Source organism: Ptychodera flava, chromosome 20 (assembly GCF_041260155.1).
Source record: "Ptychodera flava strain L36383 chromosome 20, AS_Pfla_20210202, whole genome shotgun sequence".
NCBI lineage: Eukaryota > Metazoa > Hemichordata > Enteropneusta > Ptychoderidae > Ptychodera > Ptychodera flava.
The window spans coordinates 10,427,935-10,689,623 of record NC_091947.1 but is presented as its reverse complement, the minus strand read 5'-3'; the positions used below and the strand labels follow the sequence as shown (position 1 = coordinate 10,689,623).

Here is a 261,689-nt window from a genome sequence, read left to right as displayed (position 1 = left end):
TCATGTTAGGCTGCGTTCACAAATAACGATTGGGGGGGGGGGGGGGGGCCGGAGGAATCTCGATTGAAATCTTATTTTTTTTTAGATCCCCCCCCTAAGTACCCTAAAAAATTTTCAAATGCCCCCCCTCTATATGGTCAAAATTTTTCAAGTCCCCCCCCCCAAACTATCACAGGCCCGCATATTTGTAAAGGATGTGAGCGCAGAAAAAATAAATATGTATTGCGCCGTTCTGCTCACAGGTGTTCAACACTACCTGTATTAGCACTTTGTATAGTCATATTCCCAAGGCAAGTTCTTTAAATGCATCAGTGAATTTTTTAGATTTATTGGTCTAAAAGCCAACTTGAGTTAATCAAACTCTGGCCAGGTCAATTGCTCCTGTTGAAGAGCACACAAAATGCAATTATGAGAGAGTAGGAAAATTGTGAATTCTGGCTAATTGCCGTATTGCACAGTGACCTACCAAAAAATTGTTTTAAAACTACAAGACGTATATGAATTAGATGCTACTCAAAATTGACAATACCGGAAGGTTAAAATATTCCATCAAATAAATGTTTTAATCTCTGAAATTTTGGGTGTGATAATTGCAAATTTGGTTAAAAAATAAATATTTCCATTTGGTCACATATTTTTTCTTTTAGTCTTTACTATTCAAAGTTTTACTTATGTGTCATTTTATAATAAGAGTGTGAAAATTTAGAAAATCAAGCATGGTGACCCTATCTTTTTTCTTTAATATTTGATTATTCTCATATGCCAGAATTCACATTTCTATGTTTTCTTCCATGTGTTGCTCTCTGGCCTGATCTTGTGTACAAGTGAGTTTCACTGTCATGAGTGTTATTTGACCAAAACTCCTCTTCAACTACCATGTACATCAGAGTCAGAGCTGTCTCTGTCACTGTTCAGGTATGCAGTGACAGTGACACTGCAGTAGCAGGGTAGTATCTGATACTGACACTACCCATAGGCAGTAGCTGTATTAACTTTGATAATTTTGGCAATATTTTTGTTCAGTTTTACAACTGCGTTCTTGTTCTACTCCCTAAATCATGTTGAATTGTCCAGTATTCAGCTTGCTATCACAGCCTATGTACCGGTATGTGTACCATGCATTTGTATCACTGACAACTGACTGTCAGTCTGGACTACAATTAAATTATCACAAAATACATATTTATATTTATATATACAGGCTTTGTCGACAAACTAAATATTGTGTGTTTGAGCATGCTGTAGGGAGATAGCAAGAAACTGTAGTTGTTATATTGCATAGAAATATTGCAGAAATCATTAACAGTTGCAGCTTCTGCCCTGTTACGAGGCTCAAGTTTGTTTTTTACGACAAATTAGAGTTTAGATTTTTTCAAGATAAAAGTCATGAAATGTGACAAAATGATTCTAGATTTTGTTAAATTATTACTAACATTACAACATTTTGATGACATAAAAAATATTATTCATTTTTCATTGAATTACCTACAAAAACTTGGAATTGGAAAATGTCAAACTCAAAAGGGACCCAAAAATTTTCAAGTCCCCCCCTACAGGTAGAGCAAAATTTTCAAGTCCCCCCCTCCACTTCCCCAAAAATTGTCGAATCCCCCCCCCCTGAATTCCTCCAGCCCCCCCCCCCCCCCAACCATATTTTGTGAACGCAGCCTTAACACTCATCATTCTGCTCCTGTTGGCCTTTGATCACTCGTTTCAACTGCCTCTGCCACACATAACGAAATCTTCTTTCTGATTATAAAACTTCACACCGACCCAATTCATTTGAGACATGCACGTACAAGATGGAAGGTACATGAATATACATGTACTTCTAAATTACGTAAACTAGAGATGTGCGTGTGTTGATAGATATATATCTAGACGCGTACATCGGTACCTAAAAGTTTTATTTAATTTCTATCCTCGTATAAATTTTACATTTGATGTACTCATATATATTTATAATTTGGGAATCAATAGACGGATTCGTATAAGTGTTGATTACTTGTTAAAAGTTCTTGCTTTTATATCTTTGCCCACGTGGTTGTCTCGTGTCTGTGTGTGTGCGTGTATATGTGTCCGTGTGTGTGTGTATATGTGTCCGTGTAATATCAAGGACTTGCAAATTATTTAGAGTCACCACACTGTGCAAGCGAGTGAATCAATTGTCTCTTAATCTTAGTTATCTCTTGAGGTCTTCTCATATCGTTTTAGACGCCAAATCGTTTTGTAAATCGTGCTGAAAAAAATACACATTGCATGACGTAGCTGGTTTACGTCACAGAAAAGAGGTTTCTCGCTTTTATTTGAGAACGCATATAGTGACCCTCTCCAAATGTATGGTAAAATGTTCCTTGTACAGTAAGTTTCTCTTCCTATCCAGCGTGTTTCATCTCATGTTTGAAAAGTGACTATATTCTTGTCAGACCGTCAACGGTGTAACTTTCCCACACGAACTGAAAATAACGGCACAGTGCATGCAGTCCCGCCATTGCGAGGAAAATAAATGAAGTTAGAACGCCTCTTTATGTTTTTATTCCAGTTTTCCATATTTAAGTGTGGAATTCTGATTAGCCCATTTTCTTATTTTTTCATCGAATTGATGAAACGTATTGGATTGTGCCTAGCACTTGTAATGTAATATTCAGAAACAGACATCAATTCGGCGTCGCACAACAGAACAGCATAGGAACGTGATGACGCATATTCCGGTCATGTTTCACCGTAAAATTAGAAAGGTGAGAAAACAGTGTTTTTTTTGTATTTAAACATGTATAGATGTTTGCCTATTGGCTGGAGGTATGATAAAGAACATTGCAACGATTTTGTGACCTTTGACCCATCAAAAAAGGGCCGAAGATGGTCACAGTTCGTTTTCGTCACATGACATGATACGTCTGGTCGGATTATTAAGCCTAAATTCTAATATCCTTCACTCGGCTAAGGGATATGTGAAACACAATAAATGTGCGATTTGTTTTCTGCCACTCTTTTGGGAAAATTATGAATTTCAAAAATATCATATTCACACGATATACAATACATGGTTTATTTGAATGTATGACCTGTGCGTTCCTAAGTTTAAAACCATCTCTTTCTGAAATGCTCGAATACATTACAGATAATTACAATTTTTCTAGTAAAATAGTTTTTTTTCTTAAATGTCCTGTAACTTACATTATAAATTATACACAGACAAATTAGAGCAGATATAGGGCTTGCAATATGTACAGAACCAAAATAGAAACTTTTAAATCTATATTCATTTTGTCCTCCCGTATTTCCAATTACTTCATATAGCACCGATCTTTGGACCAATCAATTTTATTGTCTTTTGCCGAACAATTCCGGCCAGTGTCGAAGATCTCCGATATCCCCTTCTGAACACAATCAATTGCATGGTCACGTGTTGTTTAACATCAAACTCAAAACCACAGGACGATTTTTCCCTCGCCGTTGGAAAAAATCCCCATCGAAAAATTGTCTGATAATGCTGGCATTGCGAGCTTCTTTGTCACGTGAAGTCGATCTTTTCTCGGTATTGCAACGTCATCGGGTACGTCTGAAAAAACAAATATGAATTGAACTATGTTATAGCCTTCAATAGCATTGACTGCCCATTGCATGTTTGATCATTGTGATGGCGCTGATCAGCTATCGCGAGACTGCGTAAAGTCCGCTTTACTCTGTGAACGTCTACTCAAGTTCTGGTGAACAAAACCTCTAAGGACTAATTCGATCATATTATTGTGTAACCCACGATATTCACATGTGTCTAAAAAATCGTGACTTTTATTCCTAAACGCCTTGTAAGCTATTCTGAGGGCACTATAACTAATAGTCGGTGAGATAAAACGACATTCACGCTGGTCGATATTATTATCAAAATGCAGGCAAATGTGTCACTGTGCCGGCCTAGGGCATGACATGCCTGTTTGAAATATCATAGGAACATTGTCTTGACGAGTACAATGTACACTTTTGAGATCGGCGTAAAAAATTTGTGAGACCTCGCCACAAGCACTATTTGATAAAATTTTACTGTGGCTGAAGGATATTAGTTACCATATGAAGTATTTCCCTTGAAACTACGTCTAGGAATCTGTCATTTCACTTTTCCCGCCTAAACACACTATGATCTATCTGGACACGATTTCATACGTTTCTCTTTTTTTCGACTTACCTGTAACTTCCCTCGAGTTCTGTAGATAAATTCTAAAGTGTGATCTTTGCCCATGATCTCGCCATTGCACAGTAAATCCAACTGTGAAGAGTAAAATATAGAAAGTATTGGATGATTAAAAAACACCGGGTCATCGAAAGATGACACAGTCCCCGCTGTTTACATTGTTTGGAATGTTTAGTAGCTGTAAACTACTGATAATTGTGTTAATGTTGAATTCTGAGTATCATGTCAATAACATTCAACATCTAAGAATTCCTAGGGTTTCTGCGAGCCCTCGAGGCAAATATCTCCTTGCTCTGCCGTACGGGAAATCGGCAACACACGGCCCTTCCATTGAGAGCAACATCAAATTATCTACATTGCCGTCGGAAAATCTACTACGGGCTCCTGTTTTAGCAGCTGAAGCCCTTTTCGCATGCAACCAAGGATACAGGAATTACTACTGCAATACATGTCAATTGTCGAACTGCAGGAAACCTTTCCGCATATTCTTGAATTAGCAAACGACATGACATGACGACATGAGTTCTCAGCGTAAACTTCGCTTGTCTGAAGTCCTTTTCTAAACGCGTTGCCGTGAGTGCTCACGGTTTACGTAGTCTGATCCAAGATGATCGATGAAGTTTCAAGTGCCCGATACCGTAGTCACGGAGTTCATTGTCAATCTCTGGTATTTACTTGCATTTATGACTTTTCAAGACACAATAGGATATAGTACATGTAGTACAGTTGGCAGGAAATCGCTCCTCCGTTCGCTGTATCAAATGTTCGGCGCGATGAAGCGTCGACGCGAGTTTGCACAGGCAAAGCGGATGACGCAGCTCTCATTAGCATATGTCAGGTCGTGTGGTTGGCTTCGATTTCTTCTCTGAACTCGCGTTCATGATTCCTTTACAATGCTAACACTGTCCGTAATTCTGCGATGGTCGACTGTATCATTGGTTGTATTATCGAAAGGTTGCATTCATGATTCCTTTACATCTAACACTGTCCGTAATTCTGCGATGGTCGACTGGACATTGGTTGTATTATCGAAAGGTTTGCATCCTGAATATATGAAAGACAAAATTACATTGGTCAATGATCGGCATCATCAACATGCATGTCATGGCTATACGAACGAATATTGTTTGCTTCAGCAAGCCGTCTGCAACGTTGTTATTTGCGGCATTCATCACCAAACTCCAAAAACAGCGCGGGCCTTCACACCGTTACGCTACACCAAGGGATAGCCATCGGGCAGAGCACGGTCTGGAGGGACTGTGGGCAGAGCATGGCTCCTTCAGACTTTGAAAGTCGACGTTCTTTCTCGAGTATTTTATTTCGATCCCGTACTAGCCGTTCTTTCAACTTCCGAGTAGCGAAAAAAGTTGAATATTAATGACGGTTTTTCGGTACTGCATTACTTTGCGGACGGCATCATTCGTGGCCAATGCAGTCGACGTCGAACGCCGCCTTCATTTTTTCGTCCCGTCATGACGGACCGTCTGATCCCAAACAGATAGATAACTTTGTCAAACAACCAGATTTCACAGCACGTGTTCACTGCATGTGATCACCAGCGATTCAAATCGTCTGACCATACCATTATTTTACGGGAGCCCGCATAAACAACCGTAGTGCTTGTCAACGATGACGTTTAAAACTGACGAGATGACATTTTTTGCAAATTACTAAAGCTTTCTGTGGCTCTCGTTCATCACGACAGACAACGCTTGACGCCTAAAACTCCTAAAACTGACCAACCGAAACCGTCACCAGTCCTGCGAAATACCTTTTGGAATCGACTACAACCTTTGCTAGCGTCTCCCTCATAAATAATCGTACAGTCCGGTGATTTACGTCATCAGTGTATTTACATGATCCAAACATTGGCTTCAGATTCGGATTCAGAGAAAAAAAAGTCTGAATAAAAGACATCAAGAGTAATTTTGGTTACTAAATTGAATTATTTTGAGTTAATAAGGACTGTGCATCAAGAGACCATATGGTACTACATTAATATGCCCAGTTACAAAACGATCGCTTCACAGATGCCACAGAAATCGTTGATGACAGGTGCACGGACGGAAGGACGCCGGGACGGACATGACCTAACCCATAAAGTCCCCGCTTGCGGGGGGGACTTAAAAACACCGGGTCGATCTGTAGACACAGACATCTACATGAACCACCGGTGACGGGTGACGATAATGAATGAAACAGCCGGTCTGGAATGTAGAATGCGAACGAGAAATGCCGGCAAACGATGACAAACAAACGATTTCAAATTCTAAAGAAGACGCAAAGAAACAAATTCAGGCGAAAGGAGACAAGGAAAATAATAACAGTGACGTATCAAAGTAGCAATACATGTAAAAGACTAGTGTCAGCCGATCAACTGAGGCAGGAGCAGCGCGACTGTTAAATTTGTCAACAAAAAGAAACCCAGCGAGAGAATGCTGGGGATCGGCGCACTGAAACGGACAGGAGAAACAGCACTTCAATACTGGTCTTCTGCGCAACCGAAATGCCTTATGGGTGTTGTGGGGAAAGTCAAACGTGAAGAGGCCTTTAGCTATCTGACAAATGGTGAGGACAAATTTACAACAAAAAACTTGGTTGCGATGGGGTTGGGTAAGACGAACCTTTAAATCTTTTGATAGATCCAGTTTCCTGGCTATGAACTTCTTAATTAATCCGACCGTTGCTCTGGATGAACAGCGAATAAAGCGGCGTGGTAGTGTCTGCAAGGAAAAGGAAAGAGGCCCTTGGCGGTGATACGGCTCAACACGATTGGAACTTGGGATAATTGGATCTTCATATTTTTCAAATTTCTCAAAAGTGTTAGTTGCCCTATAGTTGAATGTTGCAATATTGCAAATTACTCATAAAAACAAGTGTATAACGTAAAAAGAAAAGCAGATGAGCTAACATTTGCAGATAAAACCGACATTACCTCACCATCCCGAATTATCCCGAATTAGTTCCAACAGTGTTGCTCCTAAAGTACGTGTCAAATACGTATATTATCATGCTATCAAGACGTTTGAGCAAAAAACAGCCAAGGCCTATTCTGAGAAATAGGGGATGTTATCCGACATCAAATCATAACGAGTAATGTCTTGATGTTTTGAGATTTATAAATAAAGCTGTAACGCTTCGATGGGCATAGCGGGCGAATTCCACTGGATCGATGGTAAGGCAACAAAAACACTTTGAAATTCAGCTCAAGTAATGACAGCTCCTCAGAATGATAAGTGGTTGTAAGTTCACACACCTTCAAGAGGGCGTCGTTGTTGTTATCACCATCCCTGGATGATCTGCTTTGGACGAAAAAAAAATGACAAAACCATCAGATGCTACAAACGTAAAACAAAAAATTCAGAGGGTGGAAAGGCTTTCAAGTTTATATTTTGACAAAGTAGATCCTGCAAAGCGCGGTATAATTTTGTCACAATATTTGAATACTGTATAGCCACTTATAAAGTCAGTTTCGATACGACACTGCGTCGAACGTGAGAAAAGAGGTTTTCTTAAATGTAGCGTGAAAGATGGTGTAGATCTGTTGCGATTTGTTTGTCTTTTCCAGGTAGCTATAATCAAAGCGTCAAAAAGCGACTTTTAGTTGCATTAACGTTGAAGCAAAGAAAGGTGGGCCAGAGACTCAAAGAATTTGTATGGTTTTCGGTATTTTAAATTTTGTTTTCTGAAAAGACAGGATGATTTGTTTGAAAAAACCTTCGGCACATTGATTACTGATACAATTGTTAAATCTCCATTTAGCTAAAACTTGGTGTTTTTTTTTATTGTAATGATCTGTTTATGAAATACACTTTCTTGTCTCACTCAAAAAAAATCTTGTCAACACGCCTATTGTTCATCCTGTCAACAGAGCCTGTATGTGTGTATTACAGTTGATTTCAATTCGGTGCCACTACTCTTGTGTGAGAGCGATTTAGCTTCAGCAAACATCTTACTTTTCGCCGTAATTGTTACAAGAAGACAGCTACATACAATCAACTTTTCACCTATCGGTCCAGCAGATGCGCAGCGCCCTCAACGTCAACAAAGCAAACATTTGGCTGAGAAATACCTTTAGTTGTAACAAGGTTTCGGAGAAGGAGGTATTTCAAGGAGAAATTAAAGGTGACAGTTATGGGTCATCTTATGAGTGGTATGGATATCAATATAATAACTGTATTATCCTATTTATACTGGTGCTGTCTTGACATTTGAATATCGATGAAGTCGTGATGTCATTATGTAATTTGTCATCAGATCGTATTCAGTGCAATTAGCCATTTGTTCTGCATGATTAGAAATTACGATGTGTTGGCGAGTTTTTCAATGCAAAAAGCCAAATTAATTTTATGACGTCATACTTGCGTCAATATTTGTGACATTCAATTTTTGCGAGTTGTGTTAAAAGGTGGGAAAACTACATCGGCGGCCTGTCGGTTAATTTAACTGTACTGTGCTCCCCTTTCCCGGTAAATGTTCACCTTCAATTAAAACCGAAATACGGGACTTACTGGAAGCAGTCCAGGCAGAATGCAATCTGTGGGTCATCCCGGTGGTAGTCGTGTTCATTGTTGTTTTTGGTTAGGTGATTACAATCTTCCTTGGCTTCATCCCTCTCCGTCTTAAGACGTTTGAAAGGTGGTGATTCTGTAAATATTAACATGAACAAGAACTCCATATGGTACAGCGTTTCTTCCGATACAAATGGAGAAGGATTTCACATAGGTTATAAGTGTTGCAGCCACTTACACAACTGTTAAAGTTGGCGCTGGGGTACGTTACGTCCGGCGGCGGAAAACTGACGTGACATTGTTATAATCCTCAAAAATTCATTTTTCACCCCTCTTAACGACAAGGTGCAATAACGACAACGTTGTGACCCGGAACAACACGTGTTTTTTTTTTATAAAAATAAATCACTGTCTTTGATATTGTGTGTTTCGGAAGGTGGGGGAATAAAGTTGCATAAATGAGAGTTTCGGAAAATCGCGAAAATAGGTTGTTATGCATGTCTTGTGATCTCTTCTTAAAATGATATGGATTTGTTTCAAATGATAATTTACGAAAAATTCGTTACAATACCTGTTTCGTCCCTCTGTTTTGGCTGTTCCGATTCTCTTGACGCCCAGAAATCCCTCTCTCGTTGTTTTTCTCCTGTAGAGCGAAGGGAGAAATAAGAAAATTTTGGCGATCCCAAAGCGGCGTGTATGGGGAAAGGGGTACGGGGACGTTACTGCAGTGCCAAGTCTATTAATCCGATGTTACACCTACACGTCATGCCCGCTACACGATCTCTTCAGTACGAAATTGACATTTTGAGTCAATTAGGCAGACGCTGCGTGAATTATTGAAAAGTACACATCTGTCACACTGTCTTGTCCTCAACTGTGAAATGGACAACAGTTCAAGAAGAAGCCCGCGTCAACGTTGTTGTCATGGCAACTTGGCCAACACAGTAGACCAGGCTGTAGGTGTATACTAAGCTAGATCACAGAACGAGTGGCAAGAAATGAAAACGAGAAATTAACAAGTTGTGTGTGAGATGACAACGCCGAACATAAACTGCACAGAATTCAGGCACTTACTTTCTTGTAAGCCAGGCACCAACTTGAATACAACGTCTTCCATCGTCTTGTCCATTCTATGAATACATTACAGTGAAACGAAACAGGGAAATGAGACACGGTTATCGTGTATCGTCTATCAAAATCCATGACATGTCGTGATTATGGTAGTACGAGGGGAGATCATTACAGAGACTAAACATCTATTTGCCCGCCCTTTTCCAAATGGATTCACCGAGTCGGACACGCTCGTAAATCCAGGGCTAATATTTAGTTCCTAATTATGTATCTCGGCGCAGACGGATGAGGGTGCGACGCGACAGCATTCTAGACGATATTGTATCCCGTGTCTTCTTATCGGCTTTCCCCGCCATTTCAGTACCATTTATTTAGTTGATTCTATGGCAGAAACTCGGCGATCATTGCAACAAATATTTACCCATAAATCCAGTGTTGTCATTCCATGAAAAAAGCCCATTTACACAAGCTATGGGTGATTGCGATTCAAAGAGCATACTTTTTTGAGAAGAGCGGCACCATCTGCTGAAAAAAACCATATTTGCCGAAGGGCTTCAAGCCAGACTATTCAAAGGATCGAGCGTCATACCGTCACATCGACAATTTAGACGGAAAAAAATGATGACGATGCGTGCCAACTTCCGAAAATTTCAGACCCGTGTTCTCGATACGAGGGTGTCCTCGAGATACAAATGAATAAAAAAGAGATTTTGCCCTTGTTAGAATCTGAGTGATTTAACATTAAGTTTAATAAACAAACTTCTTTCTCTGTCTTTTCGACAGAATACGCGTTTTTAATTGAGTTTCATAAAGATAACAGGACACGCGAGGCGGCCAAGGAAGTTCTCTACATCGTAAATCCGATGATGGTGTGAAAATGCAAAGATTTACGCATCATAAATTAAATTGCTACAAGCTCACTGTTTGTTCTGAGTCTGTTCATAGTCGCTAAAGCATGGAATCGGAAGGCATCATAAAACATAACTATAGTAAGTAGGTGTTTAATTGCCCGAATCGATGTAAAATAACCTGCTCCCAGAACACTATTATCGGTGTCAGCGTGTTTTAGCAGATAGGCTGGGGAGAGAAATATATAGCCGAACCCCGAGGACACGGTCTCCATTCACCATCGTCAGATTAATTGCGCACAAAGCGGCACTTTAAATTAATTAATGTATTTTCTACTCGGATAATCCTGTGAGTTCCTCCAGCACCCTTTCTGTTCATAATTTGAGACGGACGAACGTTTGAATTAACTATACTATGGGAAAGTAATAAAATTCTGTAGGTCTGTACACTGACCGCTGTACGATATGAATATATTTTCTTTAGTTTGCGGCCTGATCACACGCCAAAATGTAACTCCGTAATAACCGTTGTGCATTTTCAGTGATAAAGGTCGATACAGGTGGCCCACATTATAAAGGTAACAAATGATTCAATTACGAGATACTGGTAAGTAACCTTACGCTATGCTCGCTGTGTTGTGTACGAAGTATGTGTAAAAATTCAACTTTCTCACCGTTCAATCTTGCACGGACGGGAAATAAAATAGCCCGGGATGCGAAGATCGTGAGATAGGTGAGCGAAAGGTGAGCGATACCTCCATGGGCATACGTATTCATGGAGTTACAGGGCCAGTAGCTGTAACTTTGTTTCTGGTAACAAACTACAGTTTTGTGTTCGACACCCTAACGCACGCCGAGATAACCCGGGGTTTTCAGCTTGTCAGCTCAGCCTGCACTGGTGTAGACTGAATTGTTATTATTGACAAGTGAATTCTGGTCCGGACTTGAAATCAAATGTAAACAACAACATTGCATTCTACACTGTCGTATAGGCGCAGTGGCAGAGTTGGCAAGCTAAATAGCGGATTTTTCAACATGTTTGGAAAAATTCATCAAAATTTACAACTACTGGCCCATTAGATACATGAAACGCATGAAGGCATGGGTTGGTAAAAGAGGAGTTATGCCGCTTACTCCGCATGAAACCATGTTAACTCTGACAATCGACTGAACCAAGCATGTTTCTCATTTAGTGCGATATCTTGACTTGCTGAAAGCCTTGAAAACGACTTTAAAAGAGTCTAGATCGTGATATGAGGACAGCGATGTATATATGTCCTCCTTCGAAACGTTCCTGTCAACGGGTTTTAAGAGTGCTGAAGATCGATAGCACCTATTGAGATACCGGCGGATACTAGGTCAAAGTACGTAAATTTAACCGCCAACATCCCAGAATACAATCTACATCCTATACAGTGATGTTCCGAACGCCAATTGGCTAGCCCGGAAGGAATGATGCTCCCCTTGCTTGCCCATTCAGATCACGGTCACGAGTAAATTTTTAAGTCCAGTGAGGACCAACATTGCTTCAATATATGCCCGGGGTTATATGTTCGCTCTACGTGTCATCCCGATGATCCGCGCCATTTCAACGATCGCAGACTATTGATTTATGTTTTAAGAACAGATTTGTCCAATAATCCGCATTTCGTTGCCATGACAACTGCCACATCGTCTCTTCCTGTGCGCGCAGCTCGCGCGATACTTCAATTTTCCAGTCGTACTAGATAGGTTGCAACGTTGAGAAAGTTAGGCGGTGGTCGAGTCACATGCTGACTTTATTTTGCAATTTTTCTTATAGGAAAGGAAAATACAGTTTGGCCGTAGATATGGATAAAGAAAACAAGAGGGCCTAGGAAACTCAGAGTCAGTAGCTATCCGGTGACGAGGTTTAATACCGTCTGGCAATTCATGATGTTCCCAGACATCTACACAAAAGAGAGACGCATGCGCAGTTAGATCCAACTTCTATCGTGACTGATAAAATTTTATCCCTCTCCCAATAAACATTTCTATCGCAACAAATAAAATCTAAACAGCACGGTACGATACGATACGTTATAGCCTGAATCTGTCAAAATGTTTACCTAGCAGTTGATGTGTTTGAGGATTAAAATTGTTGCTCAGGACGACTTATCAGGTGTGGCTGGGTTTTTGCGATCGGGTGATAAGTGATTAACTACTGAAAGAAAACTTGGAAGCGGGTGATAAATGATTAAGTACTGAAACAAAACCACAGAGGTGTTAATGGGAAAGACGACCTGAAATAATACACACGACCCAATACCTGCGTTGTGCAAACTACTCATAGAAGTTCAAGAAACCTCGCGATTCACACTACCGTCATAAGAAATTCCAGTACAAGGACGTGATATTATCATCAGATTCGGATGTAAATTTTGACCCAAACTTTGAGTTTTCAGAGTTAGATGATTGATGATATATGGGTTTCAAAAGGATTTCTTGACTCATTGACTGTCAGAGACTCAATTGCATGTTAGCTGTACATCCATGGCTGGACGGCTATAAGTTTGTCATCACCGGCTTGAAACATAATAGTATTTTGTTCGCAATTTATTCATAGACCGTACGAGCTATGATTTATTGATAATAAAGAATGAAGATAACTTGATAACCTCAAAAAAGTTGTTATTTTTCATGTGTAGGTGTGTGAGTGGTTTCTGCATGGTAAATTTGTCCCTAAATTTGAAACGTGTCAATGTCATGGTGGTCTAATGGGCAAGTTACGTGGCCCGAAAACAAAACATTAAAAATCGTAAGCAGTGTGACACGAGTGATAAACGCAAGATGTGATAAGTCGATGTCATGGTGGTTTGATGGGGAAAATTAGGTTGCCTGAAAACAAAACATTTTAATCGTAAGCACTGTCTGTCACGAGTGATAAACGCTAATCCTGGCTTCCTTGGATTCCGCGCTGTCTGACAGGAGTGATAAACGCTAATCCTGGGTTCCCTGTCAGCTCGACGGCTATAAGTAGGTTATCGCCCGCTTGAAACGTAAAACAACTCGGCTCCCACACATACGATAAGTCCAATTTTGCTTGAAAAGTTTGTATTACCTGAGCATTTCCGATGGATTAGTCTCGTGTACTTGGATTGCACATCTTGGACAGTGCTTACTGTCTTCAAAATGCCGAACGATGCAACTCTTGCAGACTGGAAAAAAGAACGATCAAAGGAGAACATTGATCAGCAACACGAAACAAAGGTATTTTCGCCGCTTTCCCTAATCTGCGGTTGCGAAGAAGTTCAATGTTTTACACATAACTTTCCACTCTGTCGTTCTGTTTGTCGGTTCCTTGGCGGTCTGTATGTTTGTCTCTTTCTGTCTGTCTGTCTTTTCTGTTCATCGTTTGTCTCTTTCTGTGAATGATGCCAAATTCTTGTCAGATGTACCGGTAGAGCTAGCGCTCTTTTCGGCTACATGGTTAGAGGCGTATCGTCAACTCGGTAACATATCTTTCACAACATTACCGCAAAGTTTACACAAAGTACTAACTGGCAGTATTTGCCCTGATAAGGAGTTTAATCGCTTGTAAGAAACAAAGAGATCAAAGGCATGAGATGTGTCGAGCCCTGATAACGATTCGCCTCAATGCCGGTGATCATGGGGCTTGTTTGTCCAGTTATCCGCATGGGCAGACGGCGCGCAAACAAGAATGACGGTAATCTGTCGGTTCAAATCAGGATAATCGCGACTTTGCCCAAACATGATCGTAAACGTGATGGCGACGATACGCCCCCTTTCCCCCCTCAAACTGCCTTTTCTGACAGCATGGAAGTGTCAATGCTGCCAAATCGAATGAAATCGTGGCCTAATTTCCGCATGTACAATTCTTCCATCAGTGTAACGTTCCCCCGAATGTAGCCATAGCCTGCAAATCTCCACATAAGTACAAAAATAGTTCTTTTACAATGTGGCACTTGTCCCGAGGATTTGCTCGGTGTTTATATATATTTATATCGTTGACAACAAAAATATTTTAGTTCAGAGAGGCACAGTATGCAATATCTCGTCAGGAGATCAGAGGATTTTTTTCCATCGGGCCTCTTGACACAGATAAGGCTGTCAACTATTTGGTTCGTGTCTTAGTGCGTGTCACACAGATTAAACTATCGGGGTAGCCGCGTCCGATGAAGTGTTCCTGGTGCAATCTCTCATAACCGTTGAAGAGTGATATATTATGAGCCTCGAACGAGGATGACGCATATTGAGTGCACGTGAATAAAAAGACGTCAGGTTAATTTTATAGAATTCAGACAAAATTACTCATCGTGACCTCGAATAGGACAGCCTGATTTTTCTAACAGACAATAAGATAAATATTTTATTGAAAAGTCAAGACGATATCATAGATTGTAGCGTAAGATTTGGTCATTTTTGTGTCTGAGCCTTGAGTACAGCTACCGCTATTTTACACGCTGTGGTAAAAAGGCAATTTATCATTCAAACAGACCTGGTAGACATTGACGCGGTTCAATTTGCCTCAAAGGGCATGAAAACTACTTTGAATTAAGACCTGGATCCATGAGGGAGACATTCTGAAATTATCGCCTCATATGTTTCACGATTTTATCGTAATATGTTGTTGCCCTGGGTCCCCATTTCGCGCTGTGTTTGAGTTTCAAGTTATCGAAGTCGTAATAGATTACTTGACACCTCATTGCATAGATCGGACAAACGATAGGTCGGCGAACGAGGGGCATAACATCAGTCATCGGCTAACCGTGTTGCTTGTTTTTCTCAAGCCTTATTCCCTTAAAGCGCCAGTAGCTGTAACTCGTGGTGGTTTTTTCCACTTTCTTTATGAACAACAGTTGTTTGTTCTACTTCCCAAAACATTTTCAGGTACATAGTAACAAGCTTGTCACTCAGCCTGCACATGTGTAAACTGTATTGTTACTGTTAAAAAGTGAGTTCTTGTCCGGACTAGAATTCAAATGTACACAGTAACAGTGCATTTTACACAGTTATAGACGCTGTGTGGCAAGCTCAATACTAGTTATCTCAACATGCTTGCGGGGGGGGGGGGGGTAGAAAAAGAACGACTTGACACACTAACAAATTTTGAAAAAATCATCAAACTTTACATCTTCTGGCCCAGTAACACTAATTGAGTAGTATTTTAAGAACGACCTGAGCAGCTGAAACAAATGCATACACAAAAGTAAAGATTTTTTTTATTTAAATGTATTATGAATTTCTTTCAGAGGGCACCGGCTGAATAGGACAAGGTCCTAGGAATTTAACACTTTTAATTTACCTCTGGCCGACACCTGGGCATAAGTTCACTCTGATCACAGTCCCTCCTGTGCTCCTGTGGACTGTGCTCTGACGTAACATTTCGCTTCAAGCAGGAAGGCGATCGCATTCCGGCGATGACAAAAATAGATTAATATGACGTAACAGACATATCCGTCGATATAAAAATGAATTTACGGATGTAGAACTCAAAAGCCGGGACATTTTCATAAATTGATTTCACAGGCTTTGGGTGAAGACACTTGGGCAAGTGATGGTAGGCTTGCATAGAATGAAAAACAATTGCAGTTTGGAATGATGAAATAAAACTCATCTGCAAGTATCTGTGTATCAGTATCCAAGTCGTACCCAAAAAGTCCATCGTGCAGGACGCATAGCACAATTTTCACGTTACAACAGATTACTATGTTTGCCTGAGAAACTCGTAAAGCCAACTCAGTCAAAAATATTTGCGAGGCCAAAAGACACTTCGTGAAGGAACTAAGCACAAAGCCTTTACGAGATAGTTGGTTGCGAATACAACAAACTGATATCGATATTTTTTGAGTTAGAAAGCTAAACCGGTCTCTTCATATTTACATTTGCCATGTTCAAGGTGAAACCATGTCCGGAGCAAAAACTTCCATGATCAACTGCACAGCCATTTTGTAACACGTGATTTCAATTTGCGTGACGCGACAACAGCAAGTACGAATGTCAAACAAAGTGCTGATTGGCGGCGGCGCCCAGACTGAAAGAGCCCTCTATCTATTCCATTAAGGCTGTCATAGCATCGCTAGCCCTGGAAATCACCCAAACCCCTCCGTGAAAGACAATCGTTTCGCCGACGTATAGGTCCAAGAGCAGCGTCGTACATCGTTCTGTTACCATAGCAACGGGCTTGCGGGCTTCGAAGATGCCCAATCATTTTTCCCCCGCATCACAGCCCGTTAGTTGAGGGACTTTGCTCGGATGCTCCCGTGAAAAACCGTTAATCTTCTGTTTTCGTGTCAATATTGCTACGGCGGTAATTACATTCTTACGTGCCTGGCATTCTTCAAAAGCATCTAACAGCTCTCATATCTGTCAGACATACAAAGCAAGACTGATCATTTGATAGTGATCCACGTTTAAACTAGCTTATCACCAATGAGTATTTGTACCTTTGGAAAGCGGGGCTCTTTCATCTGAGTTGCTATTAAACCAGCGTAATGCATTGCAGAGATTCAAAGACACTTTAAACAGTAACCTATACTAAATTATGTTACACAGCTAACTACAAAGCCGGCAGGAATATACATATTTCATTTTTTACCTTGTTTTTATTTCTTTTCCTGTGTGGTTTATTTCGCGGGCAAATTCATTGATGTTACTTCCATTCACTCTGCGTTACATTACATATAAAATTCCAGAGTCTATACAGAAGAACGTCATAATTTCTCACCGTGACCAGCTCGCGTGAATGTAAAGATGACAACTGTGTATTGCTCTCTCTCTCTCTCTCTCTCTCTCTCTCTCTCTCTCTCTCTCTCTCTCTCTCTCTCTCTCTCTCTCTCTCTCTCTCTCTCTCTCTCTCGCTCTCTCTCAAAGATTCTGTAGAACAGTCACACAGACGATCATTGAACTGGCAGGGCAAAGACACGTCAATGCGGGCCGTTGCCAAGGCAGGGGGAAGGATACGGGCTTCTATGCGGCAACCACCTGTTTGTCATTCAGAAAGAGTACGACTGACGAGAGTGGTTTTATTATTGATACAGCTGGCTTCTCGAGTGTATAGTGATGTCTGATGGTCACGCCTACGATCTCAACAGTGTAATTTGCTCGACTCCCAACTCTCCGTAATGAAAGTGGACCGGTTTGTGCCACGTATCGGGTTGATCGCCCAGTCAGGCAACTCAGCTGAGCAATGTGTGATCGGTTCATTGCACACAATCCTATATATCTGATTGACCGAGCGCTACTCCGTGTTAGTTTCAACCGCATGTACGTTGCGCAACGGGTAATTGCCGAAAACAAAATGATACACACGAATCTATACACCAAATGCCCACAAAAACTGTCAAAGTGACACTACATATCCGTAAATTCCATATGATAATATCCATTCCAAACAGATAACTTCCTTACTCTATGGATAACCTCCTCAGTGATTTTCCCCATGATATGAGTCCCTTCTCGTGGCAGATCGTCCATGTAGCCGAAACGAACACGAACTGTCTGATACCAGCTATCAAATACTATGAAAAATAGTAAAGAATGTACTACAAATCCCTTCTCGTCGAGTGAACCGTCAAACCCCCCAACACGACAAGACGCAGACCACTTTGATAATGGCAGCCTTTCGTCTGTACAGTATCACTGCGCAGACAAAACAAGTGTCAGTTTCGAAATGCGACGGTCCACTAAAATCTGCGGGGCTGCTGATAAGAAATATCGACGATTATGGAGAACAACACATTGACCAGTATAAACAGAGCGTGCTGATATATTATTCATTGTTTACGCGATTTTTCATCTTTAATCTTATGAAATCATTAATTTTACGTCGAGAAGGGAAAGTTTTGTTGTTTAAAGCCGCGACACGAATCACAGAATGCGATGGAAAAAAACTACTCGTACATTCTCCCGACCGATGTTGTTTAATGTCAGATTATACCCCGGTGTTTACTAAAAGGCGCGTACAGGGCAGGAAATGAGTGTCAAAGGTCGTACAAAGGACTACGAGAGAGCACATGAAATGCGACACGTGTGCCACGGTAATTACCACAGATATTAAGATGATTGCACACTTTCGTCGAATCTTGCTAAACATGACCTGACTCACGGCACTTATAAAGCACACGATGGGATATGCGTAACGACGTGACAGAAAATTTCAGCAACGCTCTAACGCAATTACGGCTTTCAATTTTACGCATCGGCGACTGCAAGTGTGCCGACTCCGCATCGCGATCGCGGCGGTCCGAAATCCGATGGATTATCCGTCGATCTTTTTTTAATGTCAAATTAAATTAAATTCCGTCGCGATGACAGATTACTAACGAAGCGTTTTGCTCGTTGAATTAATGCGTTCCGCAAGCTCCACGCACGACCCCCTGCGGAGACTACACGTTTTCAATCGGTGTAACTGTCTGGAACTTGAGTTAATTCTCCGTTAAACGCATATATATTACTGGAATACGTTCATTTTGGCGGCAAAATAAGTGTGATCTAAGTTAATGCGGAGCAATCCATTCGATGGACCGATTAGAGCGAGGTAATGAATGGACGCCTGGAAGCTGTTAAAACCTGACAAATAACTGCCGTGCATTGGCGAACAATTATATCACGTTATGGTCCTCTGTCGAATTAATTTCCGTAACTGCGCAATAATATGCAGTGTAACAACAGTATCTGTCTCGCTCTGCTGGTTCCTTGATATTGTCCTCATAGTGCACATTGGCTGTGTACAATTTCTTTTCCTGGAGATAAATTAAATAACTGGCGACTTTTTCCTAGTAACAAAAAACATTGTCACTTGAGAAACACATCTACAACACGGCCTGGGCGGTGTTAATAACAGGGACTTTCTTAAGAATGGAGAGATCTAAACCCTACAACAACAACTTGAAGGAGACGTCGTTGAAATGACATCACGCATTACAACGAGAAGTCTTTTAGAACCGACAGACGTACACGGTTTTTGCACTTAGTTATCGATTGGTTATTGCGATGGTCGATGTAATACCCTGGCGTTCTGTTACACAAGCGCTGTTTGAATTTCGCACACAGCTATAGCACTTTATACTAGGTTCAAGTTTCAAGGTAAACTGTACGCCATTTTATTTTTACATGCCCTCGATGAAATTAAACACAGGCATCTCTCAGGTTTGCTTAATTACTCATGAGCTGCGTGCACCGGTAATGAACTGTTAAAAAGGCTAGGGTGGACGGGACAACAGCTGTGTAACCTCTGACAGAATTTTTAGTAATTATATTCTCTACGGCCACAGGAACTGTGCTTAACCAAACACATTGTCTTATTGTTCACCAAAGTAATAGTAATGGAACGTTTTAGTATTGCCAACACACTACATTTTGAACAAACTGACAACACGCGATCTTGTTGTTGACAAATTAAATAACGCTAGTCCGGCCGGAACTAGAATAAATTTGTCTGCGACAACATTGTGGACTGTTGTTACATTAACACTGTACACATAGACGAACTTGAACGTGTCTACGATGAATAACACTGGAAATGGCCGAAACACACTTACGGGGCGTGCTGACAAATTTAAGCGCTTGGCATTTCGACACGACTTTAGGAGTAGAACAAGAACGTATATCACAGACAGAAAATAATTGAAACATTACGAATGATGGAGCTTGAACTGTCATAAATGATATAATGCAAAAATCAAAATGTGGGCCGGCAAATCGACAACGGCAAGCTTCGATGAAAACAGTGTGCGATACCAAAATTTCAACACATTTTATTACATGTTAGTTTAAATGAATATATTTAGCGTACAACGATACGCTGGTACGCTCCATTAAAGGTTCACAACTGATGGGTAACGCTGAAATACGAGCCGACGTTTATGACAACTATCCCGAGGAAAGTCTCCCTTCCGACGCTGTGATCCGATCGCTACCAGATAATGATAAAGCCGAGGGTTTTTTTCCTACGTTACTCAGGCATAACAGTGACGAATCTCCATGCAACAGAAGCCAATAACGACTCCGCGTATAACCTCCACGGCGTGACCTACATAACCTTCCATTAAAGAATATCGGGTGTCCATTAAAATATAATTATGTCTGCCATCAGTGTGGTGACTGCGATGTGTAAGTTCTTAATCGGGTTTTGGATGGGAAATGTTACTGCCCGAGTAGCGAGTCTCCGAGATTACTCTAATAAAATCTTGCGGAAGGCCATTGTTTTGGGTATAATCTATCCGACGATGACGCCAATACCGCCGTATCCATATTAATAAATTATTTCTGCGTTCTCAATATATTGGTAATAAAGCATGACACTATTTACCCAGGCCTATAAAATTCTATAACGATAGAAAATATAATAAATCTGTTTTTCAACTGGTGGACTTTTGGACCAAGAGAACTGCATTTGTGTATGATTATGATAGTGCCCTAAAGCATGAACAAGTACAAGTACAATAACAATAGATATAGCATGGTGACTCAAATTACTATATAAGAACAAATTATTTGACTTTTCCAATCGGAATGACGGTTTTATGAGTCATTTTAAGTTGACCTTTTCAAATGCTCGTGCACACAAAGATTTTTATGTAGATTCGGTGGCGAAAACGAAGGCAGGCATCGGGTAGCGACGGACAGCTGCCTATATGGAAGAGGTAACGGTACTGCAACGGTACTATCGATTGAGTATTAGCGCCCTCGACGAATACAGTGAAAGTAAATGGTCGGTGACTTGTAAGCCATCTATAAATCTATCTTGAGATTTACATGTCAACAAGCTTTGTCGTTTCTGTGGGGAGTAATATTGCCGAGTCACGAATGCGGGCAGGGTGTGCATGTTCCTCCCCTGTGATTGTAATTATCGATTTCAGCGCTCCTACTCAGTACTGTCGTCATCGCCGCGACGTAACAGCTACGTCACCGATCCGGGACACGTCCTACCTACATCAAGCTAAATGAAGAACACGAGTTAATACCTGTTAGAGCACGTTCACGCAAATTCTGAACGCGTAGTTCTCTTAATGGCCCTTTTTTCAGTAAATCGCTATTTGTAATTGTACGGGCACAAGAACTATTCGCGTTTAGTGTTACTTAGCTCGGTTGTACTGGTAGCAATTTGTATGGTATTCCTGGCATGCGAGTGCTATTGCTGTCACTTTTGGTACTCATCTGCCCTGTGCTCACGGAAACTTGCCTCCTTGTTTATCCATCAATCACGTGTTTTTACCTGGCTGTCGACGACAGGTATAGGCAATTGAAATTTCATATATGGCCGGCACGCACACAATCCCGACGGCAGCCCTGAAACTGGTGGGACGGACGGCGTGACCTGACTTTCCTATTTTCGCTGAAATGTCAAATTTAAAACGATGCGCTCGAGGAAACCCCGCAAGTACTTGTGTATCCATTGTAGAAATGATCAATTTCCTCTCGTGCCTGACAGCGCTCCGACGACTTGCAGTGAGTGACGCGATATCTTCGACTGCGGCTTGATAATTCTCTCCTAATTTCTTTGCAATCTCGCGTTCTGATTTCCCCTGATTTGATACGAGGAACGCACGCTGTTAAGTTTGCGGCTGATTTCGTCTCTTTACTTTCACAACACCTGACATCCGCCACATAACAATACCCCTGGGCTATTGAATAAGGACGTGGGACGCCATCGTGTTCGACTCTCACGACCACGTTAAACACGTACACGCCCGTGGACTAGAACCATGACCGCTGTCCCGTTACATGTATTGAGCGCTTCTGTGAAAGCATAACGCCGGGTATTTTTTTCTCAGTAATGTGCATAAAACGGTATCCTATGGTTGGTAGCGTTTAATTCTATTGACACGCAACTCTATATAAACAAATAGGCCTGTGACAATAGCACGCGTCCACCCATAGCGTGTCTCGCCGGACCGCAGGACACTGTTTGCAGTTCGACAATAAAATCTCCTAAAGCCCATAATAATTCTTATTGATGTCAACAAGCCCCGTGCACCATCGCTGCATACGACGTTTCAATATTGCCGTCAAGAGAGTGGGAGTTTTCAACGCACGGAAACTATGGGGCCACAACCCGGGTTATTAAGTTAACGTCGCTGTCTGTTCGACTGAGAACACAACACTATTTAATCCCGACCAGACAAAAGTCCTAACACTACTGAGGCACGATTATGTCGGTCTGTCGAGACTGGAGAATGTGAAGTGATTCGGTGATAAACATTCAAACGTTGACCTAGTATTCAGGGCTTTCGTGAGAACAATTTCTGGCGATAAAAGATGCGTGCATATGCGTGAGGCACGTAGCTGTTCAGAACATACTGTGTATGAATACGACAAATACGTCAAGTCGTGGACAGGCGACAGGATCAGACAGCGACAGCTGCCCTGGTTATAAATACACCGGGCCCGTTGTTGTTACATGGTAGTCGACTCAGAGTGAACAAATAACACAAGGAGTGGACGTGTATACTTACATGTGTGTAGACACTCGGCTATGGTGCACGGCTTGATCAGGTAGCCGCCGCAGATGGAACACGTTATGAAGCGGTTGAACTCCCGCACCAGGAACGCTTTCTTCATGACGGTGAGCGTGTTCCGAGCTAGCTGGCGTGCAAGTAGAAAGTGGGAGAGAGGGGGAGAGAGTCATGAGTCGGAACAAAATGACTCCGTTGTAACAATAGCGTTAAAAACGGAACCGATTAGATGCGAGATTAGCATACAAATGCGACCATCAACTGAATGCCACTAAATACTGACGATAACACACACGCACACAGACGAGTACAAGGGTGGCTGTCCGTTTATGGATCACAACCACATCTCAATCGTATTAATAGGATGCGAGAAGGCTAAAAATAAACTCATACAGCCGGCCTACCTACCTGTTCAGCGGTTATACGATCTTTTCAAAACCAACAAAAGATTAAGTAAAGGCAACTAGCAAAATTTTTGAGTGTCCAGCGAAGCGGGCTTTCTACGCCATATATACCGTATAAGTCGAGCTAAGATGTGCGTTCGATTATTTTCTGTCGTCTTCTGGCTTGAAGAGGCGATTGAAGAAAATATCGATCGCCTATGGCGGTTGCAAGTATGCTGAAGCGGCGGGGTATGCGGGGCGTCTGATAATTTCGCGTTACGGGTGACTGGTCAGATAAAGGTGGCACCGGGGAACAAAGGACTTCGAAAAACACGCTGAGGGAAGCGTCAGGCGTACGGCTCACCTACTTCACAACATTTTTCTCAAAGTTAACGATCTCCCGGAAACTAACCCCGCGAATGCAATCGAGTATATCCAACGACAGCAATCTGCGGATATGTGACTGCCAGGCCACTCGATATAGCCGTTTACACAAGATGAACGAGATGTTGTCAGACCACGAAGTCAGTAGGGGACTCACGGTCGTAACATTCATGCGAGGACCTTTCCGAAAAGGAATTCGGCGCACACTCGATAGAGTGGGCACGTCGTGACAGACTTGCTGCTCCGTTATGCACACGGACTTCGGACCGGGTTTGTGGCGCTGCCGCTTTTTACAATCTTGAGGTTGTCCGCTAAATTTGCACAGGCCTAACAAGCATTATTTGCTCTTTCATAAAGTGTAATCGCTTGTAAAAAATAAGAGAGAGCCAACGTGTCGGCTCTGATAACGGTCCTGGGTCGTGAATGTTTGATATTCCAAACTTGGTTTCGATTTAAAGCGTTTCCTAAAAATTCTAAACGCAGATAAAGTGAAAATACATGTATACCCAAGGCATCTCTCTCTCTCTCTCTCTCTCTCTCTCTCTCTCTCTCTCTCTCTCTCTCTCTCTCTCTCTCTCTCTCTCTCTCTCTCTCTCTCTCTCTCTCTCTCTGACGTGCTGTAACACACCGTTACACCCACGCCAATTAGAACGACACGAACCTAACGTCACTACCTCATTGCACTGATAAAATTCTGATCACTCTACTGAAAATATTAAGTACGAATCCCTGAAGACCGCCTTGCGTCGGTCGGTAGCTGTTTTGGAAAATTAATACTCCGTCGGATGACTAGCTCTGAAGCCGGGATTTTATTGGATCTTCTTGTTTTGTTTTGTTTTGTTTTGCGCGGAAATGTTTAACTTCTCACTGAAACAAAGCGATTTGATATTGCTATTCCAGGAAATGCGCCAGCCCCTCCTTGAATTCCACTGTCCAAAGCCATGGGTAGCATAAGGAAAACAAATAATTATAAAAAATCACGAGATAAAAAATACACAGGCGGAGATTACTTTTCCAGGACAGTACTCATTTTAAAGGAAAACAGACATACGAAGACGAAAATTGATACGTGTGATTGCATACAATGTCACTAACGAGCGAAAAGCCTGATAGAAAAAGTGACAGTGTGTTAATACCCATATCAAACACACTTACAATATCAAAAGGCCAAGCGGTGCAATTAAATTGCGTGAGCAGGCTCGTATGGATTTACATCAACACGGCACATTAAATCGCAACCGACGGGGAGAATGCCCCTGGGAGGGCTTCCGATTACTATCTGAAGACTGTACACTATAAAATTAAACAATGGTATACGCGAGTCAATTAAATAATTATCTTAATGATAATGTTAATTGGGCTACCTCATTACACTGCAGGCAAATACGGACTAGCGTTTCATGTAATCACGTTAAACCTGCCACTTTTTCGCTCAAATCTTTATCAAACAATTAACAATATCGTGATAAAATCGCCGCATGAAGAGTAACTGCATGAACATACGATGCACCAATTCTACACAAGATGTTTTTCTTTAATCCCTTAAGTGATTATCCTAATCTGTCTTGAATAAATGTTCACGATGATAATCTTATTTTATCTTTTTGGGAAATCACAGTGATTTTTCTTTTCTCCAATGTCTTTGAAGATTATCGTAAGATCGCTTCTATCGAGACACTCATATTAATGTTTTCACACTCTCATTGCGAGTTAGTCTCCTGGGAAGAGGCGTCGTCCACTTATTTTCCGTCCGAAAACAATCGATGTGTAACCCTGACCAAATTTAAATATCCCAAGAAATTTGGGGGTATTTACTGCGCAACACTTTTTGAAGTACATCAGTGAAGCTTTGTGTTAATCCAATCAAGAGCATTGTTTATTCGATTCGGTCACGTCTCGGCTGTCGCTCTGGGCATTGGCTGCCTTTGACGAGTGCCAGAACGAAGGCACAAAATGGTGCCAAGTGATAAGAAATGCCGCTCGTGGCCACGGATGTCAGTGTGTGCAAGGTGAACCCCTGGAGAAAAGGGACATCAAGATAACGCAGCAAGTTGACAACATATCATTCAAATGTGATTTAATCACCACCAAGCTTGCCCATTTCAAACCTACTCAATTACATATATGATACAAAAACTGTACAACATAGAAGCGGGCGTGGATTGGAATACATCAGATATGTTGAGTTTGTAATGTGTATGTATGTAATTCGTAAGACGACAAACTTCTTGTCTCGTTAGTCGATACTGCGCTGTGATCGACAATTCCGATTGAAATATACCGTCTCCCTGCGCAGTAGTTTTCTCACCATTGCGAGGCTATAAAGCGCCCTCATCAATGAAAAAAATGACAAGCTTATCACTATAATGCACTATTTGCAAGTGACCTCTCGTGACCCCGAATTTCCTTCCAAGCAAAAAAAAACCTGCAATACGACAGCAAACATCGTCTAACCCAAATACTCACTGGCGCGCTTAATCCCGATTCTACACTGTTGACGATCAAAAGGGAAATATGTCTGTTTCATTTCATATTTACAATTCATGATATCAGCCACATCTTGACACGTCATGTCGACTTTGGGTGGGCAGTTGATCTGACCAGCGATATATTAATCTAATCTTGTCTTGAATCAAGTAGAACTAAACTGGCACTGGAACGATTAACGCTCTAGATCAAAGACACTGATATAATTACGTCTATGTACAGAATGACCCGTTATGATCGAATTACCTCAATATGTTGACGACTAAGACATTCTTCTGTCGTCTGTGGTGGTTCGAGACAGATATAATGTTCAAAATGTCAAGGTTTACGTAAGTTTAAGAGAGTGATGAGTGCTCTAAGAAAGAGCAAACCAGTGTTTGTCATTTTGTAGAATTGATTCAAGATGGGTCATATATTTAAGCGACAATTAAGGCTTGTAATGAGTAATGTCAGTGATGAAGTCACTTTTGAGAGAATATCGAAGTAATTTCGAAACAGAACACGTTTACATCGCTTCCGATTCAGACACTTTCGGATCCAATCGAACTGCCCGTGCAGGTGCTGTATCAAAGAGCATGATCGATTGCTCGTTGTTCACTTGTTTTGTTTATGTGTCTTTTTGTAGTTTGTTTTATGTTGTTTAGATGGCTAGACTTGGTGATGCTTGAAAAAGTATTCAAAAAAAAGTGAATTTACCCACATTAGTTCACCATAACAAACGTAACTATGGTATACATCCAGCTACCGTACCTGATTACGCGCTTAAAAATTGAAATACATCACACTTGATAACGTACATTTCGAGAAAGCCACATTTTGTTCCGAATAAAGTACCCGTGAAATTTGAAAACGACATCGCGCAGTCACGCAATGATGAAAACACTTGATATATTAATTGCCACTTTGGGGATAATCGCTCACACGGTAGCTATAATTAGAACCGTACAGCAGCATCGTCACTACCTCACAAAATATAACTAAGGCACATAAAAAGCCGGTATATCAAAAATTCAAGACAGCTCCAATATCTGCGTATAAACTTTCGCGTGGGAGGAAATGTTTAACACCACACTAGGGGAACAGTAAACGATGCCGAATATAATCTCAAAACATAAACTGCAGTAATCATGATCACAAGCAGTGTCATTTTACAGATTTGGTGAGATGGTTTGTCTAATCATTTCATGTTTGGTTTGATTGTCAATCGTACAGATCTATTATGGATATATTGAATAATAACCCATCCTGCAGTGAAGGCTGGCTCTATCCACTTCGTCCTTGATCGTTTTTTTTTCCGGAATTGGAAAGTCGAAGGCAGGTCAGCCAATTGCATACAGGTAATATCGCTAATATCGTTCTTCCAATCTTATTTGAGAATCAAGGTCAAGGCGAATAGACCTGATTAGAACGGTGAATTATTTCAGAGATTAAATGAATGGGCGTCGTGGAGAGAGGCTTTTAACACAAATTTTAATCAATTGGTTTATTATGAATTGAACTAATGTAACACGATACGCGTTTATATCATTTTTACCAGAGTCCGACATATTGAAGCTACATTGGGGATGAGGAGGCCATTACGCCTTGGTATGGAAAAAGAGGTAGACGTGCCGTGCTCTGTAACCTCCACAAATGTAATAATCTCCACAAATGTAATATCAACCACAATTGTAATAAAATGCACCCATAAATGTAATATCGCCCATAAATGTAACAAAAATCAACCATAAATGTAATAAAAACACCAACCACAAATGTAATAAATGGTAACCATAAATGTAGTAAAAAAATCACCCATAAATGTAATACTTGTCAACCATAAATGTAATAAATCTATTTTGTCGTCGCAATTGAGGAATTAGCCCTTAAATATTGATCTGTGTAATAAGGAAGGCAACTCCACACATTATTCATTTCTTAATTGTTTGCGCTTAGTGTGTTTTGCATATTGAAAGTGTATTTTGCGTTTCCCTATTTTGTGTACAGAACTGATTGGCCATGGCTAGACACAGCTGTAATCTGAACGTCAGTGCAGTCTCTACTCCAGAGTGGGGAAGACTGTATAACACTACGATCGCCGGTTTTTCGAATATTGCCGTACTTTCTTAATCAGTCGCCTCCAATTCGTCTTCAGTGGATAAATTGTGTGTAATAATCGATAGATTGTCTGTATTCCTATGTTGTCCCACTTGAAGTTTGTTCCTTCACTGGGGATGCTAGGATGTCTAATTTTGTTCTACTGTGTTCAAGGTAGTGTTCGTATTGTTTTTTACTAGATTGAAATATATGTTCTCGTCAACATGTTTCTGTCGTAAGTTTCTGTTATAAGGTTTTATATTTCTCTGTTATTTGTTCTGAGTCATCTTTAACTTTGTGTGGTATCACCGGTTGACGAGTTATTTTGACACTTCCTTATGTCATTATCAGTGTCTAGAACTGCTGTTCCACTTCCATTATCTAACGGTTTGATCAGTACCTCGCCGTTTTCTGATAGTGTTCTCAAAGTATTCTATTCTGTGTTTCGGAAAGGAAACCTAGTTTCAGGAAAGTATGCAATAACATTACACTAGTCTTATTAAAGTTATTATTTACTCAGGGCATTGATAAACAAATGATCACATATGCAAGTTCAAGTTTATTACATTTATGGTTGAGTTTTATTACATTTATGGTTAATTTGTTTATTACATTTGTGGTTGCGGGTTGTTACATTAATGGTTGACTATTTTATTACATTTGTGGTTGATTTTATTACAATTGTGGTTGATATTACATTTGTGGAGATAATAATACAATCAAGCTATGGCGTGGAAATCGCCATCAATGACACCGTATCAGGGGCCTTGGCTTTACCACCGTGACCTTCACTGCCGTAAAGGCTAACCATCCAGGGCCAATCATGTGACCACGCCACTGCTCCAGAATGCATCAGCACGAAAACAGTGCGCTGTGCGGCACTTCAAAGACAGCCACAAAAGTACTTCTCAAACAATATGATCAGATGAAAAAAAAAGTTCTCAATAGTGAATTTCCATGAACGATGAAAAAACCACACACTTTGAGTGGTAATATAATAAAGCGATATCTGGAATACATCAACCGAATAAAGCCATAATACGGACACTGGTCTTCTAGTCCGTGGGACCGTACTAGATATGTCCAAATTAAATCTATTAAATATCCAAATTACTTATTTGTGAAATTTGCGAAGTCCTGTGTTGCTAGAGTAAAATATCCGTTTAATAAGTAAAATACACGTGCAAGAGTGCCTTCTGATTCATTGAACGAATGAAATAAACTATTTATCTGTTTGTTTATTTGTTGGTTAGTTAATTAGTCAGTTTTTAATATGCGTATTCATACCTGCCAACCATGTACTTTCTTGTCCATTATTCAGTAATTCATTCGATTATCTAGATAGGCTCACCGTAAGGTTTAAACATACGCTCTTAAATGCGGCCACGCTTTGAACAGCGAGATAATTGAAGAGCTGCGCAGAATGGGACATATGGGACTCAGAATATTGCTTAGTATATACACATTTGCCAAATGACCTAAATATGCGAAAATGGCGGCCGAAACGGTACATAATAAAATAGTTAATAAGTAATACCTTTAACACCACTTAGGACTTAATGATTCCATTTTATTTTTCGACTCTGTTTAAAAGGGTTTGTTAAGCTACGAGGGTTTCGCAAATCGTCTAATGCAAACGTCTTCACCGCAGTCTTAATGTAGTATTGCACCCTGGGGACAGATTTCCAGTATTAAGAAACAAAAGGCCGCGAATCTATCAAGTGCACCATAGATATATCAAAGCTTTGTAAGGTCACTCCAAGCTGAAGAGAAAATAAGCCGTTCAGTCTCTCCGTGTCGTAAAACGCAACAGCTCACACCATAGGCAAAATGCTCGATATACGTTCAGTATATTTACGTATATGGACGTATGGAACACAACATTATTATATATTAGTGGTATACGGAACGTATATCTTTGTGTATGGAAGATATCAATACATTGATATACCTAGCGTATATCCCTGCAGAACAAGAGTATACGTAATGCAGATCTTTGCACACCAAGTGTACACTGTATTTGTGCATTATCTTATATACATACGTGTATACTTAACATATTTGAAAAATGTACAGAGTATATGTGTCTATATTGTTGTAATTGTATATCAATCATGTCCCTCGCTCAACGTCTACTAGAATTTCACATAGTTGTGATGTTGAGACAATTTTTATGAGCACAATAGGGTTGTGGTTTTTCCATATCTTCCCTCGATTTCAAAACGAAGGGCTTAAGAGTGAATTGGCGCAGATGACCATCGAAAAACTTTAATTAGTTGAGTGAAACTGAAAATAATAAACGCTGTGGTTTCAATTCTTCCCCCCCCCCCACGTGTTCGGGGCCGACCAATAAGTGCAATAATTTCTTGAGCATTGCTCACTTTGAAACCACCGTGAAGTAAGACGTTTTAACTGATTGAGCAGGTATAAATAAGTACCCGTCTGATGCGGTCATCTGTTGATATAACGCATCAGGAGACAACAACAAAAAATACCAGATACCAACAATAATCAGTTATATGTTCCGTTAAAAACGATTACAAATTTGCATTTCAATCGTTAATCAGCTGTGCATTGTTTGCGGCGCGATTAATTATCACCGTGTTTGATCGATAAAGGGAGTCACGGCAAATAAAAATTGGCGGAGAAAACATGCTACTTGTACCGGTACAGATATTGCTGTATGATGACGCCAAATCGAGACAGTTTTGATTGAATTCACTCGTAAAACCGTATGCGAATTTCAACCCATTATCTGCTGCATTAGAGAACTATGAGAAAATTGGGTTTTAAATATCTATGTAACCTGATTTGCTCGAGAACGCCACTTTTTTTTTCTCGCGCGCCTTCATTCCGTCTGTGGACTGTTCTTCACGCAACACTGATTTCAAGCAATGTTCGAAATTTTGAGAGGTAATGAATGATCACGGGCAATTACGATCGCCTCGTTTGAAATCAATAAAAGGCACTAGAAGCGTGGTTTTTAGAGTAAATCAACCGGCATCGGTTTGCTACACATGGAGCTTGACAGTCACGGGAACTTCGTAAAGGAACCGCGTCTGAGATCGCTTTGCTATTCAGGTAGTAAGCACCTCGAAAATGAAAGACTTATTAGCTTTTGCTCAAACCTTCTTCAAGGAAGCTTTCAACCATTGTCTTTCAAAATCTAGAATAAAAATCGGGGGGTCAGCGTGCAAATTTTGGTACTAGGGGAACAAAGTAACCAAGATTTGCCGATACTTTAAATTCAAAATGGCCGCCATCCCGGTGTTAACTCTATGAAGAAAAATAAAATTTTAGGTTTTCCACATGTCAAATGCGAGCACAAAGTCAGCTCTAAACATTAGTAGAACAGAGGGGGGGAGGTGAAGAAGCTGAACACACTGGAAGCTGAAGCTATGACGGTACAATAAGAATAAATGCGGCAAGCCGTAATGTCGGGTTGAGATCAATGCTGATTGGTTGCAAATGGCGTAATGTGATCATCTGAGAAAGCGCGATCTAAATACTGCTAAAAGAACTAGTACAATACTATTGTTGTTGTTGTTGTTGTTGTCTTGTTTTTTTTAATATTTGAGATTTAAAATGTTTCTGAGAGAGATAGAACTAGAAAAACTAGATAAATATGAAAAATATGTCAAACGACGTACATAACGTAGAATTCGAATTTTTTTCTCCTTTTTCCCAGTTCACTTAATTCCTTCCTTTTTTGTAAAATTACAAGTTGTTGTGCCTGACTGCGCCCTCTGTTGCCTTCTCGTGGATCCTACTTGCAGGAGAAACCAAACGTCTACTTAAATTATTGCAAAAACTAGAAGTAATGTTGACTTAAAGAGGCTCCCGATTGAAAAGTCGACGTTGCTACGGTAAAAAGCTAATTATTCATGACGCACTGGATTTCAGCGTTCTGTTCTCCACCTCTAATTTCCAAACATATTCTGAGGTATTTACTCTTTCTCGCTTGACGAAAACAAAGATGGTGAGTATTCTTAGACGTTGCCCCTTTACGTTCAATAGGCATCTTACGGGTTTTGTAACAACTATACTGACTGTTAATAAACGACTGGCACATCAAAGACAGGAGACGAGACTGCGTGATTTCTCGAGGCGTACTAGATCTTGCGACGTCATCATATACCTGCGGCGGATGGATCTTTTTTGAAATCGCATTGTTGAGAGATATATTCTCCACGAAAATGAGAAATCCTTGAAATTGTCGACGACTGAACGCATCTCTAAGCCATCGGAGAGAAAGTGAATTTGCTGTAATCTTTCTTTCCTGCGTCATCGAATACGACGGTTACGTCATCTGACCCTGGAGGCCTGGTGCAAATGAAAAAAAAACTTTTGTAGTAAACGATATAACTGCTCTTGGAAGAGAGAATGCAAAAGAATTTAAAAGGGGGCAATATAAGAATCGGTAAGCTACGTAATTCATACAAATGTGTCGACGATAAACGCACACACATATGAGGAAACCCCGTCATTATTGTTATTGTTATTTTTTTATTACTCTGTTAGTATTAATGCCATGGTTCATTACGAGTTCTAAAACCTTCACGAAAAAGATGAGCACGCGGAAAATATATCACTCTAACATTAGCAGACGCCGTCGTAAATGTACACGATTGATCCGGTAAAGAGAGACAGGCACAAATTGCATTTATAGCTGTGAATCTGCCTGCGTTTTCCATTACTAACAGCCCTTACAGGAATAAATATACAATCTGCTTTTATATCCTAACCGTGATACGCTGGTAATGCAGTGAAGTCTGGTCTTTGAGGCACCATAAAATCGAAGTATCCCGCCCTGGAGATCAGTTTTCACGATTCCGATTTTTGCATGATTTGACCTGAACTAAATTTAAGTTCTGCCGATGTAAGACTCGGTAATGCAAAACTACACTACTTGAGTGATAGTACGGGTCTATTACAACACGCGACTAATTATGATACACCCTGATATCACTCGTACACGTAACGATTACATTTCTGTGTTCCTCAGTTTGGCTGAATATAAAGCAGTAGTTCTGACAGTACATTAATTTACATTGGAAAATTCACCATTTTTTGTAAATTTCGAGCATATTAACAGAAAATTAAACAAAAATCAAGCAATCGTCGATGAAATAGTACCCATTGGTAACTGCAGCTTTGAAGCCAACGTTTGAAAACATTGTTAATGAATATTAAATAAAGACTAAATAGCAGCCATATTGGATCGCATCGCAAAACAGCTGACAAGAATATACACCTTATAGTGCATTGCCCTTGTTTTAAGTAAGAAACAATCGGTATAATCGCTGTAATAATTGCTCAAGCATTATGACATGTTACAAAGTGAATGCCTGCTGGTTGCAATGTAAAATGTAAAATTCATATGCAAATAGACCACCACGACGTCATATTCAATCGTATAGCAAAACAAATTCATACTTGCATGTACAAAATATTGTGAATTGTCCTTGTCACTAGTATATTGTCGAATGAACTTGGCTTGGTTTTGTCTACGTAATGGCTATGGACACGAAAAATAATCCTAACAAAATGATTGTCTTATGAACCATATTGGATTGAATCACGCGACACATTGATGTGCATATTTACCTCACAATAAGTGTGGAAGGAACTGTTCACGGCTGAATTGCGACTCTAGATCAACGTACGGACGAGCGGACTGGCTGACTGGGAGGGATAAAAAAATCCCCAAGCCCATCCTCCGGCTCTAATAAACATGACAAAATTCGCGGACAGAAAGATAGAACACCGACATGTAACGTAAACTCAAGGCAAGTACTACACTGAATTTCTTACGTATACGTATATTGAATACCAACAGGTATACGCTGAGATAGACACACAAATGAATGATATCATCATAGATTTATATATTTCAGTGATGTTGAAAGTCAGAAAACTGTATAAAGAACAACGACGATACAAAATGTGTAAAGAAATTGGCGGTCGCTAAATCCAAGGTTCAAAAGACAAGATGTCATTACATCGATTTCAAGCAACTCAACGCAGTCATGCGGTGGGTGAGCGTAAATTTCTGGAACAGTTTGGCTATTGGAATTAAGTATACATCAAGACGCACTCTTGGCGTCTGCTCACATGACAGAGTATGTCTCTAATAACATTTGCAACGCTGAAGAAAAGTCTCATCTAAATTTACGAATGATCCATTAGCCATCCACTGATGTTTAAGGGGGAGTCGTCCTGTCTTCGACTGCGCGACTCTCTGGTTGATAAACGTTGCCGGCCTCTTGCCAGAAATTGGCGACGAAAGTCGAAGCAAAATTTAGCATTTGGTGCATGTTCACAGTTCACCAGTTTTTTAGCTAAAATTTTGGATATGCATAAAGAATATTTCCGAAATGTTATGCATGGCAACAGACCCGTTGTAAGGGTCCCATACGCACAGCTGCAGACTACCGAAACTTGACATGACTCTATATATATCCATGTCCCATAATTGCCTGCCAACGTTCTGGGGAAACACTTAACGTCTATTTGTTGATAACAAATTCGTTCCATTTGCGTGAGTTGGTCAGCATTTATAGCTAAAACTTTTAAACACTGGTTTACATTCGAGTTGAATATAATGCAAACAGGAGGGAATACTTCAAGGGAGGAACTTCTGCGGAGAATTGTCGCGGTCGAGTGTCCGCCCACCCACGAAATTCAAAGTAAATACGGATCATCTTGACATGAATGCTAATGTGCGACTTATCTGTTCGTCGTTTAGGATGGGCACATTGATATCTGAATAACTGGCATTGACTGCGCTGTAGCTCTGAGAGACGTTTACCCTCGACACACGGAATACTCTAATCCGTATAAATTCACCAGCTCTCACCTTTATAGCTAAGAACTATCGCACATTAACCTAATTTGCAGTGAACGTGCAGTACAAAAGAAAGTTTGAAAAATGTGGATGCGGGTCGAAAGAAAGTGGCGGGAAAGAGCACACGGCTGAAAATTGAAGACACTGTGTTATTTTCCTCTCTGTAAATTCGTTTCCCCTAGGGCGTAATAAGATTTTTCTAAAACGTGACAATCCCGCAATTCTTCTAGACAGACCAGGCATAGCCGGCTCGCACCATTTCACGCTTGCGTGCCTGCTTGCTTGGTCTATGAGCCAGAAGTCAGAACCACTGAACAGGAGGTGAGACTATCCGAAGAGCGATAGGTCTCAAAATCAGACACTGGACTATTTCAGCGTTCTGATAATATCTTTAAATGCCATCACATCTTGAATAGCCAGCCTGAGAATTTTTTCCTCTCCTGCTTTTAACTACAAAGGTGTTCGGTCGGCAATTTGGTTCTCACGGTATGGGCGTGTTGACGGGGTAGCATGAACAAACGGATACACATTATCTAAGTGTTAAGGTGGCCTCCACACTACAATGCAGACATTGCCCCATTGTGATTGGATAACGGCAGGTATAGGTACAGACAATAATAATTCCAGAAGACTGCTAGAATTGCTAGAATGTCTTCAGTTCTGCTCCACTGATTTTTACATGCCAATTTATTCACACAACTTTGAACCAAGCTTTCAGGACCAAAAAAAAAAGTCGTCGCCGTTTATTCGCCCCCTTTTCATGAAATCATCAACGCTTTTGTTCGGGCTGGGTTCGTTTGTCAACGGTGCGTTTTAGGCGGGCGCCAGCAAAAGTGAGGCACCGATATCTGTCGCGGACCTATTTTTGTTGAGTACTGCTAACTATCTTTCAGTCTTGCTAAAAAGTGTTCAACCCGAAAAGGTCTATAGGCATTGGGTCTTTGCATCGCATGATATGTGCAATATTGCACGGTAAACATAGGTATTTGGGTCAATGTAAGCATGGAGGTACAGTAACAGTTCTCGCTTAACAAACTCAGCGAGAGCTAACTAAGCGAGAACGTTTACGAACTCCACGGATGAAAATGGCTGCGGATATCTACCGATAAAACTATAGATACCTACTACAATAAATATCAAAGAGCGGATCAAACTCACCACATGTTGGTGAGCTGATATCGCCAGAGGCATATTGTAGTTGACTGCACACACGGCTGTTCATAGATCACATTTACAATCTGGTTTCTCATACTAATTTATCACCGACGCCTCTTCCATAAATACGCTCGTAAGTGTCACGACATTTACTGATGACCATTTTATAATATCTTCGACAACATGCACGTAGGAACATACCTAGAAGTAACTGTTTAAGGTATTCTGGGAGACAAACTTCTTTGGGGGTGGAGATAAACGGGGACTCAAAAGTTGTGACAACGGTATTGTTATGTAGGTCATTTCCCCCACACTCATCGACCTGAGTTCAATTAGTCTAGAACATTCTCAAGGTCACTGCCCTTGATGACCTCACAACCTTGAATTCAATTAGTCATGTTTGGAATGTTCTGGAAAGTTGATTAGTTGTGTAAGGGAGATAATTTTAGAACAGTAATTAGCATGTCAATAAAAGTTCTAGATTGTTCTATATGCCTTTATAAAAGGGACGTGCACAGCTTCCAGTCAGACTTTTGGGATCGTGTCTCTTGTGTGTACTAAACTCCAGCAGTAGTCATTCTCAAGACTTTTCAAGGCCTTCACTGTCAACGCTGGATTTATACTGTGGACTTTGTGCAGCTTCAAGCCTGCAAGCCAAAGGACTGTTCATTCATCCGACTGACTGTTACAACTCTGAGACTGGAGCTTTGCCGTCCCAGCTGAGATAAGTAGTCTGTACACTTTTAAAGCTTGTACTCTATCCCTGACTTAGCAATTAGTTTTATTTTCGTAATAAATTTTGTTTAAACGTTAACTGCTGAGTTCACCCTTTTGTTCGTTTTCTCTGCACGTAACAAAATTGGGGGCTCGTCCGGGAGACGAATATTTTGAGCCGTTTGACAACATTTTGCCTACCTTTTCAAAACTACTGTATACTGTGAACTCAGCGAAATTCAATCATGGCGGAATTCAAGCCAGACGAATTTATGGATGACCTTGATCAGGACACATTTAATTCCCTCAGAAAAGACAACCTCATAGCACTGGCCAATTTCCTTAAAGTAGATGTCAAAAGATCTATGCGCAAGCGAGAAATACAGTTCAAGATTGCAAAACATTTAGTTAATTCTGGCCATTTTGAGGAGTCTGCCTTAAAAGATTATGAGCCTGAGTCTTCCTTCGAACTCAAAAAATTGGAATTAGAAATACAGGCAGATTTCGAGCTAAAAAAATTGGCATTAGAAAAAGAAAAAGAATTACAAATGAAAGAAAAAGAATTACAAATGGAAAAGGAGAGACAGGCATTAGAAAAAGAAAAAATACAAATGCAGTTAGAAATGGAAGAAAGACAGAAAGAGAGGGAATTGGAAATGAAAGAAAAAGAATTGCAAATGGAAGAAAGACAAAGGGAGAAAGAAAGAGAGGAAAAAGAAAAGGAAGAGAATTAGCAGAACACCGACTGCAGTTAGAAATAAAACGTTTAGAGCTTGGACAGTCAGGAAAATTCTTCCCTTCAGACAAGTTTGACATCACTAAGCATTTCAGGTAGTTCCCTTTCCAAGAAAAGGATGTTGATAAATATTTCCTTCATTTTGAGAAAATTGCTCAGAGTCTGAATTGGCCTAAGGAGTCCTGGTCTATGCTTTTGCAGAGTGCTTTGGTGGGTAAAGCCAGAGAAATTTACATTCAGTTGTCAGTAGAGCAGGCTTCAAATTATGATTCTGTGAAGGAATTAATTCTCAAGGGCTATGAGTTGGTGCCTGAAGCTTACCGTCAGAAATTTAGGGATTGTGAGAAGGTGAAGGATCAAACTTATGTTGAATTTGCTCGAACAAAAGAACAACTGTTTGATCGTTGGTGTTCTTCTGAAAAGGTCAGTCAGAATTATGACAAATTACGACAGCTTGTTTTGATTGAGGAATTTAAAAGGTGCATTCGGAGTGACATCAAGACGTTTATCAATGAACAAAAGGCAGATACATTGAGGTTGCTGCACGTTTGGCCGATGATTATTCATTGACCCACAAATCTTCATTTCTCAGCAAACCATCCCAGTCCTTTTCCTACAGAAACAATGCAGGTAAATTTAACTCCTCCTTTTCGTCCAAGAATTTTTCAAAGGAGAGTAGAAAATCAAATGACAACAGTTCACAAAATTCAAGTAACACTTCCACATCATCAGATCCCAAGTCTCAATCTCCTTCTGACAAACAGTTCGGTACACTTTCTTGTAATTATTGCAAGAAAGACGGCCATTTAATGTCAGATTGTTTCAAATTGAAAAGAAAACGTGAAGGTCAAAGTGGTCAAAGTGGATCTAAGCCCACCGGCTTTATTTCTTCATCAACTCAATTAGAGTCTAATAATGTGTGCAACACATTTTCTGAGGTTAAACCCCTCTTATCTCCAATTAATGAGGTCAAGGTCAATTCTTCTCAAGATAGCATTATGGGTATTTTCGAACCATTTATTCATAATGGTTTTATATCACTTTCTAGTGATTTCTCTTCTGCTACCCCTGTCAAAATTTTAAGAGATACCGGGGCTTCCCAGTCTCTTTTGTTGGCAGATACCCTGCCGTTTTCTGAAAAGTCATTTCAGGTTCTAAAGTTCTTATTAAGGGGGTAGATTGTAATGACTACATTCCTGTTCCTCTCCATAATGTCTATTTGTCTTCGGACTTTGTTTCTGGACCTGTGGCTTTAGGTATTAGGCCTTTTTTGCCTTTTGAAGGGATTCACCTTCTTCTTGGAAACGACCTTGCTGGGGACAAGGTCATTACTAATCCACTTGTGACTGATAATCCTAGTTTAGATCAGGATCCAGAGCCAATTGAACAAGAGATACCCGATTTATTCCTTCATGTGCTATTACTCGAGCCATGTCAAAGAAAACTTCTGGGAATCAAAATACTCTCAAAAATAATGTCACAGATGTTGACTTAAATGACACCTTTCTCAGTCAGGTGTTTGACACGGATCATTCCGTTATCCCTCGTGGATTTGAAACTTCCAGTAAAACTTCTGCTGACCAAAGTCAGACATTTTCTAGATCAAATCTCATTGCAGAACAACACAAAGACCAGATATTTTGTCTTTGTTGACAGGGTAGATGATGAAGGTAAAACTTCAGATAGCTCTGTTTCCTATTATACAAAATCTGGTATTCTCATGCGTAAATGGAGACCTCCAGACGTTTTGGTTGATGACGATTGGGCTATAAAACATCAAATTGTGGTTCCAAAGCCCTACCATGCTGAAATATTGCGCCTGGCCCATGAAACCCCCTGGGCTGGTCACTTAGGAGTCAGGAAAACTTATCATAAAATTCTCAGTCACTTTTATTGGCCTAATCTCAGGCAGGATGTAGCACATTTCTGTAAAACTTGTCACACATGTCAAGTGGTAGGAAAGCCAAATCAGACCATTCCAAAGGCCCCTTTACAGCCAATTCCTGCATTTCAAGAACCATTTGTAGGATACTAATAGACTGTGTTGGGCCCCTACCAAAAACAAGATCAGGAAATGAGTACATGCTGACAATAATGTGTACATCAACTCGGTTCCCCGAAGCCATACCACTGAGAAATATAAAGACAAAGACTATAGTGAGAGCTTTAGTCAGATTTTTCACTTTATTTGGCCTCCCTAAATGTGTCCAGTCCGATCAAGGCTCCAACTTTATGTCTGGTATTTTCAACAAGTAATGGATCAGCTAGGCATTAAACAGTATAGGTCATCCGCCTATCATCCAGAAAGTCAGGGTGCTCTTGAGCGATTTCATCAAACTTTGAAAAACATGATTAGGACCTACTGTTTTGACACAGAGAAGCAGTGGGATGAAGGAATTCATTTTCTGCTCTTTGCTGTTAGAGAGTCAATTCAGGAGTCTCTTGGTTTTAGCCCATTTGAGCTTGTATTTGGACATACAGTCCGTGGCCCACTTAAGCTCGTTAAAGAGAAATTCCTATCAGACGATGATGATTGTCTGAATATTTTGCAATATGTGTCAGATTTTCGTACAAAACTCTCTAAAGCATGTGAATTAGCCAGAGAAAATCTTGAGTCATCTCAGCAGTCAATGAAAACCAAATATGATAAAAGCACCTCAAAACGGAAGTTTGAACCAGGTCAAAAAGTTCTTGTTCTACTTCCGGTTCCTGGCAAACCACTCCATGCTCGTTACTTTGGGCCATACCTAATTGATAAGAAATTGAGTGATTTAAATTACATCATAATAACACCTGACAGGCGAAAACAAAAACAGCTATGTCACATAAATATGCTTAAGCCATATTTTGATAGGGATAATCCTACTATAACTCAGCCTGTCAGTGCAGTCAGTTCAAACCATTATGAAGATAGTGATACTGAAACTGACTTGAGTGAAAATACTCTAAACTCAAAGCTGGGCTCGGTCAAGCTTCAGAACTCAGAAATCCTGGAGAAGCTGGAGTCTACAAAGTTGGCACACCTCCAGCCAGAACAACAACAACAGGTGAAAGAACTGCTCCAGAATATAAACACCTGTTTCAAGATGTTCCAACGAGGACAAACGTCATCTATCACGACGTTGATGTTGGGGACAGTAAGCCTGTAAAACAGCATCCATACAGACTGAATCCAACAAAAGCGAAATATCTCCAGGAAGAAGTCAAATACCTGCTGGACAATGACTTTATTGAACCCAGTAAAAGTAACTGGAGTTCGCCGTGCATACTTGTTCCCAAATCAGATCACAGTTATCGTATGTGCACGGACTTTAGGAAGGTCAACACTTTACAAAGACAGACACTTTCCCAATCCCGAGGATTGATGACTGCATCGACCGAGTGGGAAAAGCCAAGTATGTGACGAAATTTGACCTACTGAAGGGATTTTGGCAAGTCCCTCTGACGGATCGTGCTCGTGAAATATCCGCCTTTGTTACACCAGACGGATTGTTCCAGTACAAGGTGATGCCATTCGGAATGAAGAACTCTCCGGCAACGTTCCAACGGATGATCAACGACGTCATATCCGGGCTAGACGGGTGTGCAGCTTACGTTGACGACGTAGTCCTGTATAGTGACACCTGGGAGGAACACATCAAGCTCATGCGGAAGTTCTTTGAGAGACTGAGCAAAGCAATGTTGACTGTCAACCTTGCCAAATCTGAGTTTGGTTGGGCTAGGGTAACTTACCTCGGACATACTGTAGGACAGGGTGAGGTAAAACCTGTTGATGCCAAAATCAGTGCCATTTCAAGTTTTCCCATACCAAACTGCAAACGACAACTGATGCGCTTTCTCGGTATGGCTGGTACTACAGAAAATTCTGTCCAAATTTCTCCACAATTACTGAGCCTTTGACTAACTTACTTAAAAGAAAGTAAAGTTTGTTGGTCAGAGCAATGCCAACAGGCATTTGATACATTAAAGCCATACTGCAAAGTGCCCCAGTGTTGTCTGCACCAGATTTCACTTTGCCATTCAAATTAGCTGTAGATGCTAGTGATACGGCTGCTGGTGCTGTTTTATTGCAAGAGGATAGTCATGGTATAGATCATCCTGTTTGCTATTTTTCACGCAAATTTAACAAATCTCAGAGAAACTACTCTACAATTGAAAAAGAGTGTTTATCTTTGATATTAGCTTTACAGCATTTTGAAGTTTATGTTACTTCTTCAAATCAGCCAATAGTGGTTTATATTGATCACAACCCTCTTGTTTTTCTGCAGAAATTTAAAGGCAAAAATCAGAGATTGCTAAGATGGAGTTTAATGTTACAGGAGTTTAATCTTGATATTAGACATATCAAAGGCAGAGACAATTTAATTGCAGACTGTCTCTCTCGTATTTAGAGTTTATTGTTGTTCACTTTCAAGAAATTTTACTTTAGAGTAAAAAAAAAATTTGAGTACTTAAATCTTTTTCAAGATTACATTTGTAAAAGAAAGATTTTTCTTTGAAAAATTTCTTTTTTGAAGAGGGGGTGTGTTATGTAGGTCATTTCCCCCACACTCATCATGACCTGAGTTCAATTAGTCTAGAACATTCTCAAGGTCACTGCCCTTGATGACCTCACAACCTTGAATTCAATTAGTCATGTTTGGAATGTTCTGGAAAGTTGATTAGTTGTGTAAGGGAGATAATTTTAGAACAGTAATTAGCATGTCAATAAAAGTTCTAGATTGTTCTTATATGCCTTTATAAAAGGGACGTGCACAGCTTCCAGTCAGACTTTTGGGATCGTGTCTCTTGTGTGTTACTAAACTCCAGCAGTAGTCATTCTCAAGACTTTTCAAGGCCTTCACTGTCAACGCTGGATTTATACTGTGGACTTTGTGCAGCTTCAAGCCTGCAAGCCAAAGGACTGTTCATTCATCCGACTGACTGTTACAACTCTGAGACTGGAGCTTTGCCGTCCCAGCTGAGATAAGTAGTCTGTACACTTTTAAAGCTTGTACTCTATCCCTGACTTAGCAATTAGTTTTATTTTCGTAATAAATTTTGTTTAAACGTAAACTGCTGAGTTCACCCTTTTGTTCGTTTTCTCTGCACGTAACAGTATGACTTTGAGGTATTCGGGACACGCCTCTTGCCTCGAGTAACTAACCTAATCCAGCTCACCATGGCATAACATCACATTTCATGATTGCCTTACCAGATGGACCCACGTGACATGGTTAATTCTCGGAATCATGTCGTCTGTTGCACGGCCACAGGGCACTTTACTTGGCACGGTTGTCAGAGTACGAGTCGAGGATCGCGTCAATACGCCGCGGATCTATGTAGCCCTGGGTGAACCGTCCAGCGGTCGTGTCGATTGGCCAACATGCCTGACATATCGCGCAAAAGCGCCGTAAAGCACAGCTTCTCTGACATAAACCTAAAAAGGAGCTATGCTTCTACTGTCTATTGCTGAAAGCGACCCCGGCGCGGCATAGGAAGACGGCCAAGAGCCTGCTGCAGCACACATCAGTAACACAACACAACGATAAAACCTGACTAGGTTGATCCATGGAGGTAGGAAGAGACCTCCATGGTTGATCCGCCTTCTAAGTTCACGATGCAACAATCACTACCGAAGCATTCAAGCAGCGCGGTCAGTAATAACACAGTCTGCGTGACGCGAGATTCTTCTTAAAGGTATAATGCTCATCCGAAGGTGTAATTCACTATGTGCCACTTTTCGTCGATAAGCCATCGCACGATTGTTGAGCGTATCCGATTCGAAACACAGCACCTCTCTCGGCAGGAAGGCACTTCCACAACTGACAACCATATAGCCGAATAAGCTAGCTAAGGATCATCCAAAATCTGCTTCAAAATACTTGTAAACATCCGGGGTAAACATCTCCGAAGAGAGTTGGTTATAGACACACAAATCAGTCGCTCAGTCTGTTCCACAGCCGATTCATGGCGTTTTAAGTGTATACCTCTTAATGGTTGACGTATTGTGCACAGCCGACAGACCTGCTAAGCCAATTTCAAATTAACGCTAACACGTGTACTAAATTGATGTTGTTTACCGTACGGCGTTGCCGCATATCGCAGCGTGCCGTACCGGTTATGACTAACAATTTGATGGGCAGTAGGAGCACTGCGCTGTTAAGCATTTGTTAACGCCTGACAATCCACTGCACTTCACAGCGCCGTGTCCTGGTTTAACCCCCGCACAAATGTTAGCGCAGTTTATTAAAAGTGATAGTCTTCCGTGAGAAACAGCGTATCCACGACCGCAGCACAATGCTACGTTATTCCGTACTTACCACAAATATCTGGCTACAGCCTCGAAATAGGAAGTTTACTCTTCAAACCGCAGACCGCACTGACAAAATACAAATCAACGCGTCACACAGTAACAAGTCTGTTAAACGCGGCTTGAGCGACTCATAAAAACGAGCCCGTGTTCAACGCATCGCCAGTGTCGGGCAGCAACGCCACAACTATCGGGAGCGATTCCCGGATATTGCGTCACTGGTTTATTGGTTTATTATTCTCATTTGTCACATGTTGGTCATGTGATCTCCCCTGAGCGTATCAATCAGTTTAGTCGCCGCTATTGGGTCGCTATCGGACTATGATAATGCGAACTGTAAAACGCAATTATGATATGAGAACGGACATTCATACGCCGCGTAAGATGACACGCATGCGATGCTTGACCTGATGGTACGTGTGCAAGTGGCGTCGAAACGGATATCAGCGCTCCCCTGTAATTTAATTCCATCGCAGACACACATCCCCAGATTTGCAGGAGTCAATAGTGCTTTCATTGCTCCGAGCAATCGGGAAAATTTGTTCGAGTTGAACATGTTTAACCCGTGGGCGAGTAGAAACCGAGTGCGAAAACAAATGCCGGAGCGACTCTCGCTTTTCATTCGGATGATATATTCAGATATGGCACATTTGACATTATGATCGTCAAATAACAATGACCTTGATATTGTCATGGTTAATTTATTCAAGGACGCCCGAATAAGGCTGTTCAAATTATGCATAAAGTGCTACTTCTCAAGAGAAAAAAATAAAAAATTCAACTGACAAAAACTATCTATATTGCTTAAAACCCATAAAAGAGCGCTGAAATTGATCCTACACTGATGGATTTGAAGTCGTTGCAATCTTTCGGTGAATTTGAAACATTTGCCCAAATTCTTGTCACCACACCAGTGGATTAGATTTTGAATTGGCATGCATCGTGATCAAAGAGCGCATGTACATACTTGACAACGTGATTATGAGAACAATCGATGGGCGATAGAAATCTAACGGCGAGAAAATTGGATTTCACGACAATAATGGCCATTTACCGCTGTGTGTATAGCTTGGATTTGAAGAGAGCTTAGATCATTGGATTCTTCGACTCAACGCTGAACGACAGTAATTGCGATCCGTTTCTATGAGGCGTAAGGCCGGTGCTAATTTTGATAGCGTCGACAGATATCAATACCACTATTGAAGCTCCGTTGCAGTAACTTTTGATGCTATGCCATTTTCCCTTGGTTTAGCGCGTTTGGAAGTAGCGGTTTATTTTCTATCGCCAAAAATCGTAATTATAACGAAATACCCATCGTCCACCATGTTGAGATAGCCTGAGCCGTTATGTGTGTAATGCTCAATTTTGTCTTTTATTACTGAATTCTGGTAACCGACTGCAGTTCGTTTCGTTTTTCAACAATTATTACAAAAGTGTAAACGATCTATTTTGTAGGCAAAGACTTTGCATTTCAACACAAAGGGATAAATAAAAACATAAAGTGTCTTATTCAACATAACTTAGGAATATAAATAAAAAACAAAGTTGTTTTTATGGGATAAAGGTTATGAATATAACGTTAAAAGTTACAGCTATTGTAGCTCTGCCTTATATGTTGCAAGAGTCCGATAATTATTTATTATTCTTTCTTATTAACGCAAGGAGCGTCATCTTTCTCATACTGGGCAGGATAATATATATATATATATATATATATATATATATATATATATATATATATATATATATATATATATATATATAAGGTCAATACGATTACGCTATTTTCAGTCCTTGAAAATCATTGTGTAGAGTAAAATTGGGTTTCAATTGAATAATAAAAATCTCAGGTAAAAATATAATCTTAATGATGTTGAAAATTTAATTACATGTGCTTCAAACCATCCAATTAACTCCTTAAGCATTAGCATATTTAAGTGGTGCGCTGTTGAATTTTTTGAAACAATTTCATGTATAGGAAGAGCGTTGTTCATTAAATTAATGCTGGGTTAATACCTAATAGAGAAACCTTCATTTTGCGAGAGCTGTTCGGTATCCCAAGGTACTGTGATGACATTGGTAATTCAACCTTGCTACACTCTAGACTACACTGTCACCTCACATTTAAAAATATCCAGTCTCATATATCAGTGATTTAGAATTCAAGGTTTACCTCGATGAGACGGTGTCCCGGTGAGGGACTTAATACGGAGCTCTAGCAATTTCATCGCGGTTGTAGACGCTTTATCCTCCCATCTTCCTCCCTGTTGTCTCAGGTTGACGTTAATTATACATTATTTTAACTGTCTTCCCCTGGCTCTGTTTCTTCTAACACACACTTACAAAATAACAAATCTCATATTCAGGTGAATATAATTCTGTTTCCGTAATTTACAACAAATTCCACATTCGCCAAATGTAGTCGTGCTCTAACCGTTTACGCACTGCCGGCACATATTGTTAGCACTTTGTGCTCACCATATGTCGGCGCCTAATATATTTCATCCAGTCACACGTGAAATTCGAACCGAAATGACAGCTTTTTATACAGAGAAGTGATGACATGTGTATGCTTAGGATTGTCTGTGACCATCTGGCTTTTCGTGATGCTTTGGTTCTTCAGTAAAAGGAAAGCATAACCATACATTTCTTCTTGGAGGGTATTCGCCCACTCCTCTGATATTTCCATAGAGTTTTAACAGGTAAACGACACTTTCAAGCATATAATAAAATCGGATAATCTATGAAGGTAACAGGTCTGTCCGGTGGGATTTTTCTGTGAGTGTCCGTATGCGTCTGTGACCGGCTTTTTGTCGCCTCGAGTTAAAAATGTTCCATTCCATGATATGTGTATATAAAGAGACATATATATTATTAGGTTTTAGTGGGTGTACATGCCATAATTCATGTTTGCTTTCATAGTGAACTTCTGATATGAATACTTTTCCATAAATGCCGATCTGATATTGATGACTACCTCACAGAAATACTAGCACGCCACATGGCATAAGACCTCGGCATAAGCGCTCTAATCGGTCGTCATACCTTGTATATTTAGCAAATGTTGGCAAAAAAGTTCTACATCGAAGGAGCATTTGCACAAATATTTAGACATAGAGAATGTTTACTTTCTCTGAGCATGATATACTTAAAAGTGTTGGCGGGCTCTTTTTGCATCTAATCCGTATCCTCATTCTGTCGGCATGATGATATCTTATAAACATCTTCACCAAGTTGGAAGAATAGGAAATTATATGATTGAAAGGTATGCAGTAGAACATCATAAATTAACTCCTAATTAGCATATTTAATGACTGTATTTTAGGAAGTAACCAGAGCAATGGTTGGAATGATCGGCGTAAAGGGTGGGCAAGCATGCAGGGTGTTATTTATGGCTAGATACCGATAGAGCCAATTTACTTTATTGAAACTAGATGCATAATTAGGTATTATCAAGAAAACATACTGTAAAACATCCCAAAAGTAATTGAGCTCACTGCAGATATCAATCGCACATTCTAGAACTCTGCACAACAAGAATATTAACTAAGAAATTAAATGATGTTTTTACTGAACTAATATTAGAGGTGCATTTTGAACGTGACGTGAACATTGATATATCATTTTAGAAACACTTTAATGTACTTCCATTTAACATCACCATTGACTCAAAAGTGGGGGAATTTCAGTTTAAAATTTTGCACAATATTTGTTTACATGTGCTAGAATCAGTAAAATGAGCCTTCCAACAGTTGAAAATTACCTTTTTTTTACATTCTGCAAAAGAGAAGATGAAACATTGATTCATGTATTATACGACTTTTAACATGTTAAAACGTTTTGGGAAACCTTATTTATGTTACGGGAACACAAACTGGCCCGCCGAAAAGGACCTGAAGCTTGGCAAGTTATTTTCGGAGATTCAAAGCTGTCATGTATTGTAAAATTTTCTACTTTTTCTTGGCAAGAGATGTATCTATTCCTGCCCATGTAAAAAAGATAATATCTTTTAAAAGATTTGTACACTAAATACAAAAAAAAAATTGTATTACCTTGCTGTCAGAAAAAACGGATTGAGTGCTCATTCTAAAAAATGGGATGTTTATTTGAAGAAAATACACCGGGACCCTATGCAAAACTGAGAGGATATGCAATTGGATAGCGCAGGATATGAGATTTTGAAAGAGTAACCTTATAGGCCCAGGTTTTATTGATTCATGTAACTTTTATCGTTATTGAACTCCAATAAAAACCATAAAATGAAATTAAAAAAGATACGGCGCGTAAAAATGATCTCTACTCTAAGACTCATCTCACATTGTCAATATTGATTTGAAGTATATACACTGCGCTCACTTGAATATCGATTCGAAATTCTCGATTTACACATAACTTCTCTTTTGCGACTTGTCCAAGTCATTAACGAATGATGTTATTAGTTACTTTTAAGAGCAGTGATTTAAAAGCTAACAAAGGGTAACCTGTACAAATTATATATATATATATATATATATATATATATATATATATATATATATATATATATATATATATATATATATATATATATATATATAATAACACAAAATTACTTCAAGTACAAAGTAATGATATCTGTAACTTAAGTTTCATGCATCCTGCAATCATCAGACCGATGATTCATCTTTCTGATGATTGCAGGATGCATGAAACTTAAGTATAACAGATATCATTACTTTGCAGTTGAAGTAATTTTGTGTTATTATTTATAACGCTCTGCTTTAGCAGATCACTGTAATTTCCCACGAGGACATCTGTATACTTCGATATATATATATATATATATATATATATATATATATATATATATATATATATATATATATATATATATATATATATATATATATATATATATCGAAGTGTTGAATTTCGATAAATGGGTGGCAATATTTTGTGTTCAACTCAGGACGCTTGTTCAACAGCGTAGATGCTAAGACAATAGTCGTGCATGACCATATGTATATAATTAAGTATACTTATGTCCTCGTTGAAATTACAGTGTTCGGTGCCCAAAGCAGAGCGTTATAAACAATAACGACAATTACTTCAAGTACAAAGTCATAATATATGTTACTTCAGTTTCATGCATCCTGCAATCTTCAGATATATGTCTGAAAATTACAAGATGAATGAAACTCATGTAAAAGATATTATTTCTTTTTACTTAAAGTAGTTTTCGTTGTGTGTGTATATATATATATATATATATATATATATATATATATATATATATATATATATATATATATATCACTGGTGAATGGTACGTTCCAAACATACAAATGAGAGTGTAGACCTACTATGTTATATATATATATATATATATATATATATATATATATATATATATATATATATATATATATATATATATATATATATATATATATATATATATATATATATATATATATATATATATATATATATATATATATATATATATATACACATATACAGTCTGTGAACACGTTTTCTTTCGATTTTGTAATTGAGAACACTATATTTAGCCATAAGAACAATGCCAGGAGGCGATCGCTACGTCATACTGTGTAACTGGTATGTCATTAATTCATTTCCCTTCATACTTTGTGTCACAGCAATTCACGACAGAGTTCAATCGGTCTTTAGATATTACTTTGATGTCAATTGATTTGTAACACTTACTATGGACGACGAAACATGGGCCTACTGGAATTGAGACAACCGCGCATCATGGCACATATAATACGTGTAAACACAAAAACTCTGATGACTATAATATAAGTAACGTTGCCAACATTCTATGATTCGTCAGTGTTTGGCTTCAACGTGGTACGTTTATCCCCTTTAGGCTTAATTGCCAATTACACAGATGACGACGTTATTGACCTTGACACAAATGCTTTTAAATAAGAAGATCTTTAATTTCATTGATGTACATACTGATAGCGCTCAAGGTGAAAAGCGTGTCGCCATTCGTTATGGCTTAATTGTGATTTTTAAGAATCGGATACCTTTGCATGACGTAAGTATTTTGTACGGTTCCGGTGAAACAAAAAAGTTTTGTAAGTGGCTTCCTGCAATCCATTCTATGAGTACACAATGATCAGCTGAGAATTCCCCGTCTCTTTTTATTGATAAAGGACCCGTCCTTTAAAAGCGTTTCGCGGAACACCTATATATATCGCACATGTCGTGGTTAAACCGATCAGTAAAATGTTATGTTCTAAATTTCATGGGACTTTGATAGCAATGCCTACGTGGCGTTGGCAATGCTGATTCTAGTGCGTGGTTGAACATGATATAGATTTAATGAACCCACGTCTAAAACCTGAACTCAGGATCGAAGCGATGTCACTAATTTCTGCATCAAGACAATGGTCACCTGGAAACTGGCTTCAAAAGATTCAGAACCTCCTATTCGAGGGTGACGTCATCTGTACGATGGCGGTGACCAAATGTTCACAATCACGACGCACTTACAAGTCGTTAAAACTGATAAAATGATATATTATTTCATGGTCGTGTGTAATTGGAACACACATACAACTAATGGCAAACGACCCGGTCCTATTTCTTCTATTAACGATATTTGCCAATTTTCATCAATCGACGGGTACAATAGACAATAATAACCTTAACGCTGTTGTGGATAAAATTCTACCCTTTGACATAAATTATGTTAATGATCCTGAGAATTGCTATGACTCTAACGACAATGAAAATTGCGTCTTTCTTGCTGGGTAAGTTAAAGGTCGTTGACATGTTTAAAATGTGCTCGACAGAAGCGTTTAAAAGGGGTTTGTTGTGCCATTTCAAGACATTATGCAGTTATGACGAAAATTACTGTAAGCTACTTATATTAATGTGAATTATGTCGTGAGCTACTTTGAGTTAAGTAGCCGGACTTCAACCAAGACATGTCCACATACTTGAGTCAATAGACCTCAAATAGCTTTCTATTATATCAATGAAGCCAAGTGGTTAGTGTGAGAGTATCTTAGTGGTACGGTAAACTGATTTAACTGAAACATACTTAGCGTTAACAAGCCTTGTCCAGGAACGAGTGAACGCATACAGATGAGAGAAAATATATCTAGGTGCTGACTTTGAAGACGAAACCATGCAGGGCATCATGGGTACGCGGTACCGGTCTGTCTGTCTGTCTGTCTGTCTGTCCGTCTGTCTGCCCGGAGACAGTAGAAGCGGGTCTACTGTTTAGTACGATATCACGGCAGAATTGGCTATGTAACACGGGAAAAACACAGACAGACTTAATGGGTTTCAATTCTATCTAAAATTGCCCACATAATGGTGTGAATAACAAAAAGACTATACAAAATGATTTTATTGTATTTTACAGTTAACAATTAATGTGTTGTATCCCCTGGGCGTCGCAACAATAGGTGTCACTGGCAAAGCGTGAATTAGGACAATAACACGAAATATTTCACATGTTTTATCGCCACTGTATATGCACATATGAATTGTACCGTTATAATATTATAGCAACTTTCATTATTTATGTATTTTTTGGTAATCTGCATCAAATAAACGGAAACGAAGATACAGAGAAAACTGAATCATATATCTGTACAATATACAATGTTAAATGGGTGTGTTTCTACTGAATAGATTGAATTGACTGAAAGTTTGAGCGATATTTAAGATCTAGAAGACGTGACGCCACTTATCCGATACTGTGGCTTTATTTTGAACGAGTGATTCAAATACCGAAAGATAATATATTTCGGCTTGCATTGCCTCGGACAATGCTCCGAAAACAGGTACGATATATGTACACTGGACCCGTCCAGGATACGATCTGGATGCGCAAGCGCTAGGGACAGGAAGCACGCCGTGGGAGTGTAAAATTTGGTGTCTCCCTCCTTGATGTGGAGCCTGTTTCAAGGATGATGGCTACTGCACATGATTGGTTGCTGATACTAGGAGCTCCCGCAAACACATGGATTCAATCATTAATTTAAATTAAGAGCAAATTGTAGGACAAGGGATGGCTACGCCCCTGGATACGTCCTGTATGGGGACGCCATAAAGAGCCACTTGGCGATTTTTAAAAAAAAAGGCTAAATGTATTCCAACAAAATGACAAATAAAACAAATGTGTCAAGCAAATGTACAAAATTACAAAGCAACTTGTCTGAACAAATTAATCATTTAACTGGAGAGCAGAGAAAGACAAACATCGATAAAATCATATCATCATGTGATTGCGTTCAAGACGCATCCTTCGCCTTCAAGTCTTACAAGGCTTGAAACTTCGTGATAAAATCATCAGCTTTGTTCAAGTGAAATACAATGTATTCATCCATGAAGAAAGATAGCATTTGAGTTAGATGACATAGAATTGGAGGGTAACTTTAATCCCCTCCAGCGTAGCTGAATTTCTTATATTCCAAACTGTGTATTTTATAAAGGAAGCGATAAAGTATATAATGTCGCATTATATTATTATTATTATTTTCAATTCCTGCAATTGATTATCTTTTGAATATTGGTATTGTTATCAATATTGTGCTTTCTGACAAAGAAAGAAAATATTTTCTGCCTGATTTCTTTTACATATTTACACTAAAATAAGATGAATAAGCTTACCAGAGTTTCTTCTTGGCCACAAGTATGGCATTTCCCGTCACTTAAATTAAAAAGTTTTTGTAATGCTTCCTGTAATTAGGCCTCCACGGAATGAATATGTTTTAATTTCAATTTGACGATTATTGTAGGCACTTTAAGTGTAACGAGCGCCCTCTCGTGTTGGTTTCACAGGAACGCACCGCCTGATCAGATGGTTGGAGACTAGTCTTCAGTGACCCGAAATCTCTGCTAGCGGCGCTACTTTTCTACCAGAAAAGAATTTCAATATGAAATCTAGTTCACCAATTACAAGTGTTTATAGCTTTCCTATATCTGATGGATCCATATACCAAACTTTGTAACTCGTAAATGATGAAAAAGATAACTTTGAAATTAGAAAAATAAGTGTTCATACCTGATGCGCAGGATTTGTACCATCATGATAATTACCTTCTGACAAATGTACGGTCATTCAGTGAACTTGAAGATACAAAAAGTAACTTTTTAAAGATACGCCATGAACATCTGTATATTGAATCTTAGCATAACAATCATGATGCATTGCATTTAAAATTATCATAGTTGATGGTAAGACTGTGTGGTTCACTTTGAGTTGAAGTCACCTGCTGGTTCTGAGGTGTTACGTGACAATGCCATATGGGCAGGAGTGAAGCAATCAGACCATTCCAATACCAAAGCTGATATACATCATCATTACGTAATGGCGATTTCAAAATTAATACTGTGAATGATTCAGGTCTAGATAGGTACTGACAGATTTATCGCCAGCTATTTACTACTGACTGGAAATATTAAAAAGAAAATGTGAAGTTGTGATATGTCATGTGGTTCAAAACCAAATTTTCCCGTACTTTAAGCAGACTCCCTAAAAAGCCATTCACACACGTCTTACATTCCATATAGTTATAATAAACAATATAATTCTAAAATTTCCGTATGATGAAAACAGGTAATTTGATTTCCTTATGTTACAAATTCTAATCTAATCCACGGTTTGTGAAGGGACTGTGTCTGATCACCATTAAAATCCAGTAAATTCTCGATCGGATTCGCACTTACAACGTACGGCGCTTAGTCATCTAGCAAAGACATCACAGACAAAACCACTAAGCTAAACCTACACCCTGAAATCTGTTAGAGTTTTCCTAATAGTTGGGTAAGTATCAAATAATCAAAGTGTATAAATGGCAAAAAGGGCAACGTACATGGTGGGCAGGATATTAAGGAAAATAAAAAATTCAATGTACTGCTCCTCGGTGTTCCAACTCATGAATTTTGTACTTAAAGAGACAATCGCTATTTCAACAGAGATTTCAAAAGAAATTATGATTTCACTGCTTGATATTACTTGTGTCTTTGGGTAATTATGTATAAATTTGCACAGCTCGATGTCAACTATGACTTTGAATTCACCACGAGTCATCACAGGCCAGTGTTTGCCCTATACATTGCTTTTGTTTTTATGAGCAAAGGCTTCTTTTTGAATCTTTCCAAGACAAATCTTTGCAGAGCACTGCAAAATGGTTTATGTTCACATGTATTTTTTCTAAGACAAGACGTTTCATAGGAGAATTTCATACATAGAATGACTATGGTGAGTCCAATATAGTATATCTATATTGCTCTATTGGACGCGCCGGAGACGGCTAGCTATGTCAAGTATAATTCACACATGTTCAGTGATTTTATCAAGTATTGCAGAGGAGAGAGAAAGCGTAACCCTAATGTGATACCAAAACGGATTTATTGATAATATTAAGGTAGAACGCACCTCGGGGACAGACATTCGGACTCTTAAACTTTTACAATTCTCTTCTGATATACCACATGTGGGGGTTCATTTTAAAGCTCTTGGTGAAAGAAAACTTTTCACCGGTGTAGTTTTTCGTAATTCGAAAATGTTTATTTTTCTCCATAGAGTTAACACAGGGATGGCGGCCATTTTGAATTTCTAATCTCGGTAAATCTTGGGTAATTTGTTTCTCTAGTACCAAAATTTGCACGGTGACCCCCTATTTTTATTCTTGATTTTGAAAGAGAATGATTGAAAGATTCTTTAAGGAAAGTTAGAGCAAAAGTTTAAGTCTTTCACTTTCGAGGTGCATACTACCTTAACATTTCATGATTATGACATTAGTATGATATGTTTTAGATTATGTATGCTGTCAGATTGTGACACAAAAAGTGTCCTTTGATACTATCTCCATTCCTTTAGCTCATCACAATCTGGCATGTACATCTACGCTTGTTCTTTGCTATTCTCGTTTGCTGGTAAAGTCGTCTCACTGTCCTACAAAGGAGCAGTGAACACTTCATGCCACTGGTAATCCATGACTAGTTTAGATTGTAAACCTCTCTCCTCTGATTGGTAAGCTTTGTGAGATTTGAACACAATAGTCTATAGCAGTTGGTCGGTAGTCGTAAGGCGACTGTAAGCTCACGACAGCAGCAAGGAACAAGCAAAGGTAGCCTAGTCCCTCGCTGGAGTATTTTTGCCTTCGGAGATTTTTGGCCTTCGCCCATACGAAGGCCAAAAGTGGAGAATAGGGTCTAGGCTAAAGCAATGAGAAAGCCCGATCAGGTAATCAGGTTGAGCCTCTCAGTAAATGTGCCAGGGCAGATGAAACTGAACACAGACACAGTGAATGACATTGTCGGCTACCAGGTGTCTCCTCTCTGCCCGCAAGCGATTCCTGTTTTCTTTCCTGCCAGCATTCAAAGCAAGTTGCTGAAGTTGGAAAAAGTGAGTCGTGCATAGTGGCAAGTCAACTCAAGTGGAACGGTAAAAAATGCAACACAAATGCACCTGCCAACCGTCTGCCTACAAGCACAACCATCGCCAAGAAATAATTTCATCAGTGATATCGCGATCTGAAAGTTGAGGTCATCCACGTTTATTGATTCTGTCATGTTTGTTTTATTCTCAGTTTATCTCTATCGGGCTTTCGTGTCGCCACAGAAAGTTAGCACTTGCTGATATTATGGAGACACCTAAGTTTTCAATAATTTATAACACAAGCAATTTGTGGAAAGAACGACACTTTCTGGATAAGCATGTGTGTTAGCTGGGATTATACTCACCCAGACTTAAACCAAAGGTAAGTCATCAGAGATTTTGCAAATCAAAGACCCGCCATTTATTTTTGAATGGCAATAACTTTCTGAAAAAGTTTTTCCTGTATTCTCGTACGCGCCTGCTGACCATGGTGTTCAGACCTTTTAGCTATCCATCATCCAACAGGCAAATGCATGCCCAAGCTGCTGGACATGACAACACCAATAGTTTTTGTATGGCAAAGTTACACTATATTACCATGACCTGTTAATCGCGTTTTAATTGGTCGAGCTGAACCACGTGACTGCCACAAATATGCAGTAATGGTTTGTTTTCATGCCCTGAATATGAATAATATCGCAATACATAGTAACTTTACAGCTAAAACGAAATTTGTGATTTGTACGAAATTCATAATCAACCACAAAATAAAATGGAGCATTTGTTGGCCAAGTTTAGATGCTGTTTTCCAAAAAAAAATCTTCAGATTTGCAAAATTTCAAGTTGCAGCGCGCGCACTACTCACTGACAGGTTCTGGGCCTCGTTGTCGTTCACACGGGAAATTTTCGTAAGTTTTGACAGTTTTTCGGGGTTCGTTGATAATATAATGGAAATAACACACTCCGCACCGACCAGTAACATTTATTTATGAGCGCAGGCGAGAGGAAAGCCAAATTAACGGGCTCGGCAAGCCTCGTCCATTAATTTTTGGCTTTCCTCTCGCCCTTGCCCATAAATATAGAAATAACGGACGACGCGCTGACCATTAACGTTTATTATATTGTAGAACAACTGTAGAAGAACTATCTTCTGTAGCACCATCCCTACACAGCTTCTTTGTATGACCTGGTTTCCATGGCTGAGCGTGAGTTATTTTTTGCTTTGGAGTGCGTGATTTAGGAATGCCTTTTTACGTTTATGGCCGCCGGAATGCTCCATCTTTCACAACTCTATGCACTTCAGATACATGTGTTAAACTTTAGTATAAGGCTTTTTTATGGTTCTTGTTACGGCAAAGCTCCCTAAACTCATTTTATCCCAATAAACTGTATTTTCACTATATTATCGTTATTAGTAGATTGCATAGTATCCAGATTGCTAACAACCTTGCTTCCAGGTAATATGTGCATTTTCTAGATCATTGTCATCAATATTTTATTTCATTGCGCTTTAAATGCATCTCAGATGCTTTCTTCCCACTGACTTGCATGTTGTTTTGACAGCTGGCTGATCACGATGTAATTTCTAACACTTGCAATGCTAATGCATTTTTAAACATCGATTTTTAAATACATTAATTTTTCAACTCCCAATCTGCTGTATGTGAGTTGAACTGCAAGAGTAGGTAGTTGTCTGTGTAAAACTTGAATGCACTGCTTGCTGAATTCCATTCACGTTCTGTACCTCGTATCGTATCTAATATTTGTATTCTCCACTTGAGGCAAATGGTCAGCACAAACGGTGACAAACTCTATTTCTTGAATAAACAGCTAGAAATGGTCTGTCAGAGAGAAGCTTTGACGAGGTATGTCCAGGTATAGAGGAAAAACAACACAACAAAATACAGCATTATGGTACAACAATGACAAATTTTAATTACACGATTAAAGCTATCAGAAGACAGTTGATTTGATCTGAAGCTGAAAATACAGAGGACGCCCAGTTCTTGCCTTGAAATTAAAAGTCATTTGGTATTGCCCTACAGTTACAGATGAACGAGGCCAGCCTTAGGTGTTACAAAACACTGGTGTTTGTGAAGCCAGGCTTTGTTCATAACACTTTTTCTACATCATTGATCAAGTGTGTTATTGTACAAAAGACCTCATCTAATTGAACCACTGAACCATGAATGATTCTGATATGGTGTAACCACTCATCGGCGAAGCGCCCTGTAGCCTTCGTTATCTTCCAGCCCACTATTTCATGTGTTGTACAAGCGGAATCTGAGTACTGGGATGTTCCGCGAGGCAGGGTACTGAAAATAATCTTTGTGGTCTTTGCAAGAGAGTATATCTTCTCTAGCAAACTTTTCTGGGCAGGTTCAAAGCATGAGGATATACTTTGTGGCAGGTACACCAGTTAAACGAACAAGTGACTCCCAGGTTATTCAATCTCGTTGATGAAAATTACACGAACTGAAATATATCATTGTCAAATGTCACTGGAAGAAGAAACAACGCTTCATGAGTATACCACAACGTTGTGGATGAGTCCCAATGAAATGTGTGAAGATGCACCAGGAAAAAAATTCTGTGCTGGTAGGTGGACTGTTGTGAGAAAGTACATGACAAATGAACCTTTGTGGTTTAGAGTTTAATAAGTCTGTAACTCAAATTACTGATTATTTGTGCTTATTTCAAGAAACTGCAATTCCATGGCGTACCATGTGACTACCATGTGACTTTATAATCTGTGTGTGACTGGTTAATTAATACAGAAAACCAAATTATGCACGATGTGGTAAAATATTTTCTCGAATTTAACAAAATAAAAATCTACAAATAAAGACAACTATGAAAAAAAATATTGAAGGCAGGGCAGGCCTCAACAATTTATACCAAAAATACTGAAAGGGATACAGCTGTTCAGTGTTTCACATTGGTTTTATCGTACAGTTACTTTAGTTTATGGCACCATCCATATACACTGATCCTACGTATTCTAAACTTGCTTCAAAGATGAATTGCACAAAAAATAAAAATGTTCCTGAACACTAAGTTTGTACCTCATCTGGTAAAAGTTATATATTTGTATTATGCAAGAAAATGGGAGACATTGCTTCGCCTAAAACCGTATGTATTCTCTCTCACACAAAACATTAGCAAAGTGCGCCCTCTAGGGTCCACTGTGATTTACCCAATGCACAAATCAGTAAACGGATAATCTTGTAGAACGGCTGGATATATTTCAGATCAGGGGGATGTGAAAATCATCCCGATCTCGACAAATACTGACTAAATGGACATATCTTTTCCTGTGATAAAGTTCCAATCGCAGCCTAAAGACAGTTCAAGTGGTGACATGAACCTCAAATTATCTGTGCGTGTTATCCGACCAAGCCAAATAATTTGATCAACACTGAAGCTACATTTTAGAGATATTTACAGATTACACAGAACAGGTTTTAAAACCTTCAAAGGATTACATTTCTAATAATTCATTTCATAAATCTGTTCTGAAAAACAAAGAATTGTTTGTCTCACAGTACGTTGTGTTGAATTAATAATATATAATTTTTGATCAATTTTCGTAAGTTTTTCTCATATCACAAACTTCTCTTCCTCATTACATGTACACATGCATTAGCAGCAAAAGATACAGTACAAATTGGGAAAAAATGCTACCCTTACGATTATTGTTGAATCTAGAAAATTCTGACGACCCAAGTAAAATGTCCTACTAGTAGAGTGTGGATAACCTGATGTGAGTAACCTACAGCACAATCAATAGGTTATGTTGGGAAAGGATTATCCATTTACCATAAAATGGGTGAGCGCACTGTAAAGTGGGTGACCCTTAGCAAAAAGGTTACCTAGAGTATATAAAAGTGGGTGACCTGGATTAAAGGGGTGACCTTAGGAGGGTGACCAATTATAAAGCGGGTTATTATCTGTGCGGGTAACACAGAGGAGAGAAAAGGTACTTTGAATATACTGGGTGACCCGTGGATAATGTGTGCCATACGTTAAGAGGATGGCTCAGTGGATAATGGGTACCAGGAGTATACTAGGTGACCCGAGGATAATGGGTTCATCAAGTACAGAGGACGGCTCATTAGATAAAGGGTACCAAGAGTACAGTGGGTTACCCATAGGATGAGTACCTTGATTTGGTCAGGTGGTTGATTTAAAGTCAGTGATACCCGGCATGGGAGTACAGTGGATGAAACAATGATAATGGGTAAAACTAGCAGATAATGGGTATCTTGGGTAAATTAGCAAACCTGAAGGATTCTGGGTACCATGGGCATAGTGGTCAGGTGACCCAATGCATAACAGGTACCATGCACCTTGAGTCTAGTGGTTGACCCAAAGGATAATTGGTACAGTGAGCAAAATGGGTGACCCTCAGGATGGTAAAATGGGTGACCACAATGATAATGGGTACGTTGAGTACAATGGGTGACCTAAAGGACAAGGGCTTTTTCAAAAGTATCTTGGATGACGCTAAGGTGAACACATGTAAGTGTGACTTGCATTAAGAAGCTGATAACTAAAGTCTCTGTGATTTCAGCACAAGGAATCATTTAGCACTTTGAATTTTTTGTTTTTCATGTTAGGCACATTGTCACAAATTTCAATGATCAGTACAACAAACACAAAAGTGCAATTGAGCAAGGCACAAGAGTTTCAAAGGATATCACAGATCATTGACAATTTTCAGCGTGCTTACTTAAGTATGTATCTACATTCTAGTCATAATTACCATTAAGAGTTCATTGTAACCTACTAACCATTTCATGAGATAAAATTCTTAACACTAAGACTTTCTCAATCTGCTTTGCACTACCTGGATAATGAGAAGTATGGTGCGACAAATCTTCCCTCGGATGACATGGAGTAATTCCTCCATCCCAAATGCACCACTCTTGGCCGGCCTACAAATTTTGTCTAAATCTTTTACTCATTTCAATATCTATTTTCTAAAATTCACCAGACAGACTCTCATCACACATTGATATACGTTTTTCTGAAATAAAGGAAAATTCAAGTCAATACATCTCTGGAATACTCAGCTTAATTATTTCAAACAAATGGCAGGAATACTTTTGGCAGTTTTGTCATGCATTTGCTTTTTTTGAATAAAATGCCAAGTCTACATGGTCGTTTCAAATTTTAATAAGTTTTTTGCCTTTTTTTACTAGCAGTGGAAAGATCTATCAAATACTTCAGGTGGGCTTGCTTAGTCCTCTGTTGTGGCAAATTCCAATCTCTCCATGGCTGAATATTGAAAGAAAAAAAACTGCTACCAATATATTAGATATATTTCAGAATGCTTCAAATGCCCAACATTCTGATTCAATTTCAGTCTCTATCTTTCCAAAGCTCACTCCGTATCTTGTACCCCTTTATCGTACTTCAAACACTCAGCAAAAAACGACAATTTCACCTATAACTGCAACGACAATCAAAGCTTTTTCCATAAAGCTTTACTAATCTCTCTGATGATTGTTATATTAAATCCTGACTACATTTTATTGCAAATATGTGAATATTGTTTACAAATGGTTCTTCTTGTCTTCCTGTCTGTTGATATCAGTTAGATTTTCAGCCGTTTTTTCAAAGGTACACAATATATATCTTTGTTGTTAAAAAGTGTTGTTTTCAACTTTGGTTGGGAAAAGCAGCTCTTCCTGTTCAAAGTGTCTACCATCAAAATTTCAAAAAATTTCAGCCTTTTCCAAGTATGTTGTTGAGTTCACAAAGTATTCTCCCACAAATTGTTATTAATTTGTGTTTCAATTAATTTCGCAGTATCAATTTCATGTTTTGTTGATCATTAAATAAAAAATTTGATATTATTTTGAAATTTAGGCGATTGTTTGTTTACCTCAGTGTGTCGCACTACACAGCACAGGATAGAAACTGCTTCAGATATTTCACTATTGGTGGATATGAGTAAACATCACATATTAAGTGGTTTTACTGTCTGACCGTAACATTACATACGAAAACATACGAAAACTTGTTTTTTTCTGAACAGTTCCACTACAAAAACTGATATATCGATTTTAAAAATTTCTCTCCTAATTAACAAAAAAAAAATTAATCTGAGAGTTCTGTCTCTAAAATTTTGCACATTTCTCTTTTAAATGTAACAAGAGTGATATAATTTCAGTTCTTCAAAGACTTGACTCATGAGAAAATGAATGCCCGAGGTACAACTAGCTCCTTATAACACCCATTTTCGTTTTCCCTTCCTGGGGCTAGCCTGCTCATTGGAGTCTCGGTCAATCTTGGCCTTGTCGTAGTAGTCCTTCTCCTTCAGGTACCATAGAGGGGGCCAGCGTTTCTTGTTGAGGTACTGCATACCTTCCGATCCGGTCTCGTGCATTTTCTTGCCGTATTTCTTGCTCACCTCACTGAAGTTACTAGCTATGTAGGTCAGGCACCACTCGTGGAGTTGGTAAGCATTATGCATCTACAGTAGGGAGGATAAAAAGAATGTTTCAAAGTTCAATGATAGCAGTATTCTCTTTCATTTGTATGAGATAATTCTTCAAAATATATTTTCCATTAAACTCTTGGAGCACCAAAGTCAATTTTTGTCATCTTCATAAAATAGGGACCAAGTCAAATGTTTTTCATATTTCTGCCAAAATTTTGATAGAAAACTGACAACAATGAAATATGATGTCCATTTGGTCCAAAATTATCAAAAAGGTTGCAGAAAGACCCATGAAAATTGGTAAGATGTTGGACTAAAATTTTGGTGGGAAAAATTACGTAGCACTCAAAAGGTTATGGTAGTATGAGCCTCAGAACAGAAAGACATAAACATTTGCTAAAACTTTCCTCAATGAAACTTATAACTATTCTCTCACCAAATCAAGAATAACAATCAGGGGTCATCATGCAAAATGTGGCACTACAGAGACAAATAACCTGAAATTTCCCAATATTGGAAATTCAAAATGGCCACCATTCCTGTGTCAACTTTATTGAGAAAATTATTATTTTCGATTTTCGAAAAATTAAGATGGTGAAAACTTTTCTTACACCAAGAGCTTTAAAATGAACCATAAAAAGTGGTATATCACAAAAGAATTGTAAACATAGGGCCAAGGTCCCTGAAGCTACTATAGACATGGATACAAAATTAAGTATTTCCTGACTGTATGAAATTATCTCACCAAGGTCATCATAGGGACTTGTAAACCAAATATTAAAGCTGTCTGACCAGCAGTTTTGAAAAAACAAGCGACTCAACAGTCCACAGACTTCTGCTGTGTATGTAGAGAATAACTTTTTGTGACACATGTATTGATGAAGAAAGTGGATATCTTTGATAGCTCATTTCAGGATGGCCTGATCAAAAATGGCAAAATTAGCTGCAAAAATACAAAATTGAAGATTTCATCATAATTTCAATATATTACATTAAGATAAAGCCTAGGAACCTGTATACCAAATATCAAAGGTATCAGATAAGTAATTTTTGAGAAACACAGTTTTTGACCAAAAATGGCAAAAATTGCACCAAAAATACAAAATTGCAGATTTCATAATATATTCAATATATCATATTTAGTTCATCTGTAGGAACCTGTATACCAAATATCAAAGCTGTCAGACGAGCGGTTTTGATGAAAGAAAGTTTTGACCCAAAAAAATTCCTTAAAAATACAGATTTGCATATTTCATCACAATTTGAACAAATCTAAGTTGGGTTGTCCCTAGGGACCTGTATACCAAATAACAAAGCTGTCTTACCAGCGGTTATGAAGAAGAAGATTTTTTACCAAAAACGCCTTTTTTGGCACTAATTTGCATATTTTCAACGATATCAAAAAATTAAAAAAAATAGTTTCTCAAAATCATATTTTTCATCAACACAACAAATATCAAATCAGCAAGTACTGCAGTTCTCAAGATATTTGAGTGGACGGACGCCTCACAAACGGACATACATACATACATACATACAGACTGACGCCGGACGCCGGACGGATACCCATCCCAATAGCTTCTATAGACTATATAGTCTATAGTAGCTAAAAATTTGAGAGTATCTGTCTCTGAGGCGCCATCTACCTTAAGGTAGAATGTGCCTTCCTAACAGATATTTGGATTCTCTAACTTTTACAATGGCTTGCCCAAAGGACAGGTGTAGAAGGGTAGTGGCTTGTTTCATTTCCATGTTTACCTTTGTTACATTTAACAGGTTGATCACATCCTCTTGGATGTCACGCTCCTTCTCCAGGGCAGTGTTGAACTCCCGAATCATGTTGTCCTCACACAGCGCCACCAAGTGGGGCAGACACAGGAAGTTGGCCAGCTCAATGGCGTGGAGACACTCTGAGGGTTTCATCGCCGGACACTGATCCGTGTACAGGTACTCCAGAACAGACTGGAAACAGCTCTTGGTGCATGGCATTGGGATCTGAAAAGAAATAATAGTGAAGAATAAGAACTGTACCAGATATTTTGAAATTTTTATACAAGGGAAATTTTAAATAACCACGATGAATGTGAAACACAATGCATGAAGAAACCAAATATTTTTATATTTTCTGACTATTGCATGTCATACTGCAATTTTCAGAAGTAGATGATCACTGGCCAATAGATACAATTCAGTTCATGTCAAAACAGAAAGGTTAAGATAAATCTACTGAAATAAAAAATCACTTCACACAACCCTTGGATTCACTTGTGCTGCACACAGAGTTCCGGAGTTTTCCAAACAAATGCATATTGTCGGAGAATACTAACAGTGTTACTACTGTTTACAGCTGTAATTTTTCCCGCCAAAAGTTCAGTTCAAAATTTTACTAATTTTTATGAAGTTTTTTTGTGTAATTTTTTTTGACAGTTTTGCATTGAATGGATACCACTTTTTATTGGCTTCAGTCCTTGATCAAAACTTTGGAAAAAATCTGTAAAAATTGTCTGGGTTACAATTTATGAAGGTGACAAAAATTGACTGTGGCACTCAAAGGGTTAACATCACCTAGTGTTAACAGTACAGTGTCACAAAATTTACCCTGAGGCTTGACCCCGATTGACCGCAATTGACCTCATAAGCCCTCTTTCAGTGAACTGGGGTCCAAGATATCCACCGAAAACTACAGGGTTGTATCAAATGAATTGTTGATAATGATGTACGATAAATGCTGGGAAGCCAAAGAGGGAAAGAAAGGGTGGCCATGGTGAAATTACTCAAGACAGCAGACACAATGCCTTACCATTGTGCAGGTACTCTCTTTGAAGTTTCCTCCAAGCATTGCGTGCATCATATCACATCTAGCCATCAAGAGTGCCTTGTGGGCTGCCACGCTTCCATCTTCCGTGCAAATCATCAAATCTAAGATGTGAAAAAAATCACAAGATGTCAAAACAGATCCATATATGCAAGAAAAATAAATCCGTGATCAGGAACATGATAATAAGAAATCGAATACCATTGTCAAGGTAAGTCAAACCTGTTTTGCAAATTAAAACAATACAGTTGGGTTTTTCATGTTTTAACCCATTCTTCTGAACAGAATTGCTGTGTGTCATTAGTTATAGTGATCAACGATAATTTCTAAAATCCTGATATGTTACATATGGGAAATTAAGTTTGACATTCACCAGTATTTTGTAAGGTCTTTTAATCACATTGTTTTGCAACCAACATTACAGGGAAAAATCCCATTGCAGAATTTGCTGAGAATGGGGTTTACCTGAGAAAAGTCCTTTCTGTAAGAAGAGCTCCCTGAAACGACCGCTTCTTCTTCTCTCAAACTGTGATATCAGCATGCCGTTCATGTAGGCCTCACCGTTGTTGACATTGTTTGCCATGGTAGCCAAATCCTCCAGCTGCAGTGTCTCGGCCAGGTTGATCACTTCCTGCAGGCTGATGGCGATCCACTTCTCATGATCAAACGCCCCCGTGTACAGATACTCCAGACACACTTGGAAAACAGCCGGGGAGATGTGCGGCTGCACAGTCACCACTGTTTGAATGCTTGGGTTGCCACTCACAGGGTTTTCCACTGGCTGCAGATGAATCGAGGCAAATGCCCGATGATCTAATTTCCGCCCGGGAAATCCGTAGAACTCTGTCGGGGAATGGAGAGTTGGAAAATGCCTGTCGGAATCCTGCACATGCCCAGCAGGCTGTTGAGTCCTTGGAGCGCACGCCCCAAGCAATTCCATAGAATCCTCACTGCTTGGAGTCCTCACCACTTCACTAGCTGGAAAGTTTGCAACAGTGCCCTCTAGTGGCAAGCGTTGGGCGGCAGTAATGGTGGCAGGCGGAGTTCCCCAAGAAGACGTTCCAGCTGTTGTCATGACAACGTCAACATCAAACTCCTTGATTTGCTCTTTCTCCATGCTCTGCTTTGTAGGGTTTTCTTTGATCTCACCAGCATCAGATGGGGTTCCTTGGCCCTGGAGCATCTCTTCATCCAACTTCGTTGGGCTTGTCCCAATCTTCTCCGAGAAATCCATCATGAAAATGTCATACAAGACAGGGCAAGATGCGACTAAACACACCTGTAATCACAAATATCATATATACCTTAGAGTGTGAAAGACTAGTGAAAGGTTATGAAACCATCTGATTGGAAGATTACAAGCAATAATTTCAAAACACATAGCTGGTGTAGTTCTTTCTTATCAGAGAGAGTGCACACGTGTTTTGTACAGGGTTGAGAAATATTAGTGAAACACCACACTCCTACCAATAGTGAATAACAGAAATTGAGTTCATAGGCTCTGTGAAAAAACAGAAATCAGAGAAGATTAGGACATAATGAAGGTAAAAACTGATAAAAAAAACATTTTCAGCATTGTTTTAATGCACTTTTTCATAACTTAACATTTTTATAGTTATTTTATTTTCATATTTTTATACACAATATGCTGTGTGAATTACTTATATTGTACAAATAAATTTTCACTCTAACATGTGTAAATGATGTGAAAGGGAAAAACATTACAAACACTGAAATTTTTGGGGTTTTGACCGTGTTGGTACTCACCCTATGAGCTGGAATGAGAATGCCTCTGATAGCAAACACAACATCAGAACAGCACGGATTGTCTAGCAGGCTCCAAATGTCTTCCCTGAAAGTGGATCGCGGAATGCTAATGTTGGGTGGTTCCGGTTTTGGTGGCAAGAATGGTTGCTGTAGCAACGGCTTCTGGACCTTCCTGAGGCTGGACATCCAGAACCGTGTGTGCCGACGGGATATGAGCGCTGCACGCACTGCGTTATCAAAGACTTCTCGAAGGCCGTAAAACGTTATGATGCTCGTCTCATAATAAGGAGCACCGATCTCCTTGGCAACCTGTCGGCAGTCATATGGTGGAATGATATCGTTCTCGTGAATTGGCCTGCAAGAGAAGTAAATGAGCTCTGTTACAGACCAGACAGAGATTATTACGTGCCTATGTGGCTTTATTCAAAGATTAAAGCAAACTTTTACCATCAGGGCAGCACTCATCCATGGTCACTGAAAATTCTAGGAATTACTCAGTTTTTTTCAGCACTTTCAAAGGAATATATGAAGTTCATTGTACACTTTCTCAGAAGTGTATCATGGTCAACTAGTCTCAGAGGACTTTGAATGTTTTTAAAAATATTTTCACGACTGATATTTTACAGTAATACGCACAGCTTTCAAAAATCTAAAACATGAATTTCTTTTCCAGAGGTTTGCAAGAGGAAATCTAATTTCAGTTTTTGAATTCTGTTTTTGCCAGTATATGTTTCATGGAGAATGTTGACATTGCCAAGAGTGTATTTCAACACCCTGCACCATGCTTCATATCAGATTCCGCATCACAATTACAAGTGATAATGGCTACATAATAATTACCGGTACCATTTTAATTTTACAAAACAAACACATTCCCGGTAATGAAAGGACAATCATTTCACTGATAGAAAAAGGCTGATATGTGCTACAAGTATACACTAATTGGATGTCTAAATATTGCAATTTAATTTATTTAAACTGCAGGTGGATTTTGAATCCCAATTTTTTTAAAAGTAAGGATGTTGTCTATTATAGTTGCACTTGCTATCTTCAATGTATTCATACGACCCAAGGAATATTAAAACGTTGCCTGCCAGCTGTCATATGCAGTGCAAACCTGAATTTCACAACCTGTGACTGTAATCTAGAAACAGAATTTCACTCCAAGTTATCACCGTCTGTCCTGTGAATGTCCTTTGGTAAAAACAACAACCATTTCATGGCAACAATTTACTTTTTTCTGAAAATTAAAGGAAATGGTCAAACCCTATTAAAACTCAATTGTTTTAAATATTTCTTTTGGTGACAGCGTCCATGGCTCATGTATACACTGGAGGGTAATTACACTGCAAACATAATAATGAGCAATGATTGATCACCTGTTTTGTGATTACGCTATTACGTAATTGATAATGCAAATTTTTTTTTCCCAAGGCTGACAACTCTACTAATGAATTGCATTAATTCTGGGTTACATAATGCCATTTTGACAGTTATCCAGACTTTGGAAGATGACAGCATATGGTTTTAACATGGTCATGTCTTGTGAATGTCAGTAACAGAATGAACAATATGGTTCCGTACAGACATACATGTAGCTGTGATGCATTTCAATATTTTCAAAATCAAACGGTTTCCTGTTGTTCTGTCCCACTCCCATTAGGCCACATACAGCACATACAAATTTCAATTTTTTCCAACAGCAAAATATTATATGGAGGAACTTGGTTTTAAAAGGACCTTTGTCTATTTATATGGGTGCATCTGGTAGTTGTATTTTCAGACAGCATTACCAATGGCAGTACAAGAATCCTTTCTGGTAATTTTGACACTGATAAGTAATGGTCCCGGCTGATGGTTTAATGAATGAAATTATTAGTTCCAGAGACCAGCTCTGGACCTGTTAGTTTTTGCTCACTTTCCTTCTTTCTTCGTACTTTCTTTCTTTCTTTCTTTCTTTCTTTCTTTCTCTCATATTACTACCATAGAACATGCTATATGCAAATTTTACCTTCATTACCCAGAATGCATTGGGACACGCTTAGGACGTCATCGCTCAGCTCGGACGGGTTTTACGGGCATTTCTTGTTTGTTTATTTATTTATTTTTTATTTTGCAATGCACAAATATCAAATTGCGTTCAGCTGTTAATAATTCTAGCTTTCTTTCACTTTGTTTTTTGTTGCTTTTTGATTTTATTTTTCTCTAAATACTCGCCGTACGTGGTGCTATACTGTCACGCTGGTTTTCGCCTGAGTGCTCATGGGTTGAATGAGATTAACAATGGCGGCGTATACGAACCCTTCCCTCGCATAGAGAGAGAAAAGTAGGCTTTGCGTAAGTTTACAAGTGCGGCTGGGCACATCGTGTACCTAGGCGATTTGGGTGTGCTTGAAAACAAAGATCAATGCAAAATTTGGATTCAAAATCGGCTGTTTCGGCGGAGAAACTGCCCGCTGTATTTCTGAGGAGCCACCAGCGGTTTTTTCTATATCAGTCTGCAGGGCTGTGGTGGGAGGCCGTTTAACGCCGGTAACACACAGCCCTGCAGAGCTAGGCATTCATAGTGAACTGTCTGTCACCGCACCGGCATGCGTTGGCTGCACGTAAAAGCAACTCAACTTTCCAAGATCAAACGGTCAGTATCTAGTGAAAACAGCGACATAGCAATGAAAATTGTTTTAGTCAGTGGTAAAAACTCTTAACAGATGAAGCGTTAATTGCTTTTAATCAAATGAAAATACATGTTGCCTCGGTTTTCAAGTTCAACGGCCTAGGTCCGATGTCTCCTCTCGTCTGATATACATTTCCGTGCGTTGTTGCCCCCGTATGTATCTGTTGCGTTTTTACCGTAGGCATTTGTAATCTGTGTACTGTAATTCCCTGGACTGCCTTGCTTTTAGTTGTATTCTGTTGTTGTATCAGCCCTCACTATAGGTACGTGCTTGCATATTAAAATCCCAAGCACTCTTTCATTCTGCACCAATCTTCGTCACACATTCTCTTTTCTTCCGCTGCTCTGGTCTCTGGAACTTCGCTTTTGCTTGCAAATGCTTTCTAGTTGTTATTTTAAATCTAATGTCAGTTGTAAATTCCAGTAATTGTAATACCGGTGACTAAAATTAAAATACCATGATCAAGACGGTGAAGATAACATGACATTTTCAAATCACTTGTACTACATATTTTTCTCATTTAGTTTTCAATATGACCGTATAGTTATCAGTAATTAAAGACCTTTCAATGACTCGTATGCTTACTTGGTGAGAAGTCCCCGCAACTTGTTGATTTCGTCCAGGTTGGCGAAACGGAGGTCATTCTGACAGCCACACATGACGATGGGAGTGCGTGGGCAGAACCGACGTATCTCAGGAAACCATACCGTCTTAATGTGTTTCAGTGACAGCGGTTTTGCGATGGAAAAACACAGCAGGACAACATCACACCTGTTTGAAGAAAGGAAAAAGATCTTCATAAAATGAAACTGCATGGTCACCATAATTTGTAAATCTGCCACCTGGAAGGGAATTTAAGTTCGTTGTTATGACTGGAACAACACCGACTATTTTTTGAATCTGTTGCATCAAATATTTGTAATTCCTCATCTCAGACTTAATAGGGTTTGTTACTATCTGACAGCAGAAATTTGATACTGATTAACATTAAATACTGTTGGCTGTCAGAGTGTCGCAATATACAGTCTTCATGAGGGTTGGTCATTACCCTTTGACCCCAGGCCCTGATGTCAAGGTCCAAATGATCTCCACACCACTGACAACAATATTGACCCTTTCTGCATCGTGGTTTGTTCTGACTCTATTGCTTTCATAGCTGAAGTTGGACCTACACACTGGGTTATGGGTATGAAAGTGTTACAACTCATTGCTGAGGATGAAGTGTTATTGATTATATTGGTATGATCGAGGAGATGTATTTGAAGGCTATATGTACCACATTCATGGTAAATCAGAAATAGCTTACTGAACCAATATTCATCATTTTTTGTTCAAAGATGATACAAAGGAAAACTAATTCACAAGTAAAATGATAACAATATCAATAATTGACAAATGTGGCATAAAAGTTTTAACAAATATTGCTAATATTTCAACAATCTAATCCTGATTGATAAAGATTGGACGGAAAAAAAGTAGAATCATGTCTTTTAACACTTGAGTTATGTTTCACTGTTGAGAAAATGTTGCTGTAACAGAAGATCAAGGCGACATCGCGTTGAAATATTGAAATTTAAAATACATCATAGATTTTATTTCAGTCTGAAATTCACTAAGCCAAATACTGAATTATCAACAAAGGCTGCTTATACATGTACTGACTCCTGACAGAGGTTTCATTCAGATTTACAGCACCTGTGTTAATGAATTCCAGATGGATACTTTTTCTGTTGAGCTTCCATTGGATTTCAATTTCTGTAGCTTTTATAGTGTGGAACGACCACATTTTGGCTTCATTATATCTCTCATTTTTCTCTCAATATTTATCACCTGACGGTTCAAGTCAAGACAGTCAAATTACAAACTGACTAAACTAGTACAGGCAACTTTCATGACATTTATGACAGCTCGGTGTGATTGAAATTCAAATCCAAATATCAATTCTAATAGCTGTAATGCTCAATACCTCTAGTATGAAATCCAGAAATTAATAGCCATGTCATCGATCAACAAGGCAAAGCGATTGTTTTTGTAATTTTTCCAACACCATAGGATAAGTGAAAAAAATAAAACGTAACAAAATAATGTTTCATGTCACGCACAAAACTCAGTGCAACATAGAATATATAAACTGTCCATAGAGCTGTACACAGAACCTAACTGTACATAGAACCTACATGTGACTGTACATACCGGTAGAACCTTACTGTACATAGAACCTACATGTGACTGTACATACCGGTAGAACCTTACTGTACATAGAACCTACATGTGACTGTACATACCGGTAGAACCTTACTGTACATAGAACCTAACTGTACATAGAACCTAACTGTACATAGAACCTACATGTGACTGTACATACCGGTAGAACCTTACTGTACATAGAACCTAACTGTACATAGAACCTACATGTGACTGTACATACCGGTAGAACCTTACTGTACATAGAACCTACATGTGACTGTACATACCGGTAGAACCTTACTGTACATAGAACCTAACTGTACATAGACCTAACTGTACATAGAACCTACATGTAACTGTACATACTGGTAGAACCTAACTGTACATAGAACCTAAATGTACATAGAACCTAAATGTACATAGAACCTAACTGTACATAGAGCCAAACAGTGCTGTAACACTATTGGTTTCATGTTCAGCAGAGCAGCTGTTACATTAGTTCATTAACATCATGAATGCTAGATACCATGCTATCACTTTCTCTTTCTGTCTATTCTGTTGGCAGTGGTGTTGAAGGTGTGTATAATCATCAACTTTTTTGCCATGCTTCATGTTAACTGATACATCGCAAACTTCTTAAATAACACAAAACTGATGAAAATAATTCCAAATGACAGTGAAACTATCATTTTCAAACAAATAAGAATGATGACATTACAATATGATTCAATGTAGAGAATTTCTCTTGGTTAAAAATGCCTTGAGACAGAATTTTGATCACGATTAGCTGAATAAATTCACACAGCAACACCTCTGCACAGCAGTACTGCAGGACAAATATTCTTAATCTCAACTTCTCTGCCCAGCATTACAATCATCACCTACAACCAAAGAGCAGCATCTTTCTAAAATGAGCGCATGCATGATTCTGATCCCCTGGCACAGAAAGGGCCTCTTACAAGGGATTTGATTGTTTCAATATGTTTCCTCAAAGACACGATATAGGATCCTACAGTCATGCACTTCCCATATTGATATGGCAAGTGCAAATCAAGTTAACTCTGCCATAGAAAGCATGCAGACCTGAAAGGCACTCCCTGATACAGACTGAAATTCAATATAGCAAAACAATCACATATATGCCAGGCAGAAACACACTGAGCTATCAGTTTATATGCATGCTTTTGATCCAGATTACATACGCTGGTTGAATTTGAACAAATGCGGTGAAACTCTACCCAAGTTTTAGAAATCTTAAATTAGTGAATTGGGCCAATTTTTTTCAGAAGGGAAATTACATTTTGCTTTATCAGTAGCTGCAACAATTTCTTTTTTCTTCCCAGAGAGACCCGCCCGGCCATGGGAGTTTGTACAACCGATCCATGATGACTGTTGAGGCATTGGCAAAGAGGTTAGTATCATAACCAGAAGGGAATCAACTTATATTGAAGAGAAAATCAGAATAACAACATATATCCATTTCCCTCGCTCCCTTGTGTACCATCATTTTGCAATATCCAGACAGTTCCTGGCAAGTTTCAGCTGTAAGCTCTCCGTGCATCAAATCAATGGGAAATCTTTGTATCTGCAAATTTCAGCAATTGACAGGGATGCCGGAAGAAATTAATTTTGTAATCGCGGCAGTCATAATATAAACACTAAACATGTAGTCTGTTGATAAATATTCCGTGACAGCCTTACAAATAGATTTTACTGAGTTTCCATTTAAAGTGATATAACACCTCAGCCAAAGTAATTTTCTGATTAAAGAATGATTTCACAACATTTCAGTAACAACCTTTTCTTTCAAATTATGAGGCGAATAGTCTGTAACATGGCCATCAACTTTGAGGCGCCGTCGTAGCATGACTGATCACTGTTGGTTCTCTGTCTGCATACACGTAATTGTCATTTCACAAAATGGAGCACTATCGGTGATTCAATCGACCAAATCAGACTATCCCTGCCAAGCAATAAAGCAATATCACTTTCATGAAAATCCACTACACACATGTATTTTGGAATTCCCCAAGCACAAACTGCCTACACTCAAAGTTTCATATCGCCTTTCCATAAATTTTTAATGCAAAGTTTAATGAGCCGCGCTGTTTGCAATAACGGCTTTTATGAGCCGTGTTTATGCCGCTGATTTTGACCTCGGCATTTGATTGCCGATTGCTAGACTCTTGGAAAACTGCATGGAGTGTATCAATATCTGAAAATTCAAAATTGATCTGGAGTGATGAAAATTTCAATACAATCAATAATCACAAGTGGGGCATTTATTGGCTTCAATTATATGGACATTTACAGTGGAAAACGGAAAGAATTTCAGCTCATCCAGTCCATTAAGATTCCTCAACACTTTATCTCACCTTCCGTATGCAAATCGCCTGTCTTTGTGATGATCCCCGAAGGTATCCCATAATCGTAGCGACACATCCACACCATCTACTGTGTCTCGTGCTCGTTCCTGAATCTGTCGACAGACAAATAAAAAAACGCACTGATGAGAAAACTGTTTTTTACACAGTTGATTGCAAACATTTAACAGCTTGAAAAACATCAGAACCGACAGAAAGACCGCGATGACACCTACTGTGTGATTAATTCACAACACTTTTATTGAAGAAAAGCTTTTGAATTTTGTCTCAATAAATTGATATCAGATGACAGTTACTAAGACTTTTTCCCCGACACATTTTTTTAATTAAAATCTTTATGGTACATCGAAATTGCTAACACCTCATGACATCTTTCTTATTGTATTTTTTCTATGAAAGAGAAAATTGTGATTTTGACATTTAAAATGTTACTCCTGCAAAGGCTGTCATTGTGGCATAATTTTTGATACAAGGTATTGCATCATTTACATTTCTTGCTTCTCACACAATCCATGTTCAGTTTTAAAAGTGTGTGTGTGATACAACACGGCTATCACAAGCATGCACACCCAGATTGACAAAAATATTAATATTCTTCAGATTCCGATACGTGGGTACATCACAATGCTGTGAAGTAATCAACCCTAATAACATAATTTCTCGTACCAGCTGAGCCGTAACAATGCTGTGAAGTAATCAACCCTAATAACATAATTTCTCGTACCAGCTGAGCCGTATCATTTCACCCTTTTTTACATGCAGGGAGCCTTCTGGACTTCTGAAAATTTTTCAGAAATGTCAGTTTGTCTGTCTGATTGCAAAAAGAACTAGCAGCCATCGAGAATTTTAATATCCTACTTCATGCCTCGCGCATCAACATGTATCTTACACCATCGCCATTATATGAACTACACATACTGGTATGTACAGAAAATCAGCACGACCTCTGCATCTCTCCTATCCCACATATTCTATCTCTCTGCATATTTGCACCTGTCTAGACATCGGCATATTTTAACACCCGTCAGTCTGATTAAAATCAGATGCAGAGATGACCACATTATGACATCAGCTCATTCTGTGCTGTAAGTCACTTCACTAGTTATACCCGGTATGTCATTGCACACCCATCTATACTTATACATGTTTCACCAAGCTCTGTAAAAATGTCTGAGTCACTATTTATTTGCTAACTCTCACTTATTCTCTCCATCTGCCACTAACTGTACATCTGCCTACATTTCACACCGTCTCTAATTCTTCCCACAATCCTTGTCAATGACAATGGCATGTACTATCTCCAAACCTGACCTCATTCTATCTCTCAATTGACCGGTCACCTGTCCCTCGCCCACTGGGTGTCACTTTCTCTGTATTGCCGCTATCACATCGGAGAGCAGCGAAACCAACTGACGGCTGCCATGGCGACTGGAATTAGAAAATTCAAGCCACAGTGGGCTATTGATCGTCATAACAACTGGATCAATGCTGGGTGCTAATCTTCACATAGCAGCCATAAAAGCTCTGCAGTTGTTCAAAACAGAGTGCCACAATTGCAAATGTTTCTTCTCTGATAGGTTTCACCAAAATTATACATGTCCCTGGTTCACATGCAAGGCTTTCAGTGAGATTCATAGGTTAATACTTTCTGACCCATGAAACCTTTCTATTTCCAATGCAGCATGATTTGTGCTCTCCTTCCCTTGTAGATAATTCTAATATCGGAATATTTATTGCTGTAATAATCACGGCAGATTCATTGACAAGAATATTGGAATCCATGAAATTTCAACTTCCTGCTTTTTTACAAACAATTCACTTAGCAAGGCCATTTGAACATCAACTGGCCTACTTGTGAAGATGGACCATTTTATGAATAGTAATATTATTTGAAGGTAATGTAATTATAATTAATATGGTTATACTTTCCATACTGCAATAAATATCAAGCACTTTTAAAGTGAAATTGGATTAATTTTTAAAATGAATTTCTCATTTGATGAATGATATGATTTTTTAAAATTCGATTCCTTGTTAGGTAATATTTTGGATACTTTGAATTTCACATAACAGACTTAAAGTGTATACTACCTGACAAAGTTAAAACAGGGGTGTTTCTATGAGGTAATGTAAAAAGCAATATGAGATTTTGAATTGGAGCATGTAAAACAGCATTTAAGTTTTAAGACTTTTCATATCCAAACAAAGGTGGTTTGCTAGGTAGAACACATCCTGACAAAGTCTGTGCTGTTATTTGCATTTTCACATCCCTACCACCTGCACACCATCATCACTCCAAATAATTTGCATAAAGCATTGTTTGTCATACTCTCATTCTCACTCCTCCACTGAAGTCTTCTCGTCCATGAGGCATGACATCACAGGATATCCCTTTTTGGATTGTGTATTCATTGGCAATGTTTATCTATCATCGTATTGATAATGATTCACCAAGAATGCAAAATATACATGAACCTTAGATCGGGCACAACATTATGAAGTTTGCAACTACCTCCATCTGCGCAGGCCAGCTTTACTGTAGTGTCTGCCAATCTGATGTACAAAACCAGAATTCATCACTACACATCACTAACTTGACTTCTGATGTGTTTGCTATGACTGTTTATTCTCACCTCTGGGTACAACCTGTACTGATCGATGGCCCACACTGTTGGTATGTGTGTGGCCATCAACTGGGTCCTGGTAACCTTGGCGTCACATGCTCTGGCTACGATCAGACGCGTCTTTCCTACGGCATTGTCTCCGACAACCACACATTTCACCAAAGCCTGCTGTGCGGGACGTTCATTCTCCATGGCGCCATTAGCTCAGCAAGAAACCTGTCAAGGAGAAAAAAAGATACAGAAAAATAATCCATGATTCTGCCAATGTTGCTGTGAAACATGCAGTCAATTCTGTTTCCTGCAATCTAGTTTCCTGGACACAAGAGAGTTGCTGTTTGTAAATGCTACGCAAACATGGTAACTACACTCTAAGATACTGTACATGTACTTGTATTACAAATAGTGGGTCAAACTAGAAAAAATATTACTTTCTCGTTGTGCAACATATTTGCCACAAGACACTTGGGATCTTAGGTCCACATGACGCACTGATGCACTGTATATTACTACAGTGCTTGCCTTCAGAGCCTAATTGATATGAAAATAATAAACTTTTGTCAAAAACTGAGCACAAATACAATGGATATGGCTGGTTAAACATGAGTGGAAAAGCTTTAATATTCCAGACATGTGGATGGAAATTTCCTCTGCTATTCATTTTTCCATCTTGCACCAGCGCCATCTATTACTATCAGCTCAAATAAATACTGCGCTCCAGTGAAAAGCAAAAGGGCTAGCAATAAATAAATAACGTTTGCGATTTCTCTGAGGCACACGACTTCAGCATAAAATTACAACTGTAGCACTGTATCGAAAAATAGATATAATATCAAATTTTAGGGTGGTTGAAGGAAAATTTATGAGACCTGGTAAATATCGATTGTATACGCATAAATACCAAAACTGCAATGTTAAATGTTTTCTCACTTTTTTAATACATCTACATGCAGCTGCAGGTGCATACGACATCAAATTTTCATGTTCTTGTTGTTAGTATAGACCTAGATAATGCCGCAGGTGCAGATGATATTAAATTTTTATCCCCTAGTTGTTATTAAAGTTATATACATCATCTGGTCTATGAAAAGTTATATATGACAGGAAATTTAAAACAGGGAAGAAAACAGGATTCTGAAAATGCAAAATAGACTATCTGCTTCATACCTCTGCTACAGAAAGATCATTGCAGAACTTGGCACAACTTACAGGGGTTTGCATTGAACATTTATCAATACGACAAATTGAGATGCTGACAACACTGTCAGGCTTAATTACTGTCTAGGTTGAAATAATTGTCAAAAACCAAGGAAATCAATTCTGCAAAAGTTGAAACATTGTCTGGGGGGGATGCGTAGTCAAAACAACACCACACATCCACGCACATCCAGCCTGCTAACGGTCCAGAACGCATCATTTGCAAGAGTTGCTTGTGCCATAGACAGTAGAGGGGGTCTATGATTGTGCAGATCTGGTGGTGTTGTTTTGACTAAGTCTGACCTCCTTCCAGACAATGTTTCAACTTTCACTGAGTTGACTTCACTGTGATCTTATGTTATTACAGCTAGACAATAGTCACACCTGACGGTGTTGGCAACTCCTCAAGTTAGATTGTGTCTAAGTTCCTGTATTGCCAACGGTTCAAAGCAAACCGCTGTACAGTCGTGAGGCCTTATAACCTGCTGTAATTCTAATCTACTTTCTGAGAAAAATTCCTGGTAACAGCGAATCTCAGCACCCTTTTTATAGCAAGGATTGTACAGCAGTCCAAATACCGCAGTAGCCAAGAATATACTTATGTGTTGAGTCAATAACTGGGGCTGTCTGACCTTACTCAAACTCAACACACTACAGTTATGCACTGTGTACACAGGGATGAATTCCAGCACATTACATCATTCATAGAAATCATAGAAATCATAGAAAAATCATGGCTTATGATTCACGTCAATCACAGACACGCTCCAATGTATGCAAAGGCACATGACGGGGGTCAAGGGTCACAGCCACAGTGCCTGATTTATGCATAATCGATTTCACCATGCCTTGGAATAACAGTGGATAGTGCTATAAAATGCCCACGCGACGGAATATCTTCCGTTCCATGCACTGGGAGGCTTTTAGGGCTTTGCTGCATTATGACCTATAAAGTGTACACAGACTGTGGACCTATGGCATCTACAGTAAGGGTGTGAACACACACATTACGCAAACCCCACCGTACATGAAATGCAGTGTCTCTCTCTGTCTCTGTCTCTCTCTTTCTTATCTTAGATCTAAAAAAACGCTGAGAGTGCATTGCAGTTCAAAAATAAATTTGAATGAAGGAGCACATAGATCTCAATGTGTATACACGAGTGGCTGAGTCAACAAGAAAGACTCGGTTTTAATATACCCTACCTACGTCAGAGCCTACGCATTAATTACTATTGGAGATCAAAGAGTTGGATGAAGAAACACCACTGGGAGACATGACTTGACTTACTGATGAGATAGATCCAGACAGCAAGACTTGGGAACAAAATCTGCAAAGGTATAGATTACTGGGCTTTTGAATTCAAAGGAGCAAGAAGACGTCCCTTAGCCATTAACTCCAAGTGAGTTTCTTCACATCTGATTTCTCACCGGTACAATGATGATATGACGCATTGCCTTACCCTGTGTCCTGTGAAATGTTCAAAACCCTGAACGGAGGCAAATAATAACGCCAGCATCTGATGTAAAGCAACGGCTTTCCCGCAGTAGCTGGGTCCTTCCTAGCGGAAAAAATCTGAACTCTGGGCACAGGAATGAGATGGACCCTGCTGAGTCACTAGCAGGGATACTGTGACCTGTTTTTTTTGTACTATCTTTATCTTCCCCGAATATAACTATCTTCCGGTGTTTTATGGCTGACGTTAGCTAAATCTGATAGAAATGGGAGCAAAAGTCACTGTAAGGTTATCCCTACAGCGTGGATTTTCTCCCTTTCATGTTAATTGACTAGTGTTACATACACATACTAGCTATTACCTCTCAAAACACTGAACAAATTAGGTCTGTGTACTCACAGTACTTACATCTACACAGTTAAAAGCCAATTACGATTTTAAAAATCTGACATTACCCGGATGAACGGCGATTCCTTCATAACCTGTGACACTGCCAGCTTCATGTCTTCTGATGCTAAAGCTACTCTTCCTGGCTAAGACTATTATCCTGAGCATTAAATTGGAATTGATGTTGTGGTATCATATGTTGCCGTGGTAACCGACGCAGGGGAAACGCTACGCTTTATTGAAAGCTACCCACACTCTAAGGGCTTCAATAAGAAATCTACGGCACCACTTTCTCCATAAAAAGAAACATTGATGATGTTGGCACAAGGGTGAGAATTGGAAGTGGGTTAATATGATTTGACTGTCAGTATCTTCTTGGTTTGTTTTATAGATGATGCATAGCAGAACATAAATGTTTCATTTTCATCTTTTTGAAAGTAACATGGCTGTCATCACTGTTCATTGCATACTGAATATATTTCAAAATCACGCGTCTCTATAAATATCAATATTCATAAATATCCATAATATTAATTGCAAAATCTCCTCAATTATTTTTTTCTTTATCTTTGTATATTATCATATTGTTGACTTGAAATTAATCATACCAGTCTTTATGTAATCAGTTTGACTCTTCTGTTTTGCCAGGCACATTAGGCACATAAATGTTACGCTATCAAATCTCCATATGTCATTACATGTGTGTTGTTGATACGAAATTAACACTGCATAATCACTCTCTTAATCCACTGGGACAATGTTACAGTTTCCCTTTTATCAGGCACAATAACATTGAAAATCAACTTGATATATTTCTATGGAACACTGTATTTCTGTGGATGTTCTCAGTGAATGAGCCTGGTGAAAGGGAATGGTTAAAAGCTTCAAGCGTACAGTTTGAGAAAAAGTTGAAAACATCCAATTTCAAGATGTTTATTTTACCTCACAGTCCCTCTGTCACTAAGGGCCGGCAGCTTTAATTTTGATTATTTTTTCACTTTTTTGTTTTGTGCGTTGATTTGCAAATTCTTGTTCTACTCCCATTTAGCATGCTGAAACACTCACGTCATATAGATTGTCAACACAGCGTCCATACATGTAAAATGCACTGTTGTTGTTGACATTTGAATTCTAGTCCAGATCAGCATTCACTTGTCAACAATAACAATGCAGTTTACACATGTACAGACTGAGTTGACAATCTGAATACTGTGTATCTCAACATGCTTCGGGGAGTAGATCAAGAAACCTATGGTTGACATTAAAAGCCAAAATGGTGAAAAAATCACCAAAAGTTACCGGCTCTCCAACAAGCATACATGAATAAATTTCTTATAGCATGTAGCTTTCACACTTTATCTTCCTTTATAAAACTTTCCGTTATTTTCTTCAGGTAAATATTACTTATATCGATGACACCAGGACCCGGTGACATACAAATTAAAGTGGAATTCTAGTTTCCTGATGTATCATTGCCATAGAAACCATTATTTATATCAGATCTTCAGCATAATTATGCGAGGACATGAGAGAATTTACAATAAACTCAATAACTCCGAAGTGATCTCCGGCGGTCCATCATTTATACTAAATACCGTGAATGGAATTATCACAGGGGGTATTATCTGTTCAAGTTGCAATATTAAACCATCCCTCTTCCTAGCCAGATATATAACACCAGGATTAAGCTGTTGCAGTTCTTATGCAAATCAACGCGTGGACACTCACTGGGGAAAAGTTCAGCCGTGATGAATTAACAGTTTTTATTTGCCGACCTGACGACTATCAGCAGGGGCATAAATTGATGTCTTTCTGATTGTGCAAATGTCTAAGACAAGTCATTACTATCCATCACAATAATTCCAGGAAACAGGAAATCAAATCGATATATGTAAATCATATTCATCTTACAGCTGAGTCTCATATTCTTCCATGGTGAGTCTCTGAGGCCCTGCCTTGTCCAGGAACCTCTCCACAGTTTTTTGTATGATTATACTCAAACGCTTGGAGTAGAATCATACCAAAACTCGCTGAAGAGGTGTTCTAGACAAGGCTCTGCCATGGCTGCACCATCGATGCAAATCCGCTCTCTCAGGAAACAAACACAAAGCACTGTAATGCTTCCATGAAATGTAAAAGATATGTATCACACGCCGTGTATTTCTGTGACAGCGTACTCGATTTTGACACTTGCCGCAGGTTGTGTGGATGCCGCAGCTCACAGGCGTCACTGTTATCCATCAGAATGACATCTGTGCATAAGTAATGTGGCTGATTTAAACCAGGGTTCGCGGTAGAGGTCGCCACAGTCGCAAAATGCGACTAAAACTTGATAGTGGCGAACAAAAACCCATCGGCAATCGCCACGATCTCAAAAGCGTGGCGACAGCTGATTTCTATAGTCGAAATTGATAAAACTAAACAGTCCAAATCGTAATGCTTTTCCACTGATATGCTAAAGACAACATAAAAAACTCTTTATTTAAAGCACTTACTTGAAATTGTAAAGGAAGACAAAATACAGAAAACAGTTACAATTACATTCTCGCGATCTCGATCTCCATGAACTGGCATTCCGATCACGTTGATACTAAGATAGACAACCATAGCCAAAAGCAGCAAAACTCAGCGACGATTCCGAGCTTTATTGACACAGTATTTCATATCGCAGTATCAAATCAAACTGATTACACAATCCCTGGATCAGCGACATTTTAGTGAAATTTCCACATTAATCATAACTTGAAAAAAGTAAACGTGAAACAAAGACGTCGTGTATGCTGTCGATCAACAGCATAGTGTGAACCGTAAACTAACTGGCATGGCATGCATTGACTGCACGGAAAAGCAAGTCGACATTGCAATATCAAACGGTCTACATCTTGTGAAAACAACGACATAGCATTGAAAGTTGTAATAGTCACCGGTAAAAACTCTTCACTGATGAAAGGATAATAGCGTCAAACAAATGAAATTGCATATTTAGAGAAGGAAAACCAACGTCGCATTGTGGCCTTGAGTGAGAATAACAATGGCGGATGTGCGGAGTGGGACTATTCTATTTAGGTAACGGGGGTACGGAGGGACACAGATTCATGAAGGTCCTGGCAAAACGTGCCATTTTCCTAACGATGCTGTTGCAGGAACTTCAATGTCTCATTGTTGTAACACCTTTTTAATAGTTTTTCTGATCGGAAAAGTAATTTTACTAACTGTAATTATCTATTATACGCTCATCACCTTTCTGTATCGGGGTTTAACTTGGGTAAGCATGTAAAGTAAAGTGAAGTAAGCCTTTATTGAAATCCTATCCCAATTCAGGCCTAGGTAAGAAATATTAGCAAAGCGTACGGTCCATATCGTCAGGATGGAATTCTAGATAGCTAAGCTACGAAGTCCCACCTATGAGATGTAAAACACAGATAGTTGATGACAAAATCTAGGTTGTCAAGACGCAATTTTGACGATTTTTCCGTCATACATGCCGTTTCAACATGGCGGCCTAAGATAACGTCGATGCGAAGGCAGCAGTCGTGGTAAGTTTTTACCGTTATTTTTAGTTTTGAAGTGAGAAATCGTGAAAAAATGTATCGCCTTCCGGGTCAAATATCATGGAAAATGCCCTCGTGAAGTATTTTTGTCGAACGTTTGGTATTTTTAGAGAAGATAGATGTTAATTGCGGACTGCTGTGGGTCTACCAGCAGATCTGTGCGATTTTGCAAATACTAATAGGAAATAGAGCAAACTTTGCATGAGTACCATTTAATAAGCTAGACCCTGCACATACGGTAATCTCAAAGATCAGATGGTAGAAGTCGCATGTTGTATACGACCAAGTCAACGAGTTGAGATCTTAAATTGCACTGCACTGCACCATACCGTGTACCATACTTGTACTGATACGCACGTGGTTTTCTATGGATATCGCACAGATCAGCTTAGCAGACCCACAGCAGTCCGCAATTAACATCTATCTTATCTAAAAATACCAAACGTTCGACAAAAATACTTCACGAGGGCATTTTCCATGATATTGACCCGGAAGGCGATACATTTTTTCACGATTTCTCACTTCAAAACTAAAAATAACGGTAAAAACTTACCACGACTGCTGCCTTCGCATCGACGTTATCCTAGGCCGCCATGTTGAAACGGCATGTATGACGGGAAAAATCGTCAAAATTGCGTCTTGACAATCTAGATTTTGTCATCAACTATCTGTGTTTTACATCTCATAGGTGGGACTTCGTAGCTTAGCTATCTAGAATTCCATCCTGACGATATGGACCGTACGCTTTGCTAATATTTCTTACCTAGGCCTGCAATTGGAGATCTTGATCATAAAGTGCAATACAGGTTTTGCAAAATCAACAACAAAAGAGTATATGTAGATGAGGATGTAACATGTTCATTAATATTTTACTCTTTTTCATTTTTATTTTGGTCTGAGTTCAAACAATTTTCCCAAATCACATAATGATGATTTGACTGTTCTTGAAAAATGTTTATAAGGTCTTGTGTATCTCTGAATGTGTTTTTACAAATGTTTAGTTTACTTAAAGATCATGTCTACTGTCTGTGTAGCCTTTGCAGTGAAAAATGAAACGTATTGTCTCATGTATCTCATGTATCTCATATATATATATATATATATATATATATATATATATATATATATATATATATATATATATAAGTGTGTGTATGCATTTATGAATGTATCACATCAAAAACTTGAAGACTGAAGCATGTTTCTACCAGGATTTAGTATGTGTGGCTAATGAAAGTTGCATGTGGCTAATAAAATTAGGAACAAATCAGCCACACTCAGTAAGTGTGGCTACTAACTTGAAAATCCTACCGCTAACCCTGTAAACCGATCACCACACTACAATAACACTGAATCAATCACTACTGAAGTGTTCCATATTCAGCGTCCACGTGATACAATGCTGTTAGTTCTCTATACTGGTATCTAAAAGGCTAGTACCTGTAACTTTTGGTGATTTTTTCATTATTTCTGTTTTGTATGTCAGTTGCAAGTTCTTGTTGTACTCCCTAAAGCATGTTGAAATATCCACTGTTTACATGTAGCTTGTCAACACAGTGTCTATACATATAGAATGCACAGTTTTATTGCTTTCATTTGAATTCTAGTCCGGACAAAAATCCACTTGTCAACTATAACAATGCAGTTTATATACAGTTTAGGCTGACAATCCAAGTACTGTGCATCTCAATATGCTTGGGAGGAGTAGAACAAGGAAGGTGAAATACAAAATTAGAGAAAAATTCATCAAAAGTCAAAAAATTATTGTACCTTTTAGATATTTACCCAACCCAGCTAATGATCAAGAATGTCCCTGAAAATGTTTCTATTATCAAATCTAGTGGTAAAGGCCAATTTCTTGAAACTGCTTTAAATACATAGAGTCTGTGAATTCAAAATTTGCCACAAACACAGATTTGTTAATAATTAGTGGTTTATGTGTCCTCACACAAGCTTCATAATGTCTGCAAATTCAGCAGTTATGCCAGTGGTGACCATTCTGATAATATACATGATACTGAAATAGTAGGGCAGGACTCTGAGATGGATGAGCTCGGTAACAGCGATGAAGACAGTTTTTGATCTTTATACCCACTAAAATGAATTCAGTACATTTTTTATCGCCTTAGGAGGTAGTTTTAGACCTCCCTGATTTCCTGGTAGAAACACAGTCCCTCCAACCACACAGTTGTTCACAGAAAAGGGCTTTCCATTGACATTTCATCTGCAAAACCCAATTGATTTAAATAGTATGAATGGACCAGTGCAAAAGGAATTACAGTGCTTTACAGGGTGAGTGTATAATTGGCCAAATATTAAAACTGATACATTCAACGAATGCAAATTTTAGACGGCTGTACGGTATATTATAGGGAATATGAAGACAACATAATTGTATTTGATGGTATGAATGGGAATGAAACTATACATTGTAAAATTTTAATTCGATAACAGCAAAATCAAATAACATTTTGATAATTTGGCCTGAAATCACACGTATTTGATGTTTCATTGCCGGAAGTTAGCAACTGACGTAAAATAATTAGCTGACAAAATGTCACTTTCGTGAACAAATTTTTCTGAAGCTTGCAAATTCCCAGTGCCAATCAGGCATAGTGCATATCATTACAGAATTAAGATTCATATTGCATTTCAAATCCCACTTTCCTCAACGCATGAGTAAAGACTACAATACCAATCCAACCTGGAGCTGACAGAGTGAACCAAGCTACGTCATTAGCCACAGACGATGACAAAATCATTCAAAAGCTGATTGAGAAGTCACCGAGGGCTACCGTTTCAATTTCACTCACTTCACACCGGATTTTCTTTAGAAACAAGCAAAGCAAGTTCACAAGGTTTAACAAGATCACGACACAATTCTTTCAGGGAAAAACCAGGCAGTCGCTGACATTAATTGAAAGCCGCAAGTATCGAACACACAAAGTCGCTTTCTGAAAACTAACGCCGCATTACATGAGTTATTCAATATGGGAATCTGTTTGAGTTTCATTAAGTTCAGTACTTTGTGGAGACAAGAAAAGCAAAAAGCATCTACCTGTATTACTGCTAATGTACCAGCATGCTTCTTACTATAGTTTAACATACAATGTCTCCCTGTACAATTTTGTACATCTGCGCTCTCACTGTATTAGATGGCAAGATTTCCATTTTTCTGCCATGAACTCATGAATTATAATTATTTTAGAATATGTAGCTCTCTACATATCCTTTTTTGTATTGAGAATTTCCCCCTTTTTAAAAAATAAACCTGAAGAAAAGAAATTTCCAAATCTATCCATAGACAAGTACATATCTTTCTTCCATAAAATATTGTGGAAATATCACATGAATCTTGTCGGAGTTGATCTGGTATCCAAAATAGTAAGGCCAAGGAATCATTTGAAATGACACAATCATAATATTTTACGTGGTTAGAATGTTAATGTACTATGTCTGTAGATGAGGATAATTTGGGAAAAATATCTACATTTAAAAAGCGTTCCTATCTTCATCTAAACCCTTCATCCTTTTATTTCAGTGAATACTTTACCACAGTGTTATTAATGGATGCCTTTTATTTGATGTTAATAAATCTACTTAATATGCGGGGATTTCACTTTTCAACATGGCTGCACAATGAGACTCAAATCTCTCAGATTTGCAGTCTCTGCGAGGCAGACGGGTTCAAAGTGCATGGTCGCCGAGTGTGTACAGTCAGCTGTGCATTCTCTGAGCGGAATTACAGTATCTATTGATGTTCATCAGTAGTAGCATTCCTCCTCGAAGCACTTTCCGAAGATCGTGATCAATTTCACCGGCGCATCAGCCCCCTCGCTGGAGAACTCTTCAGAATCCATTACTTTCAGGGACTGCAAGAATCATTAGAAGTGATGCAGGGTTGTAAAACTCAAGCAATTTACCACAACAACTCCTCTACCCAGACTGAAGACCAAAGACTGATCTCAGGAGTAATGTTGATACTTTTTAAGCCATCCACGTTCCTTTCCCTATTATGTTCCCTGGAATTAACTCTTGCTCGGTATAATCCTCGGAGCAGGATAATTCCTGGAAAAGACATTTTCAAATGAATACGGGAGACAGTAAAAGCGACTCTTTCCACTGATTAATTGTCTGTCCAGGACTGACAGCGCACTCAATTATCACGATTAATTATCATTCAATTAAGGAAATAGTACATTAGTTGTGGGCATCCACCGATGGTCAAAATATTTGCAAATCTCACTTGATCAAAATGTTTGTTTATACTTTTATATTTTCTTTTGAAAAAAAAAAGTTTAAAAACTACTTGATTCAAAGTAATGTTCCTAACAGCACTGGTAACTCACTGCCCATCACTGGGCTATAATTATTTTTATGAACTACAATGATTTCAAGTTATCCATATTTCTTGCTGCAACAATACTTCTGTGGAAGCATTATTACCAGTTACAAAATCTGTATCATGCAGTGTCTCTGTAAATAATTAGCATATTAACAGTGTTTCATCATGTCATTCATTTTGGTGACCATAGCGACTAGTGTAAGCTGTCAGCTAGTCTGATGTCTTTGGATGAACTTCTTACACATAGCAGCTGTTATTTGTGAATACAGTGGAGGAATACATGCATGAATAAATGACACAATTCAGATTATTAGATTGAGATATATATTTCACACACACACACAAACACACACATACACATATAGATATATATATATATATATATATATATATATATATATATATATATATATATATATATATATATATATATATATTAGCTCTCTCTCTGAATTTGTATATATGTATGTGTGTGTATATGTCTGTAGACAGAGTCACCTATGTTTTCCTGAATAATTACAAAGGCTTTATCTTTTCCTATATGGTTCTAGCTGTGCAAGCAAACATCTATGACAACATGGTGATCATAGAGATCTGACAGCTGTAAAGGAACTCTTTGGGCAACGTTTAAATATTGCATCTTCTACGTGAGCTCTGCCGGCAGCGCTGTCAGCCGCAGGAATCAAAACTGTTGATCCGTGAGTGAAAGCAAAACTGCACACTGGGATACCAGATATTCATCAAGCCAGCATGATTTCACTGCAAACTCTACTCACTCAGGGCAAAACATGCATAAATGTGTCACTTTCATGCAAATGATGAAAATCTAACACCATAAAAGAAACATTGGTCTATCTTTACAAACTGATCAAAAATAAAACTTCTTTTTTGCATACCCAGTATGTTGATAGCAGAGAAGCCAATCAAATAACCTGGTGCTGCCATTTTATATCAATCTCTGACATAACTACACAACAGTTCCAGAAATTCACTAACCTTTGGTCGACATCATACAAATCAAACTCCCTTTCATCGCTATTACCATGAAATGTTAATAATCTTTTGCTCGGCTTCACAAATTGGACTGGCGAACCAAAAATTCCTGTTTTATAAACACATTTTTCTTAATACCAGACAGCGCAGCAATGAGAAAATTGCTAGAGAAAGTGTTGTGTGTGTGTAGGGATAATACCGGTAGTACCGGTATGTGTGAAGTGATTTCAAACCTGCATTGAAATGTTAGCCAATCTCCTACTGAGAAATCAATGCCATCTATGAGGACAACACATAGTTGTACATCAGTCAAAAGTTCAGCCCAGTCACCATCTTCAGCTGCTGATTTTATCAAAATCCTGCTTTTGAAAGTGTAAATTTTGTGGTATAGCTAGTTTTCTAATATGAATTTTGCTCAACACCATAAAATAATTATTTTTAGTTACAATTTCATACTTGCCAACAACCTGAGCAGGACATAACTACCTGCCTGCCTAGGGCAGGTACATTTTCATCAGCCAAGCATGTGCCCAGTATGGCAGAAATAACATCAGCTGTTTTTGTTTGCTGACAACAGAAGTGAGGTAAACCAGGTACACAGTATATGAGGCATAACAACCAGGCCAGCTACCATTTCCCTTGAGCAAGAAACTTGTCAAAGTTATTTTCCATAAATTTCCTACACTGCTAGTACTAGTGTGCACATACTACATTTACCAATGTCTTTTACTGGCTTGTGTACCAAGAATATGAAAGAAATTTTACTCAGGTCCATTTCATGGAGCAGCATTATTATAATCATATCTTTTTCTTACTGTGTCCAACAATCACTACTTTAAGTATTCCTTGTTTGTAGCAAAAATGACAAAATGACTGCTTCACTGTAATAAGTGACATCAGAGTAAATTGTTTAACTAGTCTTTTATCTCTACGAGCTTTTTCAGTTTTTAGATATTAAAGGGCCAGTGGCTGTAACTTGTGACGATTTTTGTTCTGTATGTCAATTGCAAGGTCTGGTTCTACTCCCATTTAGCATGTTTAAACACCAACTATATATCTTGCCAACACAAACTCTACAAGACTTTTAATGTAGAATCCACTTTTTACAATTGAATTTTCAATTGTCAACAATAACAAGGCATTCTACATATGTTTTGGCTGAGTTGACAAGCTGAATGCTGTGTATCTCAATATGTTTTGGGAAATAGAAAAAGAAACTAAACTTGAAATTAACAACAAAGCTTATGGAAAAAGTCATTAATAGTTAAAGCTGCTGGCCCTTTAAAGGATAGGAGAGCAATGCATTTAAGGTGACGCTGTAATATTAATATTCTAATACAGAACCACATTTCCATGCTCAGCATCAGGAATAGAGATATTGGGGTCATCAAAGGTCACTCCAGAGAGGAGTGGAAATAATGTAAATTTGTGGAGTCTCTGTCACATGGATGGCAGCTGTAACACAATGCCTGTGACCTTATCATAGAGGTCAGAGGTAAACGAGAGGTCAACCAGCAGCAATCTTGGAATCTGAAGAGATATGCTACTGCAGGTACTTTCAGCCTGCTTACCTTTTGCTGTCAAGCATGCTAAGGTCATGGGTCACTGATACTATACGGCTGCTGTAATGAGCAAAATATTGGGTAAATGCATTTTTTTTCACTAAGAGACAGTCTTTCCTGAATTAGAAGAAATTCAGCATACCAGAGACAGAATTCCGTGCATGATGGGAGCCAATCATTTAAAATCACCATGGCTTCTCTGGTGCAGGCAATTGTTATGCTTAGGCTCAATATTTATGACCAATTTAAATTCCCTGATAAATATGTACAAGTTATTATCAATGGCTGGCTTTGTTGCATTCACAAACTATTATATTGCAAGGGTGAGGCTGTAAAACCATGGCAGCATATAATAATAATACTTTGATAAGGATTAGGAGAGTACTTACATCAATGGGCAGTCCAGCCAGTTACTGACTGTTGTGCAGTTTTACAGTAAGATATTCTGGGAATACATGTACCTTCACTAGGTAGAATATACCTCAAGGACAGATATTCAAACTGTCAAATTTTTACAGCACTTTTCTGGTCTACCACTTGTGGGGGCTCATTTTAAAGCTTTTAGAGAATATTTTAGAAACATCCATTTTACACACAATTTTTTTTAAGTTGTTACATGTAAAATATACAGTTGATTATCAGTTCGCCCGAATCAAAACTGGCAAAACCAGCTACCACTACCATGGACATGAACATACTGGGACATGCACACACAGGAATTTGTTCTGCGGTATAAATACTCTTGACAGCATTTAAAATACAGCATACAACAGGAGACTGCATGGCTCTACCTTATAGTAGCCATATATGGGTACAATATCTGCCAATAACAGGTCCCAAATTAACATCTATTTGACCCAGAAGAGGGTCAAGTCATCAAGGTTCAGTTGTTAAAGCGGGTTACTGTTCAAGTACTTGTTCCAGGATCAAAAGTACAACTACTCGAGCTGAAGTAGGTCTATAAATTCATGTATCAAAACTTATTCTACAAAGTGTTCACGGGAAGTTGTACAAGAACATAATAAAACGTTGTGTGTTTGCAATCAAGGGGTGTACATGTACAAGAAAAATACAGAATTTCTGATGCAACAAGTATCCCTTCTAAGGCATAAATGTTGAAACAAAAGTGACTTTTTACACGTAGCACTATTTGTTGACATGCCCTGTTACTGTGGAAACTCAAAACAAATAAATCACTAGGAGGAAGTTGCCTGTATATTTTTTCAAAAGTTCGACCAACTCCGAAATGAATTAATTGCAGAAAAATTAACGGATACTCAGGTACAAGTACACCTTAAAGGTCATTTATGGGTCACTTGGAGTCATCGTCCCCACACGTACTGTAAATCAGCCAGTCATGAAAGAAAATGACAAAGAGTATGTAAAATTGATAAGATTAGCAATGACTATTGTACAACTCCATATTAGAGTAAAGCAATTTTTTTTAATTATATTCTTGGATTTTTTCACTTGATTGACGTCATATTTTACTTTTGATTATACCATCCATCTCATAAAAGAAGATACTCTCGATTTTGTTCCACATAAATTAATGTAAATCACAGCTGTTAGTTACAGTTCGGTCATTCAGGAAAGCTAGACAGTTTGAGATGAGCTTCAACATTCATTGCCGTACCAACGCAAACACATATCGCTCTAGCAACAATGGATTTTACTGGTTCCAAGTAATATGACAAGAACAACATGTCAGTGGGCAGTCGTTGCAATTGTTTCTTCTTTCAGTTCAAAGGTGCTGAATAAATTTGATAATATATGACTATATATTTATCTATTGTTAATCAAAAACAGAAAATCTATAACTCCTGCCTACTGAATGGTTTCTGTTTATCGGACAACTTCAGAGTTGTATGTGCAGGTCCATACACATGCTATGAATGCATGTTTCATCATGAAAGCAGTAATCCCAGCACTTCCAAGTAGTAGCCTGGTCTGCTAAGGGGTATCTTGAAATATACAGTACACTCCCCAGAGCCATCATAAAGCAACACTCTGCTTTCAATCAAGCCACACTTTTTTACTTGAGTTTCAAGTAAGAGCTATTACAGAGTTGTCCAGATGTGCAACCTGAGAATTTATATGCGATAGCATACATGAGCATCTTCACATAACATCTTTCCTGATACAAAAATACTGCAGGGGAAAAGTTCCGATCTGTCTACTTGCCATAGTCTTTGCAGTCTGTCTGATTATTCTAGAGGTATTCAATCAACTTCAAATGATGCAGCACAAATTTGAGAAACCTGACAATTGCTTATTACTGTATTTTTTTAACATTCATTTCCGGTAAAATTTGGCAGTATATGTTGATTTCTGATCATGTCGTATAGCGATGAAACTAACAGCAGGGACATTTCTTTACCACTGCTTAGGAAACGAACAAACAGAATTACTGTTGCCATAACGATATCAAAGCGACATTAATCATCTGCATGGAAATCATCGCCCTCAAGATTTAACTCATTCTTATGCAAAGGACACTTGAAGACAAACATGTGATGTACGAAATTTCTTCCAAGAATCTAGACAGATGATCAGACAGGCACTATTGTCAGATGTCAAAACAAAACCTGCCACTTATTCCACAACATCTTATTGAACAGTATCTCTGACACAGAATACAGTTTTATCTGTCTTCTATGCAGAAACTTTTGGCGCGTTGTACCTTTGAAAAAAGTTATTTTTCAAGTTTTTCTAATGTACAAAAGTGTGCAGTGGTACATGTATCTCACTTCCACCAAAATACAAACTTCAAAAATTATTTCTGAATTGGATCAAAAATGTTGAATTTCCATAGACGTACCTGTTATATCAGTTTCTTGTCACAAATTACTCCAACTTTATGCAGCAAAACACTCAAAAAACAGGCCAGTGCAAAATTAGTCAGAGGTGAACACGCTTACCTGAAGAGATGAAAAAAGTTCTTGTTAATTTCAGGAAGGAAGAAGCTGCTCTGTGATGTGTATGTACCGTACATGTATCCTGCTGGTGAATGCTGGGAAGGATGTGATGTGATGTCACGTATTTGCATACAAGAACAGCAAAGATGATGTAACAGAGCTCACGAACCTACAAATTGCCGGCAGAGGTCAAGATAGGGACACATACCGCAACTATTGTTTCAACACGAAGAAGTATGCGGAAAAATATTGTTGATCATTCAAAAAAGTCACGCCATATCAGATCACCATAAAACACTTATCAACACAGTAAACTACAGGGCAGCTTAGTTGCTGGGAGTGGTCAGCAAAGAATGCTTTAGTGTAGAAACAATACCAAGAGTGGAAAAACACTCGGTCGGGCCAATAGAATGAGAGACCATAGGGGCTAGCAAAAATGTCCATCCCTAGGGGTGGGGCAGGGGTAGGGGTGTCTTGGTCTCAGCACAGGTTTCTTGTTACCATTGTTTATTTTAATACATTTGACTTGATTTATACTGCCAACCTTGGGCGTCACCAGCAAGTCTTCTGTTATACCCTGGTGCATCAGTTGTTGACTCTTCAAAATCAATCCGGTGATAATCTGGTGACAGCGTCCACAGATTAGTAATTTACCCTTGTTTACTTTGGCACATTAGGCAATCAAATGCATAAGAGACTCAACATAGTGATAATATTTGGCGTAAGATTATCACAGGGCAAATACATGAACAGTGAAAGAGAAACAGAAATCTTTTCATACAAAACAAGTGCTGAGATAAGACCAAGACAACCAAGGTTGGTAGTTGAAATCTTTATCCGCAATATCATAGTCCAACGTATTAAAATGAAATAAAAAATAGCAACAAGAAACCCCTGCTGAGACCAAGACACTCCTATCGCAGTCCCACCCCGGGGAGACATTTTCACAAGCCCCTAAAAAACAGACCAAAAAGACGTGCTTATCTGTTGGATCTCAGCATAATTATTGTCCTTGAAGTTTGTACCTGTTCATTTCCATGAAATGTGACATCAGCATCCACCTATTTCATGTAAAATCTACAACAGGTGCAAAATTGGATGAGCCCTAAGGCTTGCCAACAAGTTGTTTTTTTGCCTCTGACATTTGCCATGGACAAATTTGAAAGGATAAGTATCTGTATAATAAAGCCAGTTCTTGGAAATCAAAGGTACAACCATGGATGTACATCCACAGTACAACCAAATCTTATGCACATCAATTTTAGCCCCTCTCTCTTGCTATACAAAGATAACACTGGAATTCACATCTTCATGAAGACTGTAAAGGACATCTGCTATTGTTTATCATGTTTAAATCAGTAATATTCTCAGTCAAAACATAAATATATTCCAAATCAAAAATGTCTGCCATTTTCTAAGTCACTCTTTGGGAAACACTAAATCTTTCTCTTGAAAATACAATTTTCATTTAATTTTTCAAATGATGTGTTATGGCAAAATATGTTCTTCATAACCAAATAATCAACAAATTGTTTTGACATCAAGTAAAAATATCAAACCACTTTGCTATGGAATGTTCTTATTCTGAAACAAGCAAGCACAGCATACAAATGTATGAATCACCATAAAGTTCCAATCTGGTGAAAAAAATCTACTAGAGTGGTTTGAAAAGGTTACGAGGGCACATCGTGTTTTAAACGTACATGTACAAGCCTCACCCCTACACCTCTGCTGAAATCACAAACAAGGGAATTTGCCCCGAGTCAGAAATGCCTAGTCGGTTTATCAGTCACAGTTCCTCGTAGAATCTTTGCTTGAATATTAACCAAGTGAAGCGTGAATTGAGATAAGAGAGGTGTTGAGTTGAAGGTGGGCACCTGGGGCACTAAAGATCGCTGGACTTGATTTTGCATGTGAAAATTACTCACTTCGTATCTCAAGCCACCTGTTACCTTGACGCTGGATTTTAAATATGCGCATAATCAAACTTTGACAAACAAGCGGCACAGATGCCGGAGGTGTAATTTTACTCAAAATGTCATGACATGAATATTTGCATAGACTGTGTTGATAACAAACTCATCCGATAGGAATCATGTGGTGCCCACCATAACATTACCCTCCTCCCTCCCCCACCCTCATACCAGGTTGCAAGCAGCAAACCTTGAACCTTTGACATCTGATGAGTATCTGAAAATGACCAGACACATCTCCCTGGAATGTATACCTCCTAACTGTAATGTTGTCTTATAATTGCATGCAATATTTGTTCATTATGTCTTCAGATAGGCAGTAAGGTTACCTTGATGTGAGTAGTTTTGAAAACTTATTGTCATTTCACATTTCCTTGTTGTCAAGGATATCCGCTAAAAGTGGTTAAAAATTGACATCCAACGGTCACACACAGCTCTCATCTGTCAAACACTATACCTGGTATAATTACCAACACTCCAGATGGCTCAAATCTAATATTCTCTACATAAAAGTCCGCTAGATTGGTCGTAAAACTGAAAGGATAACAAAATATGTACTTTTGTGATTTTACTATTATTGATTCAGATATTCATTCAGTCAGAAACACAGTAAAATAGTATTCATTTGTGCAAAACATAGCCACAACTGACACTAACTGATGCAAATCTAGAAACGACTATGAAATTTCTCAATGGTGAATATCTACACAAACTAAACCTCTCACAAACTATTTATGGCAATATCTTTACCCCCAAAAAAATCCAAAATCCCTTTGGTATAAAGAAGTCTTGTACTACAGTAGAAAGATTTCAACTTCCGAAGACCAAACTCTGTATATCTACAGAAAAAGCAGTACATACTTCATACATGTTTAGCATTGGCCAATGGCCGATAATACATCAATCATGTATGGTTATAGAGGGGTGCATCCACTTATTTACCCAGAATGCATCACTGGCAGTCACACCACCTAATGTTAAAACTACGTGACAAATGACACCCTTTTCAAGATGATAGTACTCCATCAGAACCAGTTTATTTTATTAATACATGTCGGTCAAAGGTTAACACACAAAAACCAATCTGTACAAGCTCAGACAAAATGTTTTGGCAAGACCCCAAACACTTTAAAAGCAGAACATCAATATAATATACAAAGACTTTGTATTGCATTACGTATTAAATCCTTATAAGACACAGAATGCTTGGATACTGCTTCCTGATTTTCAGCCTTTAACATCAAAGTATCTAATGTACTGCTTTAAAGAATTTTGATTACTTGTTAAATAGTTTATGTGTATTGAATTGAAGTCATTGTCTGCGTACCTGCCTTGGTCAGCTTGTTAAAATCAACAAGTCATCGTTGATGACACAGTCCCCACTTGTTAATGGGTACTTTGATTACAAGTCCTCAGAGAGTCCTCTTCATTAATTAGGTCTGTGATAAAAATACTTTGATACAGATGGCACTCAATGGCCAAGAATGAGTTCCATGGTGATGAAAACATAAAACCAATGTAGGCCACCATCCTAAAGTTCATAAAATGAGTCAACTAGGAATTAATCAACAGGGTGTTGAAAAACGTTTTTGCATACGATCCTAATACTTAATAGATTATCACTGGTACCATATTTCATGAAGTTTGATGCAGTATTTACAACAAACTATGAAATCAACATCTGTATCAAGTTTCATCAAATTTGACGTTGTATTAATTTGTGGCAATATCACTCTAAATAGGAAAGTTCATCACATATGCAATTACAAATTAATTAAAATGACACTGATAAATGTCTTTTTCAATGTTAAAGCAATGTGAGCTTAACATCTGTGCAAAGTTTCATGAAATTTGGTGCAGTATTTCTTGACATATCAGCCTACTTACAAAACTTCAATAATTGACATGTTACTGCTACATGACGTGAAACAAATTGACGAGCATATGCATGAAATAGGTCAATGTCCTTGTACCAACTTTGAATGATACTGGTGGAAATATATCTGAGTTATGGCTCTGTACATTAGAAAATTGTAACAAAATCACCGCCATCTTACTGTTTAAAAAATCAACACGTACCGTATATGTATTACATAAGTCAATGTCCATGTACCAACTTTGAATAAGATCAGTTGAGACTTGCCAGAGTTATGGCTCTCGACATGAAACAACCATAACAAAATTGCCACCATGTGGCCATATTTGACCACCTTGTGAAACCAATCGACATACATATATATAAATAAGTCAATGTCCTTGTACCAACTTTGAATAAATTCGCTGGATACATGTCTGAGTTATGGTTCCCGACATGAAAAAATCGGAAAAAAAAATGGCCACACGGCGGCCATATTGGATTGTATCACAAAACATTAGCAATGTGCATATGTATGACATAGGTCAATGTCCTTGCACTAAGTTTGAATAAAATTGGTGAATAAAATCGTACGTGTCCAAAGGACGTGAACAAATTGTAACAAAATGGCTGCCATGCAGCCATGTTGGATCATATCATGAAACAAATTGACGTACATATGTATGACATAGGTTAATGTCATTGTACAAACTTTGAATAAAATCGGTTGAGATATGCCTGAGTATTATGGCTCTGTACATGAAAAAATCGTAACAAAATGGCCACACGGCAGCCATATTGGATCATATCACAAAACAAATTGACATGCATATCTATGACATTGGTCAATATCCTTGTACCAACTTTGAAAAAATCGGTTGAAACATGTCTGAGTTATGGCTCTGTACATGACAAAATCATAATACCAGATATGAACTGAATTGCCTCGCGTGCACATTTTGTAAAGTACTTCTTGGGGTATTGGCTTTTATGACATTACATTGTTTTATTCCCGAAATTAATCCAATCTATCTAAATTTGACATTATCCCCACTGTATTACGCAATGAAAAAAAAGAAAGAAACCATTTGAAAAATTATGATCCAACAATATCTGTCGATGCAAGTGCAAATGGCTGAGCAGGCTCTTAACTGGCAGAGGTCGCGTTTGCGTATAAATTCTGCATATTTCACATATAATTGCCATGTAGAACGAGTTGACCTACTTCACAGTATCTCAATGCGCCCAAAAACGATACAATCATCTGTGCCGCGCCGTGTAGCAGCAAAATGAGTTCGTGACCTTTGAAGTACGCGTTTCAAAAAATAAATACCCATGGGAACCTGCTCACCACGCCACGCAACTCATGTACAGCTGACTATGGTGCACTTGTCAGGCGATGGTCGATGATTCTGGTTATTGCCTATATTGTCAAGTTCAATGCCTAATTTACGGAAACACGAACTCTGTCTAGTGTATTCGAAGCTCTGCGTACAGGTTGTGCACACGGCCTCTACCACGTGCTGTCCTGTGGACAGTGTGGTACAAGCCGTCGATCCGCTATCTGCGGACTACGTGCTGAAGTACATTGACTGTTCATGTCAACGATCGTTTCTCCCTCTGCAGAGTTTCTGTATCCCGTTCAACAACGCTGTACCTCGATCACACGATAGTGACGCTATGTAGCTGTGCAGTATTGAAACTTATCATAAAATGGCCACCTCGTCTAACAGTAACACGTATTGTCAGGATTATCGTACGGAAAAAAGACTGCAAAACTAAGACTTATGAATCTTCATCAGAATTGAACACATCATGATTGTACACGAGTATCAACCGTGAATGCACGTTGAGCTCGGCAGTTACACAAGCATGGTACGCTACATGCATAGCCCTACGAGTATGGCGACAGTGTCCGGCTTTGGCTACGCCGGGGGCTACGCCGCCTACCGGAGGTGGGAGGCGGCGTAGCCAAAGCCGGACACTCTCGCCATACTCGTACGGCTAGCTACATGCACTGCCGCGATGCCGATCGTATGCATTCCAAGGCCTATCCCGGAATTTGTTTCACAAACAACCTCAAAGGAGAGCAAACATACTTCTATGGACAATGACGAATACGTTTCTTGGCGAAGCAAAATCAAAACAGTGCAGCAGTACATGAAGTAGGTCATGGCCTTGGACTCTGTGCACGAACCTGATTGGACACTTCAATACCTTTGACCCAAAGTTATTATTCATCAGCACTTCCATGCCATGAGGCTAGGTAGAGAACGTATTACGTACGCAGTGTACGCTGTGTGTTAGGAACGCACACAGGGAATGCACAGCGTACACTGCGTACGTACGCAGGGCTAGCGAGAGAGTTGCCGACATCGACGGTTATTTACGAAAAAAGAATAAAAGACTGGCATTTTTGGAAGCGATCGAGTAGCTGCGGTAGGCAGGGATACGACTTGGGCCCAAGAACGCTGAATTTCGGCAGTAATTTGGCTTTTTACGTCAAGTCCAAAAATGGATTTGAAGTCACCAACTCTACGTACGGGTCTTTGCAGGGCTGTGGTGAGCGGGGCTATTAATAGCTGTAGCGGAACACACAGCATCGTACGCAGGGCTAAGAACGTATGTACTCATTTCTGGCGATCGAGCAGCGAGGGAAACAATCAATTACCAAGGATGAAGCTAATTTGCTAAACGATATTTTATCTTGAATAGTGAGTTGAATGAGTAATAAAATATCATATTTTTAATGTTCAATACGAGGTTGAAACACGGAGGGACCGTGGTTGAAACCAGAGCTATCCAGCTGTAGCCAACCTGGACAAGCACATTTCACAGCGCCCTCAAACAGTCGAGTGTTTTCACTTGTCATACGCGGCGTAACAGAAAAATTAAAACTTTCATAACTTCATTAATATCCAAGCCACGCCCACCAAAACCTTTTCAGTTCTAGCCATTTGAATTCTGAAGATGTCTACCAAATTTGACTGAAATACGTTCAGCCGTTTTTGAGAAAATGGACCAACAGACAGACAGACAGACAGACAGACAGACAGACATCGCTGCGACATAACCTCGCTGCGCGCATGCGCACGCGAGGTAAAAATGGCTGCCTAGCGGCCATATTGGATCGTATCACAAAACAAATTGACGTGCATATGCATCACATAGGTCAATGTCCTTGTACCAACTTTGAATAAAATCGGTTGAGATATGTTTGAGTTATGGCTCTGTACATGAAAAAATTGTAACAAAATGGCCACACGGCAGCCATATTGGATCGTATCACAAAACAAACTGACGCGCATATCTATTACAGTGGTCAATATCCTTGTACCAACTTTGAAAAAAATCGGTTGAAACATGTCTGACTTATGGCTCTGTACATGAAAAAATCGTAAAAAAATGGCCGCCTGGCGGCCATATTGGATCATATCACAAAACAAAGTGACGTGCATATCTACGACATTGGTCTATGTCCTTGTACCAACTTTGAATAAATTCAGTTTAAACATGTCTGATTTTTTGCTTTGTACATGAAAAAATCGTAATAAAATGGCCGCCTGGCAGCCATATTGGATCGTATCACAAAACAAGTCAACATGCGTATCTATGACATTGGTCAATGTCCTTGTACCAACTTTGAATAAAATCGGTTGAAACATGTCTGAGTTATGGCTTTGTACATGAAAAAATCGTAATAAAATGGCCGCCTGGCGGCCATATTGGATCGTATCACAAAACAAATCGACGTGCATCTGTATGACATATGAAGTAATCCTTGTACCAAGTTTGAATGAAATCGCTCCTTGCATCTCTGAGATATCTGCGTGAACGGACGGACGGACGCACGCACGGACGGACGCACGCACGTACATGACCAAACCTATAAGTCCCCCCGGACGGTGTCCGTGGGCAATAACTACAATTACCGTATATGCTGAATTTTTGGAGCAGTTCTTCCATGGGGTATATAACTATCTACTCACACAAACTTCAACGTTGTATGCTTTCTGCTATGCATAATTTCCTGCAAAAGTGCGCATTCAGCATTTTCTGTACGTGGTTAGTTTCTCTGACACATGCTTTCATAACTATTAGCAATGCCTTCTAATCTTAGTGACAAAAGGTGTAAATTTTCATTTTCTACGTTTCACATCATTGATAAAAGCCACAATTTTCCCAATTACACTATACTTTTACAACTATGCAACCAATGAAATCACACAGAGAAATGTTACACAGCCATCAACCATTACAATCCTCCATCCTTTTTTTAAAAATTTTTTTGCAGTTAGTAATTTAATCTGATGGGTTGCTTTTTTCAACAATGTTGACAGCACAGTACTTATTTATCAAAATGGTATTTATTTTGTAAAAATATACTTATTTGTGTAAAAGCAATATGTATTCTATAAAAAAAGTACTCTGATTATCAAAACAGTATTTATAACATGTGAGGGTTGCCCTGTCATGATTGTATGAACTGACAATCACTCCTCAGATAACATGGGGAAAAAGTCAGTGAACGATTATTGTATGCCTACTATGGTCCAATGTTGATTGTCTCAGTGTAGATTTAAGGAAAGTGCAATTCTGATATCAGGTAATGCTTTAATTGTACGACACAGAGGTGTGTGAGAACATTTTTTTTATTTTCAGTACTAACAGTAGCTACACTGGCATTTCTTTGAATAAAATATTCACTGTACAACAAACACACATATTTGCACAGCTTCATTCAAAGTCCAATTGATGCCATTTTGATGCCCTTTTTTCAAACCACAGGATATTGTTAAATTTTTCTCTCACTACTACAAAATTTATAGCTTTTTAGCACTTTTTGCCATGTCAGTGATGATATGTCCATGACATACTGACCAGTCAATGTGAAAAAATAACACAAATTCAAATTTTAACTGTCATTTGAATGGGGCCCTAATCACTGAAAACCAGAACTGACTGTTTACCACAACTACATCTCAAGACAATAAACTTTTTGTACAGTATTGAATGATGAATACCCAAGAGTAAGTTAATCACATTACTTTTGAATTTTTTACAGAGGGTTCAAGTATTTTATAAATTTTTACTTTAAAGCTTCACATCGGCAGCCATATTTTAGAGTGGACTATAACATATTACTGTATTTCTACACTCTAATTTACTCAAATATTTCATGTAAGCATAGTAACAAGCAGACACACATCTCTCAGTGAGTCTAATGACACAACATAACTTTTGCTTCAGAGTAAAATAATGCAAATTATATGCAAATATGCAGCCACTAAGGCTTTAAAGGGCCAGTATCTGTTGTTTATGATGATTTTTTTCACCGTTTTTGTTTTTAACGTCAACAGCAATTTCTTGTTCTACTCCCAAAAGCTTGTTGAATCACCTGCTATTAAGCTTGCCAACACATTAATTAAATTGCACTGATCTAGACCAGAATTCAGCTCATCATGTCAACGATAACAATATAGTCTGCACATCATCACATGTACTGGCTGAGTTGATAAAGTGAACACGTGTACTGTGTCTCTCAAAATGCTTTGGGCAGCAGATCAAGAAACTGTAATTGACATAGAAAAAAAATAGTGAAAAAGAAACTCATCAAAAGTTACAGCCAGTGGCCCTTTAAATGATAGGCACCAATTTACAACAGTGCCTGTACCCAGTGCAGAGGCAGTAAAGCACTGGAAAGTGAAACAAAATTGCAGGAGGAAGTAAAGGAACCAGAAAATTACACTGGAACTGAAATAAAATTTGTTCAAATTTTTGTGTTTATATAATAGTGAAGTATCTAAATTTTAAACATAGGCCAAAGTCCCTGAAGCTACCATAGACATGGATACAAAATAAGTATTTCCTGACTGTATGAAATTATCTCACTAAGGTCATCCTAGGGACATGTAAACCAAATATTAAAGCTGTCTGACCAGCGGTTTTGAAAAAACAAGCGACTCAACATGCAACAGTTGACAGAGCTCTGCTGTGTTATGTAGAGAATAACCTTTTGTGACACATGTATTGATGAAGAAGGTGGATATCTTTGATAGCTCATTTCAGGATGGCCTGACCAAAAATGGAAAAAAATTCTGTAAAAATACAGATTTGCATATTTCATCAGACTATATTAGTCTATAATAGCAAATAAACGAGAGTTAATTACATTCTAATTAAAGTAAACAAGACTTGCTTAAATCAAGATTTACGTCATAATAAAACAGCATACATGTATCTGTCAGGTTATAAAGAATCTTGAGCTGGTTATCTTTTATTTTCATCCTATTAACCAAGCACATTTTAACTTTCAAATTAACATTGTAAGTAAGTTCTGTTGAATAAGTTGAGACTGTACATACTCAGAGAAAGCACACTGAAGAGACAAATGTTTGTAACTTAAGAAGTTCAAGGTCATCAAAAGCATTATAAGGAATCATGTTACACTTTCATTGCACTGTTTACACAGATTGCATAATTGCTATAAATAGCACGAGGAATCTTACAGCCCGGCTTTACCATAAAAACCCTATCACTTTGACCACTCTTTAATGACCACTCTATTTTTTTCCTCAAAAAGTAATCTTATTTTATCCTTACCAAGTCAACCATAAATGGAAATTAGAACTTTCTCTATCTCTATTATTTGACCACCCTATCATGACAAACTACTATGAGCAATTTCTTTTAGATAACATAAATGGTGGTTCAGAATATATCAAAGTTGGGATTCAGGAAAGTTGCCTTTACATGTTTTAATCCTCCAAGATGGTAAGCATTTCACTATGAACTGTCAAAAAAAGGTGAACTTTCTGATAATTCCACACTAAAATTATTTTGGCTTTGATGATTTCCAAATTAATTCAATTATTTAAAATCATATTAATTATTTTTTTCTGGGTGAATTGATAGGGTTTATACAGTACAAGAATTACATACAATGTAAGTCAAATTTTGACCAAAAATGACAAAAAAATTCCTTAAAAATACACATTTGCATATTTCATTACAATTTGAACAAATCTAAGTTGGGTTATCCCTAGGGACCTGTATACCAAATAACAAAGCTGTCTGACCAGCGGTTATGAAGAAGAAGATTTTTTACCAAAAACACCTTTTTTGGCATTAATTTGCGTATTTTCAACAATATCAAAAAATTAAAAAAACTAGTTTCTCAAAATCATATTTTTCATCTACACAACAAATATCAAATCAGTAAGTACTGCGGTTCTCAAGATATTTGAGTGGACGGACGCCTCACAAACGGACATACATACATACATACATACATACATACATACATACATACATACATACATACATACATACATACATACATACATACATACATACATACATACAGACTGACGACGGACGCCGGACGGATACCCATCCCAATAGCTTCTATAGACTATAGTCTATAGTTTCTAATAAACAAGTGAATATATGATGGATAAGTGATTGTTGTTGACACTAGAATCCGGAAGTAAAACAAGCCTTGAGTGTTGTTTACCAGATACAGGTGTATGTACCTGAAATGCACAGTTCCTGGCTGGGACACTTGGGTAACAAACAAAAGTGGCGTGATCCGTGAAGTAGTTTGTTTCATTACGTTTTTTAACATAATCCTACCCAGCTGATAGGGAAGTCAAGTCTGTGACCATTCACTTAAGCATGTGTGCTTGCAAAAGCAAAAGCAAAAGTGCTACTTCCTCTTTGGACAAATTATTACCACATCCAACTGCGTAGGACACGTCTATCATGGTTAAACTCAACGACAACTGAACAAAGACCATAGGTTACTTAAAAAATATGGCCAAAAGTTGCCGCATGGGGGCATTTTTCGATGTCAGTAATTTTCCATGCATTCACATGCGCTGTGAATGCAAAACTTAAGTCAGAGCTCGGACTCGGTTCCATCTGTCAACTCCGTCCTAAATTAACACTAGTGCAGGGGCATTGAGAACTGTTCTCACCCAATTTTTAAGTCGGGGTCAGATCAGGGGCGTTGCTGGGAGGCAAAAAACGTTACAGTGAGAACCCCAATATGTTGCATTTAATACCAAAACTTAAAGAATCATTTTCTACCAAGTCAGGGCAGCATATTTATCTGAATTAATCAGGGTTAATCCCTTTTCCTGACACATTCTGTCATCAACCAGGTACCATGCTATTCAGAAAGCTACCAGCTTATGTATACAATCTACCCAAAGCACATTAGATAAACTTTTGTCCACAGCAAAATTCTCCCATATCAGGAAACCGTCTCAACAAACAAGTGAATATATACCTCATGTCCTGTTTATAAAACACCTCAGATGACCCATAGAAACAGGTCACACAGAGATGGCCTTCTCTGTCAACCATGTCTGTATCCTTTAATATTAAGTACCATTGGCAATTCCGGTGAAGTCTTCATTGTCATCATGTATCAAATCACTGGAACTGAACACTGGAGAAACTGCAGTTTCCTTCCATCACTACACCATCATTATACATCCCACTGGAACATTTTGAATGTGCTAGGACTGTCAACAGCTGCTTGTACCGTTTTGACCTTTTGCCTGATGAGGCAGCCTGATGAGTTGAGTCTTCAGAGTGTTAACTTAACAGTACTGTATCAGAATTCATCATGACCAATCCTCACTCACAATTAACACCATAAGACTAGTTATAGTTCACTGAATAGAAATGAAATCAGCAGTTTGGCAAGTTGAACTATCAACAGTCGATTAACAAGCCTGTATGTGCTATGTAATCGTTCAAAATATTGAAATATTATAAAGAATGTCCCCACAGCATATATGTCTGCATCTCTATTTTTACTATTCGTGTTTTTAATGGCATCAAATGCATTGAATTGGAAGACAGGCAGTCTTGTATGGAGTGGGCAGGATTTAGGGGGATATGGCAAATTTGTTTTGGATTTACTTAAATCTACCCATTTTTGGCTCACTTGTTCACACACAAGTTAATGTCGCACCAATTGCTTGTCTGACTGTCTGTCTGCTGGCTCAATCTATCAAGATTAGCTTTAATCGGATCAGGATCAAATCAAGTATATGAATTCTTTTGGGAAGTGGCAAAGAACTGATTAGTTTTGGTGAATGCGGCTTGCATAATTAACATTAATTTACATAACTATTTCATCAGAAATCAGATATTCTAAGAATGACAGTACCGGTATCATATCCTATGGATCTTCTTCCAGATGTTAATCAAGGAATCACGTGACAGATTTCAAAGTCATGTAAAGTTTTATGATGATGGATGGCCCAGCTCATTTGCATATTTAACAAACTTTCCTAATTAGCGTATTATCTTGATAGATGACCAAAGTTGATGAAACTTGCTGTGTACATTGAATATACTATGATATAAACAGTAATAAATATCACTTTGCATATAAACCAGCTACTTACTAATTAGCATATCTTACGAATTTTCCTAATCGATAGACATGACCAAAGTTGATGAAATTTGCTATGTTGGTGATATGATAATGTAACAATAGTGAAAGACATGTAGCATTTTTGTATCAGCTAATTTCTAACTTGTATATTCAGCAACCTTTACCAATTAGTGAAATTAACTGAACCAACTTGGCAAAAGTTGGGGAAATTTACTACATACATGTATATTGATGAGACAATGTTATACGAGAAATGAAAGACATTTTGCATTTTCATTTCAGCTAATTTGTAATTTACATTTTGGAGTAAGAAAAACTTAAGGGACTTAAGCAAAGGCAATTAAACTTGCCACATAAAAGAGATAATTATAATTCAGCTAATTACTAATTCATATCAATAACGATTTTTTCGATTGAAGTTATACATAATGAATAGTGCTGGTGATGTTGATTATAACATTTTTGATAAAATTACAAACTACTAATATCAAATTAAAGTGTCAATTTCTAAACAACTGCAACATACAGTGAAACATGGGTGCAATTTGAGTTCATATCTGCTTATCATTATATTGTCCCACTCATCAAAACTCTTTCATCAGGGAAGTGTGGCTTTTATAATCTCTTACGATGTAAACTGGCAAACATGAAATTGACATAACATATGTATAGGACAAACATGAGAAACACCTGCAATATGATACTTAACACACACATGGGTCCATAAAATATATAATAAGCTATAATTTAAGTATGTATAATGTACAGGTAAACATACTTGTAGTTTATTACTTCTCAAAAACTTATCTTTAAAACTGTATTAAAATGCCAGTCATAAGGCAAATAACGCTACCCTTGAAGGCAAGTATTTTGATTGCACTGGCTATAAATTTCACCAAATTAATGAGCTCTCATTTCTGCCTGTAGTTACTGGGGAGGTTACCTCTAGAATTTATCTATACACACTCTTAGGCTAGAAATATGCAATTTGAACTTTGATTATAAACAAAAAGATTAGAAATCTATTCATCTATAGAAAATGTAACAAAACTACTCTTACAAAACATTGGTATTGTTCTCCACAATGTTAAGTATTTTCATATTTTCCTGGTGGAAAAACTATTCACTCCATGAAACCAGCTGAACTTAATTTGAGGAAGAAAAACTCCATCAAATTTAGGTGTTGCCACATTAATAAATAATACACATATGAGAAATGAAACTTATGTGGTGTTTGGCCCTATTTTGATTATCTTATGAAAAATTCACAGTGACTAATCAGTAAATGTCACGCCAAGACCATGGAAACTGTTGGTATGCATGATAATCAATCTGTTTTGGAATGTTCCCAGTTCAAGTTAAGAACCTGTCAGCACATTAACCCTTTGAGCTCCAAAGTCAATTTTTGTCACTTTCAGAAAATATACTCCAGTCAATTTTTTCAGGTTTTCGTCAAAATTTTGATAACAAACTATAGCCAATGAAATTTGATGTCCATTTGGTCCAAAATCATAAAAACATTACAGAAAAGTTTTTAAAAATTTGTAAAAATGTTGCACTAAAATTTTGGTGGGAAAAATCACAGCACTCAAAGGGTTAAAACAACTTCCAACAACCTATATCAGCTGTTAATAATGTTTGGTGGAAGTTCAAATCACAATTTCATTATTTTATTTCCATTATTTCAAACTTTCATTTGAGATGAAGGGGTCAAAGATCAAACTCAAAAGACTTCCTTTCCGCATACACATGTTTTGTAGTCCTTTATGCTTGGAAATCAATTGGCCAAGTAACTCATTTATCAGAATGTGCTTGTATTATTTTTTTCATATTTGACAAGCAAAGATGATGATGGTACAATCTCAATGATAATCTGGCATTTTAACCTGTACCATGCAAAACACACCATGGCATAACTAGGCGCTGTCAGCTTTGGCTTCCTTTAGTATAATCTAAAACTTTCCTGCAAATGCTTTGCCTTAATAATTCATGCACTATCTAACGTGTATGAAATATTAACAGGCGAAAATGGACAAATGAAAAAACAATTATTTGAAGACTAAAATTCACATGGATTACAATATCACAGGATATGGTAGTTTTGTTTTCAATAAACAAGGCCATCATCAATCTCGAGATTTGCTTGAGCGAGCACTTTGATTTCCTTCATTATACTTTCAAAAAAAAGACAAAATATGAAAAGTGTCAATGCTAAATAGATAATTACAAATTAATAAGGTCACAGTATGTGACCATGTTATCCATAAGTGAATTTGTCATTGTTTTAAGACGATACGTTGATCATTTTTGGTGCTAAATGGAAGGTAATCCGTATTATTCTGGTAATTGAGACATCCTTAATCATTAGCGATACACCACGGCCTTCATAAAGGCAGACATTAATCCCATGATTGCATGGTAATTGAGATATATGTCATTCAGACCAATAGTTCACACTGACCAATGACTAAATCATTGTAAAGTCAATCGAAAGACATATTAACAATTTGACAAACATAAAATCTACACTTGTAATTTTGTCAAATCCGTCCATTTCATCGTTTAATATTTGAAATTATGACCACAAATAAATTTAAAAGTCAGAGAAGAAATCCTTCTAGAATTAAACACTTGAACAATAAAAGGGGAAACGAAGAAATCAAAAACAAAACCTGACAAAAACATGCATTTAATCCACCTTGACATGCATAAAGTGATGGGCATACCATGGTTATCTTTAAATAGCCAGAAAATGTATGAACACAGCCCCACTTATCCACGGTCAAGGCACAAGGTCATATCATGCACAGAATGGGGAGAACTTCACCCTGCAGGCTGGGAGATCCTATATCGATGATACGTTTTATCTGGTGTGCTCATCACAGCGATGCAACACTTCACGTTGTTATCGGTACAGCTTGTTGAATAATACATGGAGTTTATACTCTCTGAGGAGGGTCATCCAATTTCTCTCAATTTGTGTCAAATTATGGACAGATCACTTTCCCTATGCAGAGACGAGCATTTCTGCTTCTGCAGTGAAGCGATCAGTCTATGAGAGTCTATTTTTGTCTTATTACAGCGGCATGATTAAATTAAATCTATATGTACATACATAATAACTAATAAAATTAGGATAGCCGTATATCTAATTTTTTTCAATTCACATCCATCACTGCTCAATACTTTCCACCACAATAGTAAGGAGTACATTCTGTTGGCATGGAGACAGACATCAAATTTGCAAGTTATTGATAAATTTGAGCGATTGCAAGTAATAACAAACTAACAAGCATTGTGCATAATTATTGTCACAGTGACACTGGAATGACACTAAAGTCATAAGGAGTTAACTCACGTGATATGATATTCACTCACTCACTCAAAATATTTTCACGATATTACCATGACGTCGATTGTAGCCAATAAGCAAAGTCAGCTGGGCAACAAGGTAGTGGTAAAACCATGCAAACAGCAGGTAAGGTTAGGCCTACAGGGTTTCAATTTCTGCAACCATCAAGGTTTCACATACGGTACACTACTGATAAGAAGACAAGTAGTTAATTAAGCATGCATGGATGATATAGCTTACAGTATTTTCTCTAGAACTGAATCAATATCAACTTTGATCAATAAAAATATCATATTTACCACACTAATCATTGTTGATGACTATGATTTCAATTTATCACATGAATTATCAAGGAAGCTATGCAATTTCACCGGCAAAATTATTCATAGCAACTCCATCACATTTAAGTATCCTGTTTTTTCACTGACACCCTACTACAATAATATTCATATAATAGTAACATTCCAATAACATCGCTTATTTCAATCATGTACTGTTTAGTATTCCCTTCAACTGTACAGTTGGATGTGAAATTGCTAAATATTGTCATGAGATATCATATCTCAAACACCACTAAAATAACTATAAAGGGTTTACTGTATTTTTTTAATATTTACCTATGAAGTAGAGTCAATATTTGATATTTACCTGGAACCTGATTAGAGTCAATACCTGATATTTACCTTGAACTTAATTAGAGTCAATATTTGATGTTTACCTATCATGGTGACCTGCTACCAGTTTTACACACTGATGCATTCCTGCAGCACCCATAGTCCACAATGCTAAAATTTGCCTGCTCGATATTCTGACTGATGGTAACCAGCAAAAGGTGTACTAAGCATTGGGAGTGTTGAACCACAGGAAGACCAACAGAAAATGTTCAGTTCACTCATAAAACAGCCTTTGTTCAAAAATTAGCAGGACTTCAATTCCATTTCTGCTTGACTGTCCACCATTGATAACACACATCTTCATTTCATCAGGTTTTTTGTTTTTTTTCGTATTTATTCTATTAACATTTTTGTTGTGGCCTTTGTATATGTATGTATGGTTTAAAAGTTCTATGGAGATGTGTGCAAGGAGGCAATAAGTTCCCTGAGTACATGTACTATATTATGTCATAAATGAATCACACAATTTTTTGTTTACTACCAGCAAGTTGTTTTTCTTCACAGTCAAAAGAATGGACCCCCCCCCATTCAGCAAAACAAAAAAGGGTGACCTCCTCCTACATCACATATCAAAAACAAGACTACCCCTAACAATCACTGATACACATACATAAACCCCTAAACCCCCCCCACCCCCCACCCCCGGCTGAAGAAATGGCCAGTCCCTATCTCTCACTAAACTTGTGAGCAGTGTTCTTAAAATTGTGTATGGTCACTGGTTCATACTGAGGTTTGTCCACTGAAATGCCATGGTTACGTGACAGTGACATAGCATATTACCATTTGATCATGTATGAACATTATTTTCATGGTCCATGTTATTGCAATAAGATGAAGGAGACATACCAGATGTATGAACATTATTTTCATGGTCCATGTTATTGCAATAAGATGAAGGAGACATACCAGCAGACATGTACATGACAAGTCACTCCAGGTACACTATACAGTACTTTATGGTATCAGCTGATACACAAATGTTTATTATAAACAGCACCCTCTATGATGCAAACATTTCGGTCCTACCAACAATGAATGGTACTACAGACACTCAATATTTGCCAACTGCAAATATGACAAACAGGATTTTTGAAAATCATAAAATTAGACATAATTTGTTCATGACCAAATAAATAGGCCAGACAATAACAGTATAAATTGTGCCAACTTTGCTTGCGTGTAGAATTAAGTTGGCAAACATACATGTTTGCACACTCAAATTATATGCATACAGCTTGAGTTAAATGTTTGGCATGATGCCGAGAAGATCACTCTTTCCAGCTGCTGCATTTGAGGTACGCGATTATGAAAATTCGGATTACCTATTGTCACCACATCCTCTCTCACCATTTTCTGTCACTTTTTTTTATTGAAAACGCATTGACAATCCTCAGAATAAGCTAACCTACTTGTGTCAACAAAACATATGACAAAATGTGCTTACAGAACAACATGATCAGCATATTTCATGAATGATTCATAAGCAATATATTGACAGATGACTGAATTTCATTTGAACATAAATTTGTCGATACCATGCAGTGAAAAAATTGTTCTATTTTTCCGTTGTGAAGTGACACTGATTTCAGTGTTTCACAGAAATCATATAAAAAATATCCCATGTGTTCATAAACTTAGCATGAAATTAGGGAATGACTGAATTACAGAAATTGAAATCAGTGAATCAGGTGTATATCAACCACAGGAGTATTATTTTTTCCAATTTGAAAAATCTGAAACTCAAAGCAGTGGACAAGTATTAAAGCGATACCCGTCAATAACCCCTGACCTAGATAGAAATGATGATTCAATGTTTACCAAGGTGGGATCTCTCCCCATGGTGGAAATTCCACCTTGTGTGATTTTAATAGATCCAAAATATCAGTTTGTAAAAAGGCCACAATAAATCATGAATCAACAATTTCCATAAAAAATTGACTTGCCATGGAAAAACTGAGATGAACGGTGGGACAGATGCATGGCAATATTAAGTATTGATGAGCTTTGATTTATGGCAGTGACAAGATCAAATCACGACTCCATGATAAAAAGTCTATTAAAAATGTGTGGATCAGTTTTACAATAATTGTACACACTGGGACATCCATCTTTCTGTTTTCATATTTTCAGTGACTTGTGCATTTGTGTTTATATCGTCATGATTTTGGGAGCTGAAAGACAAGAAACAGTACAACCTGACACACACACACAAATGATCACTGGAATTACGATGAGACTTGGGCGTTTCTGTTTTTCTTCAGTCACAATAAGTGTGGAATGTGTTGTTGATGCTGAATATACAGATAATGGTGATGACTGACATGTACATCTGGTCTACCCAATCAGTGTTTCTTCAACCAGGAACCCTTGACAGAACCGGCCTGTAATAATAAGCCCAGCTATCATGCCATTGTACATGGCCTTTCAATAGCCAATCACGTCACTCCCCAGAGCTCAGAGCTGTACATTTCAATATGGCAAACATCTGTGAGGTCCTTAACTTATGAGCAACTTTGAACCAGTTTACATTAAACGTTTGACTGGCAATTAAAAGGCAGGCAGTAAACTCACGGTTAGATAACGGTGCCTTCCTTGCACGCAGGACCGGATGTGGCAGTCCTTCTTTAATTCTCGCGAGCCAGAGCAATAAATTTCGCTCCGCTGACCTACGCAAAAATCGGCGTGTGGGTGATAAGACTCGCTGAAGAGGGCGTGGTGTACGACGATGTCCTTCTTTGTGTTACCAAACCAACTAAGGTCAGTGCTAGTTATATCACTACTTCTGATTGGTCAGTACAAATTTGAAGCTATTGGTGAAATGCTGTTCAGGATACTGTAGGGCGTTTACACACAGGCTGGTTAGGGAGGCTGTACCATGCCTATCTGGCAAAGCTATGCAGACTGGACAATGTGATATGAAATTCATCTCGGTACATCTCCAGTTAAATAAAGTGAGTACTGGTATATGTGGCACCTTGACCTCTGTAATTCCAAGACCCCAACTCCTCCCCCTTTTTCTTGTCTATCACATCATTAATGCCAACGATGATGAAACCATGAGACAGATTCTGAAAGAACAAATTTTTCTTTTTTAAGAAAACCGGAGGAAGCCATAATAAATCGGACTACTTTAGACTGAAATTCTATCTTTCCTTTCGGCGATCAGCAGCTAGCATTTATATTTAATATCGCACAGATATCAATTTTGCTTTTCCCTGATGTCAACACTTCTCAATACCACTTCCAGACTGCACTTTCCATTCCTGCATCAGTATGGAAGGGATTGCTTTCATTATGGATTTGTGTGGATTTCCATATAATCCATCTATCAGCAGAATTTGTAGTGCAAGACCCACTCCACCATTTTGCTCTCATTTCCTAATGGATACAACTGCAGGGCAACCTACTTGCAGTCACAACATTCTCCATAAAAACCTATTATAACACCATTAAAAATAATCAGCAGTCGGCAAGCTAGATATTAACAACAGATATCATATAGTTCATTCAAAATCGGAAATCAATGTTTCTCATATGCACGTGACAAGTCTTACACAAAAGTCTGCCGAGGAAAAAAATATTGAAACATTTATACCAGTGCAAATAAGAAACCTATTCGGACAACGTATGCTAAGGTCATTTATTTTTCAATTATCTAAAATCATTAAATGTTTGTTGAAAAAAAAATACCTGCTTTCTCCTGGCAAGTATATTTTGCTCTTAACGAGAGTTTTGGGATGCATTAGCAATGACTCGGAGGAACACCTGACTGACCAAGCTGCTTTACCAATTAGCTTGATCTGAGAAAGCATCGATATTTTATGGCATGGTTTATTAGCATATGGTGATGAACTGGAAGTGAGACTGTCTAGACAGGTATACTGCAGTTCAAATTTGTCAATTCGCCTTAAGGAAGTATGCGCCTCAAAAGTGAAAGACTTTACCATCTGCTGAAACTTTCCAAAAGGAATCTTTCAACCATTCTCTTTCAAAAATCAAAAATAAAATCAGGGTTACAGTGCAAAGTTTGGTACTTGAGAAACAAATTATCCAAAATTTCCCAATATTTGAAATTCAAAATGGTCGCCATCCCTGTGTTATGTCTATGGAGAAAAATAAAATTTTTGATTTTCAAAAAACTAAGGTGTTTAAAATTTTTATCACACCAACAGCTTTAAAAGAATCCTCGCAAGTGGTAGATCAGTAAAGAATTGTAGGTTTGAGAGTCCGAATATCTGTCCCCAAGGTGCGTTCTACCTTACACGGAGCCTCAAGATTAACATTTTGACTCACTGCATGTGTTTATGAATGAAGGAAACTCTCTGTGGCATTACAATTCCACGGATCACTGAAACTTCATGGAATTAGACACCTGGAACTGACAGTATCAAATGATTAGAAAATGTCAACAACTGATGCAGAGGTTATCTTATTGTCTTGTTTTCAAGACGTGGCATTTTCTCCGCAACTTGAAAATGAAGCTTTGGTCTCCCTTTAATGCATCTCTTAGACACACATAAAGGTCAATTCAATGCTATCAGTATTCAAATGACCCCAGATTTCACTTTCAATTGGAAAAGTGCTTCTCCTGATTACAGACGGGGCTATTTTTGATTTCTGATGAGGACTTTGTTTCAGGCTTTCAGTTTGCTGTCGGCAGATCTCTGTTAGATAAATATTACTGTAAATGGAAAGGTGTTGGACAGACAGTACAAAATGAGAAACAAAATGATGCATGCTGGGAAATACTCGATATGAGATACACTGGGGTTTTTAAATTATCATTGTTCTTGAAGTGCAAAATCCAGCAATTTTTCATGTTACACAACCAAATAAATAAAACCAAATTGAATGTAGCTCTTTTTGGTTTGCTGCTGTTTAGCATGAAGCATTTCGATGCTGTCATACAAATATCGATGGCACTTTAAAACACACTGAGCCAAAGTCCCTCCATCAGTGTGATTGAGCTGTAGAATTTTTATAGTAGGATTTTACAATAGGCAGCAGTTTTTCTTGTCAAGGGTATGTTCACGCTATTTATAGCCCTATCCTTATAAATAACCCAGTGAAAGCTAAGTGTTGTACTGCATTAAGTGCAATTAATGTCTCTGAACAAAAATACATCTAAACTGTAATAAATCAGTGACATTTCAAAGTTAACACTTTTCACCGAAGGTTTATTGGCAAATTATGACCTTCCAATTTACCATGTACTTGACCACTGTCTTTTCCATTAGGTACAGCAAAATACAGTGGTCGAAATGGATCACCACATAAATGTTCATTTCAAACCCTGTACCTTCATAATATGCCAATTGGAAAATGTTGATTTGAAAAAAATATACTCTTCTGTCCGACAATAAACACTTTTGCTGTTAATGCATACCACAATGGTGTGAGAAAGGAGGTGATTGATGCGCTCTTAAATGTGTGCAATTCAACAGATGTTTTTGTGCCCAACATTTGTTTCAAATGACACACATCATCTCAAATGCATTCAGCACAGTACTCTGTGATCTGAGGCATGGATACTCTCAATGCTTTTGTACAGTCTACATTCTATGCCAACAGTGTTGAATCCCATCTACCGACTAGGACAATTCCAGAATGCAACTTGCAATTGGAGGAGAATAAACATACTGTACACCACTATCCAAATGCCGTAAAACATGAAATCGAACTTGAATATTTCCATAGAAGAGAGCCACTCTTTTTGGACAACATGATATAAATTATCAACAACATCACATAAATGCAATGACTAAAGGCATGCACAGAAATAACCAGAGGATATTATTGCCATGCACTCAATGATTTAAATCTCAAGACTCAACTCATACACATTTACTCAATCAGTGCTTACATTGATGGCCGCACTACACTTACACAGACTGAAAATGGTGCATTTTTTTTTTCAAACTTGCCAAAGCAGACAATTTGAAAACTAGAGAAATCCTTGACTAAAAAAGTTCATGAGGATGACGCACTCTGTTGCATGCAGGGAGTAGACCAAGAAACTGTGGCAGATTATACATCTCGGTAGAACAAAAATACATAATAAATTGTCATGAGTTACAGTCACAGTTGAATTATAGTTGACAGAGCTTTAACCTTTCCCATCTCAGTTCCCTGTACTTGGGTCTTCTGGTTCTGGTTCTCATACGTACACTAGAGTAAACAATGAGGTCACATGACACATATGGCAGACTATCATAATTTTATGAAAATCACTCACGCTAAATTTTACATTTTGCAATCTTTTATGATGAAATTCTACCACAAAATTCTCAAAAACTGCATCTATTAGAAAAGTTCCTGTACCTATCATTGTAGAGATCAGCTTCTTGTCTGTTGTATGTTCTTTTTTTCTTAGTTTTTGGATGAAGGCATGTGGAAATTTGTTGGCGAGCATCTCCGGTGACTAACACAAAAAAACTGTGTAGTACCCGGTATAATGGAGTTGTATATCTATGACTCAATTCTAGACTCTACCCTGATAACCTGTGGACTTATACATCAGCCTGTTGCACAGTTTACCTGTTAACAAATACTTTCAGATAGACTATAAGTCCTAGAGAAAAACTATGGATACACTGAGTTCACCCTGTGAATGTACATATTTGTACATATTTTTTCCAATTTTAAGAATTTCATAAACATGCCACTAGTGCACTAAATCTTACACATGCTATTACCTTTCTTCACTGACGCAAATCCTGTGAGGCTTGCAAACAAATAAATAAATGATCATTTAGCTAGTCACCTGGTGACATTTCGTGGGGCATACCTGCCCTGTTGACAATAAAAGAATTGATGGCTTGCACTTAGATTGCCAGCCGGGTATTTTAGATGACAATTGTACAAAATGTGTTGAAAAGTTTTGGCAGTAAGGACAAAGTAGCATACAAGAAAGGTGAATTCACTTGAAAATTTGTATAATCACCTTTGTGCTCATGCTCCTGACAGGACTGATGTGGGAGAGTTGAAAGGGGAGGTGAGAAGGACTTGAGTGACAATTATGTACTGTATCCTTTGTACTTAGTCATCAAAAGTTCAGCATCTCCGCATGACAATGATATGTGTATGAAGAAATTATTTACTGAGCAGGTTTAATCTCAAGCAAGTGTTCTTGGATAACTTACAAATTTTAACTATTATTGTTAACACTACTACATGTAACTCTATGATCCACATTGTCCATCATTTTTAGTGATCCTCTCATGACCAACACAACCTACATAACTGACATGCACTATTTAACCGAAGCATATTGACATCTCACAGTGTCACAGAAAAACCTCGCTAAGTCTCACCTATACTCGTATTTACCCAGTACACAAAAAAAGGTTAAGCCATCCGATTTGATGCAAAACCTCCCCTTCACTCGGAATGCCAATCCAGTCTGATTGAATGTATGACGTGTCCCCAGTGATGTGTATCTACGGAAACCAAATCAACCCATCATGGTTTCTGACTCAATTCAGTAGGCTATAAATCGCGGCCAAGGATTAGGCGGAAGATTCCTTGAGACATTTCCTTTTTCACCTTACAGGTAATGAGCTGCTGTGACAGTGCGGCTGACAGGCATTGAATGATGAGTAGTGTACCACGTCAAAGCAAGTGCCAGATTACCTCCTGTCAATCTCATTAGACCAATAAAATTCTTAATTTGACCCCAAAACCTCCGATCGAGCATTGAATTTTGCCAAATGAACCATGACAGAAATTTCAAGTCACAAAAGGCATGACACTGCGCCCACATTCTCCGATTCCGTTCAGTCTCGCTAATGATGGAAATCGATAACCATGCATTTCTAATGTGCCTGAGATACATGACAGGATTCCTTCTATCAGGGGATTATGAACACACACACATTTCAAAGCTTTTTTCTTATCGATAGGAAGTCATCTGACAGGTGCACAGGGTTGTTCGGTGACATCAGAAGCTTCAAAATTTCTTTGGGAATACCACAGCTTTGTAGAATGCAAACATACATGTACATCATTCCGATGAGGCACGCCAGATATAACCTTGCTAGAAAAACAGTAACCTGCTGACATTCTCTGGGGTCAAAGGTCAGTGCAGGAGCTAAGATTGATTGTGAGGGAATATGAACTTAATAAATTGGAATGGCTTAGAAAGACAAGGCAGATAAATAAATTGTTTGAAAGAATATGATCAGTTATAAATTGAGTATACATCTCACTGATAAATGACAACAGGGGTTATTTGGCTCCAATGGTATGAAATATATGCAATATTACAGTAACTTTATATTTTGTAAGTTGTCCTTTAATTAGTGGAGACATGGCTGAATAGACAGGGGAAAAGAGGTGGCAGACTATGGACCAGTTATCCCACAATGCTTTGCTATGGCTTTTTGAAACTCTTTATGTGCATTTGAAACAAAACACCTTTTATATACTATTAGATATTGTACCACTCTGTCTAGTAATACACTTCATGACACTTAAGAAAGTTTGGTGCCTTGTGTTTCAATCAACAATGAATGCTTCATCTATAGCATCAGCCACAAGTTATTCAGTCCGGCACCAAAAGCATCATGGAACTATCTAAGCAGCTGGACTGTTGGTGAGATGTATTGAGTAGACAGTGGACAGCTGAAATGGGATGAATGGGTCATTGGTTCACAATGCATAGACAGATAAAATGGGTTGAATGAATGTACCTGTAAAATGAATCTAATAGAATGGTAAGATGGGTTGAGTTGAGACAGGTTGAGTAAAATGGGTTTATTCGACTGTTGAGATCGGTTGACTGGACTGCTGAAGTGGGTTGAGTAGAATGGTGTGATGGGTTGATTAGAATGGTGTGATGGGTTGATTTGATTGGTGAGAGTGGGTTTATTGGACTGGTGAGAGTGGGTTTATTGGACTGGTGAGGTGGGTTGAGTAGAATTGTGTAATGGGTTGATTGCACTGGTGAGGTGGGTTGAGTAGAATGGTGTGATGGGTTAATTTGATTGGTGAGAGTGGGTTTATTGGACTGGTGAGAGTGGGTTTATTGGACTGGTGAGGTGGGTTGAGTAGAATTGCATGTGTAATGGGTTGATTGGTCTGGTGAGAGTGGGTTACTGGACTGAAATAGTGTAATGGGTTAATTGGACTGGTGAGATCGGTTGATTGGACTGGTGAGGGTGGGTTGAGTAGAATGGTGTAGTATGTGGGTTGATTAGACTGCTGAGATTGGATGATTCTGCTGGTGACATGGATTAACAAAAAGAACCCTAACAATGTGCAGCGGGCTGGGAAGGTATTTGTAACTGGTAAATTGTCATTATTCAGAATGGCTTAAGGAGTCGGAAACTAAGGCTTTTCTCTGCCTCATTGGCCGTCTGGAAATAATTCAATATGAATGATGATTTTCAGTCAACCACTCGGCTAAAGGCTTCCAACACACTGCACAATTAGCCCCAGCAGAATAATCATTGGCTCCACTATTTGACAAGATGAGTTGGACCTCGAGATCATACACATGATAAACACATACTCATTCAAAACCATCACACACCAACATGTAATGTACCCCTCCCTCTCTCTCGCTCTCTCTCTGTCTCTGTCTCTGTCCTCTCCCTCCCTCCCTCCCTCTCCCTCCCTCCTCTCCTCTCTCTCTCTCTCTCTCTCTCTCTCTCTCTCTCTCTCTCTCTCTCTCTCTCTCTCTCTCTCTCTCTCTCTCTCTCCCTCCCTCCCTCCCTCCCTCCCTCCCTCCCTCCCTCCCTGGATAACAAGCAGCAGTCTTGCATGGCTGTGCCTGATTGGTACATCACGTGTAAAAACAATTTCGTTTCTAAGAATAGACCTGAAGCAGTGCACAAGTCACATATACTTTCTCAGGAAGCTTGGTTGACACGTCTTGAAAAAACACCTGTTCTGTATATCAATACACATCAATTCATCTACAATTTTAAAATATGATACAGCCTCCATTTTACTCCAGTACTGTAATTTTTTTTCTGTCCACAACATTGAAGGATTGAGTTCATAATCTAGCTGGAAGGGAGAGATTTTGTCTCACTTCTGAAACAGCAGGTTTCAATAGAGAATCCATTAACTCTAACAGCACATGACATCAGCTGCCAAGGCACTGTATCCTTTTCTGCCCTCACTTGAAACTATCACACTCTCAACACAAATTGCGTACTTGTGAATTATCCTCAACAACGACAGCTCTTCATATTGACGCCTTTCAACTCCGTTGCCATGGAAACTTCATTTCACCCTGTCATGCTTGTGACGCCAAACGATTAAGAACTACATCGTGACAAACCAACAGTATCAAGTATGTATGCACACTAAAGTGTTCATGTCATGCAAATTACTGTTTATTGTGTGTAAATTTTTCTATTAAAAACCAAAGTATGCATAACTTGTATGAGTGTCCCACATAATTCCTTACAGCTGCAGCTCAAGAAATCTATTCTTGTGAACTGATTTTTTTCTTTATCAGGTCTCCATTTCCCCCTGATAATGATACAATCACGATCTCTGCAGACATTCCTGTTTTTCTGTAAGGAAATTCAAGCAACAAATCTCTCCCTATTAATGGCAAAAAGCAGCTTGAACCTTGAGGAAAATTAGCGGCAACCCCAATTTGTCAAAATAAAGCTTCAATTGGGCTTGGAGTGATAGTACTTTACTCGGGTCACTATTTTCTCGACTCAAATGAAAACCAATGGAAGATCCACAGGCAGTGGTTTGATTACTTGTTTAATTCATTCGCAATGACCTTACACTCTGCCTATGAGGGGCCACAAATGATTGATTCGATAACTTTGCCAATTTGAAACAAAAACCTCTGGTGTGTGATGGGAGCAAAACCACAGTGCCCTGGGTGCCTCACAAACTAATCTGAGTCTTATCAACATTTTAATTGAAATACATTTGAGTACACACTCAGGAAAGACAGACTGTCTAACTCTCAAAGTTCAACGAAAATGACATTCCTTCCAAGCGAGCCCTTTCCTCCTCACTTTCCCAATTATGGATTGAACCATTTCATGATGAGGGTGAGTGGGTTAGTGCAAGAACTGATGAAAGAGATTCCTACATTACCCTATGGCTTCAATGTCACAAATATGATATGACTCTGTCACAAGTTCAAACATGTTTTGATGTAATACCAAAGTAAGTGATAATAATTATGTAGACTATTTCGTGGCATTTAATACCAAACATATTGTATTGCGGATATTCTGAAACACACATGAAGTTCAAGATTGTGGTCATTAATGCTGTACCTCTCTAACTTACACATATGAAACAGATTTTTCTAAATTCTGCTGAGTAACGAAATTGACCAGAACAAAATTATCAAATCATACATCTGCTTCAGAGATTATGTTTGATCTAGGTACATCGAGAATGATTTTTGAAAAAAAGAAATCAAAGCCAGTGAGTACTGAACATCAACTTTCAATATCAGCAACTCTGCAGGATTTGTACCGGGGGATGGGAAAACTCACATTTTTTAGAAGTTATTCAAATTTACTGTCATGTGATTATATATAAACAATGATTATAAAATACAAATCAAATCATTTGCAAATATTTAGGCTACCACAAAATGTAAACTTTAATCGGGTTACAAGATCAGTTTTTTGTTGAGAATTAATTGTTTAAAAGGACCCAATAGAGTTTTGGAAGTTTAAAAGACCAACAATAATCTGCATCCTTTGACAACATTTCATAAAATTGGATTAACTATCAATATTAAAAGTGCAGTAAACCATTTCAGGTATTGCATATGTATAAAGTTTTGTGTGTTGAAATTCAATTTTTCTGAAATAAGCTCATGAACATTTGATGATAAATTGCAACACGGTTATCCAACCTTATTTATAAAGTACTCAATCATGCATATGAAATTGTCTTAAAAAAAGAAAGTGACATAATTTCAGACCATAAATCCAATCAAGGACAGGCTGCACCCAGCTTTACACATTCAAATACACACCAGCTTGGCCAATACAAATGCATTGTTAACACACATCTACATACATGCCTCAAGAGTATAGACTTGTCATAATAATTTTTCTTTGATGGGAAATACCTATTTGCATCAAACCAACAAAAGCAATGATATCATATTTTTTTTTCAATTTCTTCATCAATATTGACTGTATTATTTGAAAAACACTCTACTTTTTAAATTACAACTGGTTTTTTTTTTTTTTTTTTTTTTTTTTTTTGCGGAGGGTGGGTGGGAATTCTGCGATGTGAACTTGAGCGTGGCAGAGATTGAAATGGACGAAAAATAGCTTTGAACACACTGATGTGCGCATGGATAATGACGCGGAAGGGTGATGTAATTTGTTGAGATAACGGTAATCGAGGCGGTTGGTAGATTAGGTTACATCTCAAATGCATCTAGAAGTGTAAGGTAGGTGACGCATGGTGACCCATACATGTCAAGGTCTAAACCCTTCCCCCCGTGTCGCTCCAGACGTTAACAATGATTATAGCAAGCCATAATCACCCATTAACACACATCTACATACATGCCTCAAGAGTATAGACTTGTCATAATAATTTTTCTTTGATGGGAAATACCTATTTGCATCAAACCAACAAAAGCAATGATATCATATTTTTTTTTCAATTTCTTCATCAATATTGACTGTATTATTTGAAAAACACTCTACTTTTTAAATTACAACTGGTAAAATGTTTGAACACATAACAGATTTCTGTCAATATCGTATGATCTGTTCTGAAATCAATGAATTGTTTTTTGCCACTGCGATTTTAATCGATGCTACTTTAAGCAACTGTACAACTCGTTTTTTGTAACTCACACCAGACTGATTTCTCTTTGAAAGCTGTCTGACCTAATAAGCCCGGCTAGATAAATCATGCAAGAACTCGCAGTGGCAGGAAATTAAGAGGCTAAAAACACCATGCTACATTTGGCTCGTGTGCAAATCTAGACCTACTTTTGGCAAAAAGAGAAAAATGACAAGCTGTGTAGAAATTAGCACAGATGACATCAAATCTGAAACACGTGCATGTCAAAGGTCATGAGTGAGAAATACAATAATATCTTCACCATGGTAACTATTAGAAGTTGAATTTTCAAGTCCTCAGGGGTTGAAAATCAAATTACACCCGTAGGTTCAGTATTCGCATAAAATTCCCAGTTAATGATTGACAGAAGATTTCGAGAAATTAGCATGCCTTTACATGCAATATTTTCTTTCCTGGAGTGTAATTTTTAATTTAATTAGCATGACAAAAGACTTTCATTATGAATGTACTTTGACACATCATTGCAAAGCTTGGCCCTTGCACTAAAGAACGGTGAAGTCTTAAATATCCAGAAAATATTGCAAATAAAATACAGGATTGAGCGAAAAACAGGGGATGCGGTTATCTTTTCCAGCATAAGACGCATTCCAACAGTAGACTGAAAGCTAGCCAGACAAACAACAATTCCATTGCCTGGGGGAGATTGCCAGACTGAATATCGGTTTACATAAATGCAGTCAATTACACAGCAAAAATAGTGATGTTTATTTTCATAGCCTGCGAGGCCTAGTCCTCACTCGTCAATAGTTAAATATCATACAGTATTTAAAGGAACACATGTACCCTTATCAATTGTACAAAGCTAAAGGCAATGGGAGCGGGAGCGAAAAGATTGAGGAATGTTAAAATGTGCCGATGTAAGAATTTTAAAACTAGTAAATAATGTACAACATACATTATAATGCACAACACTCCCCATGTAATCTCTTTTCAATAAATTTTATACATGTATTTGAAACCTTCCTAAGCTTGGCACTTTGGGAAATCAAGAATCTGCTTGTCTGAACCTGCAGTTGTGAATATTGTATACTACATGCAGCTAAAAGCGGCATTTCTGGCTTACTGAATATCTGTGTTTGAGAACATGACACCAGGGTTCTATCAGCACTGACAGTAGCCTGAGGATGTGAACTGAATCTTCCTTGGAGATATATTGTTCATATTAGACCTAGCAAGCAGCCTGAGCCTCAAAAGAGTCCCTCAAAAGAGTCTATAATCTAGCTAGCTGACACATACAACCCAGGCTGCCAGATTTGAAGAGCTCTGGATCAACTTGGTAGATTCTGTAAAGCCTGGATCATTGTGCTCTTTTCATTTCATGACTGGAGCCTTCAACCATTGGTAACCCTACTCTGGTAGTCTGGTAGTCTCCTAGCATACACTGGCACTAATTGTCACACAGGAACTGAAAATCTTAAAATAAATCGTTGCAACAAATGTGAAGTACCTAAAAAGCTACATTTTCAGAGTCTTTACCATGATTTAGGAAAGCAGTATTCAATGCTACATTCTCAAAATGTTTTGTTGTTTCATGACAACAGAGAATTCAAAAAATTATTCAGCTAAAAATCTTATTTCTTCTTGTTTAATATGAAAAAGGAGCAGATATTTTAAATACAATCTTAACAGTCAAGAAGCAAGAAAACCAAATTTATGTTCTGTTGTTTGCACAAATTCCAAATATCAAACTTTCCAATCAATTTTGTGACAATTATCCAATCATTTGAAGTTCTGTGCTCAGACTATGACACAGCCACCCCTGTATATCAATGTATAATTGTACAATGTACAATTCAACATAAACAACCAGTGACAGGTTAAAATGAATAGGGTTCTTTGGAACTCCAAAGGATACTTTTATTAGCAAAACTTTCTGTAATATTGAAATACACAATTATATTAACATGCCTTGTATGTCGCATTTTAATTGGTCGAGCTGAACCATATGACTGACCACAAATACGCAATTATGGTTTGTTTATGTGCCCGTGAATATGAATAATATCGTAAACATCATAACTTTACAGCTAAAACGTAAATTGTAATTTGTACAAAGATCATAATCAATCACAAAATAAAAAGGAACACTTAAGTTTAGACACTTTTTGAAAAAATCTCCAGATTTGCAAAATTTTTACAGCGCGCGCACTACTCACTGACAAGTTCTGGGCCCCGCGTTGTCATTCGCGTGGGGAATTTTTGTAAATATTGGCGATTTTGGGGGCTCGTTGATTATATAATGGAAATAACAGACTCTGCACTGACTATTAACGTTTATTTATGGGCGATGAGGAGAGGAAAGCCAAAATTAACGGGCTCGGCAAGCCTCCCCCGTTAATTTTTGGCTTTCCTCTCGCCCTTGCCCATAAATAAACATTAATGGTCAGAGCGTCACCCGTTATTTCTATAATATACACAAATACTGCAAATTTTTGTTGAATCATTCTTTCATGCGTCTTATTCTATCAAGCAGTGTTTTTCCTTCCTTTTTGCCCCTTAATCTGTTGACATATCACACACTCTTTTTACAAGATCAGTGAACTTTTCAACCAAAACTTTGAGGTGAAAATATGTCAGTGAGCAAACCCCAGACAGTTTTACGGTCAGTGAGCTCACCCAGATAGTATGATGACCCATGAAAGTACAGAGTAACTTTGTAGTAATGTGTTAGACCATGGAGATGTATTGAGAATGTTATTTAAATATCACATAGTCAAGAGTGTGTAAGACAGAGGTGACTGACAACGTGAATTTTGTCCAACAATATTTTGATAACAACACTTATCATTGATATGACAAATACATCACAGTTTTATGAAAAATTATTCCAGGCTAAAATGAGAGATTCAAATCACCTTGAAAGGGATTTGAGCTTGCATGTTATATCACAATATATCTATTTGACTTATACTAGATTCTTTCCGTCCGCTTGCCTCCGTACCTCCGTCCCCACTAGATTCTTTCCGTCCGCTTGCCTCCGTACCTCCGTCCCCACTACCGGTAGTGGGGACGGAGGTACGGAGGCAAGCGGACGGAAAGAATCTAGGCTATGTTTGACTGGACTAAAGTGTGAAGAATGCATTCACAAATTTGATATTGTATAGTATTTATCCGTATAAAATCACATTTGAATATAAAGAAGAAAACAGATCCTGAAACGTATGAAACCCAAATCGTACAAAGTGTTCATTCATAATTGTAATCACCTACCTTTCCTTTCCTACAACGTCATACATGTATGCATATCAATCCACTGAATGTAATAACACAGGATGCATTGATGAGACAATGTGGTTTAAAGGTCAAAGGTCACTTGTCAAGGGAACACACAACACTCAGTCGTCAGGGATATGCGGACAGACAGAAAACAGAGAACACGTCTGCAGTTGTCTCTTACACACATTGAAAAAGCATCATTCACGTCTGTCCTGATAGTGTTTGAATTTTTCACTCGAAAGAATTGTCCATTAATTGTTGACAATTTCAATGGTATCAACAACAGCAATATTGATCCTGGTGTAATTTATTGATTATGATATTTTAATAATAATACATGGCTGTTCCAAATTGGAAATATTACTAGCAGTGCGTGCACCCTAACAGTTTTGTTATGTAAGGCATAGTTTTCTTATGCTACAAATCTAGGCTGACAATGTCAGAAATCTTCATTAATATTACATCATGCCTCTCATTATTGAATCAGAGTCCTTTGTCACAGAATTTGAGACAAGTTTATCCATTCATATCAGATGTCAAAGTTTCAATGGCAAACTCTGAAAACCATGCCTTCCACAAAGGTGATGCAATCTTTCCAGCATTTGCGTTTTTGCCTGTTTTCCATTTTACCATGATTTGTTTCCGTACGTATAGATGTCACCATGGTAACAAGTGACACATAGGGCACATACAGAGAATTATGATTTAAACTTAGTTTTGCGAATATTGAATGTAAAAACAAATCAATGTAGGGAAGCCTTATCAATGTGGTATTACCAGTTTTTTATTATGATATACGTATCTAATTCCTTCCACATCGTAAAACTTGTACCCCATCACCATTCTTCCTACTAAAATATTTATAGATGAGCAATTTGACTTACTGCAATGTAGTTGCCATAAAAATAAATCTCTAAACAGTTAAAAACAGAATAATTAGCCATGTACAGACACTGCATGTGCCATTGTCATGATTATTGGAAATGTAATACTAGTAGTATGCTAAGATTCAAATAATTGACATTTGCTATTCACTGGGAATTTGAAACTCACTGACCGATCCTCTGCTTTACTAAATATAATATATATGTATGTACAGATGGCATTATTGAAGAACAAACCAAATTTCATAGAGCCCACTGAGCGTTGTTTAACTTTGGACATGCGGCTATACAAATTTGCTACATGGACAGATAGATAGCTAATGAGGTTGATTGCAAAAGACCAGTTTGTACTTGGCAGTTTTTTGTTAAGATTGGCACCCGGTAAATGTTACCGGGCTTTCCAAGTCACTTTACCAGGTTCCCTTTTGGTATATTGATGCAATTAGATTTCGGGACAGCAGAAATGTTACCTGTGTTTCCAAATCATTTTACCAACATTCAAGAACCTTAGCAAAAACACTGCTTGGATTATGTCATGAGTCAAGAAAACACCAACAGGCACTACTGCATTAAAATCACCATCCATTATCAAATCATTGCCATCATAATATATTATACAATTAGCCACCGATATAGGAATGCCACGATAATTGTATCTGTAGGTCATAAAAGTTTGTATCTTCCTTCTCTGAAAATCAACTAAAAGTATCTAGATAATATATCAGGGTCACCCTGGATGACACAAAGATTTCCTGGCGAACCTAAACTGGGTAGATTTTTTCAATTAGAAGCTGCATGAAATTTCTGTGCTTAAGTCTCTGCACTCAAATGATTATGCACTGATCAACAACACCTGCACAATTTAATGGCCATTGGAGGAGAGAATTAATCAACACTTAATTGGAAGGGGTAGGGAGAAGGAATCTGCAAAACAGTGAGTAGTAAGATAGTTTTTGAAAAGTCGAAATTCTGATGGTAATTTTTGCATAAAATCAGGATATTCACTACATAACCTGAGCTAGAGCTTTCTCTTACATGTCTGACTTAATGAATCATTGGCAACTCAAAACCAGTCAAGATACAACAATCATAAAATCAAAGTCAATTCCCATGCTTATTGTATGTGCATATAAATAAAATTTAATCCCTCTGTGAATTTAGCCATTAACTATTGAAGAAGATAATATCTTATCTTTACTTCATGGCAACTTAATTATCTATCTGCATATAATATTTATTTCACATAATAAAAAATCTTTGCACACAAACTCAAAAGCTTAAAGGGTTGAAATCTGCTGAAGACACTAAAAATTAAACTGACAGTCTGAGATGTCAACAAAAGCCAGACGCAGTCTTATTTTGCCAATTCTATCTAATAATATGTCACCATGGAAACACCATGAATCCTAAACAACTACTTGTCACTGAGGCGTTCATAATCAGCAAAAGATGCAGAGATCACTGAACGAATAGCCATGGTTGAACTGTGAAAGACAGGTAACTTGATTTGTCACAGCAAACACGTTCGACAACGGCAGCCTGCAGCAAATACTTTTAGAATTTTCAGTTCTATGTCAGATCAGATACCCTGAGATGAAATCACACAGCTTGCATCTGAAAACATGGTGTACTAGCAGCACTTTGCTGAACAAAAATTGCACATTCATGCAAAGTACATTCAGTGATGCAGAAATTCAGAGATCTGTCAAAATGTCTGGCTTTATATCTGTGTATATGACAATTTTTACTTCACAAATACACGTCGCACTCAGAATTTAGCCTGATCTGGCCTAGGCATCAAATCTTTACCAGAATTTTTATAAATAACTTTACAACACCACGAGCTAGCAATAGTGATTAGTTTCAGGTAGTACCGTTACTGAAGAAGTAACTTTGCACCAGTGAGATGGCAGTGGCAGCTGTACTAGCTTACTACAAGTGAGCCATTAGAAGTGACATAAGTTTAAATTCTTATCATAAACAGCTTCTTCATTTACAAAACTGTTTTGTTGGACGCCTTACATTCAAATGCAGCACTTACAAGTAGACATAGCAAATATTACAGCGCTGTTCGGAAATTCTTCGGTTGCAAAGATTGTCAACATGGTATCTGAGGGTCAGGGTGCACATACGAATGCTACTTCAGTTAGAAATTCCATGGTAATAACGGTAGTAGCTGCATTACAGCAAGTGTTAATTTCACCTACAAATCACGTTTTGCCCAAAAAACCAACTCGTTTTGAATCCATTACTTACTGCCATGATAATATTTTAACACAAAAATATCAGAGACGGTGATGTTGTACAAAGGATTATATTCAGAACATTATGCAGTAAATTAAGTCTGTCATTATTTTTTTTTAGATAGAATGTGCCTCAGGGACAGATATTTGAACTCTCACATTTTTATGGTTCTTTTCTGATCTTACACTTAATATGGAGGCTCTTTTGGAGTATGAAAAATTTTCACCATCTTAAATTTCGAAAAATGAAAAGTTTCATGTTTTTCTCATAAAGTTACCACAAGGATGGCAGCCATTTTGAATTTCAAATATCAGTAAATGTCACGTTTGTCTAGTACCAAACTTTGCAAAGTGACCCTGATTTTTATTCTTAATTTGGTAAGAGAAAGGTTGAAAGTCTCATTGATGTAAGTTTGAGCAAACATTTTCTAGTCTCATACTACCTTACGTGTATATAATCCTCCATCCCTTACTTGTTGATGGATAGACTGTTTAACAGATCATAAAAGAATGTTTTGGCAGGTCATTAACTCATGAGCTGAAATCAAAACACGTTGGTGAGACGAGCTCAGAAAAGTAAAACTGTACTAAAAATAACCCAGAAGGGTCAACTGCCTGACATCTCATTGAATTACAACACTTCAAAAATCTCTCGAGTTTCAAGTATAAAACCAGCTGTATATTCTCCTGCAGTCTTGCTTATCGACAGCTTACTCATGCACATGATTGAAAAAACAACCGACAACTATTTCTAGAAATGTGAGAAAAACACCAACTGCAGGGTATTCACTTATAGTTCTTAATTTGGCCACCGAGAAAGTAATTGTGAGTTTTTCCAAACCAACTAAGGTTATCAACACAAATACTGACAATAAATTTTTAATTTTTTTTTTTCCTTTCTTGTGACAGCTAGTAAACACTGCACAATAATGTTGACAGTGCATGAAATTGAGTCTATCATGTTCAAAATATTTATTTTTTTCTAAAAAAATGGTAAGCCACTGGGCTTGTTTCTATGGAAACGCTTTTACGACTGTTTATACCTGAAGCACTACGAAAGCAGACTAAACTTATGGCTTATATTTCTTGGGAAATCGATTCACTCCTCGCCCAAGTTGAAATTCATCACAGAGGTTAGCACGAGAACCTCCAGAATGAAGCCCTAAGCTCGTAACAGTCCCCGGGGTTGATAGACATGTGATTTATGTAATGGAAACAACATTGCCTCCATCTCTTTTTACTGCCTCGGGTGGGATGGACACTTACATGTATCTGTTTGCAATGTATTCTCTTAAAAAACCTGATATTGCGTCTCTCTGAAGGACACCAAGTTTGGGGCTATAGAACTACATTTTACAACCAAGAAATAACCATATGAAGGCACACGCATCTGTAGACTCTCCACAGTCGCTGTGCCTTGTTTTGTGCGTGCCGATGGGCCTGCATTCGAAGGCTGTGCAGCTGTGAGCACGCACTGCCAGACACAGCGACTGTCGGTTCTTGCAAGTATATGAATATTCATAAGGGTAGTGACGTCAAAAGAAAACCTATCTAACTGGGCGGAGAGAATATATACTAGTAGCTCGTAGACCTATATACACGGTATGTTTTTATTTTTCATTTTTCATTTTATTTGGCTATGCTGCCTGTCATTTTTGTTTTGATTAACGGATGTGTAAAGTTCTATAAAGTACCCGGATCAGGCAGAAATCCGATCTGTCGCTTGCAAGAACGTCCAGACCCTGGGATTCGCGTCGCGTCTCTGAAGGGTGCGCGCGTGTTGCAACAGGGAAGAACGCGAATCGCAGGGTCTCTGCCAGACTAACGCATCTGTACACCATCATACCTACTGGAAGGTTATTACTGAGGATTACACCAGCGTTATCAGCAAGGGAATTCTTGAACAGCTTAATAATACTCAGGTATTCTCCATTAAGTGGAAAGCAGTGCTGTTCCTTGTAAGCCGGCGTCCCAACATGCTCTCTGAGTAGCTATCTCCATGGTAACAGCAGCTTTTTGAAATGTCATTACCACAGACAAGGATGAACTCGTGTTTTACTCAGATCAAAAATTGTAGCAACAGCCCTCTTTTCACTCTGATTATGATAGTAATGGCGAGTAGCCAATCTCGGCCAATTTAACGACTTGGATTAAGGCTGTAAGCCCAACAATCCATCTTTGCCCCGGCCTCCACTTGTTACAGGGCAACCCTAATTTGTGATAAATATGGCACGGTTTAAAAGTAAGTGCAGAAGACATGTTTGCAGCTAGTTACGATAAAACGTTAAGTCTCAATCTAAACAACAGGGATGGCGAATTCATACATTTATTTATGAAACATAGATATCTGGAATTGACAGAAATAAACAATAGATGCAACTCTTATCATATATTAAATGATTGAGTCTCCTGTTTATATAATATGGAAAACTGCAACAGTTGATAAAACGGAGGAAATGATATTAACACCAGACTTTGGATTCAATTTCCATATTTTTCTTTGACTGCATTCCATGTGAGCTGTATCCAGGATAAGAAATTGCCTGAATCCTTGGTTCATTTCCGAGCTTTCTTCTGACATCACGCGCTGCATAGTATCCAGGGATTAAAGTATCTGTGTTCCATTACTACAAATCACGGTCGCTGCACACAGCAACTCTAAACTGTTAATGAAATGTCGCTCTTTTATCAGTGAATTTTGATCGCATTACAAGACGATATTGCTTCACTTGACTTGCCTTTGTCATTTGGTGATTGACAATATACATTATGGTAATGCAATGTCAATTATGCTTGAATCTTACCTTGAAATTCCATTATTGACACGCAAAAATAAATGTTTCTCAGCACGTTTTCACAAGACTTTTGGAGTATTACCAAATAAATGCTACCACTGTTATTACCAAAACCTTAAATCACAAGAACAGATTCAACTACAGGAAATAAAAACACTAAGGAAACAAACAAAATTTGTTTGCAATTTGTGTCAGCAGCAGCCAATATCATACATGATTCAATATTTCATTAAAATCACAAGCCTACATTCATAATCGTTTGCTATTATTTCAGAAACATATAAACTTAATGCTGATTGATCAGCAAAATAATATGAAATATTCTCACTACCAGCAAATTGTGAAAATACTTCATTATTTGTCATTCTTTTATGAATCTTATGAGTTTTGATCTGCCTGCCATTGCATAGACACCATGGTTTTACATAGCCTTACAAATAAATCACCAAAGACTGTCATATCACTCAATCTTCTGTACTGACCAATTGAATCAATCGTCATATAATCATTATTTTAAATTAAAGCCATTTTATTACCTAACAAAACCTAAATACAAATCATTCATTCAAATATGTATTTATAAGTGTCTGTGCATAGACATATACACACAAACATAAGCAAGTACACACACAACCACATATACATTATACATTCACACGTTGGGTGTTAATAAACTTTGACCTTATATAACAGTTACCCATATCAAAAAGTATCTCTCATATGCATGTGCACTCAAAAGAACAATTTAAGGTTGCTAGACTATAAGGCCTGTGTTGGCACCAGATTGTCTCATCAGAAAATTAACCCACTAGATTACAATTTCAATGGAAAACAAAAGGCTATCACACCTCCATAATCCTCTTACAGACTAGAACAAAAGCAATCCCAGGGATCACGAACAGTGCCTGTAAATTTAAAATACTAGTAGGGTAATACTACAATGGAGTTGAAAAAGTAGTTCTCTTTTGTTAATTTGACTATGATCATAACTGGACAGGTGTGTAGAAGTTGAAAATGACCAATTCTTGGAAGTGGGATACCTTGTAGGTAAAACATTATATATTTACAGAAGAGCTAGAAAAGCATGTTTTTCATGAAAAACAAGATTTGCAATCCACAAAAAGTATAAAAAAATATGTCTCTGAAGTGTATGAGACAGAAATTAAACATTGGAAAAAAATTTCAAAAAATGGTTTGCCTGTAGACCAATTTCTGGTCCCCCCTAGTGATATGAAATGGTTCATCCCTTATAAGTTATGAAGAGCTACAACAAATGAAATCCGATCAACTATTGATGTACTGCCAATGGATTACGTTGCAGACGACAGCCTTACACAATTGGAATGCATAAGAACCTTTTTCATTTAAAAAGCAAAGTTTGAAATGGCCATTACTCTAGGATGCATTCAACAATTGCTTTAAATCATGGAAAACAATGCACTGAGCGACTTCAGGCTCGCTCTCTCTCTCTCTCTCTCTCTCTCTCTCTCTCTCTCTCTCTCTCTCTCTCTCTCTCTCTGTCTATGCTATGGGGCTTGCAGGAGCGGTCTCAGACAGTATAGTAGCTAATACACGACCTGCTATGAGCTTCCGGTCCATTGCACGGAGACAACAGCACAGTCAAAAAATTATAGAAAGTGAATTTGTTTTGTTTATGAGGCCTCCGCCCCCTCTGCCTTGGTGAAGATGTGCACTGACATCGAAATGAGCAAATTAGTGGAGCAAGGTTAATTAAATTGGCGATCATTTGAGACGAAAATTTGAAAGAAAAAATTCAAGTCAAAGTTCAGTCATACATTCTGCCCATGAACCATATTCCATCTGAACATTCTACTGAGGGAGAAACTACGCGCCGAATTTTGCAGCTGCAGCTTTGGCCAGAAGTTACAACTAAATGACTCAACTGTGTATATACATACAGTTGCGGACATGGTCATGAGAAACCCAGTATCACGTTAGATTAAGTCGCTCAGCCGAAAATTGAGAGCTTGCAAATTGCATATAGGTGAAGATGTCCCCGTACGCATTTCTGTTAAGATGTTACATCAGCTCCATGCAATACATGATCAGATGATGCAGTACACACATTATATAAACAAATGTCGCAATAGACCAGACGCATTCAATCGCCCAAGACAAGAGTTTCCCTCGTCTTGTCTGGCCAGCCTGGCGGCAAGGAAGCTTTGATTCGTTTGAAAAATTAATTACTGCTTCAGAGTAATAGCACTTACTTTGAAAACTAGACCTACGTCCACAATCTGTAACACTAAAGCGCGGTTTTCCAAAATGTTAGTGCAGCTCCGAGCCTTCCTGTCTTTGTCCGCGCCACAGACAGATTACAGTGCTTCTCCGCTGCGCAATAGTGACAGTAGCTCTGTCCCTGTTGCGAGCACAGAACGAAATGACTAGAATCTGTGTAAATAAATAGTGACGTTGCAGGACTTGTGCAGGTTCGACTATTTTGAGTATATCATCGAGACATAGGGCTGCAACTGTGCTGTACAAAACTTTGATGATATTGTCCGGGGATCGTAAATACTAAGGATAGAAATTTTCAAACGTAGTTTGAAAACGTTCAAGAAACGGAAACACTGCCAAGCGATTATGTCATACATCACCACACACCTAAAATATGAATGTTTGCATTCAATACTAGTTTTCGATATGAAGCTAGCAATATATAAACTACCTCTATTGCAAGCGATTTGAGCATTTTCTGTTATTAAATCTCTTCTTGAATTATACCTAGAGTTGTTGTCGTTTTGTTTTTTTTCAGTAAAAGTAACCGGGACAAGTAAAAGATGCTCGTCGAATTGATATACGGTCCCTCCATTAAAGTTCAAAATTGATGACGAAGCCAGAGACCTGCCTACCCCTTCGTCTAATGGTTTAGTCAACTTCCCTCAGTAATATGATGACGTTTTACGCATGAGGCACTCGTGTGGGATGCCGAGTCGAAGGAAAAGACAGAAAAACTGAGTTACTCGGCGTTTGTGAAACGAATGCGACTGTTTCTTCCCGTCATTTTATATATTTTCATTGAAGCGTCACTGTCTTTTTGCTAGCTTGATCTCGTAGCGTCATTTTCATCGTAGGAAGCAAAATGACCGAGCCAGCAATGAACCCGTTCGTTTCACAACATGGCGGCGATGTTGATGACGGCGTTGACTCAGACGAGACGATAACCTCGGAATCGGAGAGAGAGGTAACTTGCTACGATTTCATCGATGATTTTTCTACGTTAATTTTCTAATGTGTGCACTCGGTCTCTGTCTTAAAATTTATCGTCCAAACCAACAGCTTTTACCAATAATAACGTCCTATGCCCTCGTCACGATATCTTTGCAAGCGTGAACCGTTGCCTTAGAAATGGACCAAATCGCTTGCAATTTCGCAACGTCTCCCTGTCCGAAATATGCCCTGGAGCATGTCACTTTTCAGCAATATCGTATTTTTTTAAGGATTTTAGTGTAGGCTTTGATTATCAAAGTACACGTACGCCAAAACGCTATGGTATTTATTATTTCCAAGAAATTAGTTGGTTTCTCAGAAACGGTGACAATACGACATCCTGTTTCCGTGATCCCTTTTGCTCTGATCGCCGTTCAGACAGTAACAAATAACAAATGCCCAGAGTCGGGCAACTTCACAATATCGGCAGAATATTCCAGGATAGTTCACAAAATTTATAGCTTTTGTTGTTCCAAATCGGGAGATCCACCCAGACTCAAGAAATCACCCTTGAGGGACTTGCAGAGCGTACCGCGACAACAGAGCAAAGTATCTAGGATTCAGTTGTATTGCAAATGCTGCTAAAACTTTAAAGTGCCTAACAAAAAAAGTCAGAGGGAAAGTACGATGTAGTAGTATTCTTAAACTTAAAGGACTAGTATCTGTAACTTTTGATGATTTTTTCACTATTTTTGTTGTCAATGTCAAAGACACTTTCTTGTTCTACTGCCAGATCATGTTTTGGTATGTACAGTGTTGAGCATGTCAACTCAGCCTTTACATCGTCTGCATTGATATTGTCAACAAGTGAATTCTGGTCTTGACTAGAATTCAAATGTTAACAATAACATTACATTTTATATATAAAGATGTTATGTTTGCAACCTTAGTTTACCTAAAATATAGTTGATGTTTCAACATGCTTTGCGGAGTATAACAAGAATTTTAATTGTCATATCAAAAGAAAATATTGAAAAATTATCTAAAGTTACCGCTACCTGCCCTTTAAACAATGTTGACTCATCCAAAAACATCTACTTCAGAACATTCAACTCTATAATTGCGTTTTCTTCTTCATGTTGAAAACCTGAAACCTAAAATCCAGCTGCACATAGAGACAGACAATTTTTCTCATTGAACAACTTTTTTTTCTGATTAAAGGTCTATTAGCTGTAACTTTTGATGTGTTTTCTATTTCTGTTTTGTAAATTATTGTTTCTTGTTCTTCTCCCAAACTCATGCCAAAGTGCTGATTGTTTTCAACACAGAATCCATACAAATGTGAATGATATCCATTGCTATTGAACTAAATTCTAGTCTAAGCTATAATTGAATTGTCAACCATACACAAAGCACAGTTTTCACAAAACTGATACTTAGTATGTCAATAAAGTTTACGGAGAAGGAAGTGCTTGATTTCCAGAACAACAATAAAGAAAACGTTAGCAAGATTGACAGTTGTACACCTTCAAGAAAAATTCTTAGCATTCTGCCAACAGGAAAGACTGCTATTCATCCATCAAAGTATCGCATCTTTTATATTTTTTGACGTTATTATTTTATCAGGTGCTGAGAATTAAGATCCGTGATATTAATCCTCATATCGTTTGCATATTGTGTGCTGGATACTTCATAGATGCAACAACAGTCACAGAATGTCTGCATACATGTAAGTATTGAAATATCCATTATCCAAACAGTTTGTGCTCCCCTCAAGCTTGATTTTATGTCTTTTATGATAACCAGAGTTCTGAATTTACAAGATACATTACTTTTCATGACTTTTTTCACAAAATACCTAACAAAGCACATCCAGCAAGATAGGATTGCCCGAGTTAATTTTTTTTCACCTTTTGCAGAACTTTTGGTATTTTTCTGAAATTGGACAATTTATCAAGAAAAGAAAAAGGAAAATTGGTGTCCTTGAAGCAGTTCTTGATTTCTTGTCTGGCTGCGTGTCTTCTTTATCTGGAATGTTCAAATATCACAAATGTGATGGCACTGTCCTTCACAAAACACTGCCTTCTCAGACTTGTAATGAAGCACAGGAACATGTTTACATTGATTGAAATGATCTTAGCAAGCCACAATTATGGTGAAACATCTAAAAAGTGCAGTAGGAAAATAGGTGTGATTTTTGGCTTGATACAGTTGTACTCAAAGAATAAAAGTCTAGATACATGAAGTGAGTCATTGTGACTCATGAAATGAAAGTGCAACCACTTTCAAATGACACATAGATGCTTTCAAAGTGAACTCAAACTAGGTTATTCTCTCATAAAGTGTGTCATCAGTGACTTTGAAGTTGTCAAACCAAAGTATTTGTAGAAGTCACGCATTCCAAAAAATATGTGGATCTCATGTAATATACATACACCTTGTTATCAAACAGGGAGACTTAAATCTCTCAAAATGCTGTCACCTTTCTTTTGAAGGGTCATATGGAAGTTACGTTTTATTCATTATTGTATTTACCCCCACAGTCTGCAAAAGTTGTATAGTTAAGTATCTACAGACTTCCAAGTTTTGTCCAATGTGCAATGTCAAGATCCATGAGACTCAGCCACTGATCAACTTGAAACCAGACAGGACCATGCAGGACATCGTCTTCAAACTCGTGCCGAGTCTTTATGAAAGTAAGTGTTTAGATTCAACTTCCAATGGTTTTCACGTTGTCCTGGATTCGATAGATCTGCTGCTTGACCAGCTTATAAGAATGTTTTCAAGTTGAAACCAGTGAAAAACTTATCCATAATCATGACTTATCATAATTATTCAGTACATTTGAAGAATGGTGCATTGGAGACTGGTTACCTTAAAAGTATCATTCTGAAGTGTAATAGCTTTGACAATGAAGTTGACAGAAGAAGTCACCTCTACAGCTGTTATGCAAATATAGCCATCATGAATTTGATTGGTGAAACCAAATTTACAGAGGCCATCATTATATAGTTCAGTACTTCTGAAGTATGAGGCACTGAAAAACCAGTGACCTAAAAAGCTCGGTTATATTATTTGACCTTTAATTCATAACATTGTGGAAAGAATTATATAGACAGGTAGTCAATAAGATTCCACTCTGCCTGGAGAGACTGCAGCTTACACTTTTTTCTGGTGATTGTCCTTTCATTTGAGAAATTCAAATGCTACACTACCCTCAGTGTTGCATGCACCATGCAGGTCGAATATGGCATGCGGGCAAAACACAAGATTGAAAATTACCAGTCTGGGCTGGCAGGTCTTTTTGAAGGACAATGCCATCACATTGATTTGTGATCTTGGAATATTCTAGATGAAGAAGACAGGAAGCGAGAATTCTACAAGTCCAGAGGTTTGGATAAGGTTCAAAACCAAGTACAGACCTCCCTGCGCGGCAAACTTGACCCTACAGAGAGTCACTTCTACAGAAACGATGAGCAAGTGTCCATGTGTCTAGAACGGCACAGGTAAGACAGTGTATTCAAGAGCCAGAGGCTGTAACTTTTAGTGATTTTTTTCAGTGTGTTTGTTTTTAATGTCAACTGCAGTTTCTTTTCATCTCCCAAAAGCATGTTGAGACAGACAGTAGAGGGGGAAGACTATGGTTGAGATAAACAGTGTTTAGCTTGTCAACTCAGCCTTTGCATGTGTAGACGACTGCATTGTTATTGTTGACAGGTGAATTCTGGTCCAGAGTAGACTTTCAATGCAAATAATAACAGTGTACTTTAAACCATGTTTCAACACACTCTGTTTATAAGCTAAATAGTGGGTATTTCAGTACGCTTTGGGGAGTAGAACAAGAACTTGCAATTGACATACAAAAACAGTGAATATCATCAATAGTTACAGCTACCAGCCGTTTAATTCTTTACCTGCTTTCATTGCTGCTATACATGGTGTAGCATGACAAAAGTGGGTTCATGTAGCTCAACAACAGAACTACAAGTCTGTACAGAGGAGGGTTTTGTATTGTGTGTTCCCTCTAGAATCAGTGTTCTTGATAAAGATACAGATGTTTACAATGATTACAGAAATCAGAGCAACGTTACATGCGTCATGAATATTCAAACTCTGAGTCATCAATGAGTCATCGTCATTCGGAACTGCTTATGGATGGCCATGCGATGTTGGTGTTGTTTGTCCAAAATAATGAAATTGTACAGGGAAATGTCGAACCTGAAAACAATAATTGTTTTCAGATTTTACTTCCAATGATGAAATACTAATAATAATATGTCATTCATACTGACATCATGAAATGTAAGCTGGTGTTCTCATCATTTTGACGTTTCATTTGATGACGAGATTGATCGATATGACTAGAAATATGCTGCTTCCATGTGTCAGCTTGCAAAATAATTCAGTCAAATACAGTGTACGGCACAGTGCCAATCTTTCTGTGTTATATCAGTGTAGTGTAATCATAGTCGTCATGAGTGGTTGAATTTTTCTGTATCAGGAATTACACGTAGCAAGATGTGCAAAGCTTGCAACATGCTCTGCCTCTACCATTAACACACAGTAAACATTGCTTGTTCTGGTTCTTAAACTTGACCAAGTCTTCATCTGTGGTAGAACAGTCCACCTTAATCTCAACTCTTTCCACTCTCTTTAGTTCATTGATTGTGGACGACAACGAAGGAAAGGCATACTTAAAACCCTTGCAGAGGAAATATTTACGTTGTTCAGTCAGGACGTGCATCTCACATATCAGAAAACTCCTGGTAAAGAAGCTTGCCATACCCAAAAGGCTTGAGGTGAGAGTTCAAGTAATAGCCTCAACAGAGCAGTGTTTGAGGCTGAAATTGGTGGCTGTGTGGCCGTAGCACCTCTGTTCATGTATCTTGCTATCAAAGGCTTAAAGCAATTTTCCAGTTATCACGTATCGATTAAACATATCTCAGAAGTTGGTAAAATTGTACTTTTCATGCTAGTCATTGTATGTGAACAACATTTTATCACAACCCTTGACAAACCGTGTGTCACCGGCGGTGAAAAGAATTGATAGTTTCAGTAAAACTGTACAAATATGCAATGTCATACAAAGCTTGATTTGTTAGTCCCCACGGACACCGTCCTGGGGGACTTATAGGTTTGGTCATGTCCGTGCGTGCGTCCGTGCGTCCATCCGTTCACGCAGATATCTCAGAGATGCATGGAGCGATTTCATTCAAACTTGGTACAAGGATTACTTCATATGTCATACAGATGCACGTCGATTGTTTTGTGATACGATCCAATATGGCCGCCAGGCGGCCATTTTATTACGATATTTCATGTACAGAGCCATAACTCAGACATGTTTCAACCGATTTTATTCAAAGTTGGTACAAGGACTTTGACCAATGTCATAGATATGCATGTCGATTTGTTTTGTGATACGATCCAATATGGCCGCCAGGCGGCCATTTTATTACAATTTTTTCATGTACAGAGCCATAACTCAGACATGTTTCAACCAATTTTATTCAAAGTTGGTACAAGGACATTGACCAATGTCATAGATATGCACGACGATTTGTTTTGTGATACGATCCAATATGGCCGCCAGGCGGCCATTTTATTACAATTTTTTCATGTACAGAGCCATAACTCAGGCATATCTCCACCGATTTTATTTCAAGTTGGTACAAGGACATTGACCTATGTCAAACATATGTACGTCTATTTGTTATGTGATACGATCCAATATAGCCGCTAGGCAGCCATTTTATTACAATTTTAGCTCCCATAGCCATATGTATATATGGCAATGGAAGCTATTCTTATAGGCTAGGGAAATGTCTGTATGTATGTATGTCTGTATGTCTGTATGTCTGTATGTCTGTATGTCTGTATGTCTGTCCGTCAACATCAAAAACTCCAAAACCGCTGCACATTTCATCTTGATATTTGGTGTGTACATGGATGATGGGCTGTAGATGAGATTTTGTTCAAATGAAGTTGTCATTGCCAAAAATATGCAAATTAAGTGAAAAAATGTAAAAACAGTCAAAATTGAAAATCTCAATAACCACTGAGCAGATTACATAAAAACTTAGCATGTAAGTACTTTGGGCTGACCTGAAATAATTGTGCTTTTTTTGATTTTTTGATATTGTTGAAAATATACAAATTAGTGCCAAAAAGGCGTTTTTGGTAAAAAATCTTCTTCTTCATGAACCGCTGGTCAGACAGCTTTGATATTTGGTATACAGGTCCCTAGGGATAACCCAAATGGAGGGGGGGGGGGGAATCCTGGCAGATTTTGAAAAAAATCCAAACAAATGTCAATAAAAAAATCAGCCACAGAAGGTTTGTCAAAAAGAAAAGGTGGGATAGTGGGAAAAAAAGAATGTACAGTGTATCCGATAAAAAAGATGTTCCTCATCAATCTTCCAGACAACCCCCTTTTATCAAATGGTACACCCCTGATGTATTTTTGTGTGCCATTAAACATGCAGTGTATTTTAGTTTAAGATGTCAATCAAGTTAGGTAAGGATTTGAAAGGAATAGTCAAGTTCACCACAGTTTAACTTTATCTCTTGTGTCATCATCCTTGTGTAATTGGTTAAGTTTGTAAGTTGCTCCAGATGTGGATATACCAGCTGTTCTGGAAGAAAACAATGTTTACTTTTCCCTATAGGGTTTCTGAGTTAATGATTGCATGTTGAAATCTCTCCATGTATCTGGTGCATGGGCAAAATGTAAATATTTGTTGCATGTTATGTATTTCAGTCTATGTCAAATATTGTAAATGAAAAATCAAGAACAGTTTGCTGTGTGCTTGTACAAGATAATATGTATGTCAATGAAATTATATAAAATAATTAAATATTACATATTAAATTAAATTATGTCAATTAAATATTAAAACTGCCTTGCAGTTTGATTGTCTTAAAAATTATCACAGAAGTAGAAAATGAAAAGAAACTAATCAAATTGCTGTAACATATTCACGGTTATTCACCCTCAGTGTCTGTAGGCCTATACTTAACTATTTTATCATTACATTCAGCTTTTTGTTATATCTTTATCACTCTCCATGGGCCAAGGCACACTTGGGGTCAATGTCATCACTCTGTGCCAGTCTGTGAATGTCAGTCTGTCTGTATTTAGGCCCATGTTTCATACAATTGGTGGTTTGTTTTGATAACTATACGGTATTTGGTATATAGGGATAACCTAGCAATACAATTTTTTGACAAAATGTGACATGACTTCGGTGACCTTTTACCTCAAATATACATATTTGTCCATAACTCAGTAACCACAAGTGCTACACCCTTCATATCTGGTATGATTGGACACCTTATGATGCCACATATTGTAGCTCATTAATTATGCACATATCTCATTCTGAGCAAGCCAATAGAGCTGGATGTCTGATTTTTGGTATATAGGGATAACTATAGAAGAGAAATTTTTTGACCAAATGTCATGTGACCTTGATGACCTTTTACCTAAAATATATGTTTATGTCAATAAATAAGTAACTACAAGTGCTATGTCCTTTGTATTTAGTAGGATGGGAGACCTTATGACAACACATGCTTTACCTCATTAATTTTGCACACATCTAATTCTGGGCAAGTGAATAGAGCTAGAGGTCTGATTTTTTGGCATATAGGGATTAATTAGCAATATAATTTTTTTTTCAAAATGTCATGTAACCTCAATGACCTTTGACCTTGATTATACATATATATGCATATCTCAGTAACCACAAGTTCTATACCCTCCAGTTTTGATAGGATATTAGACCTTAAGATGTCACATCTTGTACCTCATTTATTATGCGCATATGTATTTCTTGGCTGGCCAATACTGCTAGAGGTCTGATCTTTTTTCCCGATTTAGAACCATAACTTAGACATGCCTCATGTGTTTCAAATTGGGAACAACGACATAGACCTATTTGCCCATAGATCTCAACATATACACTCCAGTGATACTTCTTAATGACCACATTCCCTGCCCCATCAAGACTAATACTCCTATTACAAGTGGGGACTGTCATTGTCAATAACTTGTTTAGTTACTGGTTGTATCACAGTATACGATATTTCTAATTCTGTATTTTTTCCATTTATATTCTGAATAAATACATTAAACATATTTCACTGTCTCCAGTACATTACATTTAAGTATTTTCACTTCATGCACTTCATCCCTTTCACACATGTTCAAATATCTGACCAGAGAACAAACACTAAATAGTCCAGGATGGGAGCTACAGTGTCATTGACGCTATTTTTTCATGTACAGAGCCATAATACTCAGACATGTATCAAGCGAATTTATTCAAAGTTGGTACAAGGAGATTGACTACTGTCATACATATGCATGTCAATTTGTTATGTGATACGATCCAATATGGCTGCCCTGCAGCCATTTTGTTACGATTTTTTCATGTACAGAGCCATAATACTCAGGCATATCTCAACCGATTTTATTCAAAGTTGGTACAAGGACATTAACCTATGTCATACATATGTAGGTCTTTATTGTATGTAGGTCATTCTTGGCCATTGAGCGCTATCTGTATCAAAGTATTTTTATCATAGACCTAATTAATGAAGAGGACTCTATCCTCTCTGAGGACATGTAATCAAAGTACCCATTAACAAGTGGGGACTGTGTCATCAAAGCTGATTTGTTTCACATGGGTTACAACCAAACAACCTACTCTGAATATCCAAGTCTTGCAAGATCTTGCAAGAAAATTTTCTATGGTTGTGATATAAAGTTCATATTGAATATCTGAGTCTTGCCAGATCTCACAATTAGCAGAAACTTGTCTATGACTCATATCAAATCATTGGATCATACTGTGTCTATGACTTTGTTTTCCTATTTGTTAGAAGTGTGCTCTAAATTAGCATTAGCTTTTGATTTTTTCCTTGCCCTTGCCCATGTTTTCTGATGCTACCATGCTGGCCGTTAGTAATATCAGACAAAGACTAAATCTAATGTGATCAAGCTTAAGTGGTCAATTCGATATCGTCAATTCTGGTGTTTATTTCATTGTCTGATCTTCATTCGCTGTTGCAGGTCCAAGTGCTGTGTAACGATATCGTTTTACCGAAAAACGCGACGATGAAATATGTTTGGTTGTCTCAGTGGAGAGGGCAGGTAAGGAAAGTGGTTGTAGATCCTCAACTATCAGTGTTATAGTCTCATCATAATAAATATTCCAATGCTAGTATCATCGCGAAAAAAATACGAAATTAAAATTGGAAAAATACTGCCTGTTCTGACATTAGTCACAGGAATGGTGTATGTTTTGTCATCAAAGTTCAACTGTAAAATATAGTGATATCACTGAACATACAACAGATTTGCAGATTGTACAAATGTGAGATATGATTTTGAAATCATAAATTGTGGTTGTCGAATAATATTCCCTCAGATGATATGTGTATCTCTCAGCTTCTGAGATACAGTAGGGCTTGATTCATACAAAGATTTCCAACTATAGACATAGCTTACTAGAATCAAAATTAGTGAGACAAGGATACTTAGAAAAAAGATTTCTATTTCAGATTTCTTTCAAAGAGTTCCATGGTAGATACAGAAATAGTGTGGCTAAATACCGTTACAACACTTCTATCACTCAAACGATGAGTGACAGCATTCCTAACTTGGACCTGATAAAGTCGTCCATTTGCTGCTAGCTGTGTCTCTGACAAATTTGACACTATGGACTAATCCTGATGGTGTAGCATACTGGCAGGGTACTTACCCCATCTGGAGACAGGTACCACCACTTACTATTAATGGATCAGGATTGCTCTATTTAATATGGTCTATCATAATTGTCTCATGGGCCTAGTAATATTTTGCATCCGACAATTGAAAATGATCATTGAACAACGTTTGATGTTTGGTTAATTTGTGTTAACATTATTAAGTCAAGTATATCATTACTCCATGTGATGACCCAATACGACGTGTTTCTTTATCAGATGTCAAGGTAGAAGTTGATCTAGCCCTCGATAATATTTGCATAACAAAAGATATCATTAGAGCAAAACAAATTGTGCCAACCATTGCCAGTAGTTTGTATATACAATTATTTGTTCATATTTTTGTTTTTTCATCATTTCAGTCTGCCCCAATGGTGCTGCATTACCGATTGAAACCACGGTTACACTGACCTCACGGCAAGAACAGATCCTCATTAAAACTCCTGAAATAATTCAACAAGAGCCCTGCATCTGGTGTCAGCTAACTTACAGCAAATGAAAAAAAATAAAAAAAATAAACATCCTAGCTATCTGATGTACAACTTGCTGCATAAAATCCCTGGATTCCAGAAAAGACCTTTGCATTTCTTCCAGCGTGTTCTACTTCCAACAAGGTCAGCAGTACTTTCTCAGCGAGGTCTAGAATGTGACATCAGCCGCTACCCCTGTTTGTGATCTCTCTGAAAGAGAGGGGTGATTTCACGAAGAAAACTGTCACCAGTTTGCAACTCTTACAACTTACATTTACTTACCAGATTACTTATACAATTCACATAGGACATACCTAAGGATTTGTACTGTGTATAAATATAGACAGATACTTTCAGACTGTCACCAGCGGCAAATATGGAACCTTATTCCCTGCCACGTACTCAAAAAATATTCCTAGAATGTATATAAATGCCATGGATCAAGAGAGAAGAGACTGGATGTTTGACTGCAAAAGTATCTTTAGGTTTCTTTTGTCCTTTAGCCTTTCAGTAGAAATTTTTGTTCTCTGGTAAATAAGCAATGTTTCAATGTGGTCATCATAATGCATTAGCTGATGTAGAGGTTTTTATTTTGGACAGCCATCTCCACTGCCATCTGTGATCTATGCTCATCGGGAATATTATGTAGATGTTGAAACAAGGTAGAAATTATTTTAATCAGGGACAGAGAAAAGGGAAGGTAAAAGTCATGGAAAATGCGGAAAAGAAGAAGAGGTGGTTGGTTGAACTGTGTATACACAAACCAAGCTCAAGTTCATGTCTTCAAGACTTTCAATTATCAAGTGGATGTGAAGATGGGAGTGAAGCCTGAACAAGATGATCAGGAAACATCCACAATTGTGAAAGACTAAGTTCTTTGAAACTTCATGGAATACTGCATTTTACATCTGAAACCATGGGTGTTTTATGTGTATCTGAATTAAAAGCCGGATAAAAGTTCGATGACCCTCCGCCACTTAGCCTGTGAATGGCCGTCCTTGCAGTGGTTTCCATCTGTTTGATGTTAGCCAATCAACATACTTGATTCATATGGGGCTGTGAGCAGGAAACATGGATCCACCACTATTGACAGGGAAATTAGAAGTGTTCAACCAGGCTAGTCAGGGTGTCTTCTCTCAGTGTAACTAACCTACATACAAGTGCTGCGTTTTAAAGATGGTTCTGGCCTTCTGACTCAGAATTTCAAGCATGAAGACCTCCTACTTGTTCTTTGCATGCTCAGATGGTGTTGTCTCTTATGTCGAGAGGTCAACTTACAGTAAAGGACTCTGGTAACCCCCCTTATCTGTGAGAGCCAATCACCGACTTTTACTTGAATGGCCATACAAAAAAGTGTGCCACCAATGAGAAAACATGGCTGATATGCCCAATTTACCATATATGGGTATATGCAAATCTGTGATGACTGAGTATACACGTATTTCAAAACGGAACTTATCTAAGGCTTCCCAGAACTCTTGCATCCAGCATAATAAAAATGTGTTCATCATGCATAATTACCAACAACATGAAATGTGGACATGATGAACAGCTTGTCTCTCTTTGACAAGGAGACATCCCCCGTGGCCGCATTTTGAAACTGTTGAAAATGGCACACTTTTCAGTACCTTATGGTTAGATACCAACCCAAGTGTTGAATGTAATTATACTTTTTTTCAACATTCAGAGTATTGTTATTATGAAGTTATGTAAATAGCTCCTTCAGCAAAAATTATATATTAAAGTGCCTTTGTATTTGTTGATCTCGGTGTTGTGCACTGGCTTGTCAGTTTTCATTTGTATGACTTATGAGGAGATGAACATGCTAACAGGTGGTTGGCTATGAAGAGGGAAAGAGAGAGCTCTTCCAGCGCATCTGTTGAAATGAACACGCCCTCAAGTTGGTCAGCGTTGGGCAATGTTTCACAAATATTACAGGAGTGAAGGACTAAAAACAAACCAACATGCAAAATTATCAAAGCAATTACCAGTTGTGCTTCTCATTGAAATCAAACGTTTTCTGGTGTGGACCCGTTTTGAAACCTGCCAAGTAATTTGGGGGGGGGGGGGGGGGGGGGGGGATTCAGTTACTTGTTTTCTTAAATCACCAATTGAATTTTTCCCATTGAGTATGGTACAGCGACCATTTTTAATTTCAAATATTGGTAAATTGAAGGTGATTTTCACTTTGTATTGCTGCCCCTAATATTTACTTTTGATTTAGAAGACTTGTTAAAAGTTATAAAGGGGCAAGTGTGTGCGTATGTTAAAAACTTTCCTGTTTAGAGAAGTGTACTGTGTCGCTCCTCTCCAAAGTAGCAGTTTCATTATCGATTACATTTGCTATGAAAGACCTGTTTATGAATACGACCATCTTTTCAGGTGTCATGTTACTGGGTCTCATTTTATTCTTGTCAACAGCACCAAACGGCTACAAGATACAAGTTGATTATCAACTGAATTGACAAAAATCCAAATCTATCGAAAAATGAGAGAACAAGCACAAGGCACAACAAGAAAATACACGAAAATCATATCGACAAGGATAAAAAGAAATGAGCTGTGAAAAATCTTGAAAATGTCAGAGGTACTAGTATCCAAATGAAACAATGTTCTTTAGTTCAGTATATTTCCTTTATGTTTCTCGCTGCAATAATGATTCCCCCGTGCTGTGATGTTAGGTGTCATGTCGATTCCGTTTTGTGACGAGAGAAGAGTTGAGGAAATGGTAGGCCAACTCTCGATCAATTTCAAGCATCGGGGCATCCAAAACCCTTCACCTGTCTTTCGAGTTGGGTTGCTATGGATGGAGCCAAGCTTCTTGCACCCGTCAAAGAGCGGCTGACTCGCAGCGTGTTTGCAAGGTTATATCTGATTGGTCGATTGTCACTATTCACAGCAACTTAGGGAGTTTATTTGTATTGTTTTAATTATATTGGTAAGATTCAGCCAACCAATAGGATAACAGCTTCGAAATCGCTGCAAGTCGCCCCTCAAAGAGAGGTAGGCGGTGTTTATTTTGCCGCACTGATTATGCACAGTAAGTGAGGCTACCCACAATTCCCCTTGATTTGTTCACTCAGACATTTTTTGCTAAAGGCTTTTTCAATTTTATCAGTTTCTTAACAATTTTTAACTTACAATTTAAGTTCAGGATTATTTGTTAAAACTATGTTCCAAAATTATTGATTATGTTTAAAATTCAAGAGTAAATTGAATGACAGGTCGATGTTTGGAGGTGCTAAAAATTGCACACTTGTCATAAAGATATCAGCAACTAAGATGGTCTCATCATACCACCTGTCAGACATGCAAATTTCCTTTGTCACGAACATTAAAAAAAATCAATACCCTTTCTTTTGCCAAAACAGATGCAACTTATTCCCTTAGTTTCCTTGAAAATATTGTGTATGGCTGTCAAAAATCTACGTCGACAAAATAACAAAATTGCTATCTCCTCCGCGGACAATGGGTTGATCTTCTCATTATTCACAGTGAGAAATCAGAAAATTATGATGATCAGAACTGTGTTGCCAGAATTTTGAAAGATGGACCAAGTTGTTCTGTGCACAGAAGAAATTTGCTTCAGTTCAGTGAGTGATCTCCGTGTGTATAGATCATGGAGAATTGTGGATAGCCTCACTTACTGTGTCATGGACAAGCTCCGAAACCAATCGATAGTAAAGCATTTCGTCATTGCAATGATGCGAGAAAAAATAAACTGGGCAGGTAAACACAGTACAAAATCGTGATACGTACAGCGGAATACAAGCTCAGGCCGAGAAAAAAAAAATTGAGCTGTTCCGATAACCCGACCTACCCTACTTTTACCTGCCGACCCTAAGCTTTCGTAAACATGGAAGTAAAAAAAAGAAAGGAAAAACCCAAAAAATCAGGCATTCATTACCTGGCATTTGATTTTTGCTTGAACGAGGATGTCTTTTATGTTCCTTTCATATGTATGATACGTTTTTTCCAGAAATGTTGTGGCCAGTGTTTGACCGCCCTGAATCCCTGAAAAATGCATCTTTAAAAATAAAAATATTTTCATGTAAAACACGTAGATTTTCCTATTCTTTCCCCAATGTATAACAAAATCAACTGTTAGTCCACGACGCAGTATGTGCAGTGTGCAATGATAATGTTAACTAGTGATTTCTAGTCCGGAATAACAATTCAGTTATCATCAATATCAATTTACATAACACACAGGTTGTATTGACGAACGGAAGAGACAGAGCAAGAGCACTGGAGAACAAACCTAAAAGTTAAAGGTATACAGTCACCTGTAATCTAAACATGCCCATATATGGTAAAAAGGCGTTCCTTGGAATGCCCATGTGAGGGCGCTGTTTTTAAAAAGCGGCCACCCGCTTATAATCTGTGATTGGTTAGATTTTCTTTTTCCGTGGTAACTGTGGCAAAATTGGAACAGGTGACAGTATACCTTCAAGAGCAACATGACGATCCAACAACGCTTAGGATTTACACCCACACAGCTAGACTTACGCTCGTCGATTGGCTTATTGATAATGTCTTAACTATGAATTTCAGTAATGTTAAAACTCAAGCAAAACTCTGTTACGATGCAGTCGATAGTTTAACAGTGATGCGATCGTTCGGTGTTGTGATCGCGACAAGCACAGATACAATGCAAGGCAACTTGCAGACCAACGCCCAGCCACTATAGAGTGCAAATGAGTGAAAAGAAAACAACTTTACACCATAGCCTGTGTAATATTTGTGATAGGACCAGACACTTTCGTTGTGAAGTTGTCAACAGAAACCTGATGGAATACTATGCGGTGGTCAACACAGTGACTGTGATTTTGAATCAGGATGGAAATGAGATAATTATGGGATTCTGATTCACATTTGATTTCATTTGCAGTTTATCGGATAACTTTAATTTCAAATTCATCTTTCAGTCGAATTTCAGTCAGATTCCCTTATCGCTACTTCTTCAACGTTTTCAGGTAAATAGGCCTATCGAAGAACAACTCTGAAGACGTTAATCGATAAATTTAAACTTTTCCAATAATTCACATCGCTTTCGATTGGGAATTCTGATCAATGGATTTATTGAAAATGTGAGGGGAAAATGCGGCCTTCGACGCTCCAATCAGAATTGGAAAGTGTTAGTGTACAGGCGATGTTGTATGTGAACTGAGAGCACTGTCGGCAGGTGATATTTCATTACGAAAACACCGACTATTCGGAAGGCTCTTGTCGACACGAGAATTGTCAGCATATACGCACGTTTCGTTCAAGCACCTACGTCTATACCTATTACCAATGCATGAAGAAAAGGAGAAAAGGGCTCAGTGAATCTCATTGGTTTGTTCCGTTCTCAACAGTTCGTGAGGAAATGAATATCCAAACACCTCAAAATCCATTTTGAATTTGTTGTAAAGTTGAACAATGTCATGGTCGGGAATTTCAGAGAAGTAATTCATGTAAATATCGGTATGCGAACTGTTTGTCACGTGCGTACTGTAGCCCGGGTAGGAAAATTCATTTCCCGCCGTCTTGTGTATAATGTAGTTTGCTTCCTCTTGTAAATTTTCAAAATGGCCGATGAAATCATAGTAAGTTTCGCACACAGCACACATTTGGTGCATGAAGCCCCAGTGTCTATTAAGGTGCGCTTGGTTTGTAGGGTCCAACAAATATTTGACAAATTCGTGAAACGTTGGGGCAACGTATCGCCCTGTTGCCGGAATGTTACTGGCATTGTGTCGGTATCGGGCGACTATGCTGGTACCATAGCGCTTGAAAGAACCGTTGGCTCTCTCAAGTTTATTTCTATATGCGGACAAGATGCGCTGAAGAGGATGGCGGGCGAAGATGATCTTGGTGTAGGAGCTGTACATTTTAGTCCTCCGCTTTGCTTCAACCGAATTTAAAGTTGGGTAACGATACTCATGTTGTACTAAAGAGTGGTGCAACCCCTCCGTGGTTCTGTAGGTTCCTCGTAGAACCAGGAACACTCGTTTCCAGCTCGTTGCCCCGGTCTTTGGTACGGGACAGTAGAGTAACTGGTGTTTGCTGTCATAAATCAGCCCATATTTATGGAACAAATTTGGCTTGTGGTAGTACTTTGAGTTCTTCATTTTGTTGCACGCTTTCGTGAGAGTGTGCAACCGCCTTTTCTGAATTTTTTCCATGTCAGGTTTTCCTTCATCAGACAGAGACGCTGTTACCTGGACATGTGAGAGACAAACAAAATTTTGAAAAAAAGGGTGCATACAGCGTACTAACTCTGCATTAGATAGCCCATATATTACTAAGGGATATTTTCTCAAAGATGTGCTCAGCTAACACCATTGGTCCAGAATATCTCCCTAAAATTCATCAATTCATTTAAGCTTCCAAGACAAGAAATTGACCTTTTTAAGCGAACAATTCTCTAGTGGTTAATAAGCTCAGAACCCTATAAATTATATCTTTTCGGAAAGCCCAGATATACAGGACATTTTGGTTACTATAGTGTCATCATTGTTTGTGTAACTATCACGTGACAGGTAATTTGCATAACCTTTCCTATGTTTTGTTTAAGTGCTTTGAGATATGTGACTGAAATTTATGTGAGTGCAAGCTGCCCTAAGGATCTTCCAAAGCGTGTCTCAGATTTTTTTTAAAACCTTCTAAAATAACTTTTATGCCAGAAAAAACTTCCAGAGCGGTGACTTTAACCCTAGCTGATTTCTTTTAAATTGTTCTCAAAAAAACTAAGCTATATATAAAAAATCTGAGACACTTTTTGGAAGCGCGTTTGACAGCTTGCATTCCAGAAAGTTTCAGTCAAGAGGACAGATTTTTGAAAGGTAATGCCAATTACCTGTCACGTGATAGTATGTTAACAATGGTGACACTTGGTTACCAAAATGTTCCCCTATATCTAGGCTTTCAGAAATTGTATAATTTATGGGGGTTCTGAGCTTATTAAGCACCAGAGGATTATTAGATTAAAAAGGTCAATTTATTGTCTCTGTTTATACATCCGGTCGCTGAACAAAACATCGTTCATGTTTGCAGGCCCCAATTCGTTGAAAACTTTCAGTCGCTTTATGAATGTAGTTTTAGAGCATCATTAGAACAGAAAAAATGTATAGGCACACTATTCTTGACCCTTTCCAATATCTACGATATGTTTCTGGAAGTCACGTGGGATGTTGCGGGATTTCGAACTGCGATACAGCAATAGTACTGGATGAACTAACGTACCCACGCCAATCCCGGGCCTTCGTTGCCTTCGGGATTGAATATGCGACCAATTCACGAGATTAATTCTCTGAACGACATTAAAGTGCAACTGTTGTTCGATTTGAACTTGAAAAACCCTGCCTCGTTGCAGACTAACTTTTGAAGAAATGGCGCTCTTCGAAATGCTATCTCGTTTACCTTCGTGTTTGACTTCGTGACGTCATTAATTTCTTGTAAATTTCCCCTTTGTACTGCAACATCTTGATCTACTTGGCTATGAAATCCTTTTAGTGAAGTGACATCAAAAGACACTGGAAAAATACCTGCAATATACACAACAAAAGGATACGCACTTTTATACGATATGTATATGCATGTCCATGTGTTATATATATCTATATATCTATATATATATCTATATATATATATATATATATATATATTATATATATATATATATATATATATATATATATATATATATATATATATATATATAACATAAATTGTACATGCACATGGTTATCGATCAAATGTTAGAACGGGAAATTTCAGAAACAAGTTCCTTAACCTCCCACTTGGGTAAAACAACATCCGCTTCCTGATTGTTAGGAAGAGAGTTCTTTTCATTAAAGCGACACTCATTGCGATTGTTCAACACGGAGATATGTGAGACGAGTGCTCACATTCCTTCCTACACACCAGCTCAGGTCAGTGACAAACAACGTAAAGAAAAGGTTTCATCCCAGTGTCGGAGACTCAGCGGAACTATATTCAAAGCCACTATCTCGTCCTGAAACTGCAGCACATGAATCGAATGTGCATATTTTCAGTACGAAAAGTCCGACCATTTTATTCAGTGACACAATATTGGAGGATCAAGACAGGGACTCTGACGGCACCCTATAATTTAAGGTTATTGGACTGGAAAAAACGCAAAACTAATTGCAAAATAAATAAAATTTATGAACCAAAGCTCGTACCCACCCATATCTCGCCATTTACTTGAGATTGCATCATCGAGGAAACCAATTTGCCGGTTTCATGAAACTCAGGATGCCTGGGCTGACCACTTTCCAGATTATTATGCAGATTATATATATATATATATATATATATATATATATATATATATATATATATATATATATATATATATATATATATATATATATATATATATATATATATATACACACTTTACCGTGATTGTAAGAGCGCTTTGTATTGTTGTTACTGTCATAATGCAGGCACTGTGCATGTGCTAACAGTGTAGGAACGGTAATGATCATGTTTGTTCAAGCACCCGTTCATTCGAACATGCGATATTAGGCGCTACAAAATCATGCGATATCCAAACTATACCTCGATTCAGGAAAATGGAGACATATGGAAGTCTCTTTACTTCTGGCAAAACGATCAGGTAGACAAATGTATCAGTAATTAAAATTATTGCACCCGTGTGAATACAGATACCATATCTTCTAACTTGTTGCACATCATCGTTTCAACGAATATTTTCATCGATTTAAGCACTAGTACTATGTTCTCGTCTTAGATACGTGCAAGTAGCAAAGGACCCTATAATATGGACTGAAATGATCGAATTAACTGATTGGGTTACGCTCCCTAGCTTGCCATAAAAAATCATCGTGTTTGCCCATAGACCCTAGAGAAAAACGTTTTTCTCGAGGGTCTATGGTTTGCCGGAGTAGATTATCGTCCAGGTTCTGTGATATTATATTGCCAAACTTTACGTGAAATGTGACATACCTTACGTTTGGTATATTCCAAATAAAAAGCTTGGTGAGGAAAACACTGAAAACGCAGTCTATTTTGGAACGAATTCCAATCATATGATTAATTGTAACATATTCGTGTTGCACTTGAAGACATGAAAAACAAGTCATCGTTGATGACACAGTCCCCACTTGTAATGGGTGCTTTGATTACAGGTCCTCAGAGAGGAAAGAGTCCTCTTCATTAGGTCTGTGATAAAAATACTTTTGAATAAATTTGCTTGATACTTGTCTGAGTTGTAGTTCAGGACATGAAAAAATCGTAATAAAATGGCCACATGGTGGCCATATTGGATCGAATCACAAAACAAATCAATGTGCATATGTATGACACAGGTCAATGTCCTTGTACCAACTTTGATTAAAATTGGTTGAAATATGCCTGACTTATGGCTTTGTACATGAAAAAATCATAACAAAATGGCCGCACAGCAGCCATATTGGATCGTATCACAAAACAAATTTACATGCATATGTATGACATTGGTCAATCTCCTTGTACCAACTTTGAATAAATTTGCTTGATACATGTCTGAGTTATGGTTCTGGACATGAAAAAACGTAATAAACTGGCCACATGGCGGCCATATTGGATTGAATCACAAAACAAGTCAATGTGCATATGTATGACATTGGTCAATGTCCTTGTACCAAGTTTGAATAAAATTGGTTGAGATATGCCTGAGTTATGGCTCTGTACATGAAAAAATCATAACAAAATGGCCGCACGGCGGCCATATTGGATCATATCACAAAACAAATTGATGTGCATAGCTATGACATAGGTCATTGTCCTTGTATCAACTTTGAATAAAATCTGTAGAAACATGCCTGAGTAATGGCTCTGTACATAAAAAAATCGTAATAAAATGGCTGCCTGGCGGCCATATTGGATCGTATCACAAAACAAAGTGACGTGCATATGTATGACATAGGTCAATGTCCTTGTACCAATTTTGAATAAATCGGTTGAGATATGCCTGAGTTATGGCTCTGTACATGAAAAAATCGTAACAAAATGGCCGCACGGCGGCCATATTGGATCGTATCATAAAAAGAATTGACGTGCATATCTATGATATTGGTCAATGTCCTTGTACCAGCTTTGAATAAAATCAGTTGAAACATGCCTGAATTATGGCTCTGTACATGAAAAAATCGTAATAAAATGGCCGCCTGGCAGCCATATTGGATCGTATCACAAAACAAATCGACGTGCATCTGTACGACATATGAAGTAATCCTTGTACCAAGTTTGAATGAAATTGCTTCTGGCATCTCTGAGATATCTGCGTGAACGGACGGACGCACAGACGGACGCACGCACGCACGGACGCATGCACACACGCACGGACATGACCAAACCTATAAGTCCCCCCGGACGGTGTCCGTGGGGACTAATAAATTGATCAGGATGCCTCTTGCGCATGCGCATTGGATATACAATTTCAGATTCATGCGATGCGTCGCTATTACGTCTCATTACGTAATCTGTCCATGAGTGTACACTCTCACATATCTGTTTTTTCTTGCCAAAGAACCAGCTCTGGGTGAAATCGATATGGAGTCTTTGTAGTGAATGCTATGTTTCTCAGGGACTCTTAATGTGGACACACATCATTCCTGCAGACGTACCTAACATTGGCGAATGAAGCCCGGCAGGCAGTACTCTCCTCAAATTTATTAGTAGGTGCACCTATGCCGAATCGTAACCTGAGTTTTAGTTTCGAGGGCTATGTCCTATTGTCTAGCTGCACTTAAGCGTGAAAGCTTAGAACGTGTATCGTTTGAACTGAGGTCTCCACATGTCCTGGCTATTTTGGTGAATTTCATAACTCGTGCACCCAAATGATATGTTCACCTCCGACGCTTTATGAAAATTGTACGCATGAAATCTTTGATGGTTTTGTTTTCTTACTAGTTCTTTTGTCTTTCCTACAAACAGTTGTTGAATAATCTAGAGTAAAAATCACCTAAGTTGGTCGATCGATTTGGTATGAGGTCTCTGGGACCCGTGATCAGTTTCAATGGTCAGTGAACAAAGCCGGATAAAAGCCGGACAGTAGGCTACTGTTGTTTTAATTTTGGTTCGTACGAAGATGACTTTCCCAGGCTATCCGACTCTACCTGTCTCCTTAAGAATCAAACGAATAAATTTGTCGTACATGGACTACATAAAAGCATGACAAATGATTGCATTAACGGTGCGGGCTTTGCGGGGATTTAAATGTAAACGATGACCAACCAACATGGCCGAGTTTCGCAATTTCTACTTTCAAAGTTTCGACGACCCAGATGTCATTATGGATGAGGAACATATTTTGTCACTACTTGTTTTGCGACGTACGATTGGAAGTTTTATTAAGTACTGGAATATTGTTAAACATCCATTAAACGACCTGTCCATGCAGCTTTTATGTGGAATACGCACTGGTATTTATCAACAAGAGTATTTTTACATACAGAAAAATAGGGTGCATAAGAGATGTACCAAAGCATCGTGATTCCACGTGTGTTTAGTACTACATCTGTGATAGTAATTACAGTTAAACTTTGTTGAAATCTCATCCGTTTTAGGATCTTGGTCATAAAGTACTATAATATGAGCTACCAAACGATAGCAACCAAACGAAAATATTAATAACATATACCATGTATGACCATCAGCGTGCGCTATGCCATTTAGCGCATTTGAAGGCGTAGTTCCAAGAAATCAAACAGTTTACTTCAGGAGACAGGCGTTGGGGCGAAGTGACGTGCAGCCTCCAATAGCAACTGCAGGGGAAAGGAAGGTTCAACTACAGTTCCTCCACGAGGACCGCGTGATTCATCGGATTTAGTTGAGCTTCATTTTATCTTTCGATATCTAGACATCGACTTATTTGTTTGTTTGTTTGTTTGCTTGTCTTTTTGTTTTCCCTATTTTGCTATCATTTGTATGAAGGGGCGTTCTGTGGGAGCGTCGATGGCTTGCTGTGTAGGTCTCACTGTCCGTCCACCGAAGGAGTGACCGTGGGTATACGCTGTATACATCATTTGTACGTGTAAAGTGGAACCTATCAAAGTCTAGCTGTTAAAGCTAATCTTCAAAACGCTTAAGTGATGCAAACGTTATCTACTTACCTCCGTAGTACTGGGCGAGACTCAATATCGCCACAACACCACAAAGAGAGACGAAAAATACTGTACGTCTGTACGCCATTGGCGTTGATCCCTGGCAGTCTGGTGTCGCCGAGGTCGGTCAACAAAGCTCCACAGACAACTCGTAAGATACAACAATCGACAGAACATCACATTCTTCGGACAGGGGTCGCAGCATAGTGATCAGGCACGAGTGTGGTACCATACAGAAGTATATATTATATAATTGTGCTTGAATCTTAGAGAGTGATGTGAGGTCATTCACCTTTTATAACCCACACTTAAAGTGGATCATTTTCCTGGCTAGGCTATGAAATTGAAAATAAATTAATCATGACTAGACACTTCCTTGATACTACGACCTGCTGCTGAAACGAGACATCTGTACATCTTTGAAAACAGTGGTAGCCAATAGATAGTCTTCCGCGCCACTGACGATGGAACATCCCAACCAAAGTAACTAAGACAAGAACATGAAAATGACGTGACACAAGCCCCAGGTAAAGTGGAGAGGTCAGAGTCTCATATGCCTTTTCGGGACAAGATACAAACTGTATAATGTCAAGTTTATGGCTTATCTTAGACTGGCCCCAGTCGCTTGGCTTATCTACAAGCAGGCCGCAGACTTGAAATTTATCTACGTCTGAAGGTAACGGGAAAATCATCACGTTATTTAAGCAGGATTATATATATATATATATATATATATATATATATATATATATATATATATATATATATATATATATATATATATATAATCCTATATATGTATAATACTATATATGTATGTTCTATATAACTATATATAACCCTATATATATATATATATATATATATATATATATATATATATATATATATATATTTATGTGTATACATACATACACACACACACAGCAACATACTGTATAGATTGTAATTAATTCAAAGAACAACAGCATAAAAATATGGCGGCCGGGAGGTTTATGGATCTTTTATAAGTTTCTTAAAGGTAGTGTCATCGAGAGGTTAGTGGGTCGATAATTTTAGCAGATTCACAAGGAAAATTTGAGGGTCCATACTCGGCCCTGGTAACTAAAATATTTCCTTACTCCCTTATTTTTGCGGAACATCGTGGAGTGGAAAAAAACCTGTCGCTTTGAAGAACACCATGAACTAATGTAAATAGAGCACACTGCTCAACTATCATACTAGTATTCTATCTGAAACATACTGTCGTTGGTTATTGACAATGCTCGAACAAAACATGCCTTCGACATCACTCATATGTAAAAATACGGATACCTTCTCCCCACAATACTTATAAATGTCATTTTACGATTTATTTGAATTTTAGTTGACTTTATTTAATGACAGAAGCCTGGTAAACTCTAAATATAGTTTCTCTCCCCTGGGCCCTCAAGATTAACAAATCCAAAGTACAACAGTCACATAAAACAGGTTAAAAGACAAACATAACAACTCAACAACTACGAAAGACAACGTTCAAATTCTTCACAATGTTTTACACAAGGGCATTTAAAAGGGACAAGTGTCTCGGAGGATTTACTTTTGTTTTCAACTCCATAGCGCCTTGTATTGACCATGCATTTTAAAAACATTAAGTAGGCTCCAGCCGGGTACATCTACCTTATTTCGAGAGGTCGCTCTAGTCACACTGGCTGCTATGACGCTGATTGACAAATTGAAGCATTTCGCCATACACGATGGTACCAGACATTTCAAGGATTTAAACACGCAACGCATATTTTTGTATATAATTCTATCAGGCAAAGGTATAATTCGCAAAAATTTTAAAAAGGAACTAGGGCAGTTATATAATTGGTGCATCCTAGCAAGCAGCGCGCGTTTCTACATCTTGTTTACATTTCCCCGTACACCGCCCTGAAGAAATCGTCAGCGCATCATCAGTTATGGTTCAAGCACCGTCAATAACTTAAAAATTAGCCAATGAAATACATCTATGCTAAACCTTATATGAATTATACAGGTCTAGACATGGGTACACTATCAATTTGTGACTCAGCGCTGAACATAGAGGCACTATACTGAAGAGCCTGCGTTCAGAATATACATAAGGTAACATAAGGTACCAATAGGCAGAACAGAAAAGTTTTTAGGATTTATAAGTCATGTTCGTCTAGTGCTTAATGGTATAACCGTTCGGAAAATTTCAAAGTTGTAAAAAGCCACTAATTTTGTGACCATCGAATCTCGATAATCATTTATTGGACAGCAGCCCACAATTAACTTAAATATGACAATAAAATGATGATGATGATGATGATGATGATGATGATGTTATGCTTTATACCTGAGTAATGAAATACGTGAATCAAACTTTACCGAAAGTGAATCAGTATTTGACTTCCAGTTCAAGAGTTAATCAACGACAACTCCCAAAATTATCTCTTCATTTACAGAATGCAGGGCTAGTATCCTGACCAATTTAACAATGCCGGAAGTGTATTTAATTCTCGGTAAACGTGACTATCTCTGGTGTGTGGTTATAAGCATAGTCTTTGTTTTGCTTGTATTTATAACAGTTTTATTTTGCATGCATCAATTTCTAAATGATTCATCATTTCAGTTTTTTTTTCAATTTCTGTCTGAGTTTTCCTTTTGCAGAATCCAAGGCTAGTGTCAAAGCGTAGAGTCACCGGCACACGTTTCAATAGGATGATTGGTAAACGGTTAAGGAACAATATGGAAAAACAGGCCAACGGATACTACTCTGAGAAACCCTTGTATATATTGGTACAGCATCGGAAATTTTGAAAATGGACAAATTCTTTCCTTTATGAAAGACATGAATTACACCAATATAATCATTGACATGTTTCTCAAAGATCTTTGAAAGAACCAGAAGCATGGAAACAGGTCAGAAATTCCCTCTGCGTTCTAAGCAAGAACCCAGGGTACAGAAATTTCAACTTCTTCCTTTATACTAATACTGTAAGACCTTTGCCAAGGTAAGCGAGTGAAAAAGGCGCTAAAATGTAACTTATATTTGACTTTGTAACTTAATTATTGAAATCAACTCATTGGCAAGTTATGGTGCACATCCTAAAACTGTTCGAAAAATTTCCAAGTTGTAAAAAGCCTCTTTCTTATGACCATCGAATCTCGATAACTGAAGTTTTATGTCATTGTTTACGCTACGGTATAAAATTCTTTATGCCGACATTAAGTAATTCAAGTGGAAGGGAATATCCAAACATCTCAAAATCCATTTTATAGAGTTTATAAAGTCTGATAATATCCTCTTCGGGAAGTTGCGAAAAGTATTTTAGATACACGTCCGTTTTTGTAGTGTCGTTCATGTGATCATCGTGTGGAGAATGAAAGTGTTCTTTTCCCGCCATTGAAGATAACAGGTAGTCCATCTCTTCTTCTATATTTTCAAAATGGCCGACAAAGTGGTAGGCATGCTCACAGACAGCGCACAATTTATGCATAAAATCCCAGTGTCCGTCGAAATCGTTTTGGTTGAGAGGATCAAGCAAATATTGGACGAATTCCTGAAATGACGGTGTTCTCCCACTCCTGATACTCTCTACAGCAGCGTTTGGTCGATATCGGGCGATGATTCGCCGTCCATAATTCCTCATGTACGAATTCGACCCTGGGGGCTCAAATTTATTCCTGTAAGCTGACAGAATGCGATGAAATGGATGACGGACGAACAGAAAAGTCGTATAGCTCCGCCATCGTTTCTGTTTCTGCTCCAAGCTCAGTCTTTTCATCGTGAAAAACTGACCTTTTTGTACTTCACGACCCTTGACTGCCATTCGTCCCTTCGATGATGACAGTCTATTTTTAACGATACTAGCACCGGTCCTCGGTGCCAGACAAAATAACATCTTATACTCATCGTCATAGAACACGCCATTGCTGTCCATTATTGTCGGGCGATGGTAGATTTTACTGTTTTCGTCGTTTTTATGCTCTTCGCACACGTTGAAGATTGTCCGTAATCGCCTTTCTTGAATTTTAGACATCCCCTCCTATACAAATAACAAAAGTGTTAAGCGAAAGTATGTTCGGCAAAATTTGTGTTGTTGTTGTCGTGTGATGATGAGCGGAATTGACGTGCTGGCGAAAACGGGAGTGTTTTGAGCTTCAGGAAAGTGAGTTTTACCGTTTTAAAAATTCCTTTCATAGGCCTATTTTTATGAATATATAATGAGTGTGTTTGAACCAAATTTGAAAGTCTTTTATCGATACTGTCTGGTTTTACTCAATGGTTTACGGTCAGTCATACCGTCTTTTACACGTGCGTCAAGGAAGGACATGTTTATGAAACTGCTGGCGTGTTATGTTTTGATTGGCGTGAAGCAGTGTTTCTGGCCTGAGAGCTCTCAAAGTAGGCTAACTATGGTTGCTACGCGACTGGCAGTACGATGCCATCTCGTCGTACTTTTCGCATAATCTCGTGTAATTATCAAGCACAAATAAAGCCTCCAAAAAGTTTAACACCTTTGAAGTTCATTTTAATATGAAAAGCCAATAGTCTACCGAGACGACCATGGAACAAAAGGCATGCAAGCGTTGCGACTCTGGTCCATGTTTCTCTGTGATTTAACATATTACGCGAAGACGAGCCTCGTCTTCGGAGGGTGTTCTTTTTATAGAACAATGATAATGAAGGTATTATCAAAAGTTACAGCCATCCACAGTTCAATGAGAATATCAGAAAGTGAATAGATATTAATGTGTGTAATTTACATCATATATTAATCGTATTTTATCATCGGATTAATAGACTTTTTGCAAAAATAGACCACCTTGACTTCGACTTTTGGAAGTGTCTTCTCTACATTTTCAACTCGACGCTCTTCGCTCTCTGCGTGTAATTCCCGAAGTGGCCCCGTTCTTCGCACTGTCAAAGTGACTATACCTGCAAGGAAAACAAATCGATATTGCCTCAATGCTTGGCCCTGAAGCCATTTCCCACGAATCGATCAGCCAGTTAATTACGTCTGAAAGCAAGGCAAAGTTCATTCTTGTCCGTTTTCAACAATAACCCCCTTTTCCTACAATGGTTATAAAACATGACAGAGTGACTCGAACTACAATGATCAACTGTAGATTCTTCGCCACTCGGCGAATAATAGATGTGAAGTGCAAGCACTCGTTGAAGTCGTTCTCAGCAGTAACATGCTCCAGATGAAGCCGTATTATCGGCGTAATAATACTTCACTTGGGCAGACCAACAAGTCAAGTGATATCGACCGAGAGAAGTTGTAACCATTTTTTAGAAGCAGACTCGTCCCCGAGGCATGGCATAACGGCAAGGCATGAGGACCACACTGCAGCTACCTTCGTCAACAATTACATATATGTAAATATCGTGTGCCATGGTCATTCCACTGATGAGTTTTCGATTTTCGTAAGATCATGATTCGTATCTCTGGAGAGACAACGAAGAACATTCTGAAGAAGTCGTAGACTTTAAACATCGAATGCACAATCGATACTAGTAGAATGCACAGGATTTCGACCCACTCACCGAGATATTTCATGATGGCAACACCGCCGACGGCCAAAAGACATACAGCCAAAGTCCATGAGCGTCTCCTGTGCATATTTAGAAAAGAGTTTGCACCTTTTAAACTCGCAAACTTCCTCGTGGACATGGATCCATGATGTTCAATAAAATGGCTTCCACGCAACTTATTCTTAAGGGATGTTAGGTACTTCACTTGGCAGACCAATAGTCAAGTTATATCGACCGAGAGCAGAAGGTGTAATTAAAATCCCCTGTTTTGAGAGAGAGAGCCAACTCCGAGGCATGTTATTACGGCAGTCAACGAGGACCAAACTGCAGCTATCGCTACGTGAATAATTAACTTGGTCCTCTATCATGTGTCTTGGGTCTAGGGTCCATGTTATAGAACAAAACTGGCCTCGGTGCAACTTATTCGTAAAGGATGTTCTGTTCACTCATGCTTGAAGGGAGAGGTGGCGTTGTGTCGTTCCAACATGACATCACCTGCACCTAGAGTGTACAATAGAAATTACATCGTTCCCAGGCCACGCAATTCAGAATGCTCGCATATACACAAACGGTGCAGGACAATGTACCGATTGCAACTATACCTTCACTCGAAGATTACATCATGTCTTTTCACAGACTCCATGTAATATTAGTATTATAATTGAAGATGCCATTTTAGAGACGTTCCATACAGCAACTATTTGGCAGCATCCTTCTTACGAGCTTAATTTTGAGATAATGCCTTATGTTGTGAAAAGTATCACAGCTATAAGTTCCAATATAGCCGTATTTTTTATGTGCTGTCCATCTTGTTTTTCTGCTTGAAACACAATTTCTTGCTCTACGTCAGAAATCATGTCAAAGTACCCAGTATTCAACTTGTCAACACAGCCTGCATTTGTGTAATGTCCGATTTCTATTATTGAAGACTGAATTCTTGTCCGGACTAGAAATTCATTTGTCCAACGTCATGTTGTTCACGATGTGTCTGTGTGGAAGGCAATATTTTGTATTACAGCAAACTTCAAGGTGAAGACCAAGTGTGTGTACTTGTTTTCTAGGACAAAGACAGTGGAAATATCAAAAGGAACAGCCGCTGTACATAACTCATGACTTTAAAAAAATGTAAAGAACGTCTTTTAATATGCCTGCAGTCGATGAATGACACAATGAGCAACGAACAAACCCCCCACTATTCTTTACACGGAAGTTTGCAGTTTGATGGTCCAAGCCATGCCATCATATTTCTGGAAGATATTTCAGAGATTATGACACTGCTTTCCCTGTCTATTCTGTCTGGAAAGGTAATTGCAAAGACAATTTTCGCTGATCCGTTCTGTGCAGCCTGTAGCAAAATTTGAAGCTACCAACAAGGAACATAAACATTTTATTAAATGGTCCTTCCAAGTTTTAAACTCTACGTTTTTATTCTAGCATTCGCCTGGCAAATATCTCTTGTGGGGTACACTCTAGTTAGTATTTCATGAGATCAGTGGTCAGATGCCGCTTCTCTGTACTGAAGAACCACAACTCGAACTTAAAGGTATACTGTCACCTGTTCCAATTTTGAAACAGTTACCATGGAAAGAGAAAATCTAACCAATCACAAATTTTAAACGGATGGCCGCTTTTTAAAACAGCGTCCTCACATGGGCATTTTGAATACCAAGGGACGCCCCTTTGACCATATATGGGCATATGTAGATTACAGGTGACTGTATACCTTTAATCTTCTTGTTTATCGTTGGTTTAGAAACATCTTGCCTGGCTGTCTCAGATATTGTTTGAATTCTACGTATCGAATGAAAAAGCTGAAACAGCCTTTTATCACGTCACTGACATCACAACAAAATTTGTTGACAGAATAATGGGGCAAGCAAAGTTACGAGTTTTCACTCCATTTTATATCTACATAGGCCTTATCTCCATTGTCAAAAACTGGCCATCACACAACATCGAAGTCGGGTCGGGCCATTCAGTGACACGTGTTCAAAATGTATAACAGTCAACATAGAGTTTCTGTGAAGATTCAACTATGACATACGCGCAGTTTTCACAATTGTCATGTATGCCACAAGTGTACTATTTATTTTGTTCAAACTTGTACATGATGTTCCGGTCAAAGGTCGACCATACACATTTAGACTGTTACTTTATTTCAATAAGACATTGAAGGCTTACTGTAATTTTAATCCGGATCTTGTACGGGCTGAATTTTATAGTGCACATCCTTAAGGAAGTACATTTACATTATTTACATTAAGTAATAAGCGTATAAGTTTGAAAGCAAAATGATAAAACTAATGCAAAAATTTGCAGCTGACATAATACCGGTAGCTTCTCAAAATTCGAACAACCTGTCGCGCCATCATAGCATCCTCATCAGGCACGGCTGAAAAACCGCAAGTAGCGCTCTGAATTATGGGTATACAGGCTTTATGCAAATATGAACAACATGGAGGTAAGTGATAACGCAGCGCCCGTGGGGTTGTGTGTGCAGAAAGTGCATTTACTGCGCCGTCGTAGTCAGCGAGCGGAATGTGACAATATGCGTTGTTTCACGTTTACGATAGTTAGTCTTTCTAGCTGTGAAGAAAAGCTTTTAATATCTGCATTACCATTAATATTTTGTCACATATGTAGATATCGTGAGCAATATCGGCGCGGCCGTTGTCCCGTCCGCGTCCGTGCCCGTCGCGAGCGACCATGGTTTCAACCGTGTATGAGTGACGCGTATGGTGCTCCGGGATTGCTAGCGCATGCGATTATCATAATATCTTACACACGTATGTACTTTGGAATCGAAGAATCAACCATCTAATCACATCAATCGATCGAGTTCTTCCTGTGCACGTTGTGTTGGCGCGCCGGATTTCAAACAAACGTTTCGACTTCCGGGTGTGAGGTAACGCTGCAGTGCAGTGACCACTGCATTGGTGTGTGCCAGCATAGACCCTCGAAATTTCTCGAGGGTCTATGGCCGGGGTCTATGGACAAATCGATCATGAGCTGACGCGTTGCTTTTTTCAAACAAATACCGGGCCTTACAACAATGTAGTTTCACTACTGCCTATATTCGACACCAATGCCATATGACATGATCGTCATGACGACAAAGATAGAGGGACCGTGCGTAAAAGTAAACTATTAAATCTCAATGGCTAAACCACGGTTGTTGGTTAAGCTTACAGTCAAACACAGACATGATCCCAAAAGATTCTGAGAATTAAGCTTACAATTACCTGAGATTTGAGCAACTCTGAAATTTCTATTTTTTCATATTTTCCTTGCAACAACAATGTCATCAAGATCTGCAGAGCATTATCTGCAGAGCATTATCTGCAAGTGATCGAATTTCATAAAATTGGTACCTCTTCAATAGATATTGTCTTGAAGACGGCAACAGTCTAAAGCAGACATTCTGACATCTTCATTCTAGAAATTACAACTCTACCCACATTACAAACTGTGAAAAAAATGTTACAAACTGTCATGAAAAGCTAATTTAAAAAATACAGCAGAGTATATCCCAATTCATTATATGGTGTGTAAATTGTGTAGTGGTGGATTTTATTTAAGCTTACCTTTTATTTGGTCGCTTTATCACAAAAATTACTTTATAATTAGGCCTATCAGCAAGCCTAGAATCTAGATGGTTTTCAAATGCTGCATTAGAATTAGCAGAATGAATTGCCAAGATTCTAGACTGGTATCAAGCAGGAGACCCAAATAGTTTTTCGATTGTAATTCATTATGTAGAGCCATCTGAAAGAGCTGTATGTACAATCAACAGAATTGTCAAGAAAATGTTAATGAACCTTGAATGTAAATGAAATTAGAACCCAAGTGTCAATTTCTAGCCTATGCATATATTTTGGGCAACTCAGAACTCTGAAATAACATAAGGTCTAGCTGGAATATACTGACAATAGCAAATAGCTATATAAAAGGAGTCAAACACCAGAATAATGATGTGTCACGTGATAGAATGGTACTGATGTTTATCAGCCATTTAACAAAACTTTCCCATTGTATAATAACAGTGTTATAATAGAAGACAGCAGAACAGAAATCTATGTTCAGAGAAAAGCCAAGCGTATACTTTATTTTCATGCAACCATAGACCCTAGTGTAAGTTTATGGTTCTATGATTCAACCAAGCCATAAAACCCATCAGCACATCATCAAATGCACATCTCCTTGTTTGTGTGAAAGGTGTACTTCAAATTAAATTTGAAGCAACTTTTCTATGCCAGACTTAACGGCTTTGCTGACAATAGGATGGATTGACCTACATTCAGGGATGTAGATGGAGGGGTTTGTATCTGCTGTAGGTCAATCTTTGAAGGTAATGTTCGCGCCTTTATAATTGACATGTTATTGCAGTTAACCATAAACAGAAGACAGGCAAATAAGCAATTTAGCTAATGCATATGAAATTCGAAAAATAAAAAATAATATTAGCAGTTATTTTTATCATGCAATATACCGCTATGTGGAAGCTGCACAGCTTTGTCCAAGGCACCTGTGTGGTACATGGTACTATAGTACAGTTACAATATAATACTTATAATAGTATAATATACCCACGGGCACAGTGCAATATGCAATATTTGTTAAAATTTTCTATTTTTCATAATCATTAATCATATCCCGACTTTGCAGAAGATGGAGAAAGACCTGTACTTTGTTTTAATGGTAGAATGAAACATAGCTTGAATGACCTGTTATTCAGCTTGGTATGCTGTAATATGTATGTCACATGAATCAAATTGACATGATTGTCCTGAGTATCAAGAATGGAGAAAGAATAGCGTGAGATGAGTGTACTGTGGAACATATAAACTAATATGGATCAAGTGCTACTGTGTTGTACAATTCCAACTTAATGTTCACTGTGAACTTGCAGGGTTTAAGAATTTTCTTTTTGAACATGTATTCTATGAGTGTCAGGTTGTGAATTAACATCACCTGCTTCCCAGTGCACGCACAGTATAAATAGGTTGTAGTTTATCAATTATCATATCATAAGTCATCCACCAGCTTCCCATTCCATAATCTTGGACCACATGGCCATAATTTGCATCTCCTGTGGGTTGTCAGTGTCTGTTATCAATTGTCTTCAATGTTGTCAGTAAATTTATTTTAATTTTCAACAAAACATTAATTTTTGTTGCAACCAAATACAGGGCGATTACACATGTTCTGGTGGAGGCCAATAGAATATATAACCACGCAATATTGCTTTCGAACACATGCGCAGTGTACACAATCGGGCAATCTACCTGCACCCATAGACAGTGGAGAGGATTATCCCGGGTAATGAACTCCCCCTGTCTATGAATCAATAAACTATTTGATGAACTTTAGAGTAATTTTGCCAGATAAAGAAATATGTTGACAAAGACTTGGATCTTCAGATGCGGGGGGGGGGGGGGGGGGGGGGGATTGCTTGAAGTTCGTTCTCGTTTGAAAGAGTGTATTCAGCTCTGGGGAAACAAATAGGTCATTTACTTTCTGCTGGTACTTTCAGAAATGTCCTCTCATATACGGTATGCCAATCATAATATTTGACAAAACTTTTTGAACATCATTTCTGCTATAGTCACTTAAATTCGATGACACCTTTCAGGATGGGCCATGTTTCGCCTAACATAGCTCATTTCCCTTTTAGTCACCACTGAAGGCGCTAATACAGAAGGTAAGTACAGGAAGTATATTGGCGTCGGACATCATACCCGGTGTGAACTTGATACCAATAAACGAATGTCTGTGATTCTCTTCTAGTCACCGCTGAAGGCGCTAGTGCAGAAAGTCAAGTTAACCGAGTTGAATCCTTACATTACTTGCCAACTATGCGGAGGTTATCTTGTAGATGCAACGACAATAACGGAATGTTTGCATACTTGTAAGTTTTGGCACCAGTCTCTCCATCACCGGTGATGGAGGGACTGGCACCAAATTGTTCGAGAACCTTCGCTCAGAAACTCCTAATCTACGGCTTATATGTATTTTTGAGATAACAGAAAAATATTTGAACCATATGCTTTAAATAGCTGTATACTCTGTGTAGTATGTGCAGACCTTTGCCAGTTTTGCCCGTGACTGTACTCGCAACGTCTTCCATCCTAGCCTCGAATTCTATTCGTCCGCTTGCCTCCGTACCTCTGATCCACTAAGTAGTTGTGGGTCGGAGGTACGGAGGCAAGCGGACGAATAGAATTCTAGGCTACTTCCAACGTCTTCCACGTATATTGCAATGATGACTAATTCGTGCGAATGCCGAAACAACGGCACAATTGAAGTGCGCCACCAATGCCCCTTATGCGCAAACTTCTCTATACAAGCCAAATTATATTTTTGTCCATTTCGACAACATTGTGGACAGCCATTTGTGTGCCGGGTTTGTGTTGCTTTGGTCTTTCATTTCACGACTTCAGGGGCAAAAAATTGAAGGGAAGTGCACGAGGTACTGTTGACGATCTTAACTTTCTTCCTCATTCAATTGAGAAGTAGAGAATGCGAAAATCCAAATAAAGATCTCAGAACGTAAACCGCGACGGCATCATTGTTATGGACGACTATTTCACCAGTTAAATTATGCTTGTCATTCATCATTCTTTCCCGCAGTTTGCAAAAGCTGTATAATACAGTATCTGGAAAATAGTATATTTTGTCCGACGTGTGACGTCAAGATCCATGAAACATGGCCGTATTACAGTATACGGTGAGTAGTTGGCGTGACGTCTGTGATGAGAGTCGTGTGAAGAGAGTCGTATTCTGCCATAGATCCTCTTCCGTAGAGTAGCGATCCAGGAGGTCGTTCTGTTGCGAGTGTTGAACTTTGACGACTCGAAGAATGCTGCCAGATCTGGTTCATTGCTTGTCGAAAAGATATGATATTGTGTTTGTGTGTGTGTGGAATTGTTTGTTTAGTTTCTTGCTATGTTGTCTTGTTTACAATGAATGTTTGACACTGTAACGTTTATTGGCGAGTGATTACAGACATGGAGCCCTTCAAAGTATCAACCAAGTAGTAAAGTAAACGTGGGCAACTGGGATGAAGTAAGAATTTTACACCCCATTTTATTCATTTATCTACATGAAGCGAAGGAAAAATTAACCATCCATGTAACTAAAGTATAACCCTGACCTATATACGAACTCACGCACGCGCAGCAGTGCATTGTCCTGAACTAAGCAGGGAAATTCCCTGCTGAGTCACACACAACATGTTTATACATGTACGGGAAATTCCGTGTGAGTCATCACCATCAAACTAGCCTATATAAAGGACCCCGTTGTCAGTCAGTCGCGGAGTCTAGCTGATGTTGAACACGAGAGTTCCTATCGGGGCGAACTTGTTCACCTGATAGATAAAATTTTAGTAATTTCCTCTGAACTTAAAATGTGACGGAAGACCATTACTTCAAATAATATGAGACGTTTCAGATGAATGGTACTGATATCTAAAGTGTTCACTCTTTTATCTTTACGTACAAATGTAGTTCCTAAGTCGTTCTCTATTCTATTCCCACCAACAAAACATTCAATACTCATTTCCCCTCCCCGATCTTTATCAATACTTATGATAATATCACAAGTTGTTCTGTTATCTGTTTTCATAGCATAATATCCAACCAAATCGTCAAATTCATCTCCAGTAGCTAACTTTACACATCTAATGAGAACTGTACCATGTTGAAGTATTTTCATATTATCAGTCATCTGTTGATTTACAGTCTGTAAAGTGAGAACAGCTGCCTCATCACCGACACTTTTCAGACCCAGTTTCTTTAAAGTTGTGTCCCAAAATAATCTAACTGGAACTCCGCTAGCTGTATACGAGCAATAATTCTCCCCCTCGTTTATCCACCTTCTTAGTGTATTATCTGCCTTCATTATTGTATTAAGAGGACTAATTTTAAGGTGAATCGGTATACCAAGAAGTGCAATGTATGGATTCGTAGGAGTAAGCCAACTACGAAAATCTAACAATTTATATTTGTTTACATTGCTATCAAAATAAATCACATTCGGAGTTCCTGGTGGTTCAGCAACACCTCCTGCAATTTCACTATCCAATATATCTAAGATGTTACGCGGCACATTATAAGGCATGAATTTCTGACTAGCCGAATCCCATGTCAGAGCAAAAGGAGTAGAATCATTCGAAGCCTTTGTGGCGTCAATTACAGTTTCATCAATGTCTTTAAGTTCGGAAAATTCTACAGCATGCTCGTGGGGTGGCGCCGCGGCATTGGCTAAAACGAAATATTTTTCGCGGTCTTTATAACGAAGGACGTAATCCTTATTATGATTAGCAGCCATCTTAGTATTATTGTTAACTTTAACATCACTCAGATCTTCAAGCTCAAGATTTTGCATACGAATTGTACCTAGACCGAAGCCACTTGATCAGACATACTCCGTAGGGACCTATATACAGTGAAAATTAAAATAATACCTTGTAATATACATACAACCATGGCTTCAGCTATAGGAATGACAGTTCTCGGTGCTGTATTAAATGCAACGGCATTCACAGGAGGAAATATTATCGGTCAAAAGCTTTCTGGGAATGGTGAGGCTCTTATTGAAGAGAAAATTAGACATGATAAAGCATTAGAAAAAATTTGAACATGATCGCAACGTCTGGTCAGAAAAAAGATTACTACAGGCTGACTGGGAAAGAGAAAATCAGGCAAAGGACGCACATGCTGCGGCAGAATTAAGAGATACAGATGCAGAAATCCTGGAAGAAGCAGAAGCGGTGCAAAGCCGTTCCGAAGGCGAGCAGTTCAATTCTCAGATTATTATCAACCAGTCCTGAGCAAAAGAAATATGAAATGATTTATATTGCTGGAGGATTGGTCGTGGGATGGTTATCTTCCGATAGGGTTACACCGGCCCCGCTTCGGGACTACAGCAATTCAATACAAAAGCTAATTGGCCAGTTATTGAAATCGATCATGTTCCCATCCTGATCTGTTATCCAGATACGCATTGAATTCATGTAATCTCCCCCTTTTCTCAATGGCATAGAAATTGCTCCGTTTTTAAAATCGTAAGTAACCTTTTCACTTATTTCTCTCGTATCCCGGATGGGAAGTATTTGTAAACAGTTCGATACTTTCCCTGTATGTATCCTCCGGAGGCACCCGAACCAAATGAAACATAATTTCCAGTAACATCGACTACATCTGAATGAACTATATATTTAGTGACTGTTAAGAAATCCACTTTCTTCGGACTCATAGTACTTTTTATAACTGGGTTGTCCTCAGGTTTATCTGAAAAGCCGACGACGTTGGCGAAGCTACCTGTGGCATTGAAATAGACTTTAATATCTTTAGCCAAAGTTAGATAAACATGGTTGTCGGCAGATGTTTTTCAAAATTAATTTTTTGCTTCAACCCGATTGCTTTGTTTAACGTATCGATATTGTAGTTACCTGGACGTATTGATTTAGTCTTCTTCGGTTGGTCACCTTCTTGATATTTTATTACATTATTCGTCGATGTTATGTTATGCCATGAATTATATAGTCCGCACTCTAGCAGTCTTATCTTCGTAAACTGTGTCGTGTCAATGCAAGGGTAAAAATTAACAGTGACTGGTTCACCTGTTTGGCTTTCAATCCAAATGATCATTGTTGTACGTTGTATATATTACTAAGTATAATGTTCGATGAATATTATTATTATCCGAAGGTGCCCATTACACAGTATAAGGTTCTGCAGGAATAATATTTTTCTGTTCAAGGAGATCTTTGGTCGCAACTGCAGCAGCAGTAGCACCGCCTAATTTTGCCAATCGAGTCAAATTGGACGACTTGGATCGCCAACCTCTATTTCAGAAATTTGCTGGAGATCATAAGATATCCCATCGCAAGTCCTGCGATTACAATACCATCGTACATTGTGTTTACAACTGTTTTAATATCCATGATTGCTGACTAGTATATAAAATAAAAAATAAAATAAAAAATATGGAGGAGTTAATCCATCTCATACAATGTAGAGGAGCTGGGTCCTCCCTCCCCTCCCCCTCCCCCCTCCCCTGTCGGAACTGTTCTGGAGGGAGCTGCTATGTGCTCTGTTTTTTTCGCTTTCTGGGGAGGCCGAACGGGACAAATATGTCGAGCACGCCCCCAATATAGTCCTAATGCAGTCAATGAAACTCCCACAATTCCTAAAACAAGATAACATTTATTATACCAGCGTGAATTATTATCACACTGTTCTTTCATTGTAGGCGGTAGGTCTGCTACCGCATCACCCCCTCCCCTCCCTCCCCCTCCATTGCTTTTAGTTTCTTCTCCCTGTTTTGCCTGTTCCATTCCGCTAATTTCTTGCCCGCAGCAACTCTCCCTGGATGCTTCGTCGGTAACGACACTTTCTCTATGTTGCGCTGTGTTGGAATCGTTTCCGTTTGCGGTGTGGGGGTCGTCGGCGGGGCTTCTGACGGAGTCGTTTGCTGAGTCGGCGAAGTTGAATCCATTTATTTCAGGTACTATATTAAACCCGATTTTTTAAAAATTTAAATGTTTACCCGTAATTAAACCGGTGGAAATTAGAGCAATCAGGGGCCCCCATGTGTACGCTATCCGTCCTGATAATCGTTTTATTTCACTGTTTAGAATAAAATCCTTTTTAAGATCAGTGGCATAGTTATCTCGATCATCGATTGGAACTACCTGACTTATTGCGCGGGCTCCTAGATCTATGAAACTTTGAGTGATGGTATCACTTATAAGAGAACTGTATTTCGCTTCATAGACTTTAAAGGCTCGTGTTATGAATTCATCTTTCCACGTTTCCACTTCTCTAACTGTAAACTCCTTACCAAAAAATAACTTACTTTGACCACTTGCGATGACACAGAGTATTTTTTCACGTTTTGTCTCTATTATGGATTGATTATTGTCCGAAGGCACCGAAGGCGCCGAAGCCCCTTCGGAATGCGCTGCCATATTTGCCGCTGCCGATGACTTTATTAAATTCTCCATTGTTTGCAGTATGTTATCTATTCTTAGTAAAAAATAAAAAATTCGTTTAAACCTGAATCCGAAATAAAGTATTAACATAGTCTGGAATGTTAGTAACCCTAACGGAACGATTCCGACAGGGATTCCGAGAAAATTCTCCTCCATTTAAATCTATATGTATATAGAAACACGAATAATGAGTACAGACTTATTCCCAGTTGCTTTTCAATTGAATAAGACGAGCGTACCGACAGTACAGCATGCTGATACCCCCCTCCAAACCGGACGGGGAATAAAACCTATTCTCATGGACTTAGAAATATATGTAACGCCGACAGATAAATTTACTTTCCATCCTCGGGATGTGTTCAAAGATAATGTAATCACTCATAGAACAGCAAAAGAAAGTAATGTCTGGCTGGGCAGCCCAAAGATGAAATACTGGGACCAGCAACTGAATTTCGCTGTATGGTGTAGCACTACTGGTTGTGGTATATCATTCACCCATCTCTTCGATAAGAAATTTCCTCCGCAAATACGATCATTCTGCCGTTTCCATGTATACTTTACAATACGTCGGATCCTTCACGAAATGGGCGTTGCACTTCCAGACGATACCCCCACCTTCAAAGCGGGCGACAATCCGTACAATCTCGTCCAATATGAACTTCTCTGTACAGAATTTGGAAATATAAGTCCAACGAAGTCCGACTTTCGTTATCGAAAAGGTCAAAATAAAGGTCTTGGTTATGGTTATGAATATTACACTAATCGTGGCCCTGTTCGACAGCCAAAAGCGATATACAACGGTCATGACTTTTTCCTCTCCGCCGACGGAGGCGTTTTCTATACACATACATTTTTGGAAAGAAAAAAAAATGTACTGTCCGACAAAGAACGACCGCACTACTATTTCTTCCGAAATGATGGATCGGAGGGACAATATAATAGTTTCATTCCTCTGAAGGGAGACTCGGGATTGACAAAGGCCGGTCTCGCTCGCCTCAACGAAAGTCTTGAAGCCTACGTATATTGTATACTCGGCGCACAAGCGAATATTCGCAGTACCATAGTGGGTGATACTGGCAGTGCAGAGCAAGTCCGAAAAGAATTCGGCGTTCTCCTCGAAGATGAAATTCGTAATACCGACAAAGTAATTAGTTATAGGCGATATCAAGACACAATAATGAATACTGGCGTCAAACTTGATATGGCAGTCTCACCAAATTTACTTCTCTTACCGTCTGAGATGGTCATTCTTTCAGGCCCGGCGATCTCAGGTTATAATAATGAATTGCAATACGCAACAGAATCTATGTCCTTCGGGGTGAATGGTGATATAAACACGGAAGTTCGAGAAAGTGCTGTACACGAGATGGAAGGAGGGGAGGATCCCGTGAAGTGGCAGGACGAGCCCGGAGAGTCACCTCACAATGACACGACTCGGGGGCCTCCCCTCCCCTCCCCAGAACGGGCAGCATCTGCAGACCCTATTCACGAATTCGGCAAAATTGGTTTGTTATCTTTAGCAATATTCATTACTATTGTAGGTACTGGAATAAAGTCACTAACTATATAGTTCATTCAGATGCTGTCGATGTGACTGGGTTTCATCTAACTCGAACCAGTAACTTAAAAGAACTAGAAGAGATTCATTAATTTACAGTATATAGATCCAGAGGAAATGTCAATATACGTAACCCCACCATTCAACATGATTATAACTGGACCGACATATTCTGGCAAAACAGAATTTATGTTGGACCTCCTCACCGGTCCGTACTTAAGGAAATTCGAATATGTGATATTCATTTGCCCAACATTCATGAATAATAAAGCGTATAATAGAAGATTCATTTTCACCGATGATAATGTGTTTATATTTCCAGTCGGACTCGATGCAGTGGATGATACATTAACCTACGTGCATAAAGAATGGGCTGGAACGAACACTTTAATAATCCTCGATGACTGCGCCTCGTCCAAAGATATGAAGAAGCGCAGTAACGTTTTAGTCCAACTTGGTTTCAGCGCAAGACATGACGGATTATCTGTCTGGGTTCTGACTCAACAATATACTAGTATTAGTAAACCATTTAGGGAAAACATACAGATGTTAGTACTATTTTACACACCGAACAAGATAGACAACAAAACTATTATAAAGAATATGGAATGGAGGTGTCAGAACGGGAAGCCGTGGGCCTAATCAAGCATTGAAAAGTAGGCCATTCAGTAAACTAGTATTTCGTTTACGGAATCCGTACGACATAAAATTATTCGTATAATATAGCAATTATGGAAGCTGAAGGTACTCTTAGAGAATTATATTACAACCCGAAAACTGGTTTTGGAGGTGTGCAAAAATTGTATGACGCAGCACGGGCCAGCGGACTCCACGTCACTAAGAAAGAGGTGAAGGACTGGTTAAAAACTCAGCTAACTTATAATCTACATAAACCGGTACCTCGTTCTCATGCTACGGGCGGCCGGCGCGTTTTTGTAACATCGATAGACTCTCAATGGCAAGCGGATCTCGTGGAATTCCCTCCCCCGTTCGCAAAAGAGAACCGTAACATTCGATACATGCTAACAGTAATCGATGTACTCAGTAAATATGCATGGGCTAGGCCAATACAGTCAAAAACGGCCGATGACACTCTGAAGGCGCTACAAGACATAATTAAGAAATCCGGGAGGAAACCTGACAAACTTCAGACAGATGAGGGACGGGAATTTACTAATCAGAAAATGCAGGGGTGGTTGGAGGAGGTGGGAATTCACTGGTTTCACACCTACAGTGATAAAAAAGCTAGCGTCGTTGAACGTTTTAATCGGACTCTTAAGACGATGATGTGGAAATACTTTACATATAAACAGACACGTTCCTGGCTCCCCATTCTACCAGAACTTCTTGAGAATTACAATAACACCGTTCACGGAAGTATCAAAATGAAACCCAGGGACGTAACAGAGGAGAACGATTGGCAGGCATTTTATACACTATTCGGTCCTGAGTTGGCAGCCGGGGGAGTTAACCCTGAATTCAAGCCGGGAGAACGGGTTCGAATTACAAAATACAAGACCACTTTTAAGAAAGGGTATTTACCAAATTGGACAGAGGAGATTTTCGTGGTTTCAAAAGTTGTGTACGCAGCTGGACTAGGAACGCCGCCAGTTTACAAAATAAAAGATCTGAATGGAGAGGAAATACTCGGCACTTTCTATTCTGATGAACTTCAGAGCGCACCTTCAGAACGCGACGAGCTGTACAGAGTAGAACGAATTTTGAAGACGAAAAAAATTAGAGGAAAGAAATATTATCTGATAAAATGGAAAGGTTATCCAGAAAGTTTCAATAGTTGGGAGCCAGAGGAAAATGTTATTAGAACTTCGTAAGTTCCTGTGCTGGTACTTGTCAAGTACTACGTAAGTTCCTGTCCATGGTACTTGTCAAGTACTAACGTAAGTACTAACGTAAGTATTTACGAAAGTTATTCAATAAGTACCATGGAAAAAGTCTTAATTTCTTGAAAGCCGAAAGTGTCAGTTTACCACCCACTTCCACCCCCCACCTGGCCAAGTATTTATCATGTACTGTCGTAAGTAATGTTCACTTACTGCATCTTTTTCGGCAGTATGTGGATGAGGTGGTATCTCAGTTCCTGAACATATTAAGTTTGCAAGATCTTCAAAACGACTTCTCATGTTGCCATAGTCCGTTCTTTCGAGTCCCCCTTTTTCAGCTTTATCTATAAGTTCTGGTTGAAGTATAATGTACACAACTGACATGAGCCATAGACAAGTAACTTCAAAGTCCGTGTTACAGAACCGTAGGGTTTCATAATGTCAAGTGCTCGTAGGTCAAACGAAGCATTATAAGCACACACAGATTCACAAGCGTTAAGAAGTTTGTGTAGGTTCTTTAGTGAGACTCGAGGTTGTTCTAGTTGTTCTTGACCAGGTGGGAAGTACGCTTTTTCAAGTTCCTCCTCCTTGAAACCGTCTATTAAAAATCCCTGGCTGCCGCCGCTCCATGCAATTCCAAAGTCAAAAGCTCGTGGATATTCTACTGGTCCGACTGTCTCGGTATCAATTGTTGGATTAAGTATATTCTTGAGAACGAGGGGGGTAGAGCGTTCCGAATTACCAAACATGGAAGTCTGTAGTCGTGGCAAATTTCTAAGAAAGTCTGTTTGAACTTGTTGTGAATCTCTTCTAGTTCTTTTAAGGCAGCTATTTCGTACGACCTGGCTCGAGTCAACACATTCCGCCTGCAATAATCCCAAGGCATATCTTTGAATATGATAATGAAACTGGGTAAATGGTCAAATGCTATAGAAACAATCTTTTTTTCTTCCGACTCCGTGGAAACGCCCCGGATTCGAGAAAAAGTCAGATGTTGAATTATGGAAGAGTCACAAATATGTAGTGTTCTGAAGGGAGGGAAACCTCCCTCCTCCTCCCAGCCTGACATTGTAAACTAAGCGTATGTTCTATAAACTGGTTCTGAAAATCGGCAATCGAAACGTGGCGCCCATTATAAAAGTCGGCAATGTTGCTGGAAAAACTAGTGTCAAATTCTGGTACGTGATACGGATCCAAATTTATTGCATCGTAACTCTTACCACTTCCAGTTGGTCCATTTATGAATATGTATGACATTTAGGATACTATATCATAGAAAAATTTTTTTTAAATTATTTTTATTAAGATATATACGATAAGACAATGACAATCCTTTCTATTTCAACTGCAATAAAAATACTTGAAACCGGAGAAAACATCAAAATTGATGATGGAGGCAAATTAGTATTTGGTGAATATGTAGATCCTTTCATATACGTAGACAGTGAGCTAGAAGTAGTTTTCAACATCGGACCTAAATATGGTTCTAAAGATCCAGCTACATGTGATGGGGTGTGTGTCCGTTGGCAACCGAGTCTTCAAAAGTTTACTGATTTAATAATATTCCGTACCCTAGGTGAAAGTTTCGATGCATCTACTGCTAAAAGTTATGCTGCAAGCCTGGCCGCTCACTCCAAGAATAATTCCTGCGGATTTTACAATCCATCTAAAGTGTATCAGAAGCGAGGGAGCGAGGGGCCTCAGCCAGTTGCGTATTTTAAATTTCAGTTTAAAAGAGGGAGAGGGGCTCACGATTTCGCTACATGTATTGATATGGTTCAAGAAATTGACTGCGGTTTTAAAACAGTGAGTCCATTGCCAGTCCGAGAAAATCCTGCTATTGTACCTCGTAATATCCGAAAGGTAGTAAGATAGAATTCTTAGCATTTAAACCGCGCTTAAGTAAGCGTGCTCTTTCTTTCACTGTTGAGAGATTAATATTTTGTGCTGCGCCTAATAAACCAGAAATTCAAGATGCGGAAGAAATAGTCGACTTAGAAAGATTAGGTGAGATATATAAACAAATAAATGCTGACAAAAATATTATAGTGGATTTTGATGACCTATCATAGAATAATTATTTTTTCATTTTAAAAAATTTTTAGGATAGTATATATCATAAAGATGGCCAGTCAATTACATACAGCATTCAAGGGAGCAGTTTTACGAAAAGAATTTCCTGAAGTCAAGCGAGTCAAGGATATCGGGGAGCTGGTGGATATTGAAGGTATGGTCAAAGGGGGAAAGATGTACTCTGTTTATACCGAAATGGAAGTCAAATTATCGGATCCGAAAACTGGTAATACACAACCGCGTTCATTGTATGTTAAATTAAATGATACATACACAAAAGATGTAAGAGGATCGGGATTGGATGTGGGGCAACAATTAATAGATCGCTACGATCGTATGCTTGATACAATTGAAAATGTTGAGGGTTCTGGTCTCGTTCTCGAGGAGATACTTAATTTTGAAGTAATTCTAGTAGAAGTTTTACTCGGGGCTGGAACGCGTTCCGAAGGGGGGGCTGGCGCAGTCCAACTTCCCAGATGGTTAAAAAATAAGCATTGTGTTAGCGATCTGGTGCTACCTTCGGGCAGCGAGAACTGTTTTCAATACGCCATCGTAGCAAGTTTAAAGTTGGCCGACCCCGAGTTTCGTGAAAAGAAATGTGGTCAGGTAAGGAGAAAATGGAATACGTACGCCCCATTTATGGCTGACTACTGTTGGGAAGGTATTCCCTTTCCTACGCCCGCCGATCTGACTGTATTCAGGCGCTTCGAGCAGCAAAATCCAGGCATCAAACTTCAAGTATTTCAGATCTACGAAAATGATCCCGCTCCCCCGTCCGACATAACTGTGTTATATAGTGCCCATTCCGAAGGTGAAGCCGATAGGAATCAAATAGCAAATATCTTACTGATAGTTGGCGAAGACGGCGGCCGTTCTCACTTCGTACCAATTACTGCGGAAAATCGCCTTCGTAATTCTCGTACTAATCGAAAGAATGAACGCAGACGGAAGTGTATTTGTATGGTTTGTAAAAGAGGTTTTAAGTCAACAGAAGAATTAGAAAAACATCAGGTATACTGTGGAACAGACACTGCCCAGCCAGATTTTTCCTAAGGAAGTGTGTCAATTTCGAAGGACATCGGAAGAAGGTTCCTTCTCCCTACGTCGTCTATGCAGATACTGAGGCAATTATTGAGAAGGGGACCGGCCGACACATTCCAATTTGTCTTTCGTATGTTATGGTGGAACGGGGTGGGAGGATCGCGGGGACCTTCGGAACGAGGCCCGGGCCGACCCACCGTTTATGGTAAAGAACATTCACAGGTCTCTCCTGTGTTACAGAATTTCTAAAGGATATGAAAGAACGGGCCGAGTATTATTCGAAATCGTATTATTGGAAATAATACCGATGAGGGATCCTTCTAATTACCGGCGCGACGGATGTGATCCAGTCTGTATTGCATGTGGAGAGCCGGCAGGATACCGAGTAGTGAAGGAGGAGGCGACCTTCTATTGCGAAGGATGCCGGCCGTCGAGAACCATTCCTATCTACTTTCACAACCTCAAGGGATACGATGGTTCTTTTATTTTGAAAGAATTACATGAATCGTTACCGAAGGAGATGATGGGGGTTCCGGACCAGAGCCTAAAATCATAGCTAAGACGAGCAATGGAGGAATTATGGGTCTCTCGAAAACATTTATTTTTCACGCCTCAATTGTTGTTGCCGGAGGGAAGAGGGAGATAAAGAGACGTTTCTTTTCTATAAAGTTTATGGATAGTGCTCAGTTGATGATGGGGACATTGGCGAAGTTGGCAAAAACTGTGCCGGAGGATGGGTGGACGGCGGCCCCACTTTCGTACCCGGACATTCAAAGGCGAAAGGTTTCTTCCCCTACGATATTTAGACTCGGTTGACAGACTGGGAGAGAACCAGCTCCCGGAGAGGGGGGAATTTTATAGCGAATTGACGGAAGAGGGGATTTCAGAGTCTGATTACGAACATGCATTAAGAGTATGGGACGAAGTTGGATGTAAGACGATTCGTGATTATATGGAATTCTATTGTGAGACTGACGTTCTCCTTCTTGCGAATAATATTCGAAAATTTCCGTGACACATGTTTAGAAGCATATAAGTTAGATCCGGCCCATTACATGTCAGCGCCCGGCTTGACATGGGATGCTATGTTACTTTACACAGGTAATAAGTTTAAACTCATTCAAGATGCTGAGCAGATGACTTTCGTACAACGGGGAATACGAGGAGGTATCAGCCAGTGTAATATTCATTATTTACAGACAAATCATCCGGCTTACGCTGGCCCCGCCGGCGGGAATTACGATCCAGAGAAGCCGGTGACCGAAATAAAATATCTCGATGCAAACAATCTCTACGGCTGGGCAATGAGTCAGGCAATGCCTACGGGCGGACTTCATTGGATGACGATGGAAGAGTGGGAGGAATGGGAAGAAGGGGGCCGAGGCGGAGCCGGCGGAGCGGGTTCCGGAGGGTGGGGACCTGGCGCCACCTTTCCACCAAGTTTTCTAGAAGTAGACTTAGAATACCCAGCCGAATTACATGAAGAACACAGCGATTTGCCATTAGCACCGCATCACTATGAATTTCCGAGGCAGGGCGGTCGACTGATTACAAGTGTGATGGATAGAGAGTCCTATGTCTTACACTACAAGTTGCTGGAATTCTATCTTCGGATGGGAATGAGATTGAAAAAGATTTATCGGGTGCTTGCTTTCGATGAAGCTCCATGTCTCGCGAAATATATTGACTTTAACACTAAAATGAGGGCAAACGGGAAGACAGATTTTGAAAAGAATTTCTATAAGCTGATGAATAATGCAATGTTCGGTAAGACAATAGAAGATGTTCGAAAGTACAGAGACTTTAAATTTGTTTCGGACTGGAACGGCACGGATAGTGGACGTAAAAAGATTCAGAAGTATAATCCAAAGATGAAACATATAACTTTCATAACTTCCGAAGAGGATGGCGATTCCTGCGACAGTGCCCTACTGGAACTGAAAACGGATGAGCATAAATATGTAAAACCAGTTTTCATCGGCGCCGCAGTACTGGAACTTTCTAAGCTGCTTATGTATGAGACGCATTACAATTACTTTCGAAAGCAGTTCCCTGGAATACGATTAGCCTACATGGATACTGACAGTTTTGTTTACAGTGTACCGATCCCGGACCCGGACGTAACTTTCAATGATATAGTCCGAGAAGATGTTGAAAAGAATGGTGAGAAGTCGGTGTACGATACTAGTGGGATGAGTTCCACCCCCAACTTTCCGAAGATTAAAATAGTAAATTTAAGAGTTGAATGGTGAACCTATTCTTGATTTTGTCGGCATACGCTCGAAAGTGTATGCTTTTCGAACTCCAACTTCGGAGACGAAAAAAAATAAAGGGTTAAAGATGTTTGTGTTAGAAAACATTTGAACTTTGAAGATTATAAAGATCTATTTGAAACTGGGAAGAAGCCGAGCCGGCACATTTGTACAGTTTGTACGGAAAAAGGCTGGAGAAATCCGTAGTGAAAAGCGCAGTAAAATCATGATGGCGCCAAATGATATCAAACGTGTGCAGTTATACAATCCAGACACAGGCGAATGGCTGGCAGAAACATGGCCGATAGGACGGACGACGGGTCATGGTTAATATTGTAAAGACATTAATCTACTATTTTCAATAGAGACCAGGGCATCACTGATAACATAAATGTGGGCAAATATATTATCATTGTGAGCGTCATCGCCACCCCACGAGGCATCTTTCTTCAGGATCTCAAGTTGAATTCCGTCCTTTGTGTTCATTACTTTTAAACCATTTCCATGAAACTCAATATCTTTAAAGCTACGCAGATCGATAAACAGACAGAATTTATTCTTCAAATAATCGGCCTCATCTATATCAATTTCACACCAATCTTTATCTTCAGCAAAATACCGTCGCACCTCTCGCCAAAATTGTCTTGGTATCATCTTCTGAGCGTACACTTTATTTGCAATGCCTTCGATTGATACAGACACAGATTCAATGGATGGGTTAAAGAAAAGTTCACTGTTCAGTTCTGCCTGATTCTGATTTTTAGTGAAGAGTATAGCGATACCTCTAATGCTACGTCGTGGTACATTTATATTTTCATTGATAACCGTGTCCGATTCTTTGAATGGGATTGTTCTAAAATAATGTATATGCTCGTAAAGGTAACTTTTTCCACCGTTGTAATAACCAGCAGTTGACCTCGCGAGATCGAGGTCAGAAATTGTCTCGTATTCCATTTGAATGTTTTTTAATTTATAATTGGTTGTAACAACCTGATTACTGACAAGTAATTGGGGGGCGGGTGCCAACGTAATTTCCCATTCAATATGACTCCCTAACGCTTTTGGATATGCAACTCCATGACCTGTTATGAGGGGGTGAGTGAGACGAATAGCATATTTTGTTTTATATGTGTCGAAAAGTAACTTATCGCCCACGACGTTTTGATCTCCATCGGTCGAACCGCTTCTTAATTTTCTTAGATTTTCGTTCTGAATTCCGTACAGTGTCATGTTCGTTCTCTCCTTTTTATGTTTGAAGAGATCGCGATAACATTCAATAAGGTTATATTTATTCAAATCGAAAAGTGTCTGACCCTCAAATGTGAGTTTCATACGCTCCACCAAATTTTTGCAACATTTTGTACTACTCGGTTATATTCATCTCCCATTACTTCGAGATCAAAAACCAGGTCGAAAGTATCTGGAACTAAGAGTACTCCGCTTTCTAACTTCGGACATCGTATGATAAGTGTCTGGCCTGGATCTGCCTCACTTGGATTATGAGCAATCACGTGATGAGTTCTTTCTGACTTTGTTCCATTCGGTATTCGGTTGGTGAAAGTCGGTGATAATGTTCTATCGTACCCCATTTTTCGTGTAATGTATATAGTAGAAGAAAAAAATTACAGTTAAAAAGAAATAGATCACATCTTACATTTCACTTCGTGTATATAATAACTTAGAAGAAAAAATTCAAATCACATCTTTACGTAAATATTTCCGTCTGACTGAAAGATAATCGATTGCCTGTGTCGCGAATCAATCGAAGAACCCAATATTCTTGGAGATGATGAGCCTCTTGGTCATCCTCAGTATCCTGGAATACAGCTATGAATTCTAGTCGCTTAAAGAAGTTAGTCTTTTGACATTCCTTCACGAAAGCTAATATGTTATGATAAAGATTATCATCTTTGAGTCGGACACCTGGATTTGCTCGAAGTATATGTCGATTTACTCGTCGGAGTTTGCACCATTCCAATTCGACGGAGAAACCAAACAGGTCTTTATTTTTAGAAAGAAACTTTGCAATATTCTTTTCACCAAACATGTTGATGCCGTAGGGAGTGTGATATATTAATACATAATTTTATTTATAATGACTAATGTTAATCCAGTTAAAAATATCCATAGCTGTTCTCCAACAAATCCGACAACCGATCCTGCTGTTTTTAATAGAAAACTGACGAGGGAACCGATTAAACCTGGTATTGCAGCAGCACTTTTTGTGGCCAATGTTTTTAACCATTCGCCAAATTGCTTTACAATTTCTTTCGCTTTTGTATATACTTTGGGCGGACCTGAACCTCCTGCGTTTGCTCCTCCTCCCCCTGCTCCCCCTCCTCCTCTAGTTACAGCCAGGGCAATTGTTGATATTGTCATTCCAAGGGCAGTCAGTATTGCAGCGATTGTAATACCATTTCGTTTAAATAACTCTGTCAGCTTCAGCCTGAGTGACAATTCTGGATCGGAAATTACATCACGAAGAGACCTAGTCGTAGCCAGACTTTCACGTGCCTCACTGATCTTATCATGTTCGTATTCAATTCGATTGTCAATTTTAGCTTCGCTTGTTATGAGTTCAGCTAGTAGTTTCTTGGCTTTTTCTTTTCCTTGGGTGCTCGTTTCAGGATCCTTTAACTGTTTTTTCAACTTCTCTTTTCTCTAGCCTTATTTTAACTTTTTCATTGTTAAGCTCGCCAAGACGCATATTCGCAATCCTTAATTCATCATTAATAGCTCTATATTCAGGGTTTAGATTGTTCCATTGTTCGATTTTATTTTCAAAAGCTTGTATTTTATCTGCATTACCAGAAGCATCTTGCCGTAAGAATGTCAGTTCATCTTTGTATATACCCATGTCTTCTGGCGTCATCTTCTCAGCCGGTATTTTATCGTTTTTCACATCTTCAGAATACAATGTACGACTCACATTTTCGGGCTCTGCGCTTGAGTGCTCTTCGAATACTTCTCTCACAAATTCATGTCCTCCTTCTATTCTCTTTAATGTGGACAGCTTATAAAATCCACCTCCTCTATCTTTAGACAGCTTGAGGTTTTTATAATACAGCTTTCCATCCCTAATCTCAGATTCCGTAGCCAATATATTTAGTGCATCCGGATCAGTAATTTTATTATAGTCTAAGAATTGTCTAACCTTATATATTTTGCTTCCTACTCTAAGTTCATCCAAACGACCCACCTGCGGGCTATCGCGTGAGCCAGCCTGGAAAGGATCGGCTTCTGCAAGGGCATTATCATCATAGGAAAAAGTTGTTTCATCAGTAGCATCATCGTCATTAAAATTTGCATCATCTAAATCCTGGAGTGGTATATCTTCTCCTCCTTCTGCCATATTGTCTTTCTATATTACTACAATTATTTTTATCATCCCTTACATATACAGTAAAAATGCACATCTCAGTTGTTGAAAGCGTTGAACAATTGGCTGATTACATAGAAAGAACAAGTGCTGCATATCGACGAAGTTACAAATTAATGGGTAGAATTGATATGGCTCTCAATATTACTAAGGGAATTCTTGTAAGCTCTGCTGTAATAGCAGCAATTCCAACAGTTCCAGTACTGTTAGCCTTAACTCCTATACCAGTGTTGTTATTGATGTAATACAAGGAAAACGGGAGTATCAAAGAGAAGAGAGAAATATAAACATTATTACGTTCAATATAAACAGCTGCTTACACAAATACAAGAAAAAGGTGCAACAACAGAGGCCCCGGGGTCAGAACTTATTCAGGACATATTTCATCAGGCGCTAGAAATTCAAAAACAAGAAGGATTTAGTCCGCCGCTGGAGCGATATCTACGATATTATGGATTGAATGGATATGAAAGTTAGTTCGTACCGATAGGAACTTCGTGTTCAACATCAGCTAGACTCCGCGACCGGCCGGCCGGACTGACAACGGGGGGTAAAAAAAGCTCCTTTATATAGGCTAGTTTGATGGTGATGACTCACACGGAATTTCCCGTACACCTTCGGAACGTGTCTATACGTGTTGTGTGTTTAGGTCAGACAGAACAAGTTTCTACATGTCCCAGCATCAGTGGTTCGTTCTAATACCCAGCTAGTGTATTGCGCAAGTCCAGGACCTGACTCAGAAGGGAATTTCCCTGCTTAGTTCAGGACAATGCACTGCTGCGCAAGCTGCCAGCTGTTGCGCGTGCGTGAGTTCGTATATAGGTCAGGGTTATACTTTAGTTACATGGATGGTTAATTTTTCCTTCGCTTCATGTAGATAAATGAATAAAATGGGGTGTAAAATTCTTACTTCATCCCAGTTGTCCACGTTTACCTTCAAAGTATCAACCAAGCCCTCTCTAGGTAATCACATACAGTATATGTCTCCTCTCTCACCGATAATTTTCCACCCCTACCCCCCACTCTACACGATGTCGACTCGACTGGGCGGGGCGTGGCAACGTTATCACTCCCCCATGCATTTCCCCCACACGTTGAGTTACATGTCGAATTTCGACACAGTGGTCACGTGGGTACCGCGATCTGAAAAGTGATATTTAAAAAATTGACTATAGAGACGAGCGACCAAGGGAATAATAGTTGCGCCTAAAAATACGAGCCGGCCACTTGAGATGGAACACTGTGATATAAGAAAACTGATCACCATGGTAACTGACGAAAAAGAAAACTTCGAGGAGTACGGGAGGTAAAATACATGGTGGCGATGAAATCGACTTGACATGCTGACAGAAATGAGACTTTTCACTCTCAGTCAATGACCCCTTTTGTGATATTACCATCCGTGGGTGGTCATTAAGTGGAGGAGTACCGTTATCGGTAAAAATGTCAACAGTTGCTAAAACCTGTCTTGTTTCTTTCCTTTGCTCGTTTCAGGTTGGACAGAACCATGCAAGATGTTGTACACAAACTCCTTCCACAGGTTGAGGAAGGTAGGCAATGCTCTGACAATTAGCGATACTTCTACATCAACTATATATACTAGACATTCGCTTTCCAAATCACTTGAAACTCGCAGTTGCAACTGCAGCGAATTTTTTGGTTTGGTTGTTTTTATGAGGTTGTGCTCACATATATTCTCGTACAGAGAAACCCCGTGAAACTTTCACAAATAAGTCATAGGTAGATGTTCAGTATTTTTATTTAAAAAAGAAAAGAGCAAAGCGATGTTGAGGATGGTGAGCAAACTTTAACAAATCTGGGTTAAATTATCGCATTGACTTTTCGGGATTTCGCCGGCATCGTTTAGGGAAAGATCTGATAACGCCGTTGAATTTATAAAAAAATGATAGTTTCCACAGCTGCCGACCGCAGCGTTGGTATAAACAGTGAAACCATACCCATGGTGGTGCTCGCCTGTGTTTGTGCACTACTTCCTTCTTCAGGAAACTTTCCGCTCTCCGGTTTCAAGCTGTCTTTCAGTTCACGGGCGTGCTCCGCGCGCTGCTCCTGATTTCGCAATACATCGGTGTGCGAACACACCTGACAAAACATGACGTCAGCAAATTCACAAAAATCTGAGAAAACATTCTTCGTTCTTGTGCGCATAACAATCATTTTTTAAGTTGGAAATATAATTGTTGGTAAATGTGTGTGGATGGACCCGTCTGGGCCGCGCACATGATCAAAGAACAACTGGTGGAAGGATGTCCGCTTATTCAGTAACAGATGTACGTTATGTAACAAATGGTGAACAGTGCGTTTCATTTATCTTTTCTTTCCCAGAGGAGAGAAGACGACAAGAAGAGTTTTACAAACGAAGCGGACTCAGTTTACCACACCATGAACGTATGTATAATGGTATCTTTGCAGTTCGTGTTTGCGACCTTTGAAGGTTGCTTCTTTCAAATGCACTTTGTTATAAAATCAAAATTTCATGTAAATGAGATCCTATTGTATTGCTGTTGCTAAGTATTACAGAAACATAATTGAGATTGCATGTGAAAAGGACCGTCCATTCGTCAGCTTGTACTTGAATGTGTAGGGGAAAGGAAAGTGCCCAGAAAAAGTGAATCCGACGGAAGGACGGTCGCCTTGTATGATCTGCAACTTGTTTCAAACTCAATTTCCACAACATGTTGAATATACTATCGATCATACACCTCCATGGTCAAGCACCAAACTGATTTTGTGTGGTAGCTCTGAAAAGCCCGCAAATACACTCTGTAGCTTTGAGATACAAAACCGTTCGAACGACAGTATAGATATTTAAAGAGAAAGGGCGATATTTAATAAATAAATATGAAGTTCTCGAGCCACATCAAGTTTACTTGCAACACAATATAAAGTAGTGATTTTAGCCAATCTTCTACCGCAAGGCCACGTATACTTTGATTGTGGTGATTTTACTCAGCATCATTGTCAAAACAAAAGAAATCGGCAATACTGACGTCCTTATATAATTGCCGTTGTATGATTGTTGTCATTTTCAGCAACACCGGAGACGACTCCAAAACCCCGAGTTGAAAGAATGGAAGAGAACATCGTATCTCTCGTTCTGGAGTTCATAGGGTAGAGTAAACAAACTCTCTCTCTCTCTCTCTCTCTCTCTCTCTCTCTCTCTCTCTCTCTCTCTCTCTCTCTCTCTCTCTCTCTCTCATATCCTATATCTGTGACTAGTTTAGAACCTATATTACTTTGACTAATCTCGGAGTCTCCCCTCCCTTCTACCCTCGCAAGACGGTAGTCTGATCGTAGGTGTCACGGTCCCTTCACAAAGGTAGCCGTGTATGTGTTGATAAAATCGGTGCGGGCCTGTAGCTGCGTCTTTAACAGTGTTCTTGAAAGTCAATGCTTCAACTGCAATTGAATATAACCAATACAAGGCCAGCCGGCAAACATCAGAAAATTCTGACCCGGGCATGTCGGGATGCAACTGACCCCGTCATATGTACAACCCCAACCAGGAGGCGGCGATAAGCTGTATCTCAGAACACTTATCCTGATCGGGACTTGATTTCAACCGGGTCATCGATCAAAGTCCAAAGCCTCGGTGCTTGAATGAAAGTTGTATTATCTTGTCAATTTTTGATTATTTGAACAGGCGGGCCGGTATCTACTGGTCACTTTCAAACTGAAGTGCGGGGTCATCCATCAGCGTTGTATTGAGCCTTTGGGAATAGTCGAAATGGTTCTGATGAGTGATGCTGTCACTGATAAGGAGAGCTTAGTTTGACCCTACTCTCCGTCCAACCTGTGAGAGGACCGTTTCTAATGTGATGATAGTTTTTGTCCGAATTGCTGATCGAACCAAAGGGACTTATTTCAATATGGCGCTTTTGCAATGACTGCCCAATCTTATTGTTTCCCTTCCAGATCGTCCAAGGAACTCGGGGAGCCAATAAAGGTTTGGATTTTCACCGCATATTCTTTTTCTGCTGCGTACCTCTAAAATGTGACCAGCAAATGCTCGATTTCGTCAGATTCTAGAATTAAGATAATGGAATTAGCTTTCCTTGATTTAACGATTTAAACTTCAAGATGTCGTGTGGTATCACGTTAGGAGGCTCTGTGTCATCGACACTCGAGAAGTTATGCGTTTGTTCAGAGAGACTGCAGAGTTTAAAAGCACGATTCATTAAGGTCTATCCACCATTGTTCACTTCTCTTCGTACAATTTTTCCTGAAAAATAAAATTGCTGTGGCAAATGATTTCATCAACTTCAAGAAAAGCCGACGCGATTAATGTTTGCGCTTCGTTCTCACTTCAGGCCTTGGAAAAGAAGTTCGTTCGTGTCACCAGCAAAGCCACTGTAAGACACGTACAACGATTTCTCTGCAAAAAACTACAGTTGAGCGACATGTTCGAGGTACGAATTTGTCTTCAGACAAAACCTTCTGTTTCCCAGATATATAGAGAGGGCGCTTCAATGATCCCAAGGGGCACATACAATATCGCGGCACAACAGCACGAGCAACAGTGGCAATCAGGGGTAGTGCGCCCCCATTGGTGTAACAATTCGCAACTAGTCTAATGGCTACTATCATCACAGATCATACGGGATGTTCTATTATTTAGTAGGCTGCTAATTCAAAGCAACGTTTATATGCGAGGAGGAGTAAATTACACCTTTTTCCTGTGTGCATGGATATCAGTGATTGGCATTGTGCGAATTGGATCTCGCATTATGCGTCTCCGGCGAGATCGTGTACAAGTTAAACGAAGGCTGAACGTAAAATTAGACGGATAGTGTCCTTCCCCGCCATTTTATTGTACGTGTAAATTCAATTTACCTAAGAACGTCACCTAAACACGATTTATTTCAGGTTGATGTCATATCCAACGACGAAATAATGGAACCAGAGGTTACGTTAGATATGATGGTGCCAATGGCACGGAAACTGGTGAGATACATGTATGATTTGTACAGCAAGGGGATCGATAAAGACATCTCCAGCAGTGTCGTTTGAAAAATTAAAGATTTGCCTTGTTCATGTTGTTTCTCATTATCTCCTTCACGTTGTCTTGTTTCATATTCTTACTGTGAGATGAAAGAATTCAGACAGAACTGAACATGTATGAGCGTTTTCGTTTTCTTTAAGAAGCGTATCGTAGGATCAACTATTCATCTATTGGCTCCATAAACACTCGGGACATAGAGTATTGTGGATTTAGACAGTGTTTTACGTCACTGTGTGTTCAGTCGTTGTCTGCCGTCATCATATTGTCGTTTCGATCACATTTCAGGACGGGCTGATTGTTCTCAATTACGTCGTGGCGTTGAGAGAGGGCGCGGGTATGCTACGCCAAAAGTGATGCTACATCGCTGCCGAGTGTGCAGATTCGCACGTCTGAACATTTACAGGGTTCGCTATCACCAGTTGCATTACACTTGAAATACATGCATCAGCGAAAGCGAAGATCCTTGCTGTCTGAAATTCACTGCCAATGTCAGAAAGTCCTTTCTCGCTTTATGAAATGTCGAGGACCAAAATAGACGTCACCTGCTTCTGTGTTTAAGCTGGAACTTACTACTTCCTCATGAAAAACGCTTACATGATGAGTAGTGGCGCTTTGTTTGTATATAACTTGCATATGCCGCAGTTGTAATTCAAGAAAACGTCCGCTGCTGACCGCAGTGACCGTTTCCGCATCACCTTTCATCACAGCTCAAGGTCATCGTATGGAGCTCTACGAACCAAAGTAGACGATAGAAGACGCTTTAGTGATGCAAAATGTGCAGGCAGCTTTGTTCCTTGCAATGAATACCTCATCAACAGACTGTTCCAAAGTCTGCTAGATCGTGACTTGCATATTTAAGGAACTATAGAACCACTTGTTTTCAGATGCCACCCATTATATCTATGTTAACGTTGAATGTGTGCTTTATATATTGCGTAAAGAAACGTCACCGTTCACAGTGTTTGGGTATCGTGTTCATGTTGCACTCTTTGGGTGTGTTTCATAAAATGATCGTTTTGAAGTGCTATCGCAAATGTTTTGAGCTTCATTTATGTTGTTACTTTTTGCGAAAACGGTGTTTGAAATGTCGTTGTCGTAATCAATGTGAAATATCTTGTGAAGTTTGGTATCGCATGAACACAGTATAGGCCTACATTCATTGCGAAATTTAGACGCATCCTCAACTGAAGATCGCCATCTCTCGCCAGATTTACCAAATAATGGTCATATCCACTCCCGAGGGCATTAAATCCGTCCGGTGCAGTTCTTTCGCTCTCCCAATCATGAACTCGAGGCTCAGCTCAACGTAACTCCAGTGAAGAACATATAGAGACCGGGTTTGTCCGGAAACCACACAGCGAGTCAGCAGTAACAAGACCCTCATACGTGCGAAGTAAAACCCTGTCGTTCATAAAAAAACCCAACATGCCTTCAGTAATACTATAATGGTGTATATAAATCGATTATGCGCAAAGTTGATTTTTCATGGCAGTTTGGGTCAAATTTATTTTATTCGGAAAGTCTGTGATATCATTCAACGCCTCGAAACTTTCTGAGGACAGGTAGGGCCAGCAAGACAAGCCGACATCCTTGCCTACGGATCGAACAGGTTAAGATAACGCCGTACGCTTATGGCTTGAAGAATATTTCATATTGAGCCAACTGCTGCGCTTTCAAAACTTGCCTACATAGATACAAGGGGGGTACATTTTACTCTTGATAATCATGTGTTGCGTCATATTGATTTTAAGTAAAGGAGTACAAATCCCCCAACCCCTCTTTAAAATGCCAGAAAAGCCTGAAAGAGCCACACTGGAGTAATATTTGTCCTCGGAAGTTTGTTTCATTACAATCACAGATTGAAGGCTATGCACTCTCTATAGGCCGACCACAATACAATGACAATGAGCAACAGCTCGTGTCATTGAATACGCAACGATAATGTGTTAACCAGGGACTGAGAATGCCAACGATCGTTATACACCCGTGCACCGTTTAGAGACTTACAGATAGCTGTGTGCGATTCACTATGGATACAAGTACTCGATTTGACAGTGTGACTGCATAGGTGCGGATTATGCATTTTCAACAAGTCGTTCTCTATGGAAATTATATGGGCCGATTTTGTAATACTAGCAATTATAATTATATTTTGCAGTGTCTCGAAAGATGCTGAAAAAGCAGTTAATAAAGAGCGCGTTTAATCATGCTTAGAGATATAATTCCCATAGTACATGCTAATAAACCAACGGCTGCTCTATGAAAAGTTGAAAAAGCAAAACTTGGCGTACAGTACAGTGCAGTGTAGTGCGATTATTCTTGTCACTCATGGTATCATTGACATCGTTTTAGTTCGTGGTTGAATTTAAGAAGCCATTTCATTTTTTCTGAATATAATATACCCAAACATGTTCAAGTGTTTTTCGTCCGATGGGTATCATTGATTGCATTGTTGGCTTTAAATGGACCTTATCATATGAGGACAGAACAACTCGTACAGTATTGAGAAACTGCGCAAGGAGACAGTCGCTGTGAAGGCCTAAACAACGAGTGCAGCGTCATTTCAATCGATTCTTCAACGCTGTTGTACCACAATGTGCGAAGTTTGTCTTAAAACAAGATAATTTCATTCCCGAGTCTTGTATAACTGTTCACTTTCTGGTGGAAATGAAATTAGTATTAGAACCGATTCTCCAAACTTGGTCCCCATGTATGAAAGTCTTCCCTCGTGACTTTGAAATGAGATATTTGAAAACTTTAGATGGAACTAAAATGATAATGATGTGAAAGTAAAGCTATTTGGACTTCTCCAAAACAGCTTTTGTAAATGTATATGGACAGTAACGCCGCGCAATCATGTCAATGGAGCAGTCACAGACACACCTACCTCGTTCTGGCCTGACAAGTTTAGATATAATTGGATGTATGCCAATGGCAATGTACGGAAGAGACGGGCATTAAACAACACCTCCACACACGTTTATACATCGATGACACTGGAACGTGTAAAAAGGCCAAGAATAATTAGATTATGATGGTATATTTCGCATAGATTAAAAAAAATCTGTCGATAATTGCTGCGATGCTCCGCATGGTGAGAATGAGAGCGCGTGTGTCATTTACTTTATCATGAGCCAATAGCGATAGAATCAAAGTATGCATATAAATACGCTCGGAATACGCGGGTATGGTATGAATTTATCATAAGCTTTGTACAACAGAGTGTCTCCTTGGCTGGCTTGTCGCTCAAAGTCGGACTAGGCTGGAGAGGTTCTTAGTGCCACGGCGCAAAGGTGTTTATATATAATTAATCACCCGTTTCACTTTCACATGTTATATCAGTCACGCGACAGCTTGTGTTCATGATGGCGACGTGGACATTTGGATTGCCGCAAACGCACGAGGGAAATAGGCGTTTATGATCGTCAAATCTTAATTTATGATATATGGAAAACAATAATGTTGATAATATTAATATCATGTACATGCAACGTGCGTTGAGAATCGCCGAAATCGCGACGCCGATGTCCGCGTGGCTCGACCGCTATCCCGTGTGTATTCATATAGCCTTTAAAAGGGTCTCTGGGTGTACTCGACGCTCGTCACATGTCAACAGCAATTATCAATGTCATTAATTTATTTTTTCATGTTTAATAAAATTACGATTTTAACAATGAATAGGCCTAATTCGCCCGTGTAACCTAGTGGAATGAGCGTGAGTGTTTAATGTGCAAACATCCACTTGACCTTTTCAAGACTCTTCAGACCCGAATATGGAGGTATAAAAACTGCGCCTCGGGTTTTTTGGACTCCCATTTTGGTTAAAATTAAGTACTTTTCTGGTTCCCTGTTAGTGTAGACCGATTTCGAAATCGGTGCGTGAAAATCGAAAATTTACTGTTCCTCATTGAGTTAACACGGACCGGAGAGTTTAAATTTCAAACATCAGCTATTTTGTTTAATTTCTGTGATCCCATTGGTCGTCTCGAGCCCTGATTTTTATTATTGATTATGAGCGAAAATGGTTCAAAATTTACTTCACGATAGTGCGGGCGAAAGTTTAAAATTTTCGTCTTCGAGACGCGTATACCTTAAGCCAAGTACCGTCACGGCCAGGGGGGGGGGGGGGGTTGTGGAACGCCTGTGGCCTTCACGTGTCATTGAAGTGTGAATGTATTCCTCAATGTACCCTTTACTCGTTGTTTGGCTTTGCAGCAATCACTTGTTACGCTCTCAATCAGATCTCGTTACCCATCCATAATGTTTAAATGTAGCTTCAGCTATAGCGCTTTGGGCCTCGCGGGTTTTTCCCTCTGGTATTTGCGTTTGTATACAGAGACTTGTGGAATTCACATGTTTGATTTGTCAGCAAGGCCGGCTTGAGCCGCAGTTTGCTATGGATTGGGATGACACATAGAATACACTGTACTGTTGAATTCTTATCTCTCATCTCCCGATGTGAGCGATTACATCAAAGCGTGGAAGGAAGCACTGTCGCCACGATTATTCTTTTCTCTCGTGTCACATTATTTATCAAGAGTATTTAAATTGACCGGTTTCTCTTGGCTGGTATTTTAATGAGTTTTCAGTATTTTTGTTTCTAAGGTCAATTGCAAGTTCTCGTTTTTCGCTCCAAAGCATATTGGAACACGCACTATTTAGCTTATCAACACATCGTCTCTTCATCTGAAATGCACTGTCGTTCTTTACATTTGAATTCTAGTCAGGACCAGAATTCTCCTTTCAACAATAACAGTGCAGTTTACATAAGTGCACACTGGGTTGACAAGCTGAATATTTTGAGATACAATATGCTTTTGGAAGAAGAACAAGAAACTGTAGTTGACATTTAAAATTTAAATATTGAAAACAAAATCATCTAAATTTACAGCTGACCGGCCCTTTAAGCAGGACATGCGCACTACACGACGGCATTTCTGCTTGTTTGCCATTACCACATTCCCCGACCAACGAACGAAATTGCAGTAACTATAATTTCGCTTCACGTGTTGAGTACACAGGATCAGAAAGAATTTAAAGTGACTCCTTTACATGGAACATCATGCACGCCTGAAGCGTAAACCGTGTACGCAAGGGAAGTTCGAATTAAACCCGAAAGCTACATGAATGTAAGATGGACCGTTTTAAAAAGTGTGCAAGCAAGTGATATCTTCCTGCAGTGAAGTTGATGAGGCGACTCAAGGGGATGAACTTTGAAGTCTTCAGGATAAACTTGATTGCAAATCATGACTTGAACAATATGATGGAGAACAGTAATCCTATTTCAAAGTTACTGAGTAAAATCATGGCTAAAACTGAAGTGTATATATAAACTTCGGGGTATAGAAGAAACGAGGCGCTAGCATGAGGCAGGTGCAGCAAGCTGGTAGATTCTGTCAATTTTACAAATAAAAAACACGTTTCTTAAGCTGATATACTGGTTTTACACATTCTTGACCTTGACTTTATAATTCGGCGGGAAAAGTAAAGCTGTTCGTAACTGTCCAAGCCTCCCACCAGCATATGCGTAAAACATTCCCTCCCGCTTTTATTACATGTAATAATGCCCACTGCCCTCCAGTATCTATGGTCTACCCACTCAACACAACAGTTCAGGCTCCCCACTACCCTCCCCCAACCACTGACCCTAGAGTCCTGTCAACCAAAGCATTACCCTCCCTCTACCTACCTTCCAGGACCCATTGCCAGGAATTTTCTCGCCGCCCACGGTAAAAACTGAAATTCTTCCCTGCCCACAGTCAAAACTGACTTTTTCTTCCCGCCCACTGATTATTCTTTAGGTTTGCCCGCCCGCGCTGAAAAACTGCGAACGAACACGTTTTTTTTGCACGAACGAAGCTGAAGATGGTTGCACCTGATGATCATGAGGGCATCGAGCGTAATGTCAATTGGCACCTGTTGACCTTCATTTGACTGAGTGAATTGGTAAGGGTTCTTCGAAGGATATTCGTTGAAAAAAGAGCTGTATATAAACCTCAAATGTTGCGATATAGAGTTTGTGATACATGGATGGGGTGTCTTTGAGTTATTGGCAAACGAGGCTGTCACGACCTACCATGGCTGGTTATGTGAATAATGATGCTTTTCGAAACTCTGAACGAGAGAAGGATCCGAAAGAATTGCTTTTTGATGTAAAAAAATGTTTATAACTTTCTACAAAATATACATGACGTTCTCCACAGACCGGGAGTTGGGGCAGCCTGTTGGCAAATAGTATTAATTAAAACAGGGCGAATGAGTAAATATTATTTGGTCAACATACATGCATTCTTCATCGCCATAGAAAAGAACGATATGGATGAGCTTGATTATATTAGGAAAGGTATACCTGCTTTCGATGTGGCCACATTACCTTCAAATATATAGTAGAGGCAGCGCCATACGACGGAGAATGAAGTTGAATGGCAGCATTTGCAAGTTACTGCATGCTAAATTTGCGGACAGGGATGGAGTGGTTAGTAGCTCTGCATGGCAGGGCTGTGTGTTACCGGCGTTATACGGTCTCCCCCCACAGGCCGTATAACGCCGGTAACACACAGCCCTATCATGCAGAGGTAGGGCGGCTGGCAGTTGACGGCGCAAAATGCAATATGTATAGGCGCGCGAAAAAGAAATTCGCTCAACTTGATAACTTTCCGATGGAGGTATGAAGTGCTGGTAATGGTGAGCAATCAGGATGCACAATCCTATCAGGGAAGTTATGCATCAGTCACATAAACTTCATGACATAGTGTAGCTACTGTGGTTTTATTACCTTACCATCGGGACAGACTATAGTGCTAGAACCAGTTAAGCAATAAAAAAGAAGGAACAATATTCTCCGTTGCTCAGATCAGAATATTGTCAGCGCGACGACATGTCTTGTGCCGGGCAGACTTTCACGCTGGTCTGAAAAAGGGTATGTTCTGACTACATACAGTTGTATGGAACCCGAACAGTTGACATCACAATAAATACAAGTCTATAGTTGAAGAATTGGCCAGCGGGTGACCACACCGGCGGTATAGCTTGAGGGCAACTGGCATAAAAGGTACTAGCGATTTGTAAAGATCTTTGATAGCCCAGCTTCTCCCGTATCCATCGCTGGCAGATTGGCATATATGCTGGGCAATTCAAGGCCGTTTTCAATGCCTTCCAGAAGGCATTCTCTTTGCTGCGACTGAATTAATACATGAAAAGAAACGTGTCGGCGAAAGAATTGAAAATTCATCGGATATCGTGTACACGGCGATTGATGTCCTCGGGTCAGAAATTGAGTCGGCCGGTGGGCAATCGTTTCAGTCATGTGAAGCACGGGACAAAGTGAGCGAGGTTTGCATTTATGGAACTTGCAGATCTATCTATCTATATATATATATCTATCTATCTATCTATCTATATATATATATATATATATATATATATATATATATATATATATATATATATATATGCAACTTTATATGAATGCTACCAGTGGATATACTTCATGGCACATTTTTTCCGCGTTTTCTCTGCTATTCAGGAACCGTGTCACCTGAACGCATGCTCGTGGGAGACAATTTAACGATTTCCCAGGGTCATCGCTGCGGGAATTCGCACACGCGACCTCCCAGCCTGTTCATTCACACTGCAGGGAGAGGTGACTTGTACGGCAACCCGAGGAACGAACCGAACGACGACCGTCTCACGCGTGCCACTGTGTGCCTTTCAAGGCCAAAGTAATGGCTATGAACTAGAAAGTGAAACAGATACACATAGTGTCGTTGTGTACGTCACGACATTACGAACTGTGAACTTGGGCGTAACTGTGTGCTCCTTTCCACTGGAGTATCGTTTAGGCACGTGCGCTGTTCCTTCAAAGCGAATCATATATCACTGTATGTCAAACAGAAATATCATCATAAAATTTAAATAACCATAAATATAAATACATGAAAGTGAAGCATTTCAAGTAAAACGTCCTGTCGAAAACGATGTACTGAATGTATAGAAACAGCGCCACATCAATTAAATATGAGCAAATACTGTAATTCTGAAGGCACCAAAAACGAGGATATACGAGCCCTTGTATTGGCACAAAACATGTGCAAATGACACCCTCCATGTCTGTAGGAATACTTTGTACATATGTAAGGAATATTGTTTGAATGTGATAAATTTCATGTAAACATGTGCGAAGTCAGGGGGACCTGCAGCTTGCCATGTTTCATTAATAATATTGTTTATCAAATAACACTGCAGTTCCATTTTTGCGGCAGACCTTCATGTTCGGACAAAGGTAAGCTTAAGTTTAAACCACTTCATGTTCAACGCATGATATAGTTCCTATATATCACAATATGAAAGCCATATTTTGCGGTAAAATGCTCTGTTTCAGGAGGTAACCTTGAAGCTTGAAGGTTCAGTATAGCTGTTGTCTCAGAATTCGGCGCTCGTTTCAATGAAACGACGAATGAGATTGCAAGATTACCGTATAGGAGCTGTACGATTACTTATCAGAACTTTGTTCAGTATATCTTCCACTACAAGAAATTTCTTCCAAGACACCTTCGGGAAAAATTAAAAGTTCACCTGGAATCGCTGAATATTACCGTCAGCTGTGATATGATAATTACTATTTCATCTGCATAAAGTTTCATTTTTGATGTGCTTTTGCCTTTATAACTACTAAATCACCTTGATCTGACCTTGTTAAATCTGGCCAATTGGGTAAATTTTAAAATTTCAATACTGTGATTTTAATTTTTTTTTTTAATTCCAATCACGTGATTATTGCCTTGATTACTATCAATCAATCAATTGGCAAAGTTTATAAAGCGCCAAAATCCAAAAACAGTATTTTGCTCTGTGACCGTCAATGGCTGAAGCACACTGTATGCTTTGGAGAACATGAGCGTTTTCAGTTTTCTTCTTAAAGTTTCCAATTTTCTGGATTTTCGGATGCCAAGCGGCAGTGCGTTCCGTAGTTACCAGGCGCAGCGTGAAAATGCACGGCCACCATAGGTGATGGTTTTGTAGGTTGTACATATTAAACGTTTCTTTGTAGATGTACAGAGTGTACGAGTTGGAATATATGACTGATGTACGCAGGACATGATTGTGAATAGCCTTGAAAGTTATCAGGAAAATTTTGTAGTCAATCCTGAGATGAGCTAGTAACCATTGGAGATGGGTGAGAACTGGGGTGATCGGCGTAAATTTCCTGTTTTTTGTTGATTTGATGATTGAAATTATTGAATACTTCTAATTATTATTATTTGTTAAATTTCGTGTTTTTGTTGATTTGATGATTAATATTATTGAAAACTTCTAATCATTATTATTTGTTGATGATGCTGCTGTTGTTTTAATCATAATGTTGACGTTTTGAATATGTACAGGGGACCTAACAGGAACACCATATAGAGACTGAAATTGGCTTCTCCTTCCTACACACGCATTGTGATGGGAACTGGCTTCTCCCCGACACATACAGTCATTAATGGTGTTCAATGTCACGTGAAGGTGTAATGATATGATCGAAACGACAGCAACAAAAACATAGTGTTCTTCAACGTCATTAGCAAATCACGCCGCGCCGCAAACAACACAACCCGATTACCAAGTTCTCGGTATCTCAACTGCAAACATCGGCTGCAATGTTCTCTTCGTAATTTCTATAATATCAACACATCTTTTATTTCATGTATAAACAAAGACAACATAACCAATATAAACAGCAATACCGGAAGCTCTTTATTGACCGCTTTATATTGTCAATAAACTAGGACACAAACACACGAGAGCACAGCGTCAAATGGCTGGGAGCCGGTCTCAGCTCCCGCGGGGTACACACGCGCAATTGCAGGCTACACGATTTCTAATGTCAAGGTAGACCGACGCGACGTGAGGTACAGTTTACCGGAGTACTTGAGAAGGACCCATGTTAAATAGCTCGTATGCATTGAACATACGCCATGCATGCTGCAATATTAGGAGAACAACAAAGACGCCTCCTCGCCTTTCCCTTCCCCTGTGTGTTACATGCAAATTGCTTGCTTGTCTATGAACAGACGGACGTCTGGCCTGCAGAACTGCCGAAGAGGGTAAATCGGGCGCAGCCATCTCCCGGCACCCTACATATATTGACGCAAGACTCGGCTTGCGACTGCTCGATTCCGGAAAGGGGACTTCATCGCAAAGTTCCCACGTACACATCGACAGAGCAGAGCTAGAATTTCAATCAGAAGGCAGAACAAAGTAAATGTGCCAGGATTTCGATATTTAAACTCTTCTTTGAAACGTGTGGTGTAACTTTTGTCAGGTCGTTATATTTTTGACAAGATAGATAGCCCTACTTTCTTTTCTCGGTCGTGGAGGTTGGACGCCGCAGGATAAGTTCTGTCAAGTAACGTGTCTATTTTCCGTCGACTGCCTTGCTTTCGGGTTGAACATACCGTCCAACAGTTCTTCAGCTTTGTGTGTTTTTTTTTCGAACGGTCCTCTTTCTCCGAGTCCGTTATTGCTCACACTACCCAAAATACCTGAACTCAAAATTCTTCGTTACCATGGCAACAACTTAGCAAGTGTCCGTCAACGGGTTGACAATGCCACCAACGCCGCCGTTGATAATGCTGGCGGGGTTCCCATTCTTTGCGGTCACGTTTAAGCTATTGAGTCGCCGAAAAAAAATGTTGTTCGCAAACGGGGGACTTGACTCTTCGGCCTCATGAAGAAGGGCTTCGTAAATTGGATTGTTTATCCTCGTTATATAAGCTTAAATCACTGTCCCTCGTGATGGAGAGATTGGGCTTAAATATATTTTTACACAACTAATACGTTTTATTGAACTGAGGGTCGATAAGCAATAGTATCTTCTGCCAGCCTAAAGTCCTGCTTAAAACGGTCTGTTCAACCGGTTCAACCCCTTCACGATCAATACGCTTCGGAAAAGAACAAAAACGCCCGAGTGTTTTATTTACTCAGGCAAAATAATCGCACAACAAAGTGTACAAAGATAACGGCATTGTGTTACAATCGTCAATTCTCCTGGCATTTCGAGGGATCGCCGAGTTCGTGCCGTCGCCTTGTTCTGCGCATTGTACACCCTATGGCCATCGTTATATAAATTAAAAAAAATGATAAATGGGACGCCAGAAACAGAGAACAGGGAACTGAAGCCATTAGGCCCCGTTGTTTACATTGTTTACCCAACGGAATTGAGCGCGTGTGCTCTATTAAGATAGGGGCGACCAACAAAAAAAGAGATATCGTAAACTGACAGAGCGCAGTCTGGATAGACTGTGGGTCATTTCATCACTGTATATGTGGAAATCATTCCGAAGCCTTTGGTTGTTTTATTTCCGTCTTATGTGATCAAATATGTATTCTATCTCGGTAGACCAAACACAACAATCAAAATGCAAAATCGACAAACGTTGTTTGTCACCTTGAACACGACTTGCACCATGACACATTCATTCCTCTTCCAATATTTAAAAAAAAAATCAACATCGACGCACAAATTTAACGGCTAATTTGACGTCAGCCTCGGGGAAGCTCTTCATCTAAACACGACACCAAAACGCTTCTTGTTTTTTCCCCCTCGATTTGTTGTGAGACTTCGTTCTCTCGTAATTTCTGACGTATACGTACAACTACTGGGTGTAAAGGAAATATCTATTCCTGAAAAACAGTGCACGCAAGGTAGTGCATCAAAGTAGGCGGACTTGGTAAGGCTAGCTCCGCCCACGGAAGGGCATGATTGACAGACTCTCGACGCCGGCTGCCTGACACGACACACAGACATCAGAGTACTTCTCTCTTTAATTCAACGCGCTGAGCGTCTCTCTTCTCTTGGAAAATACCGGAATATTTTGGATTTCTGGCAGAGTTTCGTCTCAGAAGTAACTCCAAGGTATGAAACTATATAAGTAGCAAGCATCTGTGTGTTTTTATGACGTTCTTTGGACGTATATTGCCGAGGGAGCTCGTCAAAAATAAGGGTGTCTCGATTTTCTGTACAGCCACACCGAAGCTTTTCATGTGGAGTGGGGGATTTGATGGTTGACAAATTCCATTGTACTTTTTTATGAGTTCTAAATGAGTCCCAGTCAATTTACCCGAATTTGACGTCAGTCCATTCAGGCTGGTCGGATTGACCACTAGTGTTAAAAGATGAAAATTATATGAAAAATCATTTACCAAAAGTAAAACAATTTTTGCCGAGAGTGGAAAAGCCGAAAGGAATCTACAGTGTCGGCCGATAGTAAATGGACGAACGTGAAGTTGTGTTTCTTTATTTCATATTGCTTATAGCCTGGCATCGGCAGTGTAGGGGAATTAGGTAAGGGACGAGTCCCTAGGGTCGGGAGGGGTGTTGGTTGGCTTTGAGACAGGCAAACATTTCGTGAAGTGGTGCTTGTAGCCTGGAGATTGTGACTTCAAAGCGCTTCCATTTCCCTACAGTTCACAAGGAACTTTCAGCTGTGTGTATGCACGAAATGAAACAAAATTTGTGTGGAAAAAAGAATTGGGCGTCAAAGTTAAGATTTGCGTGTCTTCTAGATTTTAGAGAACTTCATTATTTCACCTCGAAAATTTAATCTTGAGGACCCAAAAGTTTAATATAACAATGAAAATTGCATCTGGAAGTCATGGTGCAAAGAACTACCAGTATCCTGAACACATTAAAATGTGGATCTCTTTCGATAAAACTTAAAAGAGTTTCTGGATGAGGAAGAAGGAAGGATGTATAAATAAATCCCACATGCAGCAAATAGACAATAAATTTTTTGCAGTTTTCTCCAAATTGTTGTGCCAATTCACTGAATGACATACGTCATTTCATTTTTGCCCGTACCTAATTTGGAACATATTAACCAAGCAAGACAAACGAGGATAGGGATTTTGAAAATAATAATTTCCATTACTAGAGCGATTTCATCTCGATATGGAGGCATTTTGTGTTTATTCTAGTTTTTAAAGTGAAAAGTAGTTATACCAAATTCCAGTATCCATGTGATCACATAGGATTGGCAGAGCAAAGTGGATATCTGTGAACAAGAATGTGAAAGATTTGGGGTTTTCGACACTAATTAGTAGTATTTATTACAGCATTGTTTCCACAGTTCCATCAAGAATTAATTAGGACCTATTTTGTTTCTAAGGTAAAGCAAGATCTGATTGTAAAATTTTGGAACTCAGAACCTCGCCCAGTGAGCAACAAGGAATACCTATATCGTTATATTAGCATAAGTACAAAGGAGCAAATCTCCCTATGGCCTCCGACAGGGTCACAGGCTCCCCTTGGAAAGATTTCATCCTGGTCCCCTGCCAGAAATCAAGTATTTTCTCTTCTCAGTATAAAGCCTGGTCATTCCATGTACATGTACTTTACTGCACAATCTATGGATTGATATGGAACGGTGACTGTGCATGTGAGGGGGCTTTCACCAGTAAAACTGTTGCCTTCAAAGAAACAATGGTATGGTATTTGGGGTCATTAATATTCAGGAGAAAACAGCCAACTGTATAACCTCAAGGGAAATGTTCCTCATAAAAGGCTTGCATGTCTTTTATGTGCTAAATTTAAGAAAAAGAAAATGTGTGTTGGTGTAGGGAGCTTGTTGCCTGTATTTTAGAGGTTTGGGTGAAATGGCATAGAATATCACTCGTCTCCATGGTCGTTTGAGCGAGAGAGAGAGAGAGAGAGAGAGAGAGAACACAAATATTGGCCATGTGCATTGAAAGACAAGCATAATCATATAGTACTATCTATATACATTGAAAGATATGCATAATCTTATTATAGTCTATACATGTAAAAATGTAAAGTAAATTTGTGCCAATCCAGAGCAAAGACTAGAATAGTAGAATGCAGCGGCAGTTGCCGTATGCTTTGAAATAATGGTTTAGATAAAAATGTATAATTATTATTATTTATTTTTATGAAAATTGTTTTAGATCTATTGCATGTGCATGCCTTATAACATGTATGCAATAAGGCAAGTAGCATAAATCAGGGGTCACACTGAAACTGTGCAAATTTCCCCCCTTTTTCAGTGTGTCTGCTCTGCATTGTAGAGTGTACCACTTGGGCAATTGTGCGGTGATGTGTGCAGAGAGCATTATTATCCCCAGGGATTGACTAATTGCTTACACTCTTTGTGACTGTCATACCTGCTGAATTTCATCCCCAACAAAGCCAACGCTGTCACAAATCATGACATATATTGTCTTTCCCAAAGTAGCAGGTGTAAAATGCAGACATTGCTGACTATACTGAATCGTGCAATATTCAGCAAAATGGATACTGGGTTGAAATTGGAAAAAATCTGAAAGGCATAATTGCAACGTGACTGTCGATTCCACCATCGACTCTTTCGATTTCCAGCTGGCTTTGTCTGATAAAGAAGTGTTCCTTAAGTTGCACAATACTGTTGACTGTGTAATACAAGCTCAAAATCTGAGTGTGTTAACCCCTTTGTTGGAATAAGATTACAGAACAAACTGTAAGTGTCAATTGAATTCTCTAAATGAGGCTTACTTCCATTGAAACCTAAACCAGCGCAGGAGCATATGCTAATCAGAATTCTAAATTAATGTTATAGTAAAATCTGAATTGTTAATGTCCATTCATCTGCACTAGTACCATGAATTAGATTATCTCTCCAAATTTCATTTTCAGTGGGCTTGGATAGTTGCTGGGTAATCAAAGATAGCGGTTTTATATTGCCATATTTATGTAGCCTTGTAGCTTGATTTTCAACCGACATGATGAAGATTTGCTGAGGATGTAAATCTGAATTGTGTAAATTATGTAGTGTTACAGCAACTTATAGTACTTCAAGGTTGACATTCTGCTTTGCAAATTATACCGACAGCCTTGAAATTAAAGCCTTGCAGTCCATGATCATTTTAGCCTTGTAGCTGTGAGAATGTATTGATTTTAATTTAAATACCTGTGTGCATTTAATTTGTATAGATCTCATTGACAAACAAGTGACGACTCTGAATAACTGACTTGTGTGACAAAAACGTGCAGAAACCTGGTTATAAAATGGAAGTAAAAATTGACAGTTTAATAGTAAGGTACAACTCTTGAAAGTTACCATGAAAAATCACTAGAAACAGCCTGAATAATGCTAATTATAATTATTGGCTTGTATGGTTACAGTGTTCAGTGTGAGGAATTTATGACATTTCAATGTTAGTTATCTTTGCCTTCATGATTATTTTCTCAACTCCCAGGGATCCATGTCACTATGTTGTCACATGTGCTGACAAAATGACATAAAGGATGTCCTCTTTTCCCTTTTCATTGGATGAAAACATAAATTTAAATAAAGCATGTTAAATGATCATGGATATATGACCAGTGAACACCAACCTAGGTTACAGTCTACACAGTGGGCTTCAGGCTGCTCTCTTTGCATTTTACAGTTGCCAGGCTGTGAGTGTTCAGTGACCCACCCCTTAGTGGAGAGTATTTGCAACTACTGGTATTTGTTTAGCGTACAGCTGTCTGCATGTCCTGTGTCCTGTACCCATGTATGCTGGTACTAAGTTTACATATTAAGTAGTTCATATTTCTTGTGTACAAATATGATTGATACAGAAATATATTCTAACAAGTTGGTGAGTATTCGAAAGGAGCTTGTGCATTGAAAGTGCTAGAATTGATAGAAAGGCTTTGTGGAGGTACTCTGAACTCATTAATTCTGCCCTTGTGTTGGCCAGTATTTACAAAATATGTGTCTGTTCTTCATGGAAACTCAGTGGTGTCAGCAGTTTTTGTTAATTCTAAAGGGAATAAGTCATAATATGTTGATAATAATTTACCATTCCCCAGTCAATTCAGTTGGTTCTCAGCGAATATACTGAAACACAGTCTTTGTCAGTGTTACTTTAAGGTTGGAATGAGTACAAACAGGATTGCCATTTCAGACTAATTCATGAAACACCTCAACATGGTTCATTATCAGTCATATCTCCAGATTACAGTAAAGGACAGAGACGTATACATTTTGATATGGACACACGAAGAATATTAATGATATCTGGGTTTGGGTAAACGAACTGTAGAAGTGTAAGATACACATGCACACCAGTGCAGTGTACCCTGACCATGGCTTTTGCTCATGAATTTTTGTCCATCTCTTGATCCTAAACTATTGTGTCAAGAGCATTCTTGTGGATATTGAAAGTCTATTGTGTGTGGAGATCTTGTGAATCCTACTGCTATTTAGTCCTAGGATGTTAAACCTGTTTATTGTGATTCATTGAGTTGTAATGATTTGGTAGAGGAAATCCTGACAACAGACTTTGGTGATTTAGCAAGAGTGTAAATATGATGTGTACTGTAAGGCAATAATGTGGAAAAGGTAAAATTGTTTCTAAGTGTTGAACCCAGCAAATCAGAGTAGCCTTTTTATATTGGATGGATGAACAGTATGAAGGACAACAGCAACATGTGCAGTATTTGAAATTCAATGTGTGGGTGGAATACTGAAAGTAGAATGTAGGTTTGAAAAGTGGACCTTTGGTTTTGAAAGTGAGTGTGACTCAAAGACGAATGTGCTCTCACATTGTACTACTGTTCATAGCTTATAGTTGTCAGATTGACTACCACAGCTGTGGAATGGATTTTCCAATCTTCTGATTCCGATGTAGTATAATTTGACAAAAATAATCAGCATTGGTTACATGTATGTGTTTCACCCACGTCTGTATTACTGTCCTGATGACTAAATGACACAAGGCGCATCACGACTGACAAAAATATACCACCATGTATTATCAAACATGCACACAGAATGTAAATTTGTCATTAGACCATCAAGGTACAGTGTATGACTGTGTCAGAAGCTTTAATGAGAAATTCCTACTAAAAAAAGGTTTTTGATTCCAGTGTCTGATGAACAGTTACATGTTTGCTGTGCCGGATTCTATGTCACCAATAGGATAATCACTGATTGGCCTGTATGATCATCCATAGGATACAAAAATGACTGCTACAATTAACATTTTTGAAATCATTTACTTTTAGCATACCAAAATAGCCATGTTTGTTACTCTAAATTCACTTTCATGCTGGGTTGAACACATGGAATGTGTTAATTCTACAAGCCTATCTTGTGCACCAAGGGTCTCCTGTAATTGTTGCTTTTGTCTCGCACATTGGCTTGCGGAAATCTCTGTTGAGTTGCTTCTATTTATTGTCTATCAAAGAGAAGGATTCTGTGCCAATTACAGTGAGGTGTATGGTTTCTGTTTAATCAGGTTTTCTGGCATTTATGAAATAAAAATTTTTTAATGGATGAACATCTGAACTCTATGATAGCATATACATATAAATTTTCCTGGTGAAAATTGTTTACATTTTAGCTTTATAAGTCAGCAGATATTTCCTTCTGTGTATCAGGAAGGTTTTTGCGCATATGAAATGAAGATGGAAATTTTTTTAAAGCAGTTAATATTCCTGTATCATGTTTAGACATATCAGTTGTAAGATGGCTTTTCAATGGTGTTTGCTGTCCCATTCATCAGTGTGGTAGAGCAGACAAGACTTAGCTATTTCATGGATATGGTCATCTGCCAGTGGCCAGTACAACTCCTGTCAAGTGGGAGAGAGCTGCGGAAAGAAGACTTGTAACATCAGTGATATGACACACTCTTGGTGTAATCTGAATTAGAAACATATTGCATGTGATCTCTTTCGATGGACATTTCCGATGAGATATGACAGTGCTGGTGCGTAGGTGTCACTACATACACTATGGATGACACATTTATCAATGTTGCAGTTTCCATTGCCACAAGTTTCTGAACTGTTGACACTGTCATATTGTTCTGAGTGAGATTATGTCTGTGTCTGTCCAACAGTTAACAGGAGGGCACCATCAAAAGCTGATAGATACAGAAACCAATCTTTCAGTAATTCAGATTTTCTCTGCAATTAATGTGTATACCTTTCAGGCAACAGATTAGTTTGCAAAGATTTTTTTGATTGCCTCTGTGTCATCTGTAAATCTTCATGTTGAAAGGCGAGATTGATCATTGGATTACAGTGTCCGCTACTGTTGAATGTTGTTCAGGGGGCTGTTTTTGCATGTCAAACTACAAGTTCAGAAGTCTCCTGTATTGTACATGAAATTTGCATTTACCCACATAGCTGTTTCAGCTGTCCATACTATGGTGCATTCCATGCTACTCTTCCTTCAGAGGACAAAGGTGTTTTTCAATACTGAACATGAAATACTGTACCTTGTATTGTGCCACTGATACCAACCTCATTCATAGACTAATGGTTGAAATGAACTGGTTTCCCTCCTCTACCAAACATGCTGTGTAAATTTGTGAAAATGTTGGAACAAAACAAAGGTTTAGCAATAAAACCTCCAAGCTGCAGAGAATTGCAAGTTTATGTCGACAGTTTCATAAAGCATGATGATGTCAAAAGATTTGTTGTAAACATGATACAAATTTTATGTTGATGTTTTCAGCTTTACGCTATACGCTTTACGCTGAAAATATGGCTTATGTCCTTTGTTGTGCACCCCAATTGTAATGAGAATTTAGAATACAGTACATGTAAATACATAATTTTTAGTTAAACTTCATGTGTATTTTTGAAATTTGTAGAACTGGATTGCATACATCAGTGGTCAACAGCCATTTCAGACCTATAAATATTTAATCACCAAGTCAAAGTGATTTGATAAGAATAGTGTTGTTAGAATAAAGAAAAAGCACATTTGATACACAACTCCACAATGAATAATTTGAGTTATCAGAGACAGCAAAGATTTCTCAATCTGACAAGTAATAGTAGTATTTCCTGGTATGGTTATCAGATCTGAAGTATTGTTTTTTCTCAGTATTAAATGTCTGTGTAAATCAGCATCCCATCTGATTTGCTTTCTCTGATCTCCTGTGCTTTGATGATCTTTTGTCAGCCCGGAAATGGATTGACCAATCACAATTACATGGTGGATTTTCTTGTTATTTTCCAATCTCATTGGGCAAGTAAGAGTCTAATACAGCTGTGCCTGTAGCTTTAATTTGATCGGTTCTTGTTTGTTCAAAATGTTGAAAGTGGTGCTGCTGGTGCTCTATGTTGCCGCTGGATTTGATCAGTACTTAGATTGTATACGCAAGTGATCAACTGGCTGTGAGTTAGGCATGACCAAAGGAGAAAATACTGACAGAGTTTGCTGCTTCTAGGAATACCAAAGAAGCTTTCAACTTCATGCGCATTTTCCATCATTATTCATCGCCAGTAGTGATAAAGTTTGGTGATTTACTTTCAGAATGTTCTGAAAGTCAGCTTTCTTGCATGAAGCTATTGTATATTTCGGTGTAAATTTTATACAGAGCAAGTACTTGACCGTGTACAGGTGTCTCCATAATATTTCATCCATGAGATGCATCACTCTGACAAAATTGAAATATTCTGAATGAAATACACAATTTTGGTTTGCTTATTGTGTGCATTTCTAAGATTATTTCAGCTCATGGTCATTTAGATTTATTATGTCTTTTACATTTGACTGTCATGGTTATAAGCCACCCAATTACATTACTATACTGTATCAAATATGAATGCTACGTAGTTTCCATTTTGTCTAATATAAAAATGATTATGGTTGGTCATTAAATATCATTAAATCATCTTCCAGTCATTTGTCTTTGATTCCATGTTTTGTTGTTTGAATGATTTGTGTAAACATTTTCGCAATGTGCTAGTATAAAAAGTTGCTGGTAGATAGATGCGGCAGGATTTAGAAGTATAGTAACGAATTTCAAATTAGCCAAAGTTACCCTGGAAATTGTTATTTTCAAATTAACTCAATGTCCAATGGTTTCTTATTTTTCCATTCAGTTTATGGAATGGCCAATACTGAGTTTTATATCCACTATTAAAGAATCTGTGAAAGTATTCAGTATAATTTGTATTCTTTGTACCAAAATCAGTACGTGTACATGTATGTTTGAGAACTAGACTGTCAAGTAACATGGTATTCAGCTGAAGTACCCTGAGACACTTAGCCGACTGTTGCTAGGCACATATACATAAGAGATTTCCATAATACATTTGAAGTCAGTTTTGAAATACATTTTTCAGTTTACATAGGAAATATGTTGTGTCACATATGTTGTGTGTACGCATAGACCCTAAAAACAGGTAGTGTAAGTTGATCATGTCTGTTATATGACATGTACATTGGTGTTCTCAGGAATTTCTGATAGCACTGTGGTAATTTGCATAACAATTCATTGAATTGCTGTGTTAAAGAATTTCTATTGTTTTACCAAAATTAAAGAGTGGTGGGGAGGACAATGGCACATGTGCGAAATTTGAAAATTGACAGTCATCCTAAGATTCTAATGCTATTCTTGCCAAAGCTTCACTGTAAGTGTGTGAAACAAAACAGCCGAGAAGTTATTCAGATCACACTATATCGCAAGGAAAGCAGTTTACAGTTCAAAAGGCCAACAGGAACAATTAATTCACAAGACTATAAATTGAAATCAAATTAGCTATTAATATCCACATTTTGATCAACCTTCCCAGATTGTAATTATTAATATTATACCTCGGTACGATCAACATATCCTCCATGTTTGAGACAGAAATGTTAAGAATAGACTTTGAAGTGAATACTATTATTTTCTCAACATGGGATTGTGGAAATGTTGTCTGGGCATCTGCATTCTGTACTCATGGCTGTTATTACTGATGATTTTTAATTCCCTTATTCCAACATGAAAGCTAGGATTCAGTATCGTCCTTCTGTCTTCATCTTCATTGAGTGTGATATAATCAAAAATGATCAACTGGCAATGAAATTATGCAGAATGTTTCATCTTCCATTTGATCAGTTGCCATGGTGATTGAAAAAGATGTAAGCGCCGTATGACTGGATGGGTATCTAATCATATTGATTGATACTACTGTACATGTAGGTTATGAATTTACAACTGCCAGATACCTACTGAACCAGAAACAAAAGTATATGCACAGAAGTCCACAGCAGCTTTTGTTACCTTGCACTGCAGTAAATGTAATTTTAAAAAAAAAGGAATTTTTAAGTGCCATTTTGTACAATAAAATCTTAACTATCATCATCATACTCTATTTTCCTGCTCCTAAAAAAATCTTAAATTAGTAATGTTGTCCACAGATGCATGTAAATATAGTGGTCTTTGTCTTGTCATCAATTCTAGAGAAGTTAAAATGACACGATGTTACCATGGATTCTACTTTCTCATATAAAGAGGATTCAGTTTCTGTTAGTGCAAAATCTCCCCAGATTGTAGGCTACAGTTTCACAGATTTGTGTCCGTTGCAAACTTTTTATACGATCTATTATAATCAAACACAAATTACTTTATGCTGACTTTGACCAACCATTAGACAGTTAAGCTGCTTCAGCCATTTCTGATGGTAAAGCATGATAGGGCAATCCTGTACGCAGACAGCTGATCAAAAGAAAAACATTGCAATGGTGCTATTTTTGGCTGCCTGATTCAGTGTGTGCATAATTGGCGAGTCTTTCCAAAGCAAACCCTCAGGGACAAGGACATCATGATAAAATAGAGACAATCCCAGCAGAGATGGGTGGGTGTGGCACTACTGTCCATCTTCCACAGTGGTTTAAGCAAAGCTGGTATCTGTACATTGATGTATTCAGAGAGTGTTTTGGCTGAATGTTCATAATAACCTTAATTTTGACATAATGCTTAATACTGCTTCTGAACATCTCAAGTATTCAAGGACAATCCATGGTTAACTTCCAACAATTCCAAAGACGCCCTTGAAATCATATCATTGTATTGTAAACAAAACACTAAAATGCACTTTTCATTGACATGTCAACATAGACATGTCAACATAGGGTGAATGAAGAGCCTGTGCCAATTGTTTGGTTAGATTGGAACAAGGTATATGACTGGAATAATGGATAGACATTTTCATACCCACCACTTCACTGCATTCATCTTCAATACAATGCCAGTACTTTTTCCACCATTACCAGCAAAAATTTAAACCAACAAAAACGAGCCTGAAATAGTGGTCAAGCACTCCATACTTCACAGTGTTGCAGCCTCCTAACTCTTTCCTCCTGAACTGAGAGTTACAGCAGGTGAATCTATCTCTGCCAGCAGCCATTTTCATGATGAAAGCAAGGTTTACTCTGCAGCTTGTCATTTGTTTGAATCATTCAACAAATCATGGCTAACATAATCTTTGTACATACAACTGTATGGAAGCTTAGCTGCTGATGGTTTTAGGGCCACCGTGTATCTCTGAGCCGTCTTGTCTGAGGCATCAGACATCACATATTTGATAAACTGTAATCAGTACATCCATGCTTACCTACTCCAGGTGATTGAAAATTAATGAGATCTGCATTTTTTATCAACTTCTTAGAGAAAATATGATAGTCAAACTAGATTTTATAGGACTTCTTCCTCACTGCAAATTTGCCTGTCCTTAGCCTGCCTCCGTGTTCTTTAATGAACAGCAACTATGACAGTTGGTTCATATAGTTCTCACTATGTCTATAGGTCAGTGTCACCACAAAGGAATTATAAAATGTACAGTACGTACATTGTATTCAGGGCACTATCTAGTTTCAAGTGGTATGTGTACGGTCATGAGCTGGAATTAACAATTATTGTTGGTTTTTGAGGGCAGATAATACAACATCTCACAACACAGCATCAATGTCATACAAGCAGAAATAAAATGACCATGTTTGTAGTGTGCCTTTGAGAAAGGTGGAAATAGAAATCATATGAGTTGGAATAAACAAAATCAAATGAGCATGGTTTTGTAAATCAAATGAATTTTAGAATTGTGAGAATTATTTGAATTAAATTGTTTGAATGTATCTTTAATAGTGCATGGATCTCGTCTCACTGTTTCACAGAACTATTACAAACGCAATGTACTGTAAAATCATGTAAGCAGATTGTGGAAATTTGGAGAGTATGTACCTAGGTAGGATTTCTGTGCAGTCCTAGCATGCCCCCAATCATTCCTGTTGTAACAGGCTAGAAACTTCATATGGAAACGTGCATGTCACTAGAATGTTCTGTTTGATTTTTGTGCAAGATGTTTTGTATCTCTTTGCTGGTGCATTCTTGAAGTTCACCAGCTTCAAGAAAGTCATCCATGTATACATTTATTGCATTTGTGTAGATTATAACAGTTGAAGATGGTGTGTGAGCCATTGAACATCACGTACAGTGTCACTTCTGATCTGGTTTGGATGAATTGTAAACTCAGCCTTTTCTGCTGATTCAATGGTTGGTGTTATTTTGTCTATTAGTATCTTTATAACTGAACAGTGATAGGGCAATGTTATTCTCAGAGAATACAACTGTTGTAGGGTTGTTGCCATGTATGAATGGGTCTCTCTGCATGACCTATTTGATGAGCAGTGGGAAAGTCCAATATGTCATTCATGGAGGCTTACTCTGCCCATGTATGTACATGGCGTTGTTTTGTGTAACCCCATTATTATACACAATCCATCATTGAATTTTCAGCCATAAACAGTGTCTATGGTTCATCTATCACCAATTTAGGGCACTTAGATTCAGGACTTCTGTCAACTTTCTAGCTGCTTTGAACTGATTGAGCATGTGGATGTATGTGAACTACTACAAAATGATTTGCATTTTAAATAGAACTGAAAATAGAAAGCCAGAGAAGTGCAGTCTCTGGAGTTATGTCCTGATATTTCAAGGCCATGTTTCTGAAACCACGTACTTGCATTGAGTAACTGATTTATTCATCTGAACGTCCCCAAACACCTGGCAGACCAAAGTACTGAGGTTCCTTCTTCAAAAGAGTACACCCTCTGTGCCTGTTTTGTTCGACAGTTAAAGTAAGACTTCAGCCGCGCTTATTGTCCAAGCCAGACAATGCCATCGTCAGCTGCCAGCTGTTTATCATGATGGTGACAAAATTATGCTGTCCTTGGTCAGTTTCTCTGCAGGGTGTCCTTTTCAGTTTTTTTCAGTGTTATACTTGTACTTTGCATGTTTTGTCTGAGTTGGTTTGTGATGAAGAAAAATAATTCCAAAAGCCTGATTCTAAAGGATGCTATAATTACATGTAAGCGGTTTCATTTTGATAGCCAACATTTCAACTGATGCGATCTATACTAGACCTACATGATTGTATGTTTTCTTTATATTTGAAATTTTATACCCTCCTGAGTCCAAAATTTAAGAATGGTACATTAGAATGTATATGTTTCATCCGTCCATTTTGCTAAGTACATAATATATCAAAATTCATGAGGTACAGTACTAGTACTCTCTTGTATGAAATTGTTTAAAGGTTTTAACACTGCTGTGCACATGTGTGCATGTTGTGTCTATTTTTGCTGCTTCTTACAGCATATGGAGCCACTTCTATTCTAGTTTCCAACTGCCAGCCAGTTTCATTGACATGACATTTTACATGTAGTAATGATTTCAAATACTGTGGTGGCTCAGTTTTTGTGGCTTCATGAAAGGTGGCACATTTTTTATGATAAAGTCCATGCACTATGTCAAACAGTATTTTGGTTAAAAGAGCTATATTTCTGAAGAGATTAAACAGAAAGCAAATATTTTCAACTGATTCAAATTCTCTGGAAAACGATGTCAAAGGGTTTGCAAGGTGTGAATTAGATGGAATTAGATGGGTACACACATATGTGTACCATATAAGGAAATACGCCCCTTTAATATGAAGGATATTCTTGGTGAGAGTAGATGACAGCAAGTGTTTCCCTGACTGTAAAATTCCGTTTGAAAACAAAGGATTGTAAAGTATGAATTAGATACTCAATTAGAACAATAGGTCAAAGAATATGTCCATGTAAGTCCATCAGATTTACTCTTGCAGAAAATTGATGTGCATGGTAAAAATCAATGATGATCAATGATCTGATGTGGTCTTCGGAAATAATCAACGAATGCCAAGTCTTGTGTGTCCCCAAGTTTAACCTCGGGATCAAGAATTAGGTGTTCTTGATTTATGGTGTTTTGAGGAAAACTATGGTGATTAAAAGGGATACAGTCGTCGAACTGCACTCAGAGGTCGTATGGGACCCATACGACCAATGCAAACACTGTATCCAAGGTACGATGGTGATTGATGAAAGTTAAGACGTGTCTGTCATAATCTGCATTGTATAATTAAATGTTGCAGCTATGATGATGAGGTGCAGCTAGATATCATGTACGAAATACATTTTTTGTAAACAAGAAACTTGTACAGGCACAGGTCCGACGACTGTTTCCCTTTGAGTCATTGGGAATGACCAATTGTGATGTAAGCATGCTGAAAATGAAATTATCTCTGACAACATTTAAGTGTACTAAGTATGATATGATGAAAATGCCTTTGAACTTTGCTTGAAGTGGACTTGTAGACAGTTGGGAACTTGTGTTCATGGCAATATCTCTGAAGTGGTCATAAACCCTGTTTCTTATCTCTGTCTATACTGTCCTACAAACCAAATTCCAGCTGGCAAAAAAGCAGCTAAATGTATCTCTGAATTTCTACACCCTGTGTTAGTGGAAGGGCTTATAGGGCAGTCATTCCACATGGTAAATCAATCAGAGTTTTCATTGGCAAACACAGAAATCTAACAATTGGCTTAATTACTCTAATTGGGAATAAATAAAGTAAGAAAACACACAGTGAAAGGGGAAGAACTCCTACCTACTGGGTGTTGTTTCAATAAAATGGTCATAAACAAATTAAACTACTTATGGTTGTTGAATGGTTAATTTTCTATTGAAAGTCAAGGGATCCCTGCTGAATTGTGTCCTTAGATAAACTGATAAAGGTGCCAGTGTAAACTTGAAAGGCCAATATCAGGTAGTTTAGGCTGTAACAGTTATCAAGATGTGTTGGCAATTTGCCAAAATCAGTCAGCTGAATGCAGTGTCACTAGACCCACCAAAGTACTACTTGTGTGTGATACTTATGTGTGAAATAACAATATGAACTGCACAGGTCAGAAGTTTCCATTTGATTGTCAGTCTTATTAATGTTTTCTCCTCTGTGTTCAACTTTGAGCTTTGTTATTTGCACAGCAATGATAATAAAAGGCGATGTCGACAAGACAAATCATTTGGCAGCTTCATTGTATTAGATGTCGAATAACATGTGTCTGGACTTTGTCTGGGTATTTTTGAAATGTAAGTGTGTTTACTGTACATTTGAAGGAACAGTAGAGTCAAGTGCCGTCATGATGTATGTTACAGATTCTAACATAATGCCCATTAATTTGTGAATATATTATTTACAATAACAAGGCAGTGTGTATTCACTTTAATGTCACATATGCATCTAGGTAAGATCAATGCCCTTCGTCTTTTTATTATGTCTTTGCTATGCATTTCCCAATCAACTGATGTTTGAAAGGTCTGTTTTTTGTACAACTTGGGGCTCCAGCAAGCACACCGACATTGATTGTCCAGAAGAACCGCTGTAACAGTGCACTCACAATGGGATGTGTTTTGCCACCCACTGTACTGCAGCATTCTACTTGAATTTCTGTCTATTGTCACACTTTGCTCTCAGCTGGCAGACTTTGCATGAATTTCATGGTTGTCCTGCTTCTAGCTAGTCAAGTGCACTCAACCATAGTCATCGACACAAATTGGTATTGAGTTCCCTCTAATGATGTTAAATTTGTAAATAAATGTGCAAAATGTTTTCCTTAGCTTGTTGTCGATGACATGTACAGATTTTTCTGCTTTTTATTTCAGAATTCTACCTTTTTCAGCTTCCTTCATGCTTACTTTACTCTAAAAATTTACCTATACATGTAAGTGCGGTGTTTATTCTTCAATTTCTTGGTCAGTGAAAGAAAGTCAGTAGTGATCATTCATTGGAGCATCAGTGACATGCAGTTTAGTTTTCATTATTATGTACAGAATCTACTGTCAACTTCACAAGCTTTGGATTCACCCTAGTTACTCGCACTAGAAATGTTTGTAAGACTGGTCAGACTCAAGTATATTTACTATCAAATCCAAAAATATAGGTGAAACACTTTACAGTGAAGTAGCATTTGGAAACGTGCAGGAAACTCTGTATGTTCAACACTGAGTCAAAATGAAGGCAGAGATTGCACAGATTGAATGTGAAATCACTAGGTCAGGTTTTTATTCTCCACAAGTCCAGATTTTTTTCTCCTAGACACTGACTAAGGTAGAAACAACCACATTTCCTTCCTGTTTAAACACAAGAGAGGAAGAAAAGAGGATTAAACTTCATTAGGAGTGTACTCAGAAGGTAGAGTATTATGTATCATGAATGATTTATGGTAAGAGAAATGTATTTTTTAGATGTAGTGAGATAACAAAGTATAGACAGTTATTTTGATTTGAAAACCTGCCAAACTTACTGTAATAGGTACAATTAAGTAGTACTATGTTACTTGAAAAAAAAGGCAGGTGTTCTAGTTTGAAATAAAAAAAAACTTGTTTGCAGTCATTAAATTAATTCTTCACCAGACATGTTCAGTCCCTAGATATTTTGGAAGGTCTGATTGATTTTCACGGGCAGTATTTGCCATGTATGAATGGATTTGTCGTTCAGTCACTGTTCAAAAACTTTCCACTTACCTGTACTCTATAATAGGGATTGCAAACATCGTACCTTAATATTGAAGTGTCCATCTAGTCATCAAATTATGACACTACTTTTGATAGACGACTTTCTGAGGATGATGAATTTGTCTCCTTGTGTACATTTGAAATGTTTTGCAATCTGCTTCAAGAATCCAACCATACATGTAGCTCTGCCATGTATACACACTGCAACAATTCTATTGATTTTCCAAACGGCATCAAAAATTTACTTATAGATTACAGTGAAGTAAAACTTAATGTCCTAATATTGGAAATCTGATCAAGTAAAATAATTCTCAAGCACAGAGTTGAAAAGGTGTGCCCCTCATACATAAGCTTTTATAGCGTGCACTTTATGAGTTGCTAATTGATCATTATTTTCCGCAAACCACTTGAAATATTCATTGTCCCTGTGGATATCAACTTCAATGTTGTGTAGCATTGGCTCAATTTCCAAGTGCTCTGCAACTGCTACACCGTGAATTCAACCCAAGATTTCCATCGTTTTATCTACAGAGTGACTATGCGTTTGCCATTTATGGCAGTTAACTGAAGTTTATTACCTCTTGCACCCTTCAGTGCCAGTATAAATATGATTTTGATTTTGAATGATTTTGAAGTTATTACACTATTCACTTGAACATTTCAATATTTGTAAATTTTACGAATAATATACAGGTGTGGGGAGGATAGACTCTAAAATCGTTGGAGTGTCTTCCAATGATTAAATTTTTTGTGCTGATCGAATTCATAAAATAGTAAGCAGCTTGCCCTATGGATGGTCTGCAGAGCAGGCTTTATTTGCTTAGAAGTCTGTCATAAAATACAATACATCTAGTATCAGTCCAGCCAAAGAGCATGATTTCCGTTCAGAATGTGTTACAGAATATCTTAATCTCTATAGTGTGGAGAGTCATTCACATTTGATTTAGGCAAATCAGATATCATACAGTCCTCAGGTAAATTTTCCGAAACCCATTTTCAGAGCATGTGCAGGAAATATACAGAGATTTTTTTCAAGTCAAACTGTTTCTGTGTCTGTCAGTTTGGTAGACAGTTACTTTGACAGCTTGAACCATTCATTAACAACCATGAATATCTCAATGGCAAAGAATATGTAAAAGAAGGAAATCCATTCATACATATAAAATCTTAGGTATGATAAACTGTAATGTAATAGGAACAAGACTTCTGTGAATTATGTAATGTGTAAATTCAGAAATAATTTGAAGGCTTTTTCTACTCAAAGGCCTGCTGCTTTATATTGTGGTATTGCTTACAGTAGGCTATGTTTAGTCCCCCAAGTTCTTTGTCCCAGAGTTTGCTGAGCAGACGGTGACTTTCATTTCAATGCAAAGCAAGGGGCCAAAGGCTTTTGTAGTGCCATAACCGTACCCAATTGGTTGGGATGACGGCAAAACTGATGCGAACTGGACCATTATTTTCAGTTCCAGTTGTGTATATGTAGGACGTATGTGTGTAAACTTGCTGTAAGGGTTGTTCTGTTGACAGATTGCAACCTGGTAGGTGACTTCTGATGTTATATCTAGATTGATTTCAGTTTCTGCCACTGCAAGCTGTGAAATACACTCAGGTTTATCACAAGGGGCTTTGCCTTTAGTGTATCTACAACCTTTGTGAAATGCATCACACACAATATAAAAATTTCCATGCTTTTTATATACAAAATATACTGTCTTTACTGTAATGATTTTGATAATTGTATGTACGGAAATTATTGTACGTGCTGTGGCATCAGCCTTCTTCATTACGTATTTCAAGCAGGTGTTAAAAGCTTCTTTGAATTAAGTGTTATGACAGTCTGAGCCAGAGAGTACAATGAATACTCTTTTCCAAGGCATGTTATAGTGTGGGGACTCAGAGAGGCAGTTATTACCTTCACCATATGCCATCTTATTTTAACCAAGCACACCACCGCTAACAACCACAGCCCATAAAACATGTTTAGAAATTCAAAAACGGCCAAAATAAAATAGTCAGTCAAAAGCCCATTGGCCTTTCTGTTCGACAACATGGCAAACAATCGAAAGGATTCAAATTGGGCAATTATGTGGCACATTAACAAAAAGCCCAACCTTGGTATATTATTATGTTTTATGGGAATCACATAAAATTCTATGCAGAGCGTGTCTGAATGTGTCCTATTGTTCATGTGTACAAAGTGTGTCTTTTATCCTCCCCGACAGAGACGTTTGCCTCTGATATCAGTTATGAAGTTGAAACGTTGGTCTGGCGGTTGTGTGTTCATTCCAGGTGAACATGGAACAAAATATATTATAATCACGTAGCCAGAGTTAGCATAATTATAGTATGAACTGTGTTCACAAGGGACAATAAATCATCAAATGTAATTCTACGATGCTCTCGTACATGTGTTCTGTAGAACTGGAAATATGTTCAGTTGGCTCTGTCTGAGAACAGACAGTGGTGACTGTTTTAGTACTCGGTGACTGCTGCTCTACTCTTAGCTCACATATTCCTCTTTAAAATGTTTCTCAATCTTACAAATCGACTCCTCAGAAATAGATCAGCACATTCACAGTTGTGGACAGTGGAATGGTCACATTTTGTAATCAAGTGTATATAAAAGGGAAAGCTATATTCATGACACTGATCTCCATGTGATGATGTACATGTACATCATAGAAACATTTGTACTTTGGTGATCAAAATTGATTGAGATTTCTTCAGGTATTGTAATTTTTGTGTTTTTCTCATATTAATTATCTAGAACCAATCTTTATAAGGAAATAAAAAAAAATATATGTATATGTCTGGGAGAAACATATGTTGCATTTTGTCCCATCAAATCAAATACGGGCAGAGCTGCTGAATTTTTCTAAATGACAAGGAATGGAATGGTGGGAGAGAAACTGGTATGGTTGGCCAATAAGTCTTATGAAGCAGTTAATTATCCTTAACACTAGACTTTTATTAAGACATTGTTAGCTTTTTTCTGATTCCTAGTTCAATATGTGGAAAAAGCGATGTGTAGATCACCTATAATGTATCTGTTTCTTTGAGAGAGTGTCACTGTAAATTTCAAGCAAAATGTACATGTGAATGTAGAGCTACTGGGCTTATCCCAGCTTACACAAGACATTTTGTCTAATGTTGTATGCAAGATGTACCTGATGGAGTATGCAGCCTAGGGATGGATGAAAGTGAGTTTTAACCCTTTTCCTGCCGAGCGCCCCTGTCCGTTATCCTGCCAAGTCGGTCAAAACCGGCCCCCTTTTCCGTGTCTACAGAAGATAGGCTCTCCTGCACGCTTTCCTGCCAGGCATTTGGCGGGAAAATACCGCATTTTCGGGGTACGATTACCGACCATATACGTGTTAGACTTCAAAAATTTTTGCATGCCCGTATAGAGGGGCAACCGCTGATGAGGTTGTGTCCAGAAAATGACGAGGTCACGGGCGTTGTTTGCCCCGGGGACGTGCACTTTTATGCCCTTTTCTAGCTTACTTTCGCGGAAGTAAAGCTCGTTCGCCGGCACGCACGGCCACACCGGGGAAACGTCACCTCTCTCGTGGGTTAGTAGAAGACCCAGGGGTTAGTGCTATGGGTGCGGGAGCACCCTCAACCTGTCCTGTTTCCCCTGGGTTGTGTCACTTGGCCACGTACTTTGAACGACTTGGAAGAGTCGCACATTGCAGTCTGCTTTGACGTAGTGTCAACGACATAGTTCCGCCATTGAAGGAAGGCGTGTACGTAGTTTGGCCAGTTCAGTGAACACTTAGCTCGTTAGTGTTACCGTTTCCTAACACGTTAGTTGTGCAGTTGTTACTAAGGTGCAGTTTTGTACCACCTTAGCTCTGGACAGTGCAACTGCTCTATGCACTAACCCCAACGACAGATGGTTGGTACAACGTCTACGTCGCACGAGCACAGCCTCCGTTGGGCTGTGCCCCTCCCACGTGATACAACGCACGTTCATCCATTACTATAGCGTCCTTACGGATCTGCCAAAAACGAAAGTGGGGGTAAAAACAAAACAAACGAAAATATGCGATCCATAGATAGTATTTTATTCGGGAATAATTTACATTATGCCGAACAATAAATCTCGGAGTCTGTCTCGACGTCCGAGTGCATGGTCCGTGTTTCAAAAATTACAATCGGGGTGGCAGATCCGTGTTTCAAAAATTATAATAGGGGGAATTGTACAAAATAATCCGTCTAAACAAAACAAAACAAAACGAAAATTGCGATCCATAGATAGTATTTTATTCGGGAATAATTTACATTATGCCGAATAATAAATCTCAGAGTCTGTCTCGACGTCCGAGTGCATGGTCCGTGTTACAAAGATTACAATCGGGGGATTGTACAAAATAATCCGTGTTTCAATTTACAATCAGCGGGATCGTAAAGCACAAACAAACGGCACAACCGTGCTCAAAATGTGATCATGGTCCGTGTTCAGAATACAGTCAAGCCACTGTTAGGCGAAGCTGTCCCCTGTCCGTTATTTACGTCGGGTTCTCTTGCTGATGGGTGTCGTCGGGGCTGTGTGAGTAGAGGTCTGCACGCCAATGCTCCTCTTACCTCGTAGCATCATGCGATGATGAAAGCCGCAAAACACTCGCCCTCGTGAAGATGAACCCTGCACAGACTACATCCTTTGGACGTCTCAGACAGTCGTCCGCTCGCAGTGGTCTTACCCTCTCTGCTACATACTTTACAGCATTTCTGCCGCCCCTCCAAACGGCTGACAACGTGCATCGGCTGATTTTGTGGATTGATGTACGAGGCAAGAGAAACAGTGGCCTCGACCTCTCTCACACTGGGCTGCGATCGCCCACAATAACCGCCAATGAGTTGTTTCCCGACACGCAGATGAAACATCTTATGGGTCAGCTTACTATCAGGGTGTACATGCTTGAAGCATGCATTTACCAGGGCAACATCAATCAGGTAACATGCCAGATATGTCCACCATCTGTGGTTCTTGCGCCCAGTGTGAAAGTACTTGCGCTTCTGGTTGGCTCGGTCGACGCCTCCCATGTACCGGCGATAATTATACAGCGACAGAGGCACTTGTCGCCGCTCGTCTCCCTCCCCCACTGGCACGCACTCCAAGGGTGGATAGACCGTATTCAAGATCAGCACCTGAGCGTTACTATCCTGATAAGCAGTGATGTTAAGACGAGAGTCCGTTCTGGTCGTGGCTTTCATATCCCCAACAGACAGAGGAAGGCGCTTCCTCTTACCCGGCGGAAATTAATTGAGGGGGCATGGTGCGACGATTACGGCGGTTGAAACTCCCGACCATGTAGATCCCGGTCTCCATCAGCTCTCTAGCAGTAACGACCGTGCTAAACAGGCTATCACAGAATAGGCTGTGATTATATCCACAGAATGGCTGGACCAGCTCCATCGTAATTCTTTTCACCACACCTCGCTCCTGCCGTCTCCCATCAGTCCGATCCCGATATTTCACACCTAGGTACGGTGCAAAGTTAGCTATGTATGCAGTGGTGGAGTCGCACAGCTGCCATATCTTGAAACCGTCTCGATCAGGCTTATGCGGTAATCTCTGCTTAAATTTAGAACGGCCCTTAAATCGCACCATGCCCTCGTCGATGGAGATCTCTCTACCCATCTTATAATTATTTACGACACCGGTCAACTATGGGCTCCATCCATGGATTGATTTTATACAGGGGATCCTCCTGACACCGACGTCGGCGGCGTGCCTCATCAGGATCACGACGTGGATCGTTCTCTGGGTCTGCCAGATGAAAGTATCGCATAAGCTGCTGAAAGCGACTGCGGGTAATCACAGTAGAAATACCCTGGTTTCTCAGAAAGGGATCGCTAGACCAATAATCCTCCACTGATGATTTACGGTCGATACCCATACAGACTAAGACGCCAATGAACGCCTGCACCTCTCGGTAGTCAGCGTTACGCCAGTATTTATCTATTTTCCTAGCGATATGTCGCTGGTGGAATTTGGCGTATTTATTAGTCTCGTCCTTGGCCAATCTGATCAGTGTAGCTGGAATAAACTTAAAAAAGTAATCGAGCTCACGGGCGTGGCTGGGCAAGGTGAAAGTCGGTCCTCTCTCATGGTCAAAATCGGTCTCCTCAAATATATTAGCATCGGTAGTCTCCGACATACGCCAGACAGGAGGTGTGTCGTCCTCCGCCAACACAGCAGCAGCGTCATCATCGTCGTCAGAGCTTGCTCACCTACGTACTGCCTGTCATAAAAGTCATCGTCCTCTGCCGCATCCTCGTCAACCTCCGAGTCGGACTCAGCGGTGATATCACCGTCGTCTGGGCGTCTGGGCCTGAACTCGCCCGTAGCGGCATCAAGGATCATATCTGGCTCAAAATCAGGTGGGCTATCCTGATAACGAACCCTCCGCACTATCTTTTTCGGCGGGGACATCGCAGCACACGAAACTATGGCAGGAGCGGGCTCGGCAGCCTCTGCTGATGACGAGGACTCAAGCTCTTTCGCACTGGGCACAGGAACCTCTCCTGACGCAGGATGAGGGCTCATAGTAGCAACAGGTGGTGTCTCTCCCGGAGCAGCCGGGGGAGAACCAATGGCATCAGCCGTCTCATTACTCACTGTCTCACTAGCAGCAGCAGACGTAGTCTGTGCAGGTGAAGTATCTCCCACAAGAGCAGATGTAGTCTCTGCAGGTGAAGTAGTCTCTCCCGGAGCAGCCGGGTGAGAACCACTGGCAACCGGTGACCCGTCATCATCCTCATCGGCAGAACGATCGGTCTTACGTTTACGCTTACCACTGGGTTTTTCAGCCGGAGATGGCTTCGCCTTACGGGAGCGTTTCTTGCCCGACTTCTTAGAACGTTTACTAGGGACATCACAACGATCGCTACCACTACCGCCCGGAGACTCTGCATCTTTGAGCTTCAGTCGTCTGCTCGCCTTCAGAAAACTTTTGCGGTCCGTCAAGCTCATGTCTGGAACAGTGTCGACAGACTAGCAGGTCCCTCCCTTTTAAAGCCACAGGGAAACAAAGCCCTGGACATGATTGGACGCAGGGGTGTTAATATATGCATCCACCTGTTATTATAATGGACCTACGGCAATCAGTCCACCAACCGGCGCTGACATTCCTACCCGTCATGTAAATTGCCTGTCCGCACCATTTGATATGCTAATAATACTCATTTGCGATGCAAATCAATCGAGCACTTAGCATAACATAGTCAATGTCATTAGCATCTCAACTTGACATTCCGTCCAGCTGGGTACGTGGCATGCGCACCTGCCACCCAAGGACGTTGGCCCAAGCCCATGTTTAGTACGGGTGGGAAACCCGTATCTTTAACCTCATGTCCCTTCTAAGTACGCCTGCGCAGGGCGTATTGTCATCCAAGTCGGTGACAAGCCAACCCGACAGATTGCCCATTAAGCAGTAATGGACTGGCCGTCTCGTTCTTGTACGGCAACGAACAGTGCTTCAGCGGCTTGTTTAGGTCATAACCGTCGCCTGCCGAGCGGCTTACCCAACTAAGGCGGTCAAAGATGAAGGATGCCAAAATTGTCAACGGCTGTCTCGGCCTCGTCCGTTGGGCAAACATGGCTCCTTCAAATAACGTGGCCAGCACGTCTACGTCATCAGCGTGATGACGACCCGTCATTGACGCCCGAGTGCGTAAAACTCGGAATATACCGACAGGTACCTCTACCTGAGTCGGTCATACTACGGTATAAACCAAACACAGGTCTGCCAACTCCCGTTAGACTCGGCCGTTAGCCGAACTTCACAGGGACAACATAGGCGTAACAAGTCGGTGAACAACGGTTCACGCACCTAACCGCAGCCGCCAAGTCGGTGAACAATGGTATCAAATTTTGAGGCCATGTTCCTGAATGGCAAGGCTGAGGCGGTGTGTTTCGTTGCACGGCTTGAACGTCTAGAGCCAAGTGCAGCCGACAACGTCCGACATCTGAGTGGTAGTCTTTTTGAGAAGGTAACAAGTCGGTTAAAAGCGGTGGTTACCCTTCACAAATGTCGCTCAAGTCCGTTCGGATCAGTTCCATGTCAGGGACTAATCAAGCCGAGTCCGTCAAATCCGTCCGCACTTCCCGTCAATCAGGACCAAGTCCGTGATTTTCGTCTCGCACCATTGGCAAAAAATTGCACCGCCAGCTGAGGCGGTCTTAGGCGGTTGCCTTCGAGAAAGCCGAGTCCGTCAAATCCGTCCGCACTTCCCGTCAATCAGGACCAAGTCCGTGATTTTCGTCTCGCACCATTGGCAAAAAATTGCACCGCCAGCTGAGGCGGTCTTAGGCGGTTGCCTTACAGATTAGCGTTGCCGAGACGGTCAATTTCGGCGCAATCTATGTAGTGCCTCAGAGCCAAGTTACCCCAAACTCCGCTAGAATACGTCAACGTGCTAACCTGCCAAGTACGCTACTCGTCCCCCAAAAAAAACCAGTCCCCCACCGGGGTGGGGGACTGGCTGGGTAGCTTCCGCACCTTTCCCTGTCGTTGGACTCTCTGTGAACCCATTTCGAGAGCAAACGCCGTTCCTCGCCCAAAACCTGTCCTCGAACGACCCCTAGCGCGAGCAAGGGTTTGCTACACGTAGTTCCGTCGACTAGGCAGGAAAGGGGGTACCAAAAAGTAGCCCGATTTCCACCGCCTTGGCAGGATAACGGCCGTGGCTGCTCAGATTCTAGCTACACCGAATTTCAAGCGGATTTTCACCGACTTGGCAGGAAAAGGGTTAATGCTGAGAATAACCAGTGGCAGTGGACAGAACTGTAACACATACCGTGTTAATTCATACACAAGTATGTACATGTAGCATCATGTCACATAGTCCGGTAGAGGAGAGATCACAACTTATGATCAAGAACAGATATATTTCTGTATAAAGCTATCAATCAACTTTAATCAAGCAAACATAAAATACAAACAGTTGTAGAATTTTCTGTAAGGAAATATGTGTTTAGATACTTAAATTTAAATGATAACAGGTCAATATCAGTTGAACTCATAGAATGAAATAACAGCTTGTATGTCATGTGGTACCGATATTCATCAGATTAAGATTTCACATGAATGATCCAGTGCAATGATTTGGAAATGTAAACAATTTTAAAGTGATTCTCTCAATATTGTGTTTTTTCCTCTCCAACTGCAATGTACGGTATACTGTACAGCTGTGACTATTGCAAAGTTTACTCATGGATTTGCAGCTTGGTATGAGAGAATAAGTTTCATTACTATATGTCCATGAACTTGACACTGGAATTTGCTTTGATATTGTACACAATGTAATTGGTTTACTGCATGTTCATCTTTGTGAAAACCAGCAAAGGTTATGCCACTGTACGTGTAGTTTAGTGATAATGTACAGTGCGTGACATAATGTATGACAGATTGTGCTTACTCATTACATTCAGGTAAACCTTAGTAGAGTGTTGAAGAATATAACGAAAACTCAAACAGTAAATAAAGAACGAATCCTTAGAAAATCAAGAAATCTGAACTTTTTAGCCGGTTGACAAGACTCTCAAGTTTAACATGAACAGCCCTATCATCTATGGCATATGAGTATATGCAAATACTCTCCAAGTCCTGATACTAAGGGACTGGTCAGTTTCTTCAGCCGGGGGGGGGGGGGGGGGGGTGGATTCATGGGGGGGTCACCCTGTTTTTGACTGTGGTGATAGGGGGGTCACCATGTTTTTGAAATGCCAAAATAGGGGGGGTCAGTGTTTTTTGAATTTTGACACAGGCTCATCATTGCCTAAAATGCTAGTGTCAGCCACAAAATCATCATTCAGTTGTATTTTTCGGCGCGCCCTTCGGGCGCGTAACTTTAATAATCAGTCATATTTTTCAGCACGCCCAACTTAACATATCAAGCATACATACATCAGAGATATCTGTATGTTCAATATTTTTCAGCGTGCTCTTCAAGCTCATTATTTTAGTATATCATACATCTTTCAGCATGCCCTTCAGGTGCATGACTTTATATACAAGGCATATATATCAGAGATATCAGGATGTTTCATATTTTTGGCGCGCCCTTCGGGCGCCATACTTTCAAAGATATCTGATGTTTGCTAAGTGAAAGTGTACCATTATGAAATCTGCATTTCATATGAAAAGGATGACAAATTCCTGATACTTTTCTGTTCTCTCTGTGAGAATTCAGTATGAGAAAGCAACATGCACAAATATTTCACAATATATATTCTATGGCGTGTAATCCATGCCAAAATTAACACTTACATTTTGAGCCAACCTACATGCAACTCTCACGAAGGTACATGCAACTCTCACGAAACTGCATGCGATTCACAAAGCTACACGCAACTCTCGCGAACGTGCATGCAACTCACGAGGCTACATGCAACTCACGAAGCTACATGCAACTCACGAACTTGCATTTTGAGCCAACCTACATGCAACTCTCACGAAGCTGCATGCGACTCACCAAGCTACATGCAACTCTCACGAAGCTGCATGCGACTCACCAAGCTACATGCAACTCTCACGAACGTGCATGCAACTCACCAAGCTACATGCAACTCTAACGAACGTGCATGCAACTCACGAACTTGCATGCAACTCACGAAGCTACATGCAACTCGCGAACCTGCATGCAACTCGCTCGAACCTCATGCAACTCTCTTGAAATGCATTCGCTTTGCGCTGCGACTTATTTGAATCGGACTCCCTAGATTACCTTTGAAGCTCAACTCATTTTGCTTGAAGCTCGTTTTTGAGCTGAACGCATTCGTGTCGGGGGAAAGTCCGTGTGAAGGGGGGACTTGGTTGGGGTAAACCAATTTTAAATAGGGTCTGCTGCATGCTGCCTTCGATTTAAATAAAGGCACTTCTGGGTTGAGAAAACCATACGTGAATTGGAGTACACTATGTCGGTTAACGTGTGTGAATGAGGTTCTATCGTATTTTATTTGACTCTCATTTTACTTCAAGTAGACTGTGCCACAATGTGGTTTACAATAAACCAACCCATCATTAAAGTGACTAACTTTGCTCCGACAACGCGGAAGCTTATGAGACGTCACAACGCGTCATACCAACGTCATATGACGTATTCAGATGTGTTCTGCCAGTGAGCCAGGGGATCTGAAAAAATGACCCGACATATAGTATATGCAGTGCAACAAGCAACTTGAGTTGCCCGTCGCATTTGCCTCGTTTGTACGATGTCATCGTGTCACTCGATTACCATGGACGAAAACAACAATTGTCTGCGCAGCGTAAAAATCTCCGTGCTGTGTGAATTTATCTCTGCGCTCATGGAAATTCTCCGCGCTGTGTAAAATCTCGGTGCTCTTAAAAATCTCCGCTGTGTAAAATAAATCGTGGCGGTGTGTAAAAATCTCGGCGCTGTTGAAAACTCTCCGTGCTGTGTAAAGATCTCCGCGCTGTGTAAAATAATTCGCGGCAGTGTGTAAAAATCTCGGCGCTGTTGAAAACTCTCCGCACTGTGTAAAATCTCCGCGCTGTTTGAAATCTTGGTGCCTTTTAAAATTTCTCTCTACTGTTTAAAATTTCTCCGCAGGCTGTTTCAAATCTCCCTGCTGGGAGACAATTCTCCGCACCGTTTCAAATTTCTCTCTACTGTTTGTTCTCTGCGCTATTCACTTCCGTGACTATTCAATAAGGAAAATGAGGGCAACTTCACACAGCGTATGCGTACAGCTGGCGATGTTTTACGGGTCGAGTATTAGCCTGCTAAATACGTAGTCCTTACAATCGCCTTGTCAGACGTAGACAAAACAATTGTTGAAATCATAAAAGTCGACAGGAATGGCCCAAGGATATATCCTTTACAATCGAATTAATGTAAGAGAACAATTTACAAAAACACTGAACATTGCACAATGTGCAGATTGCCTTAAAGGATGGTTACCTATGTACACTATGATGAGTGATTCCTGGAGATTCCAACATCACCGACAGCTTCAGATTTTATAATTACTTTCTGGGAGGTCGTTCACAATTATTTGTCCAGCGGAGGCTTTTCATAATTTTGTTTACCACCTGATTTTTTAAAGTTTCATACTTCAACTCGGACAATTTGCGTATATTGCGTACTGTACCCTGCCTAAATCATCAAGTCATACAATATTTTCACAGTACATTGACCGTATCGACATCGATAAAATACGAGTCGGGATAAAATAGAGTAATATATTTACAAGTTTTTCCTTCGCGACCGGTCGTAGAGTCGTGGCGATAAATGCCAAGAGAAATAGAAATATTTTTTCAAAGTTTTTCTTTGAAGAAAAGGTCGTTGGGTCGTGGCGATGCATGTCAGGAGAAAGTTTAGTAGTTTTTCAAAGTTTTTCCTTCACGACCGGTTGTGGGGTGTGCACATGCACATGGAGAGAGTGTACGTTGGTATACATCGCCCCATCGTGTCAAAGAATGATGGTATCCTTGTAGCGTTTCTAATGGCATCTACATTGCGTTTGAAACAGCCACAACATTAAACTAAGAACAGGCCGAGGTCATAGCCTGCCTGCCAGGATCGCTAGTCTCGTCTGATTAGCATGGCGACCAGCGCGGCCTCTCATTTTGTAGGGAAATCAGATCGTTAATTTTGACACCTACCATAACGCAAGCATTTAAAGATTTAGAAAGTACCCATTTCGATAAAGCTTATATGGAACAACCTCTCAGTTCATTCTGAGTTCTGCTATCTTTAATGTTAAAACCATAAAACCAAGAAATCTAGTTGTTGTTGTTATTGTTGTCTGTATTGTTGTTTATGTTTATTAGTCGTGATGTTGTTGTTGACAAATGGAATTCAACTAATATTAATGTTGTGTTGTGGCTGTTTCAAACGCAATGTAGATGCCATTAGAAACGCTACAAGGATACCATCATTCTTTGACACGATGGGGCGATGTATACCAACGTACACTCTCTCCATGTGCATGTGCACAACCCCACAACCGGTCGTGAAGGAAAAACTTTGAAAAACTACTAAACTTTCTCCTGACATGCATCGCCACGACCCAACGACCTTTTCTTCAAAGAAAAACTTTGAAAAAATATTCTATTTCTCTCGGCATTTATCGCCACGACTCTACGACCAGTCGCGAAGGAAAAACTTGTAAAAAATATTACTCTATTTTATCCCGACTCGTATTTTATCGATGTCGATACGGTCAATGTACTGTGAAAATATTGTATGACTTGATGATTTAGTACACAATATACGCAAATTGTCCGAGTTGAAGTATGAAACTTTAAAAAATCAGGTGGTAAACAAAATTATGAAAAGCCTCCGCTGGACAAATAATTGTGAACGACCTCCCAGAAAGTAATTATAAAATCTGAAGCTGTCGGTGATGTTGGAATCTCCAGGAATCACTCATCATAGTGTACATAGGTAACCATCCTTTAAGGCAATCTGCACATTGCAAATGTTCAGTGTTTTTGTAAATTGTTCTCTTACATTAATTCGATTGTAAAGGATATATCCTTGGGCCACTTCCTGTCGACTTTTATTATTTCAATTTGTTTTGTCTACGTCTGACAAGGCGATTGTAAGGACTACGTATTTAGCAGGCTAATACTCGACCCGTAAAACATCGCCAGCTGTACGCATACGCTGTGTGAAGTTGCCCTCATTTTCCTTATTGAATAGTCACGGAAGTGAATAGCGCAGAGAACAAACAGTAGAGAGAAATTTGAAACGGTGCGGAGAATTGTCTCCCAGCAGGGAGATTTGAAACAGCCTGCGGAGAAATTTTAAACAGTAGAGAGAAATTTTAAAAGGCACCAAGATTTTCAAACAGCGCGGAGATTTTTACACAGTGCGGAGAGTTTTCAACAGCGCCGAGATTTTTACACACTGCCGCGAATTATTTTACACAGCGCGGAGATCTTTACACAGCACGGAGAGTTTTCAACAGCGCCGAGATTTTTACACACCGCCACGATTTATTTTACACAGCGGAGATTTTTTAAGAGCACCGAGATTTTACACAGCGCGGAGAATTCCATGAGCGCAGAGATAAATTCACACAGCACGGAGATTTTTACGCTGCGCAGACAATTGTTGTTTTCGTCCATGGTAATCGAGTGACACGATGACATCGTACAAACGAGGCAATGCGACGGGCAACTCAAGTTGCTTGTTGCACTGCATATACTATATGTCGGGTCATTTTTTTCAGATCCCCTGGCTCACTGGCAGAACACATCTGAATACGTCATATGACGTTGGTATGACGCGTTGTGACGTCTCATAAGCTTCCGCGTTGTCGGAGCAAAGTTAGTCACTTTAATGATGGGTTGGTTTATTGTAAACCACATTGTGGCACAGTCTACTTGAAGTAAAATGAGAGTCAAATAAAATACGATAGAACCTCATTCACACACGTTAACCGACATAGTGTACTCCAATTCACGTATGGTTTTCTCAACCCAGAAGTGCCTTTATTTAAATCGAAGGCAGCATGCAGCAGACCCTATTTAAAATGGTTTACCCCAACAAAGTCCCCCCTTCACACGGACTTTCCCCCGACACGAATGCGTTCAGCTCAAAAACGAGCTTCAAGCAAAATGAGTTGAGCTTCAAAGGTAATCTAGGGAGTCGATTCAAATAAGTCGCAGCGCAAAGCGAATGCATTTCAAGAGAGTTGCATGAGGTTCGAGCGAGTTGCATGCAGGTTCGCGAGTTGCATGTAGCTTCGTGAGTTGCATGCAAGTTCGTGAGTTGCATGCACGTTCGTTAGAGTTGCATGTAGCTTGGTGAGTTGCATGCACGTTCGTGAGAGTTGCATGTAGCTTGGTGAGTTGCATGCAGCTTCGTGAGAGTTGCATGTAGCTTGGTGAGTCGCATGCAGCTTCGTGAGAGTTGCATGTAGCTTGGTGAGTCGCATGCAGCTTCGTGAGAGTTGCATGTAGGTTGGCTCAAAATGCAAGTTCGTGAGTTGCATGTAGCTTCGTGAGTTGCATGTAGCCTCGTGAGTTGCATGCACGTTCGCGAGAGTTGCGTGTAGCTTTGTGAATCGCATGCAGTTTCGTGAGAGTTGCATGTACCTTCGTGAGAGTTGCATGTAGGTTGGCTCAAAATGTAAGGTGTTAATTTTGGCATGGATTACACGCCATATATATTTGATACAGTGACTTATTTTAGAGATAGAAAAATGACAAGATATCTTTCCTTCTCATTGATGCAATTATTTTCCTTTGTTTCATAGGTTTTTCTGTAGAAAGATGCTTTTTTATGAACAAAATAACAGTTAAAAAAGGCAGTTTTTGTCATTATTAGCTGTGCTTTATGGTTTCAATGTTACACAAGAAAAGGTCCTCTCAGACACTGTACACATCAGATTTGGCTAAAAAAGCTCTCTATGGCTCCTCAGTAGATTTAATTGGATGGTTGGCAAGTCTAACACCCATCAAAGTTTTTGATTCACTGCTTTTTCCTCTTTGATATTAATGATTGACATCCATTTCTGTACAACAGTTCAGGACATCTGGTTAAGCAGAGAAAGTGTGAAATACATTCACAGCTCATTCAAAATACAGCTCATTCAAAATGTACTGTATTTAAACTTTAAGATTGACACTTTGAAATTCCTATCTTACAACTGACATGTCAACAATTTCACTAAAACATAGAATGACTATTTAAAATATAAATATATGTAAAATGTAAAATATAATATATATATATATATATATATATATATATATATAATTTTATGTCCATCTTTTGTTTTACCTTGTCGCGCCGTGGGGGGGGTCACCCTGTTTTAGAAATTTGGAATAGGGGGGGGGTCACCCTGTTTTCAAAATTTGGAATAGGGGGGGTCAGCCACTTTTTGACGTCGGCAAAAAATAATCCACAGGCCCCCCCCCCCAGGCCGAAGAAACTGACCAGTCCCTAAACTAGAAGTGTAGTATGATCATGCCCCAACTACATTTCAAGCACTCTTCAGAGGCCTATTTTCTTCTACAAACTGCATTCTTGGTATCACTTCAGGTCGCATTGTACTGTGGTATGCGAGTTTGTGGCGAGGTGTTTCGAAACTCCAGAGTAGTATAATGTCAGATGTCAATTTAACCTACCAAATCCTGCTGTTGGATTAACGTCCGTTCTTTCTAATAAACTGTAGTCCGTTCTATCAAATGTATAATTTACTGATTAATTTCTCCAAAGAAAGAATGGAAGTACACTATTAATTTCAGTAAATTTGAAATTTGCCATGTTCTCCTGAGACAGCTGACAGTGGATTGCCACATGACTGTCGTGTCCATGTTGTACCAACTATGCAGGTGGAGTGTGGTGATTTGCTAAAATGGCTTCAGAAATGTTCAACTTTCCCTTATTGTTAGTTTTCAAAGCTACTAGAAATCTACCGATATTGACAAAGCTATACAACAGCAGCAACAACAATGCATGCCAGTCCAGTAAATAATGAAACCATTGCTTGTGCAATATCATATGCATGGCAGAATGCTTCAAATAAAGATATTCATGTTGAGGTTCAGTTGTTGTAATTTGGTAGTTTACATAGAATATTTAAACTCTGAAATCTTTGCTTGGGAAGTCAAGATTGCTGAATAACATTCACAAGATTATCCTGATGTTCAATGTACATGGCGTAGATCTGTTTTGAAGTGAGCATTAATGTAATATAGAGTGCTCTGTAGAGCCATGGCATTATCAGGATAGTTTGGTTATATTCCACATACACATATAGCCTACATCAGCAAACTTTACAGTATAATATAATTGCCAGTTTCATTAACCATCCCGGTTTCCTGTTATGCTTATGTAGTTTGTATGATCAGTATTGTCATGTACTTTTAATTCAGTTTGTCAAATTTTTCAGGAAATATAAAATCGTAATATTCTTGGCAAGCATGTTCATCATGAATCCTTAGACAGAAATAGCAACTTTTCCTGGTTTGTCTCATGCTTCCTTGTCTTAACTTATACTATTTGAATACTCTACTTTCAAATGTAATTTTTCAATCCTGGATTCTGTCACAGGCTCACTTCAGCTTGACTAAATGGAAATGCTGAGCGCCAGCTCTCTCTTAACACTAACCCTCTTCCTTATCATACCCAGAGGTTGTGATAAAGCTCATCTAAAACTGAACCCTTGATACAACCAGCAGTGAAAGGAATACATCAGAAAAGTAACTGCATGTGGTGGTTTCTGAAAAAGTCTGGGCTGTACAGACTGAAGTTGCTCTTGTTTTCCATGTTTGTTGAAGTGCAGCTTAGAAGTAAATCCAGGGTTAGTCCCCTTCCAGAGATGCCAAGTTGTACATGTATGAAATACTTGTTTGAGCTGGACTCTCCTCAAAACCACAAATGTCTTTTCTTCTTGCAGTTAAAGCAGCACAAATGTTTGCAACTGGAGACACTTATGGGCAAGGACACTGAACATGTGTGGTTGGGAGTAACAATGTACAGTACAATAGAAAGATAATCAGCCTGCCACTGTTGTAGGAATAGCTTGTTTGTTGCTCTGTTTTTACCCGACAGAATATATTACAATACAACAGTGTCACTCTTTTTGACAGAATGACCCTAAGAGACAGATATTCAAGCTCTGAACATTTCAGTTCTTTCCTGATGTACAGCTTGTGATTTGGAAACTTCCTGATAAAATTATATCATAAATCAATTATTTCCCATAAGTTAACACATTTGATAAAGTCTCCAAAACCCAAAATGTCCAATGGTGACGCTTGGATTTTATTTGTTATAACAAAAGAGAATAGTTACAAATTTTCTGTAAGCCATGTTGTGTGAGAATTAGTACTCTTCTCCTTCGATGAAATATATGTTACCATATGTACATAATCTATTGTGTGAAACATTTGATGATTTGAGAATTGTCCTTTCAACATGCTATGGGAATCAACCTTCATATGAACTGGTAGCAACTGAGCCAGAAAGTGTAGACATCAATGGTATAGATACATAGAAAGAAAGAAGAAACCATTGTGTTGGTGATTGGCAAGGGACAATTATGACCATTCAGTTTATGACACAGAAATACATCACCTGGGAGGGAAATAGTGATGTTATTTACGTACATGTATACATTGGTATTACATGTATATTAAATCCTCTCTAAGATGGAATACCATAACTAGTGAGTCAGACACAATACAAGGTCACAAGCATGAAGGGAAATATATTATGAAAGATACAAAAATGTGACCAGTGATACAGTGGCTGTATAAAAATTAATAATGAGTCAATGGTATACTCGTTGGACTTGTATGGTCTCCAGGGCCATTAAGTTTTTGTCTTGAGGCACTTAAGTCATGGTACACAGGTTGAATTTTAATAACTAGTATCCTTAGTTATGCAGCCAGTCTTCCTTACTTGAATCAGAGAGGGCCATCCATCAAGCATGTACATGTACAGAGACATTGGCAAGCAGTCCAATACTTTTGTGTTGTGATGTCTTACTCTCTGTGCATTCACTGGTCATGCCTCAGAAGAAAATGTTTGTTTTGTCATAGGAAAAGTAAACACTAGCTCTTAAATGATAGTCAGTGGCACCCAATGAACACCTGAAAATTCCTTCTCCACAGAACATTGGTTAGAAACAATTATCCAATTAACATTTGTCTGGTGGATATAAGTGCATGGTGATGTTGCCAAGTAGACAGAAACATGTGGCACAAGCAGCTGTGCCGTATCAAGGCAACCTTTGTCCTCATTGGGAGTCATGTATGCGGAGATGTAAAATCATTTCACAACTTAAGGACCATGTGTTTGACATGTTAAACATGTTGAGCAGTTTACCGTGAGAGTTAAAGTACTTGCTGTTAAAAGTTCAGCCAGACAAATATTTTGTCTGTGAATAGCTGTGTTGTCCATCAAAAAGAGCCCCAAAGAAATGTGATTGTGAATTGCTTGGATTTGCCTTATGGCTATACATTTTGGCACACCTCTATTTGAACACAGCTAGCATTTTCACAAGGTTGATTAAATTTGACCAGCGCTTGTCAGAGCAAGCTTTATGGTGTGATATGCATCCCTCAAAGGCTAAAAGTTATGGCCTGTAACCTGACAACACAGTAACCATGACAAAAGCGATGATGTAATGGTTCATCTGAATGTAAAGTTAATTTCCTGAAGAAGGTGAAAATCTTGTAAGGGAGAACCATTTGATTTCTGGGGGGGGGGGGTATGGAGGAAAGAGGGTATGGGAGCAAATTTTTTTTCCTGTCAGAGTGACAGCAATTTTTTTTTTCTACTGTCAGACCTGCATCAATTTTTTTTTTCCAAATGGAGTAGCAGTGCAAATTTTTTTTTTATTGGTCATCAAGTTTGTAATGCGTTGTATATAAGGGACCCGTCATTATTTACGGCCTGAAACTCCGAAATTTCGAGTGACCCCCCCCGCCCTTCGCCAACCATGATGAATTTGAGTAACCTCCCTCTCTAACTCTGAAATTTTGACCAATCCCCCACTTAGAAAAGTTAAATACCAATACATGTAATTGTAAAATTCACAAATACAGCACAGTAAAGACCTTTCAAATCCTGATGTACCCTGCTAGACTATCATCAGTTATCTCATGATGGTTCAACAAAGGTGAACACATCAAAATGAAATTAAAGTCACAATAAAATAAAGATATAAAAGATCACGCAGTATCTAATCATATAGTATATTGTTTAATTTGGATGGATATTATGACAGGGTTTTCACTAGGATATCTGACCGGGCAGAATTTGAAAGTACAGGGGGAGAACATGAGAGAGGCTTAGGGGGAAAGTGTCACAGGGGCTTTCCCCTATCTTGCATGGAAATGTTTAAGATATTGATGTGTGCAATGGTGCAGTCTGGTGCAATCTGAGAGTTTTTTTAATTTGTTTACTAAGTGAAACTGTTAGAATACCCCAAGGGGGAGAGCACGAGAGGGGGTTTCCCCCTCTCGTATTGGAAATTTTGAGAAATTGATGTGTTTAATGGTGCAATCTGAGAGGAGTTTCAGTTTATTTTGCACTCGGTAAAACTGTTTGAAAATGACATTGAACACTGATATTTTTTACATTTTTTGCATGATCAGTTTTTGAGTCACAATATTCAACAACCAAACAATGACAATACAATTTGTGAAAAACAGTTCTGTTTGCCAGAGACTGAAGACAAATGAATATACAGGAACGTAAAATCTGTGACCTTCTGGTGTCATTTCTCCAGCTGCCAGCTTCTAATGAAAAGCCTGAATATGGTATGTTTGCGATCCGGTGTTTGTGGTCAGAAAAACAAGGCTCACACATTGCATTTCATTATATTTGTTGTTCCTCAATTTTCATTGTCAAGGTACATCTTTCTAACAAATTTATATCAAGAAAAATAATATATTGGTTTTAATACATGTTAGTTTATTGACTCCTGTCTTGTGTTTTAAATTTTCACAATTTACAGAAGTCAAATAGTCCCCTTTAGATAGTGCCTATGCCATTGAGATATTGCAACAGAAATCCTGCAATATGATTTCTTGGGTCAGAAAAGGGAAGGAAAACATTGAGTGTACTGAGGTGTAAAGTAGACCTATGTAGTGCATGTTTATATCATAAGTGCTGGGGAAAGAAACATAAGAATTGCTTGTGGTAAAACATTTGCGCCGCCTATGGCGGCGTGCCGGCAAAGAATACATGAGAATAAGTCTCCAAATTTTGCTTATTTCTGGTGCATTGTGACAATTTTTTTTTCTCTTCTGTCTGTTATGACAATTTTTTTTTCTCAGGCCATGACAGGATCAATTTTTTTTTTCTTCTCTCTCACCTGGTGACAAATTTTTTTTTCTCAAAATCCTCCATATCCCCCCCAGAAATCAAATGGTTCTCCCCATAGCGAAACTTAGGAACTGTGAAGGAATGGAGAAAAATGGTTCATATAGGAACTCTATGGAAAGTGGCAATATTTTAATAAGGGAATTTCACTCTGGTTGATGTGTCCTTGGTATGTCATTTGAATCATTAGGAAGAATGAAAAGGCTGGCTGTTGGTGTTGTAAACAAAAGCTGGTGTTGATGCCATTACATGTAACAGTCAAATATGAAAATCTTTCTAAGTTCACTGGTTGTATACTTGAGTATTTACTCGCATACATGTAATTGTACATGTTAATGAAAGCACCCACTGAACAACTGTTTTTATACACTGGTAGTAATAAGATTCGAGATTGCAAATTTCCATTTAATTTCACAGGAATATTTTCTAGGTCTCATAATATCACCAAGAAAACTATGTATTAAAAAGCTAATCTGTACAGAGTGGTGTTACCTAACAATTGCAGGTAATGGATTGAATGGCGTTCTTGGAATGTTGCCCATATTAGTGTAAGATTGTTAGCAATATTAATGTACACGTATTTGAGAAGATTGCAAAAGTGATGTAATTTCTTCTCAGGAATACCTCCTTCAACAATTACATGTATTTAAGCCAGAAACATGCTGAGTACTGTATTTGGTACTGATGTTCTCACCTCTCTCATAGTCAGTTTCTCTGACCAGATTTTGATCGTAGATTTTTCTCATGGTTGTCTTAACAATGATTTGACCCCTCTCCCCATGTCATTTGTATCACACACAACTTGATGACAATGATTTGACCCCTCTCCCCATGTCGTTTGTATCACACACAACTTGAGTGAGAATGATTTTAAGATAGTAAGTTTCAGTCCATTGCTTAGCTTTCAAATTTCATTCAGACAAGTCAATGTAATGTAGCTAATTTCCTGATGTGCAATGCAGTTATTTTGAATAGAATTAATTCAGGAAGGATAGTCCTAAATTTGTCTTCCGTGCATTTCCTGCAGATAAGATTGGCTTTATGGTATCAGAATTGGTAATTTTAGGTGTCCTTAGGTCAAATGAAATACTATGTAATCTGCAGTTTTCCTGACCTGGTGGTATTTAGTCTCTGTGAACTACCTGAATATAGGTAAACTCATTTACCTCTAAGTACACATGATGTTCCTGTTTTTCATGTACCGGTAGGTGTTCATTTAAAAGACCTCTATCTGGACTGTACAGGTCTGTGTGTGGTTAATTTAAATACCACATGTACCTATTGAAACTTGTTTTTATATTTACATCAAGTACATTCAAGGAACAGCAGTTGGTCAGTGTAGAAAAATATTATCGAAAAGTTGAAATTTTGATTTTCATATAATTTCACAGATGTATTTCAGCTTGTTGGGCTGCATATTGCTAATCCGCGGCAGTGTGGAAAAATAATCTGGGATGTTAAAACTTTGATTTTCATATGATTTTATTGATTTTATATTCCATCTTGTTTGGCTTGATTTTGCAAATCTCCTGCTAAGCTGGGAGCCAGGTAATTTGCAAATTTCAGATGACAATTTTGTACTCTGCAATGTTACAGTGTGGTTACAGTGTGGTTCTAGGATAAAGTACTGCTACAACATCATGTAATGGACCTACATATATACGTATATACTGTGAAAGCTACATGTAAGCCAGCAATTTTTTTTGCTCCAAGGACCATGTAGTCATACATATGTATACGCAGGTGTACAAAGGTGTGAAAGATGTAAGCTGACAATGCTTACAATATAGGAAATTGTATACAAAGTCATAATCGTTTGATTATAAGAAGGCACATTCGGCCTCCACAGATATTACATGGTGGGAAAGTTGCATAAAGCAAACAAATTGCTGTGGATTATCAGTGTGTAACTGTGTACGGAGAAGTCCTACGCAACAATCAACATCCACATCAGTAAACTGTGTAAGTGCGAAAGTCAAACGATTGTTCAGACACTCTCGCTTTTCATGTGACAATCACTCATCGATCACATGGTTATAACCTGTTTAATAGTTTCCCATGTTGTCAGTGAATAAACCAAAAGTTAAGTAAAAAAGACGAACTTGTGCTACTGTAGATATATCAGTACTAGTAATTTGGAGCAAGTGGATAGGCCGAGAGCTCTCTCCATGTGAATGTGTCTAGTAGGAATATTTTAGCTGCTACTTTTTACCGTTTTCAATTTGATTTATAGTGTCCACATACGTCAGAAGTTAGACATATTGCTGCCTAGGCTTTACTGTAAAGTTTCATCGCTGTTAACTTTGTGCTGCTCAATACTAGTGATAGCTATGTTTTTACATTGTAGATAGAATAAGGTTCATGCTTTTTCTGGTCATCTATTTTCCACCTGAAGATAGTCACTGATTACACACTGACACAGTCATCCTAAGATTTGTTCTGCCTCTTTCACGCAGTCAGGATCATGCAGTGCATATGGAATACCAACATATTATATCATCATGCCATCAGACGAAATGGTAGCATAGGAAAAGCATCGGTATATTTTTGATCATTTTATGGACTAAGGAAAGGCTTGAGACCCTGAAGTCACCTAATCTTTCTGAATGCACCGGATGTAATGTAACATGCTTATTTTGCCCGGCAGAAAATTTTTGCACAGTGGAAAATTTATCATGTGCGAGGGGAGAGTCCATGTATATGTAATTGTTGTATACCTTCATGAAATATACATAGTGTAAGCAGGAACTGCATCGTGTTACAAGTATACGGTACTTTATGCCTGTGAAAATGGATGGCGTCAGGCGTCCCTGTGGATTGTCACCGACTGTGATTATTGTATGATTTTCTGTCCCCTTAGTCAGATCAGTAATCTGATATTTCCTGAGGAAGACTCGGGATTGATTGATTCATCGAGGGATCATGTATGAATTTAATATGAAAAATGCATAGTGCATATATTCAGAAAGAAGAAACCCTCTGAGAAATTTAGGTCACTTTTGCGTACCATTCAGTTGTTGAAGCTTGGCCTGCACTTCCATGAAATTCAGACTTGCTTTGTATGATATCCCTGGTAATCCATAATGAAGCACCCCCAGCCAGCCATTTTAGCAGCAGTCAGTCGTACACCTAATCTTCGCTAAGTTGACCAGTCTGAACTCTATTCACATTAATATCTGCTGGGGGAGTTTGTGTCTGTCAGGAGTCCAAATATCAATGTATTTTATGTCATGAACAATTAACACCCATGAAATGTCAACTTCTGTGTCCAGTGTTTCTTAGACTCAGAGGTCTCGGCACAGCTAGCTGATCTGCAATGGTGAGTAGCAAGAAATGTAAAGGCTTACAAATGTGCATGTTCTCTCCATGGTTGTTCATTTTCTGTATGTTCACAGAGGAAGTCACATTTGTTCAAGACATTTCTCATAAATATAGTGTGCGTAAAAAGGCATGTTTAATTCTGAGCCTCTCAAAATACTAAAATGTAGCCACTCATCACCATATATTACATATTAGTGTTGTCAGGTTTATGTGCATGTACACTGGAATGGAGTGAAAATTGGTTTAAAAAACTGACCTGACAGTGTGACTGTGAAGTGTACTCTTTTGAGCAAACGCCTCACAACATACCCGCCCTGTTCTGAGGTCACCACATTCCCTGCAAATTGTTTTAGTGTCCAGCAGTGGGACATAACATTTCATCTTATCTCCTGCAAATGCAGACGAATTTAAATCCCATTGATTTAAGGCTTGATTTTGATGGTACATGGATTAACTGAGGGTCTAGAGGTTATCAGGTATTGTGATAGCCTGGATAATCAGGGTCCACACTGGCATGCTAGTCTTCTTTCAATGCACTCGCTAAATTCACTCTGTCAATACAATTCTTTGGTTACCATATTTTGATTACACATTTGGTTAATTGAAACAACTTTGAAAGTAACACCATAAATTGAAAGAGACCTTGTTAATTGTAAGTTGGACGAGAAGTACACTTCTGCAACTCAAAATTTTGGTTGGATAGCATTGTTCTTCAAATTTTGTTCATTGTATGAACAGGCACAGAAATATTTTTGAAACATCGACATATTACACTAACAAGTTAAATTTTGTGCAATATCAAGCTAATTGTGTTAATTGTTAATAATGAGTCAGTATTCCGGATGAATTAAATTATAATCATCATAGGTGCATGTGTACCGGTATATGCCAGTATTGAGCTGAAGCATGTCCCAGTCAGCAGAGAAAATTAGTCAGTAAATAAATAATAATATTAATAATAATCTTTATTCGCCAGAAACGACAAAACATTCACAATGTTTGCTTTTCAACTCAAGAAAGAACCTGATCCTGGCTGGAGCCACAAAAATAGTTCTTTAGAACTAGTCGAGCTTGTGGCCCCAAAACGAAACTATGAGTAAAATGCGTTGCATTTGCATCAGGCTGACATTGAAATTTGAATACGAAATAAATAAATATACATCAAAATGGTGAAAGTAAGGTGACAGAAACAGAATGAAAAACTGATCAAGTAGAAAGAAGATATTGCTTCAATTGTAACTTAAATGAGGTTCTATTATCAATTTTTTTCAATGAGTCAGGTAGCGAATTCCATTCATTGAGAACAAATTTGTGCAGTGTATTCTGTATTTTTATGTTTTTGTAAAGTTAGCATATGAAATGTAAGGAAGGTTCTCAATTTCGCTGGTTTGAACCATGAACTTCTTCAATTTTGGCACATCCGTCATTGGTCACCGTCACATGGCGCGGAGGTTTCACTTTCTCCTGGAAATAAAATTAAAAAACCACTCTTGTCATAGTTTTGATCGCCCAAGTCCTCATTGTGAGGTTTTCCTTGACAGTAGATGATTGCCAGCAAAGTCTAGGCATCATTTCTCATTTATTCCACTAGCTTTGAATAATTTATGGGAAAATTAGATTAGAATGGGGTCTAGGTAGTGTTGCGCAGAAGGCAAATCTAATTAATATTGGAAGTTACATGAAGTCAGTTAGTTAGAAATTTATCATATTACCCACATTGCCGACAGGTTCACGTAGAACCACCTGACGGTGTCATGGATATCGTTGACAAATTTAATATTAATATCCAAGAGAGAGATCATTAAAGTACACCCATAAGATTAATATTGCCTGGGAATTGTGATTAGCATGTGACTCTGTTATGAATTGCCATTTATGAAGATAAGCAGTAATGTGGTATGCATTTGATTATCAGGAGAAGACTTAATGTTTACTGCCAAACAATGATATCTTGCCAAAGTCTCTCTTTAAGTATATTGAGATGAGTAGCTATCATTGCTTTGACTTCACAAATGTGGCATTGTGTGTATTTAATCATAAAATTCAAAGAATCACTAACGTTTAACTATCCTTTATTGAAAGAGGGTGTTTAACTTTTAAGATGTCAAGTTATTGTCAAATTACAGTTTTGTGCTAATATGGAGTCACTGTCAATACTTGTACATATGTTTATGCATCTGTCTCTTTGCAATATTATGCAGCTTTGTATTTTTTCGACTGTTTCTACATTAAACTAAATCTGTGGTGCAGCATACTGGTATACATGTACTTAAGAAAAACCTGGCAAAACGGTTTCTCACAAAAGTAATTTTACTCATGAGATTATTACATCATACATTTGATGTAGTAATGTTTGCTGTTTTCTCCTGTAATAATCCTCAGATTAATGTATTACCACTCTGTTTCAACCAGTATTTGTGTTTTTCAGCTTTGTTTTCATGACAGCACATGTATTACAATGCTACATAGCATTTAGATTATTTATATAGCCGTAAACTGTATTGCTTTATTACTGTATGTTAGAGCATCACATGACAGAAGTACAAAAGCTTAGATAGTAGATGCAGGTGAAACGAACAAATTATTCATGTAGGCAAAGGGAGTGATATTCTATCTTCAGAACATCACATTGACATATACAATTCATAGTTGATTGGGAGAAACTAAAAGTGGACAGTTTACTATCAATATGTACATGTAGATTTATGTAGACACTTGTTCTCTCAAGAAAACTAGTACAACATCTTCAAGAGGCGCAAATAATGTCATGCATACAATGTTATCCTTGCATGTTCATGTATCAACAAATATAATTTAACAGTAGTTTAGTATCAGGGATCAGTGTTTTATTCCTGCATTGATTAAATCAATGGAAATATAGATGTATTTTATTTAATACTAAGGGGTAGAAGACATATCTTTTGTGCATCAGGAGCAGTCAATTGAGCTTTTCATCCAAAAAATGCTGCTCATAATATATATTTTGGGTGGGCAGGTGAACAAATTTTTTGACGCATCTACAGGCAGTTTTTCCTCAATCTTGGGCGAGGACAGGGAAGTTTCATTCTGTAGTTTGGGCAACTACATGTAGAAGCAGTGCACAGATTTTCATTGCTTTGTTGCAGAAACAACATTGATTTCAAGCACTTTACACATGTAGTGAACAAGCAGGAATGCAGGACTACGCATTTATGACAAGTGTACCCTGTAACTTTCACAATTTCTAAACTATTAGAGCCAATTTATGAATTTCGTTAAAATTTCTAGAAGTCAGCTCTGCATCGATGCATGTGTCAGGTACAAACTTTGTGAGTCAAAGAGGACATATTGTGGTCAGTGTGAGTCAAATTTTCGCAGAGGATAAGCTAGTCATGACGCCAATACAGTAACTATCATCCAACACTGAAAGGCCACATTGACAAAGGCAATACAAAAATACGAATATTTCCTACCTTCCATTATCCATCAACTGGTACATTCATGGCTATATGTTGGCATTAGCAATAGTTAGATGACTGCTAACGCTTACATGTATGTACATGCGTATTTGCACACATACTTATCCATTACACATTATATGTATTGTATGGTATAAATTTTCCTGTGATCAAGCTATCGTGATCCTGTGTTTTCCAAGCCATAAATTTCTTATTTTAGGAAATTTGATATATTCTACATGTATATATTCATCACAGTCCCTATTTGACAATTTGTAAGAAGTTTGATAGAGGAATCTAGAATAAAAGGAGCTACAAGGTACGGTACATCAAGTGAAAATGTTATAATTCACATTAAGTGAACATGTTATCGATCTGATGTAATAATGATTGAACTTTGTTTTGTCACAGATGGAGCGGCGGATTAAACTTGTAGATGTGAATCCCCAAATCACCTGCAGTATCTGTCATGGATATTTGATTGATGCTACAACCATCACTGAGTGTCTGCACACTTGTAAGTACTGTACCATCTTCCTTGTATTGCACTTACTTACGATGTTTTGCCACAGCCCAGCTAGCTTTATCTAGCAGTATATTCGGGTGAATCTGATCTATAATTTGCCATGCATTGATTGTTATTGGCCAGTATATAGAGTGTTTTACCCCATTATCCTGTGTAGAGGTCCAGCTTTGTGACAGAAAACAATAGGTTTGGACCAAGCCATAGTGGTATTGGTTGATCCCTCTTGTTGACATGTCCCTACCTCTCATATCACTCCATTGAAAGCAAATATACTCAGCCTTGAATCTTGTGATGAAATGGTTATACGGTATGGGGTCTTTCAGATCAGTTGAACATTTGTCTTCAGTTACAGTTCATGGTCATTGTTAGCTACACCTTTCACTATATAATGTAGTAGCTGTATAATGTGTACAACAGTTATTGCCTTTATTGCATTTATGCCTGTGCTGTACATCTACATATAACCTCACAAAGCAAAGTCAAAAAGTCCTTCACAAAACTTCGAACAGTCATTTGAATCAACAACTAGGAAGGACATGACCCTGTATTTTGTGGTTGTGCTTCACATAGTATTATGACAAAATTGGTAAAATGTTATAGAATTGATCGTGTACAGCTACTCTTTAAGTAAATGTATGAGAAATAGAAACCTTCTGAGGCTGCCACTCAATTGTACACAGACTAATTTTGGATGTAACAATCACTTTGGTATGGCAGATTTCATCAATTTTTCAACACAAATTCAAAAATTGATGCTGCTATTTGTAACAACCAATTCTGTAATATTGCATGCTTCAGAAATTGATGTCGCTCTGTGCAACAACCAATTTGATTACATTGCAAGTTCATTTTAGGTTTTGACAGTTTTACTGATCATTTTCAAGATTCATGGCATACATGTCAGCTGGGAAATCTACCTGCACAGAGCAAAATAAGTGTTCATAGGGCAGTGTGCATTTCAGTATTGTGAACCCATGAACAAGCCACTAATATAATGTCATTAGGGTAAACAACTAGCAACTTTTCTGGCAATGTTAAATTCTCTTCAAAGCTGGCATCAACGACAAAAAGGGTACAGTATACCAATATTTCCTCAAATGCTATAAGTTTAAATTCAAGTTTTTAGTAAGTTTGCTGTATTTTAAAGGTGTCAGCATTTTCAACCCATTTTCCTGCTTCCAGTGATTCATAGGGCTAGCATCAACTTTAATAGGGTTCCCTCTTGGTATAGAAAATTGTTAGACAACTCATATGACAACGTAACTCATTTGAAAAGAAATTGTCATAAGTTTGGGAAACCATTAGCAAAAGCATCAAAACTTTGAAAGATGTATTTCTACATGTGGGTATGCAACATCTCGATCATCAATATAAAAAATTAGAAAGCTTATCCTCCACTGAGGCTAAGCGCTGGCTCAGCCGGCAAAGTCAGCTAAACCTAAGTGTATTCGGTTTGTGTTCAGTGGTAGAAACAGTAGACACCTTTCTTCCAATGGCTAGTCTGTTATTTTGTGTCAGAGGATTTTGGATTTTTACGGAAAAAGTTCCCCCAAAAGCTATTCTTTTATCTCTAAAATATGCAAATCAATTATTCAGATCAAGTACCGGATGATGAAAGGCAGTCACACAAGGATAGACTTCAAAACGTTTCAGTACATGTGACTGGTGACTAGAATTTGCTGAACATCCATGAGGGGAACATGGCATAAGCTGATGATAATGTCAATGGCTGAATGTAGATGTGGTGAAGTAGTGGTAGTATGTTTGACACAAACAGCATGTGCATACAGTTAGGTCATGTTTTAGGCAATGCTTTGGAGTTGCCTGTTTGTTGATTCCAGAAGTGGACAGTCAAGTATATATCTATTGTCGAAAATCACATCCGAAAACATGTTAATTTTACAAAGATCCAAGCTTCGTCAGTGAGACATACAATACTGCTTTTCACCAGTTTCATCCGTAAATTAGATTTTGAGTCGCAATATGAAGCTCCTTGCAGCCGTTAGTGATTTGGTGGCTGGGAAGAGAGCAGCATACAACTACTGGTATCAAGCTCTACAGTTGTGGTCATCACAAATTTTTTATATCAAAAAAGATCCCGTAGTTAAAGTGCTGGTGAAATAACAAACAACTTATTCTGACTTCACCGGTTTCACAATTTCAAAACAGAGTAACCTGAAACCTGAGGTCACCCATAGTGTTAGTCTCATGGTATTTTGCATGTATCAGCAGCGTTCTGTTCACTTAGGTACTTGTCCATGATGGTATTACTCAGATCAAGACAGAGACAGCATAACAGAAAGATGAGAACAAGGTGAAAGGATGTTTTGAAATTGAGCCTTGACAAGATAAAAAGATAGGTTGAAGTTTGATACGTGGAGGACATATTTAACAGTATTTTAATTTTGACAATATCTAGAGTGCATTGTTTGTGTATATGCATTTACAGATATTAATGTATTCCATATGGTACTTTAGAAGCCAGATAGTGATAAAGATTTAATGTATGATAATAACTTACGATTGATGTGATCGTGATACAGTGCCCATATCACTGGTTTGATGAAATACTTCTTATTATGATTTATGGCTTGCAGTGTAGGCTATAATGACAACGTGAGCTTGTGATATATGACATATAACACTCTGATAGAAAAACCATGTATAGGCTCTTGCTGAGAGAAGTATAAAAGACGCCTCCAAGGTTCTGGTAAGGTAATGATTTATCCCCAGGCAGTGATCATGTTCAGTCAAATCACAAGGTAGAATGTCACAGGAGAACTTATACAACAGCCATAGAGCACGAGAATCTGTTGTAGACGCTTATGATTGCTGAAGATTGTGAGCTACTGAAATGATTTTCAACCTTAGTCAGTCCACCTCGATATGAGATCACCAGATGTTTAAAATTTGTGTCCAAGAGATACACATATTATTCATGTAGTGTAAAGCAAAGCTGTTGCAAAGTAGACTTATCCATGGTACGGATGATTTCTTTCCAACAAATTATACCAGTATGAGACTCTATACCATACACATGTGATTTTAGATAAACAGTACACACATACGCATATATACACACACCTACACTAATACATCAGTTTAATCTCTATTGTGTTTTACAGTTTTTCTCTTTGTGATTTATAATTATAAAAACTTGCATCTCCAAAAATTACATTTGCCATATAGTTTTACTGTGTAAACAATACTATCAGTATACTTTGCACACTGGTTGAAACTACCAGGAAGAAGAAGCTTAACATTTTGATATGTCGACGATGTCTGTCAGTGCCACTTGCATCAGTCAGGAAGATAATTTCCAACAGCATCTCCTGTGAGAGTTTTATACAGAATCCAGATGAATTTCATCAGCTCTGTTGGCAAATTAGATCATTTGATGTGCACTGTAATAATGCTAGTGATGACAGATTTATTAAACCCCTATCACTGACATCTTCTTCATTTCCAATCCTACATCGGTGTATTCCTACTTTCATGTATTTCATATCACATATCAATCCTCAGCCTGCCTTTGCTGTAGTTTGCTGTGGTTTAACACTTTTTGTAAACTTCAGCTACATTGTGTTGATAGAAATGGGTGACAATATGGTATTTTTAACAATACCCTCAACATCTCTTGCCTAGAAGTAAATGGATGTAAAATAGGTGTATTTTTAGTATGTGTTGGAGTGATGTGTTGAAAATCCTATGAATTTAGACTGAGCACTAGATTTATACTGCTCATGAAATAACTAAATATTATGTGAGTAGTGACTGCCCCTTGACACTAACCTTTAAAATTTTATGGAGGATATTAATGGTCTCCTTCGACTCATTTTGTCAAGGAAAGCTGACAAAACTGCCCGCTGAATAAAGCTGTAAGTGCGTACTCACCAGATATGTTGGTCATTTCTCTTGCACTCAAATTAATTTCCACCGCAAAATTTGTCTGCTATGTACATCAGCTGTAGATTGATTAGAGGAGATCTGATCTTTGCCAATTTAGCCTCAGGACTAGAAACTGCACAGTCATGTACAATGAAAACAAAGGTAACAGCGTATGTGGAATTAGCAGCCACATTGATTCAAAACTACAATGTGAAGTTGACAGCAAATGTTGTAATGGTTGGTTATATTTTGTGTACGTGATGTATGGGTTAAGGAGCTTTGCAGAATATATCCTGCGGAGAAGAGATAGAGAGTTAAGCAAGCTTGTGACTTCACAGATACTGAAACTGTGATCAGTCTCATGGATTAATGTAACTTGGGCTCCAAGATGAAAGTTAAGTAGAAGTAAATTCCATCATTCCCCACTGGGGCTTTCCCAGGATTGTAATTAGCCAGGCATTACTCTTAAGGTTTCCTGAAATTGAGGAGCACATCTGATTCAAGTCTAATAGTGGAAATGGGGCTTCATTCCATCAGTGCTGAGAGTGAATAATGTTGCTCCCAGGTCAATGTCAGTTCATCATCAAGTACGAAAATATGAGTAATGATGAAACAGATAATCTTGGTTGTCTCAGCAGAGATTTACTGGCCCACATAATGCATTACGCTCATTACATTTAAAAAGGTGCATTTTGACGGACGTGAAATTTCAAGAATGGAGTCTTCAAGCTTATGCAACAATTAACAGTAGCCAGATCAAGATAGACATCTACAACAATTCTCCCTCCAAAGATGTTCAAAATTTTGAAATGCTTCACGATGACCAAAGTAGTGAAGTAACAGAAGCTGAACAAATCGTTCTTTTCCAGGTCTATGCTTGTGTACTTCTGAGTAGCTAATAAGTGCCCGATAATGAGTATGTAATTTCCACTTTTTAACTATGAGCGCATGCTTCATGTTAAAAGACGGACACACCAGACATTTCAAATAAGTGACCTGTAGCAGAGTAGTCAGATAATTAGATTGCCTGAAGTGGTTAGACAGTAGTAGCAAACCATATTGCGTAGTAATTCTGCATGCGTGTATATGACAGCCACGATTGAGAACCATGTGTGTGTGGGTGTCAGTGCTGGCTCTTTTTAATAAAGAAATCAACTCATTTTATGTAGCATATCATCTGTAACAAGAGGAGATAACATTAACGATCGCATCAAAGTAGTCTGATTTATGATAAATGAGGGAGATGGTATTTACGTGCGTATGCTCAGTAAGATAAAATGATAGCAAGAGACAGCTGTGATGGGAAGTCAGTGCATGGAAGATTAGTGTGTGACCAGGTTGCAAACAGGTGTAATGTTGGCAGGGTTTCAGCATAATACACTGCTTTCGTCATGCCTCGCCAGTTCTTGTACATGTATGTGGCACCCAGTTGGCTAGGTTTGCTCAATGACAATTTCTGGTGTTTCCATTCACTTTCTAGCATGATGTTTATAATGTATGTAATCGGTGAAGATCTTGAGCAAGCTTAAGTATGGCTCCTCAGATATACACTGTACATATATCTGGTGATGTAGTAATGAGCAAACAGCTTGTAATTCCTATGGGGATTGTTCATGGACATTGTTGATTGAGACAGTCCATTAATAACAATTACTGTAAGACGCTTAATAGCTTTTTTGTATATAATCATAATGATTAATGTTGATTCTCTGAAATATTCCCTTATCTTGCATAATTTTAGCTACAGTATATCTGATGATTTCCACGATTGTATTTTCCACCAACTACAATGAGTTTGTATAATCCTGTCTCTTGTGTGTGCACATACACGGGACCGTGGCACATACTATAGAATTGTAAAATTGATACTGCTCTGCATATCTGTCAATAGCAATGCTGGTACTCTTGATAATATGGCACATGCAAGTTGTCCGGTTTAACAAAGTACCTTTATCTGGACAAGATGTTTTGCCCTAAAATATGTTCTATGAAGTAGTCTCACTTTGTTTCATTGGCTGGTCAGGTAACACCAGCAACTATTATGGCAGTCCATGTCGCGTAAATTAAATTCTCAGCAGATTGACTACATGTATGTACACAGCATTTCAGCATTATTTTTGGTGTCTACTCAGTGTCAGACCATCTCCTAATGGTACATGCACATTGGTATAAACTGCAGAGACAGATGAGTTGCTGGTAGTACAAGGAGAATGCAGGTACAAGGATAAATAACATGGGTCAAATTGTAGTATTCAATTGTGTCTGCAGTGACAGGCTGTACAAACAGTTACTGAGCAAAGATGTTTTCAATATACTGCTGTGCTTGCTCATTGAAATTCAGTCATGCATTAACTCATTCATGTGCTTTTTCCACCTATGACCAGTAAGCCGCAGCCGACAATGACAGCAATAAATTCAGCTGTATTTACTGACCTGAACTCAACCAAAGTGGTCAATGTCAGCTCTCAAAATTACTTCCTTCCAAACATTTCCCATATGACCACACCAGTATGAAGTATATTGCTGTGGCCTACCTTTCAAGATTACCCCAAGGCTTCCATGATTTATAGGATATGGAGGCCAGCTTTGATCTCCACATCAATGCTTTTTGTACTTAGAGTAACAATGTCTGGGTTCACATCACATATAATATATTCTGTGGAAATAATTCAAATCACACATGTTCAAAAAATATGTCTATAATCTGTTGATTGAATCAATATCGTAAACTGCTATCTGAGGAAAAACTTAGAATATCAATGATGGTGAAGGATTGGTAGGACACGCCAAAATAATTAGGCTCACATGCACGCAGCCAGCAATTGACAAATGTGAAAAAAATGCAAAGTTGAAATGTGTGACAGATATTAAATGGTGCTTGAGTTAGGTTATTCTGGTTGGATTGTCATGCATGGTATTTATTGAAAAAAATTGTGTAACCGAGGAGATGTTTTCCTATAATTGCTAAAGGGCATAAAGAATTAATGTTTCTCTATAATTGCCAATGGGCATAAGGAATTAGCTCCATTCTGATCAATAAAGAGTGAGAAATTATCTCTTACTTTCTCAAAAAATGTCAAAATTCATCACATATTAAGAGGAATTGTGCAGATCTGTGTTTTTTTTTAAAATTGTTATCAATCTTGCATACATCACCAGATCAAGAGAGGGATCATAGCTGTCAGCTGTCAAATTGGCAGCCTGTCCAGGTCAGTCTACATTTATGAATATTTTAATCAAAGTAACTGTTCCAGTAGAACCATCATTGATACTCTAAAATTCCAAGAAGCCTCTTGTAGACACTGGCAGTAATTGTAAATCATAGTTTAATGCTTTGAAGTTGAGTCATGTTGTGGTTGTAGCACAACATTCTAGGCATTCCACGAAAGGGTCAAATTATCAGTAATACAACCTTGTATAACATGTCAAAGGAAATGCCAGTATTAAATATTTCTTGTATCTGACCAAGCATTACAGTGTGACCTCTGGGTCCAGTGACTGCTCGATTGGTCCTGGCATACAGCATGTTTGAGTTTCATATATTCTGGACAAGTCTTTTTTTCAACATCAGTCAATGCATTTGTACAAGGATTTCTACTGATCAAAGGGCTTGTTTATTCTATGAGACTGTAGACCCATCCATGGTCCCTCCACCTTAATCCAAGAATCAATTTCAGTCCTGTTATGCAATAAGTTAATGTCACCTATCGAAAATCATGGACTCATATTGAACTTGTTCAGTCTAGTAAAGACTTAATCATGGACTTCAGTACATAAGGAATCCCATTATGGAATTAAGTTAAATATTTGAAGCCATATGAACACAGATTTGTTTCAGGTTTGTGATTTAGTAGTTTGTAACACTCACCTTTAAATTTGACTTGTTCCAAACCACAGGGTGTGACTGAACATAAAGGAAAAGACTTATAATGGAAATCACCAGTTTTGTTGAAATTGGCTGTATCTCATTCAGCATACCCAACACACACCGCTGTCTAAAGCGGTAGCCAGAGCTAACATGTATATCCACATGTATTAAACAATACATATATTGACTAGCTACAAGTCACTTGACCAGACAATGGAAATGGAGAACATTATCACAACTCAAAACTTTTCGAAATAAGTGAATTCTAAATGAATGTGGAGAAAATAGGCATGTACAGGGTATTTTGTTTGATATTTCCATTAAAATGACATATTGATATCAGGTACAGGTAATGTGATATGAGCACATATCTCATCGTGAAAAGAATGAGTGATATAGAGCAAGGGGAGAAAAAAAACTGAGATCTGACCTGAAGTAGATAGATTTGTTTATTTCAATATCCATTTGAAATGCAGGGCATTAACTGATATCATTGTAGGAAAAGATAAATGTCAGGATATATGACAGCTATGAGCATCAATTTCAAGCTTATCAAACTTCCAGGTAGTGTGGAGGATCGTGCTTTGAATGAAGAATTTGATGTCTTTATGGAGTTCAAGAAGGATATGAATGGCAACTTTATGGTTGATTGTTGAATTCGCTTTGAGTGGTTTGTTGGATCTAGCATGCAACATTTATCAAAAAAATGTATTACTGTAAAAGTAATGTAAATCTAGTTTTCTCAAGTTTCTTAATGTTTCCACATTTTCTATATTTTGCTACCAAGATGGACAGTTTTTCTTTGCCAACAATCTGTTCAGAGCTGCTCAAAGACTGATGATGTCTACATATTGACTGTTAGCATTTCTATGAACAGGTCTGACAATTGTAGAAATTAGTCACATTGCTTCATCTATTATGGTTGCATATTGTAGCCTATGAGATCTGGTATCTGCTCTGGGTACACAACTTTTGAAAAAGTCTCTGTTGATTTGAAAATACTTTTGTGGATCAGATACATTATACATGTTGACAGTTCCCTGTTTTTGTGCCTTTGGAATCAACAGGAAACCACCAAAGGTAGTAGCTCTTTTAGCAACAGCCAATCAGTGAGGACATAACTGTTCATCTGTGTAACAGCCAATCAAAAAAGATACTGTGGCCACACAAATGTAGACATAACATCTAGCTGCAATGTTAAGGACACATCAGGGGCTTCCAAACTGAGAATTATTGATCAGCTGCTGATAAAAAAAATGACCATTGGTGAAGACATGATATATATGTACATTTATGCCTCATCAAATCCAACTAACTGGGGAAGCCATAACAAGTCCAAGAGGGAGTGTAATTCCTGTCACAATAGAGAAATTTATGAGGATCTTGAAATTCATATCTTTGCAAAATATTCACTTGCAACAGCAGGGTGTAAAACAAGGAAGTAAAGTGAACCACAAATCAGGGCAAAGTGCAGCTTTGTATGTGGCCAGAGTGAAGACAGTTAGATTCATATCAGGGACTAATCTCCATGACAACTGCAAATCTATGGCTTTATGGCTTTTACAGACTTTCCCGAGTTGCCACCAGGATTTGACCACTTAAAAGTCAGCCATATTATACCAGTAACCCAGCATTCTCATTAGCCTACTCAAAGATGAACAGTTTGTTGTATGCAAAATATGGAAGAACAAAAGTATTTTATATCCCAGGAATTCAATGAACTTGATGTTCTCCATACAGCCCAGTGTAGACAGTATATTACCCTTAATATGTAAGCTTGTAAGGGTGTGTCAAGTCCATTAAACAAGTGACCATCAGCTTGCCACAAAGTACATGTATGTCTGTGAGTCAAATACAGAGATAACCTGACATGTAAAATTTTATGATATGGGGTTTCTCATTCGGTGGCACTGCAATAAATCTCAGTGGCTTTGAAGTGGGAGGCCTACCATTACTACTTTATGGGTCTCGTAATATACATGATAGCAATAAATCAGCAACTATGACTTGTAAATACATCAGCTACCTTGAGCAAAAAATTCAGAGACAAATCACCAGGGTTGACACAGTCACATACCTTGGTTTACAGCAACCATTACATCTTACTGCAAAGTTTGTGACATGTCATATCTACGTATCAATAGCAGAGGAATTAATTTAATTTTCTTACATAAAGTTAAAAATAGCCTCTCCATTTGTACTTTGTAATTTATCATTTTGAATACATACACCGGCTTGAGATAAAAATCTGAGTCCTGTCCTTATCACTTTGAATGATTGTGTATCTTTGATGACAGATAGGCTTCTAAACAAACAATCAGAAATACTTGTATTCCAGTCTCCAAAGGTATGTTACGGTCAGATTGCACTGTTCAGTAGCTACTTATGATAGAGCAGTTTACAATGAATGTGTTCTGGCACTACTGGCGATAATATCAAACTTTTTCATGTCATGCAATTTCAGTAATGATCAGGTAGTGATCCCCGGAAGAACTCTAACATAGGATTGAATTTTGTGGATAGCTCTATTTATATTACTTTTTCAAGTTTTTGACATTATTTAAACAAACTGAAGTGTACAGTATTCCAGCCTCTCTCGGTGGTCATGCCAATATATAATGTGTAGTGTGTACCAGAGGTCAAGTGTTCAGACAGCTTTGAGTTCAATGAGTATGTTGTAGATGGTGCATAGTACACTGTACTCTCTGTAAGTTTGTAGTGGGAAATATCTCACAGATTTTGGTCAGCACTTGAAGACAAAGAAGAGTTTTATAACATTACAGAAGACAAATGTCAAATAATAACATGTACATCACTAATTGTCTACAATATGAATAACAATGTAATCAAAAGATTACAACATTCCTGTCTCATACCGGTAGTGAAGACATGCATTTGTTTGCATCTGCAATAGTCTGTTCGGAATAGACAGTTCTAGGTTGCTCTGAAATGGCTTGGAAAGTTTTACCAGAAAGTTATGTACATAGACTTTCTCTGTGTCATTCTGCACCTATGATTGTGTAACCTTTCCATGGAAAGTATTTAAGAGGATGAGCATATGAAATATGATTCAGTTTGAAATAAAGGCTACTGCAAAGTGACCAATTCAAAGTGGAAGGCCTTGTTGCCAGATGGCCAGAGTGAAGGTCTTACCATGGAATAATAGCCATTAGCTATGGTGTAGTGTCCTTGATCAAGGCACCTTTCTCCTTGTGCTCCTGACCCAAGAATTTGGGGTACTGATAGGGGAAAGGGAGTGTTTGAGATTCCCCACCTAAGTATATTATTTTGTAAGTGAAATGATCTTTACTATATAGTGTGTTCAGTGAAAAGTGTATTTGACATGTTAAATGTGCAAAATTCATAAATATTTGATAATTATCTTGTAAATATTTTGTAGTGTAGTATGAATAATATTGTGTTTTAAAGAGAATTTTCATGTTTCCAAGCCATCAACTATCTACACGTATCATAAATAGTTATCATGTTAGTAAATAAATCATTGTGCATAAAACTGTTTACTGAAGTGTGTAAATCAATTTCATATTCATCTGTGATTGCTTTACATCACTTTTCTAATCACTTACCATATCATACCCTTTGTACTTTTTCTCCCATCGTCATGAAGAAAAGACATTTGATTTCTGTTCTATGAGTTTTAGGTTTGCAGGATTATGTTTAAGTACATACTTTAGGTAAATTGGAACAGGCATTTTATTGCTTTACCAAATGTAGCATTAGAAAGTGCTGAACGTATGGTAAATTCCAGTTGTCCAAATATATCTGCACCATTCTGCTGGTATGATACAGCTGTTCATATGTGTGCTATTTAGTCTGACCTCCAGTCTAGCCTTCACATATAACTTAGTAAAATGTAATGACTTAGACCTTAGAGTAAGCCTATGGCCATTCTCTCTGTCTGCCAAGTATAGCTGACCTGTATACATATTCCTCTTTTACCACCTCTACTGTCAAAGAATGCAGAATTTGTCAAGTAAACAGTTGGCAATCATCTGTGTAAAATTGAATTTCAATAGCTTGGTTTTCAGTTGAATAGCTGTTCAATTTATGAAATCCCTGTCCCAGTAGAAGACCCCATTAAAGAATATTTATTTGTTTAGTGTAATTGTAAGTGAAATCAGCTGGTCATCGTACTATTTTTACATTGATTCTCTGTGTCAATCTATTTTACCAACACATGGGTAACTTTATCATTACGTCATTGTTCTTTTCAACTATAAACATGAAGTTCAAACCAGGGGATAAGTTATCAAGTATGACAGTACAGAAAGAAAAGATATTCAATATACCAAACACAATTCTATATTTGTATAGAATTTGCCAAGAGCCATGATACCAATTCTTATACCAACACAGAATTGGTAAAAATTCTCATCAAATATCTATGTATAAAAGCATACTGTATTTAGGGTGTTTTGTGTTTTACTGTTATATTATTCAAGACTTTGCGAGTGTCAAAGAAATTCCAGAAAAGATAGAAAAATCCAGTGTATGCATATACGATATTTTCACTGCTTGCTAATGGATTGATAAATCTGACTCTATGTTGTGCATTATGTTGTTAGTAGGAAAGACTAATGACATCTCTGTAATCTGTTCAACCCTGCCCCATGGTCTTTCAACTCTCATCAATCTTCATATAATAATCAGAAGAAAAAATAGATACTGTATGTAAAAATATCACTACAAAGCTGAATTAATTCCTGACATTTAATACGTGCAAGTACATTTAATTGTTTCTCATGGTTTGGACTATGGTAAAGCTGGCAATCAAATACAAGAAGCTTTATGCCAATATTCTCTATGAAAAGACATGACAAAATATTTAAATGCCCCACTGTTATCAGTGATTTTACAGTCACCTGATGTTTGTTCTGTTGTAGAGCAATATCTGCATTTGTTGTAAAACGGATGGAATTGATTTTTTTTCTAAATATCGCAATAAATCACAGCTGTGAGTGTCACTGAAATTGAATGGTGTGCCATTCTTAATATCTTTCTGTATATGCCATTTGGAATTCAACCGGTTCTGAATGCAGACGTTTTCCAAGACTGCCTCAGGCTTGACAATATGGTATGACCACCATGCTTTATTGTGCTGCTAGCTCAATGCAAGGCGTAGCTGTGCTCAGCGTCTTCCTATTGTGAGTAGTGCATGTACATGTAGCAGCATGGATAACCCACTGTGTTTCTTGGTAATGGATCGGCCTGAGTAAACACAAAACCAAGATGCAGAATAGCTGATGAATAATTGAAGAATGTTGAGTGGTTCATTGTCATTGTAAGACAGCTTGTAATGATATGGCGATTCGTGCCAGGCATTTATCATTTGTAATAATAATACTACCGTCATCATGAAACAATAATTGGAGAGAATGCAGACATTTCACTTTGCATTTTATCTGTTATTTCAAGTCCCCTGATGGATATTAAATCTACAACTAAAGTATACACTGTGAGACAAGAATAAAAAAATTCATTTCTCACTCACGCCATAAAGATATTGATATGATTTCTTGTTTAATTAACCTGTCCACCCCCAAATTACCTGTGAACAGGTCCACACTCAGCATCAGTAACTCTGGGTTTGAGCCAAACCATGGCAGCAAAAGGGTTAGGTTCCTCTCTATCTGCTAGGTTGTTCAATTAATGAAGTACAATGGAAATTAAAGCTACATGAATAGGTAGTTTTGAATTCCCCTTACTATATTCTGTGGTCCAGAAAAGGCTGCATGCAGTGCTGTTTATTATTTCTTTCCATTTAACTACAATACTTTCTGGGTGTGAGCAAAACACTGGTTGACAACAGATATCATATGGATAATCATATTCTGAAACTATCGTGTCGTTTTCTCTGGAATGTTTCATGCATTTATGTCAGAAATGTTTATTCAGAACACTCATCCATGAAGTACGAAGCAGTGCTTAATTCTTGCCTGAGATCTAAAATTGTGACACAAAAGTAACAGAAGATTCGAAAAACGGACAAAATATTGTCATTTGTAAGTATTGATAAGTGTACCACAGGTGAACAAAGTGAAAACGCATAACTCCGTGAGCCGGTGCAGCCAGCGAGACTTCACCAGCTTGCTGAGCCCGCCAGGCCACACTAGTGCATTGCCAGCGAGGGGCTGAGAGAGTCTAATCATACCTGTACCTGTGCTATCAAAGACAGCCTGCTTCAATGGAGAAAAATGAAATATATCCTGTCACCGTAGTGGCAGTAGAGGAAATCTATCAAGCTGAAATTGTGCTGTACTTTCCAGGTTAAAACAGACCATTGACTCTTACATTTGAATGTGTCAGTGGCTGTAGGGCAGTTAAGAAACAGTAATTAGTTAAAAATAGATTGTCTAAAGAAAGCACATCATCACCAGGGTGATACCATAGATACTGGTCGCAATAGCATATGTCACATGCCCCATGTTCTGGAATCATACACTTACACAAAGACAGACTGAAAAAGAGAATGAAGTCTGTTGCAGAGTAGAACTTATTTTCAACTGCAATACGTCATTCTGCTCAGACCCTCAAAATACAAATGCATTCACCTGAGCGTACACTGAATGTACACATGATCACACATGCATAGACATATAATCACCTGCAGTATCCATAAGTACTCATGACATGCAAACATGCCTACAACAAATATCAAGTAAATTTCCCTCAGAGAAGGAAGTTTTCAAGCTTAGGGTGTTGTCTTGTATTTCCTCATAGGGTCATCATTATAAATGCTCAGATTGTGGCTCACCCTAAAACTGGTACCTAGAGTTTGATGTGTACTGATAGATTCAAGCTCTGGTTAAACAGCAGTACTTTTCAAATGACAGGGTAGTCTTATTACTGCAAATTGCACATTACATTGTGAGATTCTGTAAATGTCAGACTGAAAAGACTTCTTTTGACTGTGATTTGTTTCTTGTTAAAGTAAA

At 38.7% G+C, this 261,689-nt stretch overlaps 7 protein-coding genes across 17 annotated transcripts in view; 3 read left to right on the top strand and 4 right to left on the bottom strand.

Annotated features, from left to right (window-relative positions):
- Positions 1–1,890: 1,890 nt before the first annotated feature.
- On the bottom strand, positions 1,891–44,334 carry LOC139120015 (polycomb group RING finger protein 5-A-like). Of its 6 annotated transcripts, none has more exons than XM_070684014.1 (10): positions 44,141–44,334; positions 23,057–23,182; positions 13,699–13,795; positions 9,775–9,830; positions 9,272–9,343; positions 8,701–8,836; positions 7,446–7,488; positions 6,814–6,912; positions 4,184–4,264; positions 1,891–3,562 (listed from the first exon to the last, which is right to left on the bottom strand). In XM_070684014.1, exons 2-10 carry the CDS (start codon positions 23,160–23,162, stop codon positions 3,515–3,517), a joined length of 738 nt encoding a protein of 245 aa, XP_070540115.1. In that variant the 5' UTR covers positions 23,163–23,182; positions 44,141–44,334; the 3' UTR covers positions 1,891–3,514. The 6 variants fall into 6 exon arrangements, with proteins under 6 accessions (XP_070540115.1, XP_070540110.1, XP_070540114.1 ...); XM_070684009.1 differs by having other exon boundaries at positions 7,446–7,491; positions 23,057–23,186; positions 44,141–44,333; XM_070684013.1 differs by having other exon boundaries at positions 23,057–23,186; positions 44,141–44,333.
- Positions 44,335–57,395: 13,061 nt separating this feature from the next.
- On the bottom strand, positions 57,396–134,436 carry LOC139120000 (rho-related BTB domain-containing protein 1-like). Of its 3 annotated transcripts, XM_070683986.1 has the most exons (10): positions 134,254–134,436; positions 92,694–92,793; positions 76,396–76,602; positions 73,754–73,857; positions 69,777–69,962; positions 66,517–66,871; positions 65,215–66,028; positions 64,735–64,853; positions 63,693–63,929; positions 57,396–61,967 (listed from the first exon to the last, which is right to left on the bottom strand). In XM_070683986.1, the coding sequence occupies exons 3-10, from the start codon at positions 76,576–76,578 to the stop codon at positions 61,719–61,721; spliced, it is 2,247 nt and encodes a 748-aa protein (XP_070540087.1). In that variant the 5' UTR covers positions 76,579–76,602; positions 92,694–92,793; positions 134,254–134,436; the 3' UTR covers positions 57,396–61,718. The 3 variants fall into 3 exon arrangements, with proteins under 3 accessions (XP_070540087.1, XP_070540088.1, XP_070540089.1); XM_070683987.1 differs by lacking the exon at positions 92,694–92,793 and having other exon boundaries at positions 134,254–134,390; XM_070683988.1 differs by lacking the exons at positions 92,694–92,793; positions 134,254–134,436 and adding an exon at positions 92,794–92,843.
- Positions 134,437–134,917: 481 nt separating this feature from the next.
- Positions 134,918–147,201, top strand: LOC139119999 (polycomb group RING finger protein 1-like). Its single transcript, XM_070683984.1, has 7 exons — positions 134,918–135,227; positions 136,820–136,922; positions 137,737–137,889; positions 138,546–138,699; positions 139,851–139,992; positions 144,270–144,350; positions 145,327–147,201. The coding sequence occupies exons 1-7, from the start codon at positions 135,126–135,128 to the stop codon at positions 145,372–145,374; spliced, it is 783 nt and encodes a 260-aa protein (XP_070540085.1). The 5' UTR covers positions 134,918–135,125; the 3' UTR covers positions 145,375–147,201.
- A 618-nt stretch (positions 147,202–147,819) lies between these two features.
- Positions 147,820–157,710, bottom strand: LOC139119998 (carbohydrate sulfotransferase 11-like). The gene is made up of 3 exons (XM_070683983.1): positions 157,563–157,710; positions 152,839–152,963; positions 147,820–151,637 (listed from the first exon to the last, which is right to left on the bottom strand). The coding sequence occupies exons 1-3, from the start codon at positions 157,639–157,641 to the stop codon at positions 150,756–150,758; spliced, it is 1,086 nt and encodes a 361-aa protein (XP_070540084.1). The 5' UTR covers positions 157,642–157,710; the 3' UTR covers positions 147,820–150,755.
- A 1,195-nt stretch (positions 157,711–158,905) lies between these two features.
- LOC139119996 (carbohydrate sulfotransferase 11-like) lies at positions 158,906–163,615 on the bottom strand. Its single transcript, XM_070683978.1, has 3 exons — positions 163,096–163,615; positions 162,371–162,483; positions 158,906–161,590 (listed from the first exon to the last, which is right to left on the bottom strand). Exons 1-3 carry the CDS (start codon positions 163,220–163,222, stop codon positions 160,742–160,744), a joined length of 1,089 nt encoding a protein of 362 aa, XP_070540079.1. The 5' UTR covers positions 163,223–163,615; the 3' UTR covers positions 158,906–160,741.
- A 1,915-nt stretch (positions 163,616–165,530) lies between these two features.
- LOC139119997 (polycomb group RING finger protein 6-like) lies at positions 165,531–192,273 on the top strand. 3 transcript variants are annotated; one of them, XM_070683981.1, is made up of 10 exons: positions 165,531–168,402; positions 168,871–168,991; positions 169,714–169,810; positions 187,721–187,776; positions 188,570–188,632; positions 189,277–189,355; positions 190,160–190,190; positions 190,555–190,653; positions 191,111–191,188; positions 191,532–192,273. In XM_070683981.1, the coding sequence occupies exons 4-10, from the start codon at positions 187,734–187,736 to the stop codon at positions 191,598–191,600; spliced, it is 462 nt and encodes a 153-aa protein (XP_070540082.1). In that variant the 5' UTR covers positions 165,531–168,402; positions 168,871–168,991; positions 169,714–169,810; positions 187,721–187,733; the 3' UTR covers positions 191,601–192,273. The 3 variants fall into 3 exon arrangements, with proteins under 3 accessions (XP_070540082.1, XP_070540083.1, XP_070540080.1); XM_070683982.1 differs by lacking the exon at positions 165,531–168,402 and having other exon boundaries at positions 168,547–168,991; XM_070683979.1 differs by lacking the exons at positions 165,531–168,402; positions 168,871–168,991; positions 169,714–169,810 and adding an exon at positions 187,275–187,532.
- A 10,742-nt stretch (positions 192,274–203,015) lies between these two features.
- LOC139119995 (polycomb group RING finger protein 3-like) overlaps positions 203,016–261,689 on the top strand; it is an 81,011-nt gene continuing 22,337 nt past the window's right edge. Inside the window, exons 1-2 of one of the 2 annotated variants that reach the window (XM_070683977.1) lie at positions 203,016–203,145; positions 246,863–246,968. In XM_070683977.1, coding sequence (XP_070540078.1) covers positions 246,863–246,968 — 106 coding nt within the window. In that variant the 5' untranslated portion in view covers positions 203,016–203,145. Of the gene's footprint in view, positions 203,146–242,874; positions 243,013–246,862; positions 246,969–261,689 lie in introns of those variants that run through there. The other variant, XM_070683976.1, reaches the window with a different exon arrangement.

Excerpts from the sequence above, each read along its gene's own strand:
- LOC139119999 (XM_070683984.1), top strand. The coding sequence starts at position 135,126 with ATGACCGAGCCAGCAATGAACCCGTTCGTTTCACAACATGGCGGCGAT. Across the intron at positions 135,228-136,819 it reads CCTCGGAATCGGAGAGAGAG|GTGCTGAGAATTAAGATCCG; the intron begins GTAACTTGCTAC and ends TTATTTTATCAG. Across the intron at positions 139,993-144,269 it reads CCATACCCAAAAGGCTTGAG|GTCCAAGTGCTGTGTAACGA; the intron begins GTGAGAGTTCAA and ends TCGCTGTTGCAG.
- LOC139120015 (XM_070684009.1), bottom strand. The coding sequence starts at position 23,162 with ATGAAGAAAGCGTTCCTGGTGCGGGAGTTCAACCGCTTCATAACGTGT. Across the intron at positions 9,831-13,698 it reads AATCCATCGGAAATGCTCAG|AATGGACAAGACGATGGAAG; the intron begins GTAATACAAACT and ends ATGTATTCATAG. Across the intron at positions 3,563-4,183 it reads GAACTCGAGGGAAGTTACAG|ACGTACCCGATGACGTTGCA; the intron begins GTAAGTCGAAAA and ends TTGTTTTTTCAG.
- LOC139120000 (XM_070683986.1), bottom strand. The coding sequence starts at position 76,578 with ATGGAGAATGAACGTCCCGCACAGCAGGCTTTGGTGAAATGTGTGGTT. Across the intron at positions 66,029-66,516 it reads TTCTCATTCCAGCTCATAGG|GTGTGTTTAGTCGCATCTTG; the intron begins GTGAGTACCAAC and ends TTGTGATTACAG. Across the intron at positions 61,968-63,692 it reads ACCTGTTAAATGTAACAAAG|ATGCATAATGCTTACCAACT; the intron begins GTAAACATGGAA and ends TCCCTACTGTAG.
- LOC139119998 (XM_070683983.1), bottom strand. The coding sequence starts at position 157,641 with ATGGCGTACAGACGTACAGTATTTTTCGTCTCTCTTTGTGGTGTTGTG. Across the intron at positions 152,964-157,562 it reads TCTCGCCCAGTACTACGGAG|GTATTTTTCCAGTGTCTTTT; the intron begins GTAAGTAGATAA and ends TGTATATTGCAG. Across the intron at positions 151,638-152,838 it reads TCACGAAGTCAAACACGAAG|GTAACAGCGTCTCTGTCTGA; the intron begins GTAAACGAGATA and ends TCACATGTCCAG.
- LOC139119996 (XM_070683978.1), bottom strand. The coding sequence starts at position 163,222 with ATGTCCACGAGGAAGTTTGCGAGTTTAAAAGGTGCAAACTCTTTTCTA. Across the intron at positions 162,484-163,095 it reads TGCCATCATGAAATATCTCG|GTATAGTCACTTTGACAGTG; the intron begins GTGAGTGGGTCG and ends TTTTCCTTGCAG. Across the intron at positions 161,591-162,370 it reads TTCCAAAAGTCGAAGTCAAG|GAGGGGATGTCTAAAATTCA; the intron begins GTGGTCTATTTT and ends TTATTTGTATAG.
- LOC139119997 (XM_070683979.1), top strand. The coding sequence starts at position 187,459 with ATGGAACACTGTGATATAAGAAAACTGATCACCATGGTAACTGACGAA. Across the intron at positions 187,533-187,720 it reads AACTTCGAGGAGTACGGGAG|GTTGGACAGAACCATGCAAG; the intron begins GTAAAATACATG and ends TGCTCGTTTCAG. Across the intron at positions 190,191-190,554 it reads AACTCGGGGAGCCAATAAAG|GCCTTGGAAAAGAAGTTCGT; the intron begins GTTTGGATTTTC and ends TTCTCACTTCAG.